At 40.8% G+C, this 288,358-nt stretch overlaps 3 protein-coding genes across 7 annotated transcripts in view; 1 reads left to right on the top strand and 2 right to left on the bottom strand.

Annotated features, from left to right (window-relative positions):
* Window positions 1-3,591, bottom strand: part of POGLUT3 (protein O-glucosyltransferase 3) — a 13,613-nt gene extending 10,022 nt beyond the window's left edge. Inside the window, exon 1 of the mRNA XM_065730058.1 lies at window positions 3,396-3,591. Coding sequence (XP_065586130.1) covers window positions 3,396-3,591 — 196 coding nt within the window. The remainder of the gene's footprint in view (window positions 1-3,395) is intronic.
* A 5,203-nt stretch (window positions 3,592-8,794) lies between these two features.
* On the bottom strand, window positions 8,795-40,818 carry EXPH5 (exophilin 5). Of its 5 annotated transcripts, XM_065730064.1 has the most exons (7): window positions 40,601-40,818; window positions 24,233-24,390; window positions 21,966-22,110; window positions 17,457-17,505; window positions 15,760-15,886; window positions 11,048-14,100; window positions 8,795-9,988 (listed from the first exon to the last, which is right to left on the bottom strand). In XM_065730064.1, exons 1-7 carry the CDS (start codon window positions 40,717-40,719, stop codon window positions 8,813-8,815), a joined length of 4,827 nt encoding a protein of 1,608 aa, XP_065586136.1. In that variant the 5' UTR covers window positions 40,720-40,818; the 3' UTR covers window positions 8,795-8,812. The 5 variants fall into 5 exon arrangements, with proteins under 5 accessions (XP_065586136.1, XP_065586132.1, XP_065586133.1 ...); XM_065730060.1 differs by having other exon boundaries at window positions 8,795-14,100; XM_065730061.1 differs by lacking the exon at window positions 40,601-40,818 and adding an exon at window positions 36,514-36,633 and having other exon boundaries at window positions 8,795-14,100.
* Window positions 40,819-66,567: 25,749 nt separating this feature from the next.
* DDX10 (DEAD-box helicase 10) lies at window positions 66,568-227,541 on the top strand. Its single transcript, XM_065730079.1, has 18 exons — window positions 66,568-66,792; window positions 75,839-75,899; window positions 76,099-76,229; window positions 77,885-78,043; window positions 78,595-78,715; window positions 79,715-79,904; window positions 81,859-81,985; window positions 83,296-83,458; window positions 84,996-85,080; window positions 96,234-96,335; window positions 104,141-104,228; window positions 109,089-109,177; window positions 113,929-114,364; window positions 159,866-159,979; window positions 162,292-162,453; window positions 177,632-177,688; window positions 215,488-215,621; window positions 226,916-227,541. The coding sequence occupies exons 1-18, from the start codon at window positions 66,601-66,603 to the stop codon at window positions 227,103-227,105; spliced, it is 2,601 nt and encodes an 866-aa protein (XP_065586151.1). The 5' UTR covers window positions 66,568-66,600; the 3' UTR covers window positions 227,106-227,541.
* The last annotated feature ends 60,817 nt before the right edge of the window (window positions 227,542-288,358 follow it).

Consider the following 288,358-nt stretch of genomic DNA (forward strand, 5'->3'; position numbering starts at 1 on the left):
CAACATGAGGGACAGTAGAACTGCACTGATAATTTAAGAACATCTGTATGACCATGGACCATAAATCTACCTTTCATCCAAAGGTCTGCTCAGTATCTTGTGTCTTACTGCCTCAAGCAGGGAATGCATAGTGCAAGGTAGTAAGAAGAACATGAGTACAGAGAAATATTTTTGAACTTACTGTCTTCCCCCTTCTGGAAAATTCTGACAACAGGGCTTTAAAAATCACAACTTGGACAAATAATTTTAATAGCCTTTAGTAGATGTTTTCCATGACTGCTTAAATTACATTTTAACACGCTGGTATTTGTTCCAACTAAAGAATCCCAGGGCAGTTCTTTTTGAGTAGTCAGGTTTTTATAAACATACCAGCTTCAGCTCATCATTGCTCTGTGCAAAATTAAGTTGTGCAATACAACACTTGATAATAAAAACACAGAAATTTAACTAAACACTGCCAGAGGTCTTAATGTGAGAGTCTCTCCCCTGCTGAGTCTGGTTAGATTCAATGGGTAATGGACATCTCTGTCTAAATGCCACTACCAGACACAAACCTCTCTTCCAACCTCTTTAAAAGCAGATGAGCCAAGCGGTGCATCCTCCCTATGACTACCACAAAGTATTACTTGGATGAAGCACCCCTGAAATCCAGAGCGTGCCATGAAGTAGGATCACTGAGAAAATGGTTTTCTATTGGTTTTATGTCTTTGTCTCTCCTCTGCCCTTTTTACAAAACATTTTAACTGAGTATAGAGAGTTCCTACCAGAGAAAACAATGTTTGCAGTTATCATAAAAATGAGTCAGTACTGAGAAATCATGAGAGAAATATCACTGGGATCTCATCCCCGTGGACAGGAAATAGTGTGAGTGTCTTTGTTCTGTGCTGGTTACATAATGCATGGTCTAGAGACATGAGGAAGTACAGATCTGCCCCAAAGCACTCACTATTTTCAGTTGGTGGTGGTTTAGATGCAACAAGCATTTGGTAAGGGAATTGTGACCTGATAACAGCTCCCTAGGAAAGGAAAAAGTAAGTCCTACTCAAAAGAAGGGAGAGGGGAAAGAGATTGAGTATTGTAAACAAGTACAGTTTATGCACTGAAGGCAATAAGATTTGTTGGTTTATGATTGACAGTATTCATTACATGATTGTTGTCGAAGCCTCTCAGTACTGAACTGCATTACTGAACTATAACAGCTTTTTGTTTTTAGTTGCAGGAAGGTTACCAGGGTATTTCCACTCACAAATTTCTCTTTCTGTAAGTCCAAAGAGGTGATAAAAGAAAAATGTGTCCTTGTTGAATCCTCACCACTAGTACTTTTGTTTTACCCTGAAAGCCAATCTGGGGCAGCATTTTAAGGAAAAAAATAATATTCCTATTCTGAAGAGATTCTAAAATACGGACACAACCAAATAAGAGACTTTAAGTAAATCAGATGATGAAACTTACTTTATGTGGATTTTATTCCTTATGCATAGCTTGCAAAGGAGGTATGCCCCATCCCTGAGGAGCTCAAGGCCAGGTTGGATGGGGCCCTGAGCAGCCTCAGCTGGTGGGCAGCAGCCCTGCCCATGGCAGGGGCTGGAACTGGGTAGGCTTTAAGTTCCTTTCCAACCCAAACCATACTGCTATTCTATGACACACATATCCAAAGAATCCACGCAGTTTATAATGGAAGTTGTGACATCGGCAGTGATTTTTTTTTTTTTAAGTCTTTGGAACAAATTTCCTGGGAAAGAGCAAATTCTGCATCACTTGGCAACTTCCTGAGGGGACAGCTCAAGGAGTCTGCAAGCTGTATGTTGAAATCATTGCGCTTTGTGCAATAGTGCACACTAGTTCTGGTGCTTAGAATTGATACTCCAAAGAATATTAACATTTAAAATCTATCAACTGCCCTTTGTAAGTGTTATATTGGGCACCAATAGTGAGCTTGACTAAAATTCTAATCCACACAAAACACGATTCAAAAGCTCAGTTTTACACATGGGAAGCCTAACCTGCAGCACTCTGATCACAGTACTTTTGCTTCTGATAATGCAGATTTAGGGATATTTTGAGCTGTATTTCACTCATACTGGAAAGAAATGCCACGGTAAGTGTAATTAATTCTTACCGATGGTTTACAAATAGATCTTGAACATTAGAATTCATTTGAGAACTGAAAGTTGTAGCCCATGAGTAAAATAAACAGCACTCGTGCACTGGAATGTGGCCAGTGCACTGCCACAGTGCTAACGGATCCCTGGTGCTCCCCTCAGCACTTGTTGGTAGCACTGCTGGCTGGCACTGCTACTCCCCGCAGCCATCCCGCACGCACTGGGACTGGTGGTGATGGGCCCACAGTGTGCATGCAGGGCACCGCGTGCCAGATGGCACCTGGCCCAACAGCCTTCCCAGGGGCTCTATTAACACAAACAGGGGCTCCAGAGGGCAAAATGAGGCTCTCAACACCACTTCTCTCACAGTGCTCATACTTGCAGGGGTTGCAAGCAGAGTTGCACACCGATAACCTTCAGGAAGTGCTGCTCAAGCCCTGCATGGCTGAGACCAGCCCCGGCCTGGCAGTCACTGTGCAGTCCTGGAGCACTGCTCCAGAGCCAGACTGCAGCACAGCAGCACCATGCTGCTACGGGGGCCGGAGAGAGGCCAGAGCTGGGGGCCTGGGCTGCTGCCGGCTGAAGGCACGGCCCCTGCACTGTTATCAGCAACTGCGTGAGAAAGCCTGAGGTAAATGCTGTCTGTTTTCAATTACTTGGCCTATTCCTTGACCCCAAGCAGCAGCCTTCTGATGCTGTTACTGAGAGCAGGAACCAGGCTCCTGCACGGCAAGGAGACGTTCCAGACCCGCCTGGACGCCTACCTGTGCAACCTGGGCTAGGGAGCTGCTTCGGCAGGGGGTTGGACTCCATCAACTCTGGAGGTCCCTTTCAACCCCTGCAATTCTGTGGTTCTGTGAGAGGCCACGTATGTGCATTAGTTCTGCTCTGTACAGGTTAGCACCTTGACACAGGTCATCATCTCAGGTATTTTCACTACGAAGTCCGAGATGCAGAAGCCCTTTTTACCCTAAATGAAAGCCCCCAGGAGAGGGTTACCCTGAAGCAGCAAGCAGCCGCCCAGCAAAACTGCCTCCCCGCTCAGCGCCGGGCTGGAGTAGGAAAGCAGTCCTCAATAACGGAGACACCTGGAGCAGGATGCCGAAGCGAGCTCAGCGCACGCAGGAGCGAGGAGCGTGCTACAGCACCTGGTGCTCGGGGCACCGGCATGCCCGTGCTCGGCCGCGGCTGTTACCGGGCGGCACGGAGGGGCGGCACGGAGGGAGGTTCGGCTCCGCCGAGCAGATCCACCGCCCCGGGCAGGGCGCGCAGCCCCGAGCGCACGCACGGTACCTGGCGGAGAGCGGGAGAAGTTGCGTCCGGCCGCGCTGACCGCCTGGATGTAGAAGTAGCGCACGGGCAGGGCCAGCCCCGCTTGCAGCCCGGGGCCCCACGCCAGGCTCCGCTCGGGGCTGACGGCGGCCGAGCCCAGCAGCGGCAGAGCGGCGCCCAGCAGGAGCAGCAGCAGCGCGCAGCCCCGGCTGCCCATGGCCGCGCCGCGCTGGAGCGGGGCCGGGGCCGGAGCCGGAGCCTCCTCCGGGCCTGCGCGGCCGGGCGGGCCCCGCGCCCGCTCCCCGCGGGAGACCGCCGCCCGCTCCCCGCCCCGCGGGGCGGCCCGAGGGGGCCGGGGCCGGGCGAGGGGCAGCGCGGCCCGCCCCGAGCCGGGGCTCCCTGCGGAGGAAGTCGCCGCCCGCTTCCCCCCGGCAACGCGGTACCGCTGTTCGAGCCGCGGGGCAGAGCCGCGGAGGGCCCGTGGCTCCTGTACTTTCGCGCGCCGCGGGTGGGTCCCGTCGGCGCTGGAAGTGGCATTGCTACCCAGAAAATTAAAAGTTTGGTAAAACAAAGCAATTTCGTAAGTTTAACATGGTGGAAAGAGGAAACGCCCCCGATGGTTTGTCTCCTGAAGTCCTATCTTTTATTACCAGAAGCGTCTTTGCTTGCCTGGAAGCGTTGAGGGCCGGGCGGGGTGGGGCTGCTCACAGCCTGCTCCGCCGAGAGCTGTCCCTGCCTGTAGGACGGGGTTGGGACGACGTGATCTTGAAGGTCCCTCCCAAACCCAAACCGTTCTGTGCTTCTGTGGGGAGGTGAGCGTGCCCGGTGGATGTGGGGCTTATGAGGCTGTAAGGAAGGTAAATGAAGCTTCCGTGCCAGCCTGGGTTTTTCAGATGCAAAACAATGGGAAGACAAATGAATGCTGCTTGTTTTTGATGTATCGTGAACCTCAAGTCTCCATGCATACAGACTGTGACAAACAGGTTCTTTGAAAGTGCAGTTATGTTGAGTCTGGTTTCCTCCTTGCTTTTGTCTTTGGTATCCCAAGCTCCCTCACCCCAGTTAACCACAGACCTCCAGCAACATACCAAGTATGACGATCCCAGTAGGCAAGAGAAAACATGCATGGTGTTAATTCAGAGTTATTTGCTTATTGGCCAACCAGTCCCTTCCTGGTTGCTGCTTTCCTTTCATTCTCCACCACTTTTCTGAACAGAGGTGGTGTCTGGGAACAGTCAGTGTGTACTAAGCAAGGGCTGACCATGCCTGTGTGACCCAACTATCTCTGCAATGGCTGGGGCTGTGGGCGAGGGCCAAGCAGCACACGTTGTTTACCTTGAATGTCATAGAATCGTAGTCATTAAGGTTGGAAAGACCACTACGATCATCTGTCCAGCCATCAACCCATCCCCCCATTCCCATTAACCACGTCCCTCAGCCTCATATCTCCATGTTTCTTGAACATCTCCAGGGAAAGTGAATCCACCACCTCCATTGGCAGCTCTGTGTCACTGCCTCAAGATTCTGAGAAGAAATTTTTCCCCATATCCAACCTGAACCTTCTCTGGTGCAACTTGAGGTCCTCAGTTTGGTAAAGACTTCAATGGATAACATAATGGTCTTGTATCCAAGTGAGGATGGTGGTTAAAAATTTCTCCAGATCTTGTTTGAGGTACAAGGCTGTGATTGATGGGTCACCTCTACTTGGGGGGTTGGTAATGAGCAGTTCCACAGGGACCTGGTTAGAGTTGGGATGATGACATGCTCTGTCACAGATGAGAGGCTGAGGGAAGAGGTCATCCCCTCAGCTCTGCACTTGCTGGGGTGCATCTGGATGCTGCAACTGCTTTTGGGCTCCCCAGTGCAAGACATCAATCGATTGGATTTTTAATTTTAATTTTTATTTTATTATTTTTTTCACAGGCTCTTCACAGTGGTTCATAGCAGGAGGATGGGAGACTACAAGCATAAACCAAATGAGATGTTTGACAAAATATAAGAAGCTCTTTCCCCACGAGGACACACTGGCCCAGACTGTTGAGAGAGGCAGTGCAGTCCGTATCCATGGAGTTTTCAAGCCCCAGCTCTACATTGCTCTGTGCAGCCTGGTTTGTCCTCAGAGCTGAGCTGCTGTGAGCAGGAGACTGAGCCAGAGTCCTCCTGAACTCGCTTCCATTCTGAGCACTGCTGTGATGAAACCAGGGACTCTCTGCCCCTTCCTTTCAGCGTCACGGATTTGTTGGTAAGTTCATAGATGATAGCATGATGTAATGGGTGTAGAAAGATAAAGACATAAACACAACTGTAGCACAGAAACTGTTCCCTTACAAAACCAGGCTGAGGGATGGCATCAGTGAGCTCGGGTACCACACAGGCTGGCTGTAGTAATTAAGACTCAAAGCCAGCAGCGAATTTCACATGCCATCACACTGCACGTGGCAGGCAGCCTCCTGCAAGGTCTAATTCTGGCTGAAGTGTTCTTCACGTGGATCTCATTGCCTTGTAAAACTACTCATCAAGCACCACTCTTGGCCTCACGTGGAATATCATCTCCTCAAGGTGAGCTAAGGCGTATGGCTCTCTAAGGTGTTAACATGTCTTCTGTAAAAGTACTAAATCTGTTGGAAAAGGGTATACCAGAGACTCATCAAATGGCATCATGTCCTGGTGTGTGTGATGCAGGGCTTGCTGCCTTCCAGCCACCTTATCTACAGTGATGTGATGGACCAAAGCTGAGCAGCCTCTTGGAATCCTCTGCAACTGAGACTAGCAGCACTGCCAACAATAAGAAGATCATAGAACGGCTTAGGTTGGAAGGGACCTTAAAGATCGTTGAGCTCCAACTGCCCACCATAGGCAGGGCTGCCACCTATCCAACCTGGCCTTGAGCTCCTCCAGGGATGGGGCATCCACAACCTTTCAGGGCAGCCTGTACCAGTGCTTCACTTCCCTTTGAGGAAAGAATGTTTTCCTAAAATCTAATTGAAATTTCTCCTCTTAAAGCTTAAAGTCATCTCCCTTTGTCCTTTCAGTATTAGTCTGCACAAGAAGTCCCTCCCCTTCCTGCTTATACACTCCCTTCAAGTATTGGAAGGCTGCAATGATGTCTCCCTGGAGCCTTCTCTTCTCCAGGCTGAACAAGCCCAGTTCCCTACTCCCTCCTTTCTTCATAGGAGAGGTTCTCCTCTGATCATCTTTGTGACCCTCCTCAGGCCCTGCTCCTGGAGCTTCACAACCTTCTGTGCTGGGGGCCCCAGGCCTGGGCACAGATGGATAAACAGTCCACAGTGTTCCCAGTAAGTGAAAGAATAAACACAGTACCAATATATTCATTCACTCGAATAAAGTTTATTGCAAACAAGTTGTTTTACATATGAAAATCCTATAAATTATGAGCATGTATAGAATATATACTTCTGCCAAAGAAAAAGCTTGGAAGAGCAAAGGTATCAAAATCTGGTTCTGCTGAACTGAATGCAACTAACAGCTACTCAAAGGCTTCTTCTCCCTGCTTTCACGTAACTGCTTCACAGAATACCATCATTTGGTGTCAATATTCAATTACAGCTCCTTGTCAGGATGCATTATTGCACGACTGATTTATTACCAGAAGCTGCTTTCTTTATTTACTTACTTTAAATTAAGCTGTCTCACTTCCTTTGCAAAGTAAATGATTTTTTTTATGCCAACAAGGTGAGAACTTAATCCAACTTCTACTGAAGAAGTAGAAAATATTTACAAATAAAAATGTTCTAAGCCATCCACTTCCAGTCAAATAAAACTGTACGAGCGTTTATTTCTCCTGCAAAAATATGGTATTATTATTCTTTGACTTACGTAGGCTGCTCTTCGCAGCCTGGTAGATGAATGGTTTGCAGAAATGTCTGCCACTCAGCTGGCTTTACTGTCTTACTCTACGGGATCCTGAACTCATAGAACCATTTACAGAAAAACATAATTTCCCCTTGGAGTAGGACATTTTACAGGATTACAGTTACACAGTAGTTATTGCCTTCCAGTATTGCATATGTCAGCATATGCTTGCATTCTTCCAAGACAGAAATATTATAAATCCTGACTATAAATACACAGCTTATATTAGTCCTTTTATGTACAATAAAAGACAAATTATCCCAGTATAAAGCAATAATACTTAGAAGTCAGTACAAATTTGAGTTAGAGACACACTTCTTTAACGAAGTTTACATATAAAAATAAGGATACCAGTTACCTTTTGTAATATTTTCATCTTTAAGTTTCTCGTAGAGCATTAAATGAGACAAGCACTGCTTGTTTATAATATATTATTTGAAAACATCAGGATATTGTCCTTCCAGTTACAAAAATATAATTAAGTCCTGCAGAAGTTTTATTGAATTAAAAAGTGTATCAAAAATATGTATCAGCAGTTTAGACCACACATGAAATTACAAAGTAGTAACAAATGTAAAACTATTTCAAAATGCTATTTGCTGGCTCAGCAAGTTGCTGCCATCTCACGCAAAACAACAAAGCTCAGTGAGAGCAGAGCAGCCAGGGGTGTGCTGTGGCTCTGAGCTTTAACACGACATCTATAGTGTGGCTGACCAACAGGCACAGGGAACCATCTGCAGCTTTTTGGTTCAAATGACAGAAAGTACCACAGTGGCAGTGGGAATTTGGGGAAATGACCAAAAAGAGGTATTAACTTAGCCAAAAGTAAAGGGCATTTTTCGTCCATTTTATTTAGCTGGTGGGAAAGCAAGGGCAGTGCGTGCTGCGCAGCAGTGGCAGCGGCTCACTGGGCACAGCCTGGCCCAGGGCAGCCCCAGGGGCATCTGTTGCATTTGTTCTCCCAGAGCTAGGACAGCTCCAGATTCAAACCATTTGGTTTGTACAGGAAATAAACAGGGTCAATCTTTTTACGTTGTGCATAGTTTAAAGTGCCTGATTATTAATTCGAATCAGTGTGTTCCTGGGTCAAAGGCAGAAGCCTGGCAATGCATCTGAACTGCAGCCAAAGCTGTGTCAGCTATGTATCTCCCAGCATACACACATGAAAGGCATTTCCATGCTCATCTGTGTCAGCAGTTTCAGTTTTCCAGCAGTGAAATTTGCTGTGAAGTTATTCACTTCCAGAGCATTTTGTGTGGGCGCTGACAAGGTGGGATGGATCAGCACTTTATGTTTAATCTGGAAAACAAGGAGAGCTGGAAAAACGCTTATCAGCAATGTAACCCGTTCTTTTCCTCTTAAGACTTGTGAGAAAATGTAGACAGAATATGAATTTACCTATTTGGGTGCTGTTCTATAGCAGCACTAGAACTGGCTCAAAGTATTTTACATGTTTTTGCCTGCCCAGGAACTATCTTGCTATTATGGTTGGACTAGATGATCTTGTAGGTCCTTTCCAACGTTATGAACCTATGAACCTATTGCCATCCATGTACCACAGGCGGTCATAGTTCTGACTCTTTATCTATCTCGTCCAGGTAATATTCATCATCTGTGGTGGTATCAGAGTCTGAGTCTGAGTAAGCAGCTGGGTCATCCTGATAGATGTCAGGCAGCTCCCGGGGCGACGAAGCAGCCGAGGATACCTTGCTCCCAGCAGAACTCGAGCTGAAAAGCTCTGCTCTGTTTATGGAAGGGGTCTCTCCATCTCGGAAAGCGCTTGGGTTGTTAAGAAGACAAGGTCTCCACAGTCGCCCCTCTGTGAGTGACCTCTTGATATTTTCCAGGAAAGCTAACTGTTGTTCTTTGCCAAATATACCAAACTCAACAGAAGGATACATCAGATTCCTCGTACTGTAACATCTTTGATCGTTCAATGCCCAGTTTTCATTTTCATCACAGGACAACACCTCTGAGTAAGATTTACATCTCTTCCCATGCACGCTGTCTTTTGGCAGAATATTACTTCCAGAGGCAAAGGTCTCGTGGGAATCTTGAGCACAAATACTCTCAGAAAGGTGACGCTCGTGCTGATTTTTCACACGAGTCTTATGCAACAGTTGGCTATGCAAGTTTGCATTTCTTAAGCTGTTGGATTCAGAGGCATTCTGATGCTCAGTAAGCAAAGCCTGAGAAGTCAAGTTCTGCTCTGAACATATGTCTACCTGCAAGCAATTATTTATAAATGTGTTTGAGTTTTTGTCAGTTAAAAGTGGCAAGGGAGGAGTGCAAGCACTGCTGCTAGCTCTTCTTGTCTCATCATCTGTTGGGTCCAATGTAGTAGCGCTGGGTGAGATGGGACGGCTTGCATTTTCTAACCTAAGCTCAGGTGTTTGGGAATTCTTATTTCTTGAGGCTAATGCTTTATCCAGAGGTAGGGTTGTAAGACTTGGCCTATTTTCCACTTTTGCTGAAGGTTTTCTGGAACTGGTGGCCCCCTTCTGGGTGTATGAGCTTGTAAGAGACCTCCAGTTTAAGTTGTTAACAAGCAAAGAAGGATCATTCACATTTTCACTCTTCCTAGTCTCAGCTGTTTTTTGTATTTGTGTACTCTTGTCAGAACCCAAACTGTGATTCTGGTTTTCAGTTTCAGACTGCAGAAGTGGCTGATGGCAACCTGCTGAAATCAGTGCTGCATTAGGGGACATGCTCACCTCTGAAGATGCAGCATTTCCATCATTCTGTGAAAAAATATTACTTATGTGTGGTTTGGGAGGTAAATTTTTACTTGAAAATTTTCGACTTGTTTTGCAAACAGCTGCCAGTTTATTTTTAATTGAAGGCCTATTTTTCCTTTTTTCTATGTCTCTGACTTTGTCTCTTGTGCAGTCGGAGAGAAGCTTGTTCTCATTTTTTTCTACATTCTGTGTTAATTTTTGGTCTTGTGTAACCCCGAAGACTTTGTCTTTACTGTTAACGTCCAGGCCGCTTTCACTGTGCTTCTTTAATGCCTGCAAACCACTGAAGTCTTTACCCACCTGAGCACTCTGCAAGTTTTGCTCTTTTTTAATTTTCAGATTCTTTAAGTCACCTGTACCTGCACTAACCACTTCATCTGACTGAAGCACTGCATCAGCACTGGAAGCCGTGCTTGTCTCAAAAGCTTTCTTCTGAGATTCTGAGAGCATTTTACTATGAGAGCTTAAATCTTGTGCGTTATTTCTTGAACTGCCAGCTCTTAGCGGCAGTCTGCTGCTTTTGTTACTATACGGAGGGGTGGTTTGGTGTGGGAAATTTACTCCCTGTTTCACTTTGGTGCTACCCCTGCCTGTGTCCGCCCCGGGTTGCAGCGGCACATCAGCACACTCTGTGTGGATCCTTCCACGAGAACCCTTCTCCCTCGTGCGGAGAAGATAACTGTACTGATTTTTATTCGTACTTACTGCAGCAGGCTGAGAGCAGTTTGCAGAGTTACTCTTCCGTATGCTATTCTTACTTGTTGAAGCAGAACAAAAGGGACTCTCCAGAGGTCTGCTTGATTTGAGAGGGGTAGGTATAGAGGACGTTAGCGGTGTGGCTGTTTGAGAAATTTCCTTCTTTTCTTTCAGGTGTGTTTCTGTATTTTGGTTGTCTGACGCTTCAGAAAGGCCTTTATCCACGTTAGCCACTACTGCAATGGATTGTGTGCCACCTGAAGAAATGTCTTTTGTTGCCACATCAGAAAGTACACTATCTATTGAAGAAAGACCTGTTGAACTGTTATCCTTGTTTACCACATTCACTGAATTGGAAGTACATACCTCCTCGGAGCCAGGAGATAACTGGGAATTCTCTTCTTCATGGTGAACTACAGATTCTGCATTCTGAGGTGTGACCAGAACTGAAGCTGCTTGGTCAGAAGAACAGGGAGGCACCTCTTTCTCCAGAGTACTGGGGAAAAAAACATTTGCTAAACTCACATGACCTTCACTCTTCTTTTTTTGTATTCTCGGTGACTGAGAATTTTCGCCAGGAAGAGATAAATCTGCATCCTCTGCATTATCCCTAAAGAGGTTACAAAATGTTTTGGAATGCCTCCGTGGCAGCGTGTAATAAATTGAAACTAGCTCATGGTACTTGACATGATCTTCATCAACACATACTGTAAATGTGCTCGTAGTTTTATATTTCTGCAAACAGTTTCCCCCCTCCTTGCCATCTGGAAACACTGAGGATTCTCTCTTGCTTAGATGTTTACATCTGTCTGTCAGCTCAACTGATGCGCTGCCACTCACGGAATCATAAGGACTTCTGGATAAAGGACTGGAGTAATCTTTCTCTCTGTAACTTGTAGCAACATTTAATGGTGCTGACCTTAAGAAGGAATGTTTTGAATCTAAACAAGACACATCTCTTTGACTAGAACAACAGGGGTATGCTCCACTTGGAGTTTCAGACCTTAATTGATCATACATGCTTCTTCTATTTTCTCTAGGGAAAGAGATAGGTGTATCTGACATAATACCAGCAATGCTAGCTGATTTTCTCGGTAAAGTGTAATAAATAACAAGTGGATCAGAGGACTTGAGGCTACTTCTCCTTGGGGAACCAGTGATGCTGCAGCTACTGGTTTGTCTCAGCAAGCTGTCTTGCTTGTGAAGCCTTTCAGTACAAGGTGAATGATTCCCTATTTTTCCACTTTCTTTTCCAAGGCAAAAATAATTTAAACTATGTTCAGTGGTCTTGGGATCTCCATCAAAACTACCTGTATAAGCATTTCCAGAATTTCCCTCCTGTAGAGAACTAGTCTTGAACTGTCCACTACAGTTCTTAGTACCTAAAGTGCTCGTATTTTGTAGTGCTTTCTGTGAAGTCTTTTCGGTAACACCCATTCCGCTCCCTTGAGCTGTTTTTCCAGCTCTGTGATAAAGTGCTGGTGGTGAACTTTGTGAGGAACTAGATGAAGGGCCAGGAAGCCAGGATGACAGGCCTTGACAGTTTGCTAGTTTCTCAGTGGATGCAGCAGAAGCAGCATTCAGCTGTGCAGACTGTCCCTGTGGGGCAGCTTGGTTAACTGCTTCTGCACTCTGATTATCATGTTTGACACTTTCTCTTCTTCTCACATAGCGCAGATTATGCTCCCATTCTTTCTGGTTTGGAAGAAAAGATTCCTTTTTGCTCTCATTAGACGGCAAAGTACAGGGAGACTGACTGAATACGCTGCTGGGTGCACAGTTATTTTCCTTCATTTGTACATTTCTTTTACTGCCGTTCGATGCATCCATTTTTGCAGTATGTGTTCTGGCACTGACGTGGGTTTGTCTCATTGATCTCAGTGAGTTAAAATGAGGTGAATCGCTCTGCAACATAGCAAAGTTATTTGAGGTAAAACTCTGGGTATTGATGTAGTTTGTGTCTGCTTGTTGAGAAATAGACTGTAAGGGTATGATATTAGTGTCCACTTCATCTGGCAGTTTCCTGCATTCAGCCTTTTCTAGCTGCATAACGCCCGCTTTAGTACTTCTTTGGGTAATGACTGAATTCCTGTTCAGTCCTATAGGTTTCGTTTCCTTCAAATTAGGTGAGACAGATTCATCGCTTCTGACAGCAGAAGAAGGAACTAAAGAGTTACAGCTTAGCCAGGGCTGACAGCCTTCAGTGAATTCTGAAAAAGCTCTACTTGTACTTCTCGTTATCGTTTTAATATTCATGTTTTCTGGAGAATACATGTGAAAATCATTCTGCAGGTGCTGAGAAGCAAACTTGGCATTTCTGGTATATGCCAGCTGCTGGTCATCTAAATTTGCCATCATCACTTCAAAGCTGCTATCAGGAGAAATAAAAACATTATCATTGTAGTATTGAGGAATATCAGTCCAAGAAACATAGCTCTCCTTCTTTCCATAAGGAGGATTATTGTGGTTTGCATACAACTTGCCATGAGAAGAAATATCTCTACAGTATGATCTAGAGAGATTACTTTCTGATTGGTAGAATGGATAATTTTCCCAGTTATCAAAGGACAATGGAGAAGCAGCTTTGTCGGGGCAACTAATTCTACTGAAGCAATTACTGCTTGAAATAGATCTCCTGTAGTGGTGTTTGGAGTGGTAACAGGCATATTTCTCATTTTCTTGCAAAGACCTAGGGTATCTGCCATGGTCTGTAGCATGGAACTCCATCAGTGATTGGGTTCTAAACATCTTTTCTTGAGTTGATCTTTGCCCAGGAGAGTCTGGTGTATTGTTCCATACAATAGAAGACAAAGGAATTCTCTTTGGGTTTTGTCGACCAAACCTTGGTACAAAGCCATTGTTGTTCTCCCTTGCCAAAGGACACTGTAAACTTGATGCTGATAGCTGGTCAGAAGACACCGACGATGGGCATCTCCGAAGGGAACATACAGAGTAACTTCTGCCAGCTGTACCCCTGTCCATGTAACTCTTGTACCTAAACCCACTGTTCTGTGCTATGGAAGGAGGATACAAGCTACCTTCTGAAGAGCGCCCAAAGGAGACGCAAGGCAGCCTGCTGCTTCGCACATGAGAAGTTCCATCAGCTGCACCGCCGAATTTGAAATCATCTTGAAAGGCTGTTTGTTGCCAGTTTATATATGCACTGTGCAATTTCCTTGGTCTGATGACGATCTTGTGCTCATCTTTAGCTCTTACTGTTCTCAGTCCATCTGGGAAAAATGTGCTGGGTATGTCACTCCAGTCATTTCTGAGTTGCCCTCGATTAGCAGCGTGCCTCTTCAAAGCAGGGAAGGCATCTTGATTGTGCTGCACATTTGAGGCACTGCTAGTAGAAACTGTCCTGTCCAATGGATCTTGGGATTGCTCCTGGGCCAGCTGGTCATCTAGATCATTTAGAACTGTGCAAGAAAAAACAAATACTTGGTTTTGCTTTCTGTAATCTTCTGACTATTTATGTTTAAAAAGTACTACGTTAAAACTGATTTTGAAAGGCGTCAGCTTCTCAGCATCCAAAGCTGTTTCCAAACGATGCATTCTACCACAGGACCCTTCAGTGGCCACTCATTATGAACACAAGAAAAAAATAAAGCACTGCTTCTGGACTAATCTCAAAACTGATTTTTATGTAAACGTTAGGCTTTATGCTATTTAGAAGAAAACCAAAACAATCTCAGATTTTCTCTCACTAGCTAAATGTATGTGTACGGGCAGACTTCCCAAATCTAGTCTGTAAGCAAACAGCCCTGACAAGATTTCACAATGTAAAGTGTAAGTAAACTCGGAGCCCTCTGTGTGATCACAACTTACAGTTATGGTCTTAGCGGAAGGGAATGCAAAATCCTGCAAACATATTCAGTAGTCTTGCAAGACCACTTTGTTTCATTTGGAAAGGAAGTTCTTCAATAAGCTGTTGCTTATTACTTACTCTAGAATGAACACTGAAAAGGGCATTTTCCAGATAAAATAAGGTAACAGGAACCTGTGAACCATTCTAACAACAAAGCTGTAGTTACAGAGAGTCTCGTGAACAGGAATTCAACACTATATAGCTCAGCTAACCAATACATTCAGTCATTAAACTAACTACCAGCAACATAAAGTATTTTTTTAAATAATTATGTTGACTGTATTATTTCTACATTTTGAAAATATAGAAGACATAAGACACAACTGTAAATGGATTTGGCTGTTTTGTTACAGCACTTTTTAACCCAGTCAAATAAAAAGACTGACTGATCAGTCAATACAAATCTCTGCTAATCATACCGAGAGAGCCAATTTAGTATAAGAAAATAGAGGAGTTATTTCTGAGTCTTCCATTCTGAGTTAAGCTACATAGAGTTTTTGTGTCAGCAGGCAAGCACACAGCTGTGACTGATGCCCAGGAGCAGTGAAGGCTGTGTGGGTTTCAGGAGAACCACTGCCCCCTGCACAGTGCTCTTCTCTTTCAGCACTGCCAGCTCACCCACTGCTTTCTGATCACACTTTAAATCCCAGCTGTGAGCTGTCGTTGGAATTTTGGGCAACAGTTCTTCTGTAAACTGGCTCTGATCTTGCCTCGCTTCTCAGCAGAAACAAAAAAAGAACTAGCAAGAAATGACTGATTCTGTGAGAGCTCCCAGAAAGGCAACTGAAGGCCTTAGTGCCTCTTGCTTCTGCAGCTGGAGGCTTTAAATGCATCAAAGCATGCTCAGTGGTTCATCATCAAAATCACACGTGCAGGAAATTGGGATGAAATTCTTCTCCCACAACTACATGTCTACATCTAAAGAAAGCAATAGAGACTTCTCTCAGACTAAGCAGAGAGAAATGTACACAGTCAGATATGATTCTTCTGAACTCAATCTGCATAGGATGACACATGGTCTAAGAGGGAAAGGTGACCCATCTTAATGTTTTGGCAGAGCAAATAAAGTCAGCAAAAAGTGGCCACTGCATTAGAAAGTAACGAGCTATATCTTTGCAGCCTGTGCTTTTGCAGAAAATCTCAGAAACTAGTTACCACAGCCACCTCTGGCAACAATAATGTTAGAGCAAAGTTAGCACATAACACTTACCACTGAAAAATTCCTTCTCTAGCTCTTCGTTCCACTCCTGGGTACTCTCTTCCACCACTTCATCTTCTTTTACATCAAAAGAATGACCACTTGTATCAGCTGACATCGGGGCATTACACGCTTTAGCCTGTTAGAAAATGTAAGGCAACATGATTTTAGTTCTAAGTGTGGGATCAAATCCCAAGCATCATGTCACATCACAAACCACGTCACAAAACACAGAGGTCAGTACATTCTTTGTGGGTCCAAAATTCTTTTTAAGACTAAGTGCTATGTTATTAAAATATACAACTAATGTTTTGTAAAATTGCATCCCTTTTGAAAGCTCTTACTCATGTAGAAGATTTTCTCATTTGGTCCTCATATTGTAGTATGTTTTGGATTTTGGATACAGAATTACTACTTATGAATAATTCAGAGTGTCACTTGCTTATTTTTTCCACATGCACCCTTTCTGCATTTTATCTCTTCACTTCAGACTTCCTAAGTGCTTTTTTCTTGACCAGCACATTTTAAAATCTGCAAGTTGATCTCCTAAAGAAATTTAATTATTAATTACCACAGACAATTTTCAGATTGCAGATTTTCCATGTCTTATCTATTACACTGTTTAAGTACTACACCAAAGCCATTTTGGCTGTGATAAATGACCTTAGAAGCAGGAAAAATGTTGCCCTGTTCCCCATGGTCTGAGTGCAGCCCTTGTGCCAAGCTGGAGAGGTTCATGTGCCATCCACAGTTCTCTCAGCTCATGTTCTCAGGTGAGAGAAGTGCAGACAGCTGCTGAACTGCTGCTTTGTTTTAGCTGAGATCCTTCCCCATTTTTTTAATTAAACCCCTTACAACTTCTTAGCTTTCAAAATTTGTAACATTTTAGCTGTAATGATTTATTTTATTCAATAGTGAGGATTCTATGAATCTTTATGAGATCTGTCTCAGACACATATTACTAAAGATTATCCCGTTTTTGAAGTCTGAGAGAAGGGTGGTGGCTACTTTACCTCCTTTATATCTTTGATTATATACTGTATAATTCTTAGTCCCCTCTGTGGTTATACCATACAATTGAAGAGGAGGAAAGACATATTAGTAATACAGGGCAATAAAGTAATGAAAATAACAAATATCCCTGGGGGAAATCTGTTTATTTCAACAGAGAACACACACAATACATCACATATATATTTGTTATTTTTTATGCTTGAATTGAGGTTGTGATTATCATGTGGAACATTCAGTCAGAAGATAATTTCCTACTGTCAAAATTCACATTTACACGTGAATTCCATGCAAGGAAATGGTGCAGGAGCAGGCTCTAGCTCACTGCCTGCCCATGCCAGCTGCCATTTTTCACTATTGTACAAATGAAGAAATACGAAGTAAATAAACTATTTATTCAAAGTGAGTTTTGATCTGTTTGTACTTTGATTACAACTGCCAAAATATGCAAAGATTTTGGTCTACTTATTTATTCTTGCAGTTGTTTCATCATTAGAGTGCCAAAGCCTGTGGTTTACTGGGTAAGTTAATTTCACTGCCACTGACAGATCTTCAACATGGTTTACTCAGTGTTTAAAACAAGAACTGGGGAACATGACTTAAACAGGTGTTATCTCAGCAGCCTAAACGAAGGGCATTTGTATTTGAAAAGCTTGGGATTTAAACACTGCTGGGTATAAAGTCTATCTGCTACTTACCATTGCCATTTCTTCCACCTTTGGAGCTGTGCTCGCAGAGCTGTCATATCTGTAGGCAGAAGGATTTAAACATTGGTTGGGAAAGGAGCATGGTATCATTTTACCTGGTAGTAAATAAGCAGCAGTTTCCCTTTAACACAAGAGGCACTGGTAAAAAAGGCAAAAAGACTGCATCATGAAGAACCCACCCCCTGCCAAAAAATCCTGCTGACAAAAAAAAGACTGAGGAAATCTACCATTTGGTTTGGCCTTGTCAGTTTGCAAATGTTCTGGCTACAGAGCCAAGAATGAACTCAACCTGCTGATAGCTCAGTGCTTCCAGCAGCCTGGTTATGTTCCACCAGCAGCGTGGTTCACATCCAGCATTACAGTGGGATAGTGCTACTTCCTTTTCCAAACAGCAGTAAGACAGTAGGCACCATGAGTTGCTGGAGTTGACTATCTATAAATCAGTAACTGGTTTGCATCTAAACTTCTACTGCTTTTTCCCTTCTGTATTTCCCCATGTAGAGAATCACAGAACCGCAGGGGTTGGAGGAGTCCTCTGGGGATCACCGGCTCCAACCCGCCGCTAAAGCAGCTCTGCCCTGCCAAGGAAGGCACACAGCAGCACATCAGCTTTGGTGTGAACCTGGAACTTGCTCATCCAGAACAGCCTTCATGTACCCATTTTACACACGTTCCCTGAGGATGGTGAGGGAACTGACTGATCCATGTGCAGTGCGGGTGGCAGAGCGCACCGGGCTGCACTCCCTGCACCCTGTGGGCACGCGGCTCTGCCGGGCAGCTGCAGGCATACCAGCACAGAAACAACCAAACAAACTACAGCACTAGACCTCACCAAGTCCATTCCCTTCTTCACATCCTTGCTTTATGAACAAGCCCACCCAGACCCTTCAAAAGCCCTGAGGGCTCAGCTTCTGCTCCCTGCTCGCCCTTCCTGGTTGCAGAAACTTTTTTTCCCAGGAAGTTCTCGAGAGAAAGTGAAGGAGGGAAAGAAGATTCTGCTCAATCCTGTTTGTCTCAAAGTCTTTTTGAACAGCCTTGTTCTTAGGCTTTTAAAGCCTCCTCGTGCTCAGGCAGACTGTTTCATTGTGCCTCGGCAGCAAGTAGGAACCGGCTCGTTGGCAGGCTCGCTGTGGCCAAGCCTCCCTCCCCAAGTGCTTTGTCATTTGTTTGCAATGTGCTTGTGGGCAGGGAAGAACAGTTGAAAGGTGTAATTTGTTTTTGCTTCTGTAATTGTGAACTTTAAAACCAAGATTCCTCTCTGCCGTGGGGTCCAACTGAAACCAATGGAAACAAGCCCGGTGATCTCAGAGGGCTTTGGGCCAGGCAATCCCACTCTGAAAGCCCTATTTTTCTTTTGGAACGCTGAATGTGAACAGCCATCCATTCAGTGGGGGACTGCTCCCTGTGAATGTACACAATCAGGGCTCAGAGGTGTATGTAACTCTTCCTTTAAAGCAAAACGATGTCAAATACGTTTTAATGTTTCTATCACAAATCGTGAACTCAACACATTCCAGAATTTTTACAATGACTTCCTGCAAACCAAGCTCAACGAAAACCTCTGTCTTAGAGAGTTACCTTCATTTTAATTCTATGCATAACAAGAATGTAAAAGCTTGGCCGGGAGCTCCCTCCTTCAGCTTCGCCGTGCAGAGTTGCTCCCTGCTCGTTCCCATCCTGTGTGCTGGACACAGAACTGACTGCTCTGTGCAGGGAAACCCACACGAAGCAGAAGCAGGTGCTTCAGTGTGAACCTTCTGCTGTTAGTCTAGGCAAAAATCTAACTTTAATGTGCACCTCTGGCATTATTCTAAACCCCTCCGCGCCTTCGTTGCCACTGTTCCTTGAGAAATAACTGATCAGTGCATCCTGCCTTGCGCTCCTCCCTGCCAAGCAGCACAGACAAGGTGACTTTAATCTCTTCCCCAGCCAATCTTTTCAACTCCTAAACTGCCCCTTCTTTTTTTCTTAACTTTCAGCATTTCAAACATTAGAGTTCTGTTTCCTTCCAGAGAAACACTGTTTAATTTTAGGAAAAGGTAATCAGTTTCTCTTCTTGTTAAGGCTATTAAGCAATGTTTACATTGTTTCTCTCCCTCACACACAGGCGCACTTGTAAATGTTACTCACAGTCAGAAAAGGAGTTAAAATCTGCTCTAGCTCAAAAATATTTGATATCAAAAAAACCACCTTCTTACTTTGGAAAAGCAAAGTTATTTGTTAAACATTTTCACTTATATGTGTATATACGTATATATGTTATGATAACAGAACGTAAGATTAAATGTAGGACTCTAAACTACCACTACTGATAACAGTAATATAAATCCATGAATTGAAATCTGCTGCAAATTGCTGTTTTCACTGTGGCACCTGTCTTCCCCAGGCCATGTCCAAGTTAACAATGTCAGACTGTAATCCACTTTCTTCTGTACTCTTCTTATCAGCGTTACCCGAGAAGCCAGCCGAGCAACACACACATAACTCCAATTTGTTGAAAACACAATCAAATAGCATTTCTTTTCCAGCATAAATAACACGTAACAGAAGAGAGCAAGAATGGATTCAAAAACACTGAGCACCCTTGAACCAAATACAATCAAACATTTTGCACCATCAAACTACAGTTACAAACCTTTTCTTAGCATCTTCTGTATCTCCACATAAGCACAGTCTTTTCCGCAGCATCCATCACCATTCTCAGACCAAAACACCACCACGGCTGATGAAACAGTCTCTCCAGCACAAAAAGGATCCTCTGAACGGCCACCAGTGCTTAGAGCTAGCTCATGCTTCTGCCAGGCACACTTACCCACGGGACTGACACTGCTGCCTACTACTGTATCTCTCTGACTCCCCAGAATAACTCTACCTGGCGAGAGGCAGATTATTTCAGTGCTCTGACTATGCATCAAGCAAACCACATGCCACGGCAACACCTAGAAGAGGGTGGGGGAAATTTTCGACAGAGAGGCGTGACTTGAAAATGTGGCAATCAGCTCAGCTACACGTCAGGACTGACTTGTTTATTTTTCAAGCTGTGCGCTGCAAGAAACCAAAGGCACCCGAATCTAAGATAGGATAGATTTTCTGGAGAATAGAGAGATAAGTATATATTAGAGGAGATGATGCAATGAGCGGGCATGACTGATATTTTTAAGAAACCATTCCAGTGCTTAGCTCCAGCCTAGCCCTTCTGCATCAGCACGCTGGCACGAAGCGCTCCAGCTCCCTGAGCCAGGAGCCTGCTGGCGCGGCAGGACGGACTGTGAGCACCCACAGCCTTGCACCACGTCCCAGCACACGGGGTGTTCTCTGCCACAGGAAGGAGGAGGGAGCAGGTGACACGTACAGGTGTCTGCTATAAAACTCTATAAATGCTTCGTGGTGTTTTTTCCTATGCAGTGTTGCTATGTAGAACTGTTACCAGTAAACATCCACAGAACTAATCTTGTTGCCTTTACTCAATCTCTCTTTACTTCTCTTGCTTTGATCCAAACACCCCACAATGGAACGCTGCCGTGCTACAAAACCTGTGCATCCCACTGATCACCATTTCCTGATGCTCTCCTTCCTTGTTTACCACAGCAGTTCCTTGTCCCAGTGCCGTGTCACCCAGGGAGCAGCCCAGCACCCTCAAACAGTGACAATCAGCTCTTGGTGCCGAAGATCTCACAGCTTCACACCTGGATATGAAAGCAGTGCATGAAACATGCTCACTTATCTTCACCGTTCCCAAGCATTAACTAAGATGTACACAAAAAGAGTAATACTTCATTTGGGTCTTGGTGGCACCTGGAGACAGGGACCACACAGGATAAAATTAGGAGAAAACAGCCTGACAAGCCTGAGCGTAGCCCCCATATCCACTGAGCTTTAACCCTGTGGGTGTCAGGGGGAAGGATGCTCCTCCAACCCTGCAGCACTGGCACTGCTGATGTGCTGGTCCTTGGTCCAGCTCCAGCTGAAACCAAAGTTCCAATGAAGCACCACAGACAAAAGAACCAGGAGCTGTCCTATTAGTCTGGCTGGAGCTCCAGGCCCAGCTCTAAGCTGCCTCTGGGCCATAAACAATGGGAACTGCTGCAGCAGGGCTGCCTGGGGCCCATACTCTCTGCACAGCCTGGGAAGACGATGCTTCCTCGTGATGCCACTGCCAGAGGGCACCAGCTATGTGTGCTCTGTACACCTTTTCCTACAGAGGTATTAAACAGAACCCAACCACTAAATCCAGGGGCTGCTATACACGCAGAACCTCTATGCAAAACCTGAACAAAATAGATTCTGACAAGAGACCTAGCTACTACTTGCCACTTAATCTTCATTCTTCCAATACATAACAGACAATCTCTCATTACATGACCACCTAAAATGTCTGCCTTTCTGCAGGAGATAGGAAAATTACTTTTAGCCAAATTTTCCAAACAAAATGTAGAACAATTCACAGACTTTAAAGACCTTTAAACATCAGAAGTAAGGCATGTTCTTATTGTAGCTCACCGTGGTTGCTTCTGAGTCTGGCTTTTCCTTGATTTTCTGAAGGAGAAGAGCCAAGCAAAAGGTGATCTGAACCCCAGGAAGGAAGTGGACGTGTTCTTCTGCGCTTGAGGATTTGTGCAGGACGACATTTTGAATTCTTTATGACCTGAAAAATATAAAAATTAGACTGGTTTCAAAGTCTTCTTAAAAGCAGTACTGAAATGCACATTGAAAGTTACTTTTTCACAGTTTTCTTTTGCTTACCTCTTATACCAGAAAAATCCAATTTTACGGACATTTTTGGGCACAGTATGCGGCGTGCTGCTTTCTAATGACTAACTAGAAGGCTAAGGGAAAGATAAGCAGGTCTAAAGTTTCAGAAAGTACTGTTGTTTCTGGGTGATATGTGTGAGATAAATGAGGCTGATTTTCAGGAAGCAAAAAGTACACAACCACTTGAAAAGCAGAAACATTTTAAAATAAAGGCACCCACAATCATTAGTAACTTTCTTTTCACTTGTGTAATAAAATATTAGAGCCCTGAATGTACAATGGATGAATGGACTGCAATGTAACTACCTAAGAGGAATTCGGTATTGTGTATTATACAATTTTCTCCATGGGATTCCCTGGGCTGCTCCAAGGCTCTGGAGTATGTTTTCTGCTGTAAACCAACCACCAGAACTGCATTTAAATGCAAAATATCACAGACAGTTTCAGGTTACAGTCTGATTTCTTCAACTGCAGCAAGCCACTGGGGATAAACCCAGTGCGCCTGTAGGAGCAGTGCATGGCAAGGAGAGGACAAATACTGTTCACAGGTTGAGGAAAGGAACTGCAGGGTCTGCTGCTAAAACCTGCCACAATAAACTAGAGGACATAAGGAAATAAGGCACTGCATCTTTATTTTTTATTTTCCTATTTAAAACATCATGTCTGAAACAAGACAACAGCCTGACAATGGCTTATCCAATGACCACAGGAGAAAGCAAAAACAGAAATGGGAGCAAAGTGCCACCAATAAAAACAGCAAGAGGCAGTGTTTTGGACTTAGTTCAAAACGAAGAGAAAAATTCATGTCATGTGACTTAAGCTTCTACTTCAGTGACAATCCCTGTGCGTGACACAACACTGCTTTCTTTTACCCCTTCAGATGTGATGGTACTGCTGGACTCACCACTGAAAGTGACATCAGGAGAGACCTACCACTGCTCTGCTGTATGCAGAATGGCTGAGGGATGTGGGCAGAGCCAGAGTCCAGGTAGAAGCAGAACCTTTTGTTAAACTGATATGGCTGCAACTACCAGAGAAGCCTTTGAGGCACACAGCCCCTTCTTCAGGTCTGAAATAGAAACAGCAGCTTTCAAAGTCAAACATCAGGGGCAAACAACCACGCACAGCTTGGTTTGCCAATGCAGCTATCAGACCACTTTAGAAAGATAGCTGTGGGCAAAGAGAGATGACGAGGGGCTGACAGGCAGGAAAGAGACAGAGCTCTGTCCTGTGGAGGGCTGTAGTTTCAGAAAAACGTTTATAACCACCTTTTGTTTGAAATACTTCTCTTCACATGATTCTGCTTCTGCTTGCTATAAGGCTCAGACAGGAAGATCTCAGTGAAGAATGTGCAAAAAGGTGAATGTAATAAAAGCATATATTATGCACGAAAACTATCTGGAGGGAAGACGAAAAGATGGTACAGATGCTATGTTTGGGAAAGACACCATGAGTTCTGTGTGTGTTCATTCTGAATGGGCAATAGCAGCTGTGAAGTGAAATCTCTGGCCATTCCTTCCCAGCCAGCCTGGCTGTCCAGGCTATGTCACCCACCCTGATCACCAGCACGATGTGCCCTGAGCCCAGTGCTACAAGGAAATCCCCTGCCAGTACAGCCAAACCTCCCACCCCAAGCCAGATTATCTACTTATTCTGCATGTCATTTGGGTGCTTCTAGTTTATTTAAGAAAACCAGGGAAAGCTGAAACAGATTTTGTATGAAGCAAATATTACTACTTCAACTGGGAAACCATCACTAAATTTACTGCAATAACAGCAACTCTGGGATGAGAATATCAGGGATTTTGTGTTGTGACTCACAGCTCTGCCTGAGATTCTCTGAATTTGCTTACAGTAACACTCATTTTGAAAAACATACTTTTGGCAAAACTTTGATTTGAGAAGAAACTCAATGCAACATCAGAAATTCCTTAACTACTAAACTCTGAAATGCTTAAGACATTGGTCTGGTGAGCATTATGATACAGGTAAGGAAGTGGGAAAATGCAGCTTACTGCTCTTTTTGCTGTTCCTTAGCTGATGCTCCAGTGGTGGTTTTAGCATCGTATTGACATCAATGTTACTCTGGAATTTTTTTCTTTGTATTTCTTCAAACCATTCTCCAGTCACTCCTTGCAGCCCTGCTTCAGATTTCTTTCTCTCTAGGAGTTTTCTAGAAAGAATAACAAAATAAAGCAATTAATTTAAAAGCCGATTTAGACATTGCAGATGCATGATTAGGAATTCTTCCCGTAGTTCATTTCTGTCAGTAATATTTCTCCCTACAACATGTTTGAAAAGAGACACAGGGGGACAAGATGCATTCACAGCAACTACATGGAAGACTTCAGTGGGAGTAGAATGCTCCTGCTTAGCAATGAGACTGTGACTGGCTAAACTGGACTACTCATATGCCTGCATTATTCTCTGCCTCCAAGTGCATCCTTCTTCCTTGTAAAATGGGGTAATAATTCATAAGCATTACAAAACTAATTGAAAGTAAGATTAGATCCAGGCAATAATTGAATTAAAATGAATAATACTATAACAAAGCAATTCTTACAACATTTATTCAGTCATTTAAGCAAAAGCATTAAGGAGATTATTCTGATTTTCCTGAGGAAGCGCGCCAAGGCGCAGGCAGTGGGTGCCTACCATGTACTGTTTCTGTAAAGAAGAGCAAATACTGAATTCAGCTAATAGGTATTCATGCAACATGCCTAACAAGTTTGTCACATTTTCCCCTTCCCTTCCTGCACAGTGACTCTTCCTGTGTTGGATATGCATGCAAGCAGCTAATGATGGTTATGGATGCTCTACAAGCAGACAGGAGGACTGAAGAAGCTACACACACGTGGCTACAAATGAAGAAGCTGCTCAGGAGCAGGCTCAGTTTTTATACCAGGAGATCACAGGACTGCACTGCTTATCCAGACATAAAAGAACAACACACGCTTGCAAAGAAGTCTGAATAGTGCAACTTACTTGTTTTCAAATTGCATTACACAAGTCCCTAAAGTACCAATGCAAATGTGGCAAATCCACACCCAGTGTTTTCTGATGGCAGCAGAGCAGAACGTCGTGCTCAGCCCGCGGATGTAACACCAATGTTCTACCACGGTGCTCATGTCAATCCTCCATCCTAATCTGTGGTAAAACCCATGTCCAGGAACATATGTGATTCCAGTTTTCCACTTACATAAAAACCCTCGTTCTCTCTCAGACACAACACTGCTTCATGGAACAAACTGAAAATTAAATGTCTTGTCTGGAAACGGATGTGCGTCCATCTGGAGCTGATAGAGAGCACTGTCCATTCCAGCACCTACTGCTCATCTGCTGGCTTCTGAAGGATAGGAGGGCAGGACAGAGACATTTTTGTTAAGTGAGTATTTTCCCTGAAGAAGACCAACAGGCACAGGCACAAGTGCTTGACATTTCAAATAAACTTATTACAAAGGCAAAGATGTTAATCATCACCGACACTGCGCTGTGGGAATGATTCAGGGTGGTGAACGCCATCTGCAGCATAGAAAACAGCTCACACTAATAGGAACCAGGAGGAGGAGACCAACAAAGTGCTCTCCTGTGCCAACTGCATGACATCACCCACGTGGCCTTAGCAAAGGGGATCTGGGACATCAGGAGGAGCAGAAGTGCTCGGAGCCAGGCATGAGGTATGCGGGGAGTGGCCACAGTCGGAGTGAGTGCCTGGAGAGCTCACGGGGCTGGTCTGCCGAGGTCCCAAAGGTGGAGACCATCTCCCACATCCAACCCCTCCTACAGCCCTTTATAGCAGCCAGAACTCACTGTTCCCCTCTCCAAGGGAAGAGGCTACAAAGTGCTCTACAGAAGGCACCACGTGCACCTCTGCACAGGCAGAAGGGTGACACCATGCCTAGCAGTGACACCTGACGGCAGCAGCCCCAAGTGCACCCAGCTCCCTGCACCAGCATCCTTCCCACAACACTGTCCCGGGAAGGCTCTCCAGCTCTTACATCATTTCTATACGTATGCATTCCAGACAGAAGGAAAAGCACTAAAAAAATCCACTTACTCTAGCATCTATTGTACCAGGCATGGAATGAATGATACACCAAAAATATGTGTTAGAAGTTTTGCACAAACTCTGACATTAACATGTAAACATTGTAATATCTTTTCTGGCTCAGGTTTGGCACTGTCTGTGCTCATCACCTGTGCACGTGCTGCTTCTGAATGGCGCTGTCATCACCAGCACACGAAATAAACTTTTGAAACTGGCTGTGTGTGGTACACCCACATATGAAACCCTATATATATATATATACAGTTAAGTGAGTACAGAGCAGTATTAATGCATGTGTAATTGGAGTATTGTACGACTATTAAACACTTCTCGTTCGCAGTGACTCCCAGCCAAACCGCATCGTTGCACCCTGTACCCGCTGCGCCAGCTCTGCACGCCCCTCGTGGCCACGAACTACCAGGGAAGCCCGACTGGAGGAACAATTACAACAGGAGATGCTATCTGCAGTCAGAATTGCAATGAACTTGCCTTTGAGGCAGTGCTGTTGTTACCTGGAGTGCAAATTGCATATTGAGACTCTGTGCCCTAGGAGTGCCTGAACACCTAAGCACTCTCTGCACCAAAGGTATGAATCCACCCCACCTGCTCCATTCATCCCTCCCCTCCTTTCACACAGAGCCGCTTCCTCCCGGGAGGGGCAGCCTGCTGTGGCCGGCAGGACACCCCGAGAGCTGCCGGTAAGGACTAGAGGCAGCTCCCGTCCCAGGTGACACCGAGGGGCCCGTGCCACGAAGCAGAGCAGGCTGCAATCCAGCGTGAGCTCAGCGGCTGTGCCTTTCTAACTTTGCCCATCGATGAACCCACACAACACCCGAACCAACGAGACACTCCAGCACTGCAATGCCTCCGTGGTGTTTTTCAAAACATCTCTTCCTCCCTGGCACAAGCGTGTCCCAGCATTTCTTACGCAGACTTCTCTAGGGAAAAGTTAACCTACATGGGTGCATGCATCAGACTTCTATGTGCGTTATCATACAAACACTGTGGAATGAGCTGCAGCCATCTGCCGCTCCCTGTTAGGATAACAAGGGGCTGTCGTTGCTGCTGTGAGAGGAAACGTCTCTTCTCTACCATTCTCATGCCGTACATAAGCGTAAAATGCAAATATGCAAGGCAGTGAAACCAGACTGCCAAACAGGACATGTGGGGCATCTTCGCTGTTTGCAGAGGGAACTCGATCCCACTTCTGTCAAAGCAGAAGTCATTGGTTTGAGCAGAAGCAGGATTCGCCCCCTGTGACTCTTCCCATACACCCAGGACACAGCAGAGCTGGTACAGTCACCAAGCAGCAGAACCACACACACTGGACTGCCAACACACCGGGGTTTACTGCCCAGATCCAGGTCCTTGGTCAGAGAAGACTAAAGCTGAAAGGGCTGCACATCAAACCAGGGCCAAAAGCACAAGCTAGCAACTACAGCGGGATCTATGAACCAGGCACCTAAAACAAGCCCGTGTCTTTACTTTGTTTATATTCCTCACTTTGCCAGTGAGGAGGTCTGAGATGCTAAAGAACAGTGCCTGAAGAAGCAGGTACTTTCCAATATTTCAGCTCAACTTCCCACCTTCCCACTGCTGTGGGCATTAAAGCCACAAGCCTGAGCTCAGATCTTTACCATTTATATGGCCAGTCAATGTTCTAGACAACTATGGCTGTTATCACAGCCCTGGATAGCTCTAAAATGGGTACACAATATTTACTGCTCCATTTAATTTTCTAAGAATATCATTTGAAGACGTACCTTAAAGTTGTCCCCTTACTTAAAAAAAAAAAAAGTATTACTGACAACATCAAAGACTACCAGAGCTGAAATAACTACAAGAAACAAAACAGTTATCTCCTGTTTCACATATCATAGCAAAGAACCCCAACGTTCCATTTCCAAGGTCCCAAAGAAGCTTTTGTATGGGGTTAATCCTGCCAGGAAGAGAAACAAGCATACAGAGAGCCCAGATACTGTTTCCTAGTGCGTCAGACAGACAGAAGGACTATTCTCTAAGGCAGACTTCTTTCTCTGCAGCTCGAGGTTTTTTTACTCTCATCAAAGCAATCTTTTGTTTTTCTTTCTTACTGCTATTTGGCTAATGTCTATAAAGCAAATAGTCTCTATTATTATACGTGAAACAGTATAAAGAAGTACATGAATCAGACAGGAAAACTGACTCCAACGTTTTGGTTGCACTCATGACAAGACAGTGGAGAAAGATCTAACCCAAAAGCTGCTTGCTCTTTCCAGTGCCCTATATGTGTGCAGAGTTAAGCATTCTCTGGAAAATCAAGGTCTTCCCTGTTTGGATTAACAAAACACTGCACTGGCAATAATGCTTGAATCTAACTCAGGCTGATGCAAATACATCAGTTAGGCTGTTTTTCTCTTCTCCCAAATGATTGCTTTCTTCATACTTTTCACTTTCATTATTGCTGCTGCTATTTGTTATGCATTGGTTTTACAACACCTATTAACACACTAAGTTGCCTTCAGAAATCATATTTGTCTGACTATCTGACCAACAAAACTAAACATAAGGAAGGGCAAAGAGTAGTAGCCACAACAAGGAAGACCAAAGAGTGTCTGGGTTCAGCTCTTCTGTCCAACCATAACCCAAATACCACCAAACGTAAAGGACCGACTTTCACTGCCTGCAGCAGCTGCTGGGGAGTCACCTAGTGGTGACACTGCAGGACGGAGAGGAGGAACTGCAAATACCAAGCGAGGATCACCTCGAGGGCAGGGGAGAGCTTTCACAGCCCGGCACTGAACTATGCGGGTATGTTTCCAGTCCCAACTGACTGATGCCAGCTTACAATCACCCTAAATATTTAGGCACTGAAAATGTGCAAAACCAAGAGAAGGAATTGGGGAGAGAGTAAAAAGGGAAATAATCTCTGTAGTTTTTCCCTCCCAGACTGTGCATTTTATGAGGGAGAAGTCCTGTGGACACAAACATACCACTTGTGTACACAACTTGGATATCCACCCTGTAGTAGTACCCTTTCAAGCTGCAAGTAGGGCTAACTAAGAAGACAGATGCAAACAGCAGATGCCATTTTGTCCCCACAGCAATTCACTGACAATGGACAGCAGAGCCACACATTATGTCTGCTTATATGTGTCAGGGACGCAGCCAGGGATGTATGTGCATTAAAGGTGGGGCATTTCTTGTGCTCTAATTGAAGTCTCATCCTGTTTGCTCAAAGGAAAATCCTTGTACTCCCACCTCTTTTCTATTTATTAAAAAGCAGGAAAAAAACCAAACCACCAACAACAAAATACATGACCCAGGAATTTTCTTTAATACACGAATATATTTGTAAAATTTCTGTGATACTTCACAGAGCTTCAGAACTCTCAGAGTGAAGGCAGTCAGCAGCACTGGTAACACTCAACCCACAAAGACAGTGGGATTATCAGCATGCACAAACATTACCATCAGACTCTTCCTGTGTGTTGAACACTTCTTTCCAGTCCGCAATTCACAGTTTCTCTTATGTCTGCATGTTTTACCTTGAGTACATGGGCTGGAAGTTCCAGTTGTTTTTTGCCATGGTAATAATTCCTCACGTGAAACTACACATAACAAATATCCTGCAGATTCTTCTAGTTGCTGTTCTCCTTCACTGAATCCAACACTCCATTTCCATCTCTAGCTTTTGTCCCCACGGTGAGAGCACAGAATGGAATCAGATGTTCTCAACTAACACTCCAGAATCAGGAGCTCAATGACTGTCTTCATAACATGGAGTTTCTAAAGCACAGAGCACTGCAAACTGAGATCACAGGAGCTGAGGGCGTAACGAGCTGTAACAAAGCTCCAAAACATTGCTTTTAACAATAAGCCATTATTGCAGCAGCTGCCCCAGGTTTACAGCGAAAATATTATTTCAGTCCTACTGGAACAGAGAAGGCTGAAAGGATACATCTTTTCATCGAGTTTATAAATACTTAGAATAAAAAAGCTTTTTGTCCTTTAGGCAGCTGGTCAACAAGAGTGAATGAGGTCAAATACTGCCCGTAACATCACAGCCGTCAGCAAGGCTCCATTCTCTGCTGGGCTGATTCTCTGCTGCTTCCTCTCTGTGAAGCTCACAACAAGGGGAAGCTCCAAGCTGAGAACATTTTACAGGTGACTTACGATCTCTGAAAACGACAGGTCCAGATCAGATGGGCAAGGTAAAGAACATTACTTTATTATGCTGCCAACACTCACAAGCTACCTGCCAATATTATGTGGTAATAACAAAACAAATTCGTGATGCAACGGAAAGGAAGGCTACCCATCATTCTTTAAAGCATGCCACATAGCTTCTGAATTGTAGTAATAAATATCTCCAATGAGATGACTTCATTAATAGGAATTTCCATTAGCACTAGTAGATGCTAATAAGTGCAACAGGTATAATTCTCCATGCAAAGTTTCTGATTTGATAGTAGGGATAGATGAAGTCTAAATCCAAAGACCTTACATGACAGGAGTATGTTATGGGCTCCTGAATTTCTGTCCTGGAAGCCTTACACAGAAATACAGATGAATACCATGTGTCACACACATGCAGTGAATCTTTTATCAGTGGGGCTCATGCATGTCTGGAAACCTGAGACAAATCTGCTTGAAGAGATAGCACCAAGACTGGAAGGGTAGACGGGTTGTGAGGCTGGGAATCTGGTTTTCTTAGGTGTCCCAGTTTAATTCAAAGGTAATGATTAACAGTAAATCTATTTACTCTTCCAGGGTAGAGCTGCTAGTTGATTGTGGGACCTTTTACAAATATTGATAGCATGCTTAGAGACAGTCATCTCTGTAAGTAATTTACAGCTCAGCTATAAATTTTAACTGCTTTACAAAGACATACAATGTAGATGCCTTTTTTATGTTACTGCATTACTTTCTTTATTCAAAACCTTTCCTTGTTAACAATACAAGAGAAAATAAGGCAAAAGAAACAGGCCAGATGAGAATGCTGAATAATGGAACTTGGTTGCAAACAAAGACAAAGGTCCCACCTCTGTAAGTAAATTTCTGGACAATGGACCAGGACAGGGCTCTAAAATCTGCAGACTACAGATCTAATCATAGAATCACCAAGGTTGGAAAAGGCCTCCAGGATCGTCCAGTCCAACCATCCACCTATCACAGTATTTCCCACTAAACCACGTCCCTCAGTACAACACCTAAACATTTCCTGAACACCTCCAGGGACCATGACTTCACCACCTCCCTGTGCAGCCTGCTCCAGCACCTGACCTCTCTCTCGAAGCAGTAGTACTTCCTAGGCTTAGATGTCTGTTGGCACAGGGCTAAGCCTGAAACCTAACAATCTCAAAATACACCTTTGCAACCTCAGGGAGCTGTGCAGAGTCTCATACACTTGAAGCAAGAAATACAGAAGGTTATGACATGTGCATGTCTTGTTTATGTGTTACTACAACACAACAAAAGCCTTGTTTACACTGCCTTACATTCAGGAACGTGGTCATAAGAATGGATGAAGACTCTAAAATTTGACAAAGTGGATGTTTTTCATCTGGAAATATAACACTGATATATATTATATACTTACACAGCCCTTGTTACAGAGCCTTAGAATCTCCATTTTATCACATCTCAGAAAATAGATAAATCTAACTAATTCTTTTAGTAATTTAAATATAAATACATAAAGTAGATACAAATATATATTTAAGTTCATTGAAGACTACAATAAAGGAAGGAACAGAACACCAAGACCTCTAGTCATGCTGCTGCAGCTCTCCCAGGGGCTTGGCTAGGAATTCCTTAGCTAGGATACCACAGATACATCAAGCAGAAGTAATACAGTTGGGTGATTATTCCAAGCACAAATTAAATTGTGTGTAATTTATATATGATAAAGTAAAAATAGACTGTACTTTTCATCATTTACTCTTAGCTTTTATTTTGTGTTTTTGATGTGTTTGGCAACTGTGGTACCAATATACACATCTAATTTTTTTTTTTTGAGGTAAGACTGATGAGAAGTGCATAGATCCAAGTAGGAATTTGAAATACAGGCCTGTATGTACAGTTTATTACATTTAACAGTGTTAACAGAATGGTCCAGCTACAAAAAAAGGATTAGAAACACTTTTAATATGAACATTTAGATGCACAAGTCTCAAGGAAATGTTTCCAATTTTCCCCTGCTTTATTTAATACCTTTTGTATATGAAATTTGTATGTTGTAAAAAGTTTCAGGTTACCAGCACTAGGAAATTAAATCATTTTTAAACGTAAAAACTAGCACAGGAAATTCTGAACTGAGGTCTGTTCTTTAGACTGTAAAGTCCTGCAAAGGTTGTAGAACACAGAAGAAAACCAAGTATCTGTGCCAAAGGCTCAAACTCCATTTGGTGAAGCTCCACTTGATTTGAAAATTAGGTTCAGAGAACAAAATGACTGTAAGGGATAATTAAACTTGGTATACATAAATCACTAACAAAAGTGAAAAGGAAATAGATGCATGCAACATCCTACAAATGTTGTCAAAACAGTATCTGACACAAATCACTGAACGTCAGCTGAAGCCCTGACATTCAGCCCAACGGACTTTGCTCCCAACTGTTAGTCAAGTTTCTCCAAATGCCACAAAAACAACACATGCAAGTGCTGCTTGTCTAGATGCTCCCAAGACTCCACTTTACATACATCAGAAGCCCAATAAACTAAGCACCTCAGCCTTCACCATGGACAGCACAACCCCGCTGAGACCCTTGCTAAGGTGTGTATTCCAGCACACATTGCCATCTTTCACAGATCTACAGTACACACATAACCTGAAAACAGTGGTGCACAGCTGTGCCTGTACTGGAACAGTGAAGTGGACCTGTTCTATGCAACACTTTTTTCACTGTGTGGTATAACAATTTTAATATTCCTGAAACATATGCAATGACCTGAAGCTGTTCAGGACACTGAGAATATACAAAATGTCAGAACATGAAAACATTTCTGAGGTCCTTCCGGGGCTGCTCATTACAGACCAATTTTCATCCCGTTCTTTAAGGTAACAACAGGTAGCACAGGCTACTTCACAGGCGTTACCTCTTGGAGAACCAGTGACTTCAGCTGTGGAAGAGGCAGACGCTGCCGAGGATGTGGAAATATTACTATTCGAGAACTCAAACCTAGTATGCACATAGGCATCCTACAAGGTGCACGAGTCCTTACTTGATTCACAGCTTTGTGGAAAAACTTAACAGAATCAGACTTCTGCACTAGCACCTACTGCTGTCACTTATATGATCTACTTATTCTTGTGACCTAGTCAATTTATCCAGGTGGACGAAACCAAATTAATTCCACTTTCTTAATTAAGCTTGGACTTAGAAGCTACCTACTCACATGCTTAAAGGTAACTCTGGGCTTCAGTCTCATCTGTCTGACATTCCAAATGACATCAGCAAGCAGTCATACAGTAATAATCATCACTGACAATGACCTGTTTTCCATTTTTATACTTTATCACTTGAAAACACACACTTCATGACACAGCACCTACCCTGTCACAACACCCCTGTGTGAATGAGCCTGGATGGAAGAGCTCTGACCATGTCCTTCCCACTCCTGTGGGTCTGGCTGTCTAAATGCTGGGAAGTACAGAGCTGGTGGCCTACAAGAAAATTCTTGTGAAGCAAACCAGACGCCTCAGCCAGGGCTGTCCCTCCATCTCCTGGGATCTGCTTTTAAGTGGAAGCTGTCCTACTGTGCTGTGCCTGAGCCACATCCCAGATGTGTCCTAGCTGTGTCTATGTAAGGCCACGACCCTGCTGTGCAAGGCCTGGACCCCAGGCCGACATCGCTGCATGGCCCCTGCTGGCCACGTCAACCTCGGCCTACTTGGCCATACTGGGCCACATCCAACCCCAGCCAGCATCACCAGGACTGATCCTGGACCTGGTGTGAATTCATGGCCCAGACTAAGCCCTGCTGTGTCATGATAGCCTTATCTGGCAATGGGCTGGGGCTGCCCCCAGCTTCAGGATGGGACAGGCTGTGGTGGCGAGGCCCCATCCTGACAGCCCCATGAGGACACTGATGGATTCGGCAACCCTGGCTTCCAGGGAGCAACACCTGGCCGACATGCATGGATGCATAACCAGATGAGCTCCTCCAAATGTAACACCTTTTTATGGTCTTCCTGGGTATAACTCTGCCACCACACATGCTGTAAAAGCCTCCTGTCCCCAAACACAAACAAGTGCACAGCTCTGGAGGAAGGGATCAACCTGTCACAACACTGAAGAAAGTTTACCATGAACAGAGGAGACCAGAGACCTGGCAGCCAATGAACCCTGCTCTTTAAACATGAACCAAGTCATTGGGCACTGCCTTAGACAGAACAGACCTACAATGCTAAAAGCATAACAGAAAATGGCAGCTGCTCTGCTGCTGCTCCACCACAGCCTGCAGTCCACTTGCCCTTCCTCAGCCATGTAAAGTCACCTTTTCAAGTCCCTCCGCAACATATTATTACCATTCAAAAACAGCCATGAGGAAAAATTCTAGCAGTGTTTTGATAAGCAACTTAACCATTTGTCTTTGGTTATGGCAAGCAACCTCTTCCTAAACAAGGGGAGTCTCAAAGTGGAATTATTTATGACAGTAATGGTTTACCAAACTGATAAAACATTTTTAAATTGCAGTGTTTTCTGCCACTTTTGCTTCTATTTACACTTGTAGCATATTCTCCCTTTGGGGCTTCAAGAACCTGTTTTCCTAAGTGTTTACAAACCACTAACCATGCCAGTGGCACATTATCAGGAGTAAATAATAATAGCATCTCCTTCACAAACAAGGCACAATAGGGCAATCATGCCCTGGAACATCAAGGGCGGGGTATCTCTTACGAAAGAATTTCTTTATTAATGCCCTGCTCAGGGAGGGAGCGCCAACGAAACCACAGTATTCCCGACTGCTGGTGCCCTGGTATCCTGCTCTTCCCACCCATGCTGATTATGGGTACTTTGGAGTTGATTCAAAAAACTATTTCTAATTTTAAGGAGTTGAGGCTCTAATCTAAATTGTTCACCAGTAAGTTATTCTGACTCTCTGAGAGTCTGTGAATGTGCCAAAATTAATCTTTGGTTAAAGAATGAAATGTCAGAGCTCTCAAACTGTAAGCAAGACAGGATAACTTGCTTGCAGAATAACTGAAGCACCAGGAGGGGGGCTGAGTACAGCTGCACCTTTGCAACAAATGCCTTCCAAGATGAAGAGAACGGAAAAAAAGTAGGAAAATACATTTCCTATGCAGTGTTTTATTGCCATCTTCTATCGTCAGACCTGAGAGAGCAAATGGCAGTGAAGAGAATACAATGAAGAATTAGTTGCAGTGAAGGATGGATGCTGTAAATGATGTGCTGTAAGGCAACGAGACCAGCTGTATTCCTGTAAAAATAACTGCATCCAAATGATTTGTTGTAGTGCCCATCTAGAACAAAGTAAGGAGGAGATTCATCTTTCCCCCAAGAATTATATGCTGTCAATGGGTCACTAAGAGAGGAGCAGTGAGTAATGCTGAATGTTTCTCCCAATTAATTTCTTATGCTTTCATCTTTAAATGGGAGGATAAAATGAAAACAAACCTCTCCTTTGCTGCATATGCAAATTAAAAATCACATAAACCAACCTGGAAATAAGCATAACAAATTAAAGCAAAAGGATTGAGAGCTCTTCTCTACCAAAAGCTCAATTTCCTTTTCCTCTTTTTTCTCTTTTTTTTTCCTCAATTTTAATTCATTAACAATGGCTGATGACAAAAATATACTCTGGGGCTGGAAATTAATGTTTTTTCCATTCCTTCTACAAATCAAAACGACACAGCACACACACAAAACCACTTCTCACACAATACAGGCTTAGTTTTTTCTAGAAACATGATCTAGCCAGGAAGCTGCTAACTAGGGAGGTAGGTTCAATTCCCTGCCCAGTTGCTTGTTACTTTCAGCATCTCATCTGAAAATAACAATAATTCTCTTTTTCTCAGATTAATAAATTAAAGTGACAGAGAGCTACCATATGTAGTCACAATAGTGTGCATTACACAATACAGAAGAATCTCCTAAAAGTTAGCAATTAAACATCTCCTGAGCACTTCTGCCTGCTTAAATCCATCCTCTGTTAAGCCAGTGCTGCTCAAACTCCCAACTAGTCATTCTTTTCCTAATGTAAATAAACCAGCTGCCTCTCTGCCATGCCACAGTCCCCTACCTGCTGCACCTTTTAAGCAGTTGGCTCCATATCTCCTTGCTCTTCTCGTCTCAGCTGTTCTTCTCCTGGCTCTCAGTGCTATTTCAGAGTTGGAGGTACATTTCTATGCTGAGCCAGAGCACTGTTCACACAACCAGAGGGACGAGCAGCCCCATGGCTGGCTAGTAGGACACCTGCTTGGGCACTGCTTGCCTCTCCACAGGCTGCAGAGGGAGGAGCTTTTCAGAAATTAAAGGCAGCAGCTCCACCTCTGCATCCCACAGCTTCATGCCCTACTGCTATGAACTGTCCCTCAGTGGACTGCCTGCTGGTCCCTCTCCAAGCTGCCAGGCTCTGGAGTGTTATCCTGAAGGGACTGGAAGCGGTCTCCCTGGTTACCCTGCCATTGGCTGCTTGGAGAAAGGACAAAACAGAGAAGCACCTACAGGTTTGTTAAGCCTTTGGGACCTGGGGTTTCACATGCAAATATCAGATGTCAAATCTTTTTAACTTCTGCTCCCAGCAGCTGGAAAATAAAGCCTGAGAACGTGGTCTGGGTGTACCCTGAAGCCTTGAAACCGAAAGTCAAATGAGATCTGGAGTGCTTTTGTGTCATAATCTTCAAGCCTATTCCATTGTGTGTGGAAAGCTGATCCAGGGTGTCATTACCTGCAAGCATTCAGTCTATCCTTATGGAAAATGAACTGCCAGGGACCCATCTGAACATAATGGTGTCCCATGAACAAGCTGGATGCCTCCCTGTCTCCTCCTAGGCATCTGGCTGTGATGGGAGTATTTGCGAGAAGGAACCTGCTTCCACAGGCATCTACAAGATCATCAGTTTCACTAACCACATTAACTAGAACAGTCCTTTGTGACTGAGTTAGTCTTCTGTATTTAATACTGTATTTACACCATATATTCCATTCATTTTTTTTCTCCCACACTAATGCTTATTATATAAGAATTTTCCTCCAAATGAGTACTATGAATAAAACTGGATTTGATGAACAAGAATACTGTAATTGGGTGTTACCCAAGCCCCAAACTAATACTTTTTGTTTTGAATTGCACATTACGTACTTACTCTTAAGTTTCTGTGTTAATTTCAGAGTGTGTGGCAGTGTGAGTACAATCATGTGAGTTACACCAAATCTGGCTGCTGCAGTCTCTTTGAGCCTGTATCGTGAGAGAAGCTCAGCTACATCCCTTTGCAGAAGCTACTCAAAGGTATTACTGTTGAGTACGGCCACGGGAGGGCACTAGAAAGGAGAAAACAACAACAACAACAACAACAAAAAAGGCAGTCATGGGAACCCACGACCCAAAACACAGTAGGAGCACTGCTAGCTGTCAAGAACAAGAACAAATTGAGGTCCGACATGTCACAGTCTGTTTCTGAATAAAGGCAAAAGCAAAACTGAGAGGTCGTGAAAGCTTCACAAAGGGGTGTGGGGCCTGCCAAACTCCAAGGAGCAGAGAAAGGGCTGGAGGTGCTCAGAGGATGCGTCAGGGTGAACGGGAACAGAGAGCACCAAGTAGGGTCTGCAGCTTGTGCTGAGCCCACAGAAATGCCACAAAGTGCTGCAAAGGTCACAAGGGAGTGTAGTTCAGATGGAAGGGACCTTCCAAGGTCATCTAATCCAACTGCCTGACCAGGCGAACCAAATGTTAAAGCATACTGTTGAGAGCATTATTCTAATGCCTCTTGAACACTGACAGCTGTGGGGTATCAGCCACCTTTCCAGGAAGCCCATCCCAGTGTCTGACCAACCCTCACAGTACATAAATGTTTCTTAATGCCCAGTCTGGCAGTTTTGTGCTGATCCCATCTTGACATCAGCTCCCAGGAGCACAGCCCAGCACCTCCCTCTGCTTCCTCTCCTTGGGGAGTTAGAAAGGGAGCTGGAGAGGGCTGTATGAATCACAGAATCACAGAATTGGAAGGGACCTCTGGAGATCATTGAGTCCAACCTCTCTACCAAGCAGCATGTAAAGCAGCCTGCTGTATGCACCTTGTTTCAGAGTCATGGGCTGCCTTGGTAAAAAAGACCAGCAGCTCTATCAGGCTTCTGTCAGTGTAGGTAGGAAGTAAGAAAAGCATGTCTGTAAATCTGGAAACCTCAGTTACTGAGCTGAGAACTCAACACATCTGAGGAGGAACTGGAAAATGCTTCATGCCGCACAGCAATACATTTGTATTTGTGTGACAATCAACTCCTCTAACTGCCATTTGTTAGACAGGGTGTGCGGCCTGCATTCATCTTTTGAACCCAGAACTTATTCTTGCAGCAAAACCAGTTGGTAAAAAGACAAAAGTCTCCTGTTTCTGTATTTTTTTCATTTTTAATTCCAGAGTGAGTTGTATTTGGGAATGGATTTCAGTGTTTCATTGATCTTTGAAGAAATCTGCAGACAGCTATGTGCTCACTTGTCAGACACCAACCAGCATGCAGAAGGGCAGTGCAGTCACTGGAACCTGATTTGCAGTCTGTGAGGAAACTCTTCACTCCTTCTATCAGTCTGAGCCACATCAGTCTACACAGGAATATGCTATCCTGTAAGCAGAGGCGGCCACTGAGCAGACTCAAGCCCACTGGTTGTTGATAAAAAGCATGCCTGAGAGCAGAGTGGGGCACACCTCTCCTTGGTGCCTCCATGCACAAAAGTCATATTGATGGAACCACTGTTCCCACTGCACATCACCTCCCATTCACCCCACTGGATTCATGGCATAAGTCAAACCTTGAAAATTACGCTTCAGAAGCATCACAAGAGTGAGCTGAAGCAGTGCTCAGGCATTATTTAAAGTCTCCAAACTGAAAAAAATGTGTACAAAGTTAATAATCAGAATAGTAATGACTTGGAGACAAGGGGCAGGCACATGAGATCAAGAGGAGCAAATGTGATTTTATTTGGAGTCTCTGAAGCCTGCTGTGGCCATATAAGAACAGCAGGACTAGGCCCTCCAGGGCCATCACTGCTATTACTTAGATTATAGTAGCAGCACCACAAAGACTGCTTGTGATGGGACTCCCCTGGCCTGAAGAACTTACAGGCTATGTGAGACCAGGTAGACAAGTGGAGTGAGGAAGAAAGTACATTTATTAGGATCGAGAGATTAAGAGCTTGCCCAAGGACACTTACAAAGCCTTTGACAGATCCAGGACTTTAACCTACATTTCAGTAAGGCGCCTTAACCATAAACACTTCAACTGTGATTTAAAGTAGACTCCATCTCAGTACAGTATCACCAGAAATGTCTTCTTATGCCGTAAGCTGAATTTGACAGCCTCTGCATGTAGAGAGATCACTTTTTGTCAACAGTGTTCTGCTTTCTGCTGCGATAATTTTCTTCCTAGTAGCTGGTGTGGTGCTGTGTTTTGGATTTAGGATGAGAATATTCCTGCTAACACTGCAATGTTTTAGTTGTTACTGAGCGGTGATCACACTGAGTCAGCTACTCTTCTGCTTCTCCCCCTTTCGTGAGGGACTGGGGTTGTGCAAGGAGCTGGGAGGGGACAGAACCAGGACAGCAGACCCAAACTGGCCAAAGGGATACCCCATACCATATAGCATCACACTGAGCAGCGATACTGGAGGCATTGGCTGTAGTGCAGCTGCTGCTCAGGGACTGGCTGAGCATCACTGGACAGTGGGTACTGAGCAAGTGCGTGTTTTAAAACTCAGCTGAGGTTTTCTAAAATTCTTTTTCTTTTCTGCTTTCCCGGTTTTGATTTGCTCCCCATCCCGCTGCGGGGCAGGCAGCAGAAGGCTGTGAGGGGCTGAGCCACGACAGCCAGCCAGCAGCCGATGGAGGCACAGACACAGAGCCGGAGGCAGACGGAAACCCTGAACTCGAGTTCATTACTGCTTCTTGAGCCTTCGAACAGCTAAAAAGATAAGCCTATCTTTGACGCGTTCCTTGACCCTTGCTTTCACTGCCGACACAGAGAGCGCCGCTGATGGCGCGCGGCCGTTCTACCGCGGTTTCCCCCACCAGAGGGAACAGCGGCCACGCGAAAGCCAGAAGCCGCCGCCCCATAGCTGCGCCCGCCGCAACGCGCGGGACCCGCGGCCCCAACCTGCCCGCCCCGCCGCGCCGTACCTCACTCTGTCCTTCTCCGCCCGCCGCAGCTCAGAGTCCCTCTGCAGCACCTGAAAAATCGTCCTAGCTTCCTCCTCGCTTAAAAAACTGAGGTCCGGCCGCTGGGGAGCCGCGCTCATGGCTTGGCTTATCTCCCCCCGGGCGGACGGAGGGCGGCGGGCGGCGCGGAGCCCCTCGCAGCGCCACGCGACTCCCGCATGGCCGAGCCCGGCTCCACGGCTGCCCGCCCGCGCCCGCACCGCGGCCCTCTGCCGCACCGCGCCGCCGTGCCCGCCGCGCCCCTTCCAGCCCAGCCCGGCCAAGGCGGGGCGGGGAGGAGGCGGCCGCGCGGCCGGAGCTGCTGCTCGGTGCCCGCGGGCGGGAGCTTGTACCGGCTGCGTCGCGCCGCCCCGGGCACTCGCTCGGGTCGGAGCCGGTGGTTTGTGTTAACAGTGCTGGGTGTTTTCAGGAGGAAATAGCCAAGGAGTTCTTTACCTCTGTGGGTAGAATCGTAGAATCATGGAGTCGTTGAGATTGGAAGAGACCATTACGGTCGTCTGTCCAACCATCAACCCAGTCCCTCCATGCCCATTAACCACTGCCCTCAGAGCCGCATCTCCACATTCTTGAACGCCTGCAGGGTCAGTGGCTGCACCACCTCCCTGGGCAGCCTGTGCCACTGCCTCACCACCCTTTCTGAGAAGAGGTTTTTCTTAATATCCAATCTGAACGTTCCCAGGCACAACTTGAGGCCATTACCCCTTGTCCCATCACAGGTTACTGCGAGAAACTGTTCTGGCTCCTACAGCTCTGTGCTGGCGTGAACAGCACAAAGACATGAGCACCGAGCATGAGCCTGCCGTCCGTGGTGGCCTGATCGTGGTGGTGTCACCCTGGTGGGCAGCTGGACCCCTTCACAGCCACCCTCTGCCCCTCTCCCCCAGCTGCAGTTGCACAGCACTGATTCCCTCCCTCCAATCCGCTGTCCCAGAGGTGCTCCCGGAGTCCCTCACAGCTCAGCTTTGTGCAGCGGCTGCAGCTGGAGCTGCTGTGCTCTGACTTGGGGCACTGCTGGCCACAGGGACATCCCTGCAGCCCCCCTCCAAAACCTTGCCCCTTAAACCCAAAACAATAGTACTAAAATGACCGCTGTAATACATTACTCAAACAAGGGCTGTGTTCTGGATCAAACCGCAGAGGTGATCACAAGTGTAAGGAAAAGTAGGCACACTTGCTGCTATGGAAATCAGGCAGTGTGAACAGCAGGGTGAAGTGGGAGCTTCACACAATGGCATTCCCACCCTATACAGTGGGCTGACATGGGGAACACTTCCCCACTGGGAAGTCATGCTGTGGTGATGGAAATAAGGGCTTCAGAGCACAAAACAGGGATAGCACGTTCCAGAAGGCTCCTGGCATCACTCGTCAGCCCAAAGAGGACCTTTCTGATTCCTGGTGACAAAACAACAAAAATAAGGTTAGGAGAGAGTACACGGAAAAGTAATGGAAGCTGTGGAGAGTTACATTGTTTAGGAAATGCAGTTTCCCCCACAGAGAAAAGACCCAGTGGAATTCTAATATGGTATAGGATGTGCTTCTTGGTAAGGTCCAAGCCTGTTGTTTCATCACATGCATGAGCCACAGTCATCACTGGTGCATTAACAGCTTGCAGACCTCTCTCTTAGGGTAAACATCCTGCCCTCCCTGTTCTGTTGTGCTGAGCACAGAGTGACTGTTTCATTACTCACTCAGCCATCGTACCTGCCATCTTGGCCTTTCTTTTCTGCTTTCAAAGGGAAGGTAGCTACACAGAAGGAATGCCAAGCCACAGCCTTTTTCTTTTTGCCTCCGTAGTGGCTGTGTGCTCCACCAGAAGAGGCTGAGCACAGTTTCCCACAGGACTCTTCCACCAGGCAGAGGGTTGGGCAACACTCTCCCCTTCCACCTGGCACCTGCGGGGAATGGGAAGCAGCTGCTCATGGTGCCTCACAGCTTCACCCAGAGCTGAGGTGAACCATGGTAACAGTCTTTTCTATTGATCTGCAGCAATAAACTTGATTCAAACGTTGCAGTTTAAAAGCAGCAGGGTACAGCTCACAGCGCAGACTTCAGACAATTGTCAGAAGTGATGTCCCTTGCTAGGGTGGGCATTCTCCATGGTCACAATACAGTTCCTCATCAATGCTCAACACTGCCTTAAAAGTGATGTTTTATGTTATTGTTTATATTGTGGTTTTTTTTCTTCATAAATATATACATAAAGAGTACATAGGAAGTACATGGATGTTCTTAAGGGTTTACTTAGAAGGTAATCATTATAGTCCTCACAAAGAAAGTGTAAAATTGCCCATGAATTTGCCTGTTTTAGAACTGTATATATCCTGCATGTAAGTGAAGAATGAAATCCATATTAATAAGTTTTTGAAACTATTTTTCTTCTTTTCTAATAATCTAATCAACTGTGTTTTTTTATCACCAAGATGTGTTAAAACACACATAGTATTTTAAACACAGAGAGGAACAGGGCCAAGCTGTTGTTGACTTAGTCTACCCTAGACCTCAGCAAAGCCTTTGACATTGTTTCTCACAGTATTCTGCAGTCAGCTGGCAGCCCGTGGCTTGGACAGGTAAGGGTAAGGAGCTGGCTGGATGGGAAGGCTCAGAGAGTGGTGGTGAGTGGAGTTAAATCCAGGCAACCGGACATGAGTGGTGTTCCACAGGGGCTGGTACGAGGGCCTGTCCTCTTCAGTATCTTTATTGATGACCTGTACGAGAGCATGGAGTGCACTCTCAGTAAGTTTTCAGATGGCACTAAGTTGGGAGGAAGTGTTGATCTGCCTGTGGATAGGAAGGCCCTGCAGAGGGATCTGGACAGGCTGGATCACTGGGCTGAGGCCAACAGGATGAAGTTCAACAAGACTAAGCGTAGGGTCATGTGCTTTGTCCAGAGCAACCCCAGGCAACACTACAGGCTTGGGGAAGAGCGGCTGGAAGTGTGTGTAGAAGAAACGACACTGGTGGTGTTGGTTGATGCTTGGCTGAACATAAGCCAGCAGTGTGCCCAGGTGACCAAGAAGGCCAATGGCATCCTGGCCTGCATCAGAAACAGTGTTGCCAGCAGGAGCAGGGAAGTGATCGTCCCTCTGTACTGGTAAGACCATACCTTGAGTACTGTGTTTTGGGCCTCTCAGTACAAGACACTGAGGCCCTGCAGTGTGTTCAGAGAAGAGCTATGGAGCTGTGAAGGGTCTGGAGCAGAAGACATAGGGAGTGGCTGAGGGAAGTGGGATTGTTCAGTCTGGAGGAGGCTCAGGGGTGACCTTATCACTCTACAACTGCCTGAGGGGAGGTTGTGATGAGGTGGGAGTTGGCCTCTCCTTCCATGCAACTGGTGATAGGGTGAGAGGCAACGGCCTCAAGTTGCACCAGGGGAGATTCAGGTTGAACATTAGGAAAACCTTCTCCAAAAGTGTGATCAGGTACTGGAACGGGCTGTCCAAGAAGGTTGGAGGAGTTACCATCCCTGGAGGTGTTCAAGAAACGTTTAGATGTACTGAGGGACATGGTTTAGTTGGAAATATTGGTGAAAAGTGGAAGACTGGACTGTATGATCCTGGAGGTATTTTTCTTGGTGAGTCTGTGATTTTATGATTCTATGTTCATTTCATATATAAGCAAGTGATGGGATTATTTAGAAGAACACTGAGCAGGCACACTAGGGCTTCTAGAAAGATGCTGCCACACAGTGTGGTGGTTAGCAATCTGGAACTGAGGGTCAAAGTAGTATAGGAGAAGCTGCAGATATCAGACATGTCTATCAGTAATGCTAATTGCTAGTGCCACTAAAGGGGACTCTGATACACATACTTTAATTATAGGCCAAATTCTTCAAGAACTACATTTTACAAATACTGTTGCACTAATGGGTGATGTTAACTCCACTTACTCTCAGTGGAGGATTTCAAAGTGTAGGACTCCAGAGAGACAGAAGGGCTGTTTCTATATGCTGATCTGTAGTTGAGAATACAGGGGAATGTGCAGCAGGGCTGATTGCATCTCATTGCAATTGGCCTTGAGCCTTGGAAGAACTGTAAGGTCTTGTCTAATCCTGTTGAACTAATAACCGTGTAAATTGTCATGCAGATTAGTGAGGGCTTGTTTAATTAACTCCTTGCATTAAGTAGCATATATATATATTAAGTCTCATAGCAATACAGAGACTAAATATGAAGCGTCTGTCATTTAAAATGTATTAAATCTGCTTATTGTGTTTGAATTAATTATTTCCAGCACTGACCTAGGTCCAAAAAAGTTTGATAAAAATACTCTAAAAACCAAAACAGTACCTCTCTGTTTAATAAGCTCATCATTTATACCTCAGTTTACTGCAATAGTGGTAATTGAGGTTTCTATATTAAGTTAACAATGAGAGTTCCCAATGAGTTTCACAAGACAAAGTGGATTGGTTACACTGCATGGTTTCTACATGTGGGTATTTCCACTGAAGAGTGTACTGCAGGATCTACAACTGGGCCCTCAGCTCCCACTTCAAAAGCGCTTAGCACTTTCATTTAGGCATTTTAGCTGTGAAGTGCTATGCTTTGAAGATTGCCTGGATGTCAACATCCAAATGCTGCTCGTGCTATTATAGCTGTTTGTGCACTACCAGCCTCCTGTGAGGCTGGGCAGAGCAGGCTGAGGAGCGTAGGCCATTTGTTCACCCTGAAACAGCCACAGGCAGTAGGCCTGCTCCTAAGGGAAAGCCAATCTTCAAGGTGCACCGCACTCACAAATCACCTCTTGCAGCTTGCGTGGCTGAAGTCTGCTCCTTTTCACAATTTCCTCAAGCACTTCCTCTCTCAGATTTTCTCATTCATCTTCTTTTCTTTTCCTCCCAGTACATTGAACACGGGCCTCTTCTTCCCACTTCTTAGACTCTGGCCTACTCTTCTCTTTTCTTCATCATTCAAGTACTCCTGGCTTCTGTTGCCTCTCATCCTAATGCCTTCCTGCCTCATATGTTGTCTATATGAGTTTATGAGATCCTCATTTTTTCTTTCAGTACAGTTATTCCTGTTGAAATAGAATTGATGATCCCTTATGATGGCAAAAAGGGCAACACAGAATCATAGAATCATTGGAGTTGGAAAAGACATTTAAAGGCCATCTAGTCTAACTCACCCTTTCTATTTGCTTTTTTCTCATGCCTGGATATCTGTCTTTCTTCCTTCCTCCTTACTTCTAGGTTTCAATTAATGACTTGTTCCACAGTGATACCCTTTGGGACTGCACTTTTCTCTGGGTTGGAGGCAAGAGAAGATTGTGAATGGGATCCTTCTGTTTCATCACAGGGTACATATGTGTATGGTGTCCTGACTGAAAGAATCATAGGTTGGCTAGTGCTGTAGATAGCATCTGCTCTCATGGCAGAAACTATGTAACCTTCTCTTCCTCCTTAAATATGTACATAAACATAATCACCAGAGGCCAGTACCTTGGACATGGCAAAATTATACATTTAATATATAAAGGATATATGCTAGTGCATTTAACCTATTAAGACAGACTTGAGTAAAGGTAAAAGAAATGACTGAACAACACAGAAGAGTTGTTAGAAACAAGAAGGCAACCTTCAAAATGCTGAAGTCATATTCCAGTGAAGAAACTAGAAAAAGTCATAATCCTTGGCTGGTAACATACGAAGATAAAACTAAACACACCAAAAAAAGAGTGGAGAAGAGCAACTCTAAACCAGTACTAAATCCTCAAACACATCACAGAGCTCATCAGAGAACTGTAGGGCTTGATCAATCATCAAGATATAAAAGGAGCACTACGAAGAGCAGAATATCTTTTCAGAGAAGAAATAGGTGTTCGGTGTGGAAGAAACTAGGAAAACCCACATGCCAGAATCCTTTTCCAGAAGAGGATCAGACCAAAACTGCAGTGACCAAAACTGAAGTGTCTTCTTCACAGTGCAGGTGACGGAGCACTGGCACAGGCTGCCCAGAGAGGTTTAACTTTTACAAATACTTGTATGTGTGGAAAACCAAGCTTAACATTTTAAGCTAGCTTTCACATGTAAGCAATGGACTATAAGCTGACTGTTGCTGTTTAGAAGAAAAGTTTTTATGCCTTGCACAATAGAAAGGTAAACCAAATATTAGAATTTATTAGGGAAGAAAGATAAATACATACTTCACCTACAGCTTGTATGTGAATATGGAATTCCATGTGGCATATAGATTATGTACTCATATGCAAAATAAATATATTTACATACTTTGAATATTTATAGTGAATATATACTCTGTATATATAATGACTATATCATATATATGATATATGTATGAGATATATGTGTATGAATATGGAACTCTATTGAATATGGAACTAGAAGATAGAATTCTTTATTTCTATATGGAATAGAAAGGGCTGAAAGGGATTTGTTCTGGGATTTCTTCAAATAGAGAGGCCATCAAATGGAGCTAATAGGAGCTGGTTTCAATCCAAACAAAAGAAGACGAACTCGTGCCACTCCTTGCCAAAGGATGTTATAGATTGTTTAAACGACTTTAAGGGGAGATGACCAAATAATTGAAAAGAGTGATTCATTCAAAACTATTACATAAAGAAAACACTCAGAAAAAAATGCCTGAGCTGGGAATAGTCACATTTTGAAAGAGCTTCATATATCCTTTTTCTTGTTCTTTAGGCATTTACTTATGGCTTCTGGTGTCAACAGGATACTAAGCTAGATGGAGTGGTGGTGTGACCAGTATGAGCCTCTGCATGTTTCAGTGGACATAGCTAGAAAGCACATATGTGAAACCTGAAGAGGTGGGCTTATGACAGGGTACCATCATCTCTGGATGGGACTAGCTGTGGAGCCTTTCTGGTATTCTTTGCTAACAATAATGCCTTGGTAGTAGAGATTTGTTCTTGGGATCTCACCTGCCACACAGCTAGATTAATTCCTGTGGTAAGGAATGTGTATTTTGTATGGCTACAGAGGGTTCCCTATCTTAGAAACCTTAGAAGTTCCTGAGGTTTTATTTTATTCCTTCTGTTCAGATGTTCTGCGAATGTGGTCTTCACCAGCTGCCACAGATCTTCACTAACAACCTGAATGATGAGGTTGAATGCATCTTCACTACAGCAACAGGTTATGATAAATTGAGAGAAGAAAATGGTGCATGTGGGCAAAGAAGCTATTCAGAGGAACAGGCAATCATCTCCATAGTCAACAGATTAGAGAAATAGCCTGACAAACATCTTTGGACGTGCATGAAAAATCCTATGCAACAGTACATGTTAGGAACTGGCAGTCTAGAAAATCTTTCAGGAAAGGACAAAGGGATCATGATGAATAAGCTGAATGTGAGCTAGCAGTGAGCCCTTGTGATAACCAAAGCTAACTGTATGTTGGGTTGCATTACTAATAGCATTAGCCAGCATGCTGAGGGAATTGGTTATTCCCTCTCTATGACACTCAAGGGGCTACACCTGGAATATTGCATCCAGTTTTTGATTTTCAAATAGAAGAAACACTGAGAAACTGGAGGAGTGCAGTGAAGGAGCACAGATCTGATCAGGAGGTTGCAGCATGATACAAACAGAGTTTGAGATTAATCAGTTTTGAGTTTCAACCTCGTGAGCTCCCAAAATCAAATCTAGATTAATCTACGGTTCCGTGAGTCTAAGTTGTTTGTAGCACATATGTCACACTTCAGTCTGCAAAACAGTTTTGCAGTTTGTCGGATCATGAGAGAGATTAACTCTCAGCAACTTTGATTTGTTTCTTTAGAATCTCAGAATATCCTATGCATGGTGAAGAAGAAAGGTTATGAATCAAAATCATCAGTTTAATTTTAATTAATTAAGGACATTAAAATAAGCAAAATGTCATTAAAATCTCACCATCTAAAATAAAGTTGCATAAACTGAAAAACTTAGTGATATCTTTAATTAAATTGCTTGAGCTGAAAGCACATCATACTTTGTCTAAACCCTGAAGCAAGTACAGTTATTAATACTGCAGAGAAGACTCCGGTTTTATTCACATGCTCTGTTTTGGAGGACAAGATACATCAGCTGTATTACAGAGAAATCAGAACACCTCAGAGAATATACCAGGGAAAATTAATATACATTGTGGAGTGAAAGTGCCTTCTGTTCCAGCTAAGAAGCAGATTGTCTGTGATGTTCTGTGACTTTCATTAGCGCATATTAGTGCTTTTATTGCAGGGGGATTACTAAGAGAAAGCAAAATTCTTTGTGTGAGATAATGCTGTTGGAATTTAGATATAACTCAACTGGCTTTCCATAAATATCCTGAACAGTGAAAGCTGGAGGACTAGCCCATTTACATCCTTCTTTTAAATATCAGTGGATATTGATATTAGCCAACTACAAATACAGTATGTCAGAGAAACATAAATTGTATTATTCTTTAAGATGACATTTTTTTGTTCTTGCTTTGTTTACAGCAAGTAAGTTCTACCTGGAAGATCAGGTAAAAAACACATTTGGGCTTCAGTTCAACTCGAGCTAGGTAGTTCTCACCTACATTCATTGACAAGAAGTCTAAATGACTTCAGCTGCTGAGGAAAGTATTCATTTTATGAAATGTGAACATGTGTAATGCAGACAGCTCTCTAAATGATTTTGCATAGTTACTTTTATTTTCAGTGAAGAAACCAAACTCTTGTGTACACAGTTTATCTCATTCCAAAGTAGATGTCTAAAATAGGTCAGATGAATCATGCCTTAAAAGAGACTGTTTCTCTGCACTAAATATAAAAGGAGTCTGGCACGGCTGGCTCAGAATTGTATACTACAAATGTCTAAAGTTAGATGAGAGGAATCCCATCCCACCTGTTTGTACACATAATAAAAGAATACCAGTATGGTGTAAAAATGAAAAATGAATGAGCTGTCCCCAGGCGTTGAAACAAGTTATTTTAATCTTGAGCAATTCAGCTCTTAATTTAGGGTTAGATTCAGCTCTCATTGAAGTCAATAGCTCTATGTTTTGAGAGAAATTTAATGAGGCTTGTCACTTAGTTTTGTTTAGTCTCTCATCAAGGATACTTAACTAAATTCATTTAGAAATGGATACTCAATGCTTAATGAGAAAGGATATTTTATAAATGTGGATTATACTTTGAATAGGACTTCTTGTAACTTAGTTTTTTTTCTTCCATGTCTTAAATTAAATGTATGAGCAGTACTGATATATCCTTAGTTAGTAATTCTAATTAAAATAACATCAAAGAACAAGTTTATTTTCTTCTTCCATGGGATGACGTTCCCTTTAATTAATATGTGTAATATATTTAAAAGTTCAGCAGAGTTAAGCAACAGCTCTGGAACTTGCTTTGCTCTATCAGTTTTGCAGAGGTCTTCAGTGATGAACACCAGATGCTAACAGGTACACAGTACAGAGGACACTGAGTTGGAAAGTCTGATCAAAACATTAGAGACCTAGTAGAGGTGATGAAAATGAATGGCCGTCTGAATGAAAAGCTCAGGTGTAATCCAGTCCTGATCTCAGTGTGAGGAACTGAAGGAATGGGTCATAGCTGTGACCATGACATATAACACAGAGCCTTTGCTAGCACTAAATGAAGCCATGTGATTCATGCTATCTTTTCTCCTTGCTGAATTAATCCTAGGTCTGGCTTCATGGTTAACTGATTTGCTTGGGGAACTAGTACAGAGTCCTTGAAAAACAGAAGAAAGGTAATTCTTTCAAGCAGCAGAAAACAGCCACCATCTGTTTGATGCATCTTAGTGCAAAAGAGGTCAACGTGGAAGGCTCCTTTTATACATATTAAGAATGAAAGTAGCAACTCTGCATATTAATAACAGAATTAAATTAAAAGAACTGGGTTAGTACAGGAGTGGCTGAAGGCAAGGGACTCTCAGGGCACCTGGCAGTAAAAGAAGAGGACTTAACTAGATGGAGAAATACAAGCAGCTTAGAAAGAAACTGCCAACCCTGTTCCTGTGGAATGAGATTTTCGCTGCACCAGCAGTTCTCCTGTAGTTCGGTTTGGTTTGCTGTCCCATTGCTAGCTTTCATCCACCCAGCATCTTGGCTGCTTGAGATTGCAGGAGCAAATCCAGCCACTTGTGGATAGTCTGTGTAAGAATGTGAGTGAGAACTGTGTGCTCTGCGGAGCTGTTTAATGACAACTACTGAAGATAATAACCTGTAATGCAGCTAGGGGTACTTCAGCACCTTTGGTGCTCCCCTCTCCAGCAAATCTGTGCTGGAATTTTTCTAATTGTGTCAACCTGCATATAAGAAAATTTAGTACAGACTTATAGAAACTCTGGGTCCTGAAGGGATGTAGAATTAAGAAGTCTTTCCTGTTCCAATTGAATTAGTTGCATTTGTCCCTTTCCTGTTATCATTTTGTTAATTAAGCTTGCAGACTTTTTATTTCATACTGAAAGAAACATCGAGTTTGTGTGTATTAAAAGTGAAAGTGGTATGTAATCCATTGCTTAGCTTATAGGGAATAATTAAAGAACAGAAATGGTAGCAGTAATCCACAGGGAAGATATGAGAGGCTGCATGTGTATTAATTCATACAACTGCAGCGTTTTCTGGTAACTTTTGGTACAGTTATATGCTGAATACATATGATCTTGTTTTCTTGAAACTGCAGCCATAAATTCTGTGTTATACTGATGTATTTCATCAGAAGAAAGAAAAAATTACACAAGTTTTATCATGCTGTGAGAGTAGGTTGAGTTTCAACTTCTTCTTAATTACCAGCACAATAATGCTAGTAAAAGCACTTTGATGGCACAAGAGCTTTCAAAATAACTTCTTCAGTTTTAGCTTCTTGTTTTATATACAAGCTCATGTGAATTATATGTAAGTCTCTTTCTCAAAAACAAATGAAAAATACAGAACCAAGAAGGCAAAGCCTTAGTAATACCTGGACTTTAAAGGCAACAAGATTTACCTGAGATTAGCATGCTCACGAAACAAACACGTTCATCTCCTTGGCTGGATTTGATGGTGGATCATTGCCACACAATCAGAATGACAACAGTCATTAACAAATTAGTAAAATTGCACAATACTGATTTTGCATCATATTTAGTGTGGTTATTTTGTCTAATATAATTTGCAAGGACTTGTCTACCCTGCAGGTCCTTTGATACCAGTCCTATGCATCATAGGTATTCTTATGTACTAGTGCTGGAGTACCTGACAGTCTGTTTTTGAGATGAGTTGCTGCTCAGGAAATGGAAAATGACATTGGTAGGACTGACAATCCTATCTGGTAGGATGGCTGCCTAAGAGTCTTTGCACTTAGAGAAGAATTACCTGGGTAATACATTTTTATTGAGCTTTGGCAGCTTCTGGCAGCACTGGTATGGCTCCCAGTGAGGTAAATAATTAATCCGGAGGGGGTATGAGGCTGCCTTAACTTCTCCTCCATATAGGAGTGAACTCTAATGATGGTAGATACTTGCTGTTTGATCTTAAAAAAACCAACACATTGTCAGCAGTTGGACATGATGTCCTGGGAATGGGAAAGAGAAGAAAAATATGGAAAGAAAAAGTCATGTATTTCTATGGAATATAGAGCAGCAAGGCTTTTCCCCCTTGCCTTTATTTCCTTGGCACTGTGAGACCCAGCCAAGGCATGCTCAAAGAGAAGGCAGAAATAACTCTGTTCCTTTGCAACTAATTCTTGTCACAGATGATCGTTGAAATTTCAGAGTAACAAAAATGCCTTTTAATTCAAATATCTCTTCATTTAAGGTCTGGAGCAGAGCCAGCTCTTCCTCCATGCCCAGATGGTGATTGTTGTACCTATTTTCAGTCATACCTGGTAACAAGGAATGGACTTAATTAAAGACAGTGAAACACTGTCTGCCAAGCTCAAGGCATTCAGAGTGAGTTGACTTCAGGCAATAGCTGAATGCCCACCTGGCCTTTTGCTGACACCCAACAGGAAGAATGAGGGAGACTTGGCAGGGCAAGAGTTGAAAACTCATGGACTGAGATAAGGGCAGATTAACAAAGCTGTCAAAGCTGTGCAAGGAAAGCAAAATAATATGGCTTCTTGTGCGTCCTCAGCCTACATGCTGGGAGGACAGAGCGGCTCTGGGTGTCCCTGCTTGAACCAGGGTTGGACCAGATGGACCCAGAGGTTCCCTCCAACCTCAGCCATTCTGTAACACTGTGAATTCCATCACAGCCAAGTGCTGATCATAGAATCATAGAATGTTTTGGATTAAAAGAGATCCTACAGATCTTCCAGTTCCAACCTCCTGCCATGGGCAGGCTGCCACTCACCAGCTGAGCCTGCCCAGGGTCCCATCCAACCTGGCCTTGAGTGGTTACAGGGATGAGGTATCTGCAGCTTCTCTGGGCAGCTGTGCCAGTGCCTCTCTGCACTAAGAATTTCTCCCTAACATTTAACATAAATCTCCTCTCTGCTAGTGTAAAAACACATAAAAACTTGGTCTCCCTTCTGTTTATAAGCTCCTTTTAAGTACTAGAAGGCTGCAATGAGGTCTCCCCAGAACCTTCTCCTCCCCAGGCTGCACAAGCCTGTCTCCATAGGAGAGGTGATCCAGCCATCCAATCATCCTTGTGGCCCTTCTCTGGACCCACTCCAACAGCTCCAAATTCCTCCTGTACAGAGGGCCCCAGTACTCCTGGGCACAGTACTCCAGTTGGGGCCTCCTGAGGGCAGAGCAGAAGGGGACAATTCCCTCCTCCCTGCTGCTCCTCTCTTACATCATATCATAGAACGGCCTGGGTTGAAAAGGACCACAACGATCATCTAGTTTAATCCCCCTGCTATGTGCAAGGTCACCAGCCTCTTGATGCAGCCCAGGATGATGTTGGCTCATGTTCTCCTGCTGCTGAGCAAAAGTCATCCAAGAGATGGGAAATGTTTGTGCTGGAGAAGTTTCCTGGAGAGGAGCCTATTGTCTCCGGGGAAGTGTCTGAGGATGCTAAATCTCTACATCAAACTACAGATCAATTAAAAATACATAACATAGATGTCTGATTGACGCTTATCCAGGAGACAAGCATACTGTTACAGCCAATGTTCTCACATTTTCTCAAGTGGAATACCCTGTAATTGTTACTCATACATTTGTGTTGCCTGCTGCTCCGATGCAAGCCACCAGGCACTGTGACCCCAGCAGTGGAACCAGCCCTGGCTGCGTGCATGGAGGAGGCTGGCAGGGAAGCACCAGGCCTGGGATGCGGTGAGAAGCCCGGCCCATGCACGGCTCCCCAGGTGCAGCAGAGGCAAAGGGGTTGGACCTGGGTCAGGAGTGGTTCCACAAAAGGGTGAGGCCCTGGCACAGCCCCAGAAGTGAGGTAGGCACCAAGACACGAGGCCTGGGGTGGAGTAGGAGAGCAGTTTCTGCACTGGCAGAAGGCCCAGCTCCTGGCTCTGGGCCCAGCAAATGATAAAAGGAAAACAGAAAAGGACCTGCCAAATGACCTTACATGGGAAACCTGATTTTTGCTGTGGTGTGGGCTATGCCTTGCTGGTACACTAGGTGATAGAGGTGAAACCAAGAGGTGAGGGTAAACAGCACAAACTTGGAGGAAGACAAATGCTCAGTTGAGAGATGGAATGAAAGATTAGCCCAAGTCTGACTGAGGTGAGAGCCTGAAGAGAGAGGAAAAAAAAGGCCAGCCTGGAACCTGCAGCACCCAGGCCTGACAATTTCCATCAGTGATGAACACAAGGGAGGTGAAGGGGATGGTGAGACATCTGTGGACTCTAGCAGATCACTTGCATGGAGAGGAAATACCTAATCTGGAAAAGTCTGCTAGGGTGTGGATGCCGCAGCAACACATTTGGAAGAACTTGCAACTGGCAAGAATATTTTTGACTCTGTCATCGTTTTGTGTCATTGGGGTAAAGTTTGCTGACCGAGTTGTAGGAGGCATCAGCTCCACCTAAGCAGATGGTCAAACCATCTGCTGGACAGGGGGAAATGTTGATTTGGTTACATGAGAATCAGACTCTGCATGAAAGTAACTGGGGGGGTTACAAAGAGCATTGAGAGCACTAGTAGTGTGGCCTGAAAGGGACACACTCAAGAAGGAGTATTCTTTAGTCACTGGTTTATAGCCTTCTTCAAATCTTCTATTAGATTTTAAGCTCACATGATTTATTACATGTATTTCTCTATTATCACTCTGATAGAATTATGTAACTCTCATTTAACAGAAAAGAAAGGACATCAGATTTGAGTCCATTCTTCTATTCCTCTACAAACGACAAAACTTGTCACAAGTAATCCTACATGAGCCATAAATTCTGAACTCAGACATATCTGAAATTAGAGCTCAGCTTCTGGCTGTATTAAGTTACCTTTCCACTGCCATGCATTGTTAACTGCAGCAAGGAGCCGGACTTTGGACAGATGATGTGCAGAATCAGGATATGCAAAGAGGTAATGGCTATTTTTCTTCCAGTGAAAAGGATCTCAAAACAAATAGTCCTGCACATCATCTAGCTGCCTGGCTTAAGGGTAAACACAGCTTATATGTACTGGAGTATTTGCAAACTGGCTAAATAACTTCAATAAACGGTGATCCACTTAATCCAGTTAGCTTAATCCTAACAATTTGTTAGTACCTTCATGAAATAAGATCTTGCTCCAGTGCAAAGTGACTATAAACCAGAGACACTGTTAATGAAAATGCTATCACATTATGTTCATTTGGTCATAACATAAACAGTTGCTCAAAGTACAAAGCAGTGCAGCCATTGAAGATTTTCTTCTGTCTATTCTTCAGTACCCAAAATATTATTGTTATTTTCCACCCACTCCACCTAAGTTGTCTCCCTGATAAAAAGATATATCCTGTATTTCAGGCACAGCAGCGATGGCTTTGCTGTGGTGCTAGTTTTCTAGATGATTCGAGTCTCTGCAGTCAGTGACCCTTAAGTCAGATTGCTGCTGGTTATTTTTTCCAGTACTGGCTGTCTTTGTCTTCTCTCTTGGTGGGAAGAGTTTGTTCCTCTGTCACTATTACACCTAGAAGCTTTTGCAGATTAGTGACATCAATTCATTCCACTAAATGTGGTATCAGTGCTGTATCAATTGATATGTCGACTGCTAAATGATTGTGGCATCAATCATTTAGGCACTTGTGAATAATGTTATTTCAACTGCTGTAGAGCAGTAGATATGTAGATATGGCCATTTGCATCTCCTAGCCCATAGAGACACAATGTACATTACAAACAGACTTATCAACAAGGCAATAAAGTACAGTGGTATCTTAGAAATTACACTGTATTTCTCTAATTGGAAGCTCTTGGAAGACCTAAATTAAAAGAAAATACGAAGTACATACATATTTTTAATATTACTTAAAAACAAAGCAATATGTGCCACTGATGTTGGAAGATCTTTTTTTTCTCAGAGGAGCAGAAGTGTTGCTATGAATCCCTGCTTCTCTGTGCTCCTCTGCAGCACTGTGCAGAGCTGTTGGAGGATCAGTGAAATGCACAGACTTTAGCATTGCTCCGTTGTGTTGGAAGCAGGGTTTGTGGCAGGTGCTACGTGGAACCATTTGCCTGAATTCCTCAGAAAAACACCTTGCATAGCAGAGAGATGCTTTGACAATACATAATTTGGCAATTCCTTGTAAAGATACAATTAACTGTGTTTATCACAGCATTCCTGTAAGCTTCTTTTTTGTTGTTTGAAAAAGTATGGTGTTTTCTTTTTTCAACATATTGTTTTCCACCACATTGTTTTGAAATTGGAATTGATGATCATCAATTGACCTCTGTGAACCAGTTTATCCCCAAAGCCTTTATCTGACATAGGACAGACTTCCATCCATGGTGGTCAACAACTGGCACCAAATCTGTTCACCTGCACAAGGATTTGGGGGGCCTAAATATGCAGTTATCTGTTCCAACCTGTAGCAGCTGCTTTGCATGCCTTGTGACATTGCGTGCCTTGTGATGTTGAAGACTGTGAGCAACTTATAAGAGATTCATCTGTGACACTAATCTGCCCTCCTGGTTGCATTTGATGCCCATTGAACCCCTCCCTGGAGCCACGGTAATTGAATTCATCACAAAAACGCATCCACAAACAGGAAGTTTCCTGTTAATAGCACTGTAAGGAATGGGGTGGAGTGATTTGAACTAGTATGTAAAATAGCTGCTATCAAGAGAGAGGATCAAGCAGGCAGTGATGAGCAGGTGGCTTTGGTTGCTGGCACTTTTGAAAAGTGACTGAAGAGAAGAAGCAAAACACACACACAGCATTGTTGTAACTTAAAGCCATTGGTCTGGATTCCCCAGTACACCATATTCGCTGTCTGTCTAAAACAATTCCAAAGGAGAGAAAACTTACTCTTTATTCTCTTCTCAGAGTCTTTGAAAGAAGCAACTCAAATGCCTCTTCCTTTTTCCTACATTTAAACTAAAATATTTCGCTGTGTGTCCTTAGACATAAGAAAAATGTTTTTTACAATAAAGATGGTGAGGCACTGGCACAGGTTGCCCAGAGGTAATAAAGATGCTCTATCCCTGGAGATGCTCCAGGTCAGGCTGGATGGGACCCTGAGCACCTGATGGAGCTGTAGGCTCATGGCAGGAGGGTTGGACTGGATGGCCTTTAAAAGGTCTCTTCCAGCTCAAACAATTCTGATTCTATCCTGGCTTTTCTCCTCTGTTCTTTAGTTTTTCAGTCAACATGTGTCTTTGTTTTTTGTCTTTGTATCTTTGTACGATAGAATAATTTGCTATTTTTTTATGCCACAATGAACACAGTAAGCGCAGATTTAGAATGAAATGCAATAACAGTAATAGACCCTGAATTCAGATTCACATTTGTTTTTCCCTGAACCCATGGATAACATCCTGGGCACGGAGGCAATGCTTGATGACAGGACACATTCTTGCCATGATACAAACTGTTTGCAGAGTTTGTGTAAGAAGCTTCTTAGAGAATCCTCCAGATTTTTTAATTCACTTTTTATTTTTCGTGTTTGAAATACCACAAACAGAGTGAAAACTAGTTGTCCTTGTGGACATCTACAACAGAAATCCATCGAGGACTGTATTTCAAGTCTTAGCAATACATGAATTGCTTTGTTTAAAAGGAAAGCAACTGTTGCAGGTATTCTTCTAGGGGAAGTTAAGTTGTTTTATTTGCTTTTCATGCAGTTTAGGTACTGCTCTTTCCTGATGTCACATGACTGTTGAGGGATGGGATGAGATGGAGAATCTGAATTGGAGGATACTGATTGCTATGAATCCATGTGTGCAGTTCATTCCTGTGCTGGATGAGAAAAGCCATAGCATAGCCATGTTCTCCTTGCACTTTATTGAATTACATAGCACTATAAACTCTTCACAGACTGTTTACAATCTGGGGTTCAGAGCTGAGCACTACTGACACTGAACCCGACATGTATGCATCCAGCTGGACAGCATACAAATGTACAACTTGATGGTATTCAGTAATGGCATGAGGCTTTTTGCTGCTTTTGCTTTCCGTTGCTCCTGTTTGTGCATTATGGGGTAATTGCTAGCTTAAATACAGACAGTGAAGGCCTAAGTAAGAAACTTAGAATAGAAAGAGTCTCTTTGCAACACCCAGATTTTATGGGTTGTAAAACTCAACTCAGAGCTTGGTGTGTTTAAAGCTGGGAGTATTTTTTTTCCTTGTACATAATTTCACCTTTATTTACATTGGATTGTAATTGCTTTGTTGTTACCTAGTCAATTATGCTATAGCCTTCACAGGAAGCCCTTTATTGCACTAGGTAACATGATGTTGGGAGCAGCAAGGCTGTGCCGTTAGGGCAGGTGAACTGGGAATGCAGAGCAGAGCAAAGCAAGCAGGGCCAGTGTCTCTGTAAGACATAAATCTGAGGTCTGCGGTGGGAAGTTTGTGCTGCCAAGTTCTTTTGAGAGGCAGAACCTGTTAGCTCAGACTGACCAGCAGCAGCTGTCCAGTTTCTGAATTTGACAAGAACCACTGCCCTGTAGAGCTGCATAGAGCTCATTTGTTTGTTTATGTTTTTGTTTGTATGAGATATAAAACCTGTGTAACTTAAATCTGAAATAGAGATCCCAGTCTGATTAAAGAGTACTGAATATTTTGTGAGCTGAATCCAAGTAATAGCTACTAAATTCAACTGAAAGATTTGCTTAGGCTTTAACTTTGCCCACAAACCAACCGCAATTGCTGAAACAACTTCTTTCTTAATGTTCTTGTTGACGCTAAAATGATTTAAGGGATTTTTAAATGATATGAAACTGTAATAACAATCTGCTGAGAGGCATTTTAGGTCCATTCTCCATTCCTGGAAATGTTCAAGGCCAGGCTGGATGGAGCTTTGAGCAATGTAATCTGGTGGAAGGTGTCTCTAGGGACTGAACTAGCTGATCTTTCAGGTCCCTTCCATACCAAACCGTTCTATAATTCTTTGATCCTATGTTTTTACATGCCTCTGATTTTGTGTCCTTACATTTAGTGAAAACTGCACTATTTGCAGAGGAATGTAGGGCAGTCAGTTCCAGCTTATAAGCTTTTAATTGTGTCTGCATGTCATACTCCCATTATAGCCAGTGGAGATCTAGTCAATACTGCTAATGGATTCTAGAGTAGGATTCAGATGACTAAATGAGATGTCTCTTTCAAAATGAGTCAAATAGCTCTACAGTTTCCATTAGGCTTACACATAAGCATTTAACTCCTAGGGTAGAAAAGCACTGCATGAGGCTGACAGATGTGACAGGTGGTATATGGGAGACCTGTGCCCTTCTTGAAAAGTAACTGAGGCTCAGTCAGAATGCCCTTCTTGGATGGCAGCAGACACTAATGTGTGAGCAATTGAACCGAGCCCCTCCACTTAGATACCTACATTTCTGTACATACAATGTGAAGCTGAATCTCATCTTTTGGATTTAGCTGTCAAGAAATGTTAAATCATTCTGTTTGTTTGTCTAACAGAAGTATCCAGTCTTCTTAAAAACAAAACAAAACAAAACAAAACAAAACAAAAGCACAACAGAAGTTCTTAACGATACTTTTATTTTATGGTGAGTAGGACTGGTTTAGTGGTATGGACATGGGCATGGGTTCAGCTTCACCTCTATCAGTGTAAACATGTACTACCAAGTTAGTTTAGCTTCAGTTCCCTTTTGCCTTCCCAACTTGCTTTTCTGTGGTTGACTCCAGCCCTTGTCTTTTCATTAAAACGCTTCTTGGCCCATTGCTATCGAATATGGCTCTAATGATCACAAACATTTAAACCAAATTTAATTGCTACAGCCAGTAATATGCAGATAGATAGGATATGTTGGGTGAATTACACCTCACAGCCACACAAAGAAGTGTTTTTAAATAATTATAAGTGGGAGTGAAATATGCGCCTCAGAGTTGAGCAATATACCTAGTGAATAAACTACAGAATCAAAATAATAAATTATGACTCTTCAAATGTAAGAATAATTAAGCATACAAACAAAAGGATAATAAGGCATAAATGTCTGCTGCATATGAGTACAGGGACATTTTTTGCATATCTGACAAGAACTAAATATATTGTATTATGGTAATGAACTGGGAAAAACAATACATTAACTGTCTCCTTGAATGACTCTGATATGCAAATAATCCATTTTCTTTTCTTTTTTTCTTCTTCTTTATTTTTTTTTCTTTCCCATAAAGCCTTTTTCTAATTAAAAGGCAGCTTTTAATTGTGTTATTCTTGTACTAAGCCCCAGTAGCAACATAGTGTATACCATTTTGTTTTGGAAATAGCGTTCTTCCAAAATGTGTAATTATCTGAATGGTTAGGTAATCTTTCATAATTTGATTTGTCAGCTCTTTCTCTGAGTCAGAAAATCACCTCAGTTTGCGAAAGAACTGTCAAATGTTCAAAATTAATCAAGTATTTATGGAGATCCCTGAACTGCAATGACAGTTTGTGCTGTGGGACTGCGTACAGATCCTGACCAGCAACAAAAGACCGTCTTGTTTATGTAATGGCTCTTGTTAGCACATATATCTACTATGACCATAATTTATTAGTCATTTTTATTTTTACAGGTCTATTACGGCCCCTAGCGGCTTAGATTTACATAAACACCATCTCGGTCCTTGTGCCAAACACCCTGAGAAGTGGCAAGCGCTGCGGGGTAAATTGCAGGAAGCAGTGAAGTGATAGGGCTTGCAGACCCTGGGTGTGTTCAGCATTTCTGCGAGGGAAAACATGTTTCGGCAAACTCCCATCAGATGCTTCTTAAAGATTTGTCATGCTTATAATTCTCAAGAAACCCACCCTTGTCAGCTTAAGGGAAAAACATTCCGGCTTTGTATTTGTTTTATCTTACACCATGTCATTCTTTTATTTTTTATTTTTAATCTGAATATATACCATAACATTTTGAAGAAACAGATGGTTTCATTTAATGACTGGATGTATAACGTAGTAAGACATTGATTTTTCAAATTAGTTTCCATTTTATACGCATTCACACTGTTGTCTGACTGTCTGAGTGAAAGCTCCTTCCTTGTCTGCATTCTCCTTGCCCAGGGCTTTCGTCACAACTTTTCCAACATTCTGGTTGCCTTTCACTGGCAAAATGTTCATTTGGAGGGCCCTGCAGAGGAAATAATGCATATTAGAGTCACCAACAGCAGATACCAAGAACACAGGAAGTCCTTTATTTTTCCCAGAAGAAATGCGTACATGACATCCTATCCTGTTAAATAGCTCTTTAGCTCTTTTTTTTTTTTTGCTAAAACATTCCATCCAGTATCATCCAATGCTTCCTGTCCAATGGTATCAATACTCTGTGGCATTTCTAGACACTTGACAAGCCTCTTTTACTCCTGATTTTGAAGAAAGACGGCTAATTTTCCTCCACTGCCTTTTACATACTTTAGAAGCATGAAGTTTCTGAATTTTAAGTACTTTTGAAGAATGAAGTTTTATTTTTCTTGTGAACTTATTCCTGTCCTTAGGAGAGCAACTTTCCTTTAAATATTCTGCAGGTTGGTTGCTGTCATTCTCATCAATGTAATCCCATAGTGTTTCATCAAAATCCTGGTAATGATGAGTACAGGGAAGCACTTTCTTCCCCTCCTTTTTCCACCCCATTTCAAGCCAGACTTTAAGAGATGTATGAACTGTATCGCCTGAAAGAATCTGTTTGGTAACAGGCTGAAGGACATTTTTAAGAACCTGTAGTGCTGGCTAATAAACTGTTGATAGCCAAAGAGGATGAGTGAAGGGCTTACCAAAAACAGCCATTTTTCTTTCCATGAAGACATCATTTGTCTTCTGTCAAGTTCAGGCTTGAAAAATAATCACTTACTTTTGAATATTATTTTATATAAGATAGGTGGCTTTTTCAAATATAAAGCTATTTGCCAGTGTGTAAAAAGATTTAACTCCAACATTTTCTGTGGTAGAAACATTTTAATCCACATAGTTGCAAGAAATCTTCTAGAATTTATGTTGTCTCTGTATATCTTTGTTGCTGAAGCTGCAACTATTAGTTTCTTCAGAGAGTTTTTAAGCTGGACCATGCTTTCATGTTTAGAGCAATGTTGTCACTCTTTCTTTTTTTCCCCAGAAGAGAAAATGTTTGGAGTATCCATATAAAAAGACATTCTTCTGATGTACACAGTTGGTAAAAGTTTTTCCAATTTATCACTTCCACAAAAAGAAGCTGTATTGTCATCGGCAAAATTGTATTTATTTTATTGTTGGTAAACAGCAGCTCATTCCTAAGAGGAAAGAACAAGTCCTCAATTACACCATATAACATGCTTGTCCATAATTAACACCATTTATTAATCACAATTTACTCATTTACTCAGACCAGGAATGACTTTTAAGCATTTCTACTTTGTTTTTGGAAATCCAGGTGATGGACTTTTTATTAGAGGGCTACCCAATACACAGGAAAACATAATTCTGTGAATTTTATTTTATTTATTTTATTATTTTATTTTATTTTATTTTATTTTATTTTATTTTATTTTATTTTATTTTATTTTATTTTATTTTATTTTATTTTATTTTATTTTATTTTATTTTATTTTATTCTGTATTGCCTTTGTTGTTGTTCTTCATTACAGACACCCACTGTGCTTCCTTCTTAACTGGTGTTTATCCTAGGCTTGCATAAGAGTGCCAATATCTCTCTTTCAAACTGACAGCACTGATTTTTTTTTTCAGTTTGTGTGACTTAGAGTAATTCTTTTGCCAGAGGCTGAGCTGAAATGGTGTCCAGAGCCCATGGGCATGTGTTAGGAAGGCTCCCTGGAAGGCTGGCCAGGATCATCAGGGACCAATAGTGCCCTCAGGGCCCTGACAGCCACTTCTTCTCCAAACAGTTCTGGCCACTATAATTAACACTGCCTTTAAAATGTGATTTTTCTTTTTCTTTTTATCAATTGGAGTACCATTTATTCTATCTCACAATGTACTCTGAGGTAGCCTTTAGCTAGATGATATTTTGTAATAGTTCCTTATGTATAGTTCCACTTTAAGCTTATTGAAAGCAACATTTATCTAATTGCCATTTATCTATTTTCATATTTTTTCAAAACAATCTGAAGTTATATTTTAGTACTCAAAATTTGACATTGTGCAAGTTGTCAGGCTTCTATGCCTCACTCAAAGGCAGAATCACTGTCTTCAGATGCAAATTCTTACATGCTTTCTCTCAAGCATTCTGAAGCACAGCAAGCAAGCCTTGGAAGAAAGGGAGAGGCATGTCCACAGTTACTCAATTGAGGAAATTCTCCTGGCATTTGGCTATTGCACTGAGAAAGTCATTATTGTTATGGTGTGGACGTCTTGTACTTCTGGTGCCAGATTCCCTCTGTTCCTTGGTGATCAATGTAATATGTAAAAACGGAAAGAAAACAGATTAGTACAAAACAATAGAACGTTTAATGTATGCCCCAAACATTAACTTGAACATCCACAGTTTTACCCCAGTTATATTAAATTCCTTGCAAAACAGATATTAAACTGGTATACATGGCATGTAAATGAGAGTGTTGTATATAAGCAACACAAAGGCACCAGAAGAAATGACACAGCAGAAGTTCAGGGAGTGATGTGTGCACAGCAAGCCAAAAGACTACAAGCAACCAGGTACTGCAAGAAAGAATATAGGTAAGAATGAGGAACAAGCACAACTTGGATGTAGGGGCAATTCTGCCACGGCCATGCCAAGGAGGAGGCTCCACAACACAGATGTGGAGGAACTGCAGTATGATACAACTCAGTTTTGTGCTGAGGTTTTGTTAAGAGAGCATATAAAGGATGCCATGGATCATGCTCCATTATTAGCACTCTAGATGAACTTGGAAGAAGTGATGAGAGCTAGACAGTAAGGGCACAGTGGAGGTTACTGCTCCTTTAGAGCTGGGAGCTAAGCATGATAATTGCCTGGTAGGCAAGGCAAAGGCCTCACTAGCCAGGGTCTATTCCACTGCTTCAAGCAAGGGAGCAGGGCAAGCCTGTGGGTGGCAACAAGGGTTTACCAAGAGTCCATCTGAGCAGACAATTCTTTAGTGATAATGAAGGTCCAAGGTGAAGCTGGGACATCAACTGCCACGTTAAGGTCAGGATTATGATTAGGTCTGGTGATAACAGGTAGAGTCAGATATAGCCCCTTGATGGCCAAGTTGGACTACAGTGACAAAGCAGGTCCAAGGTCAAGACAGTAACTCAGCCTTCAGCTCAGAGACCCAGTCAATGACTCCATGGCCAATCACATGGCTGAGCTGCAGACCAACACTCTTCTGGCATAACTCAGTGAGGGAATAAAGCCCCAGGGTGGAGTCAAACCAGAGCTCCTGGGCTGGAGGGCAGGGTGTATGGGCAGGCCCCAGGTGAGGCTGGCCTGGACCATTAGGTCTATGAGTACCCTCAGGGCTTTGACCTCAATACTTGATGCCCCTTGTCCTTCTCACCACAGATAACCTTGTCCAGACACGTGGAGCTTTGTTAAGTTTATTGCTATATCCACACTTCCTTACATCGCTCCCTCAAGTTGCAAGTGAACAGCAGTGCTTGAATACTTTATTTCTCAGCTTGTGAAGGCAATTTTTTCCTTTCTTTCTCCCTGTACAGCTCTTTATACATCTACTAGATATAATTTTCCATGTAAATTTTTTCACTGAGGACTTATGTCTGTAGTGAATCACAAGCCACTGCTGCTGTCCTGCCCTTAGATGGGCCAGTAGGCAAAATGTAGACCATAGTGAGCAAAGATAGCATGTTCAAACACAACACATATGCATACATTTACTTATTAAAAGGTTAAACTTCAGTGCTACAGCAGCAGGAAAGTCTATACAGGAGCATTTTTGTTTGTTTTCCTACTACAGGCAGACAGATGGAAAAGTTTGAAGTGGCACTTAAGTCCTACTACAGTCCAAATGCATTAGACTGGGATCTTGTTTTATGGGTCAAGCTAATGGGCTGTAATCATGGGAAAGATGTGCCAGGCACCAGCAGTATATCCTTGGGAGTAGAATAGTACCTCCTCCAAACATTTTTTCATCAGGCACTTCTAGAAAAAGAACATATTTGTTTTAGGAATAAAAACTTCATTTTCCTTCCTTACTCATCGGAACAGCAAACAAACCCCCAGAGAAAGCCATTTCATTCAAAGCTATATCTGGGAGAAGGAATCCCATCAGGGCATTTTAGAGATTTTTCCAGGTCTTCTTGAAATTAGAAACTTAATGTGTTTCAAAGGGAAAACAGATATTTCTATAATCACAGCTTCCCCTGATCTGGAGGCGGAGGGAAAACATTTTTTCATACATCTTTGATAGTCTCAACACATTTATAGCAAAAGTGGAGAAAATGAATAGACGCTCCCTTTTCCCTTGGGTTTCTGGAATTCCAAACCCTCATCAGAGACAGTAATTATTTAGGGAGTCTTTCACTATTCCCGTAATTGATGTGTTTACTTCCTTCTTATGACAGCATGTTGCTATTTTCCTGACTTAGCATGACTGCAGCCTGCTTTTGTTTTCAATCCTGCGTGCTGATGTGCTAAAACTGACTCAGCAAATGGTTTGTGACTTCAGAACAACCAGAAATCAGTTGTCATCTCTGGTGAGATGCTAAGAACCTGCACACCTGAAGATAAAAGTAATGTCAGGTGCTGGAATGGGCTGCCCAGGGAGTGGTGGAGTCACGGACCCTGGAGGTGTTCAAGGAACGTTTAAATGTTGTGTTGAGGGACGTGGCTTAGTGAGAGCTATTGGTGATAGGTGGACGGTTGGACTGGATGATCTTGTAGGTCTTTTCCAACCTTGGTGATTCTATGATTCGATGTGAATTTGTAGGTTGACCAAATGTAGTTAATTCCACAGGCATGATTTTTTGTTTTTTGTTTTTCATAGAGACCACCCTTACACTGCACAGCATAAAGCACTTTTGCATTTTTTGTGGTATTCATTGTGATATTCTGCCTATTCTTTGCATATTTCAATGCTTTTCGCTGTGGCCAGTGACAGTAACTGGAACTACACCGTGAAGGGTTAAAACACACACCAAACGGAGCTTAAATCCAGCATCTTAAACCAAAGCATACCATGTTACCCGGTCTATGCATACAGACCGGGGAATGAAGCGCTGCAGAGCAGCCCTACGGTGGGCATGGGACAGGCTGCCCAAGTCAGTCCCGGAGCTCAGCGGGAGCTCGAACAGCGCTATCAGACATGGGGTTGGGGTTTGGGTTTGGGTTTGGGTTTGGGTTCGGGTTTTGGGCGGCGCTGCGCGGAGCCAGGCGGTGGACTCCGCGACCCGCACAGCGCGCCCAGAGCCGCCCGCCCGCAGAGCAGCCCGCCGCGCAGCGCCCCCAGCGGCCGCACCGCTCCGTGCCCACCCGGGCCGAGCCGGGCCCGCCCCCAGCGGCGCGGCCGTGACGCACTCGAGCGGCGACGAGCCCCGAGCCGGGCGGCTGCGCGCGTCCCACGCGGGGAGCATGGGTCGGGTTGGCGGCGGGGACGGCGACGGGGAACGGGCGGCGCTGGAGGCGGTGCGCAGCTTCGAGCGCTGGAAGAAGAAGTACAGCCGGCGCACCAGGCGGCTGCGGCTGCAGCGCAAGGAGCGGGAGCGGCCCGAGTGGCAGGTGGAGCGGGACGGCATCGAGCGCCTGCTGCGGCTCTACCCGCAGGTACGGCCGGGCTGGGAGCGGGGTCGGGGGACGTACGGTGGGAGGGAGGAGCACCCGTGGAGTGGGAGCTTCCCGTGGCTGCTGGCGGTAACGGGTTGGTGTGAGGCGGCACACAGGAGGGCCTGTGCCTCCCCTGGGACTGCGGTGCCGGGGCTTTGCGAGTGCTGGGAGTGGGTGAGGAAGAGGAGGCTGAGCTGAGGCAGGCTGGGAGCCACGTGTCCCGCGAGCAGGCGGCGGTGTCCGCATGGGGGAGGTGCGGCACATCTGTCCCACTGCGTTGTGCTCTGTGGGAAAACGTCGCCCGTTCTGGGAGTTACTGGAAAAGCAGCAGTGGTGGTGGTGTTGTCACACAGATTCTTTTAAATTTCTCTGTGAGATGGCCATCTTTTAACCCATGCTATTATGGGTAATGGCTTAGGGCAACAATGCATGCTGCGCACGTATCCTTCCAACTTTTGCTGAATTTGGTGGATAAGGAATTGGAAGTTGGAAGGTCGCAGACAGAGGTTTGTTTGGCTCTGGTGCTTTTTGACATCTTTTATCAGTGACAGAGGTGATGGGATCAAGTGTATCCTCAGCAAGTTTCCTAATGACACCAGGCTGAGCAATGCCATTGATACAGCAGAAGATGCAATTCACATAGTCCTTGATAAACTTGAAAGGAGGGCTCTTGTGAACGTAATGAGGTTCAACAAAGCAAATTGACAGATTTTGGATTCGGATCAAGGGTTGCCCCAGATATGTATGCAAACTGGGAGAAGAATTCTGTGAAAGTAGCCCTGCTGAGAAGGACTTAGGGGTTCTGGCTGATGAAAAACTTAATGTGAACCAGCAGTGTGTGCTTGCAGCCTGGAATGCCAAAGGTATTCTGGATTCCATCAGAAGAGGGGTGGCCAGCAGGGTGAGGGAGGTGATTGCCCCCCTCTACTCTGCCTTCGTGAGGCCCCATCTGGAGTCTGGGGCCTCCAAGTCTGGGGCCCCAGCACGGGAAGGATGTGGAACTGTTGGGAAGGGTCCAGAGGAGGGCCACGAAGATAATCCAAGGGCTGGAGTACCACTCTTATGAAGACAAGCTGAAGAAATGGGATTTGTTCAGCCTGGAAAAGAGAAGGATGGAGGGAATCCTTATTGTGGCCTTCCAGTATTTAAAGGGAGTTTATAAACATGAGGAAAATAGACTTTTTACATGGGTAGATAATGATAGGACAAGAGGGGAATGGTTTTAAACTAAAGGAAGGGAGATTTAGATTAGATGTTAGGAGGAAGTTTTTTTCTGAGAGAGTGGTGAGGTGCTGGAACACATTGCCCAGAGAGGTTGTGGGTGGCCTGTCCCTGGAGATGCATAATGCCAGGTTGGATGGTGCTCTGGGCAATCTGATCTAGTACCTAGCTTGTGGTGGGTGAGTTGGAACTTGGTGATCCTTGAGACCCCTTCCAACCCAAGCTGTTCCATGAATTTGCAGTCACTGCTGGGGAGGAACGTGGCAGTTGTACTTGGTTATGCAGCACTCAACGCTGCTGTTTGAGAGATGTTTTATTGGTTGTAGTTTGAGTAGAAAGTAAGGAAGAGTAAGTATGGGAGAAACATCTCAGCTACCGTGAAGAGGTCATGGTGGCTCCTTTGGTTAAGATTCAGCAAGGTGATAGAGCAAAGCTTCACACTGTCTTTAGTTTTAGTGGTTTGAAAGCTTCAAACACGGTGGTTACTATTTTGAATCAGATTGTTCCTCAGAAAAAATGAGCTTATTGCTTCTACCTCATGGTGTTTTGATGATAAAAAGTAAAAACGATACCTTTAGAAATGATTAATGCATTCTGAGTCTCAGCTTGTTTCAGCGATTTATTTTCTCCTCACTAGAAAATCTAGAGATGGAAGTTCTACTTGCTGACTGAAAGTGTGCCACTTGAACTCGTGGGGGCTTGTATTTCTTCTGAGGGGGATGACCACTGGTAGGCACATCTTTGCTATGGAATGGCCAACCTTCTCTCAGTCACAGTGGTGTTAACTTGCAGCCTGGGCTTAGGAAGCTGTGGTTCTGTGTGGTCTCTGGCAGGTGTGTGCCTGTGAGCAAGAGAAAAAAAGGGGGTAAAGCAGCTTGACACAGACGGTGCACAGAGGTTGTGAACTCTGCCTGCACCCCTGAGCACTTGAAAGCTCTTGAATTGTTGTTTATATACCTGATTGCAGTGTTTCTATGATAGTTGGCTTTCTTTTTGTTTTTGTGTTTGAATACAGGTAAGAGTGCACATGTACAGAGTGAAGCTAACTGTATTGTCAGGACTTAATAGTTTCTACATATGACAGTGGTTTGCATTTTACTGTTAATGTTATATTCAAATTAGGCTGCTGTGATATTTAGTAATTCTTTCTTCTCCATCTCTTGTGTTAGAGATGCATTACTGATCATTTAATACACCAGGCAGCCAATGCCATCGCTCTCATAAAGTGGCTCAGTTCATCTGACAGCTTTTTTTAAATCCTTTTTTAATTTGAGCTGATGTGTACGAGAGCTCAAGTAGTACTGTGATCCTCTGTGCTGAAGGTACGTGCATATGCCATAGGTATACTGAGAGGCAACAGCAGGATGACCAGAATCACCAACCGGAGGAGGTGCTGAGCGGATTACAGCCTCTTCATCTGTGAGACTGAATGGTGAAATGTGACCTCTATTCAACTGTTGTTTGGCCTTAGTTACTCTGGACTTATGAAAGATGATGGTAATGAAAAATATCCAATAGTTTAGAAGGACATAGCAAGAATGCTTGAATTCGAAGATTCAGTTGCGTAGATGGAGTGGCTGAGATCTTTTGCTAAATGATTTGCCCTGGGAAGCTGACATCTCCTCCAACTGATGCAGCCTTTGCCTCTTGTTGCTCCACGTGCGTAGGGAATGCAGATCTCCATGTACAGTTTGCTACATATCAGTTGTATGCCCACATTAAATTGCTACCACATCCCCATTGTGTTACTTCTTCCGGGGAGTGATGCTTTGCTGTTTGTCATACCACTGTACCTCATAGGAGTGCACCTGGGGCAGATAGCAGTGTGCCTGTTGCTTGCAGATCTGTGGAAGCAGAAGATCACTTTAAAACAAACATGCACCAAGAGTGAGCTGATGAAAATATGTTCTTTAAGGAAGTGATGTACCCTAACTCTGTTGCCCTTCCCATAATGAGGACAGTTTGTCTTTCTCATCTATGTAAATTTTAGAGTTGTATATCTTGATTTGGGTAGATCTGCAATCCTTTTAGGTACAGTAGTCCGTGTTCTGTTTTTCCATAGTAGTCTGGTCCTGTACTCCTAGGTTTAAATATTTTTGCATACTATGCAAAGGCAGTCATTTTCACTGGAGACGTATTGAAACTTGTGTTTAGTTTTCAGTCATTCTATGTAGACTGTTTTGTAATGGCCTTGTAGTCTTTTCGGTCAGTGAATTCCACACGTGTCTGTGTCAGTTTGCCATGCATGTTGTTATATGTATGCATATGGATGCCTCTCTCTGTCACCAGTGTGTACGTCTGCTTGTGCATGCACTTCAGGGACATGGGTAGTCACAGCTTCTCTGCTAAGAGCGTAGGAGAGCAGAGGAAAGCACTAGGCAGTTCCATGTGGTTGTGATGTGCATTTGTAGAAACTGAAGAAGAGGGGCTGGTAGCGGTTGGGATGAAGACAGGGTGAATGTATGTTTGTGTTGGGATTGTTGTGGGGACTCATGGCCTTGGCTTATTGTGGTTTTTGCAGTTTTATTGCTCCAGGAGTCACCTGGCTGTGAACATACAGGTGGATGACTGCCTAGCTTCCTGCTTCAGTCCCGGTCTCATTTTCTTCTAGCTGAAAAGGTTGTTTTCATTGGTCATTTGCATTTCTTCCTTAATTACCTGGGTGTGGTTACAGTCACTGTGGGGGATTTGGAGGAAGGAACCATGTGCTTGGATCTCTAGGGGTCTCCAGTGAGTTCTGCAGAAGTCCATACTTAGGGACAGGGGAATCAGAAAGCTCTTCAAGAAGCTTCTCTTTTCACATAGAGCAGTGGTCCTTGACACTTCAGCTATGGGTGGATTAGGTTTTTCACATGCCTTAAGATGCTCTTAGATGCAGCATGGAATGGGGTAGCAGTGCTGCTGGACACAAGACCACTCACCTCCTCCTCTCTCTTATATTATCTAGCTTTCAGCTTGAGAACCACTTCAGTCAGTAATACAAAATGAAATTATAAGTTCATAAGTTCATAAGGTTGGAAAGGACCTATAAGATCATCTAGTCCAACCATCCTCCTATCACTATCTCTACCCAACTACTAAATTAAGTCCTTTAGCACCTCATCTAAACGCTTCTTGAACAGCGCTAGGGATGGTGCCTCAACCACCTCCCTAGGCAGGCCATTCCAGTGCCTGACCACTCTTTCAGAAAAGAAATGCTTCCTGAGGTCTAATCTAAATCTTCCCTGGCGCAACTTGTGGCCATTCCCTCTCGTCCTGTCATTACTTATCAGGGAGAAGAGGCCTACCCCCTCCTCACCACAACCCCCCTTCAGGAAGTGGTAGAGTGCTATAAGGTCTCCTCTGAGCCTCCTCTTCTCCAGACTAAACAATCCCAGCTCCCTCAGCCGCTCCTCATAAGACTTGTGCTCCAGGCCCCTCACCAGTTTTGTTGCCCTTCTCTGAACACGCTCCAGGGCCTCAATGTCCTTCTTGTAGTGAGGGGCCCAAAACCGAACACAGTACTCGAGGTGCGGCCGTACCAGAGCTGAGTACAGGGGGATGATCACCTCCCTGCTCCTGCTGGCTACACTATTTCTAATACAGGCCAGGATGCTGTTGGCCTTCTTAGCCACCTGGGCACACTGCCGGCTCATGTTGAGCCGAGCATCAACCAACACCCCCAGGTCCTTTTCCTCTCTACATTCTTCAAGCCATTCTGCCCCAAGCCTATAGCATTGCATGGGGTTATTGTGGCCAAAGTGCAGGACCCGGCACTTGGTCTTATTGAACCTCATCCCATTTTGCTCAGCCCAGCTGTTCAGCCTATCCAAATCCCTCTGAAGGGCCTCCCTACCCTCAGGCAGTTTGACACATCCTCCCAGCTTTGTGTCATCTGCAAACTTACTGAGGGTACACTCAATTCCCTCGTCTAGGTCATCAATAAAGATATTAAACAAGATGGGCCCCAAAACTGACCCTTGGGGGACACCACTCGTTACAGGACGCCAGCTGGACTTAACTCCATTAACCACTACCCTCTGGGCACGGCCCTCCAGCCAGTTCTCCACCCAGAGAAGAGTGAACCTGTCCACACCACGGGCTGCCAGTTTCCTTAGGAGAATACTGTGGGAGACCGTGTCAAAGGCCTTGCTGAAGTCCAGGTAGACTACATCAACAGCCTTTCCCTCATCTACCTGTCTGGTCACCCAGTCATAGAAGGAGATGAGGTTGGACAAGCACGACCTGCCCCTGGTGAACCCGTGCTGGCTGGGTCTGATCCCTTTATTGCCATGCACGTGTCGTGTGATCTCCCTCAATAACATCTGTTCCATAACTTTCCCTGATACCGAGGTCAGGCTGACAGGCCTGTAGTTCCCCGGGTCTTCCTTACGGCCTTTCTTGAAGATGGGAGTCACATCGGCAAGCCTCCAATCTTGTGGGACCTCTCCAGATAACCAGGAATGCTGATAGATGGCAGAAAGTGGCTTGGCAATCACCTCTGCTAGCTCCCTCAGCACCCTTGGGTGGATCCCATCTGGCCCCATGGACTTGTGGGAGTTCAGATGGAGGAGAAGATCTCTGACCGTCTCTGCTTGAATCACAGGGGGTGCATTATGCACCCCGTCCCAGACTTCCAGGTCAGGGCAAGTACCATTTGGATAACTGTCCTGTCTATTAAAGACAGATGTGAAGAAGGCATTGAGAACCTCAGCCTTTTCCTTATCATCTGTGGTTATATTGCCTGCCTCGTTGAGTAAAGGAGGGAAATTTTCCTTAGTTTTTCTCCTGCTGTTAATATATTTGTAAAAGGGTTTCCTGTTCTCCTTTACAGCAGTAGCCAGCCTAATTTCAAGCTGGGAATTAAACAGAACTAAACATACTGGAAGCACATAACATAAACATTTATTATTGTCACTGTTATAATGTAATAGAGAATGTCTGTCAGGATAGACAAAAAACATGGCAGTCTCAGTGTGCCTGACTCTTGGGACCATCATTTGTGGTGTGCTTTTAGATTATCTGTTACTGGTTGAGCCAGTGAATATGCTGCCTGACGGGTTAAAGCTGTTGGTGGCCATTGTCTTCTCAGTTCAGTTGTTCTAACAAAAAGCATTAACAGCCTAATTAATACACTGGGAAATGGTTGTGTGAACTCTTTCCAGTCTGCTTTGTCAAATTAGGTCAGATCAGACTGCCATCCGAAGTGTTGGAAGCGGGCGGGCTCTTCTCATCTGGAACAGATCTGAGAGTGCTCACATGGGCACATTTCCAGTAGATTAAAGCAGGTAATAACTTCTGACAGGGAAACAAACTGAGAAGCAGAAATTGTTATTGTCTTCTACTGGAGCATGTAGTTATGGAAGAGACTGTCTATCAACAGATCTGCCTCTATAGCAGCTGTTCCTCTTGTGCCATCCTGATTTGATTTAATGATGAGCTAGTATCTTTGGAATTTTAAGTAACTTCAGCAGATAGTCTGTGTGTGCCTGAAAGTTAGTATGGCCAAGAAATGAACTGGGAAGCTTTGTGGTATGGCTATTCCTGTGCACGCTCTTCTGATACTTCCTTCACTTTTACTTTCCAGGCTTTGAAAGAGTTTTAGAGGAGTTCCGTGGAGAAAAGCAAAATTGTATTTGTGTCCACTGTGATTAATATGTTGGATCCTTTTAACTCTAGATGACCTGGCATTAGGACATACCCTGAAATCCTTCAAGCAGCCTCTAATTATTTTAACAGTTTTGCATTGTTATGGCAGCCTGTTTTGTGTGTCGAAACCCATTAAAATCTATTCCTTTATTTGCACATAGTGGATTGCTTTGATGTTAGTGAGATAGTTTTTCCTCCTGTGGACATACTGTTTTCTGACTTGGACAGTCTCGTGATGGAAGTGAAATAGTGTGCATCAATGAGTTGTGGTCCTTTAGTGTGCAAAGTAGTAAGACTGGGAATTGGCACAACGTGTAGTATTGTGTGTGGTACAGTATCTTCAGAATTATCAGTGGAAGTTGGGAAGTACCAGTCCAAAATTCCTATTTGTGAAACTCAGACTGTCTTACAGTGATTTCAGATAGGAGATTTTCCCCTTGCCCAGGGATATACTAGTTTAAGGTTTGTGCTTCTTAATGCACGAGTGCTTCTTATAAAAAAACAATTTTCTTTGCAAATTTGGTATAAGATGGATTGCTGTTCTAGGACACAATGTTCTGAAATGTCAGAAAGGGGTTTTAGTAAATGGGTTACTGCCTTTTATCTCAAGACCAAATTCATGCATTACATTTCTTGTTATTGGAAGGAAGTAGGCTGAGAAGTGCTGTGATGCTTTAAGCAGGTATAGATGCTCATAAGGAGTATGGCACACAGTTTTTGTAGTAGACAGGACCAGCAGGGCGCTTGGTGCTTCAAGAGCTTATAGTCGTGATTTGACATCTCCGTAACTCTTCATTTGAAGCTTTCTGTAAGATTTGCTATCTTAAGTTGTCAGATTCATCTGAGGACTGTTTGCTTGGCTCCTTTGCTGGGAGGTTTCTGCTCAGCAGTCTATTAAATGATGGCCGTTAGAAATGCACATGCTGAGTACGCACAGAGATTGACGTTTGGAAGTCTGTTTGTGGCTGCTAGTCAGCGTGCACTCAGGGCTCTGTGATCTACCTTGCTGCTCATCTGCTCAGCTTTATAGCTACAGTAGTCTCTTATTTTTTCTCCCCTAGTTCTCTGCTTTTTTTTTTTTCACTTACTGCTATCGATTGTTGTGAACTTTACCAGGAGAAGCTGTCTGCTCCTTTTGATCTGCTGTTGACTAGAGCCTGCTTGAAAGCATTACATTTTCCTTATGATCTTTACTTGACTTCTCAACGTTTTTATAAATCATTCAGTCAACTAGTGTGATCAAACACATACTCTTGCATGTTGGTGTGTAGAGTTAACTTTTCTCAGGTATGCTCAGGTGGAAGTGTGTGGAGAGAAGTAGTTTAATAGGTGTCAGGACACCAAACAGTGTCCTGATGTTTGGGTAGACAATATCCACTGCTCTCCCCCCATCAGCCAGGCCGGATACATCGTAAAATGAAAATACATCGAAAGGTATTAGTATACTGGAAACCCAGCAAAATAGTGAGAGCTGGAGCACTCTGCATGTGAGGAGAGACTGAGGGAGCTGGGCTTGTTCAGCCTGGAGTGGAGGTGACTTTGGGAGGTCCTTATGGGACACCCTGGTGACTGTGAGACATCATCAAGGAGGTAGTTTGTCATGTAAGGATGAGAGAGCATGGATGTAGAATCACAGGATTATTAATGTTGGAAAAGACGTCAAAGATTACGTAGTCCGACCATCAGTCCCTCCCCACCGTGCCCACTGACCCATGTCTCTCAGTGCTGCATCTCCACAGTTCTGGAACGCCTCTAGGGATGGTGACCACGTCCTCGGGCAGCCTGTGTCTGTGCCTCACCACTCTGTCTGAGAAGATCAGGTGGAAGTAGAGGCCCAGTGAGGCTATAAGGGGACACTTCTTAGCGAAGCCTTGAGCAACCTGGGCTGACCTCAGAGCTGTGCCTGCTCTGAGCAGGAGGCTGCACCTGAGACCTGAGGCCCCTTCCCGCCTCAGTTTTTATTTTCATGATGATATGAGCTTTACGTTGCACTGTTTGCTCATATTATTAGTGTATGTCTTGTTGCTCACTGAACAGATTATTAGAAGAGTAACTTGCTGTAGGTCAAGCTAGTGTAGATCATGACCAGCTATCTGGGTCACACAGAACTGTTACTTTCTTTAACAGCAGCTTAAAATTCTGTTCAGTTTCTCTGTTATGATTAATTTTTGCGCTGATTAAACTTATTTTGTTTCAGATAAATGCAAATGAAATACAAAGATTTTCAGATTTTCCATTGTCGAAGAAAACCCTGAAAGGTGAGTGTAAACATTGGAAAGTAATTATATTAAAAATAAATGCATTATTTATTTCCATATGAATAAATTTTTGCCTTAAACAAACTTTTGAACGAGTATTGCCATATACAATGTTTTCTAAATGGAAAAACATAGCTCTGGGCGAGACAAAAATAATTCTTTTTTTTCTTCCCTTCCATTCCTACACTCCAAATACTAGGACTGCAGGAAGCTCAGTATCGCATGGTGACTGAGATACAGAGGCAGACCATAGGTTTGGCTTTACAAGGTAAAGATGTACTCGGAGCTGCAAAGACTGGATCAGGGAAAACCTTGGCTTTTATTGTTCCAGTAAGTAACTGACATCATTTGCACTTAAGTCTAGGAAGTCTGGGAGTAAGGATGTTAAATACTTAAGGTTAATGATCCTAGGGGAAAGGTTATAACTCAAGTGATTTAGATGTTCCTAGAAAGCCAAGGCAGACTAATGTAAGGAAGCTGATTGAGGTTCTAGAAAAAGTTTATCTTTGTCCCTAGGAATATTTTGATGCTTAGAATTCTCATTTTGATCCTTGTTTCGGTAGGCCCTGTGTGATTTAGAAGGAGCTTTGTTTTTCCTTCAGGAATGTGTTTTCCTTGTGCAACTCTAATTGTCAGATTCTTTTGCAAACTATGGGTGTGGATTAGAATGCTGAAATTTCCACAGTTCCTTCCTTAGGCTTTTTTTTGATGTGTGGTTTTCATACGGCAAAAAGTTGAAAATTTGGACCTTATGTGACAAACTGAAACACAGCAGAGATTGTAGACTTCCTCTTTCTGACTGTGTTTTTTGGACTCCTGAGAAATCACTTCCAGGTCCAAGCAGGAAAACAGTAAAAACCCCACAAGGAATGGTGTGTTTGGTTGTTTCACTTGAAACATCACACACTGCATTTAATTTCCTCCAATTGGAAATATAATAGAGAAGTTGGTTTATTTCTTTCAAGTGCAGATATAAATGCATGCAAATTTCATTGTCTTGTGATTGGAGGAAGGGAAAACAAAATGTGGTTTTGATTATGGGAGTTTTTTGCTTTAAACATTTTTATTTGGCGTTTTTGCAACATAAAATTACTGTGGAGCCTGTTCTGTCAGTGACTGTGTTAACAGGAGTATTCTGAATACTCCTGAAGCTGAGAAGATTTATTCTTTATCCTGATCACTTTCATTACTAAAGAATAGGAAACAGTGTGGGTGTCTTTGAAAGGTAGTATTGTGAGTCTGAGAAATGAAACAGAAGTGAGACTGCAGAAATCTGGGAGTAGAAGTAATTTTTACAAACCTAATTTTAAAATAGTTGTAGGGGAACCAAAAGATAAGGGAGTATCTGGACGAGTGAAGAGTAGGAAAAAAAATGGTAAGAGGGTGCTGAACAACCTTTAATATTTCAAAAACGCTTTAAGTATTTATATCGATGTAGTTTTTGTGTTAAGATTACCTAAGACTGTGAATTTGTAAGAGGGGAGACAATCCTGGACTGAGGTATGTGATGACACTGGGTGGAATACTCCGAGTGCACCGTGTGTGTGATGTAAGTCTAAAACCAAAAGTAATGTCACAGTAATTTTCCTTCTAGTTCCTTCTGGTTTTCACAGAACCTTATGACCAAGGAAATTGTGTGTACACTTATTTTGTGCTTGTGTGTACACTTATTTTCCTGTAAATGGTCAAGGCTTAATTTCTGGAATTTAGCAGAAGAAGATTAATTGTGCTGTAAAGCATTTAAGATTTGCCACCCATTATTGTCTGTTGTAGATTGGTACTGAGGAATATTTATAGGTATCAGTACCATCAGAATTCACATATAATCAAACCATGTGAGATGGTGAAATGCATGCAGGTGTTTCTTCATTATTTTAGCAATGCTTCATGTTTTTCTATGACACTTTTTGATATATATTTTTCTTCTGATGTTTTTATAATGAGAATGATTATTACTTTATTATTTATTATTGTTATTTTTTTAGGCTTTGGAACTCCTATACCGCCTTCAGTGGACTTCAGCGGATGGATTGGGAGTTCTGATAATATCGCCCACCCGGGAGCTGGCGTTTCAGACTTTCAAGGTTCTGCGTAAAGTGGGAAAGAATCATGACTTCTCAGCTGGCCTTATCATTGGAGGAAAGGTGTGTCCCCTGTTGGAGCCTGCTGTGAGCGAGCATTAAGTAGTGCTGTAATGAGGACTAGTTTAGGAAGGAAACATTGGAAAACAAAAGACATAGAGGAAAACACTTAATAGGAGCCCATTAAACGACACTGTCTTTTAAAGCTCTTGTATTTAGCATCTTTACAGGTTATGTGACTGGGTCAAAATTTTGTCCAACGTTTCCTGTACTAACAAATCAGATTGCTCTGAAAAACTTTGCATGAGCTACTAGTGTGAGCTTGCTGATAGAATGTGGTGTATGTGTAAAAGAGGAAAAGCTTGATTTTCTTTTTCCTGGAGGCGTTGTGGAGTCTCCTTCTCTGGAGATGTTCAAGACGTGCCTACCTGTGCAGCGTGGTCTAGGGAGCTGCTGTGGCAGGGGGGTTGGACTCGTTGATCTCTAGAGGTCTCTTCCAACCCCTAGAATTCTGTGATTCCAGAAAATATCAGTAGGTTGAGTTGGACTGAGGTGTCTGCCACAGGGCTTCTAGCGTGAACAGCCAGAGCTTAGCTGGTTTAACTTACTTTTAGGATCTGAAAGAAGAGGCTGAGAGAATCCACCACATAAATATGCTCATTTGCACTCCGGGACGGCTTCTACAGCACATGGATGAAACCTCATATTTCTATGCATCTGATCTACAAATGTTGAGTAAGTTTTTTAGTACTTCACAAAACAGAGAAATATTTTGTAGTAGTTCATAACTGAGGGCCACTTCCTTGGTTAGGAAGTTTATTCTGGTTTTTGTATGTAGATGAAAGAGCATTTAAATTTCCACATCCATGAATTAAAATGGAAAACAACAAAACTCCTTTCTTGTATGTACTTGCTCTCAAAGCAGTTGCTGAGTTGTGTTCCTTAAGATGATTACAAGTAGGTGAGTTAAGTAAGGAACCCAAAACCACATGTGGTATCTCATATTACCCTTTATGTTTTAGCTATAAGATGGCCTTTGCTTTCTGCCCCTAGCTCTCTTTTTTTCTCCTAAGATGATGAATATTTCATATAATTAATTACAGCATATGTGTTTTGGGCCAATTCTAGAAAACATATTTATTTTTGAATTTTAAGCCAGATTAATGCTCCTTCCAACCTGAATACAAATTTCAGCTTAATGGGAGGGTTTGCATACCCCTGAGAACTGTGCATAATCTTTAGCATAGCTTGAGGAACTTAGAAGCAATTAACAAACTAATGAAGCTGATAAATTGCAAAACCAGGCTTGCTATACTCAGTGCTGCTGGTGGCAGTTAGACTAGATTTGCATTAAATGTAGGCTCTTTTCTTCAAGTTTTGTTTCTGTGCTGCTCTGTTTATTCCCTATGATTCAATGGCAAATAGAGCTTAGATGTAGAAGAGCCTGTTTTGCTCTGTTAAGATACTGTTTTATGTTCCATGCTTTTGTTTTAGCAATAGGGTGGGGAGTTTGTAATTTACAGGCTGTCTGCAAATTGCTGAACTTTTTAATTGGAATACTTACAATGCTTCAGCTTTTTAAATCTATTTTATGGAGTATGTGAATAGAACAAATCCTGTCATGTATGGTAACTAATCTCTGCGGTTGTAAGTGCTTTTTTGTGCTTCATGGATTTAAAGTCTTCAATAACAAAAACTAAAAACAGGTTTTCTCAAATCTGTTTCTCAATTCAGTTCTTGATGAAGCTGACAGGATTCTTGACATGGGTTTTGCTGATACAATGAATGCGATCGTTGAGAATTTGCCTAAGAAACGCCAGACATTGCTTTTTTCTGCAACTCAAACAAAATCAGTGAAGGATCTTGCACGGCTGAGTTTAAAAGATCCAGAATATGTCTGGGTTCATGAGAGAGCCAAATTCAGGTATGTTGATAATTTATTCTTTTGTGGGAAGGTTAAACAGACAGTGATCCTACTTAACTGCTTCCCGGACTGTCATTTTCCTGAATCTGAAGTCCTTCTCCTTCCATCAGTGTCAGACTTTGCTGTGCGCCATCCTGAAAGTGGGAAGTTTCAGAAGAGAGGTTACTAGTTCTGACTGATTTGCTATGGGGAAACCGAACCTGTGCTTTGCTTCTGGCTCCTCAGGCTCCTTTTCTGGACTTGGATAAAGTGGTGTCCTGGTGGTGGCAGGTGTCACTTCTAAATTGCCACTTGTGTTCTTTGGCTTCCTTTCTGCGTGCGTGTGCATACTTAACTGTGCAGGAACACCAGATTTGTTGAACAAATACAGTTCTTCTGCATGTTGTTAATGAATCTGATGTTCCAGGAAAGTGTTACTCTATTGGGAATGTGCAGAATGAAGGTCTCGTTTGCATCAGTAGAATTGGTGCCCAGCAGGAAGCATCTGGCACATGTCTGTGTGCATCAAGACCTGCTGCTTCCAGAGGCACTAAGTTTACTGTGCACGATCAGGGCTGCAGCCCTGTGCACATCCAAAATAAACTTGGCATGCAGGTGGATTTTGGAAGGAGTAAAAAAAAGCAAAGAATGCTCCTTAAAGCCCACAGAAAAGCAAAATCTTATCCTCTCAGTGCCAAAAGGCTTATGAACATGCATGATGTCTTTTCCTCCTTTCTTAAGGAGTATGTAAATGTTTCCATACATAAAATGAAGGTGGAGATAGGTGAAGCACACTGATAAAAATGGCTTACCCAAGAGCAAATGAGAAACATCAGCAAAATGAACAGCAGACAGGTTGAATCCTGAGGCAGTGTTTTAATTAACTACTTGAGTAGATTCTCTTTATTGCAGTGCTGATGCCTTTGATAGGACTTTCTTTTCCTTCCAGTCAGTTTATTAAATAAATGTGATTGCTGGAAAAAAACATGGGTACTCTCCTGTCAAAAGAGGTCGTAGAAGCTTAGTATGGAGACTTCAGTTTGAGAACTTGTCTATTTCACTGTGTATTTTTTGTAAAGTCTATTTAAAGTACACTTGAGTTTTTGAAATATTGAGGGAAATACAGTTAGATAAAAAACTGAATCAAAAAAAGGGAACTTTTGTTTTAGTGTTTATAGTTTAGTACATAGTTTCCCCTGAAAGATATACAAGGCAAAAATACTGTGATGTAATTCAAATTGAGTAGTGAAATAAAAACTAGAGCAGCATCTTGTAATTTCATTGTTTTAAGTGTCAGCTTTAATACAGTAAAGTACTTTTAAATACCCTGGGCCTGTGCTGGGAGAAGCAGAGGTACTGTGAAATGAGCATTAGATGCATTTCTAGGGCAAAGATGCTTTTTTAAAAAATGTTATTTTGCAAGTAACTGCAAGGTGACTTAAGATGACAGTTCAGTTCCTTACACCCTGACATTTAAAGTGACTTTGTAATCAGTAAAAATACATTAATGCTCTTTTTTTTTGTCTGCAAGTTTAGACTGTGCTTTGACATTGCCTAAAGCACAAATGATGCTTTAATAGCACTAATAGACAAAATTGCATTTTAAGTCAAGGCAATTTGAATGTCGCTGCTTAGACACAGAGAAGGAGTTGGTTGTGCTGCTAGTAGGTGAATTTAGAAGTAATGCCAGAGTTGCCTCCTGCCCTTCTTCTCTCCCCTCACATTTTCTCAGGAGATTGCTTCATCTTTTGACAGCTGCTTTGTGGTTGATCTGCTGACTCATTTCTCAAAGCAGGACAACTTTCCAGCCTGACTTTTTCCTTTTTATGGGTACTTGTCAGGCACTTAATTTAAAAATAAAGAAAAGAAAAGAAAGGCAGCTCTGTAGATTATGTATACCTGTATTTTCTCTTTTTTTCTTTGTTTTAATGTCATGATTACTGTGGTACCTAATCTTTCTAATATTTTTTTTAAGTACCCCAGCAACTTTGGATCAGAACTATATCGTTTGTGAGCTTCAACACAAAATAAATGTGTTATACTCTTTCCTGAGAAGTCACTTGAAAAAGAAGAGCATTGTATTTTTTGCGAGCTGTAAAGAGGTATGGCTATTTTTTTTTTTTTTAATCTTTCCTGTCCTCTGTAGCATTCTGGGTTACAGAGTTTAGTAGTTGCACCTGCTTTCTTTCAAAACTTTTAGAGATGGTTATATTAAGAAGTTTAATTGTGAAATAGTACGGGAAAGAATCATAGCATTATCAAGGTTGGAAAAGACCTCCGGGATCATCTAGTCCTGCCATCCACCCACCATCACCATTTCTCCACTTAGTCATGTTCCTCAGTACAATATCTAATTTTTTCTTGATTGTCTCCAGGGATGGTGACGCCACCTCCCTGGGCAGCCCATTCCAGTGCCTGACCATTCTTTCAGAGAAAAAATTTTTCTTAACATCCAACCTGAACCTTCCCTGGTGCAACTTGATGCTGTTCCCTGTCATCCTGTTGCTAGTTGTGCTGGAAAACAGGCTGACCCCCACATTGCCATAGCCTCCTTTCAGGCAGTTGCAGCAAGCAATAAGGTCACCCTGGAGCCTCCTCTTCTCCAGGCTGAACAATCTCAGTTCCCTCAGCTGCTTTTTGTAAATGTTGTGCTCAAGGCTTTTATTCTGGTTATCTAGGAATCTTCAGATGTCTCCTTGTAGCACGGTCCTGTGATCATTCCATTTAATTACTGGTATGTGGTTGTATGGCACAGGTTTTCATATAACTTCTGCATTTATCTAATATTTTACTGTGTATTTTTGAAATACAGTCGTGAAGTCAGTATTCATCACAGTTTATCCAGTGCAGGAGGTTACAGTATTCTTTGTACTGTGGTTAGCTACTGAGTGCAGTGAAGTTGTAGGCCTGCTTGTATAGAAGTTCTCTGAGTTGCAGTTGTTACTGAGCAGTTTCTGTTACTATGTTTAAAATGATTAGGTATGTCTACTATGAAGTAATGCTGTGTATAACAGTAAATGCTGTCTAGGAGAAGCTGTTGTAGCTTCAAATGGACTGTGTTAAGTGCAAGCTGCAGATACTGTATTCCTCCACTGATGTCTAAAAGCAGCTCTTCAGATGGGTTTTTGGTATTTTGATCCCTTGTGTACAGCATCACTGGTTGTGTCCTCCATTAATTCTGCTACATACATCCCTTTCTGTTGGGCAGTGCCACCAGCAGGAATACCAGACCTTTAGCACAGCTCATTTCATGTACCTGAGTGCATGACAGTTTCAGAATTGCGTATCATCTCTCTGATGTGGAGAAAAATGCTTTTGCTCAAAGTGCTAAGCCTATTGTAATTTATTGGGTATTGATTTTACTGTACAATGTTAAATCTGTTTTTTTATTTCTCCCTAATTTGTTGGATAGGTTCAGTATCTATTCAGAGTGTTCTGTAAGCTCCAACCTGGTCTTCCTGTGCTGGCACTGCATGGCAAACAGCAGCAGATGAAAAGAATGGAAGTCTACACTTGTTTTGTGCGGAAGAAGGCAGCAGTACTTTTTGCTACAGATATTGCAGCACGTGGCCTGGGTATGTACCCAGTAAAGTAGTTGTTATCCACAAAGTTATGGTCTTATGCTCTCAAAACTTTTACCATTGACAGTATGCTCTGATGATGTTTTGATTTGTAATAAATTAACCTGTAGCTTGCTTTGGAGCCTGAACGTATTTTTCTTAAATAGTTCTGCTGTTTCTTTGCTTGATAGCCAGTGTCATTTGCTCTTAGTTTTTGTTTTTGTCCCAGAAAGACCTAAACTGTCACTAGTCTTATTATGATGCTTATTAATAAAACAGTCAATGGAAGCTATATTTTTTCCCCTCCAATCTGTAGACAGTGTAGTTTTCCCAGCCAGAAGGCAATCTAGTTTTTCCAGCCATGTTGTGTGACAAATATCCAGAATGAGAGAAAATGGGGATAGTGATGTATTGGCTTATTACATGCCTTAAGGCAAGATTTCAGCAGCTTTGAGTATTTCTGATATGCCTGTTTCCTTGTGGATTATTCCAAAGAATATAGAAAATTACTAACCTACCAGTAAGTGGAGAAGGAAACTTGAAGAAATTTCAATACCTGAACTATGAATAGCACTATAGTGCTGTATTCTTAAAGAGGCAGAATTATAGATGACAAGCAGGAAGTTTTTTAGGTCCCATTTTAGCTTCAGTTTCTTTCCTTTGATCATTACTTGGTTAATTATGATTTCTTTATCTATTTTGTAGATATTTGGGCTTTATTTTTTTTTGTGCTTGGCTGATTTTAAGTATGACGTAAGAATGTTTTTAGGAGCTTACTAATTCTTCTTTCATATAGGAAACTTATTGTAACATACTGACAAAATCTTGTGCTTTGGACAAGAGGAAGGTACTCAAAAAATAGGAAACAGAAGTGCAAATGGCTTATCATACCTTCTATGCAGCTAATGTGGGTATGGTTGATTAGGTTTAGAGAGTATGTCTAACTGCCCTATGGCATAACTACAGACTTGGTCAGTGAGTAACACTAATTAATTACTATGATGCAAAGCATGCTGCTTCTGGATAAAGTGCAGCAGTTGGAAAGTGTTCATAAATTCTCGAATTCATATAGAGGGGTGACTCTTTTGGCAGGCTTGGTCACCCGCTCGGTGTTGCTGAAAATGTGATATTTCTGTATGTGGATAGCAGAAGTAGTGCTGTGTCACCACAGCTAACTTCAACCCCCAAGAGTGTAGGTGAAAAGTGGGTCAGGTCTTGTTGTTTATTGTAGCAGTGTTTTGTCATCGATATGACACAAAGCTTGTCTGCTCTTGTCAAGTGTGAAATTATGTTCCATTCAGTGCACTGTCATAATTTGGAAAATGAAGACATCATTAATTTTAGCTTTCTTTGATGAAGAGGATGGCTGTTTATGATATGCTAATACATGCTATTAATTTTATTTTTATTTCAGAGGTTGCACTCAGTGTCTATAAATTGGTCTAAATGATGGTCCCCACAGAAATTAATGCTCCAAAATATTATGTTGCCCTTAATTAGAAGGGTTTTGAGTCAAGTGAGCTTAAATTTTGGCATCCTTTTTTCTTTGCAGATTTTCCAGCGGTGAACTGGGTCATTCAGTTTGACTGTCCAGAAGATGCAAACACGTACATTCATCGAGTGGGAAGAACAGCCAGGTTCATATTCAATTCTCATTAATATTTTAATGTTTAAAATTAGATAGCCAGTTATCTTTCCTGACAGCTGGGCTGCATACTCGCTTGGAAAAAATCAGGATACAAATTGGAAAGAAAACAAGGACTCTTATTTCTGGAAAATTGAGTGTCTTTTGGTGATAATGGTCTAACAATCTTCTCATAGTGAGAGACTCCTTGTAGCAGAAAGAAGGACCACGTCTAGTTGTTGAATCTGATCAGCGAAGATTAAGAGTGGGGAAGAAAAGGTCTTCTTTTTGTACTTGTCAGGATTACCTCACTGGCTGAGTTGAGCACGTTGTTGTGTGGAAATCCTTTTTTTGCAAATGGAGTGTATAGATAAATACGGCTTAAAAGTGTGTGTGCATTTTCTTTGTGACACTACAGACTCCTCAGAAGAATGGAAGTATTTTTTCCTTGTTTTAATTTGAGGAGGAAGGAATCAAACAATGTTATCTACTGGATAAATTTTTAGTTTTGTAAGTCATTTGTAGAATTATATCCATAGGTCTCGCCAGGTTAAAATATCAGTGGCTAAGACCCGAAAGAAGGGAGATATCTAAACTCATATGCTTATGAGAACCTGGTCTTCGGCCTCTGAAGTAGGTTTTTAAGTGAAAGTTAAGTTATTACTGTGTAATTCAGTAGATTAAAAACTTTGTTCAGTTATCCGAAGGATGACATGCAAGACCTGGCATTATGTCTTGTACGTAATTTAACTTGTTTATAGTAGGCTTTTTTTGTCTGTATTGCAATGCAAGTGGAAGTCAAACATAGTGACAGAACAGTTTCCTAGTAGAGAATTCAGTAGTAAGCACTACAAAATCTGTGTTTTGGGATTTTGTACTTCCAGAACTCTTCTAGAACCTGGAATTTTTAGCCAATGCTTTTTAATCTGTGTATGGGAACTGTTGAATCACAGCCTGAACCACTGATGGTTCACCTGAGGTGAGCACTGAGTCAGCCATGGGAGCACAGGTGAAGGCGATTCATCTGTGTGACCGGAAGGGGTGGAGTCTGGCTACACCTCCTGTAAACCCCATTTTAGGGCTCACCACCTAAGCCTTAAAATGTGGGGGGGAGAATCTCTTGCTGGAGATTGCTCCTTTGGAGTTTTCTATTGTGAGTCTAGGACATGGGTGAACGTTTTTGCTTTATTTCAGTTGTTTCTTTTCCATCACAGTAATCTAACTATGATATATCTTGGCTATAATACTATCTGGTATTATTCATTCTGTTAACCTTGCATTTTACAGTCTGATTGGTAGTTTTTTTGCCTTACTCCTTACTGTGTGCTGTATTTTCCTATCAGTTTTTTTTTTTTTCTTTTTTTTTTAAGAAGGGAGCAATGGATTTTTAAATTCTTGGAAACATGTTATCTATGAGCAAAATCATGAATGTTAGATATAATTAGATAAAACTACTGCTAATCTCATGGGTCCCAACTTAGGGAAAAAGTCCATAGACTTAAAGGTTTGTGAAGTGGTGTTTTTTGTTTATTTTGTTTAAATTCTGTGTGGCTTTCAGAAGGTTTGTAATTCTGTCTTTATGCATAATGTCATAATAGAAGGGAAAACAATGCATTTGGCACTGTTTAATTGGAAGTTTACAAAAGGCTTATTGAGATCTTTTGTTGAGATCTCTTTCATAGATCTACATCTATGCCTTAACACATCCCCGAAGCGTCAACCATTATGCTATTTTCCATTCTTCTGAGGTGCCAAGAATCACTATCAGTAGATTTAAAAGGCAGGAACTACTATGTAAAGACAAAGATCACCCATTTTTCTCAAGGCTTTCAGTGAGGTACCTCTGACTGGGTCCTTGTTCTTGCAACCCTAAGGGTAGCCAGACCTTACCTAAATTGTGTGTACATCTGGGCTAGTTATTTGAACTCGCAGAATTGAGTCTAATACCGAAAGCAAATTCCTTTGGTAGGGAATGTTTTACAGGTATTTCCTGTCTCATAATCTTGTGCAAATATCAGATAAGGTTCTGCCCTACGCTGGGCTTTCATTTTGGACAAATGTTAGGCTTTCTGTCCTTGAAGTAAAGCATTTCTGGAAACACGATGTAAAGATCACTGGATGAATCTGAAATAAACCATTGAAGATAAGAAATGGAAGATGTCTACTAGCTTTAGGTAAATACTATGTGCTATTTTGTGTTAATAGTGCCATTTTGGACATGGATAGTTGAGAATGAGTTTCTTGGTAAACTCTGCTGAGTAAGAAACTTCAGTTGTTTTCAATAGCTGCAGGCAGAATTGCTGCAGAAGCTCTTGGTCTTTTTTTTTTTTCTAGAAATATGATAAAAGTGAACTGTAGTTGTCCTCATTAATAAGGTTAGATTTAATTACAAATTTTCATGGGTTACAAGAGTGTATAATTGCATGGAATGAAAGCTTAATTAAATATCTCAGCTTATTACAAGATTGTGTTAAGCTGTAAATAAAATTGGGGTGCCAAATACTGTTTACTTCTGAAATCAAATTATTTTATGATACAAAAGTAAATATGAAAGTCAAGAGAGAAATTATTTTTGGTATGGGGTTGAAAAACATTTGACTAACGCTTATGGATGTGTTCCCACATCTGTTTTTTGGCAATATTACAAAGCAATTTCTAAAGTGAAAGATAAAGATTGATTATTATTATTTTTTTAATGGAATGGATCGCCATGTTCTTTAAGTAGCGTTTCACTTGCATTGCATTCTACTGAAAAGCATAAATTGCAGCTTTGGCTTTTTTGATTTATGGTAAAATCAAAATCTGGATGTTGTCCGGTAATGCTTTTACTTCATAGTGGAATTGGCATATCTAGATTTTTTTAACTTGAATAGTATGCTGCTGTTGACATAATTCAAGCTATTTCTTCCAGCTGCATTTCAGAATACTTCTTGAAATCTTAACTAGTTCAGTAGTAGAGTTTCTAAACTGCTGACATTATCACAACGTTGCACAAGAATATTTTTTGGCTTGATTTTTGTCATATTATCTCTTTGTGAAGTCTATTATTTAAAATATTACATCAAAGTATTTTTCTATGGGTTTTAGTTTCAAAAATTCTAAATAAATAGGAGATATTTGTAGTGATTATTTGCAAAACTCTGTTCTGATTCTTAATTGCAGTGGATGCTGCCTTTGCTGTAGTCTCTGAAGCCTAGAGTTGAAAATATTTGATCAGTTTTGTGAAACAAGTTGCAGTGCCACTAGGGGACAGCAGAAGATAATAGTATATGAAGCACACTGGTAACCATTTTTTCTGTAAATTGTTTTTCTAAATATAACTTACATTGTATAGCATGAAAGTAGCATTCATGGGAAAGTTTTTCTTTCAGTCATGATTACAGTGAGTTGGAAAGATGTTGAAACGTCTATTCTGTCTCTCCATTCACGTGTAAATATCTTGTATTTTGGCTTTACTCATCCTGGCATGTCTCAATAATACCTTCTTTTCTAATATTGTGTTCTTCCCCCTTTTCCTTCAGAGGAGTCTATGGTATCTGTTTCTTGAGTTTAATGAATTCTCTGTCAGGAATCTATTTTATGATATGAATGCTGGAATGTAAAATAGAATAAATCTTTGCTCTATGTTTTTTTTTTTTTAAATCTCTATTATATCCAGAGGTTTATATGAGTCTGACCCAGGCTCTGTTTTCTCTTAGTTTGTGGTACTTAGTCCAGATTAGGGGGTAGATTTGTTAGGTGCTTAAACTGATTTAGGAAAGTCACTGTGGGTTGTAAGATTTTTTTTGTTGTTGTTGTTAAGTGTAATTTACAGATACATATGGGCCCACATATTTTGTCTAGCCATACATATGCTGTTTTCCTTTTGGTAAGCAATATTTTGAAAATGGAAAAGTAAGAAGTCTCACTTCCCCAAGTGAGATACTCTATTACCTACTGCTGTGCTGATTGGTATTATGATCAAAGCCAAGTGATTATGATCAAAAATCATAAGTGAAGATTTATGGCATTACGGAAGCTACCACTCTGTGTATACTCAAAAATACATGGGAACCTCATGTTCAACATGGCCAAGTACAAGGTCCTGCCCCTGAGTCGGGACAGTCCGAAGCACAGATACAGGTTGGGTGGAGAATGGTTTGAGAGTAGCCCTGAGGAGAAGAACTGTCAGTTAATGGAATGCTCAACATGAGCTGGCAGTGTGTGCTTGCAGCCCAGAAGGCCAACCCAATCCTGGTTTGCATTGAGAGAAGTGTGACCAGCAAGCCAAGGAGGTGATTCTGCCCCGCTACTCTTGTGAGACCCCACCTGGAGTCCCGTGTCACTATCTGGAGTCTCCAACACAAGAAGGTCATGGAGTTTCTGGAGCAGGTCCAGAGAAGGGTCGCAAAGATGATCAGAGGGCTGGAGCACAGGCTGGGAGAGCTGTGACTCTTCAGCTTGGAAGGAGACTATGGGGAGGGACTTATTTAATGAGGGCATGTTGCAACAGGACAAATGGTTTTTAACCAGAGATTTAGGCTAGATAGTAGGAAGAAATACTTTACTGTGAGGGTGGTGAGACACTGGAACAGGTTGCCCAGTGAGGTTGTGGATGCCCCTTCCCTGGAAGCATTCAAGGCTGGGCTGGATGGGGCTGCGAGCAACCTGGTCTAGAGGGAAGTGTTCCTGTCTGTAGCAGGGGGACTGGAACTAGATGATCTTGAAGGTCCCTTCCAACCCAAACCATTATATGAATTCCATTTATGATGTCATGAGCACAATCTGTGAGCTACTCCCTTTTCTTGTCTGTTGTTTTTTCTGACTGTCTTGAAAAGAGTAATGACTAGCCAGTATAGCCATATGGTTGGGAGTATGACTGTGTGATGTCAAACCTGGCAGTGTAGCTCTCAAAACTTATGACTAGATATGAGGACTGCTCTGGAAGTAACACCTCCAATTTTACTGTGTGTATGGGAACTGCTGAATCACAGCCTGAACCACTGATTGGTCACCTGAGGTGAGCACTGAGTCAGCCATGGGGCCACAGGTGAAGGTGATATACCTGTGTGATTGGAAGGGGTGGAGCCTGGCTCTACTTCTCCCAAACCCCTTTTAAGGGCTGACCACCACCAGGAAAGGATCTCTTCTCGGAGATCCCTCCCATGTGGAATCCCCTGCGAGCCTTGTCATCCTGAAGGTGAGCCATCTTCTCTTGTAGCTTAGAATTGGCTCTCTCAAATAATGTTATTGTTCTCTTTGTATCTATAGTAGTGTATCTATAGTAGTTTCCATGGAAATAAATAGGAAGCATTACTTTTGGAGTGACCGGCATATAAATAGGTTACTGTCCAAACAAGACAAGGAACTGGATATGAAATGGTCAGAGAAAAAAACAACAGATGAACAAATCCCTAGGCAATCTCTAACTTTAGAGTGGTATTTACTGGTAATGTTTATAGGATACTGGACTCAGGTCTATGCAACAGAAAAATAGGAGTGACCAAGCATCAGAAGTGAGCTAAAGCAAGGAGAAACAGTGAAGCCAGTTCACTTTTTGTTTTTCCTATGTGTTAAATGCTCTGCATAACTTTGGATTGCTTTGCAACTTGTGGGAAAGAGCTCTTCTAACCAAAGCCAGTGGGAGACAGTCTAATCTGCAGCGTATAGAGCAGGCAAATGGTCAGATGTGATTTTTCTCATTGAGCTATGCTGGTAAGACCCTATAGATGGTAGAGCCCAGTTTTAGATAGAAGTGCTCAGAGTTCTCTCATTAATGCTCTTAGACGAAAAAGCCTGTTATAAAAGAGACTATTGATCATGTAGATAGGACAGAAATTCTGATATTGATGTATTTGCTTCTTGAAAAAAATAGAGTAACATTGCCACAATGGGAAAGAAACTCATTGTATAGAAGATATGATGAACAGTAGACACAACTCTTCTTGCTCTTAAGCTTGGAGAGTAAAGTTTTATTGTTCCGAAGCTTAAAGCTTTCTCTGATCCTTTTTGTGTGAGAAGGCCTGGAAGGTAACATGAAAAATTTTACCTGAATTGAGCTCAATATGAGAGACCTAAAGCTGTTATTTCATTTAAGAAATGCTTTAAAATGGCAGCTTATATAATTAGATTTAATACTTGAATTTTAAAACAGGGCTACGAATAACTGTGTTTCTCTGGAAGGCCTTGGGGGGTAAATATGGATATTAGCTTCTCTTTGTTGAAGGGTAGCATGTGGGTTAGCAGTTTTATTCATATGAGTATCAGGTTGAAATAGGTCTTCTCAGAATAAAACTGTTTTGACTTTTTTGGATTTTTTGGTCGGTGTCTTATATTGTTGCTTTACATAAAAAGAGCGCAACGCGGATGGACATGTATGTTAGTGAAGTACTTATCCCTTTGCTGCTGCAGCTATTTTATCAAGGAATTCAGAATAAATTAAAAGTAAATTCTTTGGTAGAAATAGTAAAACTTGACTCATTTCACTTTTTTATATATCTTTTTATGTGAAGTATGATTGTTAGGTTTTTAGCTAACTTATCAAAAATGTGGATTTGGAATAGGCATGGTGATTTCTCTCCAGATCTTTAAGGGGGTGGTCTCCTCGCTGCCATGAATTTTACTGTTACTGTTCTTGGATTTTGTTTGAGTTTAGGAAAAAAAAAATCAGAGCTGAATTATTTAATAAGTAAGATTAAACTCATAAATTTACTTAATGTCTTCGTAGATTTAAATTTCAATCATCAAACTAATACAGTTAACTCTAGTATAAATACTACTAAGGTACTGCCTGATTATGAAGCCTAGCTAGAGGATCTTTCTGAAATGAGTCAAGTTTTGAATCAAACTAATATATTGCAATTCTAATGTTTTTTTTTTCCTCTGAGGACCTAACCAGAAGTTCAGAACCTATTTTCAAACTTGTATGGTTTGATATCCAAATGTGTGAGTGTTCTCTCTGAGAGAGCATTGCAGTGCAATAGAAACGTTACTGAAAACCACTTTGAATGCAGTTTGTTTATTAGGTATGGATTGTATATTGTTAAGAAAACTGAGTCCCTGAATTGTTTTGTTGATCACTTGAAAATATGATGAGTAATATCCTCAATTAGTAAGCAGCTGGAAAATTGGTTTACTTTGGGATAAACTTTTTTCCAGCACAGTTTAGGGGCGTACTTAGCAAATAGTAGATCACTGGAATGAATTCATCACTTAAGACAAATGGATGGTTTTGGTGATAGTGTGAAGACTGCAGTCAGCAGGAATGGGGAGAAATTCTAATACATTCTGCTCTGTAGAAGTAATCTTTGTGCTGACGAGTTCTTGTAGCTGAGGCTAGCTCTTTGCTGCTTTGTTGTCTCTTGGGTCTCGAAGATGGCTCTCCTATGCAACCTCTATTTTGGAGATTATCTTTAGGATCATAACTTTCTCATTAGTTAGTTAACAAGTTCTTTTCAAGAAACAAGATAAAACTACTGAAGGAAAATTTCCTTTTATAGGCTTCCTTTTATTTTTGTCAACTACGTGCCTATGTGAGAGAGACTAAACTGATACAAACCTTTCCAGTTTGTACTTAAGATCATTTGTTTTTCAACTTACTCAATTCTGTAGGTACTCCATTTTCATGTTTGACTCTGAAGAGCAGCATTAATATTAATCCGTCTGTTTTAACTAATTAAATTGCATTTCCAATATAAAAATGGGCCAAGACTATTCCTTAAGTATGTTTAAAATATTGGCATTTGAAAGAGTGAATGTTCCCAAAATAGGTAAGTAAAGGATTATACTGCATTGGTAGTTACCAGAGGTCTCTTGAGTCCCTTCAGATCTTTTAAGCCATCATTGAAAAATATTTTAATTTTCCTCTTTTCTTTTTTTGTTTCTTTTTCTCAGTAGTTATCAAAAGATGAATAAGTATAGGTTTGGAAACCTTTTTGTTATCTCTTTTTGTGTGATTGTTTCTTTATTTAGCTATAGTACTATTTTCTCTATATAAGAGCTATGCAAGATCTAGTATTAAACATTGAAATTAGCATTGTCCACAGATTCAGATTAAAAATGTTTTATTTTTCTGAATTATGTAAATGTGCCTCAGGAATTACATCTCTGATCTTGTTCTTCCTGAAACGATAACTGACACAGCATATAAAATGTTTAGCACTAACAATGCAAGAATGCCATTCAAGGGCCAGTGTTCATGTGATCCTGCTTGATGTTTTGAGAATGACCTTGGGGATACTGAGCAGAAGGTATAAAAGAAAAATCAAGATAGAATAACATTTCCTGGTCTGTATCCTTCTGGAGTTTGGGTTGGTGGCTTGCTGAGAGGGTATCTGCGTTCATTGGCCTGTTACAGGTATTTCTTACATGATTTATCTGGCACTGGCATTTCGTAGTGTGTTGCATGCTGAATAAAAGAAGTACACTGAAGCAGAAATTTAAGAATGCTAATCAGGCACACAAAGATAAGAAATGCCAGAAACAGTGGAACGATACAAACCACTTTTTTCACTATACTGAAGTAATCTACAGAGACTGTGCTATGTAGGTGTATGTATTTTTAGTAATACTGAGATGTTTTGCTGTCTTGATGAAGAGTCTAATCTCTTAATGAATGAGTAACAAGTATTCTTCCCAGATGACTGGTCATTCTTGTAGATCTTTTGTGAATCCTTTCCTGTCATAACATCTATTATGATGAAGCTAGAAAAAAGGATGTGTATTGCTCTGTATTCTGAATTGGCATCGCTATTATTGGCAGCAATATCATTGATGTCTTTCTGTCTAATACAAGCTTTGGGCAGATGAAAGCAAATATTTTTCTTGTATTTTAGCAGTGCTTAAAGTTTTTTTGTAATGAATAATTAGCTGCCTTGGAATTGTGATTATCAATTTTTATCATAAAATGCAAAGTATTCTGAGGATCAGTAGCTTTCCAGAATTCTGTTGCTTGTTCAGACAGTGACAGCATCTGATTTGCAACTACATTGTGGAAATACTGTCTGGAATTTGGTTGGGTTAAAATAAACAGAGCTTTCTTACAAAGTGGATTTGATCAGAGATGCAAGTCGTTCCCAGCCTTTATTATTTATTATATAAAGGACCCAAGAGTTCAGGGAAAGTTTTGTTGGTAGTATCTTATGGTCTACAATGCTATTGTTAATACAGTTGTTTTCCTTCAACCAGACACACTGGTTGCTTTGAACTCTTGAAAAAGACTGCAAGCTGATATTTCTACAATAATTTAAGTCTATTAAATGAATTTAAATAATTTAAGAATATATATATATATTTATACAGTATCTCTACTTTGTTCCTGACACTGAAACAGCCTTATTTTGGTGACAGAGTCCAAATGTCTTAGTGTTTATTTTATTTGTGGTATTCTTACCAATTAAAACAGAAAATGCTTTTTTTTTTGTCAACATGTGGCAGAGGCCCTCATCTTGTATTAATTTGATTTTTATGTAAAATATCAAAATCTAGAATGTTGGGGTTAAATTTTCACGATGAAAATCTTTATAAAGATTTTTAAAGAAAGATTTTTTTTTTAACCATCTTCAGTTCCAAAATCTATCATGTTTAGTAGCATTGAAGAGGAAAAAAAATAAAAATCACCCAAGAACATCTTGTTGTGATGTTTCAAATTCATCAAATGACAGGAAAGAGCTGTAATAAAAGCTGTCAGACTGTTTTAACTGCAGATTTTGTTGCTGCTTGCATTGCTTACTATACGATGACAGATAGTGTTTATAGTTTTCAAACACTTTTGTAGTTCTGTTTTTGCCAAGTGATAACTGTTTATACTTTTAGTGAAATGCAGGCTCTGTATATTCCATCTGAAGTGATTTTTCAGTTAATGGTGTGACTGTCGTTTGCTTTCTGTTAGGATGTTCTTTGCACTCTCTGGCCTCCAGTAAGCAGTCTGACCCTCTTACATTTCATTTCTTTTCCTTTTTCTGTGCAGAAGGACTGGGCTGGTGATTTCTTCTGGAATTTTTCTTGGAAAGTTGTGTGACCTACCTTATCACAGTCTTGTTCTCTGTGCTTTCTGACTCAAAGACAAACTAGTAACATCTCCCACTCTACTGCTGACAGTTGATGCATTCTGTGTAGTATCTTTTCCATGAATGATTATTGGTAGTAGGTGTATAGTTGGACTGGATGACCTTGGAGGCCTTTTCCAACCAACCTTGGTGATTCTAAGATTCTATGGTTTTCTTGATGAGGGAGACTGAAAGCAATTTGAGTTAAGACAAAAACAGGAAAATGCAGTGGAGTAAGAGCAACCAAAGATTATTGTAATGGCAAGGTAGAAATGTATGGATAGGCAATAGAAGAGAGAGAGCTATTGGCACAGGGACAGTTTGGAATAAAACTAGAGTAGAAAGTTAACTTTCCAGATAACAGAAAGAACAGGTTATGTTTGAGGTGGATGAAAAAAATTACCAGCAGACAGATATGAATGGAGTAGGCACCAGACTTCTGTTTAGTTAGTACATAAAATATGATATTAAAAAAGTACTTGGAAAATAATACACAGAGTAATTTGTTTCAAATAAATGGACTACTGGTAGTCGTAGCCATTTGTGGGCTCACCATCTGCTTCTGCACAGGGACTTGCCTCAGCAGCTCAGTAACAGGCTATGGCTTATAAATGAGTTTGTTTCTATGCTTTTATTAGAGTAATTCCTCTATGGTCTTTTCTAAAAGTAGTCTTTGTTGACCGTGCAAGTAGAAGTGGATGTTTGAGTTAAAAGCACTTAATACTTCTCTAATATTTACATTCTTGCAGTTGCAGATGTGCAGAGGAGAATCAGGTGGTACCAAGGGTTAAGATTTTCCTGTTGTTAAGGGATGTATGCAAGTAGCTAGATCTTGTAATGTTTGTTCGAGCATCATTTGGTTACCACAGAAATATTTATTATCTAGGACAGAATAGGATCTGCTGCTCTGAATCCATGTCGTAGACCCAGACACATAGGGCTCAAGGTGTAATTCTGAAACCACGTGGTGACAGTGATAAGTTACTTAACTGGTTTGGCTTTTACCTGTTCAGAGTGAGGCTGATTGTCTGTTCTTTGGGCTACTTATGTGAATTACATTTGCTTCCTTAAAAGTTGTTGAAAACAGCATTTTTGTGTGTGTGTGCTTACTTGATGTCAACCTTTTTTCCCTTCGGATCAGATACAAAGAAGGCGGTGAAGCTTTGTTAGTTCTGCTGCCCTCAGAAGAAAAAGGCATGGTGGAGCAGCTGGCACAGAGGAAAGTACCTGTCAATGAAATAAAGTAAGTGACTAATAGCTTGTCTGTTGGCCTTTCTTCGGGAATTGTGTGTTACGAGTATGGCAACAATGATGAAGTCAAGTGCTTGAATTGCTTGGAATTGTACAAACAGGAGAGATGACTTACTTTTGATAGTTGAAGAATAAAAGACCTGGGGAGGTGATCTATTCCATCCCTTTTCATGAAGATGGGATCAGCCATACAAATTACTTACATTGCATGTCTGTCCGTCTGATTTGTCAGTGAATATCTACACAGTTTCCCAAAGCGATCTCATCTATACTCAGCAGTTCCTGTCATTAAGGCTTTTTCCTCAAGTGTCTGATAAGTCTTACAGTAAATGTGTATGAAATATTTATTTAATCCTTTGCCAAGAACTTATGGAAAATGACGTTCTTATATTCTCTGCAACTACTTTTCATGTGACTGAGCATTATCATACCATCTCTTCTTTTCTTTTGCAGATTAAATAATTACAATTTCTTTAATCTTGCCTTGTAAGGTTTGTCACACCATTTATCATTCTTATTTCTCTTACCTGACACTTCATTACTTCTGGAATATTTCTCCAATTTGTTACGGCCTTTCTGAATCAGTTACCTGACGAACAGGAAATTAAAAAAAAAAATCACTAAATGGTCATTTCTTTTATTTCAGAGAATAGACAAATGAAGACCTGCATGGGTCTATGCTCTGTGCTTTCTGTACCATTGAAAACTGACATTGAAAGAACTGGGGAAAACAGGAAAAAAAGCAAAACAATAGAAAAGCTTATTTCCAATATCTGTTAAATGCAAAGTAGAGCTTTTGTCTTTCCTACAAATGCATTGACTGTAAAAATAAAAAATAAAACACAAAAAGAAATAGTTAATGATTTCTTACTTAGCAGTGCTGCATCCTTTGAGGCTGTCAGCTCACTGGTTAAGTTGGAAGGCAAAACAGAATGGGAAGGAAATATAGGAAAAGTAGAATTAAACCAGCTGTGAGCTGGACTACATTTTGAATAATTGTGTAGTTGGGGTTACCCCGTGTCAAAAATGATAGCATAAATCAAGAGAAAGATGAATGCGAGGTAGGAAATAATTTCCATAGCAGTAGATAAGAACAGAATTAGAACTGTTCTATTTTTGGAAAGGCATGGTTTGAAGGTGAAGGTATCTGAGACTGAAACAGAATGTTCTGTATGCAGAGTGTGTTAGTGGAATAATTGTTTTTGAGAATAAAACAAAATAGGGTGAAACTTTAAGTAGCTGTTATTGCTCTCACACTTAAACCTTTGGGTTTGCTTAAAATTAACTTATACCGTATTCTTTGAATGCTGATGTAACAATTGAAGCTAAGAAATTGCTGCTACTTTTACTGCTAGATTATATTTTTTTTTACAGTTTCTATATGTTTTTGATAAATTATTTTGTTAAATTGTTTGAGTTAAGAAATGCAAGTGGATGCACTGCAGGGTTTATCATTAAAAGCTATCAAGTGTGACTTTGTCAGTTTAGCTTTTTTTTTTTTACTATAAATTCAATAATAGGTGCATTAAAGTAAGCTAGGATAACGTCAGTCACAACTTAATGATAGTGACTTTTAACAAACTTTAATTTGTTTCTGTAAATGGAGAGGAAGTCTTGTGGTCAGCTGCTGTGGAGGTGGTGGTGGTGAGCAGATGCTTGGATTGATAATCACAGAACACTGCAGTTTCTCCTGAATCTTATTCCTCTGAGTGCACCAGCATTCAGCTTCACAAGGCTGCAGGCTATGAGAAGGACTTTTATGATTGTTTTCCATGGTTATTGTCATTTTTAATATCAAAGTTCAATGTAATCATTCCAAATGTGATGCCTGGACACAAGATGTCATTTCTGCAGTTTGAAAAAATATTCATGCAGCACTTTTCAAGTTTGAAGTTTTAAGGTGGACTCTCAATTTTAGTGGTTGCACTTGCAAACTGTCCTTGCAAATGTTACTTCTGTCTGACAGACCGACTGTGGAGCTGACAGTGAAATACAGCTCTTCTGGGCAGACACAGTTATCAATTCTGTGTAGAACATGCACAAATATCAATTGTTAGACAGCTTTTGATGGGACAATGTCTTCACATCTGGTGTCTTCCTTTAAGCATCATAGCACCTTACAGGGACCAGCTGTATAACCACCACAGTCTAAGTGAATGTTTTTCCACAAATAGCTGTTAACATATCTTCATTTTGTTTATGTAGAGCTGTTAAAAGTTGCATGATTTGTGGAATTCATGGGAAGGAGCTTTTATTTTCCTAAATACCTGTCTAAAAGGCTAGAGGGTTTTTTTTGTCCTTTGAATTTCATATCCATGCTCTCTGTAGAGCCTGTTACAGTAAACCATTCTTTCCTAATCACCACAAGCTGCAAATTTACAGTTGGTACTTTTAATGATGCATATTTTTTGTTGTTCAAGTAGAGCAAGAGAAACTGTAAAATATGCTGTAATAAATGTAGTACTTAAGAGTATTCAAGGCAGAAGGCTCCTCTGAAAGTATTAATGTTATAGACATATTTATGATCTGTCCATAACTTCAAAGTTTTAGATGTGAACTGAAATGGTTTTTGATAATGTATTGAGTTTGCTTTGTTGCATGTAATTTTGTTGACTAGATAAAAGCTGCTTCTGTAGGAGTTATCATTGCTGAATTGGTCTCTCTGGAAAAATTTTACCCAAGGAAGTTGCAGATCTGTAGCCATCCAGTGTGAAATATTGCTAGCTTTAGTCTTATGACAAAAATGCAATTATTGGAGGAACATCTGCTTTGCTGTCTCACAGTGGGCAGTGCTTGAATACTGATTCTATATAATGGTATTTTTAGTACTCAGGAATCCATTAAAACTTGCTGCCTCCTGAAAACCGTCAATGCTGTTGGAAAATCCATTCATGTTACTACCCCTTCCTGTGTGTGCTGTGTTGTGTGAGGCTGGCAGCACTGTGCAGCCACTCACTGTCCCAGCTCTTCCTCCTCTTTCCTGCTTGGAGGTAGTCCTTGCTGCGCAGGAAGCTGACTTCCAGACTGAGGGCATGGAGCAAAAGTTGCTGCTGCTTGGAAGCTGAGTGAAACACTGAGGCTGTATCATGAAATAAAACCAAACTCTCTTAAGTTTACTTTCTAAACATTATTAATTAAGTTTAAAATCTGTGAGCAAAGATTTTCTAAAAAAAAGTGGCCAGGGCTGGAATGGACTTGCACAGTGTACAGACTGCATGGGTCTGTATGGTGTGTGTTGGTTGTATGGCTCAGTATCCAATTTACTGGCATTATGCAGTTTATCACTATTTGTGTTTCTCATTTTCTCTAAAAGGGGTGTTTTATCAGCTGGTTCACCCAGTTTCATAGAATCAAAGAATGTTTGTGTTGGGTGGGACCTTTAAGGTGACCTAGTTCCTCCCCTCCTGCAATGGGCAGGGACACCTCCCTCCAGACCAGATTGATTGTCTTGAGTTTTGAAGGTGTGTTGCTTTTTAAATACATATTTTAAATGTTTGAAAGAATAATATTGTGGGCTTTCTTTTTAATTAAATCAACACAGATTTTCTACACAGAGGTTGCATTGAAAGAAGAAAAGTGCAGATGTTTCTGTGGGTGAGAAACTGCTGTGACATTGTGTAGTGTCTGTGCTCGCAGCATGTTCATCAGGAAAGACATGCACAGCTGTGTGTAAAGCAGAGTACTTCTAACACAGTGAGTGGTAAAGGGAAAGCATCTCATTTTAGGGAATCATTTGGCAGCATGGTGTTTTTGGTGGTGATTTAATTTTTTTGCTGAAATTACACTTTGGAGAATGTGGGGAAGACTGAGTATGTACTTCAAACAGTGCTTGTATCCTGATATTAAAAATGAAGGGAAGAAGAGTAAAACAAAACATGTTGACCAGAAAACTTGTAGAACACTGATATGGTCATAAGACTGAACTAGCTGAAATCAAGTGTGTATCATGACGCAGTCAGGTGTGGCCTTTTGGCCATTTATGCAGCTGCTGGGCAAAAACACAGTTCTAGAAAGTTATATTACTCTTTTCTTACTCTGCATGTACTCAATTTGTAATTAAAGAAAGAAATAGCCTACTTAAAATGGCAAACAATGTCATAAAATGCTCTCCTATCCTTTTCACAGTGGATGCTAGCTCACTGATTCTTAACTGTTGGGCAAGCTCATACATCATCATTGAAGTGCTCGGATTTATTAGGTTTGTCTCCCCACATAGTCACGTGCCTGTAATTATTGTAAGGAGTTTTGTTTGTTTGGAATGAAATAACATGTAAACTCATTAAAAACAAAATCTGATGATGAGCTTTTATATTTTAGGATTCACACCATGAGATGAGGACAGCAGTGGTGGATTTTTCTTGATACAGTGCTGGAGACTATCCATCATTATGACTTTTTAAAATATTAATGATTGCAAATTTACTTGTTCATTACCAAATGCATAACTGCAGAATATGCCTGGGGTACCTTGGACTTTTTAAACATAGCTTAGATTTACAACACAATATATTGCCTTTTAACTTAAACAGAAATCCATGTGCATTTAACAAATTGTTAGTCTGCCTAAGATTATTGTCTTTTGAGCCTGGAGTGCCGGTGCCATATTGTATCCTGAAAGTAATGGATTGTATTCTTAGTGATCAAATGAATGTAGAAAATGAGTAGTAGCAGGCCTGGGTGAGATCTGGATCTTGGTCTGCATTTTGACTTCAGCATTGAGTCGGTCATAGTCAGGACAGCTGCACAGCTGGTTTTGCCTTACTTTCAGATTTCACGTAGCTCAGGCACATCAGTGTGCAGGCTGCGTGCGTCATAGCTCAGCCCATCCTGCAGCTGTCCTGTGCTGTCAGAGTGCTGACTTTCACCACTGAGGAGCCTGGCCCAGCCCTGAGCACACACCTATTGCTCAGCACCAACCAAACTTGGCGTGTGGTTGGCATGGGGGCTGAAAGCAGAGCATGGACAGGACACGATGCAGGATGAAGTTATGGCAGCAGTGCATTGTGATATGCTGGCTAAACACAGTCCTGTGAACAGTGAAAAATATGCTGCTGTGCTTTCTGCTTTGATAAAGGAAATTGAGAATAGGTATCAAGATTGAGGGGGGAAAAAGAAGTCGCACAATTTTTTGCTTTATGGTTTGCTTTGTATAACTCCAATTTCAGTTGACATGAATACGTTACCTGTGAATTTTCAAATAGGATGTGTAGAGTCACATACTCAACTCAATTATTTGATCGTGTCTTTGCTAGACTTCTATAAGCTCTCTTACCAGAGCAAAACATCTCTTGTTTCACAATCACACCTTGCTCACGTTGTCACTTTTTGGCAGCACACATCCATGAATGACTGTTTTCAAGGATGAAGCATAGAAGGAGTAAAATTTCTAAAAATTCTCTGGCAGACACTGTGAGAGCTCACTAAGGATTGCAGCCACTTCCACTGAACCAGACATCGATGCAATAGTTTCACAAGAGCAATGTTTAATATCCCACTCGCTTTATTTTCTTGTTGCTCTCTTTAATTAAAACATTAGGAAAAAAATATTTTGTTACTTATATGCATTAACTATACTGTTGATTTTATTAGCATCCCAAGGCAGTTCCTCACCACTTAGTGTGATCCAGGGGAGCCAAAATGTTGGACACCCATGATGTAGACAGTGTTGTCCTAGCTTCTGAGAATGTGAGATTACTGGATATTTTGCTGACACCAGTAGGGGACGTTAGCTATTTCTTTCATATTCTTGAAGTCAGTTTTGGTACTAAGGATAATCAAATCGATTAGTCATGTTTTGCTTCTAAGCTGTGTTGGCCATTATGTGTTTGTTTTCCTTAGGTGCTTACAAATTGATTCTTCAAGTGAAGAAAAAGCACTGGTCTAACTTCTTTTTTGCCACCTTTGAAGATGATTACCTGCCCAGATGCTTATCTCTCTGAGTTGTCTAGAATACAGATGTAACTATGTCCCTAACTGCTTTTACTTGCTATTGCCAAGTTTCTTTTCTCCCTGTGGGTTTATTGAAGTGCCTGTTGACCCATCATTTCTGGTTCTGGCTGTACAGCTTAGACTGTGCTGTAACTGATGGTGGCTGTGAGATGGGACCTGCTGATTTGAGTGAAGGTGAGGAGGAGAAAAAATTAAGTGTGTGTCATCTCAGTAATTTTCCTGTAACTTACCAGTAATCCAGTGCTTTTCTGGGATTATTATCAGTGTGATTTTTAAGGTTTTTTTTTTAATTTCTTTATTCCAGGGTAGTTGTGCTGGTTTTTATACTTGTCTTCACTTCTATTTGAAGCTTTTCCTTTTGAGTCCTTTCGAGCCTCTTGATTTCATCTAGTTCACTTTTTTTAATTCTTTTTGTATTCTTCCTTGTCTGCATTGAGGTGGTATATTTTGCACCTGTACCTTCTAATGTAATTCAGTATCGCTAAAGCCACTGCTTTTATTTTGCTGTTCTACTGTTTTTCCTTTGTTAGAATCATAAATGCTTTCACTGTAATCATTCTTGTTTAATAGAACAAAATCTGTTTACTTTTTCTGCCTTTGGTAATCTGTGTATTCCAACTGTGCTGCATTTCAAGGACTTGTTGGTCATTTTGTGTCCCACTGAATTTTTTGTGCCTCATGATTTTTGTTCAGAGTGAGTTATGTTCTGCGTTGTGGCTGGGATTTCACTACTGGATCTTTAGTAGAAACTGCAGCCAAACAGTTCTTTTGTCCTCTTCAGTCTTCTGCTGTATGTTTCTCACAGACATAGGAAACATAAGTAATGAAGGAATAAAGCTTTTACGTCTTGAATTGTTGCTTGGCAGCACTCCCCAGCCCAATATTTAATGGCTTTTTTTCACATTCCACAGTCTTAAAAGTTTGTTACCAAAGAAATTACTATTAAGATGTTTCTTGCCTAATATGTTAATCACAGTCACGTTTTCTAGACTGATGTATGTGAAGAAATCTGATTTTGGTGTTTTTTTCTTTGTTTCCTTAAGTAAAAGCTGCATTGTGGGGTGATGTAATGCACGGCAGCAGGGTCCCTTGTGAGAAATAAGATGACTGTGGTAGAGCACCTTTTTTAACATCAGCTTGAGGGGTACCCTTTTACCATGTTTGGTAGCTTGTGTGATACACTAGGGTGGCACTAGCAGGTTACAAGTTGGAATAAGGCAAGTAAAAAATATCAGTCGAATAAATGTAAAAGCCCAGAGTTTGAGAGGAGACTTGTATGACCTAACTTTTTAAATGTTATTTTCTGTAATATAGTAGCTGTTCTCTATTCACTTGATTTATAAGTTGAGGAAGTCTTAAATCTGTTTAATCTCAATGTCCTTTATATTTGCTCATCTGCCTGTAACGGGGAAGTGAATTTCACTATTCCCAAGGCAGTGGATCTTTTTTTAAGCTTTTAAAAGTGCTGAGAATTTCCCCAGGAAGACTGTTATCATAGTGTAAAGTAGACCCATGATTCTTCAGAGTAATTTTTTTTTCCTCAGCTTTTTTATAAATTCCCGAAGTATTTTAATGGAGATTTTGGCTTCGCTTTGGAGAAGGTTTCATGTCCTTCACCAAAAACTGTAACTGAATAAAAACTCAGAGCTCCCATTTCTTTTATCGATATTATTCATTTGAAGGGTTTGCTTCATCCTTAATGTGGTTCCACATTCCTCTTAACTTTTCAGAGTGGTGATACGTCTTTGCATATTAAAGCAATTGCAGAAAACATGAAGATACTCCTGAGAACTTAATAGGTGCTTATTTCTTGTGATTGTTAAAGCAAACTTTTTTTTTTTTCAATAGAATTAACCCCGAGAAGATTACAGACATCCAAAAGAGGTTGCAAGCTTTCTTAGCTCAGGATCAGGAATTAAAAGAGAAAGCTCAAAGGGTAAGTAGTCATTCGCAGCTTCTTGAGGCATGCTAGTTGAACTGCTGTTACAGTAATTGGTCTGCAGATACATGTCCTAGCAGCAATGTTTGAACTGCTAAATTTTTTAGATATTTATACTTTACAACATGACATCAGTAGAAAGAATAATCATGTTTTAGCAAATGGTGATACATAATAAAATCTTTCAGGTCACTTTGTTGTACATATAGGTGATATTTAAAGAGCATTACTGAAAGCCAAATGATAGAAATTTGAAAATGCCAGAGGCTGAGAAATACAAGTGCTATCCAAGGAATAGCAGAGATTCTGTGTTAATGTTGGAAACTATTTATCTGAACCAGCATGGGAACAGATGACATCTAGAAAGATTCTAGTGAACCTGAGTGACAGAATAAAATGAGAATTGTGAACAGGAGTTGGGAGTCTTTTTGCAGAACTCATATGTAAAATAAAGCACACTGCAATATTTTAAACTCCGAAGTCAAATTTTGCAGCTTGTGGAATGTCAGTGTATGCTTCATCATACTGCACAGGCCAAGTACACTGGTGACAAATTATGGACATTGGCAGCTGCCGCAGGAAATTGTAGTTACACACATTTAACTCAAAAGTGACAGAGCAGCTGGCTGAAGGAGGTTGTGAGTAGGAGGATGCCAGAGTATCTTTCTTGGAATTAAAATGCTAACAAATCTTTCTGTTTCTGGCTTTTTGGTGTTATTTTTATTTTTAAGGTCTCTTAAAAGGAAGAGGAAGATATTTCTGAATTGAACAATAGAAAGTAATGGGAAGGCTTCAAAATAGCACAAGAACAGAATCAAACATGGCCTGTCTGTCAAAGTTGCAAATAAGATCTCTGACTAATTTTGAAAATTTTAAATTGTAATTTAATTACCATTTTAAGTAATTTTTGTTCAGTTTTTCACTTGCGGATATTAGTACAGTGTCACCTTTAGGCAAACTATAAGTACATTCAGTTTTTGAGAATCTTGAAATATGGACAAGTGGTTTGTCATAGGTGTTCCTCCTTAATAAGATTTGAGTGTTCAAACAGTCTACAATGTCCTCCAGTATTCATACATATTAATGAGAATAAAACAAAGGTAATGCAGCTGAAATCTTGACCTCAAATTCTTAAATTAAATGCTCGATTTGTCAGAAAATGGGTCTTGTGCCTGTCTGTTGCAAGCTGCTGAATTCTTGATGTTACGAGAAATAAATTCTCTACTGGAGTAACAGAGTGGATGAGACAGCAGTGCAACAGCATAGCTGTGCACAGAAATTCAGGTAGTATGTGTTTTAATATGTTGAGAGCAGGAGATCTAAGTCATTATGTCCTTCATTGGGGAAAAGAAAGAAAAAAGCACTGTATGGGAAGCATTTTTAAAAGGGAGAGAGTTAAGTTTTTGGTTACAAATTGCTTTAAGGAATTTTGTAGTTCATTTCATAGGATGTGGTTCGTGTGCTGTTTATTGGAAAGAAGGTGAATCAGATTGGGGTCTTTGCAATGTTTGTAGTTTTTCTTGTGGACAAGTGATACCATTTGGCATTCTTTTAGTGTTAGACCAGTTCACTTTGCTCTGAAACAGAGTTCAAAAATATATTTTTCTGCTTACCTGAAAATGTTTTTGTGTAGGAGGAGATTTGGACACAAGAGTAATGTCTGTCCATCCCTCCCGGAGGGCCATGAAGAGTGCGCTGGCAACATAATCAGTTATGGTTCAGGATTCCAGTCAAGCTCTGTTACTTTGAATTCTGTCAAAATAGCACATAAATCTATTTTTTCCTTAGTATTTAAAACAGTTATCCAAGAAACACATTAATAAATTGAAACTACAAATGTAGTGGATTAATGCAGCACAGTACTTGCTGCCTTGTTTTTTTCTAGTAGTTCTGCTAGTCTGAACCATTTTTTAAGCTACTACTGTGATAGAGCAGCTGTGATATGTTTCTGATGTTATCCATAAGGGTACAATACAATTAATGTGATAATACTTTTGTAGCATTTGATAATAGTAAGAAAGAACAACAACAAACCATCACAAAAGCTAGATCAAAACTGTAGCAATAACAGTGAGATAATAAAAATGATAAATGAGCAGGAATAGAGTTCAGACTAATGAAATTCATCTTCCCTCAGATTTCTGGTCTGTATGCAGAGGTGACACCAAATCTGAGAGCTGAATAAAATCTAGAAGAATGGGCAATATTTTAGAGCTTGAAGTGAAGTCACTGAAATCAAATCAGAATTCAGATTAAGTTGATGGTTTTGAAGAAGCCACTGTTTTTTTCTGTACTTCATTTTTCTAGTTAAAATTAAGTAAAAGTAAATTTTCTTTTCTGAGAGATATATATAAATCTTTCTATTTTGGATTAAGGTTTTGGGGTTGAGAATCTCTTGTTGGAACTGTTCAGAGTGTGGTGAAATAGCAAGTGAGGTCAGCTGAAGGCTTGAATCGTTACTACTGAATTATCTTTGAAGCCTCTTATCTGAATGAGATGCTCATTCCTTTGAATGTAGAGCAATATGAACCTGAACCCAGTCTGTGACCAAGCTGACAAATTGTTTTGAGTATCAAAGTGCTGAACCCTGATAGCTGATAAGCATTAGAACATAATGCATCTGTTTCGTGGTTCATTCTTAGCTGTGGTAGAATCGTGGAACAGTTTAGATAGGACGTGACCTTAAAGCCCATCCACTTCCACACCCCTCCCACAAGCAGGCAGACCACCACCAGCTCAGGCTGCCCAGTTCCCCATCCAACCTGGCCTTGAATGCCTCCAGCGATGGGACATCCACAGATCTCTGGGCAGTCTGTGCCAGGGCCTCACTGCGCTCTTGTTAAAGAATGTTTATTAACATCTAATCTAAATCTCCCCTCACCTGGCTTTGTACATACACAAATATATATTCTTTCCACCCCTTATTGATAATTTGTTAATTTCTAGACTAGAATATCAAAGAAATAGTGGTAAAGTAAGTTACCCAAAAGGCGGAATGGGATTTCTGCTGTGTATGCAGTGACCCACGTAGACCTTACCATCTGTAGATGTTACAACTTTCAGATTCACAGAAAAGGTTGTTTTTGTTTAACAGAATTTTTCCCATCTGTCGTTGCAGGGATAGAAGGGACTTTTTTGTCATTGTTTGCTAGACAGCAGTAGGTTAATGAGGTCTGCCAACATTTACTTCTCTTTCTATAGGTTTCCAGTTATCTTGGTAAAATGTTTAATAATTTAATGTGAGGAAACAAGTGTTTTATTCCTCATCTTAGTATCGATAGCGGCTGAGATGGGGTGTGCTAAAATCTCCCGGCCCAAGAATTAATTGAAATAAATGTTCAGAATGTGAAGCTAACTAAAAACCTCAGCTTTAGAAAAGTGGACAAGTAAACTAAAGCTTCTGTAACAAAGTGTAGGACAGCTTGAAAAGCATCTGCTAGCTCTTAACAGTTCTTACTTCAACTGGCCAAGAACACAAGTGTGACTTTGTGACTGCTTCATCTACAGTCTCATGGTGCTTATGTCTGGACAGAGTGTTTTCTCTTACGCATTTCAAGAACACTCATAAATGCTCAGTGCTTCAAACTGCTGTTTTCCTCCTCTGTCTCAGGATAAAAAGTATAATTTTTTTTAAATTCCACTTGAATTGCCAAGACAGAGGTTATTTCTGATGAGAGTGTATGTAGCAGAACAGGGGTGTGTTTGTAGTGTACTTGATTAAAAGTGTGTGATAGTTTCACTGGCAGTTGGTTCTAGTGCTTGCTGGTTTAGAAGAAAAAAAGTTGTAGTATTACATATCTGACCTCAGGAGGCCAGCTCAGGATTCTGCTAGTGCATACCAAGAGCAATAGATGGCCATTTGACAACCAACTACTATTTTGGAACAAATGATACAATTTCTTGTCTAATGAATGTTAACTTACCAGAACAACACCTGCTTTTGCTGCAGGAAAGAGTGATGAAATTCTACAAAGCACTTTCGTATTATTGTATTACAATTTGAACTTAGAATAGAGCTATCAGCTTTTCTGTCACCACTAACTTCAGGAAATGGTGGGCAGAAATATATTATGTAAAAGAAGATAGAAAGCTGAATCATAGAATCACAAGGTTGGAAACAACCTATAAAGTCATCCTGAAGGATTAGCTAGTATGCTAAAGGAAGAGTAGGAATCTGTCCTTTGGAGAAGGGTGGAGGGAAAATACAGTGCAAGATTACGTTGTCCTGTTACATAGTGCTTCTGGTTTTCCTGGTGAGCATCAGGGATTAATTGAAATGTCAAGTTTGGACTCATATTAGTAGATGCCATGGAGTGCATTTATGCTGACCAGCTGAGCTACATTCATCGACTGCAAGTGTATGATTTGCTGGTAGCAAAGGCAAGGTGATATGAATTATCTTAGGCTATAGTGACAGACAGCTACATGGAGTTGAATTGCTTTGTTAGCCAGTGGCTACAGTGAAGTCAAGGCACTTCAGACTGATAGTACCTTGGTCTCCTTTAGTTTCCATGTGATTCAGTTGTCAGTGTAGAGTAACATCATTTAGAAAATTAGGAAAAGAATGTCAACAATATTTTTTTGGCTGCATTGCCATATTTGCTTTCTAGTGAAAATAAAAGGCCATGCTACTGTCAGACTCAGCCTATCAGTGCTCTTTAATGGAATATTTGAGTATTTGTATCACTTTGGTAGTACTAGTAAATTTTGATTGATGGATGTTTGGTAAAAGAACTTCAGTCTGAAATCCTTTAAGAATGAAATCCTATTTCTGTTTAGAGCACTAGTGTAATAGTAATTTTACCTGTAATTGAATGAAAAGCTTCTTTTATAAAACTACTTTTCTTTTCTTTTCAGTGTTTTGTATCCTACTTACGTTCAGTATACTTAATGAAGAATAAGGAAGTATTTGATGTTTTCAAATTGCCTCTAGCAGAATATGCCCTGTAAGTATAACAGAAAATGTAATATAGAAAGTGAAAAGTGTAAAAAGAAACCTCGCTGTGTATTACAGCTAAAAAAGCTTGTTTTAACAGTTAACACATAGAAATGCAAAGTTCCTGATATTTATGTTTTCGTTTTTATGCAGTGCTCTTGCCTATATGTTTACTTCTAAAAAGAGAGGTGGATCTTACAGCAGAAGGTACAATAAAATACAGAACTTGCTGAGTAGAAGGATGGAGCACAAATAATTTTTATTCAGATATACCCCCAACCACATAGCTAAGTGCTGGCTACTTTAGTATATCATTTAAAAATAAATTGAGATAGACAAAAATGACATTTTGCAGTCCAATTTTGGGTGCAAAAGAGACATTGTTCCCTGGATGTAAATTACTTTCCAGAAGATACTTTGGGCTTGCTAAAAATGAAGTGTTTCTTCACTGGTCTGAATAGTGTGCATTTTACTGTGGAAGTTTTTTTTTTACATAGATTCCATGTTTTCTTGTGGGAAGGAAATTAATTTTGACATCTTGACTTGAAAGATGATGGATATCTGCGATTGTTTTATAATGTGAAGCTCTGAGACAATCTCAGGGGACATTGGATAATCAGAAGGGAACAGGAGGGTGCTCAAAGGTGCATAATTGATTTTATGTGTCTCTGGAATTTCATACAGAGGAGACTTAAGCCTTCAAACTTATTAGCACATGGCATAATGAGCTAAAATGTGACAAATTACTAGGCTGTGGAACACCTGATCTTCCTGGGCTGGGCTTCAATTAACATGATTTTTTTTAAGGTAATAAACCTGTTATAAAATATGCTTTGTGGACTAAGACATTTTTAAGCTTGAGCATTACATCCATTGCCTGCCCCCTCAACTGTGTGGTTTGTCAGCATCTTTAAAACTGTATCATGGATCTTCCTATGCAGAATGACAGAAGATGAGAACTTAAAGGGCTGACCACAAAATATTTAACCAGTGTTCTAACAATCCTGCTAACAGGTGGTGATAGTGCTGAATTCTAGGGATCTCAGTACCTCTTCCTTAATGTCAGCATTTTGTATCAGGTATTTATGTAGACAGAGTAGTCTTCAAATCTTGGGCATCTGAGCCAGGATTTGACCCTTCATAAAAGAAGATTCTAATGTCAACTTAGCTGATGGAAACTACAGAAAAGCAGTGGTCTTTTTTTGCATCTGTGTCTATGCATACACATCACTCTGAAAGTAATGCCTCCCATTTATTTCCATGGAAACTACAACAGATACAAAGAGCACATTAAAGCTGTCTGATAGAGCAAATTCTAAGGCATTATTTTTCAGCATAGGCACCACTATTAGCTGTGCATTTTTGCTAGTGATGAACAAGAGCCTGCACGCTATGTTCATCGAAATCTGCACCAGTGGAGGGGACCCACTGTTTCACAGCTGCTGTGATGGAGTTGTTGCTAGGAGGATGTCCACACAGTCCAACTTTCACCCCTCATACGTAAGTGTAGAGGTATTATGACCTTTGAGCTGTGATACATTAGTATTCTCAAGAATAATTTGCTAGAGTAAGACTTAGCTCTCTGAACAGAGCCAGCCTTTAGGTTTCATGGAGGAGAACCTCCACAATGCATAAAAGAGAATTAGTCTTTTCATTGCAAAAAACATTGGGGGAAAAAAAAGTAAGCAAATGTAAACAAATAAGAGTGGAAAGGAATATGAGACACTTTGGCCTCCTGGTTAGGAGACCAGGAGGCAAGGAATATTTATTTTTCACTTCTTATTCTATTTAATACTATTATGTTAAATGCTAGCACATTTCAATCTGGGGGTGTATCTTAACAGGCAAGTCTGCTGGACTTTGATTAGCCACTGCTCTAAGGAGCTGCTAAGGAAGGTAATTTCTGTTTTTCCTCATTACTTTCAGAGAAGAATGGCATGTTCTTCTGTTTACCTCTTCACTGGTACATACAGAGGAAAGGAACTGGGCTGAAGCCACCCTCTTTGGGAAATATGATACACACAACTTCGTACCCAGCTTAATTGTTGCATACAGATCAGTTTTACAGGACATCAGGTAGCTGCAAGTGCTGTCAGACCTGAAGTGGGTCGTACCAGGATATAGGATCCATCTTTCTAAACCTGTCTTGTCACTGACCAGAGAAACAGCCAGTGTGGTGCAGCTGTAGGCCTCACCCTTATGATGTAGTCTGAACAGAGGATTTGGTTTATGTTCCAGCTGCTGTCAGCAGGCACAGGGCTGTGCAGATGTTCTGCAGACAGTGCCAGTTACGGGTTTGCAAGTCTTAGCTGTTGGGTGCTGCTTGGCCTTCCTTTTTCCTATAATTGTGCTTCTTTTCCTAAACTCAAGCCTCCTCTGAAATAAATAGCTTGGCCCTAATTACCTTCTCCCAGTTGGTTGCAATTTTGTACACCTGTAACCAGGTGCAGTATTTATTAGCTGTTACCAAGATCCTCTCCAGCTATCTATGGAGTTTGGGCATTTTTCATGATGCTCTCCCTCAACTTCCTTTGAGATCCAGCCTTCCCTTTCTGAACTTTCTGTGGCTACTTCTGTAAGCATCTGAGCTTTCTGGTCCTGCCATGCGAACCCTTGAACAAGCTGCAGTCTCCTCTCTTGAAGTCCAGTTATTGTTCTCTTACTCATCATCTTCATGTCTCCTGGGATCTTAAACCTCCTCAACTACTCACAGTGCAGCTGAATCTGCTACTGACCTTCACTTACCTATGTTTGCATATGCATGAGTAACAACAGCTGCAGTAGAGTGCCTTCTGTAGTTGACTGACCTTGCCAAGTTCTAAAAATGGTCTTTTGTGCACTCTAGAAATCTCTGTTACTTGTGCTCTTAAGTGGCTTTGAGCAGGTAACAGGGTGGCTCAGGTACTGAGAGTGCCTGGGTCTGGCCACATGGAGGCACAGAGTCATTGAATCCCCATCTTTGTTACCTCCTTTGGATGCTCTCTAATAGCTTCATGCCCTTCCAATATTGCGGACCCAAACCTGCAGCCGGTGCAGGACGTGAGGCTGCACAGTGCAGAGCAGAGGGGACAGCCCCTCTTTCCACTCAGTGGCAGCCCAGGGCATGGTTGGCCTCGTGGGCTTTGTGTGCATGGGCACTGTGTCTGCCAGTCTGTATGTATATCCAGGGTTGTCCCACGTGCAGAATTCAGCGGAGATGGACACACCTTCATCTGAGGGCTTGGGTTGTGGGAAGTCAATCCATGACAGCCTCTTTGCAACATCATCTCTGATTCTTTGGCCCATAAACTCTTGATGATCTTGGTTCCTTTTTTTAATTAGTCAAGCATTAGGAGCATTTGAGCTCCTTAGTGTAGACTCAAACCTCGCTAATCAAATAACACAGCAAAAGCAATTTTTCTGTTTATTTTGGTCGTTAATGGAACAACGTAGAAAACTTGTTAATTCAGATTTGTGTCACTTCAGTTGATTTGATTTCTCCTATTCTTTAGATTTTGAAATTCTTCATTAGATTTAGAAAAATCTTTTCAGAAGACATCCCATCTTCAGAAAACGTTTCGAGAAAATATGTTCATTATTTGTTTAAAGCCCTTTTGAGATTCTGCAGTGTTTAACTTTTTTTCAGGATATTTTAAGTCATTTCCTGAACCTGTTTTGCAGTAAAAGAAATCACTGTGTTGTGCTTTTATGTGCTCATATAATTCCGATCGAGTTTACTGATGTGTTATGTTTGTGTTTATTAAGTGCAGTCACTTAATATCAGAATGAAAAGCTAATTTGCATAAGAATTGGTGTTCTGCAGAAATGATGACAGGTTATTTACAACCTTCTTATGTTTCAAACAGGTCTGGAAAGAAAAGCTCATTTATATTTGAAGATCTTTTAGTGCATCTGAACTCTAGATTGGAAAAACATTTAAGAAATATTTTCTAAAGAAGCAACTGAACCCGACAACATGAGGAAACTTTCAACAGTTGTAGAATGTTTTTCCATTATTCTCAGTTTGGAAGACAATAAAAAGGAGATGGTAGTGACACAAAGTCCTTCAGGTTTTTTGAGATTCCATTTACTAAGAAGTGTTTGGGGGATTGTTTACACACAGATTTGTCTAAGCTTATCTGCTGTTGTTTTCTTAGCAATATTAAGCCTCCCTGCTTATCCCCCAAATCTAAGAGCTGTGTTACTTGTCTTAGAGATCCTTTCAGTTCTGAATGTGTTGGTAGGAATGAAGGCAGGTGAGATTTCTTTTAAGGTGTCTCTCCCACAGCTTTTCCTGCAGTTTATCCATAGTGTTTTTATGATCTTTCCATTACCACGTGATGGTAGGGACAATATTCTGGGCGTAGTTCTAACAGTGGAAGTTACTAACTTGATCAGTGTTCAGTGCTTGATGTGACATCCATGTATCTTCAGTACCAAATTAGATCAGTGTGTTTCTTCCACTTATTCCAGTATAATCATATTTCATTTGCTCCTGTCCGCAGGTTTTCAGGTTCTTTGCTCTCTTTCTTTCCCGAGAGGATTTGTAGTTGTTCTCTAGTGTTTCCTAGATAGTTTCATCTTTGTTCTTCCTCTAATATTCATTTGCATTTTTCAACCTGGAGTGTACTGTTGTGTACCAGATACTATTTGGTAAATTTATTGATCGAAGTGTGCAAGTTTAAGTGCTCATGACTAAATTTGAAGCACTTGAGCTGTTGAACTTCTAATTTAGTGAAACGTTTTGTATCTACCTATAATGTATTTAATTCCACGCTATAGATCACTTGGTCTTGCCATGGCTCCTCGTGTGAGATTTCTTCAGAAAGCTCAGAAACAGTTATCAGTGAAAAAGACATCTGAAGAGAAAAATCCCTTGAAAGAGACAGAGCAAAACAAAAATACCGTCTCATCACTGAATAAAGAAGGAATGGAAAAATGCAGAATTCATTCCAGTGGAGAGTTGTCTGTTAGCAGATCAAAGGAAAATGAAGACTGTCCTTCCAATGAAGGCATGGAGGAGAGCGAGTCTGAATGTGAATCAAAAGAAGCATCTGAGGAGGAAGAAAAAGCAGCTGCTTTGTCAAGCAGGGTTCCTTACACAAACTCCATGCAGATCTTTGAAGATGACGATGACGATGATACTAAAGATCTTGATTTGCTGACGGTGAAACGACGCAATGTTTTTGATGTGGAATCTGAAGAGAGTCCAGCAATGGTAAGTGCACTTTACTGTAAGACTTAATTAGGAATCTTAATGATTTTATTTTTAACATCCTCCAGAAAGGAGAAAGTTCTGCTCTTAGCCGTGTGCTTGCTTGAAGTCACATGTGTTGTCCACAAGCATTAGAGATCAGAATTGCTTCCAGAAGAGATATGGTGTGACTTATGCTTTTATGATTTTGTATTCCTAGCATAAAATAATATTTGCGTAACATACTTCCTTGTAGTAGTTTTAATTTATGAATGTGACCTGAATACCTTTTTGACAGGATTAGTGCATTGCTTTTACTTTCCTACTACAACCTAACTGCAGTGTTTAGTCCTGATTTTGATGATGTTACTGGGTTTATGACACTGGAAACCAAACTGCTGTATGTGATGAGCTATTTCCTAATACTGATTGTAATAAAGAATCTTTACGTTGATGTAAAGATACAAACCATTAACTTAAAGATCTTAAATTTTTCTTTCACCAAGACCTTTACTACTAGGAATTGATCCAATATCAGAAAACAAGTGAGCACTTCTTATAAAACATAATTATAAAGGCTATTAAGTAATTAATAATTAATTATGTAGATTTTTATTTCCTTGACCAGTAGCTGTACATCTTGGGGTTGCTCTGTGCTCAGTATTCCGAGATAATTGTTTTCATTTAATCTTAAATGCAGTGTCTTAGTACCCATAAAGCAGATTTGGTAAGTGCATGCTGTGCATTTTTGTATGTCCTTTCCTATCTAGCAACTATTTCTCTGTAGAAAAGATATCCAAGTGAAATAGCCATCTGCTGAAGCAAGGTGTTTTTCTTAACATGCAAAGGGAGTCTCCTGTTAAGCAGCGTACTTACTTTTACAACTGGTATTTAAAAACTTTCCTTTTCTTTGCTGTTATTTAACAGCATAGGGCACTTGTCGTGAACTTTTGCTAATCAGCCCATGAACTGCATTTATAAGCAGATTCTTTCCCTTAGTATGTGATTTGCCTATAAAATGGTCTTATCAGCTAACTTTGTCAAAGGAGGTTGTCACAGTTTCCTATCTGTGGCCAGAAACATGGAGGAAGATAGGTGTACTGAGGGGAGTAGGTTGCTTTGGGGATCTTGTTTCCATTCCTCTTGTTCTAAAACTGAATTGTCTTGCCACTGTCAGCCCATGGCTGGCTAGTGTTAGTGCCTGGCAGATCTGAGTGAACGTGGAAGGAGCTTGCAGGTAGGTTGCTCTGGAAGTAATGCCTCCTCTTTATTTTCATGGAAACTACAACGGATACACAGAGCAAAACAGGGACCTCAGCTGCTGCTTGTATGTCTTCTCCTTCAGACCCTTCATCTTTGTAACCCTCCTTTGAGTACTCTGTGATAGTTTTATATCTGTTTTATGCTTTGCCTAATTTTACTTGAATGTGTTTTATTTTTTAGCTTGTGGGTGTTACTTAAAAGTGCAATGTTTTTATGCATAAAAAGGTCACATAATCATGGCATGATTAGCACATACTTAGTATTGTTTAGTTATGTTAAAATTATTTAAATAATCTGTTTGAAGTGCGTTTAACAATACTCAGAGTGTTGATTTTACAAGGACAAGAAATAATCCCCGATTAGAAACTTTGTCTGCAATGCTAAATTCACAAAATTGGTTGTTGCATTTTCAGATGCAAGGAGTACACTTAGAAAGTTATTTGTTAAAAGACCTAAGTTTAATCTTACAATAGATTCTTCTTTGTCTTGCTTATTCTTCATTTTAGTCTTATTGTCTTCTGCTGCCAAATTTCTGTTTTTACAATAGAGAATGTTAAACTGTGGAAATGTTAGGTTTGCTGTGACTCCCTTCTTCCTCTGCGGTCCTTTGACTTATGAACTCATAAAGCTCTTCTGCTGAGGTATTACCTGGTTGGAAGACAGTAGTAAGCATAAACCTGTGGACAGAGGTTTGCCTTAAATTCTGTGGAGTTAGCCTGCAGTTTGAGTGCTGTTGCTTTGGAGAGAAATTGCTTAATGTGTCTTGATTATGTTTCCACTAATCAACTTGTTTTATAATCCAGTAGTGTTATTTAAATTGAGACTTTCTTATGCTTCATAGACACGCTAACACCGTGAGCTGTTGAAATATTACAACATGTGTATGTACATGTTTGCAAAAGCAGGAAAGAAGATTCACAGAATCACAGAATCGTAGGGGTTGGAAGAGACCTCTAGAGATCGAGTCCAACCCCCTGCCAAAGCAGGTTCCCTACACCAGTTTCCTTATGCCAGAGATTATGTAGGAGCCTATACCAAGGAGCAGTGAGTGATACCTTGTTGTAAGGTGCACTTATCAAAGAACAAGAGTCGGCACCAAAGTGAGGACAGGATCCTCTGAAATTTCTTCTGTGACGTTGAGAAGAAAGTCTGTTACTATACAGATAAATCAAATGTACTTTTTTAGGTTGTAATTAGTCTTGATATCTTCCCTTGCATTGGCTTTTTATTCTTATTGGGAATTTTTTTTTATCTTCTGTTCCATGAAGTGAGATTTACTACTTTTTCTATAAAGGTGATATTGATCAAAATCTATTTGAAGCATCTTCTTCTTACCAGTTCTTAACTCATATTCTTGCATGGGAATTCATGGTAAGTGTGTGGCCTGGTCTCCTTGGTGCTTTTCTGGAGATGGCAAGATAGAAAACACTAAAGGAGGCAGGAAACAAAGGGTGAAGTTGACTGACTGGAGGTGGTATTGATTCCGTCATGGATGACCCTCTTTGCTGCTTCTGTAGCAACATCTGGTATCTGAGACAACAAAGCTGCTCATGGGCAGCCTGCTAGCTAAGGAAAGCATGTTGTTCCTTAGAGGCGTGTTGCAAGGTTAGCAGTCTGGCAGAGTAGATACCTGACTTGTTTATTTTTTCAGTTACAAGTCAATACGTTGATGCGTTATATACCATACATTCTTCTTACAGAGCTGGCCTTAGGTTTCTATCCTAGTAACTGTATGCTCATGTGTTTCTAGCTGAACTGAGACAATTTACTATTTATATGAAATACAAAATGTTTGCATAGAAGTGAAGTGGGCCTACGTTTGGATTTTAGCCAAAGAGCTGTGAAAGCTAAGTGTTATGGAAACATGTCTTACATTAGCCATGAATGGAAATGATACCTGCTGATAGAACCTCCTTACGCACAACAGCGAGTGCTGAATGCATCCAGGGGACTGGGTGGAAAATTCTAAGGAAATCACAATTCCTTAGCATGCAGTTTTAATAACTGAGTACACCTGGCACTTATTTTTTAAGAAACAACGTGACATAGGTTCACATCAGGTGTAAATCAAATATAAATGTTGTCCTTGAGGAGAGCTTCTGGAAGCTATCTGTTGAGACAGTGGTAAACCCAGGGACAGGGGTTAGCAGAAACACTTCTTTGTCTTGAACAACTTTTTAGATTTTCTTTTTGCCTGCCATCATTCTGTTTAAATAGAACATTTGTGATTTTGTTAGGTTAAAGTGTGTAACAGAAGCTTTTGAGGCAGTCTTTTGTGAGAACTCATAATCAGTTTTAGATTCCAGATCCATTGATCACTGATTATTTTAAAATGGTTTTATTGCTCCTTTATTGTACTTCCAAGTTTGGCTGCATTAGTAACCCTTCTTTCTGCTCCAAATGTCTCTTCAGATTTTTATGTCAATTTCCATTTCAGTTAATCGTTTACAGATTATGTAAAATCTTCTGTAATGAATGCAAAATTCACTGTAATTATTTCTTTTGCCTCTAAAGCAGTGTTCTGGATGTTTGTGCCAATTTCTGTGCTGTTTAGGAAATCAATCTATAGGATTAAAATCTTGTCTATGAGTTATGTGTGAGCCATATACTTCAAAGAAGTGGCTGTTCTGTATCCCTTACAACTCCCAATATAAATTAAAATGGCCATCCTGAATGTTTCTAATCATGGTCCTAATCTGGATGGAAAGTATCATTCAGGAATTTCATTCTAAAATGTGCCCTCGTTATAGATCTTAACTTTCTGTGTCATAAGCTACCAAGTCTACTCCATTTTGATGTGTGTGATGTTGCTTCTGTGAAAAGTTCTACATTTGAAACTGTTTTTGAACCATTGTGAGCCGTGCTTGTTTTGATGTCTGCAGCACACCTTGTGGCCCTTTGGTGGCTTTTGTAATGAAGAATGCAGTGTAGAAAGATGCTGCATGTGTCATGGACTTGTTTTTAACCTTTCAGTTATGCATGTTGAGAAGCACATTCTCCTGTGAGCCAGGAGAGGCTTCCTCAGTTCTGATGTTAGTTGCTCATAAATCATTACCTTTTCCAGGAATGTGCTGCTCACCTTCTGGCAGAAATACTGTTTATGAAGTTACTAATGAATGGAGCATGCTCCTGAACCAATCTTTATTATGGTTGCTAGAGCTGTGGCCTAAAAGTTCCTTAACTCTGTGTGCTCTCTAAAGCAGCCTCACGAGTCATCTTCACTGTGCTGAATCTCCTGCAATATCACGTAGGTCGCTGTCCTGGCAAGAAAAAAATATTTTCAAAGCATTTCTGTGGTTAACTCACTCTGAAGCAATGTGAAACTCTGTTTAACCACGCAAGTTTTGAATCTGTTCTTTGAAGATGATCTTTCTGGTGTTACCTACAATAGTGCAGTCTAACACACTGCTTGTGTGGCAGCATGTAAGCTGGTGTGAGTTCAGGTTGCAGCAAGGCACGCTTTGTCTTCTGATTGAATAGACCCAAAATGACTGAGATGCATGCTCTTGTATCTCAGAAATTAAGAAGGCATTGAATGCTGCAAACCTGGGCTAACAAACTGCCCATGCGTGCTTTTAGCAGGATGTTGGGGCAGATTTCTGAATTCTTATCTCTCTCGTGCAATGTTTAGCAGGAATAATTTGATAACTGTGGAAAGAAAATCACGATTGCGGTGAAGATTCATGAGCTGTGAGCCAAAATGAGTGTCTGGGTAATTCATTACAGTATCACTAATATGCAAATGGTAGTTTAATTACTATTTTAAAAGGGAAAATGTGTGTAGTACACTGTTAACATATTCTGACCTAAAGACTGACAGGAAGATAGGACAGTGATTAGAGAAGGCTGCTGGGTCCCTTGGAGCTAATGCTCCTCATTTCCATGGGACTCAGGTTTGTACAGCTATAAAGCGATGGAGGGGATGAGCCCAGCATGGGGGGCCCTCCTGCCTGCTGCGTGCTGAGCTCTGCTGCATCTTGGGTGAAGGAACAGCTACAGCCTCTGGGGTAAAGGTCTCTTGAAGGAGCATTATTCTGAATGAGTGAGAGGGAAATAAAGCAATTAGGGTGACAGCTTCTAGCCTTACTCGCGTCAAAAATAAGTGAGCTATAGATTGCCTTGGGCCATCCTGGCAGGGAGGTTTTAGTAGTGTCCCATCCTTCATTATCTATAGCATGCTGCTCCTTTGCTGGCTGTGCTTATTCAATGCAGGGCTGCTGCCCTCTTCACCTGAGCTGTGTACTTGTTTAATCCTCCAGCAGGCAGTGTCTGTCTCCTTGGTGCTTACCACATCAAGACAGGCTGCCTCGCCTGCTCCTTGCAGCCCCATTTGCACTAAATGAACACCTGAAAAGTCATGGGGCTGTGCTTGAGATGTCTGGCAGATGTGCCTCTAGAATCTTGAGGGGTACAATAGTAAATCCCTCAAAGCAGCATATGGATGGGAAAATACTGTGGTGTTTTTGAGTGATGGGGATACGACACATAGCTTTTTGAAGAGCTAAATGGCAGTATAGTTTTTTTTGGATCTACCCCTTACATGACCCAAACCACAAAATATTATTTAAAATGCTATTTCAGAGTGGAAATGGTAGAGAAGGAGTATGTCTAAGCTACTTCTGCTATGCTGATTTCACTGTAAGCATGTGGGAAGAGAAAACAAATTGCTGTGGCTATTGCTACCACAGTTCATTCCATACTGGGGCTGTAGAAGCTGCCCTCTGTGCAGATGCATGCTGTCTGAGCCGTGTGCTGCTGCCATACCTGCTCACCTACTGAGCTGATGTTCAGGAAGCAGTCTTGGAAATGGAGAGCTTGACTTTCTGAGGAAGTGCAGCTGTGTGTCTCTGTTGACTTCTTAGAGAGATGTCGGTGAAAGACCTTAACTTTCCTGTTTTCCTAATGTCCAGTTCACTGAGCAAAATTAATATTAGTCGCTGTTTTGTTTGCATTGACAGTTCCATATCCTTGGCTCAGAGATAAGAGCGCCTCCAAACACCAGCATTGCTGTGGCAGCTTTCCATCAGGTTCACAATGCGAGGCCTGTGTCTTGCAGAGCATAAGAGGAGTGTGTATTTCTGTCTCAGTACATCTCTTTTTGCCTTGGTGGAGAAATGAACTTATGATTTTGGAGAAGTACTATTTTTTTGCAGTAATCACTCTTCCCATATAGACAGTCCTACTCTGAATTTTATTGGTCTGTTCTTTGGGTGATAGTTCTCCATTCCTACAGAAATGACAAATTCATGAGGCATTTTTCCATCTTTCCAGCCTGATCCCTGGGGAGCCCACGTGGTATTATCAGCAGATTTGTCTTCCTTCACATCATGTTTGATGTGGATTTGTCCCACTCTCAGACACTGATTTTTGAATATATGTTAGTGTGTTGTTCACTGCTACCATTTTGCAGCATGACTATTCATCTAGTATGTAATTTTTTTTAGCAGATCTTTAGTGCTACAGTAGTTATGTTTCATAGATATAAAGGGAAGTGGTTATCTGATCTGAGCTATTCGAGCACGATAACCCTGTTAATTTACTCTGGCTCTCCCGTCTAGAATGCAAGAATTGAGTTTTGCTTGCTTTTGCTTTCAGGAGGCATCTTACTATATCTGAAGACATGAAGAGATTCAAAATCCAGTGCTGCTGTTAATTCGTTCTGTGATTTAACTCAGTGTTGCATCAAAGAGGTGGATGAGGGGGAAGGGAGAATGAGGACAGGAGCTGAGAGGATCAATATTCCAGCAAATATTCCTTTGGCCAGCAGGAGAGAATTATTTTAACACACAAAAGAATCTGAGAAGAAAATGTGATACTGTTACGGAGGAGGTGAATGATACGATATAAATTGAAAATGCAATGCGCTAATGCAAATTAAGACAACGTTTAGCTTAGGGGCACTTCATCACTGAATGTTATCAAGTGTTGCAAGTAACTTGGAAGGCATCCCATAGCTCCTTCGAAATGGAAAAGATGGTGTCAGTGTTGAAGGTTGAATATTTTGACTGACTGAACTTGAGTCAAGTTTCTGCTGGTGGGGTCAGGTGTTACAATTAGCTCAACAGGGCAACCATTAAAATGGAAGTTTTATGTAGCACATCTGCAGGTAATTTTTTTGTCTTTGGTTTCAAGGTCAGCATTTACACTAAACCAAGGAAACATTATGTTTTCGTTAGCCAACGTTGTTCTCATGGCTCACTCTTGATCCTTTTTAAAATGGTGGAAATTTAATACATAAATTACTTTAACTTCTGTTCTTTTTCAGGAAGCATTTCATTTTTAGTACAGCTGATTTTTTCAGGGGTTGGTGAAGCTACTCAATCACTGGAACACAGACTTAGTTTCTCATTTGTAGCTTTTCCTTTTGGTGCTGGAATTTCAGCTGAAAGGAATTTCAAATGAAGCTGTTGTGTTGCACTTGCTTTCCCTGGAGGTGAGGACACGTGCCTGCTTTTGTGAGATGTGAGGCCTGTGGTCTCTGAGCTGGGCTCTGCTGTCCTGGCATTTGTGCTGTGCTCCTGCAGGTGGTGTGGGAACTAGTGTGGCTGAGGTGTCTTTCAGCTGTTGTCCTTTTTGCACTGGTGTTCAGGTAGTTTAATTCCTTGCCTGTGTGGCTTTACAGGTGTCTCCAGTTTCCTTCACCTACCACAGGGGTTTCTTGTACTGGGCCTTAGTGACCATAATACCTGTAGAGCCAGACAATTCTTCAGATGTTCTTCAGATTCTTCTTACAGGCTGACAGAGCTGGGGCTGTGCAGCCTGGAGAAGAGGAGGCTGTGAGATGACCTCAGAGTGGCCTTTCCCTATCTGAAGGGGAGATACAGGAAAGAAGGGGACAAGACTCTTCAGCAGGGTCTGAAAAATGGAATGCTTTCCAACTTAATCAGAGGAGAAAAGTGAAAAGTGGAATGCTTTCCAACTTAATCAGAGGAGATTTAGAATGGATGTAAGGAAAAAGTCTGTTACAGTGAGGGTCGTGAGGCACTGGCACAGGTTGCCCAGAGATGCAGTAGATGCCTCATCCCTGGAGACTTTCAAGGTGAGGATGGATCAGGCCCTGGGCAACCTGGTGGAGCTGTGGTGTCCTTGTTCATTGCAGGGGAGTTGGACTAGATGACCTTTAAAGGACCCTTCCAAATATGTGGATTCTATTTTTCTGTTTTACTGAAAAAAGACACAGAATAAATCAGTGCAGATCATACTTCACATCAAGATTTTGTGACTTGTCTGAATGTTAGGAGGGAACTGAGAAAATTATCTTCTTTTGTAGGATATTGTCTATCAGGTCATTGTAGCAACTAATAGATGAAAGATAACGTCTTCTTGAAAAGAAGGTATGATGAAGAGGAAAGAATTAAGGAGCAGTCAAATTTGCTTGAGCTTTGCCATGGTGAGACACGTAGTAGATGGAAAACCAGGTTTTTTTCCAGTTGCTTATTGCTGCTGTTGTGTCCTCATGATGAAGGCTAAACTAAAAGGCAGGAAACGTCAGTGCTTTCATGCATCTCATCACTCTGTTTCTTTAATTTGTTTTTCCTTAATTTTATTTTTACTCACAGGAACAGAACACTTTAGCATTCCTTCTGTCCTAAAGGAGTGATTTCTTGCATGGTTCCTGGTGGGTTTTATGGTTTTATGGTTTGTATGGTTTTATTTGAAGATACCTTGTTAGAAAAAGGGAATGAATGGTGTAGAATTGAGCACTTGTACTGTGGCTTCTAGCTGTCAAGTCTGAATGCCAGGGAGAAGTGAGGTCAAATCTGCAAAAATGTTGAGAAGCAATTTTTTTTTGCAAGTTTAACTGTATCTAAAGAGATCTCTTATAGCTGAAAAATTACTCTCTTTCCTGATATTATTCATATGGAAAAGGTATTACTTCTAAGAGATACATTCTCTACTAAATTACTTCTCGTTTTGGCAACAGGAAGGCTCGAATCTATCTTAAACTCATTTTATCAAAAGCAAATTAGTAAAAATTCAGACTGAAGTTCTGTAGAGATGCAAGTTCACCCGATTAATGTTTATATTAAACCATCAAACTTCAAAATCTTGGTTGTCGATCAAAGTCAGCTTTACCTTGCATATGTTCCAGGTAGTCTTCAATGATGTTTGTGTAGGATTTCAGAGGACTTGAGGTGGGATGGAGGTGATCTACAGCTGTGAACCTGAACAGAGGGACTGTAGGACATGGGGTATGCTGTTAAGTGTGTCTTACGTTTGCTTCCAGAAATGTGGTGGGTGCTTACCCAAAGAATGGGGAGGAGAGTAATATTCCTGGTTGGGCTTTGTGAGGGGAAAGGAAAATTGCAAGCTATGCTAACAATCAGTAAAAATAAAATGAGTATTTCACTTCTCAATGCTACATCTACTAGATTTCCTTTAAGAATGAAACCAAACTTTCGTATCCTTAATTCTCTCAGGCCCTTCTCATCAGTTCCTTTAGAATTTTGTCCTCCTTGACTTGTACAAATACCGTATGTTGTTGGAAGCCATGAATGTGAGCACATTTGCAAAGAGGTGTGAAGCACTCACAGCATCTTCACAGATGTCAGTGGCCAGGGTTTACCTTGGGACTGATTGGTGAGGCTCCGTGTTAGCAGCGGAGTGGCTACATGGATGTGGGCAATGTGAAGATATGCACAAGTCTAGCTGTGCACTAAAGTGTAGAAGTTTTACTGTGGGATGATGAATTCTTCAGTCTCGAGATTATATAGTGGTTAAGAAATTCATAGTGATAAGAGAAACACAGGTTATTTTTTTTAATTGTGAACCCGTTACTGCTTTGTTCTCCCGTATTTGGTTTACACACTCTTGGAGTGCAGTTTTCTTTCTGTATGAGAATACTCATTTTTCTGGCACTGAGGTTGCTTACAGTTCCTGAGGCAGATTTGTGTTTGCTAAATCCTATTTGAGAACCGAGTGGAGCTCCTCTTGACTGCATTTGCAAAACAATGCTGGAGGAGTGTTGAAGGGTCTAAAGCATTTGTCTTGTGTAATATGAATTGTGCATTCAGGCACAAAACAGACATCCTCTCCTATTTTTTTAATCTTTTTTTATAACGTAACATGTAAAAACTCTACCTGAGTATCTTAGCAGTGCTCTGAACACAGGATTTCCTGCTGGATCAGTGAATTATTAACTGAGTTTTTCTGCCTTCAGAACTTTTGCCATTCCTTCACCTTCAGTGGAGGGGCTGAAATCCATTAATGGGAGTGGCTAAGCACTTTCTGTCTGCTATTCAGACGGTCCTTCCTGAAACCCAAATGAGGTGTACAGCCTACTGAATTTGCCACGTTCAGTCTGAAATGACTTGGTGCAAAATAGCAATTCAGTGCTTGTGCTGTGAGACCTGGGGCATCTGAATGTCAAACTCTATCCTGTGAAATTGCATTCTTCTCCTGCTTTAATAGGATTGTGAGGATAATATAGTTTAAATTTATAGTTGTCATAAGGATAAGGTCAGCAAGTAGATCAGAGATGAATTGGAATTGACCCTGTTTTCTTTTCACTTGAGTTAATTTACTGACTAGGCTAGCAGGCTTTCAGGATTCAGTGCCTGACTAAATTGTGTGACAGATGGGAGTTGTCTTAAGCATTTAAAGTATATTTATATGTACATAACGTACTTAACCCTTATATGTACTGTATGTACTAAGTATATTTAATGCATAAAGATAGAAATCTTAATACATTATATGTATTTCATGTATATACACATATGTGCACGTACAATTTGTGTGTAAATGGAAAAGCTACTGCCCACATACTTCTGCCCCCAGTGTGTTTCCTAAGAAAGTTTATTGCTGAGTCCCTGAACTTATCACATTTTACGTGAGGTTAATTTTGCTATGTGAGTGGCAAGAGCCTGATGATTAATGTTTTAATTTCTCTGGTACTTCTTGCTCAACTAGGAGTAACAACTTGCGATAGCAGTTCTTCGTTGCTGAGTTTTGCGGTTGTCTGGAAGATGCCTCCTGACACAATGCAGTCAGCAAGGGCTGCACAGAAACTGTTTGCCTTTTTCAGGCAATTTTGGAATTGAATATAATTCATATGATGGTTGTGGGCTAAACCAATACAGTTGAACAGAAGCTGTGCCGTGCTTCACGGTCCCTTCTCTTGTACTTCATCCACATTTTATTTTTCCTTTTATTACTTCTGACTCAGTCACAAAAACAAGAGGTGGCTGACTCAGAAGAAAGATTTCTTACAGCTCAGTTTTCTTTCTGAAAAAGGAGAAATCTTCCTACTCTGCCTTCTTTGTATTTATTTTAAATCACTGGTTGTTAGATTTTTGGGAAAGTGAGTTGACACCACCTTGAGCTTATTTTTCTACATAATTAAGTCTTGATGTAAAGATTCCTGAGAATAGTTGTATTTTTTTTAAACCCTTTCGAGAGTAATTGTAGCAGCACAAACAATCCTGTTTAACTTCCATGCCTGTTGAGAGGCTTGAGTTGCATGTTAGCCTGTATAAGGAGGAGCTAGACTTTAGGAAAACCAAGTCATCCCTTCTGGATTTTTCAACCTATGTTTATAGTTATTCCTTCAGTTCGAGTGGTTGTAGTTAGCAACTCTGGTGCATGCCCATTTTGTGACGGGGGGCAGGATGAGACACAGAGTTTTAGGCTGGTTTGGTTTGGAAGAGACCTTAAAGACCATTAAGTTCCAACACTCTGCCATGAGCAGGGACACCTCCTCACCAGACTACGTATCCTATGGACCAACACCCTGGGAAAGGGAAAGGGGAAAAGGGCAGGGAGATGGGCCTAAAAACAAAACAGCAGCAACAGTCTGAAGAGGAAAGCTAATTTACTAAGTAAGTTATTGAAATGCAAAATAATACAATATAATGCAATTGGAATTGAAGCTAATAAATCAAATAAAATAAGCCCCAAAACTGAAGGCCTTACTCTAATGCTGAAGGAGAGAGAGCTTGGAAGCACACATGCTGCAGGGACAAGCAGAAGGGTAAAAGAGAGTGGTATTGTGACCAGAAAACAGTTTTATCTTTCCCTCTGAACAGAAATGAAAAATTCAAAGTAATGCAGAGTCTCTGGGGTATGTAGCTCTCTTCTGAGAGATGTATACCCAAAACTGTCAATTATCCTCAAAACTGGAGCATTAACTCTTTAATTCCCAATGCACTACGTGATGTTATGCTGTGGAATACCAATAATAAAAGAACATAAAACCATGATACTATTCAAGTTTCTTAAGAGTTGCCCAACGCACGATGTTTGAGAAAGTATAGGAGCAGTGATGGCCTCCTTTATTGTCCACACAGGCATTGCCAAGCAGCACACAGTGCAGTGCTGCATTCAAGTAGCGTGTTGTCTTCAGCAGATGAGCTTCTCAGTTCATGGGGCTGTGCAATAGCATGTTTTTCCTTTCCAGTGTTTTAAAGGCATTGAAATTCTTAAAAAGAAAAAACCAACAAAAAACAAACATCCAAAATACCTCAGACTTGACTGCATCCTTCCACCCTTCTTAAATATGAAGGAAATCTCCCATAAATCTTCAAGAAAAAGTTGTGCTGAAATATGCATTCAGTATTTCACAAACAATGGAGATCATTTATCATCATCTTCGGTTTTTAAGAAAACAAAACAATACAAAAACCCCAACGACATGGAGGGAGAGCTTGAGTAAATTCTTTTTTCCTATTTTTTCCCTGTTAGTAGGTACTGTTATGTCCAAGTACACTGGTAGTTTCTGTAATATCTGCTGCATTTTTATCAGAGTTCCTGGTATCAGCTACTATCTGTGTGTGAGTTTCACAATTTAATTAGATACTGTATGAGACAGTATTTCCTGCCTTTTATTTAGATGGTGACTTTTTAATTTCATATAGTGTCATGCTCTTGTGCTGTGAAACAGTGTCTCTTCACTTATTAAATTATATAGCTGAATTCTCAATGTATTTCTTCTTTTCAGAGACAAAGATTTGTAATGTTTTCATTTTCTCCATATAGAAGTTATTTTAAATGCTCTTCGCCATTCCAGTCTGCCTTCTCTGAACTTACAGTAATTATTTCTCAATGGAGAAAGAATAAGTTCACCAAGACGTCAAAAAAAAGTTTTTACAAAGTAGTAGTTTTGAAGCATGAACTTCTGGGAAGTTTGTAGCCTGGAGAAAGAGTTATGTTACTTCTTTCAACAGTGTATTCATTTGTTCTGGTAATATTTAGGCTCCTTTCATTCTAAAGAAGAAATTGTTGATTGAAGATTGTATTGCATAAACCATAAAGTCCTAGTTGTGTTCTCATGCTGAAGTTGCATGGTCAGGGGTATCCCAACAAAGAAAAATTAGAGAAGCTTCTTGCTTGATGTGCAGAATAGGATCGTGGTTATAAATGAAGTACTAGAAACAGGGAAGCAGATACATAAAATGAAATGTTATACATCCTCAGGTAGCAAGTAGTGCTACTTCTGCTGTGCACAAGATCATTTGTCATGGTCACAAAGAAGTGGATTGCCTTACCAGGTATGTTCCACTGAGTTTCCATTTAAAATTTTCTAGAACTCCTTAATGATTCTGCATCCATCTATATGTTAAGGTATGCGAAATATAAAAGGTAATACTGTAGCTTTCACTAAATTAAAGGCTAGAATAAAATGCATTAGAGAGATCTAATAGAACCCTAGATTAACTTCTTTCAGCAATAGGAGATAGGAAGAAAATTGGCACATTTTATCTACATAATTTCCCAGGAGAAATATTAAGACTTAAAATCTGTGCTGTTACAATGAAAAAACCAATGCATATTTAACTCCGGTACTGGAAGGACTGCTGGCTGAATTTGTCCTTGGAAAAAAAGACACTCATGAGCCCTTCTTTAAGAAACTGTTCTAAGTAGCTGTTCATTGTTAACTGATTGTTTGGTTCTTTACATTAATCTTAAGATATAATTTCCAGTTTAACTTAGTAATTTAGGATAACAAGTAATGACTTTTGAGAATCATTTGTTTGAATCAGTAAGTCTTGAAGCAAAATCAGAGGTTTACCGGAACTAAAGTACCAACATTAAAGATTCTTTGCATCTATGACTCTTTGCATAACCATAGTTATTTGCAGCTAATCTAGAAATATTTGTGAATTTCTTGACACTGGTAAGCCCTGAGCAAGGGAGAGGGAAGAAGCTTTATTTCTTTGTTCTTTTAGATGGAGAACAGAAACATCTTTCTTATTTAGCCTCAGAGTTATATGGTAGCTGGTGCTGTCTTTCCTCAAACCTTGAAAGTTTAGCATTTATTCCATACTTCATTTTAAGCAATTCTCCCTTCTTAGAAGGAAGGACTTTTGCTGCAAAACTCTGAGTATGGAGTCAGTATTCTTCATTAGCTGGAGGGTGTTTTTATTTTTAATTACTATTTAGTATGTCATGACACATCATTTGTATTCCTGAAGGATGTTTATTTTGAGCAGTTACTTGGCAGACTAGGTTGAGAGAGGAAGTACAGTGCTCAAAGCATTCTTATAAAACTGTTAGTTGGCAGTGATGTTTGGCTTATAAAGAGGGTGGGAACTTATTTTCTGGTGTTATGAGAAGAGAGTGATGGATGTGGAATGCACAGCACAGTCTAGAGAGAATTATTCCTACTGTGCAGCAAGCAGCAAAATCTAAGGTGGCTGTTCCCTGAGATGAGCTTATTGATTCTGCTTCGGTTTCAGATGTTGAACTGGCTTGATTTAGTTGCCATGCTGATAGACACCCATGCACGTATAGTCAAGCTCAGTTCTCTAAGACACATCTTGCAGTCTAGAAAAGGAAGAGATGAACCAGTCTGCAGATGTTATTTTTCAGTTAAGTGGTGCAATTACATCCTGAATTTCTTTTTGTTTGCCTAATGATTTTGAGTGGAACTTTCAAGTGTGTTGCTCGGGAACGTGGTTGGCCTTGCATCAGAGAGCAGCTTTAGGAGAGTGCTAGTGGCTGTGTGTCAGTTCTGAGTCAAAGTTCCCCTAGGGATAAAATAGGTGACAGCATAGAGCTCAAAACTGCGTAAAGAGTTTACCATATTAAACTCTTATTTGTGTAAACTCTTATTTGTGCTGTGAGTAACATTGTGTTTTAACGAGCCCCTTTAATTCACTTTTCACTGCTAGTCTAGACGAAATCCAGTGAATAAACTTGTATCTGTTAGAACTGTGGGAAATGTCGTTTCTCTTAGGTATGAAAAAGTGAGTGCACGGTGCAGAAACATGGCGAATACACTTCCCAGTTGTGTGCCCTATCTCTACTGTGCACTGCCCTGGGGCTGCTCCTCTGGGAGCTGTAACTCCTGCGAGACAGTGAGAGTGGGAGTTGTTTTCTGTAGGCTGTGCACTCAAATTCTGCCCGTGTCCAGGTGGTGCCATGAGTTCTTAGTGCAGTTTCAGGCTCCCATTGGTATTCTGACACTTTGAAAGCAGATAATCTTCCAACAACTTTTTTTTCACTTGCTGTAGTTTTGCCCTTATTGAAATATAAGAGTAATAGGTATGAATAAATTTGCCCTTAAACTAATAAAATATACTAAAATATTTTTATTAAGCTAGTTAACTTAGCTAAAAAGTTATGTGCATTGCAGTTTGAAAATATTACATTTTATTTCTGTGTGGATTTCTTTGGGAATCACAGAATTGAAGGAGTTGGAAAGGACCTGAAGAGATAAAGAGCAACCCCCTGCTGATGCAGGTTGCACAGGTAGGTATCCAGACAAGTCTTCAGTATCTCCATAGAAGGAGATTGCACAGCCTCTCTGGGCAGCCTGTTCCAGTGTTCTGTCACCCTTATCTTGAAGGAAATCTTCTGCATGTTGCTGTGGAACTTAGTGTACAAGTTTTAGGCCGTTACTCCTTGTCCTATCACTGTGCACCACCAAGAAGAGTCTGGCCTCATCTGTTTGCCTCCCATCTCCCCTTAGATATTTATAAACATTTATCCAGACCCCTTCTCAGCCTTCTTTTCCCCAGGCTAAACAGACCCAGGTCTCTCAGCCTTTCCTCATATGGGAAACGCTCTAGACCCTTTATCATCTTCGTGGACTCCTTCTAGAAGATTCTTCTCTTTTTTTTTTTCAACTGGGGAGCCCAGAACTGTCATCATTTTCCGTAGCTGATTCCATAAGTGTCAAATCACAGAATCATAGAATAGTTTGGGTTGGAAGGGACCCCAAGGGTCATCAAGTTCCAACCCACCCCCTGTCTCAGATAGGGCCCCCAACCTCCAGATCTGGTACTAGACCAGGTTGCCCAGGGAACCATCCAACCTGGTCTTGAACACCTCCACTCATGGAGCATCCACAGCCCTCTGGGCAGCCTGTTCCAGCACCTCACCACTCTCTGCAAAGAACTTCCCCCTGACATCCAACCTAAACCTTCCCTCCTTGACTTTAAAACCATTCTCCCTTGTCCTATCACTACCTATCCTTGTAAAAAGTTGATTCCCCTACTGTTTATAATCTCCTTTTAAATACCGGAAGGTTGCAATGTGGTCTCCTCTCAGCTTTCTCTTCTCCAAACTGAACAAGCCCAGCTCCCTCAGCTTATCTTTGTGTAGGGGAGGCACTCCAGCCCTCTGATCATTTTTGTGGCCCTTCTCTGGGCCCTCTCCAACAGCTCCATATCTTTCCTGTACTGGTGGCCCCAGGCTTGGATGCAGTTCTCCAGATGGAGTCTCATGGGAGCAGAGTAGAGAGGGAAAATCACCACCCTGTCCCTTCTACCCACCCTTCTTCTGATGGAGCCCATGATACCGTTGGTTCCCTGCGCTGCAAGGGCACACTGCTATTGTATATGCGTACTGCAAATGTTCTTTGACTGTTGATATACACAGTTTTACATGAGTTAACCTAAAAATTAGCAGTCCACATAGGCCCATGTGTTAAGCTCTCCAGCACATCTTTCTTAAACATTGCCATGCTTGTCTCTAATGTTTTTCAGGTTGACTAAACATAGCAGTTCAGGTTTCTGAACAGTTCCAGTGCGGTGACCTGTTGGGGTGAGGGGCCAGAGGGCTGCTGATCTGGTGGTGCTGCATGCTGGGATGAGCCACTGTGAGGTGAAGTCCAAGTGGCTGTTCCAGGGCTATTCCTGCTTTGTTCATAGCCAGATGCTTTTTCCTGTAAACCAAGGCTCAGAATGTGTGGGCAGTTGGACTGGATGATCTTGTAGGCCTTTTCCAACCTTGGTGATGCTATGATTGTGTGATCAAAGTAAAACCGACTAACAAAAACCCTAAAACAAACAATCAAAAGCAAAAAAAGCACCCCAAACCATCATCTTTTTTTCACAAAATAGCAAGGTGCCATGAAGAATTGTCCCCTCCCATGTTTTTGCCTAGAGGTATTTTCCCACTGACTGTAGACCACAAATTTTGTATGTGATAATAGTGTGATGTTCCCTAAAGCCTTTTCTGACTTAATTTGCTGTAGTAATGTATCACGCTGTAGATGTTGGCGCTCACCAAACAAGCCGATTAAAAGGAAATTCTCTCTTTTGTAAATGATGTGAATAATTTAAGCTCCAGAATTTCCTTGTTAACCATTCAGTGGTTTTCTTTCATTTGCTACTACGATCTCTGGGTACTAAAGATTTTCAGATGAAGAACTCAGGAGAAAACGATAGGATGAGGTCAGATCAGTGTCGATAAGGCACATTTCTGCGTGGAATTTTTTTAGCTTGGGCAGCCTTGCTTTTTTAATTGGTGTCTGAACTTTTCCTCCCCAGCCAAAAAAATGCTTCCTCGTGTGAGGAATAGCAACAGTTATCCTGCTCATCTTCTGCCTTAATTATCTCATTCCCTTGTACTGAAAAGTAAATGTATTAAGAAAAACTCTTTGGGGAATGTTAGTTTTGCATATACTGTGATTTTCATTACCCTAGTTATCCTTCTGATGCTGATGATGATTCAGGAGAAAACATGGAATGTCTTATGAGGAGCGGCTGAGGGAGCTGGGATTGTTCAGTCTGGAGAAGAGGAGGCTCAGAGGAGACCTTATTGCACTCTACCACTTCCTGAAGGGGGGTTGTGGTGAGGAGGGGGTGGGCCTCTTCTCCCTGATAAGTAATGACAGGACGAGAGGGAATGGCCACAAGTTGCGCCGGGGAAGATTTAGATTAGACCTGAGGAAGCATTTCTTTTCTGAAAGAGTGGTCAGGCACTGGAATGGCCTGCCTAGGGAGGTGGTTGAGGCACCATCCCTAGCGCTGTTCAAGAAGCGTTTAGATGAGGTGCTAAAGGACTTAATTTAGTAGTTGGGTAGAGATAGTGATAGGAGGATGGTTGGACTAGATGATCTTATAGGTCCTTTCCAACCTTATGAACTTATGAACTTATGGGAACAGAAGTTGATACAGAGTGGTTAAATTATGACTTAAACTGGGTATTTTATAAGGGCAGAGGGAAATTAAGTGTGGTGTTGCACTGTGTGTTGGCTTGCTCATCTGTGTCTTTGCCATTGAGAATTTTCAGATTGAGCTCTTATGCGGGATGGGATTTTGGGGACCAGTCATGCAATGAAGCTGTGGTCACACGTGACATGTTCTCATGCCTTTTGCACATCTGTCTTTTAGAATCAATAATTCTTAGAGTTGGAAGGGACCCGTGAAGGTCAACTAGTCCAACTCCCCTGAAATGAACAGGGACGTGCCCAGCTAGATCAGGTTGCCAAGGCCTGATCCAATCTCTCTTTGAAAGTCTCCAGGGATGGGGCATCCACGGGGCATCTCTGGGCAGCATGTTCTAGTGCCTCACCACCCCTCAGATACCACAAGTGTAGTAGGGTGGCTGTTCTTTGCCTTTATTTATAGAGTAGTCTTGTTTCACAGCTGTTGATTGCAATGATAAAGAATGAAGTACTCAGTACTTTGCTCCCTCTGAATACAAAAACACTAGGCAGGAATCTGTCAAGTAGTTGTTAGAATTTGGTCTTACTTTTTACAACTTACCAAAGGCAGTTAAATGTCCCTTTGAAATGCTGCTTTAAAACAAATATTCTGTGTTCTTTTCACCTCTTCTGAAAGGAAACAACTGTAGTGCCAGAAAGCCTGTGTAACTCAGGTGTTGGTAGATGCACATTGAGACTTGACCTCAGAAACAGTTCAGTGTGTGATAAAAGTGACTTTCAGCACCATTCCTGTAACTTTTCCTGGCTAGGTTACTGCTAAACTGAACCTTTGATAGGAAGCCCTGGATAGCTTCACAGCTGTGAGAAACGGGAAGAAAGCAACTGATAGATACAGTGTAAAGAACTGGAGTTTGAAATATAAATGGATCATTTATTTTGACAGTGGCTATATGTGTGCAGATGTTTGGAATCTCCTGTTCCGCGCGTAAAGGTGAAGCCTGGTAACTTCGCAGCAAGAGCTTTTTTATGGGAAGTTTTATGAAAATGTTGCAGTCCGTTGTTAGGCCTAAATCAGTTCTGTGACACGGTTATTTGGCAAATGGAGATAATGCCTTGACCTTGGCAACTAGCTGATTGCTACAACCTTAAATATAAATTTGAATGCGGGGGTTGCCAGGCTGCTGTATGTCCTATTGCTAGCATTTTGGGTGCTCAGCAAGCTAAGCTCCTGTGGTAGGTAGTTTCTCTTTTTTCTCACTGTACGTTGCTGTGAATAGACAATACATGTTTGAAAGTTCGTGTATGTTTGAGAGCTCCTCTCTCTCCTAAGCACTGCCAAAACCCCAGAAAGCAGAGATCTGGTCTCTGCACTTCCTTGCAAAGTACTCCCCTTGAATGAACTTCAGTCAACTCATCTGAACCAGACCCTGTGTCATCTGAGCGGCATTGGTACCTTCATGCCTGAAACAGGACAGCTAAGTTAACAAAGTACATTTGTGTAGCTTCTTCTGTGTCTGACGATCTCCTCTTGGAAATGATCCTCACCAGCTGCAAGGCCAGACACCTGGCAGCAGCTACCAGTGTATTTCCTTGCTTTCATTTGCGTATTAAGATGTACTTCAATAAACCAAAATTTTAAGAGCACTTTGTGCAGGTTGTTATCAAATAATTGAATTTGTAATTTTGTAGTTTACTGAACTCTGTGAGTACACTTGTCTCAGTGATGTGTCCCAAGGGGTGCTTTCATTACATATTGAATAGCAATCTAAGTGCTCTACTCAGCCACCTTAATGAGTGGGCTGAGCATGCGATTGCAGAATGAAGCTGTTACTGACAACAGGCTCTGTTTAGATTTGGTTAGAGCAGTAAATAAAAGGTAACATAATTTGCATAAACTTGTTAAATGCTATTCTCAAGAGGAACAGCAATAACTTTGGATGCTGTTTTTGGTGCTGACAGCTGATCCATTTACAAATTAGATATTGTAAAGGGTTACAGTGAAAGGATAAAGGTTCCTGTCTGCTACACAGGGGTTCCAGGAAAATGCAGGAAGTGTTGAGTTATCCAGTGAGGAATAAGTGCCCAGTCTAAACAAATCATCAGGGGTGAACAGAAAAAGAAATTTATCCTGGTGCTGTAGTTTGAAAATTAAGGTGATTTCAAATAGTTTTAATCTCTTGCATAAAGTGATTTAGTTAGCTCAGCATAAATTGCATGGGGTAACTATTTTAATGTAAGTTTACATCTTTGCTTTTCTGCCTCAAATAAACCCAAATGAGTCCCAATGAAATTGGCTCTGTGTAATTTGCACTGGTTTGATTAAATGTTTCACAACAAACCTCTATTTGAACCACTCAGCTTTCTGTGACCAAAAGGCCCTTGTGATTTATGGCATTTCTTGGAGTGGCTGATTGAAAAAGTTCAATATATCAGTCTGGTTAAATAGAAAGTTTCCATGTGACATCTTTTCTAAAAGAAAAAAAAAGGTGACTTTTAGATTAACTTGATTTGAAAAAGTCAGTGGAAAATATCACACCAAAGACAAAAGTAAACTTTCCTCTAAGTCTTTATATTACTCCAGTTTCTCATTCAGGTGTCCTCTGTATGAGGCATCCTCTTCTGTTACCTTTCTGTTCAAGAGGATGACACTGGCAGTGCCATTGAAAATCTATGTTTAGGCATTGTATGCCTTTGCCCCCCCAAAATAAAAAAGGTTTGCTGCTAAGCTCAGTTATGAAATAAGGATATTAAAATCTACCTCTTCATTCAGAGGTGGGAAGTTCATATTGCTTGAATCATGTGGCAACGTGATCAGAGCAGAGCTTTATTGTTTACTTAAGAGGTCTCCAGCAGATGTTTGTAGTTTTGTTGTATTTTAATAAAAATGCATAGAAGATTTTTCAGTACAAGGAGTCTTGAAAAATGTCGATGGATGTAGAAAAATAAGCTCTAGAAACAAGAGATTTGCACTGTTTTATAAACCTTCATTATTCTAAGAAAATATTTATCATAGCTTAAAAAGCAGATTTTAATTTGCCGAATAGCCAAACTTTATTCTAAATCAACACTGGATTGTGTTCTTACGGCTTGAAGTTAGATTTTATTAATACTGTGTAATTAGAATGACAAGTAGAAAATTAGGACTCAGCATTTGGGAACAGTTCTGGTGATGTATTCCAGGACATATTTTGTGTGCTTATCCACCTGCAAGCGTGCACAACTTCTTCGGCTCTCAGCTATTTACTGAAACTGAAATTAACCACTGCCTGTTGTACGGATGCTGCGGGACAGCCAGCATCAGGTGCTGACTATGTGTTAATGATTCACTGACCCACTTACCTGTAAGAGTGGTTTGTTGTTATAAAAAGGAAACCTAAGCCACTTATATCAGTATAAAATAAGTTATATGCATTGTAAAAGTGAAAGGATTTTTTCATGTAAGAGCAGATGCATAGTTCAGGTGCTTTACTTTGCAGTCTAGCTGGATACTTTGTGTTTTGCTTTCTTAGAAACAACAACAGAAAACCTCACTTCTAAATCCTTGCAGTGATTGTTCTTTCAGTGTAAAATCAGCATGGAGCATTGGGTTGGGTGTTGGAGTGTAAAAGCTGTCTCACACGTGGAATCTGACTACACGTCTGATTTGCACCTTGAATTTCCCTGTAGCTAAGGCTTTATGCCTTCTGTGCTGTGACTGTGTGCAGACTTCTATTTTCTGACTGACTGTTTTACATGTTTTATACAGACAAGATATAAATTCAAGAGTGAGAGTTTGATGAAGGCACACTGCACCCATACAAAACTCATAAGGAGTTTTAATGATCTGAAACAGTCTTCACTTGTTGCATTACGAAAAGCAACATCTTTAAGTGCCCAATCCCTGGAATATTTGGAGGTTTTGGTCCATCAGTACTTTACTTTCTTGAGAATCATACACCATGCCAGAAACCTCCTTGACAGGGTTTGGGAAATGGTGTGTCCTAACAGAATTTGTTTAATTCTGAAGATACCATTATGAGCCTTTATGGCAGGGTCAACCCGTAGTGCAGATGTCTCTCTTTCAAGTATGACTAAATTCTCTCTCTAGTGTATTGCCTTTGTTTCTCCAAAATGCTCTGATCCTGTTTTATTCAGTACCCACTTTTAGTGAGTTCAGCAGGCCTAATTCTTGTGTCCAGGATGAATTTCGTGATGAGCCATGTGATTATAGATTAGTTTCACAGGAGCTAATGTTGCAGTTGGAGGATGAGTCTTTGTAAGTAGGTTGCAGGGCTTTTTTGGTGTGCAAAATGAGTGTAGCTAGTAAATACTGCTTCCTGCTGTCAATGTTTTCTGGCCCTCAAATGATCATTTCCACCAAAATATAGATCAGTATGTTAATGTTTTCTCCCTTATGTGACAGCATGTAGGCAGGTTGTGTTTGTTAGAACACGGTACGCCAAGCTGGCATGATGAGGACATATGAACTGGCAAGGCACTTAACATCTGTGAAATCTGGTGACTTCTGCTTTTGTTTCTTGATAGAGTGGAAGTGTAGAATTATCCAAGTCTGTGGCAGCAGAAGCAAGCAGTAGGAGTGGATCTACTATATCAATTTATATTTAGGAGTGCAGAAATCAGGTGACTGTGTGCATACCTATTCCTGCAAGTATGTAGGCACGTACTTTTGGTAGTCAGTTTGTATGTTTGGTAGGTGATAAAAGTCAGTTTCCTCTGACCCAGTATAGTCCCAGTAGTGATTAAGGCAGACATTGAGGTTAGAGTGATGTCCCAGTATTAATGATTAAGAGTGTGCTCTTGCTGATGTCTTTACTGCATTGAAACGAGCCGTGACCCTTATTGACTTCAGCTCAGCATTGTAATCAGGTGGATTGTCTTTGTCTGGAAGAATTCTCAGTGCCAAATGCTTGAACAGGCTTTGGTTGACCTTTTCTTGGTTTCCTACTCCCATTAGTCCTTGCCTTATGGGATTCCTTCAAAGAGTGGAACATGGTGACTTCTAAACATTTTACAAGGTCGGAGATTTTTCATGGCATGTTTATGCAGTTTGTAATGCAGTCCTCGTTTTTTAGTCTCAAGATGTTACAATAATATGACTTCTGATTTGAAGGAGACAAGGGCTTAGAATTGTTCACTATAATTTGCTTATGAAAGCTTTAAATATTAAAATTTGAATACCCAAAAGGTCCTATTAGGTGTTTAGATTCTTTGCTTCCATTGCTTACATAAAAAACGGTAAGCTTTTGAAACAGATGACTGAGAGTGGGAGAAATGGTTTCACAGCTTACCCAGCCGTAATCAGGACATCTGAAAGTTGCTGTTCCAAATTACAGTTGACCTTGAACAACTTGTATGGATGTACTAGATGGAATTTAACTTCCTGTGCCAAGGTAAGATGTTATTTCTTCAATTGTGCATGATGCCTTCCATGTGTGGAGCTGCCACTGCCCAGCGGTACCAGACAAGTGGGATCTCCTGTGGGGTCCTGGGGACTAAGCACAGCATTCCAGTCCGGCTGGTTGAAGTTGCAGGCCGTGTTTTACTGGAGGGTTTGTTGGGATTCAAGACTGCCTCAGGGCTGTTTGTCAGTTGTGGCGTGGACAGAACTGGGAAATTGTAAAGCCAGCACCTCTAGACTGCAACTCAATTGCGCTATTAAGAATTAGAACTATTGATGTGCTTCTCTAACACTAAAATCTGCCTCAGCTTTTACAGTGAAGATGAGGCAGAAAATGTCACTTCTCTGTTCTTTCTTGAAGTATAGGTGTATCAGTGGTGCGAAAGGGAAAATGAAATCTCAACAAACAGAAATTTGAAATGTTATTAGATATCTGATGCAATTTATAGAATAGCAGAGTTTGAATGTAATAGTTCTACAGTCTAAATTTACTGTCCAAAAATGTATATATTTGAAATTTAGCAAGAAGGCAAGACAATCCTAGTACCAGATCTATTCTGGAACAGTTTTGGATTTGTCAAGTCTGTATGTGCCTCTCTCTCTTGTTGTATGTAACTGTTATTTTTGCTTCACAAGGTCGCAGAGTCTCATATGCCACCAGGATATTTGTCACTATGGAGTCCTTCAAACTGTTCTTCTTTGTCTCAATTACTTTAAGTCCTTCCTTGTATTTGGTTGAAGTCTAAGGATGGAGCATTAAGTTTATGAATTGCCAGTCTTATAGTTCTTGCCTAAATTACAGGAAGTCATATTTTAATGTTTAAAAATGTCTTCTGGTCTACACCTTAAACATTTTTAGAATCAATTTAGCCTTTCCCTCGCAGATTTTACATTTAAGACTGAATAATGAAAATTTTGTATATATTCTCAGGATTTTATAGGCATATCACTTGATTAACATTATGTGAAGGAATGTTGTCTACAACCTTATCATATACATAGCCGTTAACGCATTACATACTCATCCCTTCAGTCCATGTGGCGTACAGGACTCGCTTGTGGTTGCTGTCCTGAAGCTGTGTAGTACTTGTGATTGTGTTTCTCTGTTTTGTATCTCTTACAAAGAGTTTGTATTTCTGCGGCAAGCTGGTTGGAGCTGATGTGGTCATCAGAGCACAGGGCGCACATGGCAGTGTTTGGTTTTCTATTTTGTTCTTGGTTTGTTTACCTTTTTTATTGCACTGAAGTGGTTACCTCATGTATGAAAAATTAGGCACAGTGATTTGAAGTTTTTTTCACCTCATTATTCACACTTGCTTCAAAATTATTAGGAATGTATAGAACTGAAATCTGTGGGATCCCAGGACCAACTTCCTGACATTGTGAAATGCACTGTTCGAATCTTCACCTCTTTCTATAATTTCACTCTTTATTGGCAGATAAGGGATCTTCCCTCTTTGCAGTATTTCCTCCTTCTCTCCAGGCTGAGGCCCTCCCTGTTCCTTTGCCTCAGAAAATATCATTATTGTAGCTTTTATGCAAAAGAAATTAATTAGAATTCTGAAAATAGGAACACTGTGATGGCTTTGCCTGGCTGTTTCGTTTTGCTTTATTTATTTTTTGTTCATGCTGTGATTGCTGCCAGTGGAAGTCTGTTGGGTCTCTAATGCACTAATGTGACTCTTAATACAACTTTAATGCACCATGTTTTTTTGTTCTGTCTTGTTGGACCTTATGGTTACGCCCTTCATTATAGCCTTTTTTTCTCTATACTTTCACCTTCACAAGCTTTCCCATTTTCTCACACACATACACGTGCACACACCCACATACACAGACAGAGAAGTCATGGTAGAAACAGCCGAGTGAATGCAGTGAGATTTTTTTGTAGTAAATTGATGTCTTTGCAAAACTAAGAGGAATTTCAGGAGATAACTGTTTGGATTAGTACTTCCTTCTTTTCAGGTGGCTTTTATTTTCAGAGCTTGCTGTTTGTCTTCTGTGCTTCTTATTTAATGTATCGTGTAACTTTTGTTTGCTGAAATTGGTGTTTCTATCTTATGAGTACATTATTTTTCAAAATATTTAGTGTTGAAGTTAAAGCCTTATTGAGATTTCAATTTATTTAGGAAATGTGTCTCTAGAGACTCAGAAGAAGCAGTATGCTACTGTGTTTGAGCTGCGCTGTTTGTGAAGTATTGCTTTAAAGAGAAATTACAGAGGAGAATCGTAGAATATTCAATTTGCAATCCGAATAAAAGTTGCATTATGGGTATAATTTCAAAGACATGTAAGGTATTAGAGTAAACAGCTCTGTTATCACTAGTTTCCTTTAATGATGCACAGGCAAAGTCAGTAATGGATTTTTAAAATAAGGCTTGCTTCACTTGGAGGTTAACATCTGCATTTGAACAAAGAGACCAGTATAAAGGCTTGACACATGCAGTATTTTTTAATTGCATATTAAAACAATCTACCAGATACTTTCTTTCAGATTTGTTGCTTGCTTTCATCTTCTCTTAGCCATGTATTTCACTAATTTAGAGTGATATTGTAGCAGAACACTTTGGTAATAGCTCAGCAATAACACTGTGTCTCATCTGGGCTGGAAGGTTCTGTATTTGGTGCTGTGTTTTTATACATAGTACAGCATCTAGGACATAACTAATGAGGACTTGTAAATTGTAAAGGAGAAGGTTGGAACACAGAAGAGATGATCTGCCTCACAGGGGTAATTACTGAAGAATTATCTGAATGCAGACCTGAGATGCTCACCCAGTGGCACAGTAAATGAGAATTTCCTTTGCAGGCTACAACCACTGACAAATGGCATTGAAGAAACTGGACAAGAAACGCTTAATGTAATCACAGCACTGGCAATAGAGAGCTGGCCCAATAAAAATAAATGCATTCTATTTCACTGTGCCTTTCATTACTATAGGAATGGAAATTTTTGTATCTTGTAAGAACAGTGGGAATCCTTTGCCCATGGGTATCTTGGGCTGTGTGCAGTAAAATTTTAGTGAAGCATTTCAGCTGCAGAGTACATATAAGTTGGTGGTTCCTCAGTTTTGGTCTGTAGGCCATCAGTAATCTTTGAGGTTTACTGAAAGTGGCAAGCTGGATAGAGTTAAAGAAAGCTAAGAGGCAAGGTAATAAAAATAAGTGTAATTATCTTGATTTTTGTAGACTGTTGTAGAAGAGGAAATGCTAACACAAAAGTCTTGCACTGAAGAGCAGGGGAACATTTCAAGTATGCTTTCTTTACTAAGTAATTAACTAAAAATATAACACATGATCTGTGGATGTTAATAATATGCATTTTAATTAATCCACATACATTTCCAAATAAATTCAGTTTACAATTTATTTATCGTAGAAGATCTTTAAGCAGAATCTGGGACTTCATTGCATTAGGCATTTAACATACTGTATGTATGCTGTGGCAGTTTCAGTTTAAGGCAAGAAAACAAGTGGAGATAAGACAGTGAAACACAAGATAATGGAGACAATTACAGCTATTGCAGTAAGCTGTAGTTGAGGCATATCATCTGCCCAGCTGCAGAAATAAATTATTTTTGTAGTGCTCTATTTTCTCTTTCTGTAGCTCTGCAAGTGTGTATATAGCTATATGACCAGGCAGAGTTGGTTTTCCCTGAAACCTCAGCTGTGTCCAGCATGCATGCATGTGCTGGAGGTGTGCTGCCTGGGCCTACGTTTGGTGGGAGGGTGTTGCTGAATGTTATCTGTAGTAATAATCCAAGTAATACTTGTTCCTCTCTTGGAGCAGAGTATTTTTCAGTGCTATATTGCTATCTTGACCAGATTTGACTTATAAGATTGTGCTGACAGACTTAGATCCACAGTTCTTTGCTTCAGTTTTAGCAGTTGAGACAGTTAAATGTCCTTCTTCCCTTAAAAAGCACTTTACATCTGGTGCAGGAAGCTGCCGACCAGTTTGATACTGGGCTTAGGACTGTGGGACCTGTCCTGGATCATCTGGTGATAGTAGGGCAGGCCTTGCATTGCTTGCAGAGGTAGGGAGAGATCTGATTAGCAGTTGTGTGTGTCATCCGCAGCCATTGCTACAGATGAAGGTGTAACTGCTGCAAGTTTCTTGCTTATGGGAAGTAACTTTGCTGTTGCAGGGTGCTCCACTGTGCCCAGCAAAGCTTATCTGTGGTCATGGCTGGGGTTGAGGACTGTGACAGGAGCCCCATGGATGTTTGGTGGCATGGCCACTCTGACTGCACCAGTGCCTCAGAACTCTAGGGGACTGCTGCTTACCCATGGGAAATGACCTTGTGGTCTTTACAACAAAGTTGACTGATGCTTTTTTTTTTTTTTTTAAATCAGGAAAGTGTAGTACACTCTTTGTTGCTTGTTTGTGAACATGGAGGTATGCAACGTGTCCTCAGTGTATTTGTCTTTAAGGTGTAGCTGGCACGCTGGAAACAGCTGAAAATTATGTAATGTGTCAGAAATCCCAGAGGGTGGCAATAAATATGTACCAGTATTTGTTTCTGGCAGCTTAATCTAACTTGTGTCTTCTAGGCTTTTGTATGTCAGAGTCATATGAATCTTTCATGTGGGGAACTTTAGCCTGAAACAGAATTTCTCAACAAGAATCGAGTATAATGAAGTTGTGCCCTCTGATAAGGGCAAGCTCAGAGCTAAGTAGTGGTAGCCTGAAAAGTGGCTCTGGAAAGAGGAAAAATAGTAAGAGATCAAAATAATTATGTGGAAAAAACTGGTGCTGATAGCTTTTGCCATTTGAACTACATGAGCACTGCAGTCGATGGGCACAGCACACTGCTGGGGGCTACTGGAGCAGAGCACAGTTAAAGGCTTGTTGGGATGGATAAAGGCTTCTAGGGAAGTGAGTATTCAGTAAAGAGCCAGAGCATTTCCTGTGAAAATCACCCAAACACACGTTCCATGGTTGGATAGTGAGGACAGTAAGGATACTCACAAGATCACATTTTCCTCAAGTAGGCCAGACTTCTAAGATTGCTCTTGAATGTGGAGTGTGTGGGAGTACTTCTTCAGGGGTTGATTCAAAGCCTGTGTACCTTCAGCTCAGAATCATTCCTCTTGGTCTGCAGGGGCAGACAGTAGAGATTAGTTTTTCTTTGCCTTGTTGTGTGTTTCTCTGCCCTTCCAGTTCACTTTGTACCCACTGTGTTTGAGAGTCCATCTTCTTTGTCGCTTCAGGTAGAGAGGTGTTAAATCCTGTGCTCTATTGAATGCTTGCTACTTGCTCAGTAGAGTATTCAGGAGTAAGTGTAAATGGATCACTGCATTACAAATTGTACCTATACCTTCCAAGTTAAAATGACTCCTATACAGCAGAAAAATAACATCTCCAACAGCAACTGACTGCTGTGTGTGTTAGGGTGAGGTGGCTAACCCACGAACAAAACAATTTGCTGCATAGTTGTTAAAACTCTGCCAGAGTAAATCTTTAGCCAAAAGAAGCTTGCTGAATCATTGTCCTTTTAAATGTAGAAGTGGCATAATGATTGCAGGTTTTTTATATGATCTGATCTGAAGTTCCACATTAATGTTTTTGATTATAGTAACATATACAGCAGTACTCCCAACTATTGTTTAGATACCTGCTGCTCAGTAAATTGCTAACCACTCTGTATTTAAGTCCTGAGTTATGTCACTAAGAATTACTGATGGCTAAATGTGCAGTATGCCCTGAAGTTAGAACATGGTAATGATGAAGATTTTGTGTATTCTAAAAGTAATTTTTTTTCAGTGCACCTTTGAAACAAAAGCATTTCTTAGAACCATTTTATTGCTCTCTATGGTTTCCCTTTGTTTCTTATCTTTCTAGAAATGTAGTGATGTTCCAGACAGGATTTTCAGAAGTTGTGAGAGGAATCTTATGTCTGATTCCCTTTAAAATTAAATTCATTTCTCAGACAGTCTGTGCTCAATCAGGAGCATGGCAGCTGTCCTCAATTTGAGGTACTACAATCTTGAAAATCTTATACTAGAAAACAAACCTACAGTGACTCCTTTTGAAAGTCCAAGCATTACTGTTCTGTAAGTGAAAGATTTACTAGTCTCAGATATCAAGAATAAAGAATTTGAGTCTATCTGAGCCATAGTCCTTGCAGATAAGCAATCCATGAAACTATGAACAAGTGAAAATTGACTGAGTGTTCATGTGAGGTATTTCTATTGTGAGAAGAGTGGCTTTATTTTCCATTTGTGTATTCAAGTCATGATTTCTTTTTGGGCAAATATCTGCTGCCACTTTTACCTTTTTTTTTTTTTCCTTTCAAAAAAGAGGAGCAGTTCCTTGCCTGGTTTTCATAGTAGTGTTTATTTTTTCTTCAATTAGAAGTATATTTTTTTCTTCACATCCATTTTATTTTATGCAACGAGGGTAGGACTTATCGAAAGATAAATTCTACCACAGTGGTATAAATAAGTGAGCAGATGGATTCTAAAGTTAATCATCTATTTTACATAAGCATATATTAAAGGTAGGTATAAAACATACTAAGAGGAGGTACTTGTAGACTGGCTCTGTGTATTTCATAGTTTTGATTACTGAGCACTCAAGTCTTATCCTAGCTGAAATATTGATCTCTTTGCACTAATGGCCCGTAGCTGCCTCATTATTTTTCCCATAGCTGTACTAAATACTGAAACCTTCTGATGTTCTAAACAGCAAAGTAGATAAATAAGATAATAAATTATGGCAGTTATCTTCTGGGAACTGCTAAACAGATAGAAAATGTATTATGGTTATGTCCTTGGAAGAAAGTTGCTTGTGCAGTGTAGTATGAACTTTTTATCATGCTTCTTGTCCTGTCCTGATTATTGACTACTGAATGCACTGAACTGCTTTTTCAATTTAAAAACAAATCAGTCAAATTTCCATGCTATAAGAAAGTTTTGTGTTAGACAAAGCGTAAAAGACCATTGACACTAGACTGAAGCGAAAGATTACTCTTTATCTGTAATGATCTCTCAAACTCTTCTTGTCTACATTAGCCTGTATTTGGATATGCTTTTTTATGGTTTTCCTCAGATAAGTTGAAAATGATAAATTAAAAAGAATCTTACCCACATTTATGTAAGTGTCTATGGGAATAAAATCTGTTGAACACATGATAAAAAGTTACTGTGTCGTAAAAAGATGTACTGTTCAAGCATGGAAGCACTGTAAAAAGTGCTTATAAAAGCATTTCAGATCTTTTTCCCTTCTCAGAGTATAAGTCATAACATCTGTTCTCTTTTAAAACAAATCAAAACAGTATTTATGCAGTGATACAGAGGGATAACCTCAGTTTCTGCACATGGAGTAGAAAAAAACATTGCTTCCTTGAGTTTGCCTTCTGTTATGTATTATCTTAAATATGAAATACTGCAACTTTATCTCAAAGTAATATACTTTGTGGTTTTAAATTCACAGGCATGTGCAGAAGGTCACATTGGCTGTTCTTACAAACAAGCCTGTCTGAGTACGTTATCACGGTTACATAACTTGAGAAAATACTTTATTTGGAGGAGAGGAATTTAAATTACTCTTTATGTCAAGTGGTTCCATCTTGGATTACTGCTTTTAATAGAACTTGATAACTAGCAGCGTGGAAAACACAGATGCCTTCCTACTCATCACTGTTTCTTTCTGAGGATCGCAAGTTACAAAAAGAATTCTTCTGCCATAAAGTTTTGAGAGGACGTTTTTGCTTCATCTTCTACAATAAGGTGTGCCAGTGTGCACATGCTTAAAATTTCTTTTCCTCATCGGCAGTCAATTTGATTTTCTTTCTCTTCTTAACTGTGCCTTGGTGTTGGCTCTCTCCATCTACGTTTGCGTTTTGGAGTTGTGCACTTTCTGAGTAAGCAGTATCTGTGTTTCTTCTGGCTGTGATCAATGAATGGCTCTTCATACAATGTGAAAACGTTTCCAAGTGAAATGAGAAACGTTTTTTATCACCTTAGAAATCTTGATTTTCAGGCAGATTGTTCTTACCAGAATGAATATTGTCTACCATACTTTATCCATGCATTCTCTGAAATTACTTCAGACAGTATATTTTTTGTATGAGACAAGGATTTTGATGGTCTCTTACATAGCCTATCTGGAGATTTTAATGGAGAACTCTAGTGAGATGGCAGTAGGACTAACACATTAGCCCACAGAATCTACCTGTATAGGAATAGATTTGTCAGCAATAACTTTCTTCCTAAGTTGTGATAACACATGATTAAGCATAAACCTATTTTTTTCTCCTTTACTTCACCTTATTTGTTTCCATTATTTTTTAAAAGTCCTAATTTTTCACTGCAGCAGTTGACTTGAATTGCAGTTGGTAAATCTGCTTCAGCCTGGCTGGGAGGGAGGAGGCTAGGAATGGGAAGTGTCATGTTGTTGTGCATCCCCACTAGATTACCTGCTCCAGACTGGTTTTCTTTTTCTTATATTTTCCTTTTTTTTTCCTTGGTGTTTCTGATGTCTCGAGCTTACTTTATCACTTTGGACAGTGTAGGAATTTGTGTGCCCAGGAGCTTAGCAAAAACTCAAATGGGATAACTCTGGTAGAGAAGTGCAATAAAGTCCAACTAAGAGACATCTGTCAAGAGAGGATTTTTTGACTTAGATATATTTCTCAGAAGACCAATACGTTTTTTGAATTACGAAGATGAGAAGTAAGCTTGAAATGGAGGACTCACAGCTTTTGAGGTAGTACACAGAAAAATGTTTCAGGAATGGGAATGTGTTATTTAATCTTTATGGCTTAAACTGTTTCAGTTCAGCTATTGATCTACATACCACATCTGTTCTGTAGTAGACATCTCAACAATTCACTGTGTTTCCAGTGGAAAATCTGGGAACATCTTTGAACAGCAAATGGTCTGGAACTACATTTGCACTGCTAATGCCATTCATGTGTCCTGCCTTACTACTTCATGTGAGCTGGCTGCGGTGCTGGCATTGGGGTGATGCTGGAGGGAGAGGTGGGGGTGACTGGTCAGTGCCATTGGTAGGTTGTCTTCCCTTTGCTGCTTCTTTGCTAGGTCAGTGATACATTTGCATCATCTGGTTTGTAAATCTTTGTTCTTAAACAGTTAACAGTCAGCATGAGAGAGGTCTGAGCTAGATCTTTTGGTGAATAGCAAGTAAGGAACACATTTGCTCACTTACAATTCCTGTAAGATTTATTCTTCTCTCTAAATGTAAAATCCATGCATCTGAAAGCAGTTCAATTAATTTGAAAGAAAATGAGAAGAGCGTGTAATGTTACACGAAGAAGAGTTTAAATTAGTGATAATGGAAATAACTGCAACAAGTAGATTATGTTCAGTCCTGAATATGTAAGTGCAGTGTTCCTCTAGGAGGAAACTCAACAAACTGTTTCAAGTATCTTCAAAATATATTTTACTGCTCACATATATTAACCAGAACATAAGAGGTTTCTCAAACAGTGACAGTGACAGAGCCTTAAATACCAGCTCAGAAGAGACTCTTTCGAATGTTAGAACACAATTAATTACCTTCCATACTTTTGTAAGATAATTAGTTTTGTGATGGACAAATTCTTGTTCCTCTTTCCAAACAACTTTTGTAATGAAAATTGAAATTCTTAAAAGAATACTTGAAAGAATATTTTTTCTCCATCTTTATTCAGTCTGAGAAACTAGAGGTGTGCACAGGCTACCCTGTGAGCTCGTGGTGCTGCCTCCTGTAGTAGTACCATTCATAGCTGTCATTGTTTGCTGGAAGTAATTTGCCTGATAGGTCCTTGGGTGTGCATATTTCTTCTTTCTGGCTGCTGGAACAGTGGGAGCTCGCAGTCAGCCTGTGACTGAAAGTGCCTGGTTGCCTTTCTTCTGCTCTCCTGATTTGATTTGAGCTCTCCCTTTCAGTTTTAAATACTGAATATTCTTTTGTTGCATTTTAGCACGTCTGGTGGTTTTCAGGCTTTTTGAGCAGCTCTGGGCTTTTTTGTCTTCTCATCAGTGCACTTGGGGTAGTGTGGGGACTGCAGGAGTGAGCAACGAGAGTGTAACTGCTCATGGTAATTTGCCTTTAAGCGCAGCCAATTGTAGTCCCAGTGTGTAACTAATCCTTCACCTTTTTCTTTTTCCCCCCCCCTCCTTGCTGTAGTGCTATGACAAATGTTGCTCTTAAATTAATGCTGTCTTATCTCCTTTATTGAAGGAGTCAAGGTACAATTTTTGTTGTTACTGTTAGAAGTCAATCTTTGGGATTCCTGTGTTACAGCATATTCCCTATTCCAATTTGTATCCCAACTTTATAATCCATCATTTCTCCAAAACTTATGTCATGTTCTGTTGAAGTCGTATTGAGGCCTGTAGTAGTTGGGAATAGCCTGAATGAAATATCCTTTCCCTTTGCTATTTTTTTTTTTTTGAAGTATTAGCATTTCTGATTCTATGTCAGGAAGAAAGATTTATTAATAAATAAATAAATGAAAAGTTTTATGTACTAATTCTTCCAGAATTCCAGGATGGAGGTTAACTGGTTTTAATGCCTGAATTTAAGAATTTTTGTTTTGTTTCCGAGTGAGAGTAGGGTTTTTGTGTCCTGGTTTCTGGAAGCCAAGTTGCCTTTGCCCAGCTAATACCACAGTGGTCTTATTAAAAATGAGGGGAAAGTTTTCATTTAGCTTTGAGGTCAGAGCAAACGTGTTTTACGTGTCTACCTCACTCACACTTCTTAGCTGTTTCAGTTCTTTGTTTTAATATTTTACTGCTTCTGTTGCAATATTTGGCTTGTGACTCTGTGAACCTTCTACTTTGGGTAGTCAGTGTGTATTCTTTCTCTGTTGTTTTCCATCTGGAGTTAATTATTCTTCTGTTTCCATTTCAACCAAAATTTCTAGTAAAATTTCTAGGTAAAGATCTAAATCCTTCTGAATGTTTTGCCATGTGAGCCTTTATGCAGAATTAATGCAATTTTTATTCTTCATTTCCCCCCTTTTTTTTAAGGGAAATGAGTAGACATCAGTAGATTGAACATGCTTATTGGAACCTGCATATTTTTCCAGGTTCAAGCAGGAAAGAAAATATTTTCACCTTTTCTGCTGCTTCAGAACAGCATTAAAAATCTTAGTGTACCTCAGCATGTTGGCCAACTAAACTTCAGTCAGTGTATCCTGGCAATAGAAGGTGTTTTTAGATCAGTGTTTCGTTTTCATAAGTAGAAAAACTGTGAACTTTTGGTGACAAACCACAGTGGAATAATAGGAGTGAGAAGAACTGAGCAAATAGAAATATTTAAACGAAATACCACATCTCCTTGCATACTTTCTTCCAGCAGCATCCCTTCACAAGCAAGGCACTCATGAATGAGCGGTATGAAAACTATTGAAGGTACAAGCTCATGGTACATATGTCTGGGACCAGCTGGCTGCGGCCATATGATTTACTGAAGTTCTTGTGCCTTGTTTGTAAGTCAAAATAATCAGGCTTTTTTTACAATAACAAACAATAGTTATTAAATATTCTTCTATGTTTGTTATTGTGATGACTCAGCCTTTAGTTGTGAATAAATTCGGTCTCTTCAGAGAATCTTTGACCAGAAAGTGATGAGAATAAACTACTGTCACGACTCCTGCCAACAGTGACCATGTTGCTCAGTTAGTCTCTCCTTTTCCTTTCCTCTTCTGTGGTATGGAGGAATGTTTGCTCTTCCACAGCCTTTGCCAGGCTTGTGGCCCATTGGTATGTTTGGTGCTCGGGACTGTGGAGGGGGCCCTGATGCAGTTTGGAAATAGGCTGTGTGCACTCCCTTCTTTGGAACCAAACTCAAATAAGCCTTGTCTCAGAGTTGCCTCTTCTTTCTCTTAAGTGGCTTCAGTAGTGCTCAGCTCATGTGTAGGCCAGCTGAGCGTGCTTCCTTGCTGTGTTCTTGGACATTCAAAGAAGTGAGGTTAGAGGACTCTAATGGGAAAGGAGTGTATACCATCTGTTTCAATACAAAGATGAAATACAGCTTTAAGAAGAAATCATGATTATTGTGCCAATCTATTGCTGAAAAAATTGCACTGATGAGATAAACAAAAATCAGTGTTATTTTTTCAAAATATACGAAGATGTCACTATTTACAGACATAGGTCATTAGTAATATTATGATCTGATAATTAAATGGGCATAACTTTTGTTTTTAGCTACTACAAAAGGAGGCAGAGAAGAGCTGAGGTAAATGTATTTATGTTTGCAAAGTTTAAGTTTTTGTCACTTTATGATCATAGATCAGGGTAATTTTGTGGTGTTAAGAAGCTGCTGCTGTGTTCCTGCTGCCACACATAATGGCTATGGAGGGAGAAGGGGTCCCTTCTGCTAGTCACAGGTGGTAAGATGTATTCAGCCTTAAAGAAAAACAGCATGAAATCTTCTTGTCTCACCTTTTGACCTAAGATTCATGTGTATTTTTAAGCCATCATTTTAATGATGTTACAGCATATATTTAAACCTTAACTGTCTTAGTACAAATGTCATTTTTAGAAGATATTTTTCTTACTACTACACAGTACAGTAGCATAAAAAAATGGATCTTTATCCTTTAACTAAAAAGTCAGATTTTCTCTGTTTAGTTAATTAAATGTTATCTCAGCATTGGGTTCTTGCTGTAGCCTTCGGTGTTCACATCTCAGAATATTTGAGTTTGACTCTTGCTCTAAGTTACTAGTTGCAGCCTGCAAGGGAAGGAGCTATTCTGGTTTGTTTGGAGACTGAAAAACTACAAATGGAAGGAAGCAGAGCATTTTCAGTATACCTGGAGGACTTAATTTTTCTGTTAGTCTTAAAACAAGGCAGAACTCCTCTCCTGTTCCTACTTGTCTCCTTTTGCCTCCATTTTGAATGGGGGGTTGCTGCATGTCAGGTTATTAAGGGGGATGATGAGCAGGTAGGATTTTCCAGTTGCTCTAAAGTGAGGAATGATGTCAACATTGTAATTGCTGGAGATCTGAATTGGAACAAGTGCAGAGCAAGTTAAGATTTTCCTAGCTCTATAACTGCATGTTGTTTTGTACTTTTGGGGATATTTTTGGAAAGTAACGGAAGATGACAAAGCTGGAAGTAGTAGTTTTTAATTTAGTTTAATATAGAAGACATGTTTATACTCTTATTTCTGATTTGCCTTTTTTTTTTTTGTTGGACATAGTGTATTTGTGATGCCCTCTATGCGCTTACCTAAAAAAGAAGGTCTGGAATAGGGGCTATTGGTAGCAGTCATTTAAATCACATTATTTGGATGTTAATGCGTGAGAAACTTCACTTACTGAGCTGCAGTCTCTAGCTTAGGGTAACTGCAAGTGATTCGACTACTCAGCATTTTTCTTTGTCTGTAGGAGTGGAGGAGAATTTGATGGCTACTGTGCTTGATAGATTTTATCAGAGGAAAGTCATGTTCTAATGATGCAGCACTTTACAATGACTTAAGGAAGGGTAGAATGAAAACATTTTATGTGTTGATTTGGCATTGGAATTAATAGTATTGTTAATTATTATTGTATACCTCTTTTTTATTATCAGCCTGAGGTAGTCTTTCTGTTATTAGCTATTAGAGAACCTTAGCACCTGTAAGTTTCTTTCAAGTGTATATTTCTATCTGTGTGTTAATGTTATATCTATTTATTACAATATGTGTTAATGTGTTTGATTTTGAGCTACAGGCTTTTGAAGTATGTTGTTCATTTGGTCAGGAATTCTCTGTTATTAGCTTTGTTTTATTTTACCAAGAAATATGTAGTTCAGTGTTCTACTTTTTCTTTGAAGTCATTTTGTAGTGTTAAGTGTATAACTATAGTGTTAAGTCATTTTATTGTGTTAACACTTCAGAAAGGGAAGACATTGCTGCTTATGCTTTGCTTATAGATATACTGGAGATATTCAGACTAATGCAACAGTATTCTGTGAGCCAATGCATTAAATAAAGATATCTTCCAGTGTGTGATCTGACTATTACAACTTAACAAATATCTTAGTGATTTTGTCCGTATTCACTCATGTAATGACAAACTTGATGCTTTTATTTTTGCCTCATTTTGTGTATAAAGTAGTTAGATTTTGTAAAATGAAGTGCAGTGACTCTGCAGATTGTGTCAAAAACTTTAGGCGTATAACTAGAATTCTATGCAAAATTACATAATCCATAGTAATCAAATGGAAGGATTGTTCTGAGAAGTGGGAGCTGTGTTTAGCTTTCATTAAAACTTCCAATTTTAAGTTTTTATATCAGTGGCTGAAATGAATGGGCGCATACCATGTGGAATATGCATTCATCTATATAAAAAACATAAGATTTCAGCAGAAAATTTTAAACTCTGATTGTTTTAAAAAATAGTCTACAGAAATACTCTTTGTGCTGTCAGTTAGAAAGAAAAGTAAGATTTATCACCGAAGAACTGTGTAACAGACCTTTCTATTACACTTGGTTTGTGTCTGTGGTTAGAGAGAAATACTATGTGTAGATACATGCAGTGGTTCCTTTTTCTCCTTTCCTCTTTTGTTGTTTATATACGAGTAAAAATCATATCATAAATGCCTTTTTTCTTTTTTTTCCCTTGAAATACACTTGAAATGGAATACTAAGTATCTGTCTAAATATAAAACCCAAGCTCATTGCGGAAATGTTTTGTGGAAAATTGCAGTTTTGGCAAGTTGGCAAGTCTTTTGTTCATTACTTTTACATTCAGTATGTTAGATACTGAGATTTTAATCTTAGTTTAGCTCTGCAACTTCCATGGTGCACTTTAATTTATTTTACTGGAAATAAAAGCATGTCGTTAAAATATATAGTGTAACCTAAGTCTTAAATCCAGTCATATTGAAACTAATGAAACTCAAATTCAGATACAGTCTTTTGGGTAGCAGTCTAGTCACATCCTCGTATTCAGAACTGTTGTGGTAAGGACTCTGCTCAGTTCTGGAGCTGGATGCATTGCAAGCTTGTCTATACAGTTTGGCTTCCTGTTTTGATGATTAAAACTAGCTCCTTTTCCTAGGGGCTTCTGTGCGGGCATGCCCTGGAACAGAGGGGCAGTTTGTGAGAAGCACCATAGGCTGTGCAGGACAGGCCTGCAGCTCACCAGCAGTTAGCATGGGGAGGGCTGGAATAGCTGTTGTGGAGAAATGTGCCTCCAACTGAGGCAACGACTCCTGTTAGACACTGAGGGGAAGCAGCATCCATTCTTTCCCTTGTAGTCATGCTGCATCCTCAGCCCCCAGCTCTCTGTTTCTCTGATCCTTTGCACTCAGTGGCAAGATGGATGGCTGGTTGGGTCAAATTGTATTTTTAAGTGGAAACTTAAAAAAAAATCGTCAGATAATGTGGACTGGGATTAAAAGTCTGGTTGTTTTGGTTCTCTTGATATTGTCCTTTCATAACTGTGTGTAGAAGGATGAAGCTTGTGTCAGGCTGCTGCTTTGGTGGTTCAGCATCTGTCTGTAGGAGTGAAACTTTGCCTCTCCTTTGACTTTATCTCCATTGTAGGTAATCAAAATCTTCCACTCTGAGCTCAGTAAATTTATAGATTTGGAAGGTAGTGGTTCTGACTGGATGTCAACCATGGGATCAGGCCCAGTATAGGTTCAGTATAGGTTCATGAATGGTAGATTCCATTTGACAAACCTAATTTCATTTTATGACAAGATGACCTGCTTAGTGGATTAAGGTAAGGCTGTCGATGTGGTCTTCAGTAAGTCTGTCTTCCTGGACTTCAGTAAAGCTTTTGACACTGTCTTCCACAGCATCCTCATGGAGAAGCTGCTACCCACGGTTTGGATGGGCATACGCTGTGCAGGGTGAAACACTGGCTGGATGGCCAGGCCCAAAGAGTTACAGACAATGGCGTTAAATCCAGCTGGTGGCCAGTCAGGAGTGGTGTTTCCCAGGGCTCCATACCGGGGCCGCTGCTATTAAACATTTTCATCAATGATCTTGATGAGGGGCTTGAATGCATCATCAGTAAGTTTGTGGATGACACCAAATCTGGAGGGAGTGCTGATCTGTCAGAGGGTGTAGTAAGGCACCACAGAGGGACCTGGATATACTGGATCAATGGGCCAAGACAAACTGGATGAGTTTCAGCAGGGCCAAGTGCCAAGTTCTGCGTTTTGGTCACAGCAACCCCAGGCAACCATACGGGCTTGGGGAGGAGTGGCTGGAGAGCTGCCTGATAGAAAGGGACCTTGGTGTGCTGATGGACAGTCGGCTGAATATGGGCTAGCAGTGTGGCCAGGTGGCCAAGAAGGCCAACGGCATCCTGGGCTGTGTCAGGAATGGTGTGGTGAGCAGGACTAAGGAAGTCATCTTCCTCCTGTACTTAGCACTGGTGAGACCCCACCTCAAGTACTGCGTTCAGATTTGGGCACCTCGGTACAGAATGGACACTGAGGTAAAATGGAGCAGGTCCAAAGAGCGGCAACAAGGCTTGTGGAGGGCTTGCAGAAGAGGAGTGACTGAAGGAGCTGGGGCTACTTAGTCTGAGGAAGAGGAGGTTGAGGGTAGACCTTATTGCTCTCTTCAAATACCTAAAAGGTGACTACATTAAAAGCGAGGTTGGTCTCTTCTCGCCGGTGACAGTTGACAATACTAGGGGAAATGCCCTCAAATTTCACTAGGTATGGTTTAGGTTGGATATAAGGAAAATCTTCACAGAAAGGGTTGTTAAGCACTGGAATAGGCTCCCCAGGGAGGTGGTTGAGTCACCATCCCTGAATGTGTTTAAAATCCATCTGGATGTGGTGGTCAGAGACATAATTTAGTGGTGGGTTGTTAGGGTAGTTTTCCAACCTGAGCAATTCTATGATTCTATACTGAATCTGAAAAGTCTGTAATTCCCTTCAGGTGATAGCACTGGATGTGTATTCTCCACTGTGCAAAAATGGAGACAGCTGGGTTTTTTTTACTGAGACTTGTTAACTTTTATTTGGCAAGACTGTCTTATTCCATGAAGGATGCCTTTGAGTCTGAACTCTGCAGCCCAACATGAGGATTGAAGTGCTCTGTGATAGTACAGATACGATAATCTTTGCTCCTGTTCTGAGCAACTTCATGAAGAATGTGTGAAATGCAGTACCAAATCAGTTGTGTTTCTCAGAGACTGTTGCTGTTGAATTCTGGGTAACAGTAATGTAATAATGTTGGAAGAGACTTAAAAAATATCCAGGTACACAACTTTTCTTCCTAGTGATTTCAAGTTATAAGTGTGTGTGTGTTTGGGGAGGGGGAACCTACAAAAGAAAACTAGGAAAGCAGTAATGCATTTTATACCGAACATAACTGAAGAACTGATTCTTTTCTGCTGCTCTTTTACTCTTCCACAATGATATAGTTTTGTCTTAAGCAGCCTCTACAGCAGATACACTGCACTTGCTTTCACAGCCTGGAGGAGTTGAAATAAAGTAGAAAAGATAAAATTAGAAAGAAATAGTGTTACACTTGATGATTTGTAACACCCTAAGCCCAAAGGCCTTGGCAAGTTTGTCTTAGTTAAGAGACTGAAAGTGCTTTTACCCTGACTTACTGAGCATTGCATACTTTGAGTCTGAACTATGGACTTAATCAATTGCATTAATAAGGAAAACCATTCTGTGTTAGAATGGAAAGATTCACTGTCATTCCTGTTTCTGATGCACTATCATTTCAGCAAAAAGTTGTAATTGAAATATAGTAAATCTTACACCTTGAACTTGTAAGTATCTTCATTTAGAAAACATTTTTTCATAGAGAGTCAGCTAAGAATATCAGATCAATTAAACTAGAAAAAAAAATATTCCTTTTTTTTTTTTAAAAAAAAAGTACCTAAAAGAAGAACTTCATATTGGTTGTATTATTCCTGATTATACATCAAAATGTTTGATTTTCCTTTCTTCTAAGAACTAGTTTTTATACTCAGTCATTAACTAATCCAGCAAAACATCTGACACAGAAGGCAAAATGTGGGCTTTGGACTAAAAGCAATAGAAACCCTCAAATGCTGGAGCTGAGCCTACATTTTATGAGATTTTGGTAAACTCATGTGACTGACTTCTAATGTTACATTGTGTTTTACCTTGTTTTATCTGTTTAATGTTGCTTTTATCACAATTTTTTCTACATTTATGGGAAGAAGACCTGAGACTGGAGGGCCCTATCTGTGCTGGTAGCAGATGGTAGCTGCTTCTGGTTTCAAAGGAAGGTTACCAACTGGTGTTCAACTGCATCATTTGTTTAATATCTAACAGTAATGTAAAAATCTCTGCCCCAATCATGTATGCTCACTGTGTTTCCATTTGACTTAATTGGACGGTCTAATTCATCTTTAGAAGTAGATGTACTGAGGCAGATACTGGTTGAGCAGGTTTTGATGCAGAGTGTTTTCCTGAGTGAGCAGGTCAGTGTGTGGATCTGCTTTGTGCTGTCAGCTCATCTTAAAATGCTCAACCCCATTCCCTGCTCTGCTGTTAGGAGCAAAGTCTAGATGTCAGCAGAATCCTTCTATAAAACCTTGTCTGCTGGTGTGATAGCACTTCTGCTGGCGCAGCCTGTCACCTCAACTTTCTATTTACTGAGTAGTTAGAGAGGAGTCATTGCCCCTGCTGGAACCACGTTCTCTGCAACACTTGAGGTTAAACAGACAGAGGAGGTCTTTTGGCAGCTGCCAGCTGCTGGTGAGCTGAACTCATTGTGAAGAAAACAGATGAAGCCACGGAGAATGAGGGTTAAATGCCAACCTGCTGCTTGTAAACTGTCAGGTTTCTTCTAGTATAAAAGATGAAAATGGGAGCTGAACAAAGAATACCTTGAACAATGCAGGAAACCAGTTGGCACTGAAAATTATGAAAATCAGAGGTCTGCCATTTGGCTACATGCTTCCTACAATGACTGAATAAATCAGAGCCCTTCGTGATGGGGAATGGATGCTTTTACATAGCTGTTCAAACTCAGGGTCACACCAGAGACCAGCACTGGCATTAGGATTTTGGGTGAGGGCAGTGCAGTGTGTATAGGTGACAGGGGTGAGGGAGTGGGGGGAGTGCGAGGAGGTCGTGAGCTGAGATGGTGGATACCTTGTGCATCAGAACTGCTGCTGCCTGGAGAAAAAGCCCTGGCTCAAACACACTCAAGGTACAGTGGTGGCCGTGGCACAAGCGAGATGGGGAGAGGTGAGGATTGGATGTTCTAGAATATAATTCTGGGCACTGGGGACTGATTGCAGAAGAGACTTCAGGGCTCTAGGGACTCCAGAGCAATATGAGAGATATCCCCAGGAGAGGACTGATGCAACTGTCATGACACCTTGTGGTAGCTCCTTGCAGCCAACCTGCCCAGCTCTTCTCAACCTTCTCAGTCCATGTGAGACTGGGAGGCTCTGAGGGCAACCACCTCACTAACGCATCGTACCTCCACTGCAGGCTGTGACATGTCTGCTGAACAGCAAATCATGTCGTTCATAAAGTTCTGCTGGTATCTAAGCTGACTGGATCTCTGCACTGTTAGTTGGTGTTGAACTGCGATCATCAGGAGAAGGAAGCCTTGATACTGATCTTTTTTGAAGTGTGTTGAGTTCAGTAAAATAAAGAAGATGTCCTAATACACTTTTATTATCTTTATTATCTATGAGGCATGTAGAGTTTCTTCCTAATGCTCTTTGAATATTTTTTAATGATAATCTGTTACCTTTCAGTCATATGTGTTCCAAATTCAGCCACCCATCTTACACTGTGCATTTTATGTGTGAGGTTTGGGAATTTAATTTTCCATTTCTTCTCTCCTTCTTCCTCTTTGGAAATTTTGACCTGTCCCATTTGTTTTCACGTTACTTTACAGCATCAAATCAAAATCACACAAAGGTGGACAAGAGTTAGAGATAACTGGAAATACTAACATTGTGTGCATCCTAGATAACAATATTTGTACTCTTTAGCTAGAGAATCTTTTTTCGCTGGCATACTAGTAATACTGGCAATGCAGTAAGATAAAAAAAAATGAAACAGAAGCAAAAGCTAATGTTGAAAGAAAATTCTGATAGTAAGAAGTGTTATTGTATCAGCTATATAAAGTACATCCCTCTTTAAATTCTTGTCCTGGACTGTTCCTGTTGTTCTACTAATGAGCTGATGTGCAGGGACAAGGGTTTTATGCTTTTGCAGACTCTCAAACAGTTTGTGTTTGTAGGATAAGCAAGAGTGAAGGAATAGCACGGCTTTGTAGGCTGTTAAAGATGTGTGTCACTCATTAATAGTACCTGCACAGAGCAACAAAAGTCTTGTGAATTACTGAGGATGCAGGTCTTGCTGAAGTTACAATTTTCTATAATAGATATGGTCATTACTTGATAGCATAGCTCAGTAGCTGTCACAAACCATTTTTCATTTTAAGAAGCCTCTGATTTTTCTCTTCTGTAGTTCATACTTAAGTCCATTAGTGAAATGACTGTAATGACTGTTACTTTGAGTTGATTTTTTTTGCTTCCTTTTGATATAGAATAGAAAACTTATTAAAATGAAAATTAAAAAAATCAAAGAAGTTTTGTTTTCTCTCTGGTTGCCTTAGCTATTTTCTATTATTGATCAGAAATTTAGGCTGGTTTTCAGGAAGTTACTTATTCTTGCATGGTGGAGTGCTGCAGTCTTTGCAGGATGAAGATGGGTTGTGTGCCTTCCCCTGAGCATTCTGCACATATTACAGTGGAGATATAAAATACTTGCTGCAAAAGCAGCTGTTGCTTCAAATGTCTGCTGTGTGTTGTGTCCTTATAGATGCCTGAACAGGTACAGCTTTTGGTCCTGAGACTGCTCAGTGTAAGAGTTGTAGGCCAGCAATCTCTGCGTTCTTTGGCTCTGTGGTGTTCTGCTGCTACCATCACAGGGCTGGATGTTGGAAACTCTTACAAGCTATCTATGAAGCTGACATTACTTTTGTAAAATGCCATGGAAAAAAAAGTTAAAGTAGTTCTTCCACAGTTGAAAACTACTTTCAAAGTCTCAGCACTTTTACAGCTTCCAGTCTCACTACAGTGCAGACTAGGAGTTGTAGACAGGAAGGTTTTTATTTGACCACTTCTGCCTTTCATTGATGCAGAAGTCACTCAAATTGGTGTGAGTTATATTGGTCAGTTGGTGACAGGTAAGATGAAAGTGATCTGATCAGTTATGACTAATGGGTCCAGTCAGTTATACAGCATTTTTGGTATGATTAGGCTTGTGAGCTGCCAACAGAAACTGATTGTGTGTCATTGTCATAGAAAGGTTTGTGAGATATGGACAAGTCTGGAGTCCTGCTGTGAGCAGGCTTTAAGGCATGCTAAATCTTTAACAGAATAAATGAGTTCCTCATAAAACAAGGTATTTATAGAAAAACAGGCTTCTGAAAAAGGCTGTTAGCTGCTGTTCATTAGGCATCATTCTTGCATTTGTGCCTTTTAGCTATTACATGTTAATGTGCCTAATTACTTTTAAGAAAGTTCAAAGCATGTATTTTGTTATACCTTCCTGCCCACTGAAAGAAAACTCCTAACAAGTCTTGTTTATTCTTTTAAACAGAATGCATCAAACTCAAAGACAAAGAAAAAAATAACTAAAACCCAAGAAGCTAAAAAAATATTGAAGAAGAAATTTAAAGTGAACACAAGAATACTCTTTACTGAAGATGGAGAGGTAAGATAGTTCAGAGTAACTCCATATTGGTGGGAACCCAATTTGTACTTCCTGTAAAGACAGAAAGTCTAGATATGTACATATATTAAAAAAACAAACCAAAAAACAAAACATTTCTGAAGTGTGTGGTTTTCGTTATTGGTTTAAGTTTTGCAAAACTGTTCAGCTTCCGTTTATATTCAGTTCCTCTGAGGAACCAGAGATGTTGTATACTAACGTAATATAATGTTTATATGTGTTAAGGTGTTTGGAAAGGAACAGTTAGGACATGTCCCTGACTGTACTTTGTTTCTGCGTATTATCTTCATGTTCAGATGGAATAAGGAACCCATTTTTTCCTTACAGAGATATATTGCTGTTTTCCTATAGGTAATTGCCAAAGCTTCCATAAGTCTTGAGTTAATGTACAAAAGTTAGGAGTCTGTTTTCTTGTCAACATTCACTATTTCTAGGTGGAAGATGCTGCTTGAAAACCTGAAGGAGTACCAAATTTCCACCTACTGGTGCTGATGTAAAATCACACTGAAATTTGCCCGTGATATAACTGGATCTTTTCATAGCTCCTGGAAGGACGTATTGATTTGGTCCAGAAAGGAGTGATTGTGGGTTGCTAGTCACTGTTGGGTTTCACTGTGGTGGTAACCTCAGGAGGAAGTCTGCATGCTCCATAAACTTTTTTAGCATTTTATTTTACTGTTTCAAATATGCACATTGTTTTTCCATTTCCAACACTGAGAGAAATGTAGTGGTTATTTTTTAAACTATTTTTAAGTGACTTATTTGTTCTTGTGATCAAATAAAATAATTTTATAGCCTTATAAATAATGTCATTAGTCAAAATTTAAATGGTTTTAGAAGTTGCTTCATTCACTGGAAATCATATATTTAGATATTTTTAGGTATTCTAAAGTAGCTGTCCTTAAATTATATATGCAAATGCTTCATGTGTTGGTGCAATAAAGCAGAAAGGACATAGAGTAAAAATTAGCACAGGAATTATGGTTAGAAAAGTACACAACAGACAAGGAGCTTGATTTATGCAGTGAAACAAACTTGACATCTATGGATGTTTCTCCTACTTGTTTTTGCTGGGCAGTATAAAGCTGAGCTTTGAAGTTCTACTGCTCTTCTTCACATATTTCTCTCTGATGAAAATAAGACGCATTTCTTAAAGGAAATTTCTTAGCAAATATAATCAGCAAAACTCGATTTTTATGAGAGAAAACAGTAGATTGGGATTACCAAGATCTAGGTGAATAACACAGTGCATGTTAGGAAGCCCTAAACATGCTTAGGCATTTGTTTTTACAAGTTCTCTGAAAGACATTCTGCATTTTTTTGTCATTTAGTTTCTTTTTTAAGAGTTAGTACTATGTAAATCTATTAAGCAGGAATTACTTTTGCAAAGATGTCTTTGCATACCATAAAGTATATGCTCATATGTTATAGGTGGGATTTTTTTTGATGAATATGTAGTTTTTGGTTTTTGTTTAGTCTCAGATATTTAAATGGCACTGTGCTTTGTCACGTCATCCACAAGTCAGATCTTTATCTTAAAATATCTCCAATCAAGTTTTCATATAATATAAACCTCCACATCTGTCCTCCTTGCTTCCCTGAAAATATGGAACTGCAATAATGATTTTTCATGTACTCTGTGATGAAGTCTTATCTCATTCTTCTCTCCATTAATATGTTGGAATATTGAGTGTTTACTTGAAAACATGCTATTTAGATTGGCTGCTGTTCTGTTCTGCTGCTTGCATATTGGAGAGTCATTTCTTGAAAGCAAATGTAATTTTTCTCCTGAAATGACTAATAGGGCTATAAATTTTTTTGTGCCATTAGACAACATGTGTTTTTTTCACAGGAAACATTTCAAGTAAAAAAAACAGTAACATGGGGTAATGAGGGTTTCATTTTCTAACACTTATTTTTGGCTGAATGTGATGTACATATCTGAGTTCATATTGTACAAAGTTCTGGGTTTTTTTCTTTGGAAATGATTGGATTTCAGGTTGGATGTTAGGAACAATTTCTTTTCAGGAAGAGTGGTGAGGCACTGGCACAGACTGCCCAGCGCGGCAGTGGAGTCACCATCCCTGGAGGTGTTCAAGGAATGCCCAGGAGTAGCACTTAGGGAGGTGGTTCAGTGGGTGGGAGGTGATTCTAATCTATGATAATGATTCTATGATAATCTTTTTATTTAGTCCAGAAAAAAAATGTATAATGTATTGGACTACTTAGGACATAAGAACTTTATTGCTAAAAAACATTCCTAACTGTTGTTTTTCTTATCATGTATAATCCAGTTAGTGCAGCAGTGGCCACCTGTGCAAAAATCTGGCTTGGCAAAAGCAGATGAAGAAGATGATGCTAGTGGCATTAACTTCGATAAAGTGAAAGAGATTCTGCGGGAAGAAGACAAATTTGACAAAGAAGAGTACAGGAAGAAAATTAAAGAAAAACATAGGGTAAGTTAATTTCTTCTTCAGTTACTGAAGTGCAAAGATAGATACGTTCATACAGATTGCTTAGTGAATATGCTTAAATATATTATGAAACATGTGCAGTACAGGTTTATTTAAATGCACTGATATTTTCAGTGTAACAGTGGACACTGAAGGATGTTCTGACATCATGAATAGGTAATTAACTCACAGCCTTATACAGAAGTTGTCTATAACAATGCTTCTCTGATTATAGCTTTAAAATCTGGTAAGTTTAGTGGAATGTTATTTTAAGTTTTTAAGGGTTCACTTGGAGAGAAGAAAAAGTTTGGTTGTTTTTTCCCCATACAAGTGTACAGGGGGAAGGGGGATTGAAAAAAAGACTAGAGTGTTTCTAGACTACCATAAGCTCAACATTCAGTAATGCATTTCAGATAGGCATTGAGTGCTGACTTTTTGCTTTGTCGTTGTTAAGACAATTATTTGGTTGGTTTGTTTTTTTCATTATTTATTGGAACAGGGTGGTGGAGTTTTTGGCTTTGATTTGAAAACTTTGGTAACTTGTAGGCAGGTATTTAAAACAACACAGATGTTTAAAAAAAACTCAGGCATATACAAACCTTTAAATTTCGTACTGCATTTTTGTAAATTGCTTCTGGATTATTTGACATTGACCAGAGTGGAGCTTCTGACCTTGTCATGTAGTGATTTTAGGAGGGACAACTGGTTGCCTCTAGCGTTCAGTAATCATGCTGTTAGATACTGTGAGAAAGGTTTGCATTTCTCCCAGTAATGGATAAATGTGAGATTGTGGGGCTATGTTATTGAATTAATTTATGCTCAAAGCTTCTGTTTTCCAAAGCATTAAAAGTTGTTTTGTTTCCCTGCTTTGCAAATGCTGATCTGATTTGCCTTTATCCACTAATTGCTAGTGATTGATGCTGGATATTCTGGCCTTGGTTAAGGCTTCTGTTTGAACAAGACTGTTCAGAGAGGTTTACAGAATCTTCAAGTTATGTTTGGGCACTGAAGAATTCCAGCTGAAGTCAAACCATACTTTACACGTGAAGTCTGCCACTGAAGTCCTGTTGAAATCATGAGAGCTAGAAAAACCTCACCTTGTTTTTCATTAGAGCGGTGTTACATTTAACAATAGCTGCAGAGAAATAATCTGTTGTCTATAATCCAGATAAAATTAGAGTGAATTTTACAGGAAAACAGTGGTATTAGGTTTCAGAGATGCAGCTTGAAAAACAAGGAGAGTCTGATATATGACTTCACAGTCAATCTGCCATTTACTGTCAAATTCATATACTTTGAGTGATGCTGTTTTATGTTTGATGCTAGACTCTAATGATTAAATGCATCATCAACTGGTCTGTTAGCACATCTTCGTCTTTATAGTGCCAAGGAGAGCAAATAACATTGATCAGATATTCGCCTGCATTTAGAAAAGCAATATTTCACCTGTGGAGATATGATGAAGAGAGAATGTCTCCTTTTGAAAGCCAGAAGAATAAAATGAACAGAATATGCTACATAAATGTAGTGTGGTAGTTTTTCTTTGTAATTATGGAAAGAGACAAGTTTTGTTTAACCTGACTTGCTACATATGAGTTTTTCAAATTACACCTAGGTATTATTCTTTAGGAAATAAAATAAAAAGGGGAAAAAAAAAAAAAGAAGAAAAGGTGTTGCGACAGGAAAAAAATAAAAGAATATTTAAATATATATATATTTTTAAAAAGTCTTCTGATTGAGGGATTGTGAAACGTGTCTTCAGTTTTAAGAGTTGCATTCAAGCGCTGCTTGCGCATTCAGAGTTTTTATTTATGGCTTAACAGTGAGAGGTGAAAAATGCTCATTATGGTATATGCTTTGTACATGACATAGCATTCAGTTTCCTGATTGTCATCTAATTTTTGAAATGCTCTTACAAAATGTTTAGTATTCGAAGCTTTTATTTTCCCATATTTGGAAGAGATGAAGTTGAAAGGGGCAGGAAAGCTGATAGATGGAGTTCAGAATTCCCTTTGTTAGAATTTGCTTTCCAGTTATCTCACTGTTCTTGTGGTTGAAGATCTGCCACCCTCACTTTAGAAAGCTTTCAAGTTTGAGATGCAATTAATTTTAGACAAAAATAATAGAGGTTATATAAGGTAAGCACAGTCTGAATGTATTTTCATTGCTATACCTTAATTTCTGAGACATGCTTTATGTTGGCATTTCCTGACTGCAAGCTGTTGCAGCTTAGCTTATTTGTAATAGTTGGGGAAATACGTCAAGTCCTGTTGGTTTGTCTGATGCAAGCAGAGGCAAGCAGCATCTTCCTTTTCTTGAGTTGTATTAAGCTGGTTGGGGGATCAGAAGAGCCACTCTTCCAGTGACCTGTGAAGGGGCATTACTGTTCTATGTGGGGCAGATATTATTCAAAATATTCTGCATAGAAATTGTGCAATTGGTTAAACTGAAACTATATGGAGAAATTCTCTGGTATAATTTAGAGGTTGTAGTTAAATGAATATCACAGGGGATCCACTTTCTGCCATTGGTTTGTTGCTGATACTTTTTGGAACTGTTTGCACTATCAGTGGGGCAAGTGGTCAGCTCTGGATTACCTAAAGAGTGCTAGGAACAGACATGGTTTTTGGAAGATGTTTAAGGCTTGATCAAGGAAAACCTCATTATTTAAAACTGAAGCTGCCTACAATAAAAAGGAATTATATGGCCACATTCACATTGCCTACCCAGTGGTGTTTAAAAAGTTACCCTATCTCATAAAATTTCCCTTCCTAAAAATTAACAGCATCAGTGAACAGCAGATACTTAGCTGAGTCTGAGCCTTTGACAACAATCTCCATGATGCTAGCAAAGTAGAACTGTACCCTTACTGTAGTGGACAAGTCTGATCCCAATGCCTGATCATTCTCTGAATTTCCTATTAGAAGTTCTGTTGTATGCATGTTTTTGTCTCAAACATGGTGAGGGTGGTTGTTACGAAGCATATCATTAGCAGTTAAACTTGGTTTCGTTTGAATTTCTTGTTACTGAAGCTACTATCTGCAGTTCTATATACAGCCCTGTCTGTTTGATGAGAAACTTAGAAATGGGTTAAAAACTGTACCACAAGAATGGAATTTTGACATGTAGTTGTGCTGTGAGTTTATGGTAAGCCCTTAAGCAAGTCTCTTATCACATCCTACGTATTCTTGCACTGTTAAAGGTAGTTGCACCCTCCTAAGGCACAGTGCAAGCTGATGAATACTGGAGAACTAAAGGAGGAAAGGACTTGTGACTCACAAATAATGAAGGAGTGAAACAGGTGGGGAGTAAATAACAATTGAAGAGAGGGATAAATCAACAGAGATGTACACGTGTCTTCAAACTTTCACTTGGATGGGACTAAATTGAATACATGATTAATACTGTTCCTGGGTTCCTTTGTGTCTTTAGTCTAGTAACTCCTGCATTCAGTTTAGAGAGCTCCTATGGCAAACTGATGCAGGGTATTACAGAAGGTGTAATCAGTGCTTTACAAAATCTCAGATTTTGTTTGTAATTCCTACTGTTGGATAGCGTAAAAATGTGGCAGCTTTTCTTCTACATAATGAGAAAAATTCAGAATGTGTGTTGGAACTTGGGTGTGTAGTGTAGAAATGAGTGCTATTTCTTGGGTACTCCATGTGTGCGACCTCAGCCCAAACCTATTTCATATTTTTAACTATCAAAGGTCAGACAATTTAATGAAATAGATCAAGTTAGTTACCAGAGTGAAGATACTGTTAAAATTTGCTGCTATTCTGCGTATATTAAAACATCTGTGGTTGATGAGAGAAAAAAAATGTTTGTTAAAAATAGTATATTAATATAAGAATTTGGACCATAGAGATCAGTTCTGTATCATGATGTACTGATCTGCAATTTTTTGTTATGTGTAGAAGGCCTCTGTGCACCTTGAATCTCCATTCTGGGTATAACAATAGGAGACATTGTGTTGAACAGTTCCTTGGGAGAATAATGACTTGTTTCTAGTCATTTTAGTTACGAAACTTTAAGATTTAACATACCTATGTACATGCCTGAATATTGCTGCCAAAAAGGAATTCTTTAGTGTTTGTTTTATAAGCAGTTGGTTTGATTTCATTATACCTAACCTACTAAATGCAGTCTCAAAACTTTATCTTCTTTATGCTAATCCAGTAAATATAAATAGCTTATGTCAAAATGTCAGAAATGAAAAATCTAGATCAAAGAATCGTAGAATGGTTTGGGTTGGAGGGAACCTTAAAACCCACCCGGTCCCAAACCCCTGTGCCATGGGCAGGGCAGCCATCCACCTGCTGAGATTGCCCTGTGCCCCATCCAGCCTGGCCTGGAACACCTCAGGGATGTGTATGCTGATATGGATTTCCTTCTCTTAATTCCTTTCTTTCTGCTGATTCTGGGGATTGGTGTAATTTTCTGTTTTGTATATTGGTCCGTTTCCACTCCTTCCTTTAAATCGTCTTTTAAAACGCATTACATCTATTGAAAGTATTATTTAGGTAGGTGGGAAAACTGCTAAGCATTTTGGTTTTGTACAGGGCAAGGGCAGCAGTCTGCACCCTGGCTGGGTACATCACTAATCCAGTCATCAAAGGGCCCTCTGAAGAGGAATGTCTGCCTCAGCCTTAAAAGGGTGCTGAGAATAACAGCACAGCTTGTAGAGGGCTGTACAAACACTGCTTTGTTTCAACAAGTTTTTTATGTCCCACATGTGGGTTTGTGTTTTGATTTAGATTGTGGGTGGACTTATAAAAACATTGCTTTTTAAGTTAAAAAAAAAGTGTCATTTTATAGGTCTTCCCTTGAAAGTCCCTCTTTTTATGGCTTCTTTGCAGTAATCTTGATGATGAAAGGTCTTGAGGAAAAAATCAGAACTTCTTAAAATCAAAACTTCCATGAAATAACTTCATTATTAACTTTTGAGGTGAATATGGCCTGTCAGCTTAATATGAACTTTCTTCTCAGAATCCTTTCTGATGAATAGCAGACCTACTCAGAAAGCATCCACAGGCCATTGCTTTTAAATCCATTTGTAAACGTCATTTAAATGAGCACAGTTTTCTGTATGATCAGAAATAGGTTTTGGTGCATTCATGAGATGCTTGGATTAGATGAGATATGTGTTGCAGTGCCTTAAGGCGTGTGGAAACTTGCAAAGCATCCACACTATAATTAGGTTTCCTTCAAGAGTTTCATATTCTGTTATCCTCTGTTTCCTTTGCAAATGGGGGAAAATTGAAAATCTGATGGGTAAAAATATATAAAAAACCTAAAGTATAATTGTAACATAATTAATTCATATTGAAATTTTGGTGGCAAAGTGAATTTTAGCAGCTGATCACAAAGGAAAGGGCAGTAGCACCCATGGAGATGATGTGAAAAGAATTCTACATTAATGAAAACTAATGACAACGCAGTGAGAGAAATAAATTTGAGCTCCTTTTTGAAATGTGTAAAATGTTATAAACAATAATAAAAGGAGAACTGAATAAAGTATTCAGAAGATGTTTTTGCACTCATTTTTTCAAGTTTTCAATTGAAAAAGCATTGTTGTTAGGATGAAAACACTGGCAGAGGGGCATTAGTCTTGCTTGTTAATAACCTTTCTTTCTTTCAACCGGATGCTGAAGGAAAAATGAGTAGAAGCCTCATTTTTTCTTCCCTTTCCAGCAAGTACAATATGCTGTGAACTTGGGATGATAACACTAGAAGATGGCTAAAAGGTGTCATTTCCCTAAGTTGAGTGGTATTGCAAGCAAGCTGCAGCCACCCTCGGGAGCCTGATACTGCCAGAAGCAGTGTAACTTAGGGAAAGATTTTGATAGGATAGAAACTTGTGATTTCAGGAGGAGTGTGCTTACCCCAGTGAACGTAATCAATGACTTTCTGTTAAAATTAATTCCTAAAGTATTGTGGACTGGTAATGAAATCCAAGTCTCATGTGTGATGATGTTGCCTAGAATTTTTTAATCTTGGAAATGAGATACAAGTTTACCTGTGGTGAATTTTTTTTATCATGTCATTAGTCAAGTGATAGAATTAAACTGTGAATTTATTTTTAACAGCAGTAATGCTGGTGGTTTTTGAGCTAGCAGGGGAATGATCGTGTCCATTAGTTGAGATGTCAGCTGGTGTGTACAGAGGTTATCTTTCCATTTTGTTTCCGTGCCTGGCTGGGCTCCTGGAGCTTACCTGCAGTCTAATGCTGCAGCTGTTGGCCCTACCTCCCACCCTGTGTGCTGGTTGAACTTTTCCCATGTGGAGAAATTCTCAGGGAGAATTCCTTGTGCTTTTTCCTTTTTCTGGCCGACCTTTTGCAGCCCCTACAACTGGAGCCCCAGACTTTGTCTCCTTCTGATTCACTTTTGCAGATGATTTCTGTTCGTGACAGGAAGCTTGATGATTTAGACATGTAGAATCATGTAATGGCTTAGGCTGGAAGGACCTTAAAGCCCACCCAGTCCCAATCCCTGTGCCATGGGCAGAGCTGCCAGCCACCAGCTGAGGCTGCCCGGGGCCCTATCCAACCTAATAAAGAACAGATGTTAGGCAATACATTATGCTGGAAAACAAAAGAACTCACGAAAAATAGTATTTGGAGTGGGAAATCAAATCAGTACACTATTTCTGAAGAGAGAGCGCATCCTATTTCACAGGAAGTAATGTTGGTGAGTGCTGTGCTCCCCACAAGGTGAAGCAGTGGGACAGTCCTTCCTGGTGAGCTGCAGTGTGTCAGGTCACAGCATGGTTGTGCAGCCAGTTTGGTGCTGCAGGGGGATAACACCACTCTCTCCTGTAAGCAACGTGCTGCTGAAGATGCACAATATAGAGGGAGGAGGGCAGCAGCTGGGAGGAGCTCAAAGAGAAGCGTTAGAGATGGAGAGATGCGTAGATATGAATCAAGAGGGGATTACTTGGTTAGAAAGCCTTTCTGAGCACTGCCATTGCTGGCGCATGCGGGCATTGCTGCTGCTCCATGCTAGGTGCAGAGCTATTAAGATACAGGAGACTGTGTGCTGCTGAGTGGGCTGACAGCTATCCCTGGCCAGTCTGAGACCAGAATCCATTTGGCCTCACTGTGCTCACTGCTTGCCTTTTCTTTTTTTTCTTCTTTTTTTTCTTTTCACTTCAAGAATGCTGTCTGGATGGGCTACACATAAAACTGCAGTGCTCTCTGATGTCTACTAGTTTTCCTGTAAAATCAGTTTTTGGCCTCACCTTGCTGATGTGACAAAGCAGAAACTGAAATAACGGAGTGGCTGTACACGCACCTGATGGGGTGTGTGCCAATGCCACTCAGAAGAGGGAGAGCCAGAGTGGGGGAAAAAGCATGACTTCAACTGGCTTCATTTGTGTATCTTCAGAGTCTGACTCGGGCAGCAATTTGCACACAGAATGGAATCTTACTGTACTGCTTCTGTGTATCGATTGCCTCAATTTAACATCTCTTTTTGGAAACCTGTTTGTTAAAAGAAATCTGTATCTATACATTTGTTAAGCAGACGTATGTTCAAACCAGATGGGTTACTAACATCTAGTTCAAACCAGATGGGTTATTAACATCTAGTTAAAAAAAATTCTGTCCTGAAAACATGCTTGGTTTGCTCAGATGCTAGATGAGAAAGGAATCATTTTCAATTTTTTTCATCCTGTTTCCAATACTGGTTTTGTTCTTACAGTGCCCTTCAAGGGTCAGTTTCTACCAGTTAGTTTATTTTCTCTTAAATGAGAATGCCTGCTTCATTTGCCCCTAAGTCCTTGCCTGCTGCCTGCTTAATGTTTAAGACTGTCACTGTGCTACCTTTCTCATGCTTTTGTTGCTCAGCTTTCACACTTCTCCTATGCTGTCCTAAACGGCTCAATCTATACTTGTGTGTTTCATTTTCCCTGCCTAATAAATAAGCATCAGTTGTACAGATGAGGTTTCTACGTTGTTATCTTCAGTAGTTTGTTGTTTAAAGAGATTACTTAATAGATATCTAAACCCAAATGTAAACAGATCAAAATACAAATCAGTCACTGAAGGCATCAAAAAGCTTTTCCTCTTTTCCCTGAAGGTATTTCAACTTGTGTATTCAACAGTGACCAGTTTTATATGCCACATAATATTTTTTTGGACCTTGGCTGAAAATAATACTCAATGTCTGTTCAGTTTTATCTTTCAGCTGGCAGTGCTGTTTTGGTGTCTGGGCCGCTGCTCAGATGTAGTTGATTTCCTAATCTCTATTTGTAGACAAATATTAAAACACATTTAAATACTCACAAAATACACAGTTAAGAACAAAAATAAATCGTAGCAATGGCCAAAAAACTGACTGCAGAAATAAAATTTTCTTATTCTGTGTGTTCTGCCCTCCCTCATTCTGTTTATTTTTAACTAATTATAATAATAAATAGTTATCACCAATTTCTAGTTTTTATTCTATCCACCTGTGCAGAGCAAAAGCAGTGTGGAAGAGGACAGCGTTTGTTTGTGTTGGCTCATGTGCATGCTGATTGTGTAGAGGAGATTAATCTTGCTGTGCGGGCTGCTGGTGTGTTTATTAGAGCAGGATTTTCTGATCCCATGTTGCTTGCAAGCTGAGCAGTTAAAAAACAAACAAACAGTGTTTGCATGTAAGTAGCACAGAGCTGGTGTAAAGTCTTCTGAGAGAAACAAATGTGGGATACCGTGGTGCTATTTCCAAAGTCTCATTTCAGAGCACATCTGGGCTTTAAAATCTGGGCAGAAACCAGCTTTTGGGTACAATGGTGCCAATATATAAGAGATGCTGTGAAATTTTGAGCAGCTGTTTGTGGGTTTTCTGTAGCACAGCTGACTCTGAGTCTCTAAAATAACTCCTACTAAAATAACAGCTGATAGTAAATACTAAGAAATGAAATCTGGTACTGGTATCAACCAGAAAAGCTTTATTAGCAAATGGATCCACAATATCTCAGTCAACAGAGTGACGTGGCTCTGAATCACAGCCACTTCTAGAAGCTGTCATGCTGGACACTGTGACCTCAACTGTTAAAGTATAGCATCAGTAGGTAAAGGATCAGTTAAAGTGCAGTGTTAAGATTTTTGATCGAAACCTGAAATTGACAAGCATTTAAATAATATATATTTTTAAAAAGATGAAGATTCACACATTATATTATTATAATTATGATTCTTTTCTTTTTTTCTTCCTTTTCTGACTTAGTAAATAGTTTTTATCTCAGCCTACAACTTCCTTTTTTTTTTTTTTCTTTCTGTCTCCCAGTGGGAGAGGGCAGAGAGCAAACAGCTGTGCAGTGCTGAGCTGCCAGCCAGGTTAAACCTCAGCAGGATGAAACAGGGTGCACTGATAATGTCTTGAGTGAAACAGTTTCATGCCTAACAGATAAGCAAGCAGAACAGGTCAGTAGGGCTGGTAAAACTGCTGTACAGCACCAAAACCAGGAATTTATTTCTGTAAATCTGAGTATGCTCCTTGTAGAAATTCTTTCCACGCATGACAATAATCCCTGCACTTCTTAAATGTTGCAGATAAACCCCTAGCCGAATAAAGTGAACTCTTAATTAACTGCTGGAAGTAGAGGGTCAAAGAAGGAGGGGCTTTCTGGGTGGAAAAAAAACAGCTTTCAAAATTACAGGGTTTTTTTAATATCTATCATATATATATATGATAGATATTAAAAAATATATATTTATGTATATATATATATATATATATACATAAAGTATCTTTATATGTCAAGTATCTTGTCTGCTTAACTGTTTATCTGCATCTTTCACTTATTCCAAACTTCACCAAACAGAGAGGACTGCTTATTATTCATTAATTTTTCACCTCAACCTGTAAACATGGGGCTTGAGAGTTTTTCCTTTTAATAAATGTTAGTATCTCCAGGAAAGCACAAAAAGGGTATGAGTGTTTGTTTTAAAATCCAGTAGTGGGAGAGGAAACAGGAGTGTGAAGTCAGTGGCAGAGTTGAGAGTGTAGCTTTTCTGTGTGTTAGAACCAGAAGCTATTTGAGCTGTGCTTTTGTCTCCTTGGAAGGACTGAGCTGGTTCCTTTGCCACTTCAAATGCAGAATAGGTAGGAGGGTTCAATAACTGTAACTATTTCCTGTTTAGTTGGAAGCCAAACGGTGTCATCAAACTGTGATTAAGACTAAAGCTTTTCATCCTTGTGAGCACTGAAATTACTGTCTTCCTTAGCTAGATCAGTAACTGTGGGAAAAATTGGTAATTTGCAGGAAAATTTTAAAAGCTGATCAGGAAGGTCTCTGAGCTGTGTAATACTATTTACATTGGTTTCAAAAGGATCTTGAAGCAGCAGGAGAGTTGTGGAAGATATGCTTTTAAGGATAATAAACTAGTAATTTAGCCTGCAAGTAGTCCACAGCATGCTAATGACTGGCTTAAGGCTCCTTACTAAAGAACTAAATGAAAAGAGTATCAGTAACCAGGGTGGTTTTGTGGAAAGTAGGTGTAGTGAAATGTGTGTTTATATGTATTTTTATCAGAACAGAATTTATTTTGGTTAATAAATCTGTAGAATATGTTGACGTTTCCGCAAGCTTTTCACTTGAGCATTTTGATTAGTAAGTTAAATTTAATAAAATTAATGCAGCACAAATTAAACAGACCGAAATTTCAGCAGTTGGAACATGACAGACCATTGGCTCCTGATTCATGGTGTACTGTTTCAGTGACTTTTTTTAGTGAAATGGAGGAAGGCTTTCTTGCTAAGTTGAGCTCAAGAGAAGGAAACTGAGAACAAGTTTGTAGGAATAAGAACTTTGGAACATAATCTGAGGACTGACAGCTCTTCCCTCAGAGATGGATGCCTTAAGTATGGGTGATGTTCTGGTTGCTCAGGTCAGTGTGAACTGTTGCAATGGGATTTTGCTGTCATGATCTAAAGGACTGATGGAATCACTGAATATACAAACAGAAGTGAGAAAAATGATTGGGAAGATAGTAAGATCTCATGTAAATGCCTATTCATAGAATGTTTGGGAAAATAGGCCTAAATACTGAGAGACATCTGGATTTGGTTTTGTTTACCTTGCTAAAGAAAACAGACTTGGTGTGATTGGGATTGATGTATGTAAAGACCTGAACATGAGGTCCTTCTAACTAGTTGAGAGATGAAGGGGCTAAAAATCAAATACAAGTAGTTCAGTTTTGTAACAGCAGCTTCTCTGAAAAGTTTTTGAATCTAAATTGAGTTCTTTCTAAACCAGGATATGAACGTTATAGTAAAAGGTGATTCAGTCCTACAGCCTGTGTTGTGGTAGCCAGGCACGTTGATACCATCTCCTCTCCTTTCTTTTTTGTACTCTTTGTTTCAGTTTCTGCACCTTTAAGATCTTCTTGTCTTTACTGTTCTTTAGAGGCATACATATAATGTGCAGTCTGGTGCATTTCTCTTCGGTAGCATTATGTCAATCTTCTGCTTTCATAGCTGTCTTTGCAGTGCTCTTTGTAAATCCCTTGAGCAGAAATTTCAACTGTATTGGCTTAAGCCTGTGGCTGTAGTTAAGACACTATCTAAAATTTTCTGTTCTATCCAATTTAAAAACAGCTTTATCCTGCTTTGTAATACCTGGTAGGTTATTTTCTAGCTCTGTATTCTCTTTCACATTTTTATAAAGTAAATTTTGAAAAGGATCACTGTTTTAGCAGAAAAATAAGAGGATGATGGTGACCTTAGTGAGCAAAGAATGTCCAACTAAAGCATTTAGAAAAAGGGATTGAGAGAAAGTGGAAAATCTCAGTAAAATCATTAAGAAAGGTGAAGGTGAAAATGGTCAGAAATGAATACAGATTTGACTTGGAAGAATAGGAATCATAACAACACCCCCTGGAACATGGCAACATTCTGTCTTAATTCCCTTTCGTCTCTGCTTAAATCTGCATTATGAGGGACATTCATTGAATGTTTCCAACTTTTTCCCATTCTCTCTTTTTCATAAAAATACATAGCTCATATTTGAAAGGGAAATAATTTACTACTGTCTTTCAAATTGCTGGAATTCAGAAGGAAGCCAGATCTTCATTCTGTGTGCTTCTGTATATTCAAACGCAGTGTTCATTCCAATGAAGTTGTTTTATCTCTTTTTTTTACCTTGATCATTTATCAGTCAGGGAGCTGTTTTATCGTGCTGCCTTTTTTTGTTTTAATTAGGTTGGCAGAGGTGGTTGAGTGTAATTTACATACAGGAAGTTGGTAGTAAAAGTTGCTGGGTTTTAATGATAAATGTTTGGGCTATTTAGAAAATGTTCTTAATCTAGAATAAGTTTAATGTAACTAGTAGATATTGATAAAGGCCAAAGCAGTTTGATGTAAATGTAATAGTCTATCAAAAATATAATTGTGAAAAAGCCTTATTTTAGTATCTGAATAGCTGGTTAAAAATGGTTTTGTTAGAAAAAAATGGTGAATTCTGGTTCTACTTATTGCTGTGCTTCAGACTTGTGGTAAACGTGCATCAGTAAGTTGGTCATGTTATAATAGTGAGCTTGTATATTTATATGTTTTGATAGATGTCAAATCACTTCTGTGAGACAGGCTGAACAGTTGCTGTCCCTGAGTTCTACAAACAGGGCAGTCTAAACTTCAAAGCAGTTAGTGACTAGCACAAAACTGCTTGATGAAACAGTTTCCCAAATACTGCTTTCTACTGTATATCCTAAGGCTGATTTTCTGGCATAATAATTATGTGTAAGACCGAAGAGAATCAGTCCCCAGCATCTCCATTTTGAGGTCTTGGAAAACAAGATTCTTTTCAGCGTTAAGTCTGCAGTGCTCTGTTCATGTTTTGGCTGCTGAGATACAGTGGGCTCATGCTTGTGCGGTGCTTGGGTCTGCTCTGTTGCAGAGTAGACAGACTGTGTCCATAGCACATGGCATCTGGTCCTAGTGGCTTCTTTTGGCCCATGCGATGCTGCTGTGGCTTTAAATAAAATTATTGACTGCTTTTTCATGCTTTAAAATATCTGAAATAATGAGAGCTGTGTTATGTTTGACTACAGTGAAGTTCTCTGGTTTTGTTTTATACCGTGTGCTGAATGCTGTGGTGTCTAGGTGGATTGAGGTGTTGGTATGCAGAAGTATCAGCTGCAGCACTGGAAAACTGTAAGGTGGAGATACGCAAACTTCATTCAGTTTTTTCACTGCCTTCTTCTGGGGATGAACTTTTCACCTGTTCAGTTTTGATTTAGAAAAGAGAGGTTGATCTCTGCAGACATTGAGAATGCTTCAGTAGTTTGGGCAATTGGAAGAGCAGAAATTGGCACATACCTCAAAGGTGTCTCAAAAGAAATTGAATCCAGACACCAATTTTGAAAATCTTGGCAGTTGTGCTGTGCTTTTCTCAGCACTACGTGTGATCCATACTACTTTCCCAGGCGGCTTTTGGTGGTACCTTCCTGTATGCTTTGGTAAAGTGGAAGTGTTGGAAAGTTTGAACTGACTTGGCACTGGTGTTATATGGTGGAGTAAGCCTTGGTCCATCGTCAGCAGAAGTGACTGCAGCAGAAATGAATGGATGACCCTCAAGAGCATCGAAGGGAAGGTTGTTGGGAATTAATAGTGCGGCATTAAGGCACGGGGAAGGAGGATGAGCACTGACCAAAAGAAACACGAGCCAGAGAGAGCTGAGTGCTCTGCATCAGTGTCCTTTACCATGCATGGTCTCTAGGCAGTCATAGCTTCAATATGGGCATGCTCAGCTTGCAGTGACATTGCCATCTGTCTTCTTCCTGACCAGATCACCTTACTCATTAATTTTATGGTGCCCGCTCTTTCATTGAAATGATATGGTACCAGAACTTATGGAATTTTCTCTTTATACCTAAAAGTGATCTGTAATGCAACTTCATGCCATGAAATGGTTTTTAGCTTCCTCTGTACTCAGGTGGTGACCCAGGGCTGATATTAAAGGGGTGTCCTCTTTTGTGTGGACTTACATGCTGATGCTAGAAACGGCTTATGTTGCTCAATAAAACAGGGAGAGATGCATCACATAAGCTTTTTTATGCTAGCGTAAAAAGGCTGAATAACCAATGTTGTTAGCGTTGCCAAGATGAGAGTTAATGGTCTTTGTGCTGTGCCAGGGGAGGTTCAAGTTGGGTATAGGAAGCATTCCTTCATAGAAGGAGTGGTGAAATACTGGAAGACTACCAATGGAGGTGGTGGAGTCACCGTCCCAGGAGGTGTTCAAAAAGTGTGGAGGAGCAGCACTGAGGGATGTGGCTGGTGGGCATGGTGGGGGTGGGTTGATGGTTGGACTAAGTGGTCTCTTTCAACCTTAGTGACTCTGTGGTCCTGTAAGACAAGTGGAAAATAGGGAATGGTGTCCTTTCTAACTGACATAGGTTACCTGAACTGCCTGAATACCTGAATTACCTCATGAAACTGATAATTGAAAGAACGTTAAGTTTCAAAGACCTGACAGCATATAAAATAATGTTTCAGTTGGTTTAAAAATAAACAAATCCAGTAACAAAAAGAGGAGAAAAACAAGGTGATTAATGCCTGTTATGTTAAATATTTTGGCTGCTTTGGGATGTTAGAAATCTGCCTGGCAGCTTTGAATGAATTTTATCGTTGCTTTTTACTCATTTGCCTTTGGTGGAAGCAGCTTGATGTTATTATGACTTTTGAATTGATGCAATTACTAGCAAAAATTCTTCAGTAACGTTTACTTAATAATGGAGATAAGAAAGCTATTGAGAATGTGTTACAGCTTTCAGTCTTCAGCAGTTCTGAAGTAGGGAAAATTACCATATTTTGCTTGTTAAATAGATTGAGTTCTGTGTTTAAACAATGAGAAATTAGAAAACTGATCTTCTGGGGCAATTTCTACCTAACCTGTTTTAGAAAAGTACTAACTTTGTCAAAACACTGTGTATTTCCTTCAGGAGAAGTAAGTTTCAGTGAAGATGAAATGTAAATTTGAATCATTTTGATTTCCTTTAAAAGCAAGAATAAGAAATAATATATCAATCGGATCTTTTTGGATATCATTTTTCATCAATAAAGTTTAGAACTGCTGCCACTATTATAATTTGTGTGCATTAAAAATATCTAGGTGTTTCCAATAAGATCTTAAAATATTAGAAGAAAAACAGGCTGGGAATTTTCTCTAAAACTGTGGATCTTCTCATTTGTTTTAGGAGAAAAGGCTGAAGGAGAAAGCGGCGAGGAGAGAAGCCAGGAACAAGAATGCACGGGTAAGGATTTGAGTTTGGTTTTGATCAAGCTAATGCTTGTGGTTTTAAAACTGTTTTTTAGTTACTGCATTTATTTCTTTAATAAGCAGTGATTTGATCAGTGGCTCTATACAGATTTCTTCTACTTGCTTATCTTGTGTCATTTACCTACTGTGTTGTGGTTGCAATGACTTATGAAAAGATGCAGAGTAAGGTTTGGAAGTATGTTTGTGTGTGTACCTGTAAATACGTGGAAGCCGTTTGGAATCGCAGCTTCTTTATTCTGTATATGGAGTGAGTTTCCATTTCAGCTGCAGTGCTGATGATTTTTTTTCTGTAAATACCTGGACGTGTTTATAACTTGCTGCAGTATTGCATGCAGGAAGGTTTTTGGTGAAATCACATTTGAATTTGTTTCTGCTGAACCTGTTCTTTAAGCTGCAGGTGTTTACACTGAAGTTTACTCCTGCCTTCTTTTAGGCCCGAGCCCTTTCCTGTCCTTTTTCATATACGTATATTATTAATTTCCTGATGGCTCTTGTACTTTTTCATATTGTGTGGCTTGTGATAAACTGAGATTTCATTTAGCTGGAAGGATTTTCCAGAATATGGGTTGAGGAATACATGGCATTTCTCATACTGCACCTGCTGTCTCCTATGCTACACTCATTCCTGTTCATTCTCAGCAGTTAGCAAAGATCTTACTCCTCTAAGAAAATGGTTAATGTTCTGTGTTTTTCCATGGTGAACCATGTGTTGGGAGATACAAGTATAGGAAGATACTTCATACTGTAGTTTCGAAGTGGAAAGTAAGTGCAGTTTACAATGGAAAGCCGAGTTGTAGGGTTAACTATTTGTATCTTCAGAGATGGTGAGCTATGAGAACCATTGGCATTGTGATTCCTCAGTTGAGCAGCAGTAGTTTTCTGTGTGTAATTGAATGTATGAGAGACATAGTTTTAATGTACTGAGCAAGCATGGCAGAAAAATGACAGAACAAAAGATTAATAAACATCTGAATATAGGAAGAAAACACCAATCAGATCAGACTGTATCACATTTGTAAATATTTGACTCTGTGTTGTTTTCACCTCTTTGTTAGGTATTAAAGAAATCCTCCTGTATCATATTACTCATCAGCTGAAAAAATAAGGCCATTCTTCTGAGCAGAAGTCTGTGCTTACTGATGTACTTCCTCTGTCCTATTCTTCGCCAATCAAATGAATCTCCCCTTAATGATGGGAAATGAAGAGTGGTCTATCTGTGCTCTGGGTGTGTGTATATGTACAGGGTGTTTTAAATGCAGAATCACATCCTGAAGTTGGATAAGATGAAAACATGTTTTGATGCATTTTCCTCTCCGCTGTGTGACAGTGGCATGCTGGATGCAGCCTGGCAGACTTTCTGTGAGAGTACCAGCTATGTAAACCTGTCATTGCTTGGACTTCTTTTTACCTCTTAAGACCTGAGCTTGCTCTGTACAAGAAGAGGCAAATCTCTGAAGCATCGTGTCATCCTCCATGAAGTCTGCTGGCCTTTTTTTTTTCTGCTAGAGCTCTGTGCAGTTGAATCCTGTCACTTTCTGTGGGACTCGTTTGAAGGGAAGACGTTTCCATTGGGAACAACTGTGACATCCTGGAGTTGGACGTCACAGTCCTGGACATGCAAGGGAGCAGCAGGCAATAGATAAAGGTGGCACTTTCACGCTGCTGGGTGTCTGAGGAATTAATTAAGAACACTTCCTGCATTTCAGAAGCTTATAGATGAAGCTCTCCATAGTCTGCGTGGGATATGACTAAAGTAGTTCCTATGAGACACCCAGAGGAAAAAAAAAAAAAGAGAAATAGTAAAACAGAAACGATTGACAGAAACAAGTTTAGCAAACATATGCTGCTTAAATCAGGAATTCAAAAACTTCTCCATTTTCACAATATGGTTTGTGACCCACTTATCTGCCAGACACAATTCCTTTGACAATTAATAGAATTTTCTCAAAAGAGAAAGCAATATGGAGAACCAAAAAGCTGCAAAGGTATTTTTAGCTACATATTAATGCAGTCCAACAGCTGGAGAAAGGGATTAGATCAACAGTTTTGAACATCCAGTCACATCAAAGCAGCCAGGGTCATAATCTGTTGTTCCACTTCTACCCACTGTATTTCTGTTTGCTTTAACTGCTTCTCTCGTAAGATATATTCTTTGGTTTATAGAGTCTTATTTATCATCTTTCACTAGTACCCAGCCTGCTGGGTCTGACATGACCAAAACTCCTATTTACTTTTCCATTCTAAATATTAAATAATAATTCCTAATTATGACTTCTGTTCTCTTGTTTGGTGTGATTCCTGCCCTGTTGTCTGACTGATTCTTGTCCAGTCTTGCTGACTGGGCAGTGTCTGGCTATTTTTTCCAGAATGAAAATGGAATCTATTTCTCCTGATGTCACGGGAGCCCACAGCAATTGCAAGGAAGTTTTTGCTCAGCCTTTGAGGCATGAGGGATGGGCTCTGCAAATTGGGTTTAATAATCAAATTCGTTATTTGATAGAGCTGGCATGCTCTACTGGGTGTGCTGGAACGTGGAAGTGGGTACTTACAGTGTTATTGACTCCACCTTGGATAAATCGTCACACTATAAATAAACCAAGTAAGAAGTGAAGGCTCTTAAAGGATGCTTTGGAGAAAGTATTTCTTGGAATTTATTACCATTAATTGAATTTAATTGTGTAAAAGGATGTGAAATCAGGGAAAAGAGCTCTCTTCTTTTATTAAAGAGAAACTGGAAACTTAGGTTGGGTTTTTTTTCCTCTGTTGTTGGCTATTTATTTTTTTTCCAGGTTAGGAAAATTTGGTGAGATACTTACATATGCAGTGTTTCAAGACTGAAAAAAAGCAGATGTTTGTCTTTAGTTGGTACTGATAAAATTACAGTCCTTGATTCCTCTATTAAAGCTACGTACTGTTTTCTGTGTCCTCTTGAAAGTGATCTTGAGAAAATTTTGTACTCACGTCTTTTGATGTACAAATAAATGAGGGTGCGGACGCAGAAACACAGGCTGCCTGCCTCTGACCTGTGGCCTGACGGCACGGCGTGTCTCTGAGTCATGGGAGTGAAGGGTGGAAGTGAATCATAGGATGGCTTCTGTTGGAAGAGACCTTAAAGATCACCAAGTTCCAACTCCATGTGCTGGGCTGGTTGCCACCCCCCAGCTGAGGCTGCTCAGGGCCCCATCCAACCTGGCCTCAAACTTGTCCAGGGATGGGGCATCCACAGGTCTCTGGGCAGTCTATGCTGGTGCTTCACTGCCCTCTGTGTTAAGACTTTCTTCCTAACATCTAATCTGCATCTCCCTTTATTTAGTTTAAAACTGCTTCCCTATAGGAAAGTGGCAGAGCAGCTCCATGTGGCTGGCCCTCATGGGCCCAAAACTGCCTCTTTCCTTCTAGGCTTCCCCTGGCATTTAAAAACTTTCTCTGCAAGCAGCTGTTAGCTGCAATGAAGCTAAATGTGACTGTAGGTCCTCATTGAGTGAGTTTACTGTTGTTCGTATGCCTCTGAGCGCTGTTGATGTGTAAAGAAAACCTCACTTCATAATTCTTGCTTTTGAGAAAAATATTTTTGTAGGAAAGGCATTTTCCAGATGCAGCTGAATGCATCTGTTGGATGCATGGCAGGGGGTAGATAAGGAGTATCAGGATAATGTGCTATTTCCAGCTTTGTTACTGAAGTTCTTTGTGATCCTCAGCCAACAACACCCAACACAACGCAAAAAATGATAACTAGCCCCCCAAAGAGGGGCTAATTCATATCTGCTAGGAAGAGCTTGGACAGCATCTGTTAGCTGTGCCAGGAAGTAAAGCTGAAGTCATTACAATTGGGTGAATCATTTCAGCCATTGGCAATCTTGAAGAAGTTGAAGTATTTGTTTACTAGATGTTAAAATAAAGGTACACAACTTAGCTGCCTTCCTGTATCTGTTTTCTTGAACATATTAGTGTCCAGTCACTCTGAGAGCAGCCTTCCCAAGCACTTGATGTTTTAAGAATTTACTTTGTACATTGTACAAGCTGGTTATGTAGTGGTTGTCATGTGAGTGAAAAAAACTGACTAGAGTACCAGAGGCTGTTTACCTCAAGTCTTGTAAGGAAAATGTTGCCTGCTTAAAACAGAGAAACTTAACCTTTGAGCATGTATTCCATAGTGAGAGGGCTTTTCTCTTTTAGAATAGATTGAGAAGGTCAAATGATTGAAATACAACTGAGAATGGGGATCATAATTAGGCAGGAAAACTGGTGTCATTTAAGTATGGAGAAAGATCTAGGTACTCCATCTTCAGAAGCACTTTTTCATATGAATTACTTCTTCCTGAGCGACTTAAGAGCACTGAAGGATCATCAGCAGCATCAGAGTAATTATGTTTTAGCTTTTCTCATGTCTTGTCTTTTTCCCCTGCTCTTCCTCCAGCATGTTTTGCTACTCCCCCAGGAGTTGGAATTCGTATATCAGATTTTATATATTTTATTAAATATATTCATCATGTACTTTTTGTAATTTAAAATTTTTCAAGGAGTTACAACTGAGTTAGGAATCCTGGTATTCAAGATTGAAGGGATGTGTGTGAGCACATCTTTAAAATACACCTGGGTGAGCAGGAGGCACATACTTGAAAGATAAACCTGTGACAAATTCAGACAAGATATCTGTGTGTATCGCATCACTGCAAGGTATAATCTTCAGTGTAGCATTCTGTTTTCTGCTCTTTATGCCACGGTCTGTTGAGATTTTAACCAGAAAAATATTTTAACACCCTATTTTCTTTTCCTCCTGAGTGTACTCCAAGGGATTTGTGATAAACTGGCTGAATGTAGCTCAAGAAATCTTTGTGCCAGGTAGCAGTGGGATGGAATTGGATCTCTTGAGAATCTATTGTCAGTAATCCATTTGGAAAAATATAATCAAGATATGAAAATTCTGCATCTGCTGTATATAATTCCTGGGGCTACTGGATATGACTCTGTTAACTGACAGCTGTGCTTCTGCCTTGATTTTCCTTTCCTTGAGAATGTAGCCCTCGTGAGAATGTAGACTCTGGATTTGCTCTGGTTGTTTCAGTAGTTCCAGTGTGGAAAGAGATGTATGGGAATTCGGTTCATGCTTCTCTTGAATAGTTTCCCAAATCCCTTTGGTCGGTTTATCAGTTAGTGTTTTTGAGGAAGTCTTGTGGGACATCCTGCATCTCTGTGAGTCACTGCTTAACAGTACAGGTGCATTAATTTTGGATTGCCTCCCATGGACTGGCAGGTAATATTGAGGAACCATTCAATGCTTTAGCGCCCTGGGATTTCTGGAATTGGAGCAGTGTTTCTGGGTTAAATGCTTCCGATGGTCTGGGGGATGTGGGGATATTGCTCATAGAAGATCTCTGGAGAGGATTATCATGGTGAAGGGCCTGGAGGATCTCCCCTATGAAAAAAGGCTAAGTGAACTGGATTTCTTTAGCCTTGAGAAAAGAAGACTGAGAGGGGACCTGATCCAGGTTTATAAATATGAGGTGTAGGGGGACAAAGTGGCGAGGCCAGACTCTTTTCAGCAGTGTGTGGAGACAGGACAAGGGGGAACGGACAGAAACTGCAGCACAGGAGGTTCTGCACAAATGTGCACAAGAACTTCTTTGTGGTGAGGGTGACGGAGCACTGGCACAGCTGCACAGGGGTGTTGTGGAGTCTCCTTCTCTGGAGATATTCAAGACCCACCTGGACGCCTACCTGTGCGACCTGGTGTAGGGAACTGCTTTGGCAGGGGGTTGGACTCGATTATCTCTTGAGGTCCCTTCCAACCCCTGTGATTCCATGATTCTGTGGTGTCCCAGAAGAGCCTCAGGACAGTCTGTGTCTTATCACTGCCGGTGAATTGTTGCAAAGGGCTTGGTTAGCTCAGCTGTAAAATCTTCCAGTATCACTTGTGTGGAGGGTTTACAACTGAAATTACCCTGAGAGTTAAATCCCTTTTAGTAAGTCATTCTTACAACATTTTAATTAACCTCAGTGTTCTGTGTTAACTCTTGTGTTCTGTGGTCATATCCCAGTAACTGTAAGTAGCTCTGTTTATTACAACTTTGTGTTCATGTTGCTTTGAATCTTCTCTATGAGCTCTGCGAATCAGCAGAGCAATTTGAATACCAACATTTTAATTACTGCTTTAGTAATTCTAAGCTTTTTTAAATAGAATCACGGTTTCAGGTTGAAGTTGTTGAAAAGAAATAAATAACTGATTCTGAACTGTGTTCTGAAACATTTTCAAAATCAACATATTCTACAATATTTAAGTTAGTATTTGAAAATGGCTATTGTATGCCCGTAAGAAAATGTTAAATGTGTTTTGTTCATTAAAAATATCATGCTGCTGATTCCAGTTAATATGGCACTTAAATTGCTTTAAGTAAAGCTGTAATAAGCCCTGCCTTTTCTGCAATCAGAAATAGCTATGATTAAATTCATATTTTTGTGCTATAGCTCTGAACATATTACAAGGAAGGATTCTTAGGAATTGATCTTCCAATTCTGCACACTGCTGTGAAGCTTTTCAGTGCAACCATCAGCACATAAAGAATTTTAAATAGGTTTATAAGTGTCCATTTATAATAATTGGACGTATCCATAGCAATTGAATTTTGTGAGTATGGTATTCACAAAGTGGTATGTAGTGACAGCCTAACTGCTCTGCACCCAGTTAACTGATGATTTAATGATTATTGAAGTGATTTCTTCTTAGTTTTGGAAAAAGCAAAGATTAGGGGGGACATGTCCTCTTACCCCTGAAGGTCTGCTGGAGTAGCATAGATGCACAGTGTACTAAAACAAATGTGTTTTCATTACAGTGTCTGACATACCTATACCCTGTGCTTTCTTTTTGTTTGCTTTCAGATTTATGGTAAACAGAGGAAATGTTTTATCTTTAAGCTTTTTATTATTTGCTTATTTATTGGAAGTGGGGTTACAGTTCTGGGGATGGGTTTTGATGCAACACGTTAGTATGAATTTGTGAGCACAGAGGAAAAGGAGGTGTGTCCCTTGTATCTGCTGTGATAGGGAATACAAAAGTTAGTGTCTTACTTCACTGTAAGCTACTTCCTTTAATTTTTATGGTAATACTAAAGAAATTTCTTCAGTATTGAAGCTTGGAGTTTACTCTGTTTAATTGATTATTCTCTAAGGATTTTTTTTATTTCTGGGCTATCCATATACATTTGATATAATTGAAATTTGAGCTATCTGAGACTTACATTGACTGCTGAGCTCCAGAATTTTCAACATGTTAAAGACTGAATTTTTGCTTATTTCAGAACAACATTTGGCATTGGGAAAAAATGAAATATTTTTTTATTTGCATTTTGTAAATTTTATGCAATTTTAGTTGCATTTTGTAAATAAGCTGGTTCAGAACTGTTCAGACCTCTTTATTTTGCATCTGGTATTAACTCTGAGCCACCTCCCAGATTTCCCAATGTGTTTGAATACTTTTTTTTTAAGGCAAAGGTTTCAGATGCTGAGATTCAGTTGTGCTGCTTATTGCAGGTATAAACTTCTTAAAAATGAGTTAATTGGCTGGTGAGCTGGGGTAATCAGATGTATTTGGATTATGCTGACATCCTCATGCAGTAAGGAAGCGTAGTTGGTTTTAAATTAAGCAACTCTTCTTTCTCAGTATCACCCCTGTTGATATTCTTGGTTTGTGTTGCTTGCAGCATTGTACGTAGTCAGCTATAGCTACTCTCAGCAGTCGTAATTGCTGCTAGTGATGAAAATTGATTCGTGCAATCAGAAAACCATTATCTGCATTCTGACTGATAAGACTGCAGTTGCCAATGTTTTAAAATTCCTGTGATGACTGTTTTCAGAATTCTCCTGGGTCACGTAGTCACCAAGATTCCAGCTGCTTTATGCTGAATTTTACATGAGTGTTAAAAGGAAAAATGCTCATGATGACTCTCTCAGTATATTTTTTTCAGACCATTCTTAAAGATTTGTGTTTTGTCAGATTCCTCTTTTGCCAGAGATACTAAATCTGTGGTAGTGCAATATTCTGTGCTTTAAAACAGGATGCAGTGTTTGCTGTAGCTATTTTGTTCTTTAGCATTGTCAACTACATTCAGAAACCAAACATCTCGTTATTAGGAAATGTCAAACTAGGGGAGGGTCAGAAAAGTTTCTTTACGAAGAGTGTGGTTGGGCACTGGAGCAGTCTCAAACTGCCAGAGTTCAAAAGCATTTGGATAGCTCTCTCAGACATAGGGTTTGACATTTTTGGGTGGGCCTCTGTGGGTCCAGGTGATCTTTGTGGGTCTCTGCCAATTTGGGATATTCTGTGTTTTGTTTTTTTTTTGAGAGTCCAGTAAGTCCCAAACACGGAGCAGCCTTCTTTTTGAAGGAGTTCATTAGGACTCCTGATGTTTTTGTGGTTGACTCCAGATCTTCTGCAAAGTTTCTTTTTCTTGTGGCAAATCATAAGTTTAATCTTCTCTCTTTCCTCCATTTAATATTTCCCTTCTCTCCTCTTGTTTTCCCCCCCCCCCTCCCTGGTCTTTTGTGATTTTTGAATTTCCAAGACCCTTAACCTTTTGCTGTTTCTTCGTCCCTTTTCCTCTTTCAGAAGGAGAAGCTGCATTCCAAGTGCTGCTACCCCTGCTAGGTTACTTTCTGTGTTGTGGAAACTGGGAGCACAAACAAAGGAGGAACAGCAGGAAGAAAGATAATAGCATTATCTGGGAGCAATCTTCATAAATGTGCTTAGTATTTTTGGGTAAAGGTTTTTGCTCTTCCTATTTTTTCCTTTTCTTTTTCTTTCTTTCTTTATGTAGTGTCATACTTTCTTGACATTGCTTCAAGGAAATGCGTACTGGTTGTATTTTGCTGGGCTTGAACCGTTTAGCGCGGCTGGATTTTGCAGGACCACCCGTCCTTCCTTCTAAGAATAGCTGAAAAAAGCTGTGTCTCTCTTCCTCTTTGCACACATTCATGTTCTGGCAAGAAACCTTTTGCTAAAAGAACATCAGCAAGAGTTCAAAGCTAATCATTCTTAAACTAAGAAAAGCCAGAATGAAAGTTGGCAGTGCTTGTCCCTTTCTGTATAAATCCGGTGATGCAGATTATAAAAGATGATTCGATGATTTTGTTCCTCCTTGTCCTTCATGCTGAGCCAGATCTTTAGCTCGGAGCTTGCTTAGTGTGTACTGACTGGAGACTGCACGTTTTTTTTATCAGTTTAGTATTTTCATTTGCTCATAGTGAGAACAGCGTTGTGACAAACAATATGTCCATATAAACTATGAGCTGGACTGTTGCTAACAGCTTTCTTTCTAGCAAATAGTGAGTGCTTGATTTTTGCATACCCTTTAGGAGGAGACCCTGTTGAGTGTGCTGCATAGCTATTTGACTTATTTCCTAGAAGAATCAGGTTTTGATGATTGAATCTCAGGTTTTGAGATGACCAGATGCCTTTTTGTCTGTGACATGAGAAGAAAAAAATGTCCCATGACTTCAAAAATGGTTTGCTGCACTTTGGTAGCAGCTGTGGTGGTGCACTGATACCAATCTTCAGGCCATTTTATGGAAAATACTTCCGTATTACAAGACCTGCCTTGTAAGCAGTTATGCCAAGCAGACAGCTACCACTGATTTGCCATTGAGGAGAAGATTCTCAGAGCAATGCAGAAAGAGCATTTTTAATCCTTCTAATTGCTACTTGATTTTCTGTTTGTAGTTATGTGGATAGCAACATAGTACTTTTATGAAGAACTATATGATCTTCAGGTTACTGTTTGAGTGCAGTACTTAAGTATATCAAAAATAATTTTTTCAAATGGATGTTCATAAGCATGAATTCATTTCAAAATTCAGTCAGCAGCATGTAATAGGATTAGAGTTAGTTTACACAAGTGTACTGCTATCTTCATTCATGTTGGACAATTTGACCAAGCTTTGAAATGTTGAGCAAGAGAAATTGTGGGTGGACGAGGGAAGGTGGCTGATTAATTACAGTCGTAGTCAACTGACATGTACATGATTTACATTAGCAGCTGTTTGAGCTGAAAACTCAAAGATCTATAGGCTTCAGTTAAACAGCAATCTCAAGCAGTCCATTTTATTTGGTACTTCATGTGCTACTAAAGATGTCAAAAGTTATTAGTGTTTTTATAATTCTCTTTCACCTGATATTCTGGCAGATCACATATCCGCGAAGGTAGAGCTTAGAGTATTTACCACTTCCTTAAAGCTATTGATTAACATAGGAGATGTATTCAGTTTATGAAATTCATTCTTCCCAAGCACTTGAGTATGTGTGGCAAAGTTCTGTGAATAATGCAAAAGGAAATCCCATTCTTTGGTTAATATTGTGTTATCCTGATTTGTTTTTTGGGATGCTGGCTGCTAAACTTGCAGGAACATGTGCAATGCTGAGCCTGTTGAATGGACTGACAGTGGGTTTGAAACAAAAGAAAAATAATTACATATTAAAATATATGTAAACATATATATATATATACATACATACAAGTTTATAGTAGTGTTGTTGATCATATTATGACTGGATAATAAGAAATCTGCAGTTTAAAGTGTATCCTGTAGTGGGCCTACAGGAAAGCTAGGGAGGGACTTCTTATGAGGACATGTAGCAACAGGTCAAGGGGAAATGGTTTTAAACTGGAAGAGAGTAGATTTAGACTAGATATTAGGAAGAAATTCTTCACTGTGAGTGTGGTGAGATGCTAGAACGGGGGTTGCCCAGAGAGGTTGTGGATGCCCCCTCCCTGGAGGCATTGAAGGCCAGGCTGGATGGGGCGCTGTGAGCAGTCTGGTCTAGGGGGAGATGTCCCTGCCTATAGCAATGGGGTTGGAACTAGATTATCTTAAAAGGTCCATTCCAACCTGAACTGTTCTGTGATTCTGTTTAAGAATTGAACAGACAAGTCCAGGGAGGTATCAGTGCTTTATAGCTGCCCAAATGCTCCTCTGCTTCGCTAAACCAGCACCCATGAGGCACTGAAGCTGGAAAGATGTAATGGGGAGGCATCTGTGTGAATGTCCCTCTTTTGTACCTTTTCTGTAAATGTGCAGTGTGGCTGCCATCATGGACTAGACCTTTGTCTTGTCTTTGTGTCACTGTTTTTGTGTGGTTGTTTCGTGCACAAGCAAACCCTTGTACTACCTTTCTTTTCTCACTCATATTTCACCTTTTTTCAGAAGTGCATTTTGTAGTTTGGCTGTGTCAATTGGTTTGAGCTTGATCCAAACAAAAAACACAGCTAGACAGAATTTGTTGTCACTGTGCATGATTCATGCTAATGCTTGCTCAGAATTTATGCTTTGATCATATACTTTACTACTGTTTTCCTGTTCTTTTTGACCAGGGACATTGTTTTTACCTAGCAGGTTTCTGAATTATGTTGTATCCTGATTCATTTTCTTTTCTAAGTTCTTGCATTTTTTTATAGTTGTTCCTGTGCTGTTCACAAAGTGCTGTTCCTCTAAGAAATAGAGTATTGTTAGGGGTATCTGGTCTTTTCCTTCCCAACTGTGTTTCAGTTTGAACCTGTTGCCACTTGTCCTGTTGCCAGGCACCACAGAAAAATAGCTTGGCTACATCCTGTTGATACTCTCTCTTAAGATATTTAATAAAATCCACTCCCAGTCTTCTCCAGGCTAAAGAGGCGCAGCTCTCTTAGCATTTCCTCATAGGTGGGATGCTCCAGAACCTTAATCATCTTTGTAGCCCTTCCCTGGCATCTCTTGGAGCTCCATGTCTTTCTTGTTCTGAGGAGCCCAGAACTGGACACAGTACTCCAGATGTGACCCCACCAGAGTGGGAGGAGAAGGTCCCTTTATTTGCTGGCAGCACTGTTTCTAATGCAATACAGGATAACATTTGCCTTCTTGGTCACAAGAAGGTAGACGTTGTAAAAAGGGGCAACAGCTGAAGGTTGTGACTTGGAAATTTCAAATTGGATTCTAGGAAAAGCTTGTTTACAGAGAGAATACTGCTGAACTCCATCAGGTTGCTTAGCAAAATTGAACAGCTCTGTTAGAGATTTTCTAGGCTCAGATGTACCAAAACCTCAACTGAACTAATCTCATAATGGTGGTGAGTAGACCAGTTTGCATGGGAAATGGGTGAAGAGATTTCAAGAGATCTCTTTCCACCTACCTTTCCATCTCTTCCCTGAATAGCACACTCAGTCATTTGGTTCCTTTCTGCAATTTCTCCACTTCTGGAGTTAGACCTTGGTGTTTTCAGTCAGTAGGAGGTGAGCATAGAGCAGGCAGTAGCTAAATCTGGCACTGAAAAAAAATGACTGTGCCACCTGCTTGTTCCTCCAGAAACTGTCTTAGCACTACGCTACTACATACATTATCTTCTTTCTTTAAATAGTTTTATTTTTCCCAGTTAAATTATGCGAAAGTTACATAAAGGTCCCAGTTGACTGATGTAAAGCAAAGGAACAGCTAAAATTAGAAGTGGTAAAGTCAGAGGCTGGTAAGCTGTCTGAGTGATCTTACCCGCAACAAATTTATGCTGAATTCTGCCAGTTAGGTCTTCTCTGTTTATTAGGTCATACTGCAACTCAGAGAGAGTTCAAGGATATCATGTAGAAAAGAGAAAGATGATGTGCTGAAAAACATGCTGCTTTTTGACTTCATTTAAAAAAGTTTCCCCAAAGTCATGTCTCTTAAAAGTTGGTTGATGTTGTCAGGGTTTTGGAATTTGGCCCTTGGTGAAGGGAGGTCCACTGTTTGAGCCTTGAGAGAGAAAAATTATTTATGAACCTTGAAGCTTCTTTTTCACTGATGAGCTTACCATAGGTGTGCAAATGTGCAAGTGTATGATGTAATTGACTGTTAGGAATGGACTTCTTACATCATATTCCTACACTGCAAAAAGAGTACTTTCTAGTAGATGTATTTTGAGGGAAATTCTGTGCAGTTCTCTCTTGTTGGTGACTGCATAACTCATCCATACTGCGGTAGGGAAGTCTGGTTCCTGTATTTAATTAATCTTTTAAGGATTTGCTACAGGGACAAAGGTCCAGAATAAGCTTGAGGTTGTCCTCAGCAGCGTACTGGCTTCCTTGTGTGAACGTGTTCATTCATGAAAAGACTAGATAGCCATTGCTCTGCTCAGAGACATCTAATTTAATTGCTGTGGAATGAAAGGATGGGAAGCTGGACATGAGCCAGCAGAGTGCACTTGTAGCCTGGGATGCCTACTGTACCCTGGCTGGATTAAAAAAAGGGGTGGCCAGCAGGGAGATGAAGGAGGCTCTTGTTGAGGCCCCATCTGGAGTACTGTGTACCAAGCCTGGGGCTGCCAGCACAAGGAGGACACAGAGTTCTTGGAATGGGTCCAGAGGATTGCTACTAAAATGGTCAGAGGACTGGAGCACCTCTCCTGTGAAGGAAGGTTGAGAGAACTGGGCTTGTTTTGCTTGGAGAAGACTCTGGGGAGACCTCATTGTGGCCTTCCAATACTTGAAGGGAGTGAATAAACAGGAGGGGGAATTTACGTCGGTTGATAGTGATAGGACAAGGGGGAAAGGTTTTAAGCTAAGATGGGGGATTTAGTTTAGACATTAGGAGGAAGTTTTTCGCTCAGATGGTGATGCACTGGAACAGGTTGCCCAGAGACGTTCTATTAATCAACTCTCATTAAAAAGGAGTGACATAATTCCTTATTACAAGTACATAAGAATGAAGTTCTCCAGGTACTAAAGTAAATCTCCTGTATTGTATATTCTGGTAAGCATTTGAAAGGCAATTCCTTGCATAATTCATTGGGCATTGCTTTTCAGAAGGAGTCTTTGCTTGAAAAAGTTCGTAGTTTTACAGATTGCTAATTGCATTGGACTGTCAGACACAGAGTGAATTAAACTCCTGGAAGACTTCTTGGTAGCAACACAAATGAATAATTTTTTTTTAATTTATTTTCCTATGTCACTGAGAACATTCACAATAGTATGAAAATATTTCAGGCTTCTGACTGACCAGGAGATATTTGACAAGATATCACTGCACCTCTTCTTATCGATAGTTAAAAGAATATTTGTACAAACAAATCATTGTGTAATGCAGGTCTCTGATCTGTCTCAACAGGCAGCTATTGACTTCATGCACAGAGCTGCTAGTGATGGTCTGAGACTGTTGTGTGGGGTTGGCCTCTTCTCCCACATAATTAGCAATAGGACTAGAGGGAACAGCCTCAAGTTGCACCAAGGCAGGGTTCAGATTGGATAATAGGAAAAATTTCTTCTCCATGAGAGTGGTCAGGTGCTGAAACAAACTGCCCAGGGAGGTGGTGGAATCACCAGCCCTGGAGGTATTCAAGACACATTTAGATGTAATTCTGAAGTTCATAGTTTAGTGGGGAAGTAGTGGTGATAGGTGGGTGGTTGGATTACATGATCTTGGAGGTCTTTTCCATCCTTGGTGATTCTATGATTCTGTGTTCTTCCAGGCTTTATTCATCTGTAAATGTAAGGATGGATTTCTGTAATAGAGGATGTGGTTTCTGTTTATTTTTAACTTTGATGTAAACAGGTGGTATGAGAACAATTTTGTTCAGATAAGCTTTCTTACAGTGAGAACCGAGGTAACGGCTGACTCAGTGTGCCCGCTGTTTGGTTATGGTCAGCACCTAACGGTGCCCTTTCCAGACTGTGTGCTGTTTACCAGCTCTGGAGCAAGTCTGTGTGCCCCTATAGGATAACGTGGTAGAATGAGTTGTTGCTGTAGGGATGCAGGGAGGCTCTGAGAGCTCAGGGCCAAGGAAGAGCAGAAGACGTCACTGTACCAGTGGTGTCTGTTATGCATGCCTGTTGGGCTCCCTCTAATTAACTGTTAGAATGTAACAATGATTGTTTCAAGCCCCATTGCTGCTCTTAGTTGGTAGATTCTGCTTGGCAACTTTCAGTGAGAGGCTAGGTAAGGTTTCTAGCTAGTATGGGTTGTTTTAAAATTGAGTTTTAGTTCCTTCTTTGCAGCTATTACAGTGAGTCATGCAGATCATGCTGTTACTTGCTCTTCTGTTTTAAGACTGCAGTTAAAATGTTAATCCTAAAAAATGACCAGTTTTCATAAACATTATATTTTCCCTTTGTGTCAGAAATGCTTCTGTGGTCTCTTCATGTATTCTGTTTTCTGGCTGCAATCTGACCAGCAGGATGCAGGGAGGAAGAGCACACTGTTTCCTGACCAGGTTGTGGCTGCAGGAGTTTTCCTACTTGTTGAAGCCTGGAAGTATTCCAAAGAAGTGAAGTGTTTTGTAGTTACATGTGGTGTTTGAACAAAGGTGATTTGACCATGGTGAAAGTTAATTGTGTTGTAAACAGAATAGTCCTGCAGTTTTATCCTTTTTTTTTTTTTAATTTAATGTTTATCAGCTGCAGATCTTTTCAGTGTGGAAGGCGTTTGTTACCATATCCCGAATACAAACAGGTGAATGATTTCAAGCACTCAGCAGGAAATTGCAGCTGTCAAGCTTGGCATTATTTTCTTAGTTTGATCTGTTGTCAGTCTTGATTTTGAGTAGGATTTGTCTATCGACCCTCTACATACTGATCTCCAAAATTGCTGTTGGTAGTAAGATGCCTAGCGTCTTTGGAGTTGTCTTTATATAATACCTGCCTTTGACAGTTAACTTCAGTGCATGCACTTTAAAGATTAGGGATCACAGGCTCTGTACTGGTGTGAAATAATGTTAAAACAGTTTTAAATAAGTGAGTTAGTTTCTCTGATTTATGTCTTAAACAACATCATACAGCATCTTTTGTGTAGATCTTGTTTTGTTTGTGACTGCTAATGACAGCTTGATTCACCCATAACCTTCACCTTCCACTGGAACTACTTTCAGTGTGTTTGCATATCACTCTTTTAGAGGACTATATAATGCAGAATACATCAGAAGTCTCTTTGCCCATCAGCCATTTCAGCTGTATTTTATAATAGTAAATGCATTGTAAGTATATTTTTGAGCTAAGATATTGCCAACTGAAAAATTGTTACACAGAGTAGTAGTAAACTGTGTCCTAGACTGTACTACCAACACCCATCTCACTTGCTGGAGAAGCAGGAGATGTCCTCTATAATTCTAGCCATACTTAATAAGCCAGCATTAAAACTGCTTTTTCACTGCAAGGAGCTGTTAAATGAAGCAAGTGTGCTTTTAGTCTAATGTGAAGCACTTCTAGAGCTTTTAATGCTGGCATATAGAAGTCTCATTTGAAATAATAATACATCAGTCTGCAGATTGTAGTTTTAAATCGTCTTTTAGCTTTCAGTTCTGAAATGCTATTTGTATGTGTCCCACATAGGCTAAAATACCACAATTTATTAGTCTAAGTACTGCAAACTTTTGACTGTAGTACTGAGTGCCTCATGATCTGTTATGCCCTTTTGCTCACAGCAGTCTGTGATCAGGATTTACTTCTATTGCACTCCTGTGGGTAAAGAGCAGAGTGGTGCTGCACGTGTGCTTTGGTTCGCTGCAGCAGGGAGGTGATCCAGGTTTCCCAAATGCTTGCTTACTTATCAGTCCTTCCGCTCTGCTATCTGAAAGGCTTCTAAAAAGAGAGAAAATGTAAGGATGAAATTAAAACAAAAACAAAAGCAACAAAGAAAGACAAAGTGTATGTCATGACAATCATACAAGCATTTTGTGTTGCTGTAAAGACTTGAGTGATTCTCAGTGACTGGCAGTGAAGTGCTTTCTTTGGCAGTGTGAAACAGTGAGGGCTCAGACCTCAGCCATTGGGTGAGGCTGAGCACAGCAGCTGTACAGCTCACACAGCAAGATGGAGCTCTGCTTTTCTAAAGCATGGTCAGCTCCTAGTAGTAGGATTATTTATGGAAATCTTTAAGAATTTTTCTTTGTTCCAAGGGATTATTAAAAAAAATTATATATATATATTTATATATTATGGCAATCTTTTTACATGTTCCCTTCAGAATACAGTGAATGCAGTTAAGTCTTATTTTCATGGCTTTATCTCACTGCTTTTAAAACTCACTTGGTGATGAATCATAGGATTGTAGGGGTTGGAAGGGATCTCTAGAGGTCATTGAGTCCTACTCCCTGATTTGTGTTGTGTTTTTTTTTGTGTGTGTGTGTGCTATTTCATTCCAGTGTGATTGTAGGATCATAGTTTGAGTTGGAAGGGAATGTTAAAAGTCCATCTGATCCATCAAGATTGATGGCACTATCCATCAAAACTGGATAAAGTAGGATAAACTTTGAATGTATTTTTAAATCCATGAGGGACTGTAATGTGTCATTATTTCAGTCAGTGGTAGCAACACGTTCATTCTGGAGACTTCTTCAAAATGTAGGATGCATGGGAACTCCGTAGTCCAAGATGTTGTTTGAAATTACCTGGACATGTTGAGAGGATTTCCAGAAGATCAGGAGCAGTGCATTCCTGATAACACTATCTTTCTTTTGCAAGGCTGTCACTGGAAAAAAAAAAAAAAAAGTTGATATATTTGGTGGAAAGTAATTAATGTAATTCATATCACGGATGTCTGTTTCCCTGCTCAAGCAGTTGGAGTTGTATCAGAAAATTTCGTTTGAAAGGATCATGATGAGTTGTTCTCACTGGATTTGTTTCTCTGGTCAGGTGTTTAAGTTAGAGCTAAAATGAAAAGCAAGTTGTTTGTACACATTTTACGTTGATTTAATATAATAATATTATGTTTGAATGTTAGTTCTGTTCATTACTTCTTTCTGCCTTCTCTGACAATTGCAGATAAGCTACATTGGTAAGAATTGTTTAAAATCCGTTAGTACCTCATGGGTGCATTTTATTCTTGAGCTCAGGATTTAACCAGTCACCAAAATGTTTGTTTATGTATTTTCTTCTGGGTCATTAGGAATAAAGATTTCTTTTTTGCCTTGCTCTGTGACTAAAGGTGGAGCATCCTCTCAGAATTTTGTTAGTGAGTAGTTGGCTACAATTGTGAGATGCTGGATCCAGTGACCAAGATGACCCCCTCCCGTGCCTGCTTTACTTGCACTTCAGTGCTGTCTTAGATTTTGTCTTCAAACAATTTAATTGCAGTTGAAATTATTATTTCGAAATAAAAAAAAATGCTGAAGGAGCACAAGGTGGTGTTGCACAGTTTTTCTCTACTTTTGATTTCTAGAAGTGGTTACTGTCTTAAGGGAAATTCCCACTGGCTGAAATGACCCTAAGGGCAGTTGTTGTGGGAAGAGGTTCAGTGAACCAGATGACACTGAGGATAGCAAATGAAAAGGAATTGAAACATGTCAAGAGATAAAGTGTCATAGTATTATCAAAGTTAAAATGCCTTTCAGACATCAATCAGTGTAGTGGCATTTCTGACATGGTATTGCTAATACATACTGTGAATATTGTAGCTTTAGATATGATGCTTATAGTTTGGCTGGTATCAGAGATGGAATAGAAATAGCTACCACTTGTTTCAGTCACATTTTTTTTTGTATTCTGTAATCTCAGTTACACATACAGTACTCAGGAACAGATGTTTAATCTGTTACTTTTTCTACTGTGTATACTATGAGGAAAAAAAAGAGCCAAATTGACTTATTTCATTTCTGGGTTATTTTTGCATGTTGGTAGGTGATGTCTTCTTGGTGCTGAGAACCTGAGTGCTCAGAAAATGTACTTTTTTTTCTCCTCATTTTTTGTGACTGCCTATTTGAATTCAGCTCCACTTGAAAATAAAACAATCAGGTAGTGGTTTGTTGAAATTCAGAGGAAAAAGTAATTGTAAAGCAAGTGGCTTGATGCAAATGTGTTTGGTCGGAGGTGCTGCTATAGCCTCCAGTCATCCAAATGTTGTCCTGAATAATTTTTGAATAAATTAAACCACTTCTTTCAGATGTCCTAATGGCAGCTACATTAACCATAACTACACTGAAAGGGTTGCAAGCTGGCAGTGGTTTTGAATTTTTCTTCTAAATTTGCTTTCTTCTTAAAAAGTTTGTTGAAAAATCTACTGTATAACACAGCTCTTTAAATGTTTCTACAGTATACAGTAGCTAATACACCCCTGGTTCACATCGCTGCCTCTTGGAGGGGACACAGTGGGATTCCTACAAGGAGGACTGATACACAGCACCTTCTGAGCTTCTGTGTTTGGGGTTTTTATATTTAAAATCCCTTCAGTAATTTTGGAGGCTTGAGCTTTTGAATGGCTTTGTTCATTTTTCAGTGTGTTAGAGTAGAGGGACTTCTCAATCATTAATGTAATTAATGGACAATTAATAGTAAACTATTAAGAAAGCTTAAAAACAGTGGAAATGGAGTAATGACCTTACTTTAAGCTAAATATTAGAGTGAAGAAACACGAAGAACAAAACTAAAAATCTTAAATCTTTGGGGAAGGGCTGAGATTGATGGTATTCTTGTGGTATTTTCAGTATCTTAAGAAGTCAAGTTGTTAAAATGTGGAAAACTGTGAAAGAAGATGGTAGTAAAATTCAGCCACAGATCTTTTTTCTAGGTTTAGGTTATTTTTCCTGCTGTCCTGTCCCTCTGTTCAACCTGAAGTTACCTCTGCTTCTGTGGTACAGTTGTGGAGTCATCTGATTTTCAACTAGTTTCACTCATTTTTAATGTAAGGTGATTTTATTATTATTATTTATTTTTATTTTGAGTTTTAAATCACAGACTGTTTAGTATAAAAGACTTTAGTATAAAAGACATTTAGACACCTGGAGGAAGCAGTACTCATCTTGAATATGCTTTCAAGGCCAAGCTGGTGGTGGCATAGCCTGTCACAGGTGCTCCAGTTTAGTTCAGTAATTTGAATGTATAGTTTTCCTCCCATCTCCCAGTAAAGAGACTGAAATGAAAAGAAGTAACCTTGTGACTTTTGTAAATGAAGTGCATTTGCTAGTAGCCCATCATGAGTTAGATTGTGCATTGACTTGTAGAAATACAGCTAATGGTTTTCTTTAAACAAGTCAGTGTAAATATTATTTGCAATAAAGTAGCACCTTTATTTTATTGTACCTGCCTGTGTGTTTAGGAAAGAAGTGCTAAACTTAAACAGCTTGTGACTAATCAGTGAAAAATTTCTTTGATCTTAAAGCTGCCTGCTAGTATTTAAGTAACTGTGAATAGCTGCATATTCTGCTAATTAACATTTATAATTAGGATTTATTTTAAAAGCATATATTGATTGAAGTAATTGGTTAAGTGCAGTTGAGCCTAGTGTTCATTTGGGCATCATCCAAGCTAGGATTAAATGCATGGCACTATAAATTACAATGGATTTAAAAATTTTACAGGCAGAACAATTTTACATGAATAGGCACTGAGCAAGTGTTCAGTTTTAGGCTGCTGTATGAGCTGGAATGTGGTCAGTGATCTGCATGCTAAAATGCAGTTGCTTTGTCTTGACTAGTGTTTAGAAGCTTAGGTTGGAAATTTGAGCAGCTGTGTGTAATATCTGAGTGTTAATGTGCCAGCTTCAGCACTTAAAAATATCTGTGAGGCCCTGCCAGAAGTTCCTGCTCTAATGAGCTAACAGTATTTGCATGGATGTAATCAGGATTAGCTTCATCTACAGGAAAGTGGACACGACTGTCTTATTTTGCAACCCATGGCTGCATTTTATGCTTTCACTTAGAGCAGATTAAACCAAATGTGCTTCCCCAATGCCAATCCTAACTGGAAATTGGCTGCTTTCTGTTTCTGTTGTGAATGTTAATTACTAACAGAGGGATGTCAGTCCATTTAATTAAGAATGAGTTGCTAGATATTGTATTAATCTTCTGACGTAGAATTGCTGCTGATCATCTGCAGTGTCAGACTGCAGCTATGTGAAGAAAGTTCATCTGTAGAATAAAGGTGAATGATTCAATTGCAAATTGCTCTGCTCTGGATCACAGGGGTTCCCATCCTGCTGTGGTTCTGCCAACTTTCGCTAAGGTGAAGCTATTGATGAAAAGATTATTTGCTTATTGAAAATGATGTTTGCTTCTAGTTGGAAGTACTCCTGCAGAAATAAACATGCCTGATTTCAGTTGCGGTGGATAATAGACCTAGTTTTGTTTCTTTCGTATAAATTCATTGACATAAGAAGCTCTTCCAGTTTAGTCCATTCTATTTTCTTTTGTATATTTGTATTAAATAGTGTAAATTCACGACTACAGGAAAGCATCTAATTGATGGTGCTGTATAAATGTTCTCTAAATACCTGCTATATGACTTAGTAAATCACTACTGTTATTAACAGATGAAATATAAATGTATTGAAATAAAAAGAATAATACAGATGGTAATGAAAAACCATAAAGAAATCTTGAGTCTGTGTACCAGGATGAATTATTTTTTGTTAAATGAACAAGTGAATCATCAGTGACAATTTTGGACAGGCTGGGGAGAATTTTGTTAAGCTACAAAAGCATGAAAAGTCGCAGTGTATGTGCTGCTCATTTTTTTGTCACTTATTCTGGAAAATTGACCCAGTCCATGTGCAGAGGACGTGGGAGCACCAGGCATCCATTTCTCTGTGGTGGCTTTGCCATCGGAACAGCCCTGGCAGCCCGGCTCCACGCACTGCACTATAATAGCTGCTCTTGCAATGCTTCTGATGCATACAGGTGAGGATAGGAATGCAAAAGCTTCAGGTTGAGGAAAGGAGCAGTGATGTGGTCCAGCTGCAGTGCTGTTTGCAACCAGTATACAGCATTGGGGACTGGTATGCTGCTTGAAACAGAGTGAACCTCCCCTGACCCTTTGCCTTCTTGCCTCTTGTTATTCTTAGCAATTCCATCCTGTATGATTCATATCGAGAAATTGCTGTTTAATAATTTGTTTGTACAAGTGAGAAAAATAATGAGCATTTAGTCTGTCTCCTTTTTAGAAGGATGGCTGCGGTAATTTCTTTTATTGATTCTCACTTCGTATGTGAGAAATGTCAAAGATACAACTGCAATTTCAGATATTTTTGTTTTTCTGACATCCTTGTCTGAAGAGTCAGGAAGTTGCACAAGTGTTTTATTAACCTGAAAAAGTGTCTGATCTGCTGAAAACCGCATATATAGTACTATTCTTCATAACAGGTCTTGTAAATAATATACTTTTAAATCACAATATCAGTTTAACACAGGGATTTGAACACTGGGTAGCACTAAATGCACTCAAGTTTACTGTTTGATTAAAAAAAAATAAGTGTCAGTGTGCTCCATTTTGGAAGGCTCCAGAATTAACTGCTTTCAACTATGGAATAGTTATATATAACATTTAATATATATATAATGTGTATATATGTGTATATTATATGTATATATTATGCATATATATATAACATGTGAATGTTCCATTATGACTCTCTTTTATTTTATTTTATTTTTCTCAAAAATGCCATTTTGGGCTATCTGTAGCATTATTTATGTTTATATAGACAGCTTGTTTAATTATTTCACCTTCTGAAGAAGTCACAGATTTAGGACTGAATACTTGAAACCTCTTCTGCCTTATTAGAGATTATGCAGTACATTGTTTCTTGCCATTCTGCCTAAATTGGAAAGCAGATAAAATTCCTAAGTAAAGTCTCTGCAAATGGAGCACTTCGGAAAATCACCACTTCAGTTTTGTCTTCATTCTGCTCCAGTTTAATCAGCCACATTTGTTCCAATTCAGAGATGTCAGTGGTGCAGCAGCAAGAACATTTTGGTGCAGTAGGTCCCGTATGTCTTGTAGTCAGTGGCTTTACTTAGCATGCAAGAGGTTCACTGTTGTTCACTTCTCATTCTCAAAAGCTATGGAGTATAATTTGTGTTCTTTAACAAAAAGAAGACGACTACTCTGTGCATTACACAAGCCATATCAAAATAGAAATGGTCAGAAGGAATAACAAAGTCAAATTTGAGAAACTGATTGTCTCCAGAAAAAATCTGGATTGAATTTCTAGGATATCAAATGTGATAAGTGAAATTAATTAATCTTGAAAATGCAGTACACTGCAATGCTTGTAATAAAATGGATTTAGCATGTTAGTAACAAAGCACAAACAAAGCTAGAAGGAAAATAGGTTTTCAGAGTTTGATTTTATTCTGATACTAATTATTTAGTGTTAATTCTCACGTTATCCTCACACATCTTTAAGGCATTTTACATCCTCTTATTTGCACTCTTCAGTTGCAAACAGCATTTCATCAGCATGTACACAAAATTTGGTTGTCATAGGGATGGAATAGTGAAGAAATACTATGGAAAGACTTACAGCTTATTTTCTGTGAAAAATCTGAACTTCCCTGAAACTTTTAATAAGCACTGTATATTTTATTTGTCTCTGTAATCTTTCTGAGATGCTTCTTTGAGCACATGAAAGTGTTGGGAATTCTTTGCACTAATACATGACTGTACACAGCCTCTGGTTTCTAGCCAGTCTGAGGAAATGCACATGAAAAATCAGAATTTTCTGATGGTAGAGATTACTTTGGAGATAAAGAAAATATATGTTAAAGCACTGTTTGAAGATAATAGTATTGAAACATTAGATGATGCATTCTAGTTGTCTTATTTCAAGGAAATGGAGTAAAGTTACTCAGATAAACTAGAAGTTGTTGGTTTCCTTGCCTGAATAACAAGTAGTTCTCCCTTGAGCAGGAAAATTGCTTTCTGGTCTTTTAATAAAGGCATTTTTCTGAAAGAGTTACTTTCAGCTTCTGCTTAATGTCGGCTAGCCAGTGAGTCTGTGCATTTCATATGGGATCAAAGAGAAAATGATGTAGGATTTCTAAGTAAAAATAGGCTGCTTGCAAGGAATTTTAGTTTAGGTTGTCTTGGAGTGGTGTTTATCCAGGTTAAAAACTGAATGCTAGGCTCTATTAATGACAACTGTTTAACAAATATAGAGAGAATAACCTCTGAAGAAAATTATTATTCAAGAAATGCTGTGGAGAAAAGTGTTGCAATGTTAAAAACTCTTCTCTTGTGTCACAGGTCTTCATTTATAGTCTGGGTAGGTATCCTCAATCTTGAACGGCTGAATCCTGAACAAAGGATGCTGAGCATCCTTGTTTAAGAAATACTGCTTTTAGGTAATGGTAGAATCATAGACTGGTTTGGGTTGAAGAGACTTTAAAAGCCCACTCAGTGGGCTTCTAAAGTCCCTGCTGTGGGCTTTTAAACCCCCTGCTGTGGGCTGGTTGCCACCCATCCAGGGCCTGGGGCCCCATCCAGCATGACCTTGAGCACCTCTAGGGTTGGGGCATCCGCAGCTCTCAGGGCAGCTGTGCCAGTGCCTCACTGCCCTCTGAGTAAAGAATTTTTTCCTGACATCTAACCTAAATCTCCCTTCTTTTAATTTAAAACCATTCTCCCTTGTCCTATTACTATCAGATTATGAGAAGTCAGTCTCCCTCTGGCTTACCAGCTCCCTTTAAGTACTGGAAGGCCATAGTGAAGTGGAGAGCCTTCTCTTCTCCATGCTGAACAAGCCCAACTCCTTCAGCCTTTCTTCATAAGAGAGGTGCTCATCTTTGTGGTCCTCCTCTGGACCTACTCTACCAGCTCCATGTCCTTCTTGTGCTGGGGGTCCCAGGCCTGGGCACAGCACTGCAGATGGGGCTTCACAGGGTCAGAGCAGAAGGGTACAATTCCTAATCTTGTTTCTTGCTTGTGACTCACTTGAAACAGTTTATGGAGAGAGAGCAACTGATAAACTTGTTGCAATTTCTTATGGTTTGAATGCTCCCCTCTGCTCAGGAAGCTGAGATCCTGTGTGAATGTCTTTTCCTGTCTAGGGAAGGTTACAGGCATTCTCACTGTGTGTCTGTACAAGCTAATATGGTGTGTTAAGCTCAGAAGTCTGTGATCTGGATACAGGGCTGAGATGTAGTTGACTCTGTTTGTATTAAATAGATTTCATATACAAGGGACTCAATAGTTATGCCATGGGTTGCGTGTTGGAGAAAATGCAGCAGGGAACGTGGGTGGGATTGGTCTGCTGAAAGGATTTCTCCCACCTTTCCCTGAGAGCTCCTTCTTTCTGTGCTTTCTGAGCTGCTTTCCATGCAGTTCTGCCACCTTTACTCTGGAGGATGTAGGTCCTGAGGAAAAAGAGATTTTGGGGTAGTTACAATTTTAGCCTTTGGAGCTTCATCTGGGTGGATCTTTGTATTTATCTAGTAGCAGGGAGTTATAGAAAAGTATTTTAATGTTGTTATTATGTGGGGAAATACTCAGGGAGTGAAAACTTTCCTCCTTAGTGATGGGAGGTCCCCAGTACCAGAAGACCGGAATTTGGGAGTCTGAGGGATACTCTGGTGCATCTAAGCAGTTAGGGGATCTCTTTGTTTTCATTTTTTGATAATTTACTTTCTGACAAAAACAGTAAACCATGCTGTGTATCATCCAAAGACCTCATCTATCAACTTGTCTGCGTGGAAAATATTACTCCAGGTGCTGAAATAGTTTGCCACTGCGGTGGTTGATACCCTGAGGGAGGTGCCACATTATATGCAGTGGTATTACCATTTTCACTGTGCTTGTGAAGAGAACAATGCCTTGAATTATGAAGTTGCTTTAAGAAAAGGCATTTATAAATAACTTTATCTCTTTTTAGTTATGCATAGTGTATAAAACATGATAGCGTGCCTACTTAATAAAAATAGATGTAATACAAAAAGCAAGGTTAATTAAAGCTCATAACTGGAGATGTCAGAACGGTGATCACAGATCTGAATGTACTTCTTTCTAATTTTAGTTATATATTCTGAATTTCATGATGGATATTTTGTACTCAGTGCTTTGGGGAGTCATGCATAATGTAACAAGGAATTTCACTTAACAGTACCTCTAGCAAATGTTCTGTGTGATAATATTGTATGCCAAGTAGAATGTGATATAACAAATGATTTATTTAGTTGATACGTGTCATTAAATTTTACCCTCAAAATTTTGTCAAACTACAAGCTCAAAAGGAGGCATAACACATTTATGTTTGGTGTGTGAGTAGATAGGTTTGTGGGTACAATCATATCACGACTGGATTTTATGATCAGGTGGCTCTGTTGAGGCAGAAATAATTTCAGTAACTCCGTAAAGCTGAAATCCTAAACTTGTCTCTTGCAAAGAGTAGTAGTCATGAAGAAAGCCAGAAAGTATATTTTCAAGATTAAGTATTCCCTGTGGAGAGATGTGTGACTTATGTAAGAACCAGGCACTTCAGCTCTACCATTTCTCAGAAGGAGCAACAATACTATGTTTTTAAAATTGCATTATTGCTTAACACTTTTGTAGAAGTTATATGTTTGTTTATCCTTGTTTAATATATCAAATGAAAAAAAGAGTTGTAACCCAAGAAAGGATTGTTTTTTATCTGTCTTTCTTAAGTATTAGGTCAAGAATGGAAGAAGTTACGCAAGTCCAAGATATCGTATGGCAAGTGTTAGATAAAGTTTATTTCTGCCAGTGGTAGAACGTATCTATGAATTTCAGTTTATTAAAGTACCCACTTACAGTCTTGATGCATTATCTGGATTACTGTTTATATTTTGGGATAAAACCATGATCTCCAGAACTTCCTGGTAACCTGAATCCTGGGTCTCCTTGCAGAGTTTCCAAATTTGAGTGTATGGTACAGTAACCAAATATTAAAATTGTAACTATAACTTGATTTTGGTCAAAATTCTTCTCAGACTGATCAGTCTGTAAATGTTTTTCTGCTGGTTGGGAACCAAACCAGCTGGCAGATGGATCCTTTTTAACTGGAGACCCATTCAGAAGGTAGTCTTGATTTTTGCTGTAGAAACAGGATAAACAGTGGCTCTGCATTCCAGCTTTCATCAGGCCAAAAAAGTTCTCTTGAAAGCTGTACCCAGGCTGATGAGCTGTATGTAAGTTGGCATGATCCTAGAAGAGAGAAATTGAGGAAATATTTCAAAAACTTGAATAGTAAATGAACAACCTGTTCTCAGATTGTTGCAGAAGTAACAGGTTTCTGACAGGGAAGTTCAGTATAGACACAGGAAAATATGTTCTGATGGTGTGGTTACCTGAATAGTGGCATAACTTTTTTTGTGAGATTTCGGAATCCTCATTCTTGAAGGCTTTGAAAACAAAGATAGGAATGATGCAACTGCAGCTAATTCATTGTGGAAGGGGAGGGAGGCAGTGACCACCAGCTCTGCTCTTCTGCAAGTCTTGCATGTTTTGTGCTGACACAGCTGCACTGCAGTCTGTACTTGATGAGAGGCTTCTGTGTCAGAATTAGAAATATTCCATCTAGGAAGCTGAGAGAGACAGATTTATGGAGCAAGTCCATTGATTGGATTTTGCTTGGAACTTGCTGTAAGAGAGCACTTAACTGTATTTTTCCGAGGGTTTTGAAATTATCACTGTAATGAGATTAATGGAGCCTTCAGCGTTCAGTTGCTGTCAGTCTCAAGAAGTTACTGATACAGCAGTCCAGGTACTTCCTGTCTTTGGCCTTCTTATGGTGTATCTGAAAACCAGAATTGAAGCAAAGGTTCTGGAGAATGAACCTTCTTCACAGAATGACACCTTTGTGAACTCATGAATATTATGTAGTGTATCAGGCTTATGCTTTTTAGTGCTCTACTTCTTATTTGTAGTGAAGATGGTGGTTTTCATTATGTTACCTATACAGAAAGTGCATCATGGACCTGTGCTGAATTCTTTTCTGGATGGAAGTCCATCTGGATAATAAAAGCTCACACTTCCGTTTCTGTTGTGGCTCATAAATTAATGAGAACTGGCAATAAGTCTACATTCAAACCAGTAGGTCTTGTTTCCAGTTTGCTTTTTCTGATTCCAGTATTTACTAATGTATGGAAAGTCATCATTGCAAGATTACTTAACACCAAGAAGTCAGGAGAGCAAGTGAGCTGTTTACAAGGGAGTTCATAATTAGCAGTAGAGTTAGGCTAAAATTACTTTGACACCTTTATAAACATGCTGTGATTCATTTTAATCAGTGTGACTAACATTTATCCTTGTTTCCCCTTTCCTTGACATTTTGTGTATATTTTGCAAGTGTCTGGGAGAAAGAAGGGGAAAACAACCAAACCACCATTACTTCAGATGTGTCTTATAATCAGGAGCATAATGGTTGAAAACCAGAAGTTCAGTAAAAAGACAGAAATAATTGTTTAAATGCATATTTTAAATTAAATTAGGTATGTACTTTTTCTGAGAAGTTAAAACAGAAATAGGTTAAATTAAGATAATAAAGACTATTTTATGTAAATCTGTGGAAGTAATGTAACACAATTCAAGAAATGAAGTTACTGATACAGTTTCAAGAAGTGATATAATTTAGAGAAAATCCACACTGCAGTGAAGTTAACCATGTTTTCATAATATGTGTGTACTTCCCTTGTTCTGAAATAGCCTTTTCTACATTTAGGTATATTTGGTATGCTTTAAGTATAGTTAAATTTACTAGCACTTGAGGAACTGCAGATCTGTGTGTATTCTTCAGTTTATTCTTTATCCTCTTTCAGTCTCAGAATAGAAATTAGATCTGAAGCTGTTAACTGTATCAAAAATCAATGTAAGGTAGGAAGAAGTGAATTTATTTTTAGCAACAGAGAATGTATACATTGCTAAATGTCATTTTAAAGTATAGCACTCGCTTGGATAAACTTAATTTCTTCCAAATATTGGCTGTGTTTTAGTATGGTTCAACTTAAAATATTGATCAGTAGTAACTTTTAAATAATATGCACTAGCTATGTAACATTTTATAATGTTGTTTTATAAGTATTTTAATTAAAATTTTAGTTCAAATCTGTTTCAGTTTTGGATGGAATGAGGCAGTAATTGCTATTACTAGTAATCATTTATCAGATAGATGGTGGCTCTTCTATCATTTGCTAATGTCACTATGGAAGATGAGAAAAGAAAAACAGGGACTTCAAATAGCAAAAAATAGTACATAATTTCATGTAAAACAAAATACTCAAAACACTGAAAAAAAACCCAAAGCAGAATTTAGTTGCTTGTGTATACTACTTTGTGAATTAAATCTTTGCTGATTTTAATCAGGATTATAGTTAGTGAGTTAGATTACTGATGTAAACCGATCCACCCAGTCGGACAGCAGATAATGTTGTTTTGGTGCAGTTTAAGAAGTTATAGTTTGTACCTGCCTGTGCAGTATTAATAGCGTTATGTCTAGCCATACCTAAGTTTGATAGTTCAGACAGTTTTGCCAAAATGTAATTTTCTGGGATCCGATAGAGCCATGTTTCACAAAAGCTATTCTCACAAGAGCTAAATGCCAAGGTAATCAATCATACCAGGTACTGTATCCTTTTGTTATGGATAGAATGCATTATTTATGGAATATAAAGATTTTTCAGATGTTGTTGAAATGAACAAGCTTACAAATGAGCAACTGCAAGGGATAAGATGTCCTTAGCTGAAAATTGCAATGTCCTAGCTTAAAAATTCCTAGGCTAAAAGACGTCTTCCATGACTATGGCATGTTTGAGGCTGATTTGCTCTAAGTAAATGGAGGGGCTTCCAGGGAGCAGAAGTCCTTCGTACCCTAATTGTACCTACAGATAGGTGCCAGATCTTCTGCTCTCTCCTTTTTTATGCCACTTGTATTTCAGTTACTAAAACCAAAAGTTAGTCATTCACTGGAAGCACTCGTTATTCTCTCTGGCTGTAGAGATTTAGACTTTCAAGGACAAAGACATGGCACAGTTGTATTTAATATCCCTTGATAGATTTTTCTTACTATAACCTATCTACCTATTTCCTGAGCCCATGTACGCTCCTAACCCTTTGTCCGTGAGTACGAACTCATGTACTAATGAGACTCGGTGCAGTCTCTGCTTCAGCTCTAATTTCTGTCCAAGTGAAAATGGTAGTCTGTTTCCCTGATTTTTCTTGTTAGGCAATTCTTAAGAAAAAAGTTTAATCCTACTGTTTTCTTTCAGGATTGCTGAGTGTATTGACATCTTTCACTTTAGACTGTGCCTTTGTCACAGAATCATTTAGATTCAAAAAGACCTTAAAGACCAAGCTTAACCATCCACTAACAATGCAAGTCCACTGCAAAGCCATGTCCCTTCATTTTCCACAAATGACAAGTCATTCACTCTTTCTTTTCTGGAAGAGAATCATTCTGTAGCTTCTCTCTCTTCTACCATTCTCCAGCTCTGCTGCACACATGCTGTTATATTCTATCTCGAGTGACAGAAATTATTCTTAACTTCATTTTCTATTATTATTTTTATTTTTATTTCTTTGGCTTTGAAATTGCTTGGATTTGTTTTAGACCTGAAACATTGTTTATTTCTTGCAATTAGTTGGAAGACAATCTCCTGTAACTATAGAAGGATATATTGTAGGTCTTGCCTCATACTGATCTTTCTTATTCTTCTTACTTGGCATTTCAAAAAAAAAACAAACACTTTCCTATTTGCCTACATAGTTAATATTGTTTTCTGTCTCAACTGGTCATCTCCACTTTGCTTTTGAATGTTTACTTCATTAGTATCTATTCAAAATGCTGCTGCAGAATTACCTCTCTTCATGCATCTCTGTAGCCCTTAACTTTCAGCACCCATCATGGCCATCAGCCATCAAATGATGTGAAGAGTTCTCACCACTTACTGCCTGCTTGCTTAGTCCTTCAGTGCCACCTTGGATTTTTGTGTTGTTGTTGTTCTTGTTTTTTGGTTTTTTTTTCCTCTCACTTAACTAAGCTGTCCATGGGTGGCTGTGAGACCTCAAAAGCCTTTCCAGGGCCTTTGTTCAAGGTCCCCTTTGCAGCAATGCCTGTGGGAATAGGGATGGGCAGGCCTCCTGCTGCTGGTGTGCCTGCAGCCCATAATGTTCCCCAGCCAGCTTCCTTGTTTGTCATCAGACTGTAGTTGTCCATTCTCCCTTGTCTCTCGCTTAACCATTATACTCTGCCCACAAGAAGTTGTCTTCTCCATTTTATTTTGCAATGTAAGGTTGCAATCCATGGCTTGGGAACATGGATTCAACAACAACAGAATTAATAATAAATGAGTCTACAGCATCATTGCTGGCAGTATCTCTTACTGGGTACTTCTTTGTGCATTTGAACTAATGTGAAACTGCTGCTGATGCTGAATAGGTCCTGAAGGCAGACAATTTCTTGTTCTCACAGCAAGCAACTGAGTCAGTGCTGTAGCAGCAGTGCTTCTGTGATTGTTTTCCTCAGTTCTGCCTGTAAATGCGCCAGTAATAGCTGGAATAAATGTCACGGAAAGAATTTAATTCAGATTGTTCTCCCTTTGAGCACACGGTTTTAAATTCCTGTTTTGTACAAGTGTTTAGAGTAAATGACCAGGACATCAAAGGCATGATAGTCTTGTCTTTAGGAATGTTACCCAGCTCATGCTGCAAGTGTTCAATTTCTGATTCACTGAATACAAATCCACTGTTTCAAGGAAAAGAGGGAAACTAACCAGTTTACAGAATTACGCAGTGTACAGGGTTTCCATTCTGATTCCTTTGTGTCACTACTGTGTATCTGTTTTAGAAAGATACACCAACTGCCCAACCCAGGGAGGTCTTCGCTTTCAGTCCCTGCTGTGATGTGGCAGTGGCTCTGGGGTACTTGTGCTGCGTATCAAAAGGATGCAGCTTCTTCTGGCTCATTCAAAAAGCCAGAAAGTGATGCAAAGAAAACTCTCTTGTGTAGGAACTGTCTCTGTGGGCGTGTGTTGAGAAGACTGCTGTGTTGAAATGTTTGAACACAGAATACTTTGGAGAAGTACTTTTCTGTGTTTGAGCTGACAGCTGTGAGTGCTGTATAGGGAGAGAAATGTAAGGGCTCTATGTGGAGAGTGTAAGTTTAAAAACTGTGTTCTGCACTGTGGTTTTCTTTTTTTTTGTGAGGGTACCTTAGACTTTCGGGCATGTATTTTGTCATGTTCAATTTTCCCAGACTATTTTTTTTTTCTGAGGCACAACAAATAACTGCCCCTCTCTTTTTATTCTTGCACTACTTGTTCACTTGCAAGCAAAATGATACCTGGCCACCTAGCATTAGAAAGATGTTGAAATAGAATTAGTTTAGATGGCTTCTGTTTTGAGGCTTTTGTTTTACCAAATGTTTTACGCCAGCTTTCTTTCAGACAGGGACTTAGTGTGTATGGTGACATCTCTTTGCAGCTGCTGGTGTGGCAGACACTGGAACCTGTATATTTAAGCAAGGATTAAACTACTACTATGTTAATTCAACCTAGTAACTAAATGTCTTTTAAGTTGTATTTGCATATTGGTAGCATGAAGTGTATTTAAGTTAACTGTATTGCTGTTTTATCCTGAGATCTCGTATGTGAACTGTAGAAGTCTGCCCTGTTGTTAAATTACATTGGTAGCTGTGGCTAATAACAGCTTGAAAAATGTATTTACTGTAAGGATTCTACATGGGCCTCCTAGGAGCAAATAATAAGCTTAAAAGCGTAACGCCCAATTGTGAGACAGAACCATTATAATTCAAATAAAGGTAAGAGCAAATACATTGAAATAAAAAACAGTCTTCGGGTAGATTCAGAAGTTCTCAGCATCTTATTCTGACATTGACAAGTCTGTGGTTGTAAATTCAACAGATTGTCTTTCTCTATCTGCATTTGTTATGTTGCTGTTAGCTCTGATACTGGAATACCAGTACTTCATAGAGACCGAGTGTATAGATAAAATGTGTATTTATTACTGTGATCACTGCAGAAGCTTTACTGGTATCGAAAAGCCAGAAGAGGATGTGTGGAAATTTCTGTGATCTTTGTGTTTACTTCAGTTCTCAGCTGTGCCTGTGGCTAAGCTATGCTATTTTTTTTTTTTATATAATATGACATATTGCTTAAAAGAAATAATAGATCAAATTGAACCTTGGTGTAACTGCTGTTGGTTGGGAAGGGTGAATGTTTTGCTGATGAAGCTAAGGGCTGTCTGTCCTTTCTACCAAAACTCAAGACTGATACTCCTTCCAGAGGCGCGAATAAAAAGTTCCGTCATTGTAGTTTTTATGTCTTCCTGTCTAACCTGCAGCCCTGATTTCTCCAGGTTTTGGTTACCAGCCCTTCTGTCCAGTCCCATGGAATTTGGCCACTCATTCTGTTTGTAACTTCTTTCTGTCATGTGCCTTGAACTGTTCTGTATGCTTCACACTAGACTGGTGTGAACAGAAAGCCCTGTTACAGTGACCTGTTCTCTGCTCTTTCTCCCCTTCTGTATACTGCTTCTAGTTATCCACAAGAACAAACCAGGCTAGAAGGATTTGGAAAACCAGTTTTGGAAAGGACAGATTACCTGTTAGAATCAGTGTTCAGTGTTGATGGAGGTGACAGAGTGAAAAATAACGGAGAAAATTCACATTACTTGGTCATAGTTTTCTCTCTTAGCTTGAAAGAAAAAAGAATCTAAAACCAGATCATTGTCTCAGTGGAAATGGTGTTCTAGGTGTTCATCGCTTCCAGTTAGAGCTGTTGTCATTCAGTTTAGGTTTTGAAGGCTGGGATCATCACTACCAGTGTTCTGTGTTGTTGCCCCATTTCATAATGGTTCAAGCAACTCTTTCTATGTCAGATCAGCACTCAATTTGCTCCTCTGGCTCCCAGTCAGTTTCCAGTATCATCTATGGCTTCGGTCTTGATCTTCAAAGCAATTACTGGATCAAACACCCAAGCTACATCAAAGACTGCATTTCTATTTGTGAACTACCACAATAGATGTATTCCTTTGGGTACTGTAGATAATGCAGTACCTGAGGGAACTACATGACACATGGGGCATGCTGTTCTTGGTTCGGGGTTCAGGCTATGAAAAAAAGACCCCAAAGCAATCAGGTGAATGCAGAGTAAGAGATGGCTTGAAGGGGGCACTACAAAACATCACTGTGAACATGCTCCATTATAACTCATGATGCCAAAGAAACTCCCATTTTTATCTGAAACATAATAGTCAAAAAGAAGAAAGTTAATATACTTTGGAATGTTGTCAGGTCATTGAAGATATTATATGTTTGAAACTTGTGTACTTGTACAGAGAGTACCCACGGTGACAGTATTTAAAATTTACCTTTGAATTGCATTAAAATCACAAACTCCTTACTAAGATGACCACAGTATTAACAAAAAACGAAGGTGACATACCTCTAAAGGAACTGGATGTTTTAGTAGGAATAATAAATGATAAATATTGTATAATTTGTTACTGCTGAAAGAGAAATCAAGTCTGACCAACTTCTAAACAAATTTAAACTCTTATTTTCAGATTATTAGAAACGTTCCACCACTGTTCTATATCTAAAGTGCTATGGACAGAACTGACATTGCTGAAATAATTCTCTCCCCCACCCAATTTGGTTATCAGGGACTAATAAATTACTCAAAGAATTTAACATAAAAATTGCAACTCCAGATAATTTAATCAAATAAATAAAAGTTAAATTAAATATACACTCAATAAATATGTTGTGTAAATTAAATCCTGGATAAAGCAATGTTGTCTGTGCATCCACAGATTTTCATAGCATGTTTTTCATCTTTGCATTTTTTATCTCACAGCAGTAGATGTGAGTTAGCATTAGCGAATGCCTAATGGGTGGCAGGCAGAAAGAAGACATCACTCTGCTGTTCAGTAAAAGTGTGTCCCTTGAGTGTGTTTCCTTAAAAAGTTGCATCAGTTTCTTCGTTTTAGGCTTCTCTCAGCCTGCCTAACAGATCTGCCTGATCTTCATGTATTCAGCTTTCTCTATAAAGAAACTCAGTTGCCATTGCATCTGTAATAAAAACGAATCAGTGTTGTGTAGGATGCACCGTATCTTGGAGCAGGGCAGCAGCTCTAGAGGAACCTGCCCTGTTTGCTTCACCTTATGCACCTTTCCAAATTCTTGAAGTGAGTACAGTGTGTTGATGGCAATGAGGTATCAAACTTTCCTTATTCCTGCATAGGAATATTTTCTATTTTCACACGAAGTTTGTATGTACTGATACTAAACTGCTAATAGAAGGGGGCAGTCTTCCTGGTATTGTGAAAGATAACTAGTTACCCTGTGGCAGAATGAAAACAGCAAGCTAAGAGCCACTGAATTCTGTTTTCCTGACTATCCTGATTTGATGAGTGAATAGGTTTCTGTCCACAGTAGAACTTTGTAATAAATCATTCTGCAAAGCAAACCGCTGCCTAACCTTAGACATAAATTACAGACAGTACAAATCTGTTCTTCAGTTGTCTTTGATAGTGCTTGCCCTAGGAAGGATCCAATTGCAATTCTCTAAATTGCATCCTATTTGTAAGTTTTATCTAAAGAATTTTTACAGGTTTTACCTCATGCTGTGATTTGACATTTTTTCCTCCTGTCCTTGTGGTGAATAATGTGAAGTCACAAGATTTTTTTCTTCCTGTCTGGTTGATAAGAAATTTGAATAAAGAGTAAAAAATAATGAGTTTGCTGTTGTTCAGCTGTGGATGATAAATGTTCATGCTCAAGTTCTTAACAATTTCAGGGACTTAAAATATTTTAATGAATATGTAACAGCCAGTGCTTATAAGAAATACAGCCTTGTGATTCATGATGAATTAGAAGCATCGTTGCTAATTATTTCTTTTGTAATAGTAAACATTACTGTGAATACATCTGCAACATTTTTGCTTGCTGGAAAAGTGGATATGAAAGTGAAGGTTTGCTCTGTGAGTGTTTGTCTCACATGTACATATATCATAGAATGGTTTCATGATGGAATGGTTTGGTTCATAGATTCATAAGGTTGGAAAGGACCTACAAGATCATCTAGTCCAACCATCCTCCTATCACTATCCCTACCCAGCTACTCAAATCAAATCCCTTAGCACCTCATCTAAACCATCTTGGGTTTAAGATCACCTAGTTCCAACCCCCCTGCTTTAGGCAGGGGCACTTCCCTCTAGACCATGTTGCTGAAAGCCCCATCCAGCCTGGCCTTGAATGCCTTCAGGGTGGGGGCATCCACAACTTCACTGGGCAACCTGCTCCAGTGTTCCACCACCTTCACAATAAAGAATTTCTTCCTACTATCTAATCTAAATCAGCCCTCTTCCAGTTTAAAGCCATTTCCACTTGACATCTTTATAAGAAGTCCCTCCCCAGCTTTCCTTTAGGCCCCCTTCAGGTGCTGAAGGGCTGCCCTCAGGTCTCCCCACAGCCTTCTCCAGGATGAACAGCCCCAGCTCTCTCAGCCTTAGTTCCTCCAGACAAAACAAAAGAACTGATGCAGTACCAACATTTTGCTGACATAGTTGAGAAGTTAACAGCTGTCTTAAAAGATGCTTGCCAGTAAATGTTGGCTTTCAGTTGTAGTGTCACACATATGTGTTAGAAATATTCTGTTCCATATCACAGCTTTGAATACTGTTTCTGTTTTGCTTTTTTTCTATATGTATTTCTTATCCACCACTTCTATTGTAAGGACAGAAGCACAAGTAAAAAGCAAATACTGAATGCTTAAAATAAATTGAAATAGGCCATAGTTTAATGCTGAACTCTTTTCAAATATAGAAATTCTTTAGGAGAAAATAACCTTCAGAATAGCATTGTTGAGTTAATAGTGCTCTTTGATGTTGTACTAGAAGGTGTACTGGAGGATATTGTTGCAAGGCAAAAAATGTGTTGTTTTTTTAAATGTTGTTGTGAACAATTGTGGCTGAAGTTCCTGCTAACAGCATGCTTTTCAGTCCGTGGCTGTGTTACTGTAGGTAGCTCACAGTGCTGCTGAGTCTGATGATACCCTTAGTTATTTTACTTTGGCCCGGAGATGGATGGGAATAGTGAAAAATCAGGACAGTATTAACTTCAAATATTATGTGAAAGTTATTCATAGAATAAAGTATCTTTTAAGTGAGTGCTGTTTTGAAAATTTAGCTGACAGGATGTTTAAAAATGTAAACAAAAGATAGTGATGTATTTAATTATAGTTTCATTATGTTAGGGTTTTTTTGTTGTTTGGTTGTTTTTTGTTTTGGTTTGGTTTTTTTGCTTCTCGCTCTAAGAATGTGTGAATCTCAGATCTCTTAGATTATCTCTTAGAATTGCCTTTAAACTTTTTGTGTGTGTTTCTGTGTGCAATTTCATAAGCCCTCCAAACTGTCTGCTTTGTTAGTGCCTGTTTGGAATAGTGACGTATACAAATGTGGTGCTGTTAGTTCAGGCCTGTGTGCCTTCTCATTAAGGAACTGGTGAGGCATTCTCACACCCCTGGGGAAACTTGCCTTCCAAAGAAGGGGTTGCAAGACTGAGGGGAGCTGAGCCCCAGAGATGGGAGATGGTGGGCTCTGGGAGGGAGTTTCAAGGCCGCACATCACTTGTGGTGAGTGGCAGAAACTCCCATAGGACAGTTAGTTCTGCTCAAATTTTAACACTTTTGTTTTAACTGGCGTGGAAGGCTGCCAAAGTTTTAAATCAGTGTATTTTATAACCACTTACAGAAGTGATTAATGTGTCCTCAAGCTCACATCCCTTTGCCAGTGCTTCTGTGAGACTGTAGTTTTGTATTAAACACTTTGGATGACTGTTGATTAGATGTTGCCAAAATCTTTCAGATTCGGTAGATTTAATGTGAAAGTAGAATTTGAATGTAAATCTTTGAGCTTCCTTTTGAATAATATTCTTCAGCCTTTAACTGTCTTGAAGAAAGAGCACTGATGACAGCAGAAACAATTCCATTTTCCTAGTATGTTAGTGATGCCCTTTAGGTGTGGTGAATGGATTTTGTTATAGTGTCTCTGTTAATGGGGTTGTGGATGTGTTTGCTCGTCTTGTAACTCTCCATTTGTCACCTGGCAGGCTGAAGGGGAAACAGTGGCTGTTCTTGCACACAGTGGAAGTGAAGATGAGTTTGATCCGAGTACTCTTCCAGATCCTGATAAATACAAAGATTCTGATAACGAACAAGATACAGAAAGTGAAGACAGCTATAGGTATGTACATATCTTCCACATTGATTTTGAAGTTTTTTAGAAACTTATGTGTTTGGGAACTCATTACGTATTAGGAGCTCATTTTGCAGTTATCCCGTTGCTTCCACTAAATATTTAAGAGTTTGTTTGTGGGGTGGGTACTGAACAGAAATAAAGGCTATAATTTCCTTCTGTAAAGCTGTACGAGAAAGATGCTTTCAGTCAGTGCTGAAGGAGTCTCAGTGAGAACATTCCCCATGCATGTATCTTGGCTAATTTCCTGCAGGTTTCATTTGTTTCAGAACTATGGTTCTCTTTCGTCACATGCAGGCTCTGTTTGAACAGAAAACACTGAAGACCATTGAGGGTTTGGATGAGCCTTCTATACCAGTGTTACATTAAATAAATGCATGTGTGCTGAAACTTAAGTTGTATGGGTTAATGCTGCTCAGACTCACAATGAAGGAAGTGAGATCCAAGTTACTGTAGCAAAATTAACGTTAAACTTTTGTTTTTAATTTAAAACCATATTTTTAATTATACAAAACTGGAGATTTTGTTCCTTGTAATTTAACAGAAAAGCACAGGGTGAGGATGAGGTAGTTTATTGCAGTATGTTGCATTTCTTTAGCATGTACTGCAGGAAATCCAGGGGACACAGAGTGAAGTTCTGTGTGGTTTTAGTCATTGGCTTCACGGCAACAAGTCCACTTGTGTGTTTGTGTTACAGACTCCGAAACATGTTACTGATGCTTAGTGCTGTTAAGTGAGAGTGTAGATCTTTACTTTACCCTCTTCTAAACCTCTTCTAGGTATAGAAATCTCTTACTTTTCACATCTGAATCAGATGTCTTAGCAACTACATGTTGCTGCTAGCCCTAGCGTGAGCGAACACTGTGGGGATAGAGTGTAGGAAACGGTACTGGGACATGGATCTACAGGCTGGATAACCCAGAGTAAACAGCTGGTGACCATAACCCCTGTAGGGCCTTCACCAATGTGTTGGTCAGTGGAACTGACAAGGATGGGCAAATCAATGGTTTTCCTGAGCAGTAGTAAGTTGTTCGTTTTTTGTGGAAGGAGTGAAAGAGGATAACTGTTACAAAGTTATAGTTCCTTCTGTGCTTTCACTTCCCTAACTCGGTTCAGTATCTGTACTTTTTGTAGAAAGAGTGTAAAGACTGGGTGTAAAACATGAAAATAGCTTTCTAAAAAAGGGGCAGAAAACGAGAAGCCAATGCTTATGAAGGTTCTTCCAGTTCCTACTGTATTTCTGACATCTTGACTCTGCACATTAGCTTTTACTGGGAAGAAGAAGCATAATTTGTTAAAATGCTCTCCTGTAATGAGGTTTAAGATTAAGCATTTATTGAGGAGGTTTGTATAAGACTGTCTGTAGATTGCTTTTCATGTGTTACTAGAGTTTAAATGTATCAGTCCACACTTGATGAATGCACTCTCGAGTGGTATTTTTATATTGCTTGGAGCAGAATCAGGTTAATAGAATGAGATTGTATTCTCAGTTTCCCCAGATAATTTCAGAAATATGGTTATACTGTCTTTTTAATATACGAAGCTCTGATGAGTAATACCTGGATATAAAATAGTGATTTGAGCTAGAAGATGCTGTGGAACTGCATTTTGTTGGAAGAGACCATCTCTGTGCTGACATTAGCAGTAAGACAGGGACTAGACGAACAGTGTATTTAGGAATTTTGGTTTATGTAGAAGATTAAGAAAGGAGCCAGAAGTATATTCAAGATACTAATGGGACTATAGCAATGCCATTCTCTTGTTTTGCCTTTGAGAGCAGATTCTGAGCTGACTTCAGTAGTAATGTTTTGGTCCAGATTAAAAATAATAATAATTAAAAAATAGTGGAGAGTGTCTAATGAGATAAGAAGTGATCATTGGTAGTTTGTATCTTGGAAGAATAAAAGAATAAGTTTACTGGGAAAGTCTGAAATAGAGCTTGGTAAGAGGTTGGCCATAAGGCAGTACTTGTTTATTAGTACGTTGCTTCTGAAAGGCAGATTCCTGGAATCCATTAAGTAGATGTACTAACGCACTGGTGGGAAGGCTTGATCAGTAACCAAGTGTAGGAAACCTGATATCTGAGAATTTGCTTTATCAGATAATGTTATTGTGCTCTTTGTAGCTGTTTCAGTTTCCATGAAAATAAACAGGAGGCATTACTTTCGGAGCAACCCACATTAAAACATATTTTATGTTTTGAATAAGAGAAGCCAAGGAACATCCAATAAAACAATTTTTATATTGATTTTTTTTTTCTTTTTGAAAATGTAGCTGATAGTCATTAAAATCTTAACATTACTCAGCACTTTGAAAAGCATTCCTGCAAATCATCTGCAAAATCATGAATTCTGTTACTTTCCCATGCAGTGTCAGCTCATTTTTGCCATGCAGACCCTCCTGACTTCAAGCTTTTTGGCATTCGTTTAATGACAACAAAGTTGCTAGTTGCTTTTGCTTCCTTGATTGAAATACTTGCTGATTAAAGTACTTGTGTAAATCTGTCCTGTCTGTTTAGTGCTCTGGGAGTTGTAGTCTAGTTAGGGTGATTTTTTTCCCCCCAGTTTTGAGGTTTAAGCTTTCCCTGGCTAGTTCCAAGTGTTTCTTGGGGTAACGCATCCCAAGAAAGCCATCACTTGAGGCTTCAGGCCTGTCAGTCTGACCTCAGTGCCAGGGGAGGTTATAGAGAGGTTCACCTTCAGTGCCATCATACAGCCCCTACAGGTCAGCCAAGTGATCAGGCCCAGTTAGCATAGATTTATGAAATCCAGGTCCTGCCTGACTAAACTTACTGCCTTTTGTGGTAAGTTGGCATGCTTAGAGGACAAAGACAGTGGATGTTTCCTTGAACTTTAGCAAGGCTTTTGATACAGTTTCCCACAGCCTTTTTCTGGAGAAACTGGCTGCTGATATTAGCTAGCTAATGGTAACTAGCTGCTGGTATCCTTGTCCACTCATCAAATCCATATCTTTATAATTTAGAAATTTCCCTCCATCCCCATCTCAGCATTTATTTCAAACCAGAGGAGCTATACAAACTGTTAGTTAATTTTGCCCTTGAATGCTCCCAGCAAGACCTTTATAAGCTGAATAACTAATGATACCGAGCATGTAATATGAGATTAATTTTTGTCTATCTAGCAACATTCTTCATATTCGTTTAAGGCTATCAATGTAAATTGTTAACAAGGTGAAAAAATTAAGTGCATCAAATAGAGTGGAAGAAAAGTGTCTAGATTTCTTAAAAAACGGTTTTGTGGTCAAATTGAGTTTCTGATATGTCTAATCCCTCAACAACTTTAAATAAAAATGTTGAGAAGGAAGAAAGTTGGGTCTGATCTCATCATTACCTTCTTTAAATCTTTATTAGGTGTAACTGATCATGTTAACTCTTAGATCAGCATGAACTTGTGGGAAAAGGAAAAATATCTGAGTTCAGATACAATTTCATTTGTGATTTTGTGGTAATTTACCAGCTGACATGTGCAAGTTAGCAGTCAGAGCCATTTGGTTGTATACTGTGCTTTATTTTTGAAAATTATGGGCAAATTACATTTTTGATACAATCTTTAATACATTAAATCTGGATACTGATATCGTATGTAATCTTGATGCTAAGTTGTATGTGATTCTTGATGCAGTTTATACTAAAACTTAACATAGAAGGAATTCAGTTACAGAAAGAATTTGACTATTTATCACAGGTCTGTCATCACTTTTCTCTTATTTGTACCCATTCAGAACTGCTTTCCATACTTGAGTGGGGAATTTAATCTATATATTGTGAAATTCAAGTGTGTTTCATATATGCATATGAGAAATTAAATATATATATGTAACATATTTATATGTGTATATGAAAAATAATATATGTGTATATACATACATAGTTTCACCACTGTTTGCATACACAGCTTCTGCTTTACCTGCTAAGCTGTCTTTATCTCAACACCCGGCTTTTCATACTTCTGTATTTCTTATTCCCTCCCCCATCCCACCTGGGCAGAATGAGCAAGCAGGTGTGCCTGCTGGGTTTACCAGAGGGGTTGTGGATGGCCCATCCATGGAGGTATTTAAGGGCAGGTTGGATGGGGCCCTGGACAATCTGATCTAGTAGTTGATCTAGCAGCTGGCAGCCCTGCCTGTGGCAAGGGGCATTTTAACTTGATGGATCCTTGAGGTCCTTTCCAACCCAAGCTGTTCTGTGACTCCATGGTTTGTTATATCAGGCTGTTATTTAGTGGTAGAGATCTTTCCAGGGAAACTTCTTTCATGCTTCAGACTTTACAAAGCATATTTTTGTATCAGATTATTTAAATCGTAATTGAGAGCTTTGAGATTGATCGTGGAGCACACATTCAGTGCTTTGTCTTAGTAAATGAGGTATGTTGTACTTGCATCCCCATTCAGAAAAGACATGGTATTTTTCTTACCACTGTGTATAGCATACATTTTTTTTTAAACGTGTTTCAGAAGGAGCCTTAATATAACTATTTACATTCTTGAAATAGATTTTACATTATGTACTCACCAGAAATAAGTTTGTTCCACAGATTCAATAATAACACACACGTTACTGTTGTGTACCATGATGAACTCCTGGCTATATGCTCTGCACACATGGCTGAAGAAGTAACAATACTTTTTAAAACATCTGTTGCAGTATTCTTCAGAATCTAGTATTAATAGAATTTAAAAATCATAGAATAATTGGAGAAAACCTCTAAGATCTTCTATTCTAGCTATCAACCCATCATCACAGTGTTCCTCAGTGCTACACCTACATGTTTCTTGAGCACCTAATTTTAATAAGAGATATACCAAGAAAGAAAATAGGAGGCAATGGCTCTAGAAAATAATTGCTCTAGTAAGTAAGAGGAAAATTAATGGTCCAAAAGAGGGATTGGTGCACCTCCCCTATGGGGGCAGGCTGAGAGATGTGGGGCTCTTCAGCCTGGAGAACGCTTCAGGGAGACGCTGTAATGGCCTTCTGGTACCTGAAGAGGGCCTACAGGAAAGCTGGGGAGGGACTTTTTCTGAGTGACAGGATGAGAGGAAATTACTTTAAACTGGAAAAAGGTAGATTTAGACTAGATAGTAGTAAGAAATTCTTTCCTAGGAGGGTGGTGAGACACTGGAAGAGGTTGCCCAGAGAGGTGGATGCCCTCTCCCTGAAAGGCCAGACTGAACGGGGCGTGGGCAGCCTGGTCTAGGGGGAGGTGTCCCTGCCTATAGCAAGGAGTTGGTACTAGGTTATCTTACAGGTCCCTTTTAACCCAAACTATTCTATTATTCTAAGATGAGAGGAAGTCTTGAAAACAGAACTTAGGAAAAGGAGAAGTTCTCTATGCAGACAGCAGCTTTTTCTTGCTGGAAGATAAAGTGAAGCCATTGCTGTGAGGCTTCCCGCCTGTGGTGGTCATTGTTTTGAATGAATGATGCAAAGTGGGAACAAGATCAAGAAAAAGCTGAGAAGAGTATGCAAGAGCTGAAACTTTACTTCCTAATGTTTTAAACTGTCATTTGCTCAGGCTGGACATTAGGAAATACTGCTTCTTGCAAAGGGTGGTCAGGAACTGGAATGGGCTGCCCAGGGAGGTGGTGGGCTCACTGACCCTGGGTGTGTTCAAGGAACGTTTGGATGTTGCGTTGAGGGACATGGTTTAGTGGGAGCTATTGGTGATAGGTGAATGGTTGGACTGGATGATCTTTTAGGTCTTTTCCAACCTTGGTGATTCTATGATTGTCCAGGAGAATGTAAATGTATTAAAAAAAAACCTTTGGTTCCTGGATGGTAGATAAAATCAGATCAGATATTAGGTTGTATCTCCAAAAGCAGCAGCACGTTTCAGAGTGTTAAGACTCTGATGGATGGACATACAGCAAATCAGAATTGTTTGACTGATGCCATGGTTGCTTCCAACTGGAGCAGGTTCAACCCTGAGCAGTGATATCTGATGTTTCTGAGAATCAATCCCTGAATAATTTCAGTTTTCAAACTGTTGTAAAAACACAGATTACTCTGCCTTGATCCATTGAGTGGAAACTCCAGTGGTCTAGGGATAGATTGTTTTGCTCCTTTATGGTCAGCAATGCCCGTGACAGGAATGGGCAAGACAGGGCTGGTACAGGTTCAGCCATTCAATTTGAATCCACTGCTGCCCCTCTACTGGAACATTTGGGAATTAAAGGTGGCCACAGAGCAGAAACAAGACATTGATTATTTGCTTTGGGTGCTTTTTTCCATCAGATTATGTATGCTTTCAATGCAGTAATAAAAAATGATAAGCTATTGTCTTGCTGTTTTATTTTTGTTTGAATATTTTTTTCTTGTTCCGGACTGTAGTACTTCAGCTCCAAGGCATACTCAGCCCATCTTTTGCATTTAGTACAATTACACTAGTATTCCATTACAAATAGATTAATCTCCCTTTTTCCTGCAATTGTTTTTTTACAAATCTAGTTTGAGTGGTTTTGATTTACATCATTGGAATGGCCAGCAAAGGGAATAACACTGCACAATATATTTTCATTACCATTTCTCTGCACTGTAGCATTCTTACAGCAAGTAAGAAAGAAGCTGCACTGGGCTTTGTGGAAGGGACTGCAGTAATTAATCTTCATTAGGATTGCTGCCATGGCCTTGCAAATTAAAATTTATTGCGTGGAAGGAAGTTTGTGGCACAACATGTTTGATTAGCAAAATGCCAATATTTGAGAGAGAAATGATTGCTAACTTTTCTAAACTGTATTTTATTAACAGATTCATTCATTATTCACATATGCTTCGTCAGGAAAGAATCTATGTCTGCTGTGTTGTGGTTTGGGTTCTCAGCTCATGGCCTGTAGTTCGGTGACAAGGGCAGTTTGTTTTCAAGTGCTGGTAAACCTCAACTCCAAAGCAAGCTCTGATAAGTGATAACTGAAGCAGGGTCTAGAGTGCTTGGAGTTGCTGTTCTTTAATCAGTGGTAATGTGGCTGTGAGGCCTCATGTCAAATGGCTGATTCAAAACGACAAACCTTGCAGAGCAGAGGTTGCCTAGATCTTGAATCGTAGAACCATAGAATGGTTTGGGTTGGAAAGCACCTGTAAAATCATCAAGTTCCAACCCCCCTGCTGTAGCCAGGTTGCTCACAGCCCCTTGAGTGCTTCCAGGGAGGGGACATCCCCAACCTCTCTGGGCTGCCCTCACAGGAAAGAATCTCTTCTTACTGTATAGTCTAAGATTTACTCTTTTCCAGTTTCAAACCATGTCCCTTCATCCTGTTGCTACACGCCCCCATAAAATGTCACGGTAGATTTCCTGTAGGCCCCCTTCAGGTACTGGAAGGCCATTATAGGGTCTTCCCAGAGCCTTCTACTCTCCAGGCTGAAGAGCCCCAGTTCTCTCAGCCCGTCCATGCAGGGGAGGTGCTCCAGACCTCTGATTGTCTTCATCCCCCCCCTCTGGACTTGCTTCAGCAGTTCAATGTTCTTCCCGTGTTGGGTGTTCCAGAACTGGACGCAGTATTCCAGGTGGGGTCTCTTGAGAGCAAATGGAGGGGGCAGTCATCTCCCTTGACCTGTTATTCATGCTTCTCTTGATGCAACCCGGAATATGGTCGGCCTTCTGGGCTGCAAGCACACACTGACAGCTCAGGAGTTTAGATTGATGAAAAATTCAACATAAGTCCTTCTCCTCAGGGCTTCTCTGAAACCATTCTCCGCACAGCCTTTGTCTGTACTTGAGATTGCCCTGACCCAGGGGCAGGACCTTGTACTTGGCCTTGTTGAAATTCATGAGGAGGGCATGGGCCCACCTACTCCAGCCTGTCCAGTCCTTCTGGATGGCATCCCTTCCCTTCAGCATGTCAACCGCACTGCTTAGCTTGGTGTCATCTGCAGTCTTGCCAAGGGTGCACTTGATCCTACTGCCTGTGTCACCTGCAAAGATATTAAATAACACTGGTCCCAGCACCAGTCCCTGAGGAATAACCACTCATCATCAGTCTCCACTTGGACATGGAGCTGTTGATCACAACTCCTTTCTGAGTGTGAGCATCCAGGCAACTCCTTATCCAGTGAGTGGTCCACCTGTCTAATCTGATGTCCTGAGGCAAGTTGAATACCAGGAATTAGATTTAAAAATATCCCTTGGTCTGTCCTCAAAACACACTTGGGAGATTATTTGTTGGTAGTTTTTTAAGAGTTTTTAGTTTTTAAGAGTTCCCTGGTGTATCTCTGTCAGAGTCTTACTTACAAGTAGATCCCTGTTGCCCAGATGCCATTCATCTATGCTGGTATTCAGTTCAGGGGCTGGATTCATAAAATGTGCTTTTAGTGTTTGTGTAATAACAGTTACCTGTCAAAGGACAATACCTTCTTTTGTTGTTACAGCTGTGCAAATGGTGACCGAAGAAATTACCATGTGTGTTGACAAATCAGCTCTTGGTATATCTTTGCTCCATAAACACAGCTGAGTAGCACAGTAAATCTTTCCATTGGGAGCTGTGACCCATGTGGGCAGCTCTGGCTGCTGCAGCAATGAAAACCTAAATTGCACCAGATGGTGTAAGGAAGGAATTGTAATCCAGCTGTATGTGCCACTTTTTAAGTGTAGGAGACAAAGAGACACACTGGTTTTGGTCTGGATCTGAATTGAGGATTTGCTTTCTAACTACATTTTTATGTTAGAAAATAACTCACTTTAGAATTACTTTATTTTATTTTGGCTGTTGCAGTGGACACCAGCTGGTAGTGCATCAGTGTGAGGTTATGTGAGGAGTAAGGAGCTGTTTACGGCTGTGGAAAGTGACCAGTAATAAAAGATCATCTCTGCAGGATGGGTGGTGGCCCTGAAGGGAGGCCACAAAGGAATTTGTTTGACACAAGTGCATGATTTTGACAAGTGCACAAATGCCTTCGACAAACCTGCACCTTTTACGTGTACACGTGAGAATTACATCTGTTACACTTCATCCAGAGGGCTTTCTGTCTGAAGAGTTAAGGAAAAGCACTGAATGGATACAGGATGCAGCCTGCTGTCGTGATGGCAGATATCTCTCCTGGTCATTTCCCAGCATCTTTTTTCAGTTTGCTACTTGCAGCCTTTTTCAAACCATTTCCCTTCATCTTGTCGCTACATGCCCTCATAAAATGTCACTCCATAGATTTCCTATAGGCCCCCTTCAGGTACTTAACCAGAGCAGCTCCCAGCCTCTTTCCACACCTAGGGCACAGCCCTACCCTTCATCTCCATATCTCCAAATTATGAACTTCTTAGTAGTACATGTCACCTGTGGTGTTGTTCTCTGCTTTTTCTTCTGAGTATCCTTTATCAAATTCTGTCTTGCTTCTACTTGTGCATTGTGAAAACACAGCCCTGCAGCTCTCTTCGTCTCTCAGTGCCTTCTCTGCCATTCTCCCGTGTTACACATTCCTTCTTATTCACTTCCTGAGCTTACAGCTTAATAGTGGTCAAATTAGTGTGCAAATACTCTTGCTGCTGATGTGTAGATGCATATTTAGGATACACTATTAATCCAGCACCATCACCCCTCAATAATAACAAGAAACACTTTGACTGAGCACAACCTACCCCAAAGTTTACAGTGAAAATTCTTGACACTGTGTTTTTGTTTGTGGAAAAAATCAGAAGCCTCACAGTTGCTTTTGAATGTGTTTAATGTTCAAATTTGACACCTTGCAAACATCTAAACTCCAAAGCGAAATGGTAGCTTTTTGGTGTTTGAAGTCTGTTTCATAACTTGCAGGATGTCTGTTGTTTTAATTGCTGAGGTGTTTTGAACTGGTGTCCTAGATGAAGCATTAGTCAATTAGGAATGCAAAGCAGGCTTCAGAGTCAATTCAAATGCTGGAAATAATTGGCTCTTCTGCAAACAAGCTAGGATTGCTTTTATTTAATGGAGCTTCAGCCTTATTACTTTTAAAGCAAACCCCCCATAATCTGTTCTGATTAAAGAGGGCACCATCCCAAACCCACAGTAGCCACGTGGAAGCAGTACTTGAGGGTCTTTTAGTGTACTCTTCAGGTCGGTTTTGTACTTACGGAGTGTCTTAAGCACTGCAGGGTGAGAAAGCTGTCTCTGTTCCAGAAAAGGTGTAAAGCAAACATTGGTTGTGAGTGCTGAAAAGCCACCCCCATGCAAATGACTGCTCTGAAATGACAAGATGTTAAATCCTTTGAAATGTCCCAATTTCAGGAAAAGTATTCAGAAGTATCATCATCAGCTGTTGCATTACACTGGTTCTTCTGGTTTGAAAGGAGAAGAGCCACGGCAGTGTAGGCTGTATGTAAGGTATTTCTCACAGGTTTTTCCTTCTCTCTCTGTGTGTGACGAGTGGGCTGGAGCTAGCAGCTCCTTGGCAGCAAGTGAGATGGAGAGTGGGAACAGCCTGTTGCATGGCCACCAGGTGCTCCTGTTCTGCTGTGATAATGTGGGGCAGCTGGGGTGCACTCAAGGCCCAGGTCCATCCAGAGCGTGGGATGTGAGGAGCTGAACCTACTGTAGGGAACCTGCTTGAGCAGGGGCTTGGACTTGATGATCTCCAGAAGTCCATTCCCACCTCTATAATTCTGTCATTCAGTGAAAGCTGTGTGCTTGGGCTTTCCTGTTGCTGCTGTGTGACAGAAGTGTCAGTAGTAAAACATACACAGCTGTTTGGTCCGGATTGAAGGCTGCAGATGCCAACTCATTCCTACCTACACAAAATCAGCAGAAGGGACAGGGATTCACCAGGGAAAGCAACTGGGCTTGGGTGTGTCTATTCCTCATGCGGCAAAGAGGTGTTTAATAGCATCCAAGGACTTATTCTGAAAGAGTGGGAAAGAGGGGCTTGAATGAGATGGACTCAAATCAAAACTGCACTAAGGGTAGGATTTGCCAATGAAATGACAATTCTCATATTTTTATAGTGGTTGCAGATTTATTATAGGCGATTCTGAACGCATGTCAAGGTCTGCTGACACATGGCTAAATCAGTTTTGTCAAGTTGTCTGTCGCTGTATAAGGCAGTAAATATTGGATAAGGCTGATAGTGATATCTTGATATACTGTAATCAATTAAGACAGCATAGCGTTCACCACCACCTCGGTCTGAGAGCAGTTCTAATTTAGGCATGCAGAGTTCATCAGCTTCTGTTGCTTTACTCTTCTGAATTGTAATTTTGTTTGCTCTTATCTTGACATAAATTTGCCTTGTTTAAAGTGAATTGTTTGATTACATGATGATATTGATTACCACAGTTGTTAAAAAAGAGTAATTGATTTTTTTTCTGTAGAGAACTTGAGGAGAAGAGTGGAACAAAGAGAAGAAGCCACAGTGACAGTAAAGCAGCAGGAGAAATGCCACAAAAACGAAAGAAGGCAAAATTCAGCCAAGAGGAGGATCCTTTCTTGCCGTTGGATACTGGGCTCTCTCTGGCAGAGGATGAACAACTTGTACTACATCTGCTCAACAGTCACAGCTAATTATTTTCCTGCATGTTTTCTTTTTTGGGACATATTCACAGTTTTGTTGGTAGTCTACACAAGGTGAATATGGCATCTGGTGGGTACCACGTGGACACCAGTGGGTGAAGATGCGTGTGGGCCGGCACAATGGGCTTGCCTCATAGCACCTTGTAGATTATAGACAAGGTCTAGTTTGATCTATAAGACTTTCTAAACCCATTTTCCAACCTAAATCTGCAGATGTCATCTTCCCTCCCATAACATGTTTATAATTTAAGTTCTCCAGATTATAAAGCAATTCTTTTTTTTTTCTTTAATTAATCTTGCTTTAAATAAAAACGAGGCTCCTTTCTTGACTGTGTCATATTTGCTATTTTGGAAGATACATGTATACTAAGATTTCTAAAGCAGCTCAAGTCATACTACTTAAAAATAAAATGTTTTGTCTTATGTGTATCATGCACATGTATTTAAAACATTTTATTAAAATTCCTGAGGCTTTGATATAGACTTATGGTGTATCTTTAGGCTTTGTTATGAAAGCATTTATTCATCTGTTAGCTGCCTTTTCTCTTATGATTCCGTCAGTTGTGTTAGGCAGTTCAGAAAACCACTTTTAGAATCTAAATTCTTAGGTTGAACCCCATCTGAAGAAAGACACTGATACCCCAAAAAGCAGAGTGTAACACTGCCTGATGGAGTCAGTCACATGTTGCAGGTTATGTGGCAGAAACACCTGAAAGACTGCAGCCTTAAATTAGGGTGTTTTTTATTTTTTGTTAGGTTTGGGTTTGTTTTTTTTTATTGTTTGTTTTTTGGTAGACAAAATACAACAAAGAAGAGATTATTTGTTTTCTAGCCATGTTGAAGTTTCATCCCATCAAATCAGGGCTGTTTATTGCAGATCTTGTGTGTGGTTTCCCTAAACTGCTGCATCAAGGTGAGCAGCAACAAGGCATCTGCTGTTGGTCCTTTCCCATGGAAGGGAAGCAGCAGCTGTTCTCCCCAGTGCAAAACAAGATTTTATAGCAGTACCAAACGTTGAGTTATTCAGGTAGGTTTTCATCTCCTGCTTTTACCCAAATGCCAGCTATGAGACAAATTTGCTGTGTTCGTGTTGTTGTCTCCCCCCCCAACAGTGTTGTCACATCATTCAGACATGCTGAATGCTTACAGACAATGTGGAGATTGATCAAAGCAGAATTTTACATGTTTCAGCAGTGAGCTAGGCAGTGAGCTGCACAATGGGAAGGCTGCTCTAGAGAAAATGAGGGAGAGCAGGAAAATTCCACGTTTAGTTTGTTGACACTGTTTTTGACAGAGAAGAGGTATGTAAAGTGATGATCATCTGTTTTCAGCAGATGTGTCTTAGCAAAGTCTGCATGGTAAGCTACAGAATCATGAGTAAAACACTGAGTAGCTACAATTGCCTCAGGGCTTTCGCCTTTTGCTGCTCTTCAGTAAATCACAAAGCGCTCTGAAGTCTCCAAAAGCTGGCTATGCCTGGTCTTCCCACCTATATGAAGACACATTGAAGTAAACACTCCTTTCTTCAATATCACTTTTTTCCATTTTTTTATTACAGAAATCTGCCAGCATCAATTCAGCAGAAGCCTTGTTCCTCTTACTATACCCCGTTATCTTCTAGCTCCATTACTCAGAACTGAAAATACACTGCAAATTCTTGTCTCCAAATGTGGCGATTCCCATTCTGCCAGCAGGCAGGCATCATCACAGCAATATTATAGGCTGAGCACATCTGCCATCTGCTCTTTCCTGACAGTGAGGAACAAGAAGAAATGTCTGAATTTCACAAATACTAAACATGAAAGATAGGACCTCCTTGGCATCCGAAGCACAGTGTTGTTTAATCTGTGGTCCCATGGTGGGCCTGGAAAATACTGCGACCTGCTAATGGTATCACTGATGAATCTGTGGATGAAGAAGGATCTGCTGTGATGCTGCTGTGTCTGTGCTTACGCTTTATCATGTAAACAGCTGCAGGGGTTGTGGTGAACATTATCAGCAAAAGCCTCTGCACCGGGCTAATAGAGGTCCTGCTTCTGCAACAGAAGACAAGAAGCACAGGATTGAGCAAGGGACATCAACAGCAGACAGCTGTTCGAAAATGAGCTGCAAATAGATGGTAATGTGGTGGTGTATGTGTCTTATTCTGATGTGTTCTTAGATTGAGTGCACTTTTATAGGTTCATTGGCTTCACATCACTCATCTCTTCACTCAGATTATTGCACTGAGAAGACTGAACATAGTTTGCTGGGAGTATGTGAGCTGAACAAACACAAGATTTACTGTTCCTTAATGGAACATGTTTATTCACACGTGCAAGTGCAAGGGAAGTATTCTTTCCCAGTGAACAGTAAGAATAAAAACAAACTAAATATAGTGGAAGTGTTTTCATTGTCTGCATACATTTTTTAAGTGCCTTTTGTTTTATACTTTGGGATAATGGATTTTTAAACGTATTTGTATTATCTGATAGAGAGCCATTGTTTCTTCAGTTCTCACTGGATTTGCCTGCTTCAAATGCAGCTGTGCTTGAGGAGAGGTGTACACCTTGGGTGGAGTTGCCACAGGAATGGAGCCATGTGAAAAAGAAGAGGGAAGGATCCTTAAGGCAAGTGCTCCATGTGAGTGCATCTAAGGGTTGGGACTAGAGAACAAAAGAAGCCACAGTTTGTCATATGATGGTGCTTTGAGCTATCATTCCTGTGAACTGTAGATCTGGTCTGAAAGGCTCCTGACCAACCCTTATTTTAGCTGTGTTTTCTGCAACAAGTGAAAAAGCAGAAAGCACAGTTAATCTCAGAAGTGCAAGGATGGGCTTGACTGAGTGGTGGTTTCTAGTGAGCTTCTTCACATTTCATACCTGTGAACCTCTCAGAAGTGGTCTGCTGCCAAAAGATTGAGCACATGGCTGAAGGGCAGCTGGAGTGGGGCCAGCCCATCCCTGTGACATGTCCCTGCTGGGGACAACACCCCTCGTTTCCCTTTCTGTTGGTGTGGAGAGGTGACGTGGTGCTATAATATCAGCACAAATCCCAGCTCAGCAGAGGAGCTGTGGGTGCCCCATCCCTGGAGGTACTCAGGGTCAGGTTGAATAGGGCCCTGGGCAGCTCAGCTGGTTGGGACAGCCCTGCCCATGGCAGGAGGCTTGGAACTGGATAATCTCTAAGGTCTCTTCCAACCCAAGCCCTTCTGTGATTCCCATATGCTTTTGCAAGTTTGTATTTCATGTCTGCTTTACACAGGAGAAATGGAAGCATGGCTATTGTTTGGCTCATGTAATCAAAGGCTTCATCAGTGCTTTATGTACTGGAATCCACATATCTTAAATCCCTTGTGCCTTAAGAAAAGCAGAGTCTGAACTGCATTTTGTGCTGGCCCTGGCCTTTAGGTGATGCTGACAGAGCATCCTGGAATTTCCTGCAGCCCTCCTGGGAGGGCAGAGACAGAAGGACTGCTCCTGGAGACTGCATAAGGTAGCCACGTCTGACTATGGCAGAAAGCAGTTCCCAAGAAATGGAAGGATTAATTCTTCCATTACCAAGCAGGAAATCTTGTTTTAAATAATGATTTTTCATATTAGTGTGCATTTGTACCTTACATTAGTGATCGATTTCCTTCTGCTGCTAGAGCAATTCTAGGTTGTTGATATATAGCTAGGTATAATGCTAAGATGAAATCTGGTGCATATAGCTAATTCTGAGGCTATACATTACATGGATCCATATATATAATGATACACTTATGCAGGCTTTTGTTCAGCCTTGAATGTTTGGTTTGCTACATACAAAATAGCAGAACCATTTGTTTACTGGATAATTTATTACAATTTATTTCAAGCCTCTTTTGAATGGAAAATGGAAAGTTATAGCATTGAGAAGGTGAAAGTCCTGACAGTGTTGATGAGATATTTTTTTTGTATTAATTAGTTAAATAGGTGGACACAAAATGTGCTAGCAGCGGAAGGTGTCTGGCTTGCAGTATTTTCATGAGGCACATAAATGTGTCATTGCAAAGATACTGCTTTGCCTCAGCATCATAGAACTTTCTGCTAGGTTTTCGCTTTGTGAAGAGCTCATTGAAGCAGCACATGAAATTGGGTGAAGGGCGTGAGAAATCTAGGCTCTGACCTAAGTGGTTGCAAATTAATTTTTACCGTTTTAATGGGCATTTTCCTTTAAATATGATATGAATGGAAATAAAAAGTAATTTTTGCAGTTGACTGAGTCCAACTGAAGCAGTGAGAGCCGTGTCCTGCTCTCTGGCCAGGCTTATAAAGAGAGAAATGCCTGAAGCAAAACATTAAAAACCGGAGAGCTATGGCAGAGAACATTCAATTCAAACCATAAAAAAAAGTGCAAGATCTGAGGATACTGAAGTGACCCTGGGGGTTCCTATCATCCTGGACACATGTGATAAAATCTGATATAAAGCACAAGAAGAAAACCTATCTCAGTAAAAGGTTGCAAATTGATATTTTTCCTTATTGTGCTGCTCTGTAGTTTGACCTGATTGATGCTTGTTTCTTGTGAGATTGATCATGCTTTGCAGCAAGGATGCTGAGCTGTGGCGGTGTGCAGAAATGGCCTCCGTGGTTCAGAATATTGCTGCTCTTCTGCTGGAGGTCCGTGCTCCTGCCCTGAAATCGAGCTGGTTGCTTCTGTGCTGAAACAGAAGCACGCTGCCATGTGTTCTGTGAGCTGGGCAGTGGGCTGGTAGCAGTGAAGGACTGGAGAATCACTTGTCATTTCATTGGGACCTTCAGTGGAGTGGAGCTGAACCCTGCACCCAGCGTGCTGCAAGCTGTGGATCCAGAATGCAGCCCAACTCTATGGGATAACATTTCTGATCAATAGTTTTAGTAAGAAAAGGCTATTACCTTCCCTTTTTGGCCGTATTTCATTAGATTGCTTTGTTTTATTGCTCTCTTCTCTGGTGTTTGCAGCTCCTCTGAATTTAATCTCATCCTTTCAGATTAATTTTTTATTCTCGGAAGGATCAAGTTTTATCTTAAAAAGGTGGAACTAGATGCTAGAAAATTGCATTGTCGACATCCTTGTAAATCATAAAAATTGCTATCAAGGCTTTAGTCTGTACCACGTGCACACCTTTGTAATGAAGTGCTCCTCAAATCTTAAAGGCAAATGGGCCTGTTACAAACATCAATGGATGAGAAAGCCCAGTGTGGGATCAGGACTCTTCCCAGGACTGCTAGAAGGTTCTGCTGTGATTAAGGCAGTATTGAGAGGTCGATCCCATCCAAGGGTGTGTTGTGTATTGTCTGCTTTTGTCCATGTCTGACAGGAAGCCATTTTTTGCAAAGAAAAACTGTTCATCAGATTCAGTCATGTAAAAATGATTGCTTAAATTACATGGGGCTATCAGCTGGCAGAGTTAACCAGGACTGGAATCTCTTGGGTAGATGCTATCTGTAAGTTCTGTGCTCCATCTGGGGTTTGCTTTGTCTATAAAACATAGATGAGTTTAATTAAAGTAAATTAGTTTTGTTGAGCAGTATCTAAAATCCTTCAGAACTGAGAAGTGGCCGTGCTGAGGTTCCAGCTACATTAAGAGGGATGCAATGAGCATTGCTGTAATCACATATGAGATGCTAAGGGAAGGGAATCACAGAATCGTTAAGACTGGAAAAGTCCAATCATCAGCCCATCCCCACCATGTCTGCTAACCACATCCCTCACTGCCACATCTCCACATCTCTTTAACGCCTCCAGGGACAGTGACTCCCCCACCTCCCTGGGCATCCTGTGCCACTGCCTCACCACTCTTCCTGAGAAGAAATGTTTCCTAATATCCAACCTGAACCTCCCTTGGCACAACTTGAGGCCATTCCCTCTCATCCTGTCGCTGTTACCTGGGAGAAGAGGCGGACCCCCACCTTGTCCTTTCAGGTCACTGTGGGGAGCAATGATGTGTCTCCTGAGCCTCCTCAGTTCAGACATCTAAACATCCCAGTTCTCTCATCTAAACATGGTTCTGCACTTGTGAGATGGTTCCTCCAGCCTGTTCCTGCTGTGGCCATACTCCTGTCCTTCCCACCAACTGCATTTGATGGGTTGCTGGTTGGGCTAGATGATCATAGTGGTCTTTTCCAACTGTAATGATTGTGTGTTTGTACTGAAATGCAGCTTGGTTTTGTTCCATGAACTTAGTGACTAAGTTAGCTGATGTAGCTTACGAACTAATTAAACTTCCCAGTCACCACAGTTGAATTACATCTTGGCAGGGTCATGTTTTTTTCTGATGCAACTTCTCAAAGCATGGCTTTTAATTAACTGGAGATGTTGCCAGGCCTTTGTTGAAAAGAACAGAATACAGTTTCGTTTTTAAAAGTTCCCTTCTCACAAGTATGCACTGATGTGCAAACCCTTTCCCTAGCAGTGAGGTGAGTCCATTCCAGCACACATGCTGAAAAACGTGCTGTCATACTTCAGTCTGATATGCTGCTGTGGCAGTGCAAGGGCTGCCTGCCCAATCCCAGCTCTCACAGCAGCAGTGAAAGCTCTGTCCTGGCCTCCTGGTTCAGTGCTGATCCACCAGCAGCCCTCTAGGTGGGAGTTCTGTACAAAAGTAGATGTTTTTCCCCACCAAGGACCTGCCAAGGCTGTTGTGTGCAATTAGGACACGTGTAAATGGTCAGTTGAAATTGTTCTTGCAAAAATGGTGACATGGGACAGTCCTTTGTATGCAGTTAGGGTATTTGTTATGTAGTTAAGGTGCGGTGATGGTGGTGAGCTGTGTAGGACCAGGACTGTTTGGATGCTGAGCCCTGAGCAGGGCAGCCGTTCCCTATCCAGTTGCAGCTATGAGTGCCATTGCCATGGAGCGTGTGATGTCGCTGCCACTGACAAGCAGCTGATTGCCTGAGGGAGTTTATTTCCCGTGGGAGGGGTACTGCACACCAAGATGCAGTAATTGAGGTTCCTCCCTCTTAGCAAACACTCTGAGTGTCCATACAGCAGGGATCTGGTGGGCTTTGACTACAATGGTCATAGTGGGCGCAGGGAGATGCTGGGAGCTCTGCAATGACATGGCATCATCCTGTACAGTATCGCATGCTGAACGGTTTGCACGGCAGCTCGCAGATGTTCCCCAAGGGGAACCTGATGTCCTGGTAACTGCCACCATTCCTAGAAGGGTGCTGCTAAACCTGTTATGGGGTGGTGCAGGACTGGCCAGCAGGGCAAGCTTGCTATTGCACTCTGCAGCTGTAGCTGCTGGGGCCAGCGGTCCTTGACCTGCCGAGCTGTGCAAATGTCTTTTTATAAATACAGGTTCTCCAGCAAGTGCACTGGGGAGGATGAAGAGCTTGCATTTCTTAAATATATGTAAGAATCTGCTAATCTAGTTCCTTGTCTAGTGACTAATTAGGCCCATTTACTCTTTCTCAGCTTGTAGCTGCCGGTACGTTTTTTGCAAACTGATGTGCTTCTTCAGCACCTAATTACAGCATAAACAATACCAAGCTGTTAGTGATGCAGAACTGCCTGGCTCAGAGAGCAGCTCTCCTCCAGGAACTTGCTAAATAAAGTCAAGGAAGGGTAAAAACTCCTCGTTAAGGTCTCTCTTTTTTTCCAGACAGAACTTATCCTGCTAAATATCTGGGGCTTTTGTTTCCAACCTGCAAGGGAAGGCAGCCTGGGCCGGGCCTGCCCCGCGCTGCTCACAGATGGACACAAGGCATCGGTCTGGAATTGGATCACATCCTCTCTGACAGCTGTGATCTGCTGAGTGATGCTGGCTTCTGAGGCTGTGTGTTTCATGTGAGCTGTTCCACCGCGTTAGCGCTACACAGGCAATTATTTGGAATGTTCACAGTGTGACGCTCTCAGTGATAATATGAGGTCTCAGACATTTAACGGTTCCCACTCACACTTATGGGTGATATTCAGTATCCCACCTAAATATTCTCCTCTGCATTGTAAATATTCATCATTGTCCCACGTGCTGCTGTCCATCTGCACCGCCACTGAAATTTCTCTCTGCCAACCAAGCCATAAAGCACTGAGAGGGGCAGTTTTTCTCAACTAAGTGAAAATACGAGCATGTCTGTTTAGTTCTGCAGCGATCCTAGCATCCATTCTGTGCTCAGCTGATGCATGTGACTGCAGCAGCCTCTGCCTCCCCGGGAGCTGGTGACACCACACAATCCTCTCATGGCTTTATTATTAGGGAAATAGAAAGCTCAGTGTTTGCTGCTCTGTGGTAACCCAGCTGAAACCAGAGCCCTCGGGGGCTGTCTGTAATGCTGTGTTGGGCATCCTCTGGTCATGGTGGACTTCCCAGCGTCGTTTGGAAAGCTGGGTGCTCTTTGGGCCAAGTGAGCACCAGACCCTCAGCCCAGCACTGACACAATGGCAGCTTGTCTTCCTGTGCTTCAGGACAGTGACAGGGGGCACACCTGTGCTGTACCAGAAAATGGACTGGTTAACATATGGACCATTTGAAATTATTTCTCTTTCTATTCGTACAAAGAATAATCCATCTTCTAAGAAAAATTCTGTGTAAGTGACACTTCTCTGAGCAGCATGCAGGCGGGGCTGGGCTGCGCGATGGCTGTTGGGAATACACCCCTGTGCTGTGCAAATCAATCCTTGAGGAGCTGCGTGTGCTTAGGTCAGGCTGTTTGCTGCAGTGCTTCAGCGTTTCCTACAGCATTGCAAGAATTCAGCAATAATCAGCCATCAACAAAACAGAAATTTGTAAATTAGCACGGCAGACATTGATCTCTCATCAATGACAGGTGACCTGAGTTGGGTGGAGAAATGATTTTCAAAGGAGAGCAAAGTACTGAGCTGTTTTTTTTCTGGCATGGTCTTACCATACTGGTATGTGTGGAAGTGCAGCTGCAGAGATGACCAGTTTATTTATCTGCTTGTGCCTTTTGTTTAGGAGCAGTTTCCATATCTGCTGTTCCTTCAGCTTCTTGCAGTTCATACACATGGAGTCCGAGTCAAGAAAAGATTATAATTCAATGCAGTGTTAAAACAAGAATATATTTATAGCTGAGGGGAGAAAATGGAAAGTTCCTTGATGTATGAAGCAGGTTTGATCATAGTCTGAACATTTCCAAGGCAGGATCTGGCTCTGGAGCTCCTGGAGGCAACTGCACCAGCAGTATGCACTAGTGTCAGGTGTACCCCTGAGCTCACCCCATTTTCTCGTGATCCAAACAACAGGTTTGGAGTTAGGGTGTGGTAAGAAGAGAGTGGGAGAAACACTCCGAATAAGACAAGTGACTGATTTTTCTTTTGCAAAATCTGAGCTCAGATGTGAAATCCTAATCTCTATATTGGTGGTGATATTAATTATTATTTGTTAAGAATGGGAGAGGCTCCAGCAAGAAGGTATGGATCCTGGCAGGCATGTTTGGGCCCATCCATTCAGGAGATCATAGAATCACAGAATTGTAGGGGTTGGAAGGAACCTCCAGAGATCATGGAGTCCAACCCCCAGCCAAAGCAGCTCCCTAGCCCAGGTTGCACAGGTAGGCGTCCAGGCGGGTCCTGAACGTCTCCAGAGAAGGAGACTTGTATGCATGTCACCGGTCATTGTGTCCCAGAGGAGTGTCCCAGCCCCTCTGGTGAGCAGAGGATGAGCTCTTTGGAAAGCAGTGGGATGTCTTACATGTCCAGAGGAGGGCCATGTAGATGATCAGAGAGCGGGAGTGCCTCCCCTACAAAGACAGGCTGAGAGAGCCGGACTTGTTCAGTTTGGAGAAGAGAAAGCTGAGAGGAGACCACACTGCAGCTTGCAGGTATTTAAAAGGGGATTATAAACCAGAGGGGAATCAACTTTTTACAAGGATAGATAGTGATAGGACAAGGGAGAATGGTTTTAAGGTCAAGGAGGGAAGGTTTAGGTTGGATGTCAGGGGGAAGTTCTTTGCAGAGAGTGGTGAGGTGCTGGAACAGGCTGCCCAGAGGGCTGTGGATGCTCCGCGTGTGGAGGTGTTCAAGACCAGGTTGGATGGTTCCCTGGGCAACCTGGTCTAGTACCAGATCTGGAGGTTGGGGGCCCTATCTGAGACAGGGGGTGGGTTGGAACTTGATGATCCTTGGGGTCCTTTCCAACCCAAGCTATTCTATGATTCTGTGACCTAGTTTGCCTGGTCCAGGAGGACCTGAATACGGACCTGGAGTATTCAGTGTAGGAGATAAAGTAAATGAAAATCAGAACACCTCAGCACCAACTAGGATCAAGGGGCGGTGGGACCACGGGGTCCTGCAGCAGTCATGGTAGTGCTGCTGCTGCTCAAGTGTCATTTCTCTGCAGTGAAAATTCCAGCACTGACCAAGTTTGCAGCCATGGAAGACTGCCGCTCGGCTGTGTACAGTTGGTTTTGGGTTTTCTTCAGGACTGATAACATTTGTTTAATGATTGGTCCCATTAAAATGACCATATTGATTCATTTGCCAGGAAAATAAATGGGTGGCTATTTGATACCATATGGTTGTATTGATCTTGTAGGAGCTGATGAGATGAAGGCTTTCATCATTGGACAGCATGTTAACACCTTAATTGCTATATTCTGAAACCTAATTAGAGGCCAGCTGGGTTCCTTGTGGGAATAATATTTACTTTTGATGTTGACAAAGTGCTCTGAAGCACAAGTCATACGCTGTGATTTAACAGTGATTAAAACTTGGCTACCAGTGCGGCAACTTGAGGGAGCTGCCAGCAGCTGGGACTGGGAGAGAGGGCCTAGATGTGTGTAATTACTTTGTGCTCTGCCACATCCACATCTCCACTGCTCTGTCAGTCACTGAAATATCTGGAGAGTTGTTTTAGCACTTTAATTATTTGCTGTCAATCTCCCTCTAACCAGCGTGGACGTGTGCACTGTGTGAGCTGAGCAGTGCTATCTGAAGGCTCTTTGCACAAGAGGGCATTGAGGTCACAGTGTGTGCGGGTGGGGTGGGAGACCCACGCTGTGCCCACCGTGGTGCCGGGCACTGTGGCTGCCCTGCTCAGACCCACCTCCCCATGGCTCACACGTCCCACCTCCCTTGCATGCACTTCTCACTGCTCACGGGCATTTCATATGATGAATCCCACAGCTGATTTTGTGCTGCTGCTGAGGAGCTCTTTCTAGATTTTTCTGGCAAAGAATTCCCTTCATTTTTGGAATGCAAGAGGTGCAGTGGCCATGCTGATGCTGCCAGAGGGCTGCTCGGGCTTTACTCCCCTCGTCCCTTCCCCTTTCCTTCTCCCAGAGTGCTTCCGCAGGAGCTGCTCCAGCCTCTCACCCAGAGCAAACCGTTTCCTTTTTATTACTCTTGAAGGCTGTGACCGTTTTTCAATTTTCTTTCATTTGCAGCAGGTACGAGCTCTATCTGCTTTTCTGTAATTGATTCCTGTTCTCATTTCTCTCCCACTGCCTTCAGAGCGGCTCCGCAGAGCTCTGTCAATGTCTGCAGCTGCTGGAGCTCTGCCTTTGCAGCAGCTGCCCCTGCCCAGCTGCTGCATCTGCACCAGGCATCCGGTCCTGGTGGCCTTTCTGTGTGTGCTTTCCCTGTGTCGTGCCCTGCACCTGTGTGAGTTCAGCCTCTGGAGCCTGCAAATGGTGGGGCTGGGCTTGAGCAGCCTGACAGGCTGATGGGTGCCTCTGATGTGGAGCGGGTTAGTGGGCATGGTGGTGATGGGCTGACAGTGAGGCTAGATGATCTGAGTGGTCTTTTCCATCCTTAATGATTCTATGATTCTTGGTTTACAACCTGCAGCAGGTGGCTGCAGTCCCTCAGTGTGATCTTCTCTGGTTCTCTCCTCACTTCCTTTTGGTGTTGGTTCTGCTGTAGGCACATTGCTTTAGTCAAACCAGAGCTGTGCCTCCAGGACCTCGTGTCAGATAGGGACCAAAACACAGCATCATGCTCAGGTGATGCCACTGACCACCAGTGTCGGTCCCTGCTACGGCAGGCAGCTGCAGCATCTGCTCTGGATGAAACCTCCTGAGAATGCATGGTTGCCCACAGGGTCAGACTCACGTGGCTACAAAAACAAGCTTCTCACAGACAGCTCTGTGTAAAGAGAATGCCTGAAACGTCTGTTCATAATGAACAATGGGCAGCAGGTGATGCCTGAATGAACGCTTTGATGCTCGCGGGCTTGCTGATGTGATTGAAAACTCGCAGAAGTGGCTGGCCCAGGAGCAGCTGCAGGCTTCATACATCAGGTAATGAGATATCCTTGAACTGAAATGGCTGTTAGAAACCTTTAAAAAGAGCCAGGCTCGAATTGCTCACCTCTCTACAGGTATCATACATTTTGCAGTAACTATTCTTGATAAAGCTTTAATGCCAGCTGCCTTTCTGTGCATGCTGCTGGTGGTGGCTGGGTCCCTGGGCTGCACTGGCTGGTAGATGGGCTGAATAAGAGTGCTACTCATGGCTTCCTCCTGGGACAGCAGCCGTGCAGAAGACATGGCCTTGAGGCAGGGCAGCAGGCAGAACCTCAGCATCTGCCTTGGTCTAACAATGGGGTTGGTCTCTTTTCCCACTCAGATGAGTACTTGATCTATCTTTTCCTTATTTAGGGTAAATACAGTTATTTGGCACCTCTGGGCTTCATTTTTGAAGTGGTTGCCCATTGCCCATCGCTCTGAAGGACATTTCAGTGGCTTTGCAAGGCTGGCTGCCACCACCTGCTTCAGCACACCAAGCTGCACGGGGCAGCTCTTGAACCCTAGAGAGCATCTGCTGGCTGCAGACAGTTGTCGCTGCTTTGGTAGGTGGCTTCTTTGCTCTCCAGACCTTTGAGAGTCTCACCACCATCCTGGGGATACAGCAGCTGGCTGCGCTGGCTCTTGGTGGAAATTAAAATACTTCTGCCACAAGCAAGTTAGCTTTTTAGCGCTGTTTCTTTTACATCTCTTTGGGATGACTTAAGGCTCTGGAGAGAGAAAGACATTTTGTATTTTGTAAGTATGCAAAAGGATGTCTAGAAGATGAAAGAACTGGTGCTCCTGGCAGGAATTTGTCAGGTATTTGGAAACAGTTACACGGCTCTATAATGCTGCGTGCTGTATAAAAATGGTCTTGTAATTATCATATTTGTTTTGTTCTGTTTTGCTTTGTTTTCTTCCTCCCACTGATTATTTTCATGTATACATAACAGAGTTTGGCAGTAACTTCTTTTTGGCTTACTGCAGTGGTATGCCCCAGTCAGTAACCACCACGGTTTCGGGGTTGATTATAGGGTATAGGTTTTTTTGAATAACAGACACTATGGCTACTTAATGAGCTGCAATGCATTAATTAGAATGTTTTAAAAACCATAAGAACTTGGATATAGTTCAGAGGAAGAGAAGACCTGACATTCAACAGCCAAGGCAATTCAATTCTAATTTGGATTTTAAAATACTTTGAGCATTTATAGTGGCGTGTTTGAATAAGAGTAATAGTTATGTATTTCTATGAGAATCCATTTTCTTGCCCAGGGTATAAATGTCCAATGTGAAATCTCAGAGTGGTGGTCAGAGTGTCTCAGTCTCAGTGTTGTATAACTAACACTCTGCTCCTGGTGTGGTGGCACAGAAACTGCTCCTCATGCATAGCTTTATATAACTGCTGTATATAACCTGCTGTAGCTTAACTGCATCCATTTAAAAAAGCAATGACTGCTTATTCCCAAGTGTGGTCCTGATCAAAGTTGGAGTCTCCATTTTAGGTGTTAAATATTTATTCAAAGTGCAGATCACACATTTCTGGTGCTGTGCAGGGAATTCATGATAAAGCACGGTTCCACAGTGAAGACCAAAATGTCTCCTGCCTCCTGCCTTTTTTTGTTTTTTTCTCTTTTTTTTCCTTCTCCCTCTCCCTCTCCCTCTCCCTCTCCCCTTCCTGTAGAAAATCTTTATTCAACTTTTTCTTCTTACACACATGACACCGAGTCAGTGAGAGGGATCACAACAGGACCAGCAAAGCAGGTGGGCAGTAACATCAGCCCTCAGGCTCAGGTACTGAGTAATACTCACCAAAAATAATTTGCATATCTTGTTCCTAATGACACAGGGCGCTCGTTTTATTTAATCCAGGGGCATATCTATGTGCTGTTGAAGCCTTAAGTTTTAGATCATCCCATGTGGAAGAGAACTTCAAATATTTAACCACCTCACAGTGTCTTCTTAAACAGAGGTCTCAAGTTTGCCAGAACTGGGGTATGAGTCTTGCTCTGTACCTACTGAAATTAATGCCAGCTCTCTGACTCTGAAGATGAAACCCTGAATGAGTCTACAGGAGCAATTTATCATCATAGGAGTGAAGCATCATCCTACTTCTTATGTATGAAAGTTTAGGACAGAAAGAGGTTGACCTTCCTCTCCAGGAGGAGATTTGGGGCACATCAGGATTCTGATGGCTATCATGTTGGTGGAATTGAGAGAAAATCTCCTGAAATGACAGTAAGCAGTAAACAACCTGAGAACAAAGCTCATAATCTCTTTGTCCCTGTGCTGTACATGTTTTCTCCGTTGCCTAATTTGAGGACAAAATTATAATGTGTTTGAGAAAACCAATAGTGGCCACTGTAGTTAATTTATTTTGTGGACGTGTGTGCTGATGAGGTTGAGGAGGATGTTATCTCTGTCCTTGCACAAGGAGACAGATAACACTGTGATGTACATAAGAGCAGAGTTGAGGCACAGAGGTTAGGAGAGGGATGGCTCTCGATTCCTACACAGCACATTGGAGGACATCTACCCAAGCATCACTGAGATGCAGGGAGCAGTGGGCTCTGAAGGTGACAGGTACTTTCATCAGCATGTCCTCACTGTGCCCACTTGCAGCATTACCCACTACCCTGCATTTTCAGAGCAGAGGTCCCATGACGAGGCACCCATCCTGGTTACTGAAAGCTCACATAATTTGTGTGCTCAAATTATTTCTCTGCTCAGAATCACCTTCACTCCCCCCTCCACTCTCTTCTTAGAGGATCATTTTTGTAGATCTTGATTGATTTTTACTTAATTTAAATAATTATTTAGATTTAAATAGCTGGGTAACTGAAGACACCCTGATAACTTGCTCTGACATGAGGCTGAGTCGTGTACATGGAACTTCCCTTGACCATCCTGCAATGGGGACAGTTCTGAGTAGGTTGGCCATTTGATGCAGAATCACAGAATGACAGAATTGCAGGGGTCAGAGGGCCCTCAAGAGATCATGGAGTCCAACCTCCCTGCTAAAGAGGTACCGTACAATAGGTCACACAGGTAGGCAGCCAGAAGGGTCTTGAATGTCTCCATAGAAGAACACTCCACAACCTCTCTGAGCAGCCTGTGCCAGTGCTTCGTCGCCCTTAATGTAAAGAAGTTTTTCCCCATATTAGTACAGAACTTCCTATGTACAAGTTTTAGGCCATTACTCCTTGTCTTATTGCTATTACCAAGAAAAGCCTGGTCTCATCCATTTGCCTCCCACCTCCCTTTAGTTATTTATAAACATTAATCAGATCCTCTCTCAGTCTTCTTTTTCCCAGGCTGAACAGACCCAGGTTTCCTCATATGGGGGCTGCTCCACGCTCTTCATCATCTTTGTGGTCCACCACTGGACTCCTTTTAGGAGATACCTGTCTTTTTTCAACTGGAGAGCCCAGAACCGGACACAGCATTCTAAATGAGGCTTCACCAGGGCAGAGCACAGTGGGAGGATCACCACTGTCAATCTGCTGGCCACACTCTTTTTAATGGACCCCGGGAAACAATCAGCTACCTTGGCCACCAGGGCACACTGATGGCTCATGGCCAACCAGTTGTCCATTTCATCCTATAGCTGATTTCATGCACGTAAGTGATTACTTTCTTTGGGTTTGGGGCAAAGTGATGCTCACATTTATGGAGAATTAATATAAGAGTAGAAATCTGTTCTGTTCTGGCTCTCCATGTCCGTGGAATGTGGATTTTGGCTGAAGTTTCCAGGTGCTACTATGGTAAGCATCCCTCCTTTTCCTCCAGCTTCCAACACACTCTCTAATTTTTCAATATAAATGCCAAAAGAGATGGGAATGGTAACTCTTCTTCTCTGTCTTACATGGGGAGCAGATCTCTTCATGCCTTCATTGAGCTCAATTTACAACATCCCAAGGGTTGCACATGTGGAAGAGGTGACAGCTGTTTGACAAAGGCCCAGCAATTAAATCCCCCACATTGCACTCTGTTCAGATAAAACAACATTTGCCTGCCAGGAAGCATAAAACAGCAAACTGTATAATTACGCAGTTAATTGTAGCTAATGACCAGAGAAATTGATAATGCATGTTAGCATAGAATCAGCTTTCTCGCTTATTTTGCTCCTGATGAGCAGAGAAAAAGTTTGAAAAAATATTGTCCCCGAATGAGTGGTGCTATATTTGCCCTTAGCCCATTGGGTAGCACATCACATCATATCAAAAGAGCTTTCGATTGTGACTGGACGTGCCATGTTTTACATTTCAGTAGAAAACAGTCCTGCAAAGCCCCTTTTGTTCTTGCTGTGTTAGCTGTCAGGAGAGGAGAAATTCTCAAAAGCTGCTCTCCCTCCTCCCCCCTCCCCCCCCCCAGTTACTTTAAAATACCTTGGCGCTAGGAAGGCAAATCACAAATCCCATCATTTAAACGAGGAGCACACGGGCTCCAGGAAAGGAACTGCTTCAAAATACACCCTTTGTATGTTCAAAATGTCCAACAAAGGAGGATGGCAAAATTTCCACTTATTAAGAACAGGCTGAAAAATAGAGCTGCAGAATTATTTTAAGTCTATCCTACTGCAGTGCCTCTTTATCTATGAGATGCAACATGAATATGGCTTGTCGGCTCACTTTAGCTCTGCAGTGAATCTTTTTTGTCATTCTGAGGTCTGTAAATAATGAAGATTATCTATTAGCAAAGTACCAAAGGTCCTTTTTAACCCACTTCATAAAGGAGTCCTGCAGGCTACCACTGGGGAAGAGCCCGCGCTGCAGTATCTCATTTGAGCACTAATGCGATCGAATGAGGAGCTATGAGATGTGAATCCCAAGATCAGTCTCACTGCCGGTGCACATCAGACAATGAAAGAATCCGTCTGATGAGGCAGTTAGGCAAGAAGCAGTGCCTCAGAACAGCCTTTCCATTCGGCAACTCCTGGGAATTTAGGGGCCCTTTGAAGACAGTGCCAATCTCTCTTTGGCTTTAATACACTTCCGTTGCACTGTGGTCCTGGCTTGAGGTTTGGTGCGGTCAGCCTGCAGGACTCCTGTTCCTCTGGTGCTGTGGGAAGGCTGCCTGGTGCATCACATGCGTTCCGAGAGGAGATGGTGCCCCACTCTGTGCTGGGGATCTGCTGGGTGCACTGAGCACACAAGCGATGCCACTCAGTCTGGTGATCAAACCCGACTGCCCTGGGGAAGGGTGACATGCTGGCAGTGAGAAAAATAGATGTGCCAAGTGCTTTGCAAAGGAGCTCTCCAGCTTGCTTGTCTCTCCATTCCTCTTTGCTAAACTACTGTTCCAAATATAGAATGAATTGCTCTTGCTCTCCTGCCTTACACTGAATCCTGAATATCTTGCTGGGCAGTTTGTGGCAAGCTGAACAAATAAAGGGGGAAGAAGCACCACAAAATCCTAAACAGATTTTTCAGCCAGCTCCATTACGTCATTTGTGCTTGGCTGAGATTTTTTTCTGTGAGAGCACACAATGCTCCTTAGGCAGGGCTGCACAGCATGGCTTCATGGCAGAGTTTTGGGCAGGATCGATGGAGGCCATGTGCCAGGGCATGGTCGGTTCTTTTGTTCAGTGCCAGGTTGGATGGGGCCCTGTAGGGCTCCCATGGATGGTCATCTGCTGGTCTGGTGTTTTCCCTTTGGGTCTTTAGGAATCCCCATGCAGTGTAAAAACACATTCATAGTTTTTATTGTGTATATAGACATTGCTTCGTTTCTGTGAATGCAAACATCCATGGTTTCATTACAGGTTCTAGCAATTAACTTCTACTAAGAACTATTCTGCTTGTCCTTAGAAATAATCAGTTGATATGTTTTTAATGAAAGAGTGTTTAATTACAGCAGTGTCCAGAATGGGAGGGAAGAAGGTTCTAAAGTAATCTATAGAAATTGGTACTTAAGGATTTCTCACCAGACATTTACTGGGTTGCATGAAATAAGTGTAATACCTCCCCAAACTCAGCTTTAAGTTACAGCTTACTGTATGACCATCAGTCATACCAGTATCTTCACTGCTTATTTCGGTCCAGATGTGGTAATGCACTCTGCAGAGTGTCTTTATAGAGTCATCCAGAGTTTTATCAAAGTTAGGATGTGCAAGATCAAGTTCACTGTCTGTAATTTATTTATAAGGAGGCAGAAGTGTGCTGGTCCAGTCATAGTGCAAGACAATATATAAATAAACACCACTAATCTATTCCCTGTTCTAGGAAGCATTGATTCTAATCTACACACTTGAAGGGGGTGAGAGCAGTATACACTGTGGAGGGAAGACAAAGGAATGCACATCCTAACGATGAGCATTCAGTACAGCTCTGTGTTTTTGTTACTTACAATAACTTCTGTAGGCTTCAGTTCATGGGGTGATGCAGAAGTCAGAGGCTCTTGAGAAGGTATTGAGATTAAGGTCTTCTTTCCTCCTTTTTGAGTCTTGCAATGTCATCTCCTGTTATCATGGAAGATGTGCAGATCTGTTTGTAAAAGATGCTTTTGCTGAAGAATCAGCCTTCTGAGTCTCAGTGTCAACCAGAAAGTCTTATACTGTGATGTTCCTTGTTAGTCTGGGGGGCTTTCTGATCGCTGGTTACCAAGCAGTGGATGTACTGCAGGCTGCAGCACACCTCGGGGCACCTCCTGGGCTGGTGTCACCTGTCTGCACTGCCCAGCTGGCAGGGGCCCAATTAGTCCTTGTGAGCTGAGCGACAAAGGTAGTGCTTCATTCCTCCAGCATTCTGATGGGAGGTGGAAGCTGATGAAAACCTTGCTGACTGGCCTTGGGCTACGCAACTAGCAAAGCCATTGGCAACTGTGCTGATTAACAGGAGAAAAACAATTTGTTAAGGCAGCTGGACAGGAGGAGGGGGAGAGTATACACAGCATCCAACACTGTGCAGAAGCTGCAGACTGAGGGCAGGAACCCCAGTGCACTGAGCTGAGCTGTCAGCCACAGAGGTGCACATCAACAGGGCAGAGCCATGCCCTGTGCCCTGCTCTTACACTTGACTTCCAGCCACTGCATCTTGGCTGGCTGCAGAGCCCAGGTTAGGGACTTGGTCTCTGTGAGGTGTGTAGCTGCAGAGGAGGATGTGAGCACCTAAGGACAGCATCAGAAGGCTGCACGCTGAACAGGCTGTGATAGCTAATAACGGTCACTGCAGATGGGGATGTGGTTTGAAGAACTTCCTTCTCTGGCACTTAGATCTTTTTAGAACTACAGGGGCACCTCAGCAGTCTGGATTAAAACACCTGGAAGCTCTCCCTGAGGGTTAGTACTGTCAAAAAAAAGGAGCAGAGGTCAGGTCTTTATTGTACAATCCAGTAGTTAGGATGAGAGAGATACTCTCTGATATGCAGAAGACCAAGGCCACATTTCTCCTTGCCTGAAAAAGTTCAGTCCGTTTATCATCAAATAAGGAATTTTTGCCCTATGCATGAAAGAAGTCATGAAACTAGAAAGTAAGCAAGTGAATGCATGCAGCTCTCCTGTTCTCACTTGAAAGATTTGGGCTCCAGCCTCTGCTACATGAACAGCTTATACACTTAATCCAATGCCTGCTTCACATCAGCCACCCCAAATGTGGCCCTCTCGGCATGCCTGCCAGCTGGGGCCTTGTAGATAAGGCTTTTCCATGGGGAGACAGAAACTAGATCTGAATTTAATTACATTTTACTGTACTTTGTTTGCAATAGCTTTACGGATTTAAAAAGAATAGTGATTTTTTCTATTTAAAAAAATCCTTATGCAAATAAAAATTATGGTCAGAGTTTCATATTTCTGTATGAGGGCACTTAGCCAGCATTGCATTAAAGCACAGGGCAGCAAGGACTGTGTTTGGGGAAGCACTTGGAGGACTGCCCTGCACAGCAGCACAGCGATGTAAGTCAGTGCTATAGCAGCTGGGAGAGTATGCAGCTGGAATGGGTTTTGATCAGTTATTTGTCAGGTGTAATACATTTCTTCATTATATTTCTAATACAGATAGATTCATCCCATCTGTGTTCTTGGTAACAGATGAGGCAATTCTGATTCATTTTCCTAATGCTTTGTTTTATAATCACCCATATAAATAGCTGAACTCCTTTTGCCCGATTTTAGGTGTAACAGTTCACCATTTTTATTTTTGTTTAACAATCCTGAGAAAATAACAAAATGTCTTTTTAAGTCCTTCAAAAACATCTCTTTGGCTGATTTTTTTTTATGAGTGTTTATCCTTTTACAATTAGAATTTTACAACGCACCAAACCATTGAAGTTTCTGAATTAAGGAGAAGCAATTAAAAAAAATCAAAAAAATCCTCAAAACAGAATAAATTGAGATTCTATCATTCTTTCATTTTGACATCCGTGTTCATGTTGATTATCGCCTTACTCCATATATGCTGCCACCAGAATCATTTGTAGAGTATCATGGGCATGGTTCAATTCAAAGGAAGAATCTCTTTTTCCAAAGCCTGGGAATGTGCTCCTTTCACCTTTCACATCCTTTCAGTGAGGACATTTTGGCATGGTACAAACCTGAGTGCTCTGAAGATGATATACCATCCCTATTTTGAATATTTTGCTGCAGAAGTAGTCCTATATATTCTCGAAACCTGCTCTCCTTCCTGTCTACCAGTTCAGACACTCTGCAGATGCCCCTGACTCAGCTGGTTGCAAACCAGTGTCCTATACTGACCGTTGCTCTTCTGTATGGATCCACTGGGCATCCCTACAGGCAGTGGCACATCCTGTGAAGCCATGCTTGCTCTAGTACAGGAAAGCCCAGGAGATTCCTGAGGCTCAGCTCTCTGTGTGGCTCCGTGGGTAGGTTTGCTCTCAAGAGATTTCCCCTTCTATTTTAGGATGGAAGAAGCCAGATGAGCTCTCTCATTTTACCTCCCACCAGTAGGCTTATGCCAGTTTTAGTCTGAAGCAAATGAGGCAGTTTTGTTCGCAAACACCCATAAACACACTTCTGTGCATTTGACTGTCTTTGATGGCTTTCTCTGCTCCAATACATGAAACTCTGTGACATGGGAATATACTTTTACAGAAAATTACTATCTTCTCTGGTTATACGAATTGGCTCCAGGTTTTGTTGGTTATTACATTAGCCAAATTGGTTGTGTGTGGTGCACTTTGTAGAATCACAGAAAAGTAGAATATCCCAAATTGGAAGGGACCCATAAGGATCATTGAGTCCAACTCATGCTTCCACACAGGACCACCCAGGGCTTGGTTTCACCTTGTAGAAATGGTGGACTATGAGCCTAGATAAGCAGAAATATTCTACCCTACAGTTTTGACCCTTTAGTCTTCATCTATACCAATGATTGACAGCTTAAGTTTGCTGTTGCTTCACAAAAACTCAATTTTAGATGTTGTCCACCATCTACTGTTATCCTTACTTCCTTTCAGAATAAAAGGATGCCTGGTCTCTCTTTCGTCTGTTCTCTTGGCTACAGCAAGGTGTTACTAGGTAAGTGAAAGTCTATACTGAATTCTTTCTCATTACACCTGTCACTGATGGTGGTGCTACTGGTGATATTCCTGAGTATTCTTAACTCCTGAACTGCAGAGTGGTTGAATGTTGAGCTCAAACTGGTTTTTACCTGTTTCCCTTTCACTTTGTTAACTCTTTCACCTCCCCAGCCCCAGGACAGCCATCAGGCCTGAATCAGGGCCTGGCCAGGAACTGGGCAGAGGAACTCCTTTCTTGCCTCTGGCTGCACCAAGGCTAGCTGCAATAAGAGTGGTCTCCACCAGTAAGAATCCAACAAAGCCATCATGTCTTTGTCAGACAGAGCTCCTAAGGGTGCAGAGTTTGTCTAAGTGCCAAGAGCTGGAGGCAGGTAGGCAGCAAATGTTTTTTAGCAGGACACCCCATCAGCACACATTGCTCATTGCTGCAGACATGCACAAAGGCAAAAAAGAATTATTTTCCTGAATTACTCCTTCCAATGTTGGTACCCAAATTTGGTCCAAATGACACAGTTGGGCCTCTAAGAGTTTTTTTTTTTAACCTGTCCATCACTGCTTTAACCTCTTCTTTGTCTTTGCTTTGTTCTGACATTCATGGTGTTGTATTGGCTTCATCTGGTGGTTACATTGCCTTCAATGCTTTTTTTTCTGTAGTTCAGAAGATCAGCAAAGATCCCAGCTCATGTATTTTGAGGGTACAGAAACTCCACAGAGAGTAGGTTTTAATGGGACAAGCTGATGAAAAGCATTTTCTACTTGTCTGTATTTGTTATCTCATAAGCGAGGTGCCACTACTGCAATCCTTCTGTATGTTGCTGGCAATACAAGTTTCTGCAGTCACCTCCTCAATTTTCCCATAAACCACCTTTTATGGACAGGAAAAAAACCTATTTATTTTGAGTGGTTTGATTTCAGTGAGGCCATTTCAAGCAGAAAGACTACTTCAGCACCAGAACTGTGATGAAGCCAGCTGAGTCCCAGATATCCCAGGTCCTAGGGTCATCCCTGCAAGGGGCCAAAGAGCCGCAGCTGCTGCCTGAGTTCTGCATTCCTTACCCAGCTGGCCAGAACAACTTGGCTTTGCTTATTAGCCAATATATTTCAAGTGAAGAGGAAAAAAAAGAAGGCAGAACATTCTCAATTTGAAGATCAAAGTCATTATTTAAGGGTTTTGTACATTTTTTCTCAAGGGGTCTTCATAGCAGTTATGTATTTCAGATGCAGTGAGGTGGTCTGATGTTCATGTGAATTCTTTTGACATGTCTTGACAGATGTGGGTGAAGGAAGTTAATGAAGCAAAATCTCCTTCAGTGAAATTAAGAATCTTATTAACTCAGCAGCTTTGGGGAAATACTTCCAATCCAGATGGACACCTGACAGGAGTAACATCAAATTTTCATAGGTGCAATTAATTCTTCCCATTTATAATTACTCAATTTGAACCTTTCTATTAGGTTGCAACCTCTATTATTAAAGTGCTATCAACCCTCCAAACCTTTGCTACTGACATTAAAGAGGTGACTAGGAATGAGTAAATCTCTCAATCTGAAATAAAAGCCGCTTAACTAAGACAGATCTTTCCCAGGCACTGACGTGAACACTTTTCTTTTTCCTGCACCCCTGGCTGTGGATCATTTGTACAGCTGCACATCACAGTGTGGTGTTTTGCCCTGTGAGCAGAAGCAGCCTGGTGTGAGTCCAGCTGCAGGCTCTCCCTTTCGAGGACTGTTGACTATTGACGGGTGGGCACCTCTGCTAGGGCTGGCTTGCTTGTGCTGTGTGGCAGTGTCCGGAAGTTTCCCATCATTTTAGAAATACCTGAATTCTGAGGTACTTCATATGGTCCCTATGGGCCAATGCAAATGTGACTCCTTTGACTTTAAACCAGCCCTGTGAATCCTGTTACAGAATCGTAATGGTTGGAAAACACCACTGAGATCATCTAGTCCAACCGTCAACCCACCACCACCGAACCACTAAGCCATGTCACTTAGTGTGACATTATCCTTGTTGATCTGTGCTTCAGCTGGTAAATAGAGATGTGTCTTTGTGTAGCTATTACATGTCCCACGTACTCAAAAACATTGTTATTTAATGGATTCCTGCTCTTTTCGTTGCGTATAAGGTGTACAGAAGCAAAAGCCTCAGCCTTAGCCCAAAGATTCACTCAAAGACTAACTAGAGATGGTCTCTGGAAGCTGGTGGAAGTGGTGCTCTTTTCTCAGCTAAGACAGAGAGGGTATATGCTTAAGGAACAGAAAACCTAGTATTAACTATTAACCAGCTTTGCGAATACTGAGGAAGGATGGATAAGAGTCCAGGGAGGTGGTAGATGGAGTAAGATAACTGACTGGGATGTATTCTGCTCTTTCACATCTGTTTCTCATCTGACTGCTCCAAAATGCTGCTTATTTATCTATGTAGGTCATGTTGATTTACACAGGAAGTACAGTCACTAAACAAAACCTCTAGTGAAACCAGAGCATGACAAAATGAATTCACCTGAACCGACTTTTGGGAATCTGGATTGCTGACCTGTCCCTGCAAGACCACTTCTGGTGCTAATGTGGTGTCTTTGCTGAATGTACAGGAGTTAGCTCCTTGATGGAAATGTGGTGTCGTTAGTTGCTCAGAAATAAATGGAGGCTCTGTGGTTTGTTGGCCTGCGTTGAATCTTGGTCCTCTGAATATTGAAAGCTGAAACTTAAGAGGAATTGCTGCATATACCTTCTTGTAGCTTTTCCAGGGGAACAGTTCAATTGTTTTTAATGAGTTTTGTTTCAATTTAGCTAGAGATGATAGCATTCGCTATTCGAGATTAATGACCTATGAAAACTTGAGTTTAAATACGGAGGTCATTTGTAATTTACAGGTGGACAGAGAAGCATCAGCTCTCCCATAATGAGTTTATGGGGTTCCTTTCATACTTTTGACCTTAAACAACCAAAAAGATTTTTCTTTGAAATACCCTTTTGCTTCCACTGATGAGACTCTGTATGTTGAGTTTCAGCTGTGATTGAATTTATACAACAGCCAAGTTATAAACCCTCGAAAATGGGATTTATAATGGAAATTCCAAATGCAATCTTAACTATAGCAGCCAGCTTGATACCACAATAGTACTATTAACATTCTTCAAAACCAATGTTCGGTGTGAGTCATACTGATCTAATTTTTATATAACGTCTTCTTCTTTTTGCAGTGCAGGCCTAGTCTAATTTCTAGTCATATGCCAATGGATATATCCCTTTAATTTGGTACACACCAGACATAGCTGATATCAGTGCTATGGAAATAAGCAGTACTTCCCAGCCATACAGCAGGCCATGATGCTGTATATATTTGTTTTTCCAGTTAAAAAATCAAGTTCTGGGCAACTTCCACTAACTTGAATTATTAGCTAAAAAAACATATTTGTTACTTGTATAATGGCAATGTAACTTTCTATTTCTGGCCTTCTAGTTCTTAGATATTCACATAATATTTAAAAATAATTAAAAAAAAACCCAACACAGTAAATTCCAGGTAGCTGTGAGAGAAAATAGGACAATTGTAACTCTTTCTATTTTCTAGCTATTGTTTTTAAGAATGACATGAAGAATGATGGGTATGAAGCTCTGTCCCAGTGGTGAAAACTGCTTGCACTGCTTTCAGCTGTGTTATATTGCTATAAATGTCTCTACAATATATATACTTTATTAAATATATAACACATATAGGTGATCCTAAAAAGGGAAGATAGCTACAGGTGGTGAAAATGATGATGAAGTTACCTGGTCCCTCTAACAGGAGATCTGCATGACTTTGTCAGACCAGAAAGTAAAAATACTGATTTGTGATAAAAGTGGTTCACAGTTGAATGAAACTTACATTAAATGTAAAAAAGAAGTAATATATTATCTGAAACAGCTAATAGTTTGGGTTTCTCCTAGGCTGGAGAAGACACAAAATGTGCATCCTGTAGTTTAGTCAGTGGGCTGAAGAAGTATTTGGCTCTCCAAATTTCCCAATGGCATGCCCTTGCCTCACCATTGCTTATACTGCCTTGTGCCAGAGAAAGAATGAAATATTTACCACTATATATTAAATATATGAAGCAGAACTAATTTCTCAGGTGACGTTAAAAGGCAGTCTGAGGTTATTGGCACTTTTCTCCTTGTCCCATTTATCAGCCAGGCAAAGGGAAAGAAGAGCTGCTAGTTTGAGGCTGTGGGGCAATCTCTCTGAGGCAGTGCAAAAAGTCAGCACTTTCCCCTGCAAAACAATGTCTGACATATGGGGATGTGCTATTACAGGTGTAAATGGATGGAGAGTCTAGAGGGAATTTGGCAGTATGGGCCTACAGCTCAGCTCTGCTGTAGCATAGTCAGGCCGCTTCATCTCCTATTTGTTGGAGAATATGAATGATCTTTCAGTCCCTTTAACTTTTTCCTAGTTAGCAAAAGTCTTCTTGCAGCCCAAGGCCACTTGTTTCGTCATCATGAAATTTGTAGGGGTGAAAAACTTCCTGGTAGTTACATCTCCTGTTGAGCACAGAGGGGCTATCCTTCCCATCTACATACCTTCCAGGACAGGCACTTGCATGTGCCTTGCAAATCCTAGTACAAGGTACACTTTGGCCATGCTGTGAGCTGATGTTGGTTACCTGTGAGAGCAGTGTTTGTCCTTGGTGGGGTTTGATTGCTGTTCCTCATTTCAACAGTTTGTAACAGAAAAGGTACCCAAGAGGAGAAACTCTTTATGTGAGTAGGCCTGTGTTTTCCTTTAGTGAGATCCTCTGCTGCAATTTTTTAGGCATCCACCAATTGAAAAAGGTTGAAAACCACAATGTCCCTTATGTAAATCGGAGGAGAATTAGATGTTAATATTTTCTCTGTGTCTTACAAACTAAAGCATAACTAGTGTTTCAGCATCTTTCAGATTGGAATTTATTTTGACATAATCAATTGGGAGATTTTCATTTCTGTCTTTAATAGGTCATATTATCATAATTTAAATTGAAGTTCTCTCACAGTTTTAATATATTTCCAATTTTATCCCTGTGATATTTTCAGCAACTTTTTCAAATGAGAAGTGTCAAGTCCCCTGGGGAAAAGAGGGTCAGTAATACTAAAATTTGAATCAAAGATTACCACTTGAATTTCTATTATATTCTGGTTCTGCATGGTCCTGACTGTATGTTTTTAGCCGTTTGTTTGTTTGTTCTTACCTGAGTATAATATTGTTTACATAATGATGAGCATGAGAATGTCCTTACCTTTTAGTTTAAAGAAATCCTCTAGGCTATTGGAATGGCTCTTGAATGTTCAAACACGACTCATCAGAGAAATGTGGACCTCTACGTATTTTGGAAAACCTTTGAAAATAATATGACTAACTACAGACTAGAAAGTCGTCTTTTAAAGTCTGACTCTCCCACTCCAAAAAAGCCCTCCCCATTTCCTAAGGAAACAAAATTTTTGCTACTGTCCTGCCCACCTCGCTGCTTGCTTCTTCCCACAACTGTGATGGATTTTGAACTCCTGATTGCTCTCAGACAAGTCTAAGAGGAGGAGAGGTGGCTCAGAACCTTGGAGAAGCTCTGCAGAGGTCAGGAAATCCAAAGCCAGGGCATACCTGAGTGGGAGATGGGCTAAGAGCAGCCATTAACTTACCACGGGGTGGTGAGCAGTGCTCTGCAAAGTCTCTGTCTTTGAGGACTATTGTGCATGTAGAAAGACCCCCGTAGATCCAATATCCTTACTCATGGAAAACAAGACTGTCCCAGGTCTGTTGACCATAGGGAAGGGTGCTGATGTGTATGCTGATGTATTATATCTGGAAGCAAGGCATAGCTTACTGACCTTACTGTTCATTATTTGGCTAGCAAGCTGAGTTTGATCTTCCTACTGTGCTAGCATTATGGTAGGAACATGCTGTAATGTGTAATGTGTTGATCATCTCCTGAGCCCAGAGAGAATCAGGCATGGATTTTTTTTTTTTTGCGATAAATAGTTGATGCAATGACAGTTCCCACCAAACTGCACCAGGACAGAAACTGGTTTAATGTAAGCTGTTAGGGAGGCCAGGGTGTCTCTGCTGTATGTGACAGATCAGCCTCCATCAAGGACCACCAACTTCTCCCTGAATCAAACCTATTTGAGTTACTTGACTGGACCACTTTTACTTCACCAAAGTGAACCTGCCTTTAGGAGTCCTGGCCCAGCTGGATCCTTTTTCTGAAAGGACAGGGTTTTTTGGCCATGCTCAGGTTCTGAAATGCATTTTTCTAAAAGGAAAGCAACAAATCAAAATTCCAACTATCAGTTTCTGAGGATTAAAAGAAATCATATGGACATTAAAATTTCATAAGCTAAAGCATTCAACAGGAGGGCAACCAGAAGTCTTCAGTGAACAGGAGAACAACAAACCCCACCTTTACCCTTTACCTATGAGTGTATAGACTACGAGATCATAGGAGGTTATGACACGGCTGTGTTTTTTACAACAGAGCCATGCAAGTTATGTATTTCACATCTTTGTGAGATGAGCTTGTGCAGTTCCAGGGCACCGGAACAGGCTGCCCAGAGATGTTGTGGAGTATCCTCTCCAGAGACATTCAAGACCCACATGGATGCCTACCAGTGCAACCTCCTGTAAGGAACCTGCTTTAGCAGGGGGTGGGACTCTGATCTCTAGAGATCCATTCCAACTCCTGTGATTCTATGATTCCCAAGTCTTTGGTGTATTCACTGCGCATCATATTTGTAAATGATTTAGTTTGGTTTAAAGTTTTTGTGTAATGGTAGAAATTGCCATGTTTTGGAAGGAAAAGCTACAATGCTCTGTTGTGATGAAATATCTAAGGCTGGAGATGAGGCCACGTTCAGAGCAGGCACGTTGAGCTGATTATTTGTTGTCTGTCCTAGTGATTTAGAGACAGCATTAAGTCTTCGGAGAACCTGCTCTGAAGGAACAGCCAGTAGCTGCTGTTCCATCCTTTTTCAGTAGAGGTCATCTTTCTCAGTCAAATTGCACACTGGCAAGCTGTTCTCTGGGACTGTAGCTTTGGAAATGCCCTCCCTTATGCTGGTCAGCCTTGTGCTGTCTTGCCCACACTGCAGCCCACCTCTATGTGTACGCCAAAGCCCTCCTGCGTGCCCTTCTCTCCCTCATCTCACTTTACAAATTCTGGGCACAGCTGTGTGTTGGAGAAGGAGGAATTTCCCAGGTGAGTTGTAGCATTTGGGTCACTTTTCAGGGGTGCAGAGGTGGGATGCTTGGGGCTTCTCCTTCCAGTGGCTGTCTCGCCCTGTCCCTGCAGGAGGCCCCTCCATGCCTGCAGCTGTCACAGAGCTGGCACCGGCCTTACTGCTGCTTGTGCTCTCTCATATATCCTCCTTCAACATTCTTCATTATTGGTACTTAAATATAATTACTGTGGATTTTACAGCACTCTGGAACAAGATAAAGTAGAATGAAAACCAGTGAGGCAAATGGTCCTTTCTCTGCTGTTCAGGGAAGATTTTAAGGTATTTTTTAAAGATAATTTATGAAAACCCAGATCAGATTATGCAGCTCTGCCTTTCTATCTCAACATCATCCTCCTGAGAGCACTACCAATAGGGCTTGCCAGTAAATTTCTGAAGACCTCTTAATATTATTAGTCTTGCTGCATCTGGGGAAATGTTTTCTGAGGAGGGTAAGTTTATACTTGTCCTAATGAAACTTCTGTTATTAATTTCAGACTGTTTCTCCAATTTATCAAGATTATACTCTCATACTATGTTGCTAGGCATCTCTGATTACTTTCAGCTTTCTATCACCCTTTCTTCATGGTTTCCAGCTTTAATAAACTCAACTACAAGTCATCTGTCTTAATCATCCATTGCTTACTGCACCAAAGACTTTACCATCTAAGATTTGCAATGGGACTTCATATCTCAAAGAAATGGAAAAGAGAGGAGGTGAGAAATCACATACTGAGTTAATAGAGTCCTGTCAGTTTGCCTTGAAGAAAAGGAAAGGAGTGATCCAGGAGCAGCCTATATGGCTTGTAAGAGGACAGTGGGACTGGTTCAAGACTGGCAGAGAGGAGAAAGAAACTTCCACTCACCTTTACTTGTCCAGAGTTGGCATCCTATAGAAAGTAATCCTTTTCCATACAGGAAACACAGGAAATAGAGGGAAAGAAGAAATATCAACGGTACTGTGATCTTAATGTTCTCCATTAAAATGTTTCTGGTGTGTTCCCTATAACATTTATATAATTTGTAAAAAGAAAATTTGGTTATATTTTCTTAATCACCAGCCTCATCAAATAATTTGAACACCACCAGGCCATTTAGAAACCGTACATTTTGTTTTATTTGTTTTAATGGGAAGCACCATTAATATATTTTTTAAATGTTCCATCTCTGACGGAAGAATTTTAGTCTTCTGTTCAAGAAAATTATTCACAAATCAACTGATGATTTTATTCCAGTGGGAAGGTGCAATTGCATTATTCATTATTATTCACTTGATGCCCTAATTCTGCTCAGCACCTTATGCACAAAATGAAGCCATCAATGACAAAGACCAAACACTCTGAAGAGGCAGTGTACATATGGAAGTGAGTGGAAAAACTAGTGGGATGAGCCTCAGAACCTGTTCCCTTCATAATTTTATTTGCTTTTCTTCTTTCTCTTTATCTCCCTGTCCCTCTCTGCTTTCAAGCCCATACAATTCTGGAACAGAAAATTCAGACTGCTAGAAGAAATTGCTTTGGAAGAGACATGAAGGGGCAGAGTGATATGAATGGAAAGGGGATACTGAGCCTCAAAACACAGGTAGCAGGAGAGGCTAAATTAGAAGGATTGAAGGCAACACAAGTCGCACAAGTAGAAGCACAGCACAGTGACTGGATAGGCAGGCAGTTGAGAGTCCAACTCATCACCATTTTTTGTCTTGGATGTGTGAAGAAGCTCTGCTTTGAGGAGTCTCTGTGTTAACAACATGGAAGTGAGTTCTGGCAGGTGGAAGGGAAAGGTGGAGGAACCAGACTGTGACAAAAAATAATATTTCTACATGAAAGGGAAATGATTTTCCTAGTTTTCCTGTTTCCAAACAGGATAACTTAATAATCATTTTGTGTTAAGCCATTTTCCTGGATTATGTTTGTTTTGTGGCCTTCAGGAAAAAGACAACTCAATATTGCACATTAACGTTAAAACATTTCCTCTCTAGATGAGCAGACCAAGTTTGAGGTGCAGTGACACTAGGGGATGAAAGCCAGAACTCTGATGGCTGTTATATCCTGGTCCCTGCAGGTTCTTGCATTACTCTGGCCTCCTGCATCACGTGGGAGTACTGCAGCATGCTGTGAGGTCTGATTAATCTCTGATTGATGAAGTTCATTCTCTCTCACAGAGTTTGCAGTGTAACAGTTAAGAAATTGGATAATGGGAAATAAACTGGTTTGCCTTATTGTGCGTCCTGGTGTATGTTAAAAAAAATGGCAAAGACAAGGCAGTGTGTTCTGACTTAGTTTGAAAGATGACAACATGTGCTTCCTCTGTGAGTTGATCCGTAGACTCAGGTGCCCAATAAATGCTGTCTCCTGTCTAGAGCATCCATATTTTGACCAAAGGCCATACTGAGGACTCTATGTCCTGGAAGGACCTTGAGAAAGCAGCAGATCCCAAAGCAGATGTTGGGTCTCAGGGCAGATGGCTGGGAACCTATGAGGGGCTGTCTCAAAAGGCATTTGGACAGCTCAGAAATGTGACATGGTCTGAGGGAGCAGCAAAGTGTTCTTGCAATGAAGGAATGAATGGAGAATAATTATCACAGGATCTCTCTGTTTATTTATTCTATTTTATTTATTTTTTCCTTTTCAGATACAAAGCCAGTCCCATCTGTTCTGCTTGGAGACATATAGCACTGCATCCAAGGTAAAACAGAAAACAGTGCCTAGATCAGAACTTGTCAGAAATGCAAGGAGATGGTATTCAAATCACTTTTAAGTTTGTGAAGTCAGTGCCATGTTGGTCATGATGAAATGTGGCACATGAAGTCATATTTAATCAGTGCAGAGAACAGTGAAAGAAATAGGTACCCCACATCTAGCTAGCATCTCAAAATGAAGAGGAGAGGCAGGGAAAGGCAGAGCTGGCAGTGGGGAAACACCACTCTAAAACAGCTCAGGTATTGTGTTTGGTACCTTAATGCTGTATTGTTAAGCCAAGTTTGTTTTCAGAGCTTCCCAGCTAACAGATCTGCTGTGGATGCAGGCAAGCTTCCACCAAGCAAATCCTCGATCTTGCATTCTGCAGATCCATTATTAGTTTGATTTTTTTTTCCAAGTTTATGTAGCAGAAAAGAAACCTACTGTAGTTAGGGTGTACTGTGGGGAGAAGCTCATGGCTATGAAGGAATAAGCTTTAGCAGGCTTTAATAATTTTTATGATTTTTGATTTAGCATGGAAGTTGAAGATAAGTTGGCTTCTTTTTCACTGCTGAGGTTCCATTTGAATTTCTGAGTTACTTGCAGGCCAGTAAATTGTGTGTTAATACTAGCTTGCACAGGGAAACCTGGGATGTGGAGATCCATGGAGACAAGAATACAGGGGAAAAGAGGGCCTGGAAGGGGGCACAAATCCACCTGCCTTACTGTCTGAGGAGGTGTCGTTATATGGGATGAATCACCTTCTAAGAAAGCTATAAATCCCAGGAATTTTTAAGCTGATTAAGTTTTTAAATTTGGCTATACTTGCACATAGTCACTGAAAAGGTTTCCTACAGGTCAGGGTCCCAGGAGGAAGAATGATGCCTAAAATAAACCTCCATCACATTAATCCTAGATCTTGTTTGTTTGTGTGTTTGTTTTGTTGTTGTTGCTGTTGTATTTCTTGAGGAGATCAGACATTTTCTGATGTGCATTAAGTAATAAGCTCTGGAAAGTCAAGAGACTCCAGATGGTCAGCTGCTCCTCTGGGCCAAGCAAGTCACTGCAAATAAAAAGCAGCTTTTGTCAGGGGGAAACTGCTGTTCTGAAAGAAGAAGCACTGATGCTATGGGGATGCTATAGGGATGAGGTAATCTCCATATGCCCGTCTCCAGATCCAGTGCTGGCCACTGACTTCTTTGGAGTTGCTCTGAAACAGGTGAATGGACTAGAAAATGTCATGTGAGGAGCAACTGAGGGAACTGGGATTGCTTAGTCTTGACAAGAGGATTCTCAGGGGTAACCTCATAATTCCCTACAACTATCTGAAAGGAGGTTGTAATGAGAGGGAATCTATCTCTTTTCTTATGTGACAAGTGACAGAACATAAGGAAATTGCATTAAGTTGTGTCAGGGGGAGGTTTAATTGGATATGCAAAGGATTTCTTCATGAAGAAGATATCCAAGCATTGGAAAGGGCTGCCCAGAGCAGTGGTGCAGTCCCCATCCTTGGAAGTACTTAAGAGACGTGTGAACGTGGCATGAAGCAGCACATGATGGAACTTGATAGGTCAGGTCAGTGGTCGGACTTGAAGACCTTGAAGGTCTTTTCCAACCTTAATGATTCTATCATTCTGTGATTCTAAGCTAAGTGACTTTTGCTTTGATCTTACATGATTTTGGCCAGAGATGTTCCTACTTGTACCTCATATCCGTGGACAGGACTTGTGTATCCAACTACACAAGACTACCTGAATTGCTTTGTGTGCCTTCTCTCAAGCTACTTGTCATGTTTGTGATGAATGTGTCCTAGGCACAAAGGCAGTATGCAGACCACACTCCAGTTTTAACAAAGGCACTTTATATCTCTTAGGGAAATTCGGCAGCACACCAGAGGTTCATAGGTTCATAAGGTTGGAAAGGACCTACAAGATCATCTAGTCCAACCATCCTCCTATCACTATCACTACCCAACTACTAAATCAAATCCCTTAGCACCTCATCTAAACGCTTCTTGAACAGCGCTAGGGATGGTGCCTCAACCACCTCCCTAGGCAGGCCATTCCAGTGCCTGACCACTCTTTCAGAAAAAAAATGTTTCCTCAGGTCTAATCTAAATCTTCCCTGGCGCAACTTGTGGCCATTCCCTCTCGTCCTGTCATTATTTATCAGGGAGAAGAGGCCCAACCCCTCTTCACCACAACCTTGCCAGAGGCTGAATGGCTCTGCTTTAGGGTTTCATCAGAGTGTCTTGCAGACCATCAAGCATGCTTGTCCTGGAACAGCTCTGACACAGTTCTTGTTGGGTAAGAATCCTACACTAAACTTCCCACAGATGAAAAGAAAGAGTCTGTGATCTGTAATGTTAAATGCTGACAAAAGAGACATAGAAACTAAAGAGAAATCTAGCTCTTCTGCTTTAATACATTATTTAGGAACCTTGAAATGTGCTTTCTCAGCCTGCAATGAATACTGAAAGTGTCAATGAATTTTTTCATGATACTGAATTAAGTGAAGTTGAATTTGTAGTAATATTACAGCTTATTCCTTCACTGATATATCAACATTACATGACTGTATTTTTAAGAGTTCAGAGGAAATTCCCTCTACACTAATGCAGTTCTGCAGTGAGACAACTGTTGTTTGCATGTCGTGGTTAATGAGAGAGACATAGAAAAGAACACTGAACTGGTGTGCTAGCATCTGGCCACCTGCCCCTGGAGCAGGCTTGGGGCATTGATCCTAGCAGGGTATTTTTGCAGAAAAAAGCACATTCTTCCCTAAGAGACCAATTTGCTTGGTGGGATTGACATCATTGTTTAAGGAAGTTTATATTCGACAGAGAGCTGCCTTGTTTAAAAGTTCTATGTCATTAGGCTTATGCCACAACTTTAGACACTTTCTGTCCAATGTGCAGATGAAAATAAAACCGAGTGTATAAGAATTAACACTAATAATTACATTTTTCAGGAATAAAAAACATTTTGTATGGAACTGATCAATTCCGAAGACTCTCTCAGTGGTTTCATAGGGGTCTACACAGCTCTCTTTTGTCTGTCAGAGGTAAAAGAGTCATATTTACCTTTATAATTAATTGTGTTCTTGTTCTTCTTTTCTGATGTGGAGTGTACATTGGAAGTTCTGTCTTTCTTGGGCCTAAGAGCATCTGTGTGCCAAAGAGCATCATTAGTTCTAGGTCAGTTTGCTGTCACAGTGAGATTCTGCCCACAGCCCTGAAGCCTACTGAGGCTATGGGATCATGGCAGTAACACCAGTGAAATCATCATCTGTGACCCAAAGGGAACCTGCACAACCTGGCTGTTAATATGAGGAAACAGGAGGTTAAGAAGCAGGTGAACAAGTCTTCCTTTGTATCTCATTCCTCCCACACTTTTAAACACAATTTTGCAAGGTGTTGACATGCTTTATTGTAGTGTCACACTTGCACTTTGCTCTGTGGTGCTATTCTTATGAGTTGCCATTAGATGTGGGCATGTTCACAAACCTGCTGTTTCTCTGTCAAAGAGAAGGCCTGGCTTTCTCATCTGAGAAACTGCATTGTTTCACTAACATGTATCTGTCACACTTGATTTAATTTCCTTGGATTCTGTAAACATGTAAATCAGCCACATTGAGTAAGTTGATGCTGTGCTGATCTTTCACCTTTCTTAATGCAGATGGAAAGGGAAGAAGAGGGAGAGGAGGCAGGGGAACATCTTGGATTTTCTAAGGTCTTGTCTGACCTGCTGTTGACATGTCAAGTCAGGCAAATGCTCTATTCACATCCACCTCTATCTCTGATAGTGTACAGCAATGGGAAGAGTATTAGAGGGCAAATGTAGTGATACTTATCCTAAATTCTTAGCTTCAGCAATCTCTACCTGAAAGACTGCATGAGCCAAAATGACATATTTTACACTGAAAACACATGATGCAGTTTTCTTCTGAGCTTATTCAGTCATTTCTGAACCATCCTGTGTTGTTTCCACAATTTGCTGGTGGCAAGGAGTGCTTGAGTTGGATGACGTGAACAGTTCCCTCCTCAGAAAGAACAGAGGCAGCTCCCTCTTCCAATCTTCCTTGTCTCCAAGCTGTAGACATTTTCTACAGCTCCTTCTATGAACTAAATAGTTTCCACTTGTTACAATCTCTTCTTATTCCCACTTTTGCCCTGTTCAGCTCGCTACTTTTAGGTTCAGATCCGTTGTCATTCTTTCTGCTTCTTCTTTTCCAGTTTTCATGTTTGCTGATTTCCTAAGTTGTGTAAGCAGATTCACTGATGATTACACACAAAGGAAGCATTTAAGGAGTGTATTTTTCCCTCCCTCTATTCTGTGTGCTTTCATTAAGCACAGCCTAAAAGGAGATCTTGCCTTTCCTTCTCTCCCTGCCTCTTTGCCACAAAAGTTTGCAGAGCAGAGCCTCCTTTTGGAAAACATCTCCATGTAGCAGTGTGGCCAGGGTGATCATTTGCCATCATTTGGTTTGGAAGGATTTCACAGAGCAGGGCAAAGTCAGAGCTGAGCCCAAGGAAAAAACTTTTGCAGTGAGGTTCTTAGAGGGCCCAGGAGCTTTGTCTGGTTCTGGACACCTCAGTGCAGAAGAGAACTGGGCATTCTGGTTAAAGTCCTTCAGAGGGCCACCAAGATGATGTAGGGACTGGAGCATCTCTCCTGTGATGAGAGGCTGAGAGAGGGACTGCTCAGCCTGGAGAATAGGACCCAAAGAAGAGTCTGCACGGCTTCATTAAGTTATTCAGGTACAGAGAAAGGATTTCTGAATGAGAACATTACCATCACATAGTGGTCTTTCATCATTTTATGATTACAATTTATATATAATACATATGTGTGTGTGCAAGTAAGACAACTTCGTTGAGGATTTGTTTTTTTTTCTCCAGGTGCAGAAGAGCTGCCTGTTACAGGCAAGATGACACGATGCAAATACAAACCTTATTGTGAAGGCAGGCAGCAAATCATTTTTTGATCAGCTATAAGATCGACTTCTGCTTGATGCTTAGGATTTTGAAGTATTCTGATAACTTGAGCTGACTCCTGTAAGCCACTTTTCAAGCTCTCTTCCCTATTTGATGATTAAATATAGCAGAGTATAATTCATGGCCTTCGACATTCATGTTTGTATTTTTGGTTTACAGTAGGTGAATGCGTCTGCCATTTTAATGAAATATATGCCCACCCACTATGCAGATATTGGAAAGAGGACTAAACAGATAAATGTTTGTTTTTATCATACCTTATCTTCAGGATGAAGGATCTTCCTAGACAACCTCACTGCTGAAAGTTCTTCAGGGTTTTTTGATTATGAATATTTGGACATTGGGTGTCTCATTTTTTAGGTGCTGCCAATCACATTATATCTACAAGCTAAAAGGTATGAGTACATTCTGAAACTGAGCATTGCATGAATATGATTTTAAAGGCTTCAAGATATTCCTCCTTTGCTCTGTATATATTTTCTTTCTTTCTTTCAGTAATAAATAGAGTCTGAGTCTTTGCAATAACTGGTTTGACTTGGATAGCCAATGCTATCTTCAGATATGACATGATATGCTCATGATACACACACTCTTTGCAAATGATGAGTTGCTGCTGAAGAAGCCCCAGTCCCACCCCTGCTCAGCATTATTTCTCTTCTTTCATTTGCAGTTGAAACTCTCCGTCAGCAGTGTCTTACCCAGGAAAAACATACTTAATTGGGTTTTAACGTCTCTGGAAGAGCTAGGAGTTCATTACAAGAAGAAGCTGCTTGCACATCGCACCTGGTGCAGAGTTAGGAGGGTAGAAAATGACCTCAAGTGCTTCTTGTACTAACAAAAATTGGGAAGAATGCTGGCAATTGCTAGCACTTCCATTGTAGTAGGGTATTTCTAATCATGCTTGCACACTGATGTGGACATATGCAGGGAAGGTCTGGTCAAGGCGTCTGATCTGGTCAAGCACCTTCTTTGTGTACAGATGCTCATTTGATAAAAGGAGACTTCTGCCTGGGGCAGCTGTTGTTCCTGCTTGCTGTTCCGCTTTGGTGTTGACCTTTAAATTCATATTTCAAGAGAATACACAGGAGAATATCCAGTGCAAACCAACTTCATCTAGTGTTAGCTTTGCAGATGCAAAACAGGCCATGAGAGTCAACAAGTTGCTATTCTGCAGGTGGCTCTGCTGAGAACCACCACAGTTCCAAAGTCCCATTCATGAACACAAGCAATGACTTTGAGGCCTGTGACTGTCACTTTGGGAACCTCTGTTCTTGGCTTTTTCATCTGGTTTGGTTTATCATGCATACATCTTAAAGAAGTTGCTCCTAATCCATATCTCTAGGAGACATACAGACTGCTCTTCAGTCTTGGAAATGTCCTGTGAGTGATGCTTTGCTCAGAACAGGCTTGTCAGAAGATTGGCAAGTCTAATATTATATCATTTGTTACTGCACTGAATAATGTGAATTGCAGCTGAATTACATGGAAAAAATGACAGTAACAATCCACAACCATTACACAGGGGTTTTCTGCATTCACATAAATCAGATGCCAATTTCTACTAGAAATTCTGAGGAGTGCCACAAATTATCAGTGGTTCATTGCTGTTCTGTCTCAGGCATTTTGAACAAATGCAGCAATTTCTAAAGAAAATTTCTATTTTCTAGGGCCAGATGGGCATGAGTATTCCTGTTATTTGTCCTTTTTTTTCTTTCTTTTTTTCTCATTTAAATTTACCCAATTGCAGACAATTAATCAATTTCTAGCCACCGCTGATCTTGACTGATCTTTAAGATCTTTTGGCAGTATAGGAACTAGACATTCCCCAAAATTTCTCCAGAGAGATCTGACACCTGTTGCAATCTTCACCATGGGGCTGTGCTTGTTTTAAGCAAATTGTAACTTCCACAATCCCTTTCTGGTTTGAGTATGATATGCTCCGTGTTGTTTTGATTTATTCCGTACCGGCGCACTTTCCTGTAGCAATTCTGCTCCTTGTGAATCAGGGCAACGTGATGCTTTTTTTGTGGTAATTTTGCCATGAGTGTGACTGCACCTTTTGTATTTGAAAAATATTTTCTAGACTCTACCAGTAGTGTTTCTTTTCCTTGCAGTGCCCTTTCTTTCCACTCTTCAGAAAGGTGTCTTGATCCCTGATAACATGGTCACCACTTATTTTGGTGTTTTCAACTATTGTTGCTTTCACTTGAATTGGATCTGGCCTGACTCCTTAATTTCCTGAAAGGTGACCAAAATTGCTTTGCTACGTATTGATTTGCAATCTGCTGCAATTTGCCTGTAGGTCATGCTCTCTGCAGTTTAGGAAGAGTGCTTCTGGGTTTTCTTGTGCTGCCTTATGGTGCTGCCAGCTACAGAGCATTGCCAAGTGACTTCTGTTCTCCTGAGAAGTGGCCTTCAGTTGCATGTCTTGTATGCGCTGCAGGACCGAATGCATTCCTGGGCTGTTTGCTTTTCATTCAGCTCTGCAAGTGGCTATGTCTCATCTGCTTTTTTACTGATTTTATCACATGTGCAAACATACTGAGGACCCTTTTCACTCTTTGAGAAAGAAGAAATCCATCTATGGCCTGTCGCCATGTAGAGCATTCCTTTGTAAAAAAACCTACATTTTTGGCAGTGACACCATCCATGAAGCCAAATGTTTGTATAGATTGGACCCTTTCATTTATTTCAGTGTCCTTACTACAGAAAACAGAGAAGAGGACTTGTGTCCTTGATTTCTTTGGGAAAGCAATTAATTATGATCATGTAAGAAAAAGAAAAATCCTGGGGATTTGTGTCTTCAGAAATGTTGTGTTGTGATTCTCTTTTTCTTTGAGGCAGATTTGTGCTATCCATACAAAAACTCCTTGCTAGAGAAAACAGCGAATGGTCTCATGAAATTCTTAGTTTACACATCTCAAAACTTGTGATCTGAAAATAAATGAAGGAGTTTCTTTTGTTCTTCCTTTTTGCAGTTCTCCACATTAGCGACCCTCTGGCTGAGATGTTAATTCAAAGGTTCCCAAACTGTTTTGTGGGATCCTTGATGTTGATCTGCAGAGTGCAGACCACTGGTTTGTTATCTGCCTGAGCCAAAGCAAAGTAAAGTAGCTGTATTTTGAAGAGGACACCTGAAATTTTATTCCTGCTCTTGCCTTTCCCTGTAAGCAGTTTGCTTAGCTGCTCTAGGGAAGCTGTATAACTAGGAAGACATTTTCCTCTGTTTTGAAGGTTGAATGCAATACAAAGTTCAGATGGATCCTACATATCCACAAAACCAGAGTAAGCTGTATTTAATAAGTTACATTTAAGTTAAAGTTAAGACTGCTCCTTGCTTCCCCATGTCTTTCATATTTGATGTCTTTTGGTAGTATAGGAGTTAAGAGAATGTCTCTGATGGACAGTTTGTACAGCCTGTGTGTGTATGCACAGTGTTGTACAAGCACAGCTAGCCATCCGTCCACCGGCCCTTTGCCTCTGCCACCACCAACTGGGGAGCACAGGTAGTGCCCAATGCTCATGGCTGCTTGATGGACAGACAACTTAGGGGGTGGGTTCTCTCTGCAGTAATTAACAGAGACAATGTTTTTCTTATTTAATTCCCTGAGTGCTCAAAAATAATAATAATAAAAAATGTACCCTAGAAGACAAGACATTAAGCCTTTGCATGCAGTTCTTGACAACAGCCTGACTAGCCTTTTACCTACATGCTCTAAAAGTATATAATAGAAGCATAGAAACATAGAAAGGCTTAGGTTGGAAAGGATCTTAAACATCTTCAAGCTCCAACTCCCTGATGTGGGCTGTCTGCCCCTACCGGCTGAGGCTGCCCAGGGCCCCATCCAACCTGGCCTTGCTTGCCTCCAGGGATGGGGCATCCACAGCTTCTCTGGGCAGCTTTGCCAGTGCCTCACCACCCTCTGAGTTAAGAATGTATTTCTTCAGATTTCGTAAGAAAAATTACTCCTCAAACTTTTCTCTTTATTTAATTATTTTATTTTATTTTATTTTATTTTATTTTATTTTATTTTATTTTATTTTATTTTATTTTATTTTATTTTATTTTATTTTATTTTATTTTATTTTATTTTATTTTATTTTATTTTAATTTGTTAGTAAGCAATACTGCCAAAACTAATGACTTTTCAGTCCAACACATAACAACATGTAAGTCCTGATTTACTTCCTGGCAATGGATAACATACTGGAATCCAAACATATTTCATTGATTCTCAGATGTGTTTTGGAGTTGGAGGCTTTTTAATTTTTCAAACAAAGCCCAAAGAAACCAAAGAAAAATGGGGGCAAAAAGTGTGTATTTTATCAACTGAAATACATAGCAGTTAACAACTCTGCCAATGCTGAGTCCCACTTCCAAATAGAATACATGTTTTTTATAGCACTATCTAAATTCTGGTCATATTTTTGTCCAAGGCTTGTACATTAATTACAAATAATTAAGTTTTTTAAAGGTTTTGCTGCTGCTTGAATACTTGGTAAATAATCTTGCTGCAGAGTTCTGTTAAGAATGTTTTTTTTTGTCCCACATACTCATTTAGACATGAGCTTCCCAAATTGAGTAGAAGAATAGCAGCTGTAATTTCATGAAGAAGAATATATCCATCACAGACATTAATCTAATTTCTACATACAGAATGTTTAGGCTCTGATTAATTCATAAGACTTTAGGAAGAAACTCAGCCATCACATGTAGCTCCAAGATCTCAGGTGAATGCAAGGTGTAGGCTGGCCTTTCAGCTGTATGCAGCAGGTACCTACCTGCCCTGGTTTTGAACTCTTAAGTACACAACACTGTTTCCCGAGTATAACAGCCCTAATAAAAATAAGTACATGTGTTACCTACCTACAGCTAATTTGGCTATTTATACTGCAGGACACCTATAGCTTGTGCTTAGCTAATAGAAAATTACTGGATTTGCCATACACTCCTCCTAATATCAAAGAAAGATGGGGGGCTGCACCATGGTACATTACAGCAGATAAGATGAAGGACAAAGCAGAAATAATAGAAGTTGAGAAAAGGGCAACAAAATTAATAAGGAATGTAAGACTTCAGAGCCTTCCCATCTAGAGAGACTTTTCAAAGATAATGAGAACTTCCAAGGGAAAGGTTATATATTGGACAAATGTGAAATATTCATATCATCTACAGAAAGAACTGGGTAACCTTGAGCACTGCAGTAATCAAAATGGACTGAAATTTAACAGTACAAAATGAAAGGTCGGGTATTTGCTAACTAATAACAAAACCTTTTATTATAAATTGGGATCTTATCAGCTGGAAATGACAGAGGAGGCAAAGATTCTAGAGGCATTGGTAGACCAGGGAGAAAGTTGCCAAAATGATGTGTCTGTAAAAAGGCTGTTTAAGTAGGCTAGCTGTGTGCAGCGCGGTAGGAGAATATCAATTCCATTACATCCATCCTTTGGGGACAGCCTATCCACCCATCCTTCCACAGCATACAGACCATTCAAGCTACGTGGGTGACTGAAGATGACAGAAATCTCACAAAATTGATAACAATTACATTTCACACAATTGTTAATGTCAATTAATTTCTTCACAGTGGATAATTACTATAATTTATATTGAAACATCTGTAGGAAAATAAAAAGAAAAGTGAAGCAATGTAGAGCAATTCTGTAGAGCTGTAAAATAAATAAGTAGCTAAATAGCTCCAGTCCCAGGTGCTCAGTAGTGAGCAATGCCCAAAGAGTCTGTGGAGTTGAGAACTTCTCCTTCATGTTTTATGGGTAGAAAACATGTCAATTGTAATCCTTCCTGTGCATTTTTCAGCAATGACTTAGATGAGCATATTCAGATTATTCATGGCTTATCGCAGCTGTTTCTCTGCTAGGCCCCTTCTGGAAAATGGAGGCAGCCCTCCACAGAGACCAGTGCTGGCAGAATTAAGAGCATTCTGAGTATGATTGCTTCTATATTGTTTCTTGGCCACTTTTCGTTTTATGTCAAGAAAATGTTATAATGTACAGTGCTGTCTGCTGTACAGTCATTTGGGTACCTGCTGATGAAATACCCTCTGTCACCAGCATTGCTGCAGCTTGTGGAAGCAGAGCTGCTAGGGAAGGGCTCACTGCTCCTGTCAATAGCCACTCCCCTTGCTCCCCATCACACAGGTATGGCTCAGTCCCAGATATTTTGCAGTCTGACTCTTGTTGCCAGACCTGTCAGCTGAGTATGCTTGGGTCACATGAAGATTGGTGACTCTTCCCACCTTTTTGATTCATTCAGTGTTATCCATTGAGCAAAAACATGAATAGCGATAGTGGCTTTCACTTCTCACATATTCTGGGAAGGGCCTTGCACATCTGAGTTGTCTCCTGTTGTCTTCTGCAGTATGTGTGTCAAGTTTGTTTGTGGATAGCACAGTGAATTCAGCAAGATGTCAACATGAAGCCTCAGCTCCCTTTTCAGCTCTTTCACCCTGTTGTATGTCCCAAGTATTACGGTGCACATAGTACTGCTATGTTCCCACTGCAGTATAGCTTCAGTCTTCTCTATTTCTTCAATGGTTCAAGCTTTTGCCAGCAAGTTTCATTGTACCCTCCATCCCACTACAAAGGAGAAAAGAACAGAGCTGAAAAACTTACCAGCTTGTAGGTGAGTGCTGAGGAGTAGCTGTGGATGTGCACAGCTGGGAGGCTGAAATCTCCTAGTAATATTTGCAGTCCCACATACTGTCCAGACGACAGTGCTTTATCATAGGGCTGTTCTCTACTGTCACAAACAGTACACCACAAATCTTCCAGCTTGCGTAGCACCCGTGCCTGTAAATCTTCACCTGTGCGGCTGCAAATTCAGTCAGTATCTCAGAAATTGCTCAGTAGCTCATGATGGGTCCTGGGAGATGAAACAAGAAACGTCAGCTGGTCCAAGTGCTAATCAAACCTGAGGGTAAGCAGACAGAGACTCAGAAAAATTTGGCAGCGTGGATTTTTGCTGCAGATAGCATAGCCTTGAAACCCACTAGCTGAATACGCTTGCCATCAGCTTTAGGTAATATACCAACTGGATCATCATTTTGGACATTCGGTCTGATGAGTTGCCCTCCCAAGAAATAGGACCACTGAGGAATGTGTCAGGGCTTCTCTGAGTCCAGGCAGCCCAGGAAGGCTGTGGTGGCCACCCCAAGCTCAGCATCTGCTTTCCTCATTGAAGTACAGCCACCTCCTCGGGCTGTCAGAGCAGCAGCTGCCAATGCCCATGTGTCACCTGCCCCACAGCCCCAGCTGTGCTCCCTGAAGCCAAACTGGACCTCACTGCTGTCCTCCTTCACCAGGCCCTTGCAAGTGAAGGATGGTTTCCAGCCCTGTAGTCTCCATGTCTGTTCATCTATCCTGAGAATGCAAATATTGCCAGATATTTATTCCTAAATGGATGGGAAACTAAATCAAACCATCATCTTTGCCCCAGAAGTATTGTGGTTATAAAGCAATATGAGAAGAATTAATGATGTCTTAGAGACCTTTTCACCTTTCAAAACTTCGCATGAAATCACTTTTATGTGCAAAATATCCTGTCTTCTGTTGACAAGGGGAACAAAGGATGATAATTAAACTGAGAGTGTTCAGACCATGGTTTGCTGCCTTTACCAGGGCTCTGTGAATGAGAGTTCTGACTGAAAAAGAAAAACAGTAGCAATTATATCATGTGCAGGAGATCATACTGAAGTCATCTGCCACTGTTGTAAACTACCCAAAGGGATGCTGAATGCTTGAGCCAGCTGAGGGTTTGCTGTGGGAGCCAGAAAATGAAGAGCAGGTCATATCTCTGGAAACTGAAGGAGCTTTTCATGTCCAGCTTAGCTAGATGGAGGCTGAAAGGGATACAAGTCTGCAACTATGCTGGTGGGAAGAGCAAGAAAGCTGTGAAAATAACAGAAACAGTATAAGAATTGAAGGTGTATGAGAAGGCCAAGAGGAAATTCAGGCTAGAAGTGAAACAGTAGCTCCCTGTCTTTGCAGCTGTTAAATCCTGGATCAGCTTCCCCAGCAAAATAGAGTGCTAGTGTCCAAAACTGAAGCTTGACATGGCTATTGAATGGCTTTACATGGCGTGGTGCCAATGGCTAACCTCTGTCACAGGAAATCTATCCCTCTTATATATCCATTCGTTGTATCTATCCCTCTTATATATCTATTACTTGTAAGTGCCACCAAGGAAAGGTACCACCATAAAGAAAATGTGGTACTCAGAGAGAACACTCATCAGCAGAGCACCAGTGGGTCTCTGGCCTTCTGTAATGGTGCCCCATGGCTCTCTGAGATCTCTGTTGTGATCTTTATTGTAACGCACACACATTTCACAGGCAAAATTAAACTTGCACAGGGAGAAGAAAACTAGTCAGCCAGCAACCAGGAGCAGATCAGTGCATTAAAATCCAATCCTGTGTGCTTGGGGACGTGCTGTCACAGTCTCCAGGGCTGCATTGGGATCTCTTCTGGGGAGTGCAACAGCAAAGCAGTGTGGTCCATACCATACTGCAAAAGAGCTTTAAATTTCACAGAATGGAGATCTGCTGCTGAAGTCTGGTTTCTTTAAGGTTTGCTCCTTCTTTCTTCCATTGTCTAAAGGAACTTGGATATGAGAATATTAATATTTTATGCCCATTCACAGACAGGTCTTTTTTCATGCAGGTCCCTGCTAGCAGATGTTCCTTATCTCTTGCCTTTTAGAGAGCAGTTATTATCCTCCAACTGCCCCTGTTTCTCTTTGATTAGGGATCCAGTAGCAGTTACCTAAATAAAGAGAATTTTCTTTCACATCTTCTTGCATTTTTTAAAAGAATTTAATTGTTACTAGGACCACAAGGGTAAATTTGGCTGGATTTGTGAGTGATGGTCAACTCTAATGAAGGTGACCTTTCTCGTTCCCACCACCTCTCACGTCATTTTATTCCCTATTATTTCCTGTTCTCTCAAACTACAAGGGAGGCTTGCCTGCCAGATTTAGCTTCTTTCTGAGACAGTTGTCAGAATTCCTGCTCTGGTTATTAAGATGCAGCAAGGCATCCTCAGTGTTGTTTCAGCTGTGGTACCTTATTTATGTTGATGGTACCTTGGGTGAAGAGGAGCTATCTGCTACTTTTGTGTTAATGTTGGAGCAGCAGTCTGTTCACAGTGATTGTTTTTCTCTTCTCTTTTTATTGGTTTGTGAGCAGCTTGGATTTGAAGGTGCCAAAAAACTTCAGATAATCTGCTTTTTTGTTCTCATGAATGCACTTGAAAACACCCCAAAACTCAAAGCTCATAGAGCCAGACACAAGGCTATTTCTGATCTCCTTTCAGAGCTCTTTCTGTAACACTTCTCATCCCCAGCAGATCTGTATTTTTCAATTAAGACAAGAATATTCTCTTCTACCTAAGGTATGATTGAATCCATTGAAAGGTTGCAAATTGACTCTCGTAGTTACTGGCTTGAGGCTCCTCTCACAGCTCTCAGGCAAATTAAGCAAGTCTAGGTATCTAGAAAGTCATTTTCTGAGTAGTGCATTTTATTCTGAGTAATATTTTGTTACATGCTTTTTGGATTAAAAGGGCACTACAAAATGGTGTGAAGGATAGGAACTTAGATGGAAACAGCCTAGTCATATGGGCTGAATATGTTTGTGCTCTGTTCTCTTTTAATACCCCTACTAAAATGAATTTGCCATGCCTTGTTAGTACAAAACCCATGGAATAATCTGTACATTGCAGGAGGTTAAGTGTATGTAATTCCAGCAAATCAAACCAGGGCCTTAAGTGCTAGCATAATGTGGTAACTGGGCCCAATCAATAAACGTGACAGTTCCTCATGGCAGGTGCAGTACTCCTTAACCCTTCAACCATATTCATGGGATCTTCTATAAAGATCACGGGACCTATATGGCAGCCATCGTGTCACTTGCCTTCTCCTGTTTCTGGGGTAGGAAGATGCAGGAGGACATTTGCTCCTTCAGGAGGCTGCTGATAGACTAAACTGTTGAGCAAACTGCATCTGAGTTATGAGTCAGTAGGGTGGAATCAAAGGGTATTTTTCTGTGAAGCTGCTTGATCTCACTGAGTAATCTCGAGTCCCATTCAATTCCACCATTTTATTTAGTTACTACTTGGAGAAAGAAAATAGATTGAATTTGTCAGTAGCACTAGTGGTGTTTTGTCTCTCAACACAGAAAATTTCATCTTGTGAGTAAAAAAGTTCAGATAGCTCCAAAAAAAGGAAGACCTGTTATAAACAACTAATTGGCTGCACCTATTGACTGGTTTTGCTGCTGCTTATGAAGGAATAGCTACATTCCAGGGATAGTTACATGCCTCTCAGATGGGCTGTGAAAGCGTGGACTACTGCTCTATATGCTCTTCCTCTCCTGCTGGGACAGTCACCCGACAATGTTTGGATGATGCTCAGCTATTCTTAATGCTTGCAGGAGCTTTCTTTAATGTTATTCCATGTACCAGGCCCTTGCAGTGTGCGTAGTGATACATCTTAGAGGTCAACACAGACTTTCCTCAAACCTGCTTAATCCTTTGGCCTCCTCGGTGTCCATGGGCAGTGAGCTCCACAGTGTAATTGTGCTTATTGCAAAAACATGGGTTGATTTTGCTTGTTAAGCAAGTGAGGTAAGTTATTATTCACAGCTATGATTACAGCTGTAGATGTCTCTGTTTATTGTAGGAGGGTTAGATGACCTTTTAAGGTTTCTTCTAACTCAGATGTCTCTGTGTATAAGGATATAAGGAAAAAGTCTTTTACAGTGAGAGTGGTGAGGCACTGGCACAGGTTGCCCAGAGAGGTGGTGGATGATTTGTCCCTGGAGACATTCAAGGCCAGGCTGGACCAGACTCTGAGCAATCTGATCAAGCTGTAGGCTCATTGTGGGGGAGTTGGACTAGATGACCTTTAAAGGTCCTTTCCAACTGTGAGGATTCTATGATTCAGCAAGCTGAGGAGTTCATGACTGCAGTGTGGGCTGGCATGGCACAGAACTGCTGGCTACCTAAGTCCCATGAGCACAACAGCTCAGTACTGAGAGTATTTAGCATTGTGCATAGCTGCATTTGGGGGTCTAGACTGAACTCGTCTCATTTCACACCTCTCCATTGTCCATAGTCTGTCATTGCTGCGATTTGCTTAACACTGGCACCTCTGTCCACCAAGCTTGCTGCAGACATACCCCTGACTTCTCTTTTCCTTAAGAATGGGATGAACCAGCAAACGAGCCTTCCCTGTGGTGTTAATGAGGAAAGAGTGATCAGTGTAATCTCAAACAGAGTAAGATGAATTTAAAATTGATTACAGGCAAAAATAAAAAAAGAAACAGAGAGTTTCTCATTTTAAGCCCAAATTCACTTAATGGGAAGGCAAGATGAGTCTTTGGCTACTTCTTGATGTAGAACAGTGTGGTCCTCATCCATTTTTCTTCCTGTCCTTAGCTAGAAAACTGTGACTTGTATTAGAGACAAGCACTGCAGTGATCCAGGCTGTTCCCTACGAGAGTCATCCTCTGCCTGGGGAAGGGCACAGCTGCTTCCCCACTCAGCTGTGCTTCCCTCAAGGAATTGGATGACATTTATGTTCTTGAGCTTCCCCAGCTTTCAGTTTGGATCTGGATGCAGCTCAAGGCATTGATTTTAAGTGTAAGATATTTTGTGTCCTAGTTGTGAACTTGCCTCTTGCTGTCTGATGCAGTGGGAGTTACAGAAGCTGCCTTTAGGAACATATTTCCAGTGAGAACCTCTAGACCAACGTTTGTTACCCCTTTCCTTTCCCTGAGTGGCTCACTTATGTTATGCTCACTTTTGAATCTCATCTATTTTTCTCTGAGGAAGTGAAACATGTATTGGACCACGGCCCTTGTCTGAGACAGAGTGATCTGTGTCCCTGGCTTTAAACTCTCACCCCTCCAGTTCAGAGTAGCCAGTTAGTGACTGCATTTCTTGGCCTCTCTATCTCCTCAGCTAGTTGGAATAGTTGGGAGGCTCCTAGATCACCAGGAGCAAATCTATGGCAGGAGACATTGTCACAGTATGACAGTTCAAGTGGTCCAGTTCCTGTGATCGAGAACATTTCCTAGCACTGTGTATTTTACTAAAATAAATATTTACTAAAATAAATGTAATAATGATTACCGACTACCAGCGATTAGGGTGAGCTTTGCTTGAGACCTAACGATTTGGGGTTCTTGTTAAGGTTTTGCTGAAAACAGCAGTATTTCTGATTACTATAACATGGAGGAATCTGGGAGATCTTTCACACAATTAGACAGCTTTGGGTAAGAGCAGGAAGATTCCTGTGGCAAGAACAGTGGCTCCTGGACATTTACTTTGGAGGAGTTACTTCTGAAAAGGCAGTGAGGTGGAACAAGACTGTGGCTCTGTGGCATACAGCTAGCTCTATTGCTTAGAGCTTAAGTCAGTTAATCTAATACCTAGGCTGTCTGATCAGGAGTGGATTTAACAGTCTGGGATCAAAAGTTCAGGAGCAACATAACATATATAAGAAATCAGAGGTCAGAACAGACGTAATTTCAGTCCATTTCAAATATCTATCAGGAGTTTTTGCTGTTACTTTTTCATAAAGCTTACCTGGGATTTTGTGCTCTAGTCAGAGAACACCTCCACTTCCATTCAGATTTAGAAGCACAGGACTGAGGGAGCACTGGCTGTTGGCAGGATAGGGGAAGGTGATAAAAAAAAGTAATTGTTTGGATGGGCAGATGTTTATCAGAGTAGAGCTTGTAAGATTAAATTCTGCCAGGAAAAAAATAAGCAGTTAGCACAGCTCAACGATTTGTGCCCTCGATAGTGAATTCCACCAGATTCCCAGTGGCTTCACACGCAGCAAGTTGTTATATGGTAATAATTCAAAAGTTTCCTCAGAAAGTAAACTTTTCTAATGCCTGAAGGACAAAACTGGCTTGACTTTCTTTAGTAGATAATACATTTTGGTTCTACTGTAGTGTGAAGTTGAGGAAATGTAGGTTAAAGCCTGACTTTTATTAAACTGGACATTACAAAAATATTGGTTGTCAAACACCTTTCTCTTCCCTACCCTTGTGGTATATGTTCTGTGTTTTAGGAAAGCCAGGATGTCTCTCCAGATTTCATTAATTTGAGGTTTGTCTCTCATAAAACATCATGAGACTGTCCTGGGAGCTTCAGCACTGTCATGCTGAGCCTCCCTGCATGCTGCTGCACTGTGCATTTCCAACACACAGCTGGGCTATGCTTCTAAAAACCACTATGCATTTACAAACTGAGGGAAAAACAGAGTTATACTGAGCATCATCTTACTTTTGCCGGCTATAGGTCAGGAGAAAAATGTTATTAGGAAGAACTAAAAAGGGTCATTCATCTTCTGTATATTGCAACAGCTCAATATTGTAGCAGGATAAAAAATACTTGAAAATCTCTGAACACAGCTTTAGGAGTTCCAGAGCATATTGGCAATTGAGATAATAACAAAGATATTCTGTGATTGATGGCAGATTAGGGAAAATCTTGACTGTGAATTGATGAGCCCCCATTAGTTTCTGTTCGTTGTTATGCTGTATCTGGGCCAGCCTCTGGGATTCAATTTGGCAGCAGGTTTGTTAGCCTGGAGTCAGATGCAGCCATGGATTTTCAGTTCTCTGGAAGGGACATCTGGTTGTGTGTGATCTGTGTTTTGTTTTTGCTTTTTCCATTTTTTTATTATTATTTTTTTAATAGTAGAACTTACAGACTTGTTGATTGCAGTGCCCTGAAAATGTTTGGGAAATGATATTTTTCTTTCCTTGGCCAGAGAGTGGTGGTTCCCCTCACCAGAAATTCAAATGGTTACACAAGGCCTAAAAAATTGGAATTTCCTATATTCAAGGGATATGTTTTGAAGTCTGGGAATGTCGTTTGCATATTGCATTGTGGGCTGCATGGACCATACACTACTTGATGTCTGGACTAGATGATCTATGATGGTCTTCTCCAACCTTAATGATTCTATGATTCTGTTTTATGGGTTTATGATTCACATACACGTTGGATGCATTTTTTATAACAGTTATTTTTTTTTCTCTACAAGATGTCAAAGTGTTTTAAAAGCTATGGAGAACAGTGATACATGGTTGATTCTGAATAAGGAACTGGGGCTGGGCAAATGCACACAACACAATTTATGAAGCTCCAAAGGGAAAACTTAATCAGGCAGACCTTAAATACTCCTGTTGGAGTTTGATCAGTGCAACTGCCACAAAGTGGTAGAACATCTTTACGAACAGTAAGAGCTTCATTAGAAACTCAATTTTATCTCTCAGTTGTGGAAAGAGGCACTGCTCATATCACAGTGTGAAAACTGCTGTACTTTATAAAAAAAAAACTTTGGTTTTAATCGCTGCTCTCAACCTGAATACACTCACTGCCATTCAGCTTACTGCATGTAGCAAGAGTACAGAGAACCTGTGGGAGTGTAGCAGCAGGACTTGCATTGATTTCAAAGCAGCTCTGCACTAGAGTTAGAAACTTCATAGGACAATTTGGGTAGTTGCCTATCATAATCCATGTTTAACATTGCTTCTCTCAGCAGCAGAAATAGGAGCCAAGGATGAGGGGGCTGATAATGGATCACGTAGTGTTAGGTTCTTCCCTGCTTGGTCTTTCATATGCTTTTTTTTTTTTTTTGTGTGTGTGTGTTGAACATTTTATAAAGGAATGAGAAATTGGCTGAATTGTCATATGGCACTTCAGATCTGTACGTGGAGATTTGTATTCCAACTATGGAGGCAGCAGACCACTGTTTGCAGCAGTGCTTGATTAGAAGGAAAGAATTTTCAAAAATCATCCAACAAAATGGAGCTCTGTGGTGCTGTCATCCCTTGAAGTGAGGGCTCAGCCCTAATCCTTTCAGACTGAACTGACAGCAATTTACAAAATGCAGCCTTGTTAGTGTGATGCTTGCAAAGTTTTTTTGCTCTCATCTGTTCAGTAAGCTTCAGATTTCCATTTTTCTGTAACTGGCATTTGATTCTGGGGCTGCAGCTCACATCAGACACAGCCTTTCAAACGTTGCATCTTCGGTCCGGCATTGACAATGCGTTGACAATTGGACATCACCTAAAAAAGAGACAGGAATCAGTCTCAGCTGGACAAGAGATGCCAGGCAATGTTAATTAGTTGCAGCCATACTCTGCAGCTCTGTGAGGGCTGCCTTTCTTCCCAAGCACAGCCTGGCAGGATACAGCCCTGCCACACGGGCAGCAGCTGAAGCCCAGTATTGGGATTTCACCACACAGCTGCAGTTTGAGACACTTACAACTGTGTCACCAAGCTTCCAAATGCTGCTTATCACTCTGAAAAGCATCTAGAAACATCCGACTCTGCAGTGAATAATAGCAGAAATGTTTGGCACTTTGGAAGCAGTTAACATCTGCTCATATATTAGTTAATTAACAGAGTAATATTAATCTTTGGAGAAGCCCTATCTTTGATCAGAAGTAAAAAATAAAAGGAGATAGCACTGCTGACACAAGAGTTGCCCAGGCTGCATACTGATCTTGTCATTTTAAATTAAAAATATGTCCAGAAAGAAAGAGCTGCATTTTGAAGCCTCTCATTCACTTTATTTTGGCTAAGGGCCGAGGTGTGACTGGTCCACATCAGTCACACCCAGTCTGTTTTTATGAAAGATTCCTTTTTTTCTTGATCCTTTCTAAATGACGTAGTGGAGATAGGATTACTATCTGTTCCACAACACACTAATCCATATATATGTTGGCTTTGCAAGTATATTTGACAAGTTGTTCCCTCAGACTGCTTAGAATTAATTGGAAATGATGAAACTCATCATTTACTGCTCTTGTAAGGTAAACGTCATGAAATCCTTTAGCAGTTATATCTGTACACCTCAATACTGAACATCTTTCTAACAGTGCTTCCTCCAGAAAGGGACACTGTATTATCATTGTCTTATTGACATAGATCTGAGATACTTGAAGTAAATTTCAGCTCCAGATTCAAACACGTTCATTTAGTCATTGGCATGCCTTCAAGCTATCTAAGCTTCTGTTACAGTTGATGGAGATCAAATCCATAGTGCTTGGAGAGAGGCTTTCCTTACCCATAAGATGGCTCCACACTGACTCCTCAAATGACAGAAGCTGAAGGGACCCCTAATGATAATCCTGCCCAATCGAGATTAATAGTTTAAAATAAATCATCTCAACCCCCCAGAACTCTGCATTCAGTCTGGGCTTTGGAACAAATTGAAATCTACTCAGATATGTACTTTTCCCCTTGTTTTTGATACTGACAAGCCACTTAACAAAACTTTATTCTATTTTGTATCCTATTGTTGAGTCAGCTCAGAAAAGGACCTGACCATTTATCCAGATGAAAAAATGAAGGTTTAACCTTTTGTTGTTGATACTGAAACACTCACTGTGCTGGAACACAAGTGTTTCTACCTAAACCCAGCTGAAACACTGGGATTTATGTGCTGAATTCCAGTTGCAAGTGAATCACTCACTGTAAACATGCTTCTGTGCAGTGCATTGAATGCTTTGCAAACAGATGTTTTTTGCTGTGCTCAGGCAATATCCTCAAGGGAGGGAGTGAGATCAGCAGAACAATGCTCACTTATTTTTATGCTTACTGTGACTTTTTCCTGTAGCAGCAATTTGCAGGTGTAGTGAACGGAGACACAGCCCGTGGTTCTTGTTCTCGCATGATGGTTTACGGAGATCTCTGAGAACAGTGTGGGTAGTAATACAGATGCTCAGCATCTGCTGAGGTGGAGCCATCTCTATTTTTTCTGTACATCTAGGTTGTTGGGGTAAAGGCTTAGATAAGTGACTACAAATGCTTTGGGCCATCACGAAGTCCCTTTGATTTAATTTATGAAGAACCTCTGGCCCATAGCTTTAGCATCTATCTAGAGAGAGGCTTTGCTCTGCATGGACTTTGTTCTGCATGGACTTTATTCTGTACAGCAGTACCTAACATGTTTTTTCCAGCTCTCTTTTTTGTGCTGTGGTCACCTCTTCTTCAGCTTGTCCTGAAGAAGCCAGTCAGCCATAGTCAGTCTCTTGCGCATCAACTTGTTAGTACCTCTATAAGTAAAACTTATGCTCAGATATGGAAAATATTTTCCATCTAGGGCAACAACAACAGCAATGTAACTGGATAACATATTTGTATTCATTGTTTAGAACTTCCAAAAAAGAGTATCTTCAGGATGATAAAGCACATTGAATATGTACCTAACCCTTCCTTAGTGCTTGTTATTTTTTACATTGTGAGAAGTCCATTTTTCTCACTCCTGAATGTCTACCCATCCCCCCAAACCAGCTGCTAGCTTTTGACCTTCAGTCTTCTTTTGAAGTCCAGTTCCTGTTGGGGCTGGAACAAAGGATGGAGATCTCTGTTGAAGGACAGGGTAGTCTGATCTGGCCATATCTCACACTAGCTCAAAGCAGCTTTGCTGTTTTAAAGCAAAGATATCAGACTATATCATATATTAACTATATTAACATAGAATCATTAAGGTTGGAAAGGTTAGTCCATCAGCCCATCACCACCATGCCCACTAAACTATAGCATATTGTTCTGTATGAGCAGAACAAATTAATAAAAATTAGATAAAATTAGATAAAAATGTGACTGTTGTGACTGTGAAGAGCAGGGCAAGGCTCCTTCCCTCTCCAAACCAACATTCACTCTCTCCCATTTTTCCCCTCTCAGGGCTTCCAGGCTCTCCGCATGAGCTGCCACTGCTGCCATGCCCCTTCCCCTGCCCCAGTGGGGTGCTGTTGGAGCAGGGAAGTGCTTGGTGCTTGGTGGGGAAACCTGCAGTAGAAGCAGTAGGGTGCCCTTGGTACTAAAGGAAGCTTGCCTGAGAAAACTTCACCCTGTTGAGATGCATCAAAGATCATGTCTCAGTGACTGACACTTAGGGAGTATGCCATGGTGTCTGAATGTTTCCAGTTTTACCTGAAATAATAAGGCTTTTACTTTATGTTCAACAATGCTATGTTGGCTCTTGATTAAGTTTGCCGTTAGGTTTCCAATGGTTTCTTTTTCCCTTTTTGTTTTGTTGCTTGAAGCATGTACTTGTTTTTTATTACCCTATTGCACATGTGCTGGAGTGTTCTGGCTTATGCAGAGACCTTTTCTGCAATTGCTTATTCTATGATTCTTCTTCACAGAGCTGCAAGCTCACAATAATGTCAATGATTTGCATTTTGTGATTTAAACAGAAATGAACAGATCTTTTTATTGATGTGCTCACAAAGAGTGGTGAGGGGTACGTTACAGCAATGGGGATGATCTGGATTTGTTATGACATTCTTCCTAAATTACCAAATTCATCTTGCTTTATGCTAATTAGATCTCTCTGCTTGGTGATAAAGCCAGACCTGGCAGAAAATGGGAACTTAATTAACTTTCATGAAACATTTGGGCAATAATAGACCTTTGAACAATTAGAAACCTGGATTTACAATGTGCAAGTCTTACAATCTCGTTTACTTTTAAGTAGTTATAAAATTAGTAAATGAATGAGCAATAGATGCAATATATTTTGATTGAAATAATTTCATGCAGTATGTTCTGGACTTTTGCAGTTAAAAAGTAGTTTGAATTATTTTTATTAGGAAGTTTATGACATAATATGAAAATAGAAACGTCCCACAATGAATAAGAATGGATTAAGTTATTGAGAAGTTTGTATGGGATTTTATTAGATCCAATTTCATTGAATATTTTCCTTAAAGATTTCGAAGGAGGAGGAAGTTGCATGATAATGAGAGCAGCAGCATCACTGAGAGAATGCGTCCAGAGAAAAAATGGTACAGAGGAATCTAAACCAATTGGAAATTTGTTCAGGCAATAGCAAAATAAAACTGAAGAGATGCTAAACAGTAAATAGAAAAGCCAGAAATCTGCAAGAGAAGCAGCACTGTATAAATTGAAGAATATTCAAAAAGAACTTTGCTTGATAGCTGTAGAGACCTGTGCCAAGAAAAGACTAAAAGGGCAGCCCACCCATTCTGCCTTGTGATGGGAAGAGCCAGAGCTGGGTGTTAATTCTGGTGGGATGGTTCCTGCAGACTGTGGCAGAGCTCGGAAAGAGCTTCACAGTGAGGGCTGTGAATCTTGCCTGCTGACACATTTCTGCAAACTAGTTCTGTTCAAGTGCTCCAGAGGAATTGTATTTCAGCACAAGCCTCACCTGTGAGGTGTCTTTAGAGGGAGAGCAGGCATTTGTGAAGAATTGCACGGTGTGAGCAGAGCAAATCAAATGCAACACTAGCAAAACCACATTAGGCTCTGCTGGAATCAGCTCAGTTGCTTCAAGAGCAATGTAAGGAGCAAATGAAGAAGAGATCCAAGCTAAAATCTCAAATCCAAATCTCAAATCCAAACAAACAATTGGATTCATACCCAGAAGAGAAAGTACATGCTGGATGTGAACAGCTCCCATGTGGTGGGGGTGATCATAGAATCACAGAATCATTAAAGTTTTAAAGGACCTCTAAGATCATCCAGTTCAACTGTCCACCTACCACCAGTACTGCCCACTAACCATGTCCCTAAGTACCACATCTCCCCATTTCTTGAGCACTTCCAGGGATGGTGATTTCACCAGCTCCCTGGGCAGTCTGTTCCAGTGTTTCACAACCCTTTCTGAGAAGAAATTTTTCCCTAATATCCAACCTGAACAACTGGGACCATTACCTCTCATCCTATCACTGTTGCTTGGGAGAGGAGGCCACCCCCACATTGCTAAAACCTGCTTAAGATCTCTTCTTGATATTGATAACCAGCTTATAGTTTCCAAAATCTCTCTGAGAAGTTCAGAATTATATCTCTTTTTCTGCATTGTTTTCACGAGTTATATTCCTTTCCACCTCTTCAGCTCTGGAGGAAGACAGGGCTGGATCTGGATCACAGTGAATGTCAACAGAGCAGGAAACCAGGAGAGAGCTCATTTCCTACCCCGTATCAGGCAAGTCATTGCAGCAGTCAGTGTAGTAGGACAACCCTCTCATTACTGCCATTGAGATGTGTGCTTCAGAGCCAAGTGCTTCAGGCTGTCTTGTAAGCAGGGCTGCCTTTGATGGCGTGCACATGGGCTGCGTGTGGTCCTGGGACAGTGGAGCCAAGGCAATTGTCCATCACTCCTTTGAACCTAGATGACAACATCTATTTTGAGTTCCACAGTGGCTAGATCAAATGCTGCTTTTGCCTCCGTGCCTTGGACAAATAAAGGTGGTTTTCTTGCTTTTCCATGGGCTTTGGGTGTTCCCTCATGCTGCTTCACAGAGAGAGGCCTAGTGCCCATTAATGGGCAGAACCTGTAATAGCAATAAATACAAAAACTTGCAGTATGCCCTAGATAAAAGACTTTTAACAGTATTTCATTTCATCCTGGGAGAACTGTGTCTCCCAGAAAGCAGCTCAGAGACTGACTGTGCATTAAAGCCTCATGCCCTGCTGTCGCTGCATGTAGATCTAATTAAATTAAAGGTTCAGATTAACCAACACAAAGGTTCCTGCCCTAGGGCTCAGCCCCGCGCTTTTTGTTGTATCTCATTCCATCAATTTATTCAGTGTCATGTCTCATTACTCTGCATCACTCACTGCTCCCAGAACAACGAGAGGCAATGGCTCCCGCAGTGCCCTGGCACCACAGCACAGGACTTCAGGGCAGCACAGCTCCCAAGGATGGCAACAGCACCGCTGCAACAAATCTGATCGGAACTGTTTGCTGGGACTACGTGAGAATACTTTCTAATGCGCTTCTATAGGAAAGGATTTACTGCAGGACAGTACAGAAAGTGCAAGAGCACTGTGAAATGCTTTTTTTTCTGCATAAGAAGCTGACTGAGCTGAAATTTTACCTCCCTGGAAAGAGCTCTGTGTTTTTACCTTGCCTGAAAACTGCCATTTTGGGAAAAAGACATAGTGTATATATACTATTAACATAAAATATTTACTGATTATTTATAAATAACTCTGAAATCCTCCAATTTCTGCTATTTTAGAGCTGAACATTCCTGCTATTCTATCAACTCACATAACAGCACCATCATTTTTTCTGTATTTTGTTTGTTTGTTTGTTTTGTTCCAGCTTGACTCAGTAGTGTATTTTGGTGCCAGTTGTGTGATTCCTCCAGTTCTTTCAGCAAACAGTTCATCAGCAGCTCCTGTGCACAAGCTATATTCATGCGGACAAACTCGATACCTTGAATGTTTCAGTTTTTCTGATTGTCCACACATTAACAGTTCTCCTAATGATGTTTGTGGAGATGTCTGATAAGAAAGTCTTACAATGTTGCCTGTGTGCTCTGAGAGGCTAAGATTTGTATTTACAGTTGTGCAGATGCACAGCTGTATTGCTATCCACACACAGGTATAAAAGATCACATGCCAAAGCAAGCTGGTGAAGGGCCTTGAAGATGAGAGTTATGAGAAGCAATGGAGGGAGCTGGGATTGTTCAGTCTGGAGAAGAGGTCTCAGGGGAGACCTTATTGCTCTCTACAGCTGCTTGAAAGGAGGTTGTGGTGAAGTAGGGCTTGGTCTCATTATCAGATGACAAATGATAGTGCAAGAGGAAACAGCCCCAGTTGTGCCATGGGAGATTTAGATTGAATATCAGGAAGAATTCCTTCACAGAAGGAATGGTGAGGCATTGTATTGAGCTGCCAGGGAAGCGGTGGAGCCACCATCCCTGGAAGTATTTAAGAGCAGTGTCAATGTGGTACGTAGGGATACAGTTTAATATTGGATTTGCAGAGTTAGGTGACTGTTGGACTTGATGATCTTAATGAATGATTCCATAATTCTGTGAAAAGCATGCTTGGAATGAAGCTGGTAAGCTGCATTTTTGCAATATGTATGTCCTAACAACATCTTAATTTGAGTAGAGTCAAAAAAACATTATGTTAATGTTGAAAATACAAGAAAACAGTACACAGTAAACAGCATGTGAACAGAATGCCATTGGGCATATGAACTAAAACTGCTCAGAATCCCTGACGCATCTGTTGCAGCACTGTGTCCTGTTTCAGGTATCATTCTACAACGTCACAAAATCACAGAATCATTTGAGTTGGAAGGGATTCTTAAAAGCCGTCTAGACCAACCCCTTGCAGTGAACAGGGACACCTCGATCAGGTTGCTCAGAGCCCTGTCCAGCCTGACCTTGGGTGTCATCAGGGATGGGGTACCCACCACCTCTCTAAGCAACCTGTGCTAGTGCCTCACCACCCTTAGTGTAAAAACTTCCTTATGTTCAATCCAAATCTCTCCTCCTTTAGTTTCAAACCATTTCCCCATGTCTTGTCACAACAGACCCTCCTAAAGAGTCTGACTCCTTCTTTCTTACAGCTCTCCTCCAGATACTGAAAGGCTGTTCTCAGGTCTCCCTACAGCCTTCTCTTCTCCAGGATGAACAGCCCTAGATCACTCAGCCTGTCCTTGCAGGGAGGTGTTTCAGACCAGCTGCTAGGAGTAAGGAGAGAAGAATAAAAATAGCTGTAAAACTAGACATGAACTTGGAGGGAAGGATGCCGAAATAACCAGGTTGGACAGAAGGAATTAGAAAACTTACTGAAGTGAGAAATGATAATCTTCAAATATATAAAGGAGAGCTGCACCAAAGACAGTCAATTGTTCTCTATGTTCATTACAAAAATGAAGTAATTGGCTTAAATTCCAGCAAGGAAGATTTAACTTCAACATTAGGCTACATTCACTAGCAGCACTTCTAGCTGAGCTCTGTAGTAGATACTTGGGGAGCCTGTGGTTTTTTCACCACTGAAGTCTTTTAGAAACAGACAAGCATATGTCAGGATGGTATAAATAGAGATAATCCTGCTTTGTGCAAAGTGATGAGCGAGGTGACCTCTAGACCTCTTCCTGCTGGGTTTTCTGCAATCCCTAGAAAATTTCTGCATATGTTCTCTGTTCTCTAATGAGGACAGCAGTGAAAACCAATTTCTGAGTAGTGATCTGTTTGGGTTGCTTTCACTGTAAAAGCTGGCAGCTTTTATTTGTACTTTCAGGGTTGTAGTTCTGTATTTTTATGGGTGAGGGAGAAAGGAAGGAAAGGTAGAGAATAGCCTAGAGTTTATTTTGTTGTGCTGTCTCTTAGTTACCATGTCTAGCTAAACATGGTAAAAATGTCAATATAAGTTCCAACTCTGTCATTTCTCCCAGTCAGGAATTGAGGCTGTTTCTGCCAGCTGAGTCCATTTCTTTGACTGATACAATACTGCTGAACCATTCATCATTTTTCTTTGCTGGTCAGCCCAGAGAAGCAGCTCACTGAAATTCTTTGGGATGGTTATTTTGTGAGAAGTGCTATTGAAGTGCAAATCATTGTTGCTGCTTAATGAAATACCCTTCAGCAAGTAACAATATATTTTGGACACCCAATTTCTCTTTGTTGCTTCATCTCAATTCCAGATATTCTCAAAAACAATTTTAACAGTTTTTTTCCCTTCTGATATCTACTTAATGTTCTATCCTGTTGTTTTCCAAATTCTGAAGCCGACTAAATTATTTGTTGGGAATATTATTATATATTATGTGATGAATGTGCCTCCTTTTATTTGAAAACTGTTTTGAACTGATACGGATTTCTGCAGATGTGGTTTGTTTTTATAAATGATTGCTAAACAGTTTGGAGAAACCTGTTGGCTGGTAAGCTGACAGCTCTTCATTCAGGTGGTGCAGCTGAGCTGTTATGCCACAGCATTTCTATTCTGTGACTAGAGAAATGAAATTTTGTGAGCATGTAAATGGTGAATAACCAATGAAGAGCAATAGCCTCTTGCCTTTCAGAGAGCACTTTTCCATAAAGGGAAACACAGCATCTTTCACTGTATAAGCAAAATCTTTTTTGCATGCATGTTTGCAACAAATGCATACATTCCTGCCTATGAAAAGCCATTCTGCATTCAGGTGATGGTTGCTCTGGTTTGAGGCCAGATCCCCTCCTTCTCCCTCTTGGTCTAGAGGGGCTAAATGGGTGATATGCAGCCTACTAAAGTGTTTGCGACGCCTGGGAAGATCCTCAGGCATTGAGAAGCATTTTGCTCAGTGTGATCAGAACACCTGTCTGGGTTCAGGAGTTGTGCCTTGTGGCCTCGAGAAGGACCTCAGCCTTCAGGAGCAGCAGCTGGACACCAATGGGACACACTACATTGCCTACCGACGTAGGAAGTACTGGTGATGAGACTACAGAAGCATTCCTTTGGAGTCTGCTGAAATGTAAGGGATGGATGCTATAGCATATCTTGGCAATGCACCAGCTCAGAGCTTGCTTGAGTGATCCTTGCTGGCTCCTGGAATAAAGCAGCCAGAAGAGCTTGGATTAGCACTTGCTGATCAACAGCCATTTCCTGTCAATTAGGCACCAGTTATACCCAAGTGACAAACATAAAAGAAAATATAATACAAATAAAAATAAAACAGAAAAGTCCTTGCACACTTTCTATCTCTACACATTGACTGTTGCTCCACTCAGCATCTACTACATCTCCTGGCACCTCTGCTTTCTCAGCATCTTCTCGTTTTCCAGTGTTTAGTCTGTGTCTTTGAGTAATAAAAACAAAGAGCGTGGGGCCTTTTTGCACTGATTTCTAATACAATCCACATTTCTACACTATTGTCTGTAGTACTTCT

Source organism: Cyrtonyx montezumae, unplaced genomic scaffold (genome assembly GCF_038088225.1).
Source record: "Cyrtonyx montezumae isolate F1298 unplaced genomic scaffold, pur_monq_1.0 scaffold_12, whole genome shotgun sequence".
NCBI lineage: Eukaryota > Metazoa > Chordata > Aves > Galliformes > Odontophoridae > Cyrtonyx > Cyrtonyx montezumae.

Excerpts from the sequence above, each read along its gene's own strand:
- EXPH5 (XM_065730060.1), bottom strand. The coding sequence starts at position 40,719 with ATGAGCGCGGCTCCCCAGCGGCCGGACCTCAGTTTTTTAAGCGAGGAG. Across the intron at positions 15,887-17,456 it reads AGGTGGAAGAAATGGCAATG|GCTAAAGCGTGTAATGCCCC; the intron begins GTAAGTAGCAGA and ends ATTTTCTAACAG. Across the intron at positions 14,101-15,759 it reads AGAGAAGGAATTTTTCAGTG|TTCTAAATGATCTAGATGAC; the intron begins GTAAGTGTTATG and ends TTTCTTGCACAG.
- DDX10 (XM_065730079.1), top strand. The coding sequence starts at position 66,601 with ATGGGTCGGGTTGGCGGCGGGGACGGCGACGGGGAACGGGCGGCGCTG. Across the intron at positions 76,230-77,884 it reads CCTTGGCTTTTATTGTTCCA|GCTTTGGAACTCCTATACCG; the intron begins GTAAGTAACTGA and ends TTATTTTTTTAG. Across the intron at positions 159,980-162,291 it reads TCTTTACTGAAGATGGAGAG|TTAGTGCAGCAGTGGCCACC; the intron begins GTAAGATAGTTC and ends TGTATAATCCAG.